A 288,358-nucleotide genomic window follows, 5' to 3' on the forward strand; every position below is an offset into this window, starting at 1 on the left:
ATGCAATCCTATGTTACTAGAACTAGATTTCCAGAAGAGTGTTTTTACAGGGCATTTGCTGTTTATACACATTTGCTATATAGCTGGTGACATCATTTTGACATGAATTTTTGTCTTCTTGTGTTTCAGATATTCAAATTTAAGAAATGTGGTAAAATGGAGAAGTATTTCCTTACTCTGCTTGTGACATTGGAGCAGGAGACGGCTATCAGAGATTTGTTTTCAAACCATAAATGGGAGTTAATCTTCTCAGGTATGATTTGGTTGGGCACCATATATTTTTATATGTATATTTTGACTTTTTATTTGAAATGATGATCGTATTTAAAATCAATACAAACACATCAAGTTGAAGCTTTATCACTCAAAGTTTGTTTGTTTATGGAGTGCCCATCAATGTAACAGTTGGACATTGACATTGGACCTACTGACCCAAAATCAATAAGGGTCATAATGCTGAATGTGACCAATGTGTATACCAAGTTTGATGACTCTACAACAATTGTTTTAAAGATGCACACTTATTTAAAATCAATACATACACAATTACACATGTATAACATACAAATTTTTAGCGATAAACCTATAACTGCTTATTAAATTAACGAATTAATGTATTTATGAAAAATATTAATTACTGATAACAAGATTGTAACAGCCGTGTTTTTAATAGCTGAAAATGGACAAATATTAAATGACTGGTTGGTCCTAAAAGATTTATAGTGATCAACTATCATCTCATAAGGTAGAAATACCTTATTTTCTGTACTTTTATTTTAAATTCAACACGGTATCCTTCACATAAGTTGGATTGTTTTTTGTATTTATCTTCCTTTCGGTAAATTAAAACAATTGTATTAATTGTGATGCATCTTATTTGGGAGTAAGAGTGCATCTTTAAATGATAAAATGAGGTTTTATTGAAGATTAAAATTGTTATGATAGACTTCTAACCATAAGTGGGTGTTTATTTTTTCAGGAATCGTATTTAGTGTGTGTGTGTGTGTGGGGGGGGGGGGGGTATGCTCCATACATGTACATGTGTTGATCTTATACATCTAAGAACAAAATTACTACATTAGACTTTTTTTACATTTTGATCTAAAGGTTTAAAATTATTATAATTTTCTATTTCTGCCACTGTAGATGCGGAAAAATGTTGGCAAAGACTTCAGGGTTGGGAAGAGAACTCTCAATCATACCCAGCAGCTCCTGTTGGTGTTACCTCCCCTGGAGAACTAGCCAGTGTTGCAGGTTAGTCTTGTTGCAAAAAAATATTTGAAAAAAATATTGTCAAAGTCTTGATATTGTCATTTGGAAATTGCATTAAAAGAAAACTTAATTTTCGTTGATTATGAAAGAACTGTTAAAGTGACACTCTTATTCAAAATCATTACAAGTCATTTACATGTAATGTATAACAAACACAAAATTTGTGCGATAAACCTTAACCTACTTACTAAATAATGCATATATGAAAAATATTATTAATTGATAACAAGATTGTAACCATGTATTTAACAGCTGAAAATGCAAAAATATTAAATGATTGGTGAGTGCTAAAACATTTACTGTGGCCTACTACAGTCTCTCAAGGTAGAAAAACTGTGTTTTCTGCACCTTTTTTTTCACCCCCCCCCCCCCCCCCCCCCCCAGTATCCTTCATAAAAACCATTGTTTCGACCTTGATTCACCCTTTTTGGTATATTAAAACATTTGTGGAAATTCTGATTTGGGAGTAAGAGTGCATCTTTAAAGGTATTAATTTAAAATTTACAACTTTGAGCAGTTAAAGACAATGAGTTCACAAATGTGAGTTGTTTTCCAGCTTTCTTATGGAAGAGGAAACTACTCAAGATTAATAAAGAAAAATACAGCTTTTCTCGCTGATTTTGGAATTGCCATGCCAATTTACTTTGAAACAGGGGAAACTCGAGTACCCGGGAAAACCCACTCGTCTGGCTTGGTGACAGCTAACCAAACTCACATGCTTCCAGACTGGGAATTGAACCTGGGTCGCCTTGGTAAGAAGCAAGTGGGCTTATGATTGCACTTACCGGACAACCTAAACTCATTTGCATTTGGTATATCAGGTATTACCAGTATGACATAAATTATATAAACTCTTTTCAGTGCATTTGATGTTGATGTAATATAGAATACAATTGTGATTATCATGAATGTGATTTAACAGTGGATTCTAGCCGGTCTTATGGCTCCGGGGACCAAAAAAATAAAAATAATAATAATTTAAAAAAATGTAAACAGGTTGCTTTTTGGTTGTTACTTTATTTGTTTTTAGTATGCACACTTAAGTTTGCTTCAAATGTGAGGTCAGGAAAGCTCTCAAATGGGCTTCTAAAAGCTGGTTTTTCTTTTGCGGCATGGTCACAGCTTCATCTCCCATCGAGGCACTAAAGTGCCAAAGCCCATCGCCAAAATGTTTCAGCCCTTTTGCAGCTAGGTCAATTACATCCCTGATTATTAATACTGTGACTGTCAAACTGCATTGGCTTAAACTCCCAGGGACGTGCGAAAATACCTCTTGCCTCGATGAGTTCGAGCCAAGCGGGAATGCTTACAGTATATAGAAATAGGTCCTTGACATCCAGTTCGAGCCAATGGGGAAATCGAGCAAAGTGATTTCAAGCCAACAGGGTCGACTGAACAACAATTCAAGTCACTGCATTATTATTTTGCTTACATGAGTATTTTACATTGAAACATAACGTATTATGATATATTTCAGAAAATGAAGAAAAGGTCTACCATACACTTGAACAAGCATACTTGGGATCTGGAACATCGCCGGAACAAACAAATGTAGCAGAGGATGACTGTAACAGTGGTGAGATTTCTGCCGTCAAAACCATGACACCCTTACAGATAGACACATGCTTGTCGACATTGGAACACAATACTGAGAACTATGATAAGAAGACTCCTAACTACAATATGGACACTGACACAGACGTCAATGATGACATGTCAGACCAAAGTTTCAAGAGGGCAGCTTCAAAAATAAGGTTAAAGACCTTTAAGTTTTCAAAGAATGGCAAAAAGGCTGGGGTAAAATTGAAAAAGATTAAGAATAGTAGGAAACTTAAAAGAGAAAATGGAATGAAATATTCCTGTCTTGATTGTAGTAGAAATTTTACATCCAAGGGCCATCTTGCAACACATAAAGCAATAAACAATGGACTTTGTTACTTTCGGTGTCAGTATTGTGAAAAAATCTTCTACCGAAAGTATAACTACCAGTGTCATGTTCGCACCCATACACATGAACGTCCGTACATTTGTGAACATTGCGGTAGAGGTTATGTCACTGCTCACAAGTTGAACTTACACAAGAGAGTGCATACCGGCTACAAGCCGTGTGTATGTGAACAGTGTGGAAGGGCGTTCCATAACCTCAGCGCCCTCGCCAAGCACAGAGAGTACCACCACACCTGGAAGGAACAAAATCTCAAGTTTACCTGCGATATATGCAACACAAACTTCAGCAGCGATGCTTATTTAAAATATCATAAGAAAGTCACGCATTGCCTCACACGAGAATTCCAGTGTAGCGAATGCGAAAAATTCTTTAAAGCCGAGGAACATTTAAAATACCACATTAAGTTTACCCATGCTGTGAAAGCTGTGTTTCGGTGTAACTTCTGTGACAAAACCTTTAAATCACCGTCATCGCTAAGAAAACATGTCGAGCGACACAACACAACCAGGGAGAAAAAGTTTCAATGCACGCACTGTGATAAATGCTTCTACGAGAAGTACAAGCTGGAACAGCACGAGAACATTCACCTAGGCAGAAAACCCTTCCAGTGTGACATGTGTGAATATAGCTGTGCATTTTCTGGTAATCTCTCCAAACATAAGAAAATACACCTTAAAAGTAATCCATAGGGTTTTTATATATACATGAAATTGGGCTTTTTATTATATACAAATGCAGAAATAAGGTCAGCCATCCATCAAAAAGATATGTTAGTGGATTTTAGATATTAACATCAAGATCAATTATGTGTATCAATATGGAATACAATTTTGAATATCACCATAATGATGCCACTATTTTGATAAGATATATTAAAGGGAGGTAATAACAGCAACCTTAGACCATTTTTTTTAAAGCTAAATATTCCTTATACATGAATTCCATTGGGAGCAGATAATTGAGACCTTTACAAGACATTTTTTAACTATCGATATGAATAAACAAGTTATGGCATTTTAAAGTTGACAATATCTGGCGGCTTTTATGAATTTTTGCCCTGATGAAATCTTTCAGAATGATTCGCTTACTCCGAACTCATTTTTCACCATTTTTTCATAACTTTTGTTGAAGCAAAGTTATATTGATGAAACATGGCAGTCTTGTGTATTTTTTTCTTGTCTTTCCATTTATTCTACTTTACAAACTCATTTGTTTTTTAAGAAAAGGCTTTGTATTGAAACTAAAAAAAAACGTCTGCTAAAACAATAAAAAAGAATATTATATTTTATTAGTGCAATCAAATAGGTAGTAAAACTGGCACACACATAATTATTATAAATCGACTGGAATATTGAAAAAAATATTTTTCATTGATAACATTACTTCAATAACATTAAAACAAATAATTGTAATACTTATACTAATATATCATTATCAATGATATTCACATTATATTTAAATAAAATAGCACTAAATCACAGAAATCAATTTGTCGTCACCATCTCTGGCAATAAGATACAAGTTACAATAAAAAAAGCACATACTAGTGTCACATGACATTCGACTTAAAACCCCCAACTATATTCTTGATATTTAAGATCAACTGCACAGAAGTTAGGAAAAAACCACTGTCTTCCAGAGTTTTTAGCCTCTGGTACAAGTCAACAACACAAGATAAATTCTTTGTTTACTTTTTGTGTGTCTTTTTAAGATGGCCACATGAACATACTAGCAGTACGACATGGTGCCATAATGTTTACTACAGCTGTAGTTCCAGTAACCTCTTTGACACATGCTGGGTACCAGGCATCTTGATATGCGATGGCAACATAGTCATTCTTATGAAAAGACTGAACTGTAGTGTCAAGATTGCCTCAGATTCTGCTTTGTCAGGTTTCTAGTCAGTTGTCTTACTGAACTTCTTCCTCTTGTTCTTCGGTTCAACTTGCATAGTGTTAAAGGTTCACGTTTTAACAGCCTCTCCCTAGCCATGTGTGCCTACCGCAAGTCACTACCTTTTATAAATATGTCCTTTTCATTCTCAGGTTTTTCAACTAACTAACTACTATTTCAATCATCAACAGAGGTTTTCAATTAGAAAGTATAAATAAATGTTGATGACAGCAGTTCCGTCTAAAAATATGAGACAAAATGATTTAATGATGCTTGAATTAAATATGCTGCATATTAATGTATCCCTTTCTGTTATTGACTGTATCTATTTGATTCATAGTATGTTGCTTATAGGTGAACTTATGTAGATAAGTTTTATATCTCTGAAAAGCTTAATTCTTACTCTTTAACTTTCACGCAATGTATTATAAGATAAATAAACAATTAGCTACTGCACATTTATCGCTATCCCTGATAAAATCTGGTTTACACACACAAGCTATTAGAAGTTCTACAGCAGTGAGGGGGCTTATCAGTGATTAGTTCTATGGCAGGTTGGGTAAAGAAGTGTTACATATGAAAGTCATGAGCACTGTTTTCTTTTAGTTGAGAGAATGTCAAGTCCTGTTCAGGTAAAGCTACCCATCGCAGACACAGGAACTGCACTCTTCATGTGTGTCATAATTGCAGCACCGTCATTTGTGGGTATGTCGGAAAATAGTTTCTTTAGATTGTCCTGAAAGATTCTTATTTCATTGAAGTTGTTATTTCCTCGTGCGATGTAAAGTAGGGCAGAGGACTAATGAGCTTCTGTAGAGGGCTTGTTGTGGCAGGTTGGGCAAGTCCCATCGTCCAGGATCTTCTTGTTTCTTCAAACTGGTATAAGAGAATATGATTAGGAAATTATGAAACATAAGTTTCAGGCAAAAAGAAGGTAAATTTGGCATCATTTTTTATTATTTTTAAAAATGTGGTGTGATTTTTTTTAAATGTGACAACAGTCTGTGTTAAAACTGTTTTTGGATTTATATCTATTAAGTATTCAATATTTTTGATGGAGCATTTTTTGGCTTCAAAATAAAAGATTTTGTCGTGCGTGCAACAAATATATTAAAGTTTGTGCACCTTATTGATTTTTTTTCTTGTGCAAAGAAATTTTATTTTATTTTATTTGCTATGGCGATCCAGTGTCTGGAAGAATTTGATTTCAGGGAAATCAATCAAAGATAGTAAATATTGAAACGGTTTCAATTCTGTAAAAGGAACTTACTTAGCTTGTCACATGCCTGGTACGAGTACGCACTCTGGGCTGCAATGACAGTGATTTCCTCAACGGTTGTTTCATCTGCGTTAAAGTCAGCATCATCAGTAGATGGTATTGTTGTCACGTCAATGGGGATATGTTCCTGGGGGAGGAACTGTAAAAGAATAGAGTTTCATTATGTAACATGATAAGTCTTAAAAATAATAATAGTTTCCTGTGCCATGATCATTTATTATTTTTTAAGGTATCTGACACCCAACAGAGCTAACTTTCTGGAAATGCCATAGATCGTAATTTTAAAATTTGTTGAGAGGTGATGTTATATATATATAATTTTGATTTGTGTTGAAGGTACAGCTTGCTGATTACAAATATGTAGCGTAATCAAGTTTTTGTTCCAAGTTATAACAGTTTGTATTTTTGCTCTTTATTTAGCTAAAATATAGGATGTCAAAAATAAATATTTTTAATACTTTGATTATCATTTATCATATATATTCTTTCAAGTCAGCAATATAATTTACCGCACTGAAGTAGGAAGTTTCGAATGGGCTAGTACAATCCATTTTCAGTCTGACAAGCATTTTCCATGAAGACTGTCTCCTGGAAATGTCAATAGGGAACCACTTGTATATTCTTGTTCTGGCTCAGATTTTGCTTTGTCAGATTTCTGGTCAGTTTGTCAGATTTCTGGTCAGTTGTCTTACTGAACTTCTTCCGCTTGTTCTTTGGTTCAACTTGCATAGTGTTAAAAAGTTCATGTTTTAACTGCCTCTCCCTGGCCATGTATGCCTTTCACAAGTCACTACCACCACTTTGCACAGCTTTTATAAATGTGTCCTTTTCATTCTCAGGTTTTTCAACTGGCTAATTGAAAAGCTGTCGCCTATTCTTCTTTATGAGTTGAAAACTAAGTGGGTATGGAATCATGCATTCTGCCTTCTTCATTGGTAGCTGTGTAGTTTCCTGAATTGGTGCTCACACCCAAAGTTGGCCATGTGGGAGGAGTGGGTCCTTTGTTAGTCCGATTTCGATGGTGTCCTTGCATAGTTCCCACCTTCAAGAAAGTCCGCAGTACCGTGGTTTTGGTGTCTTCATTTGAGCATGACTCAATTTCATTGTCTCTCCATTCACTTAGTAGTTTGTCTGCACATTTCTTTAGTAGCAGGCTGGTCACTCATGCTAAAGTCTAATTTCTGCAGAGACTGCCACATTGTTTCAATCTCCAATAACTCTTGAATGTTATTCTGAATCAACTTTGGCACGTTCTACAAAGTGTGATTTTGTAACGTTATTTTGCAGCAGTCTCAGAAACTACTCTTTTAAAACCTAAGCTGACAATTTCACCATTGTCCAAAAATAATAATAATAATAATAATAATAATAATAATAATAGTAATTATAATACTACTACTACTACTACTACTAATAGTAATAATAATAATAATAGTGATAAATGATAATAATAGTAATTATAATAATAATAAATAATAATAATAATAATGGTAATTATAATAATAATAATAATAATAATAATAATAATAATAATAATGATAATAATAACTTTTTTTATGAAGATAACACATTAAGGCACATCAGTATCTTGTTTACATTTTTTATATGGTCTACAACTTTGACCAACTAAAGTATTCCCTATTATTAATACAGACCAAACCTAGCTTACCATTTAGTCTTAGGAATGAACATGTGAGGTCGTTTAAGTAGCAGTTCACAAGAACGTCTTTCTTCTTCAACAGCTGGTCTCGAACTCCCCAAGATCTGTGTGCGCTCCAGTGACGTCAGCACTTCATGAGTAAACAGATCAAAGAGTGCACTCGCACTACACTCAGCCCCTGTTTCTTTTGTTAGGACAGCACCGGGGTTGGTTGAAGACTGATCAAGATCACTGCTAGGGCTTGTCCAACCAGGGAGTTGAACGATCCACTGACGACTACATCAGTAAATATTTACTTCCAGCACTTCTGGTTGAGGCTACTTGGAGTAACCAACTGCAACTAGGTGTTGTGGGCTCAATTTTTGTAAACCTATCTTCTTCACCTCCCCCTCCCACCTAGTAGAAGAGGAAGGTAGCAAATCCTGTTTTTCAGGATACTGCATACAGCCTCCTACCATTGGTATACTCCCCAGATGTCCAGGTGTGGCGTGGCTTGCCTTCACATTTCCGAAGTATGGAAAGTCGGTCTCCAGGAGGAAACGTGATTCATCCTTGTTCTGCAAAGCTTGTATGGCGTTTTCCCCGGCGTTCAAGAATGAAGTAGTATACACAAAGTGGATATTGGGAAAGTGACTACTCCACTGGTCCACCGCATACTGGCTTCCAGAAAAGCAATGAAGGTGGATCCGCTGCTCAGTGGGGATGCAGCCTTTTAGTTGAAACAAAAGCTGCAACATGTCATCCCAGCATTGCGATTGTCCCACCTGTTATGGGGTACCAGGACATGATCTAGGCGAAGATACCTGAGGGCCCGATGGAGAACAGCATGTTGGATCCTCCATGTGGATGGCTGTGCAGTGTAGTCACTGCCTACTTCTCCCAAGGCGGAAACACCCGATAATGCCAATGCTGCTTCGAAAGTGAACCAATCTTTCTCCGTTAATTTTGCAGCATGTTTGGGGTGGATACCAACAGCTATCACAACACCTTGCTAAGGTAGTCAATCCACCTCTAGCTGAGTAGGGTAACTGTTCATATCACAGAAAACCGCTACTCCGCCAGTTACATTGACCTTGAGTGAAGGGGTACAGGGTGCCGAGTTGACAAGGGCCTGTAAATCATCTACCCCCATCTGAGCCCGTTCCGCTGTACGGTCAGCATGGAAATGGCTGTCCCATGCCATGGGGTTTTCCAAGCACTCCACAGTTGGAAAGGCCTTCCTCAAGTCCCCTACTTTGGACTGGTTTAGTAGACTGCAGATGACAATCTGAGCTCTCCAGTGGAACAATAAACCAGGGGTTGAAATAAGGGACAAAGAAAGCACCTCCGGATAAGGCACTTTAAGGGCATTACAGAGAGCCTCTACCGAGGCCTTACTCCTGTTGTTGAATTGGACCTTGTCTGCCCTAATTTGGCCCGCAAGGTCAATGAAATTAACCAGACTCAACTGCATGGCCTGTATATTCAGGACAGTAAGGTGCTGCATGGTCACCTTTTCGGTGACGATCTGCTCCTCGTTGAAGATCCCTAGAACATGAGCCTCAAAAGCATGGGCCCTGAAAGAGATTGCTCCGCATCCTGCCACACAGCACATGTTTCCTACGCGCTGCTTCTAACTGACTGGCTGCCGAGCTGGATTCACACGCCCTAGACTCCTAGTACCGGAATCAATAGGCTGTGATCTGGGCTGGTAGGACCTTTGAAGACCAGTCTGCCTCCAGCCTTCTGGGGATCTCCGATGCTTTTCGGGCTTTTGCTGCCTCTTTGCAGGTTGCTGCCTGGAATGGGAATAGTCCCAAGAGGAACGGTAAGAACTTGAACCCGAGCTACGACGCGAAGAGTCCCTAGAGGAACGATGCCTTGTCTCAGGCTCTTTCAGGACTTTGTGCGGAAATTTCTCCTTTAGAGCAACCTTAGGGGCAACCTTCAGTTGACTTGTAGCCGGGACATTTCTTACAGGCTTCCTGCGTGGACTTTGGCGTGGGGATGGCGGCAACGGCTCCTGAGCTTCCTCAGACATCTCAGCCAACAAAGCTTCCTCCTCTTCCTCGGCCATCTCTTCTGCTGCACTTTCTGGCTCTGCAAGGTTCACGAGGACCTGCTCAAGGAAGGATCTTCTGGAGACGAATGTCCCTCGAGGGGCCAGCCGGCATCTCGCTGACAGGCTCCTGTTTGTGGGGGACCTTGCAAATATTTTCATCTACCCATTGGTCTGACTGAAACTGCAGATCACAAGCTTCTGCATACACGGTCCTCAACCACTGTCTTTGATTCTGGCTCTTGGCAATGGCAATGTTGCTGCAACAGGGCCATTTGACGTTCTGTTGATAGCCCGGAGAGACCAAGTTCCCTTATTAGGTTCCGACTAGCTACCAAGGTCTTTTCTTTTCCCCTGCTTGCTCCAAACTTTCTCCAAAGTCAGTCCCTTGAAAGCAGAGAAAATACCGATTGCCCTTTGACCCTGATTAAAGAATAAAAGGGAGCTATTGCTTAGCTCTACAGGTCTTGCACCAGTACTGATCTATGTCTAGTGCCTCTGTTGCTGTAATGTTGACACAGGCACCATGTAACCACTCAAACCCGCCACACTGGATCATGAATCTGTCTTGCCATGGTTGGCGACAGAAGCAATATGGCATATGCTCCAAGTACTCTTCAAACTAGGAGATAGGTTCAACATCAAATTGTCTCCCTTACATTGACAACAAGACTGGAGGAGTAATTCCCCTTATTTATGAAAACCCTATTCATTAAACTATATACGGACTGATCTGTGCATTATTAACATATGGTGAGGTATCTTCTGCTCTGTCATCTGCTTCCACCTGAGGACTGGACTGCCATTAACGGAACCAATCCTACGGCTGCCACCATTAAAGTATTCCCTATTATTAATACAGACCAAACCTAGCTTACCATTTAGTCTTAGGAATGAACACATGAGGTGTTTTATTTTGCAGTTCACAAAAATGTCTTTCTTCTTCAACAGCTGGTCTCGAACTCCCTGAGATCTGCGCACGCACCAGTGACGTCAGCACTTCATGAGTAAACAGGTCAAAGAGTGCAATCGCACTACAGATCATACAAATACAGTGTTTAACAATTATATCATACCTGGTAATAATCATTACACCTACACGCAAATTACTAGTATGCAAACAATAATCAGCAATTCTTATAATGCAACAGACATTTAATATAGAACTATGAGTATTCATTATTCAATTATTGATTTTTAATAAGGTTTGTTTTATGTTGTATTTAATTTAGAGGCTAATGGAATAAGAGCTGGAATAGTGTTCCATACGTCTTTGGATAAGTAAGAAAAAGATTTCTTACCATCATTGGTTTTGTATAAAAGTAAATGGACAATTTTTGTGGGTAGTGGACCTTAATGAGTATTTTGTATTGTAGTGAGAGCAGTGCCCAAAATCTTTCACCTTCTGCATTGATGTACCATCCCTGCTTAATCTAAAGCTTTCGGATTTCTTGTATCTGACAGCCATGTAGCTTTTTAAGAAGAAGTGCCCCTCGTCGACAATGTCTTGAACACAAGTTTTACAAGTTAATTAAAAAATATGCCCATATGGGCATCAGTATTACAAACAAAATACACAATGTATAAACATATATTTCCATATTTAAGTAATATAAAACATACAAGTAACAGCAAAACTTGAACACATGTTTGCACAAACACATTGTTTTTGTTAATTAACGTCCCTATTGTCGTCCGGATTGGCCACAACGACATGCTTCCCTTTCTTGGTACAATGAATATTGCCATTCGAGAGTATAAATTCGAGACCCAATCCTGTTTCTTGAGGTACTCTCTGAGTTTGGTACGCAATGGTGTTAAGCCCTCAAAAAGACCGGTCTGGAACATTGCCCTTGGCCACCTTTATATTTATTATTCAGGTTCTTCTTGTTCTGAAATACAGCAGCAACCGACTGACGTGATATGAATCTGACAATGATTGATCTTGTCAGTGATTTTTTTTGGTGCAATTTACTGCCTTCTAAAGGCTGTTTACCCTTGCTAAAAAATGTAAATTTTTCCCCAAAATTAATAATTTTTTCCCAATTTGATAAATGCTGATTTTGTTTGTGAATAAAAAAAAATAATTTCTTGAAAAATAAACAAAATCTTGACAAGACAAATTCTTTCACAGCACAAAGTATGCATTAAAAGGTGAAAACATGTATGGTTGCCATTATATTTGCTATTTTGATCTGATTTTGTATTTTTCCCAATTTGGACATTTTTTCCCAAATTGCAAGGCACAGGCGGTAAAAATATTTCCAAAAATAATCACTGCTTGTATCAACTGAAACTGCGGCAGGAGGAGCCAATACGATGGCAGACACTAATGTCCTTTTCTTGGAATGTATATGATCCTTCTGCTAAGACTTTCAATAGAATTATGATGTCAGCTGTCAATGATATTCCATCAGTAGGTTTAAAGTTAAAAATCCTAATTTTCTTTCTGCGTGTCTATAATGTTCCAGTTTATTGTTACCATATTTGTTTAGCCTTATGCTTTTGATCGGACAATTTCATCTTTGGTAACAGACTTTTCCTCAATGACTTTACAGAGGGCAGATGTTATTGCTGGGAGTAACACTGAGCAAGTTCTTTGGCAAGAGATTTAAATTTGCTAGGTTGTTTTCCATCATCGATAGAGTCAGTCCATAATCTCATCAAATAAATCTTCCTGGATCGCTTTTCGAAGCACCCTGGTTACATCCTCTGCTTGTATTAATTGACGGTCATTTTTTGCTTTACCTCTCCCTGATATTGTTCCTCGACTGACTCAAAGGGTTCAATAACAGTTTATACAATGCATCAGCGCAAACACACACTAATGGAGCTTATAAATGCACCATAAAACAAAGATTGTTCCTGGTGTTTAAGTTCAGCAACATGCGTAGCAGACGGTTGTTAGTTTTGATCGGCAGATCTCAGTTTTCAATATCACTATGAAAAAGGTGTTTTGCAACTATCTGTATGGTTGGTTTGTCTTTTACAACAGCTATCTCAGGTCCAAAAAGATCAATAATACAATATTTGAAATTATTCCTCTATCATCTTCCAAGTTTGACTTTGTAACATTTGCATTCCCTTTTATATTTCATTTTCTAGTAGAATTTCAACATTTTCATCTTCAATCTGAACATCTTTCATTAGGTTTTTATTTGGCAGCTGACTTCCACATATCTTCCTTATCGTATTTCTGTAATAGCTACTAAGCTTCTGTGCATTTACTTCCTTTTTCTGATCATCTTGAAGTTTTTTGTTTTTCAAGAAAAGACATGCCATTTTTAGCTCGACTATTCGAAGAATAAGGAGAGCTATACTACTCAGCCAAGCGTCGGCGTTGGCGTCACCCCTTGGTTAAGGTTTTGCGTGCAAGCACACATAGGTAAATATCTCAGCAACTACTTGAGGTATTGCATTGGGACTTTATACAATGGTACTCAACCATCAAACCTACTTATTTCACCAAGTTAGGTAACTCTGGTTTGCATTTAATGCAAATAATAGGCCTTTATTATTCGACTTTGAAATTCTGGTTAAGGTTTTGCGTGCAAGCACACATAGGTTAATATCTCAGCAACTGCTCGAGGTATTGCATTGAGACTTGATACAATGGTACTCAACCATCCAACCTACTTAATTAACCAAATTAGATAACTATAGTTTGCATTTAATGCAAATAATAGGCCATTATTATTTGACTTAGAAATTCTGGTTAAGGTTTTGCGTGCAAGCCCACATAGGTAAATATCTCAGCAACTACTTGAGCTATTGCACTGGGACTTTATACAATGGTAGTCAACCATCCAACCTACTTAATTCACCAAGTTAGATAACTCTAGTTTGCATTTAATGCAAATAATAGCCCTTTATTAATCAACTTAGAAATTTTGGTTAAGGTTTTGCGTGCAAGCACACATTGGTTAATATCTCAGCAACTACTTGAGGTATTACATTGAGTCTCGATACAATGGTACTTAACCATCCAACCTACTTAATTAACCAAGTTAGATAACTCTAGTTTGCATTTAATGCAAATAATTGCCCTTTATTATTCGACTTAGAAATTCTGGTTAAGGTTTTGCGTGCAAGCACACATAGGTTAACATCTCAGCAACTACTTGAGGTATTGCATTGAGACTTGATACAATGGTACTCAACCATCCAATCTACTTAATTAACCAAGTTAGATAACTCTAGGTTGCATTTAATGCAAAAAAATGCCCTTTATTATTTGACTTAGAAATTTTGGTTAAGGTTTTGCGTGCAAACACACATTTGTTAATATCTCAGCAACTACTTGAGGTATTGCATTGAGTCTCGATACAATGGTACTTAACCATCCAACCTACTTAATTAACCAAGTTAGATAACTCTAGTTTGCATTTAATGCAAATAATTGCCCTTTATTATTTGACTTAGAAATTCTGGTTAAGGTTTTGCGTGCAAGCACACATAGGTTAGTATCTCAGCAACTACATGAGGTATTGCATTGAGACTTTTTACAACGGTACTCAACCATCCAACCTACTAAATTAATCAAGTTAGATAACTCTAGTTTGCATTTAATGCAAAATAAATGCCCTTTGTTATTCGACTTAGAAATTCTGGTTAAGGTTTTGCATGTAACCACTTTTAAGTCAATACCTCAGCGAATACATCATGTATTGCATTGAAACTTTACACACAGACTCCCAACCATTTAACCTTCTTATTTAATCAAGTAAGATAACTCTATCTTTCATATTATATAATTTTTGCCCCTTTATTATGTGACTTAGAAATTCAGGTTAAGGTCTTGCATGTTTGCACACACAGGATAAAATCTCAGCAACTACTTGATGTATTGCATTGAGACTTTATACAATGGTATTCAACCATCCAACCTAATTGAATAACCAAGTTAGATAACTGTATTTGGCAACTAATGGCCGTTTTTTATTACACTTAAAAATTCTTGTTAAAATTTTGCAAGTAACCACATTTATGTTAATATCTCAGCACATCATGTATTGCATTGAAATCTAATCTAACAGTGATCCATGCATGTTTCGCCAAAACTTTTCAGTCCTTACACTGAAAAGCGGCGGAATAGTCGAGCGCGCTGTCTCTGTGACAGCTCTTGTTTCATAGAAAATTCATCATCTTTTGTAACATTATAAGCAGAAAACTGACCTACGATATTCTAGAGGCTTTTGGTACATCTTCCTTTGGAATGCAGTAATTGTATCAAGTTGCTCAAGTTTTTGTTGATGTAAGGATATCTGATTTTGGATGTCATTTTGTTGGGGGGTTTTCGCCATTAGTTCTGCTTTTTCCCATTAAGGTTTTGGCATGACTTTTAACTTCCGTCTTTCTACGTTAACATTTTCCGCCGCCATTTGAAATTTTTCAGGACTCTTCTTAACTCCATTCGCAGCTGTGACAGCCAAACTATCACTATGAAATTCAGTCACGGATTTGTACTTTTCTCTTCTTGTCCATTTTTTCCTGAGTTTCAATTATTATGTTGATACACATTGTAAATGTATCTACATTTTGAAGTTTGAGATGAGGTCGTAATGAACATATCCACTCAAATTGTCTGTTTGATTTTCATTGCATACTTGTTTTAACAAGGTGTTGTGGTTGAAGTAACTTCAACCACAACACCAGGTGTTTAAGTATCCCATCTGGTATTGCATTAAGACGGTTTAGAATACAACCTACATTTACTGCCAATGAAATTGCAGATAAGCAATCATAGAGTACTATTATTAGCTTAATATCATTTAGAATTTCATCTTTCACGGGTGTTTGAAGGTCCACCTACTGCCACTCATCAGATACACAATCCCTGCGCTACGCTCACTCCGCCATTCTTAATCATCAAGATTTTAATTCAGGTCATCTAACTATTACTTAGTTAAAAGTATTTGGCTGCGAGATTGATGTCCTTACAGAACATTCCAGGATGATCCATTGATGGTCACCAATGCTGTTTGGAAGGGTCCATTGTGACTGTTTGCTGCCTGAAATTTCCTAAAGAATATAAACTATATGTTATATGTCATGTATACTGCTATTTATGGTCTATAAATGTTAACAATAGAACAAAAATGCAAATACAAATAATGTATAAAATTGCCTACCATTAAAACAATATTTTTACTATCATGATAGAGCAAATTTATTATTTTATTTCTTACATATGTTCATAACATATTGCCTATATCAAAAAATCTTAATGTGAAAACTTAAATATTCAAACTTAACATTTTGTAGCTTTAAAATGAAATAGCATTTTGTATTAATGATAGATGGACTACCTTATGTATTAAGTTAATATGTATGCATATAGTTATATAAATTTGTAACTGGTGTTTCATTCATGAAATCAGTCACCCTCACAGTATTTACTATAACAGATACATGTCTACAAAAGAATAATATCTTACTGATTGTATACGTTTAAAAAATATACATTTAAATATATATATATATATATATATATATATATATATATATATATATATATATATATATATATATATATATATATATATATATATATATATATATATATATTAATATATATATTAACCTGTTTGAATGACTATATCAATATGGTAATATATACAGGATCTTTTTTTCTAGAGAAATGTTTGGTATGAAAGTTTACTCTTTTATAAACTTTTATCATGTGTTATAAAATTGTATTCATTCATTGATCATTGCAAATGGAATGTTGATAAGATTGCTTGCAAACTGTACCAGGTAGAGATAACATGTTTGATTTAAGGCTGCACTGCACTCTCACAGATGGACTGAATTGACAACTTTTTCTATTTTTTGCATTCGGATGAGCCAATTTCAGGGTAAATGTCTGAGAAGCAGTGATATTAGACTGCTTTATACAAAGAATCAGATTGCAGTGTTTCATATTTGTTCGGAAATTGATGTTTAATGCCATAAAAAAGCTTTTAGCCACAAAACTTCAATATTGGAACATAAATATTAAAAACTTGGATCTGATATTTTGTCACCTGGCCCCAATTTCTCGAAACTTCTTATGTCCATTATAGTTTAATTAGCTTAAGAAGTTTCGAGAAAATGGGACCAGTTTTATATCACTGATTTCCAGATATTTACACAAAGACTGGTTTATTCCAAGACAAAAAAATAAAAAAGCTGTCAAAACAGTCAATCTGTAAGAGTGCAGCTTTAAGGTTGTCCCTCCAATATTAATACCAAAAATTGCTACTGGTAAAGTTTCATTGCAAAGTTACAAAATGTTGTGTTTGAATATTTTTAAAGTTTTAACCACCAGTTTTTTATATAGACATTCTGGGTTTTTTTAAAAATAGAATTAATATAATTGCTTTATAATCTCAGTAAAATCTTGTTTTGTAAACTCCCTTTGATATATCCTATCATAATAGTAGTGGCATTATGGTGTTATTCAAAAAATTGTTATTTATACAAAAATAACTGTTTATTAATATAAATTAAACATAGCAATGATCTCGTTGCTAATTTTAAAACGCACTAAAACATCTATGCATCCTAATAAAGGATGGCTTACCTTTAAGGGCAATAGCCTGCAAGGTCACTGTGTCATAAGCATTTGAAGCAGGGCCTCAATTCATTAAAGTATCATGGTTTCAATAAAGGAGTCAAGGCGTTTCTTGCTTTCTACTCTAAAATCTTAAGAGACATCACCATGGCAACATGTTGTGAGTGCTTAAGTTCTTCCAGTTTCTTCTCTAGGATTGGGCATATTAAAATCGCACCGTCCGTCCGTCCGTCCGTGTGTCCGGCTCAATAACTCGTGTCCGGGCTGTAACATTTCCCTTGTATGGACAGATTTTAAAATAACTTGCCACATGTGTTCCACATACCAAGACGACGTGTCGCGTGCAAGACCCGTGTCCCTACCTCTAAGGTCAAGGTCACACTTAGTATTTATTCAAAATGGAGTGCTGCATATAGGACATAGAGTATAGGTTGTCGTGTCCGGGCTGTAACTTTCCCTTGTATGGACAGATTTTAAAATAACTTGCCACATGTGTTCCACATACCAAGACGATGTGTCGCGTGCAAGACCCGTGTACTTACATCTAAGGTCAAGGTCACACTTAGTGTTTATTCACAGTGGAGTGTTGCATATAAGGACATAGAGTATAGGTTGTCATGTCCGTGCTGTAACTTTCCCTTGTAAGGACATAATTTAAAAATAACCTCCACATGTGTTCCACATACCAAGACGACGTGTCGCGTGCAAGAACCGTGTCCCTACCTCTAAGGTCAAGGTCACACTTAGTGTTTATTCACAATGGAGTACTGCATATAAGGACATAGAGTGTAGGTTGTCGTGTTCGGGCTGTTACTTTCCCTTGTATGGACAGATTTTGAAATAACTTGCCACATGTGTTCCACATACCAAGACGACGTGTCGCGTGCAAGACCCGTGTCCCTACCGCTAAGGTCAAGGTCACACTTAGGTGTTAATTCACAACGGAAGCTGCATATAAGGACATAGAGTATAAATTGTCGTGTCCGGGCTGTAACTTTCCCTTGTATGGACAGATTTTAAAATAACTTGCCACATGTGTTCCACATACCAAGACGACGTGTCGCATGCAAGACCCGTGTCCCTACATCTAGGGTCAAGGTCACACTTAGTGTTTATATACAATGGAGTGTTGCATATAAGGACATAACAGTGTAGGTTGTCAAGTATGGGTGGTATTTTTTTGTGCTTATAGGCAATTTAAAATAACTTGCCATATGTATTTGACATGTAAAGGCAAAATCAACTTTTCATGTACTGACCTTGTTCATAGGTCAATGTCACATTCGGGGGCATTCGTCACATACTGTGACAGCTCTTGTTTTATATTTTATGTTAGATCTGAATTAATTGAATTGTTAAAAAAAATATTGGTTTGAAAAACTCTCCGAAAATAAAGCAGAGATAAAAGTACCATGTGACTGTGTTATATCATGCTCGAACAGTTTGTTTACCCATTATTTTAAAAACTACTTCAATACTTTATTTAATATCTGTACGTATGTACATGTATTATTTTATAGATTATTACATTGATTTTTTTTCACATATCAAATATGTGTTGTTTATTATTGAAGGAACCAAATACATCAGCCTTGTTTATATTTATTTCTACAGGATTTTGTACATTTATTTCTTTAGCCGTGTAAACATTGATTTCGTAATATACATAATGTACGTTGTTTTTTGTTTACATTAATGCACTTAAGAATTAAATTTGAATGAACAAAAGTCCCTAGTAACTTATATTTGAGCGATAAAACAAAGGAGGATTATGGTATCAACATGAACGTCCTGAACATCCGAAATCGTCGGTTTGTTTTCCACAAGTAACACATGGTGTTGTTATTTGTTCTTGTCCCTGGCTTGAGCCAGATGTCGCAGTAACAGGCGTCGAGGTTTGTGTTCTATCTTAAAGACGGCTTAAGAAAGTGGTCGTTTGTTCATTGATTTACCAGGAAAAAAACTATATTGTCCCATAACATGTACTCTCTTTTCTACACAGCTTTTAGTTTTGGGAAGTGTGTAGCAAAATAGGATTGTATTGGTATTAATAAAGGCGGCAAAGTAAAAGTCACGTGGCTTCCTGTTTTCTCATTATAATGGATGCTGATTTAAAATCATACACAATATACATGTGTTATAGTGAAAAGACAATGCTTTGCGGCGTGATAAAAACAGCAGTATAAGCATTCCAGCAAAGCCGATGATTTTAACGTGACATAAAAGGGCTACTTGCTGTCTAGTGTTACCGTGATAACCATGACCAGAGATCGTTTTGAGCTCCTGCCCGACAGTAAATCTCCGGTAGAGGACCAGTGCTGTAGACATCTACGTACAGTGTTCAGCACCCATCCGTGTCTGTACTGCTTCGTGTTTATAGCCATATTGGTCCTTGACCTCGCGGAATGCACCAACGATTGGCTGTTCTTGAAAGATATTCTATTTTTAGAACAAGGTCTCGTGTATGGACCACCAAGGCGACTGGTTGTCATGGTGCTAGTTTTGACCACAGCCATTGGTTCATTAGCAATTGTTTTCGAGATTTTCAACATCTCGCGAGAGTTTATCACCGGCACACCCTGGGTTGACCTTGACCTTTGCTCGGCTATTGTCGTCTGGTTAGATGAGGTACCAACACTAACAGTGAATTTCATTATTAGCTTATGCCATAACGAACCCATAAGTTACTTTCAGCTAATCAAGGCGCTAATTGTAATCGTTTCTGTTGTTTTAAGAGTGGTTATCCCTCTAATTCGGACGTACTTGGAGAAAAAGTCGACCGTGCATTCGACGCCAAAGTTTCGAAAAACAATTTACAAGGGCGTGAATACGATTGGTTTGTGCGTTGCGTTGTCCGGGGCGTCGGCAGTGTTTATCTTTACGCATGTTATGGCCGCCGACGAAGGCAAGCTTCAGTTCCGGATGCCGGATGAGATATGGGGCGGCCAGTTTGCTTACGACCAATACTTCAAGAATGTCGGCGTATTTTATCAACATGAAGGTTTGGTTGGAGAAAACGATGAAAACTACTGGCTTAAACTTGCAAACATTGAGGAATTCTTAGACATGGATACTGTCCATGTAAAACTGTCTTACACCAAACAAGCTGGACGCATTGATAAGTTAGTGTTGCATAGCTACAATAGTTCTGCTGAACGCTACCGTGAATGTTACATTTGGATAAATGAGGACTATGCCTATACGAAATGCACATTCGATCTAATACCAGAGAATTCCAACCAAGAAAAAGTGACATTCAGATTCAATTTTCTCAGACCGCAGCTACACCTCATTCTTGGGGATATATCTTTTAATGCTAAATACCAAAGGAGCAATATTTGCTATAGTTTATTCGGAAATGACACTAAACTCCTTTTAAACGAAACTGGAAACGATGAACCTACTCAGATGGGTCGTCTGCTTTATTTGAAGTTGGATACTAATCTACTCTCCTCTCACCGGCTCGTGCTGTGGTCACAGAGCGCGAACCAAACGACAAATTACCGTTTGTTCAACACGAGTCACGTGCTTTTGGGAGCTGAAGAGATTTGGCATACGGGCCTGTACGGGTGTGAGTGTACGGGAAAACGGGGCCCAACCTTTGATGGAACTTTGACTGTATCCTGCTGACATGTTTTACTTACTTGCAAATTTGTAAATTAAACTATTAAATAACACTAAAGTTCCATTAACATGATAATTGTGATCACTAGTGGATTTGAAATTGTACAATTCTAGACTAAAAATACCCCCCCCCCCCCCCCCCCACCTTCCCCATACACAGATTCGAACCATATATACATTGTATTTCGGTTTAGCGGCATGGGGCATATGTACAAAAGTCGCGCCCTTTTTAACGCCAAATCCTGGACCCATCCCTGGTCGGAGTGATGTTCTTAATTATAAAATCTTGGTCAATCTCTAGTAAGGACCATGAGGTGGAACTAGGTCAGTTGGTCGTTCGAGATGTATTTACTATATGAGTGTCGTACAACTTGGTCAGAATGGACTATATATGATCTAGGTCAGTTTTGAACGACTTGTCTGAATCAAGTGTCATTGGTCGTTTCTGATGCAACAATACGCTTGTAGGTCAAATATTACTGTACAAAAAAAGGGAAAATCTAGCGGAACCACATTTTTAACCAGTCCGTATGAGACTTTTTTTATTATCTTTGTGAACTAAAATAGGTCACACTGTAAAACATTCGAACACCATTGTAAACATTGTATTGGCCATATTTTCTTCATGAAACTAAGAGTTAAGTCCTTCGAAGTTAAAGGTCATGTTAAATATTTGATATTTTTAGGTCACAAGGTCAAACGTTCGAAATTCTCGTTACATTATAGAAGCCACATTCGATTAGGGGTCATTTGATATAGGGTTTTAAAGTAAGCCACTATGACAAACATAAAAACACTGTTAACACTCTAGCTGTCACATTTTCTACTCAAGAAAGTACCTTAGAATGGTCATTTTTTGACATCTATACCAAGTTTGATAACGTCATGATTTTTCATGAGCCAGCTCAAAGACATGCTAAGTACACTTTGCATACGACAGGGGACGTAACTGTGATTATATATATTGAAGTTTAGAGTGTCACTCTTATTCAAAATCAATACATACACATGTATAACAAACAAAAATTTTGAGTGATAAACCTTTAGCTACTTACTATATAATGCATTTATAGAATTTTTTTACTGATAACAATATTGTTACCATGTATTTAATAGTTGAACACGCGAAAATGTTAAAATGATTATTGAGTGCTTAAAGATTTACTGTGCTCTACTATCGTCTCATAAGGTAGAAATACCGTGTTTTATGCACCTTTCTTTCAAATTAAACTCGGCATCCTTCTTAAGAATCGTTGTTTTCGACATTTATTCATCTTTTTTGGTATATTAAAACAATCGTATTAATTGTGTTAAATCTTATTTGGGAGTAAGAGTGCATCTTTACGCATTCAGATAACAGTTCAATAGTTGATCTAAGATGTTAATAGGCTGTAAAGCATGCGATTCGAAGATGTATAAAATAACTGCAGTTTAAATTTGTTGTATGTCTATCTAGTATTTCAAAATATAAAAGACGATAAGACAGATCTGAGTTGTAACGACTATAGATATTCGTTTTAAGTCCCCCAAAGTTTTTTTTTTATGTGTAAACACCGTATTCGTTGCACGTTACATTTAACCACTCGTCATTATGACTGAATATTTACATATATATGTAAATTGACATTCGGAGCTTCTCGGTCATTTTTATCGAGTTTTCGAGAAAAATGGCCGAGGAGTTCCGAATGGTAAATTGAAAGTGATATTACAGCTGTACTCACAGATTTACCGTTCTGACAACCTTTTTAATCCCCCGCCACGGAGTGGGAGGGGATTTTAGGAATGCACTGTCCGTCTGTCAGTCTGTCTGTCTGTCTGTTTGTCCGTAACATTTCGTGTCCGGGCTATAACTACTTATGCATTGATGGATTACCAAATGTTGTCCTCATTGAGACAATGTGCAGTGACGTTGAGCCGGGTCCATACCTCAAAGGTCAAGGTCACATGAGACATTAAAAGGTCAGAGTAAACATGCTCGTGTCCGCGCTATAACCTACTAATGCATTGATGGATTGGCATATTACTTGATACACATGTTGTCCTTATTGAGACAATGTTCAGTGACCTTGACCCGGGTCCATACCTCAAAGGTCAAGGTCACATAAGACATTTAAAGGTCAGAGTACACACGCTCGTGTCCGCGCTATAACCTACTAATGCATTGATGGAATGGCATATTACTTGGTACACATGTTGTCCTTATTGAGACGATGTGCAGTGACCTTGACCTGGGTCCATACCTCAAAGGTCAAGATCACACGAGACATTTAAAGGTCAGAGTACACACGCTCGTGTCCGCGCTATAACTTACTTATGCATTGATGGATTACCATATTACTTCATCGAAAATACTTAAGGCTTGCTATTTCATCGATGTTATAAATCAAGTACTCATATTCCTTCTTTTTTTAACCCAACTAACCTTGTCATTGATCTTACCTACACTACACACAATATGAATAACTTTAACAAATATCCTTTTATAATATGTTCATATATCCAAGAATATTTAGGTTACCGATCAAACAACTTGTATTTCCTATATTCCCACTCTTGACCAGTGGTAGTGTACAATTTTGGTCAGATTCAACGCACCAGTCAGGTTGCGAGAAAACAAAATATACTAAAACAACGGCGGGGGATATAGCTGTCCTTTGGACTGCCTTGTATTTTTTGTCTTGGAATGAGCCAATGTTTGCATAAATATAAGACTGCTTAAAAGAACAGATCGCAGTTTCTCATATTTGCGTTAAACAATTGTCGCTTTATGTCTATAATGATACTAACGCTTTAAGAAACATCCATAAAACATCAGTATTTGAACATAAATATGAAAACCTGCGATCTGATTTTTTTGTCAGCAGTCTTATATCACTGGTTTCCATGGATTTTCGCAAAAAATGGCTCATTTCTAGACAAAAAATATAATAAAACAGTTGTTGAATCTGTGAGAGTGCCACATGAAAACATCTTACTTTCGCGCCTATTTATTCAACAAGTGTATGGAAACACATGTTTTAGTTTTGGCCTATCGATGTACTTTTGTTTTATATATTACCTTGGCTTGCCTCATACTGTGGGAGGTTTGTATCCGCTTCGTCGAGTCAACCGTTGAGTGGCGTATTGATATTCAGACGGCCTTTCTCAGCTGAGTAAAACTCGTTCATTTATGGAATATTTATAAACGGTATGCTTTTTCTCGATATTTTCTTTATTAATAATATATATATTTAACCCTTATTGCGATAGGATTGATTTTAGATTATAGAAAAAAAAAATATATATACTTAAAACTTATGTAATTGTAACACATTTTAAGCATCTGTATTGTATTGTTTCTGTTTATGGTATATTAATTGTGACATAAGCTCAAGCGAATGTTCAAGTTCAGTGTATACGCAATCATTATTGCAATCTGATGAATACTTCTAAAACGAGCATTTTGTAACAGGCTCTTGTCGCTGAAAACATATAACGGAAAAAGCGTTACCATGGCACCACCCACGGAACAACCAACGGTATGTGATATCTTAGCTTATATTCAGATTTAAGCCACATTAGATGCGCTTTTGATGTATTAAAATATTTAATAAAATTTGAAATGAAATTATTACATTTTTTTATTCATTTAAAGGTTCGATTTATACTTGATCAATATTCAACTGATATGCTTCAATAACAGAGAATCTATTTTCATGATAATACATGTGCACTCTCATATTCAGTTTGTCGTCTGCATAATAAACGTGTGGAATTGAATTTCATTGAAATTGCACGATACTTAGTTATCTCCTTGTTTTAAACGTAATGTTAACACTAACTCTATAAAGGATTGGAATACACTATAACTAGATAAAAGGGTAACCGGTGACAGCGGGATTCGAACCTGCGTCCCCTATAGTTTGGACACGATGATTTAACCGCTAGGCCAATGAGGCATCTGGGTAACTTAGTGAAATGCTTCGAAGTTTTAACAAAGATTATCTTAAATACCCTCTAGTTCAATAATAGTTATGTATATGCCTTTATAATTTTGATTTTTTTCTTGCTTTAAGTCGAGCACTTGCAATGACCGATACATACGTACGGAATTGGTCCGGGCTGTATCTTGACCATGTATTATATAATTTCAAAAAAATAACACACTTGCAAGGATGAGATGGCGTTTCGTGCACAAGATCCATATCTGCTAGTCAAAGTCACATGTTGAAATGATCCTTGTCCTGGCTGTATCTTGACCATGCATTATAGGAATTAAAAACAACATTGCCATGAAGGTAAACTATGAGGTGGTGGCTTGATGCACACTAGACCCAGGTCTGTACCTCAAAGATCAAGGTCAATGTTAGAGGTCAAATGTTGAAATGATCCTCGTCAGGGCATTATATTCAACATGCATTAAATGTTTTCAAACAGAATGCTTGGAAGGTTCACCGTGACGAGGTGATCAGCACCTTAAAGGTCAAGGCCACATCTAGAGGTCAAAATTTGACCTCAAAGGTCAAGGTTAGAGGTCAACGGTTGAAATGATCCTTGCTCGTATTGTTCAACTATTGCCCTTAAATAGAAGAGCATGATATAATATATGTGTCAAATGTTGTTATTGAAATGGACTCGACATGTTACCAGTTGGCGTCTAGTTTCATGTTACCAGTTGGCGTCTAGTTTCATGTTACCAGTTGGCGTCTAGTTTCATGTTACCAGTTGGCGTCTAGTTTCATGTTACCAGTTGGCGTCTAGTTTCATGTTACCAGTTGGCGTCTAGTTTCATGTTACCAGTTGGCGTCTAGTTTCATGTTTTTGAGTATAAAAACATCCCGAAATTTAACTCATGAAAAACTAATGGTTTCACTAAGTTGAAAAAATGAAAAGATTCTTAATGAGTACGGCCAGATGACGTATTGTGAATTAAATATATAATAATAATAATTCAAATCCCTAGTGTAATGTACCATCAATGATACAGTTCATTTTTATATCTTTATAATATGTAAAACGATCCTTACGTGAATTAAACACGTATAATCATGTACCGTGTAAAACTGGTGTAAAGTTGGGACATTTATATGAATCATACGACATTCTCTACATGTAGGCAACACCATTCTCATTTACGATATATAAAATTCTTGATAGCGACTGTGGCTCTAAAACTTAATAAAATATGAGGGTTTGCTGCTTTTAAGTCATAGTTAAAGGTAGTTAGTATGTAACAAAATGGTTCCATCATGTCTTTTGTGTAAGTACATACTTACAACCTTTAATGTCTTCAGTGGTCTACAGTTTATTTTGTAAACTCCCCACTAAGTGGGCCAGCCACTGTTGATATCTACCAATTCAACTGATTTCAATAAAAAAAAGGTTGACTGCTGATTTACTGAAAGAAATGTTTTGCAAAATTGAAGTATACTGCCTCCGTAGACAAAATAATATGTTGACCACTAACATTTCTTCATGTTATTTATGCCTGCGTCAGGAAATTACTTCTGTCTTTATTAAAGGGAAATTTGTTGCATGATATATTGTCAGTATTTTTAAAAAGACATGCTTGCCCATTTAGAGTACGATTTGTATTGTTATTTACTAATTTATGGTCAGTTGAATAACTTCCCCCCCGCAAAACGATGCTTTAGGGTAATCCATTCATAAAAATCCTACTGGTCAAGTTTCATTTTACAGTGACGAAGTGTTAATTTCTTAAAGTTTTCACTGAAAGCGTTTTTGTTTATATACATTATGTTCTTTCATTCGGAACTCCTCGGCCATTTTATCGAAAACAACCTCGGATGTATGCCGGTACATCTGTTGAAGTAGTTCGTAAAATTTTGAATTATATCATTAGTTAAATGTAGTGTTTTAGAGTTGTATTTATTGATCTAAGTTTGAATTTATTGTCATTGAATTGTATTATAGCAAACATGATGAAGAATCCCAAGAGTTAAGTCACAAAGTTTAACTGCTAAATAAAATTACTACGCGATCTACTTGCAGCGGACTTAAACGTACCACTTTTTGAGTGTGTAAACCATCCAAATACATCCGAGGTTGTTTTCGATAAAATGGCCGAGGAGCTCCGAATGTATGTTCTTTAAGAAACAAATAAGTACACTTGCTAGAATACAATCCTAGAAAAATGTACGTTATTACCTCCCTTTAATATATCATTTTATAACAGAAGCATCATCATGGCGTTCGTTATTCAAAAAAATGAGTCCATGCAAAAGTAATATTATTGGTAATCAGCCCCTTTTAAATATAGAAATAATATTTATGTTAATATTTAAAATGCATCTTCGCATTCAAATGATAGATGGTCTACTTAAAAGGGATTATGAATAAAAAAAATGGACTCGCTTATGTGTTTTCTTGGTAAGGCATCTGAAACACTTATTCTATCACCATTTTACTCTATGATATCGAAATTGCAGGAAAAAATAAATACAATTACAGTATATAAAGGTAGTTTGGTTTTAGTGGGGTACAAACTCAAGCCAGTAAAGTCAAGAAACAATAATAGAAAGACGTCGCCTTCACCATTAGGCCACCATGAATTATACAAAAAAAGAAGATATTTTGACCTTTTAAAAGTCACGTGATAATGTCAATTAACCAATCACGCAGCTGGGAATCGCTCATTGTCGTTATGTACGCGTATGAAAATTATCGTCTTTTAAAGACGATATTTTAGCAAATATCAACATGTTCAAGGATTCAAGCTTTCGGTATATTAGTTTTAAGTTAGCACTTCTTATGGTTGGCCACACTTTATTTCGTCAAACCAAAAGTGCATTTCCAAAACATGAATGAGTCCCTTCAAGATAACCGGATATTTCAATAAATTGGCATTTGTCCAAGTTCCTTATCGGGAATGAAAAAAAACATTTCCAATAGTTTGCAGTCCTTTCATAACATCGAACTTTCCGCGATATCTTTTCTGCACGTACGTGCGCATAATTCATTGAAACAATGTGATAAGACACATAACTGTACATAAATGCATACACTGCACCTAATTCCTGTTTAAACATCGTCCAGGATGTAAGCTGAATGCCCTGTAGCTGTTTGATTATGTTCTGTCACGTCAACCTACGTGTGCACATTTTTAACATTGTTTAGCTGACGTTATGAGTCTGCCTTTTTTGTCTAGAAATATAATTATACATACATGTAATATTAAACCTGTATTAAGAACACCTGAATACCTGAGAAATATCATCATTTTAAGACTCTGTCGATCGATTTGACAATACAGTCGAAACTCGCCATGTCGATCTCTGTTATCTCAATTTTCTGGTTATGTCGGGGTTTTTTCGAATATGTTGGGCGTATTTAAAGACATGTTTTGTATGTCTTAAAAAATGTTAGTGAATAAGTATAGTTTATAAATGATAATTGATTGTTTTAATGTAAGGCGGCCGTATTTTTTACCGAGTAACTTGTATTTCATGAGTTTCTTTGCCACGAGTCTTGATGCAATAATAACTTGGTGTTCACGAGGTGAACTATATGGCCATCTTATAATGAAACATCCCATTTTTCTGTTCATCATATGCCTAAAAAGGTGCAAAATGAGAGATTTTTTTTTAAGAGTAAAGCGCCCCAAATTATATGCGAACGTACTGTCAGTTGAAATTGTGTCCCGGCTGTGTGCGCGCTAACGTTTGTTTAGAAATAAAACCGAGCTCAAATTTCAAAACAGTGAAAAATATCATATTGTTATTTTCCTGGTTGAAGTTAAAGATATACCGAAATATGAACCCAAAAAGAGAAAATGAATAACGATACTATCTTTTTTGTTTAATGGCCAAAAAATAAATAAATAGGGTCGAGTATAAAAAAATAGGGTAGGTATTATATTATGATATATTTTTGCTACGATTCCAGGTCGTGTCGGGAACGAAGGAGCACGCGTTGTATCTATGGATCGTTCTCCATGGCAACGCGAATGCCAAAGAGGTTGCCAAGGTGAGGCCAGTAGATACAGAGACATCTTGGTTTAAACAGTATTTATTTATATGTTGTTGATATATCAGCATATAACAAGTATACAAGAAAAAGAAAAGGGAAAAAGATTGAAGAGATAGCTTAGAAATAATATTAAGACTTCTCTCATTCAGAGACATCTTGCTGAAATGTTCTCGTATTGTACACAATGTACAAGACCTAGGCCGTTTCCTCAACTTTCAAAGGAACGGGATTTTGTTGAAAGCCTCTCCTATGAACGAAATTGCTCCTCTCCTAGGAACTAGGAACGAAATTGCTCCTCTCCTAGGAACGAAATTGCTCCTCTCCTAGGAACGAAATTGCTCCTCTCCTAGGAACGAAATTGCTCCTCTCCTAGGAACTAGGAACGAAATTGCTCCTCTCCTAGGAACGAAATTGCTCCTCTCCTAGGAACTAGGAACGAAATTGCTCCTCTTCTAGGAACTAGGAACGAAATTGCTCCTCTTCTAGGAACTAGGAACGAAATTGCTCCTCTTCTAGGAACTAGGAACGAAATTGCTCCTCTCCTAGGAACGAAATTGCTCCTCTCCTAGGAACTAGGAACGAAATTGCTCCTCTCCTAGGAACGAAATTGCTCCTCTCCTAGGAACTAGGAACGAAATTGCTCCTCTCCTAGGAACGAAATTGCTCCTCTCCTAGGAACGAAATTGCTCCTCTTCTAGGAACTAGGAACGAAATTGCTCCTCTTCTAGGAACTAGGAACGAAATTGCTCCTCTCCTAGGAACGAAATTGCTCCTCTCCTAGGAACTAGGAACGAAATTGCTCCTCTCCTAGGAACGAAATTGCTCCTCTCCTAGGAACGAAATTGCTCCTCTTCTAGGAACTAGGAACGAAATTGCTCCTCTCCTAGGAACTAGGAACGAAATTGCTCCTCTTCTAGGAACTAGGAACGAAATTGCTCCTACTATGAGTCTTTATGAAGCGGCGCCTTACTCTTGATTAGTTAAAACTTTTTACAACGGTTGTGAAACAAGTAATTACAACATTGCACGCATAATACTCACTCTCGCTGGTACGGTGTTGCGCAAGAATGTGGTCTGGTCTTGTTGGAAAAACCGGAGTAACTGAAGGAAATCCGCTTCTCCGGTAGTGTGACCTAAAACCAAACCCAATTGCGCCAAGGCTGGGAATCGAACCCAGGGCGCCTTGGTGAGCCAACAACACAACTTATTATTGTAACTGCATTACTAGAACATTTATAATTATAACGATTGTGTTTTTCAAAAAGATGCTAATCAACATTTGCTCAATCTTGAACTTCCAATCATTGACGTATACAGTCGAACCCCATTGGCTCGATATCGCTTGGCTCGATTTCCTCGTTGGCTCGAACTGGATGTTAAGAACCGATTTCATTTTACTCTGTGTAATCATTCCAGATTGGCTCGATATTTGCGAGACTCGAATCATTTTGGGCGGCCCCGGGGATATCGAGCCAATGGGTTTCGACTTAGAAAAATACAATATTTGAATACATTTATATGATTTAATATGTCCATTTCGTCTTTCAGGCTTGTCAGAGCCTGCAGGCTTGTGTTAAGGAGGCGAAGGGCAAGGACAGCGTCGATCTTGTTGCAGGGGTAGCCCTGGGACCAGACTTCTACAAGAAGGTTTGTAATTGGTGATTGGTAATAGTAAATCGATTTTCACAATGACTAACGATTAAAGATGCTAAAGAGTCCCTAAGTGTCCATGTCAATAAAATGTTTCAGTACGTTTAAATATAGATAGTTATGTAGAAGTTTTATTCTGAAGTCAAAATGGAAAATTATCTCTTTTTTTTTGCTATTATCACGGCGACTAGCGCTTTAAGATTCACATAAAGCGTGCTTTATACAGCTAAAATATTTGTGCATGAGACAGTATCGTTAAAAAATGCTTTAGTGTCTCTCATTGATCAAAGAACAAAGACAAAATGCTTGTTTAATCTTTAAATATGTTATCTGATTCAAGTTTATGTCCACTAGCGGATCAAGAGCGGGTGGGGCGCACCCAGCGCCCCAATTAATCGTCCAAGTTCAGTTCTTTTTATTTTAATGAAGGAAAAATAAGGTAATAAAATACGCTCAAAATGCTGCATTTCGAATATGCAATTGTAGAACTTTCTTCTCCGAGTGCCCCAACTCCCTGTCAACACTTACAACCAATTATATTTTGGTTCTGAGGAAGGGGCGCTATAAAAAGGTTACGCCCTAAATAACGCCCCCCCCCCCCCCTCTAACGTCAAACTCTGGAACCGTCCCTGATGTCTAACTAAAAGCACGCGGTATAAACATATAGATTAGAAGACAAACACTAGATGGGCGAGATGCGGAAGTGTTACAGTGTTAATTGCTTTGTTCCGACATATTTCTGTGTTTGCTACATTTCAGCTCGGTAAATCTGCAAAAAAAGATTTCTGCTATAAGGAGAGGTGTGGTGAAAAGGGGAAGCTACCCAAATCAGGTAAACATTAAACATGGTTCTTAAAGGCGCACAATATAGGCCGATGCAAAAAAATAATATTTTATTTTAATGCATTACCATAATTCATTTTACTTTAATTTAATATCAAACAAAGAAAGCCTATGATTTGTGTACAAATAAAAGGGTATTACTAGCCTTTATAAAAAAGATTTTTAATCATTAGCTTCGTGGCCAAATAAATCCCCAGTTAAAAGGCGCCAAAAGGTCGCTAATATTTTTTTTATCTTTTAACTTGCTTGGTTTTGGTAAAATGAGTTAAACATGAAAATGCATAAAAATGGAATCAGTTCCCTCATTTAAACATATTGGCATCTTCCCCATATGCATTCTAAACGTAAATTATGCCGTCATAGCCAACGAAACTTATTGATGACAATATAAACCATCAGTGTTTACGCACATGCCTCCGCAAATTAGGTCGACGGACGGATTTCGATATAATTATTTAGGAAGCTCTGACGAAAACTACCGCAAAATTTAGTTTCCATTTATTATAAGTCCCTTAATTGTGTTTTTGTGAGGTGCGTACGGGTTTGGCTGTGCACACCGACTAGTAAACAGGAATTCGTGCCAATACTAAATAAGTTGTTTATTTTTTCTTTCCTAAAACAATTATTTCGGCAGCCTAATATATTTTCAAAAATAAGATTATAAGTATCTTCCATGGCAGAGAGTGTTAGATAGGATCATTCCGACCCGAGCGTAGGGTGTTTTGCGGAAACACGGTAAACCTCGTTTCCTGTGCGAGGGTCGGGATAAACCTATCTTACACGAGCGGCTATGGTAGATGCTTTTTCTCCAATCTCAGATAAACAAAATTAAATAAAAATGTATTTCTTTTCTATAACTCTGTTGTGCTTAGTGAAAATAATTGCGTACGGATATGCGATAATTCGTGGTTGTCATGGATATTCGCGCAGTGATTCAGAGTATATAAATGGTCTGATCGGTCTTTAAATAGTTCTAAGAAGATTGAAGCATTATTTCTTGAAAAGTGCGTGAAAACTGTTTTCTGGTGACATTTGAAGCGAGAAATAATTAACTAGCGTTCTAAATATTGCCATAAGACAAGGTTGGGAGAAAAAGCATCTACCATAGCCGCTCGTGTAATATGGGTTTATCCCGACCCTCTCACATGAAACGAGGTTTACCGAGTTTCCGCAAAACACCCTACGCTCGGGTCGGACTGAACTTTTCTTACACTTTCGGCCATGGAAGATACTTATAATCGTTTTTGAAGAGGTGAGCTGTTATTTGTTTGTCCCTGTCTGTAGCTGGAGACGTCTTCGTGCATGGCAAATGTGACAGTCAGGGGAAGCTGTTCAAGCTGTGCCGCACGTTCCTGGCGCGAATGCCCGCCGGAAGTATCAAGGAGTACGAGGACGTATATGGCTTCGTGTACGAGAGCGGACGGGACCTGTCGGGGTTCATTGATGGTACGTTTTAAAATAAAATAAAGCATTTGCCCCCAACATCTCAAAACATCTTAAACACCACCGGTTTAAGTGTTGTATTTCATTTAGCAATTTTCTAGTGTATACTTAATAATTTTACATAACAAAAATAGTTAATCAGTGTTGCATTTGCAATAATTTCTTTCCTTATTCTCAAAACTCTTTCAAATGAGAAATTTACACAAATTATATTAACAAAAAAGTGAGCTAAGCTTGATCCTGTTATAAGGAACTTCAGCCTTTTTTATAAATTCGGGGCTAATAGTTCCGGCTAATCCGAAAGTTAGCATTTAAGCTCGTCCTTTTTATTTAACCAAATATCAAGTTATTGCCGTAGTGTTGATGCCGTCGTGTGTATTCGCCAAAAAATAACTAGACAACTGTTCAAGATATACGGCAGAAACATTGTTCATAACAATATGACAATTTGTTCAAATGAAGAAAAACTTTAGACTTCTCAGCCGCTTCGAGCGCTTACCAACCTTCGGACATGACAAAAATCATCGATAAAAGATGCCTTATAGTATGATTTCTTCAATGTGTTTCAATTTCTTCCAAACTTCTTTCGTTCTCACAGATTTACCGTTTGGACAACTTTTTATATTTTTTTCGTCTTGGGACGAGCCAATTGTTGCGTAAACACATGCAAACCAGTAATAAAAGACTGCTGACAAAAGATCAGATCGCAGATTTTTATATTTCCGTTCGAAAATGAATGTTTTATGGCTAAATGCGTTACTGACGGTTTAAGAAAAATGCATAAAACAACAATTTTTTAACTTAAATGTGAAAATTTGCGATCTGATAAATAAAGATGTAAAAACGTTAAATCGGTGAGAGTGCAGCCTAAAAAGGTTTGTCACGGCTGCTGTTTTACCAAAATCAATGTACGACAGATTTGGGGAAAAAATGCCACTGCATTGAACAAAATATAATTTTGAACACTAAGTCAAGTATAGATGATTACTTAATACATTGTAACAACACGACGTGATATGAAGGCATCCTCTCCTATTTAACAACCCTTTAACATGAACTCCTCATTTAATTATTAAACTAAATACGAGGTAGCTTTTCAATCGATAGAAACCTGATACATTATTATCATGACTGTCTGAGCAAGTTTTCGAGATGGAAAAAAACTCCTTTTTCAAATCAAAGGTTTTCTTAATGGATTTTAATTACTCAATTATTTTGATACACCTTTGTCAGCAAACTTTAAATGTTTTACCTGCCAACAGACTTGTACTGAAGAGAACAACAAGCGGATTGACACGCTTGTCCGTTTTTCTACGTTGATGATTCATATATATGCTTAATTCAATGATTAAACATCTGTTAGAAAGAGCTCTTTTGTGTATGTCTATTTAATAATGTGACAGAAAATTCTCTTTTCTGCCGATAGTAAGAGCAACGTTATTAAAAATGGAATAACAGTCGAAACCCGTTCGCTCGATATCGCTTGGCTCGATATCCTCAATTGCTTGTTCTTGTTGTTAAGGGCCGGTTTTAGCTCACTTTATGTAAGCATTCCCGCTTGGCTCGATATTTGGTATGTCCTTTTGTATGTATATTGGCCGGTCCTCGGGATATTGAGCCAACGGCTACCGACTGTATTTTAGGCTTGGATTTACACAATTCTGTTGAAATGAGTTTATGTGTCTTGTTGTTTGGTCTTTATTGATAACAGTTAGTAAACTACCTTAGTTTAAATAAAGTTTTCAAAAAAAGGATAACATATTGTGTGTTTCTTTAACTTAACCCTGAAAGACAATACGAACAAGTACATTTTCTGACCGTGTTCCAGGGACGGCCAATGCCAAAGAAGACGGACACAGACGGGAAGTTGCCATAGAGAAAGAGACAGGCGGCAGCTACCTGGTACGTACAGAATCATAACGTCGGACGTATGCCGGTATAAATGAAGAAGTAGTTCGTAAACTTTTGAAAAAATGATCAAGAGTCAAAAGACTAAAGTCATTAAGTTTAACTGCTAAATTGAAATAACTACGCGATCTACTTGCAGAGTAGTTAAATTTAAAGATTTCTGACATTGTAACCGTCCATATACATCCAAGGTTGGTACTTAAAATACACATATATAAACCATGCTCATGGCGGATCCGTGGTCTTGTGGTAAGAAACTTGACGGTCAATCCAGGGATCGTAGGATCGATCCCCGCCTCAGCACTAACACAAATAACCTTATTCCGTTAATGACGTTAAACGGCTTTCAAATGAGCCAGTGTTATTCGCTGGTGCACATTTAAAACAGAGTAGCTCTAGTCAGGGTAACATCCTTGCACGATGGCCCACAACATAACAAGACTAATACTTTGGGTCCCACGCCGATGGATGAATTTCCCGGTGACATCGTTAAATAAGCGTACAAGCCCACGCTCTAAAATTCATATAATGGTCGCGCTTGTGCACAGATGAAAAGAGACGAGAAATACAAGTAGCTTCTTGGTACAAATGAACGGCTTGGATTCTATATATTTCCATTGAATGTTAAACATTCAAAGTGGAATCTTCTAAGAATACCTTCTTATGTGGCTATTTAAGACAAGCTTAAATGTAATTGTTATCCATTTTTGCTAGAAATTTGCAGTTTTCATAACCAATGATCGATAGGTTTGCTGTAGTTTTTTTTATTTAATTGTAATCCCTTTTTCGTTTGCAGATAACACAGATATGGAAACACGACTTCGACAAGATAACCAAAACAAACAGTATGTTTTCCTTTTATGGCCTTCCACAATACGAAGAGGGCGGGGAAAGCTTAAATGTAAACATGTCAAATTTTAGTTTTTGATTAGTTGGAGATACTCTATTTTTCAAGGGTAGATCATATCTCCCTTGCAACATGTTCTGAATAAATATCATGTTAACCAGGATTTTATCGAAATCCGTGCTATTGCAATGAGGATGTCTTTAAAAATGGTGGGCAGGCACACGTGCCGCCCGGGCGTCGAACTTTCCACTAAACAACCTAAGCTAGGAGTGACGTAGTGGTGATATATAGCAAGCTTATGTGAAGACGTGCCTGGGATTTTTGGGGTTTGCGGGGTCAAGGTCACTATAACTAAAATAGAAAAAAGGTTTCCGCTGTAAGACTTGAGTGTTAGGAGTGACGTATTGTGATGAAACTTAGTATGTGTGGACTGTCCTATGGATTGCACTTTGGTTATGTGCGTTTAAGGTCAAGGTCATTGTTACTATTATTAGAAAAATGGTTTTAATTCAATAACTTTATTTCGGAGTGACATATTGTGATGAAACTTGGAATGTAGGAAGTTTACGCGGATACATACTATGGAATTGCACTTGGAGTATGTGAGGTCATGGTCAAGGTCACTATAAGTCAAAATAGAAAAAAAAACGGTTTCCGGCCAAAAACAATAGTAAGGAGAAATGTGATGAAACTTGCCATATGGCAAGTTAATATGGAGAATAACCTTGACTCGCAATTGGGTTAGGTGGGGTCAATGTCAAGGTCACTTTAACTAAACATAGAAAAACGGTTTTCGCTAAATAATTTAAGTTAGGAGTGACGTATGATGATGAGTCTAGGCATGTGTAGTAAGCGCATGTGCCCAAGTAACATGAGATTGCATTTTGGGATTGTTGGGGTCAAGATCAATGGCAGGTTTCTGCGCATAAAGGTTAGTTAGAAATGACAGTTGAAGAAGTAATTCGGTGTGTAGTAGACGTCATGAGGACATTTGCTGTCAACAATCTCTTATTACTTTTTCATGATATCTTTGCAAATAAGAAAGATATTGAAAAACGAGTGACTTAAATTCAATTCCTGGTAACACATTGTATATGCAACGTACAAGCAATCAGCACAAAGCCACAGCAGTTTGTCGTTTGGATGATGCTAAACATTTTGAAAAAAGCAACAACAAAAAACAACAACATTTGTTTGTAGAACTTCTACAATGTTTTGAGTGCCTTTTGAGCAAAAAAAAATATGTTAAATTTATTTTTTCGTATGATTTGTCAACAACTACGATATGCATGAAAATGTGTGTTTATAATGCTTGCTTATATATACTGAACGAAACTTAAAATTGTATTTTGGTCTTTTAAACCGTCTTATACATTGTGGCGATTTAATCTATGAACAACTGTCTTCTATAATTTGTATGTACACTATGGTTACTCTAATTAAAACGGTCTGTTGACAGGAACAATCAGTATAATATAAGATGCGAAAACAGTTGTATAGACTTCCTTAATGTGTATTCTTCATACTTGTACTTTGATCAAAACTGTAAAAATCATACAATTAATACGAAACCATTATCTTCAAGGGCAAGAATTATCCTAACATATATGTAGGAAGTAAGTTGATCTGTTGAAAGACTAAATCGTGACTATATAACTCTATAGGCACTTTCCCTACAGCGGATTTCTCCAAAGTTGGCAATGTGGGATAAGACTTAAGCCCTGCCAATGGGCACCGGTTGATCCTTTTACTATCGTACTGGGAGTGGTTATCCATCAAACGGCTGAGAAGATTGGCTTGGATAGGATCCCGATTAATGTCACTTAAATGTTAGGGTTTGCCCTACATTTTCAGCCAATCAGGGGCGTTTTAAATGTTGAGTTTCTTATTTGTGAATAATCTTTACTAGTTGCTAAAGACGACTCTTCATGATTAGGTAAATTGCTATAAATGCGCATGCGCATATAACCACGCCTACCAAGGCGCAATTGCAGTGTCGACGTTGATTTAAATGAACAAAGAATATCGGGGGTGGGGGTGAGTGAGGAGTAAAGTGCTTGACAAGTCTTATGACAGGCGCACGGCTTAACGCTAATTTAAATGAAAGTCCATTCACTGGGCTCCGGTCCCTTAGGTAATTTATTCACGTAAAACTTACTTAAAAAACTCTCTAAAATATACCTAAAATGGTTTCAAGGTCTGGAGTTGTGTTTTAATTCTTATATTTTTTATTCAAGAAGATTAAAACTGTCATACTCGGGTAAAACTCATGTCAGTTCTTTCCCCCGGCAGCCCTGTCATACTCGGGCAAAGTAATGGCAGTTCTTTTCCCCGGCAGCCCTGTCATACTCGGGCAAAGTAATGTCAGTTCTTTCCCCCGGCAGCCCTGTCATACTCGGGCAAAGTAATGGCAGTTCTTTTCCCCGGCAGCCCTGTCATACTCGGGCAGGGAAATGTCAGTTCTTTTCCCCGCCAGCCCTGTCATACTCGGGCAAAGAAATGTCAGTTCTTTCCCCCGCCAGCCCTGTCATACTCGGGCAGAGAAATGTCAGTTCTTTCCCCCGCCAGCCCTGTCATACTCGGGCAGGGAAATGTCAGTTCTTTCCCCCGGCAGCCCTGTCATACTCGGGCAGGGAAATGTCAGTTCTTTTCCCCGCCAGCCCTGTCATACTCGGGCAAAGTAATGTCAGTTCTTTTCCCCGCCAGCCCTGTCATACTCGGGCAAAGTAATGTCAGTTCTTTCCCCCGGCAGCCCTGTCATACTCGGGCAGAGAAATGTCAGTTTTTTTCCCCGGCAGCCCTGTCATACTCGGGCAAAGTAATGTCAGTTCTTTTCCCCGCCAGCCCTGTCATACTCGGGCAAAGAAATGTCAGTTCTTTACCCCGCCAGTCCTGTCATACTCGGGCAGGGAAATGTCAGTTCTTTCCCCCGGCAGCCCTGTCATACTCGGGCAAAGTAATGTCAGTTCATTCCCCCCGGCAGCCTTACTATATGAGTATGGAGCGGGATTCTCAACCCTCGACCTACAATTACTGTCTGTGTGTCTGTTTATTATAGCGGAGCAACTAGAGGCGTTTGTGGGCCGGAAGATGGCGGACAGCGCAGAGATCAAGGACAAGGCCATCACCTCCCACGTTGCCCGGATGAAGGGACGTAAGTATATCGTTCATTCATATGATAAATGGATAGTAACGGAATGGATCGGCCGTGGTAATCCGAGAATGTACATATTTGTGTTTTTATACTAGTCGTCAATTACGGATATCCGATCTTATAGCGCGTAGCTTGTGCCAAATTGGGATTACGCAGATCGATGACGGACAACATATTAACCCCTTCACCCCTACCCCTCTTTAGTTTTTATTTCAAATTCGGTTTTCTTTGATATGACAAAAAATCAACATGTCAAAGTATCATTACGCAACTGCGTATTTGCGTACAGTCAGCTACGCGCCCCTTTAATTGGGATTTCCAATCTACTTTTTTAACACGTACGTCATCTATGAACACATTTTAGTTATTTTGTGTGGCAAATTATCTCGGTCTACTAACAAGGTCGCAAATGTCAATGCTTTGAAATTCATCAATAAGTATGCATTTTTAATATTTTTTCTACAGACAAAGAGTTCAACAAGCCGGGAAAGTTTCAGATCGTCCGTCAGTCTCAGCCGTTCGGCAACGTGAGCGGGGTAGGGGGACTATTTTTTATCGCGTATGCAGCGTCGCCTGAGAACTTAAACTTTATGCTGGATGGAATGTTCCGCTTGTCGGACGGAGGGGGGAACACCCACGACGCCATTATGGAGATCAGCACCAACACCAAGGGCACGTACTGGTATGTCCCCTCCCAGGCGGAACTAAAAGCCGTCTAGCGGACGAACATTCGGATAACACTCGGTTAATTATAAACCAACACGGAAAGTGCAGAAAAGACAAACGAAAAAAAAAACAACAACAAGATTCTTCCGCTTGTTCTTTGGAAAGACCTTATAAGTATTGTTTATACTCGTAAAATAAGTATCGGTATTTAAGAGGTCACCAAAACGTTATGTGAATCATCCTTTCATCGGTGGGAATAAATTATTTTTTCATACATTTTGATCAATATATTTATTTAATGTTTGTTTTCATCTTAATATGGAAAATATAATTATATAATATACATATTTTTACGCTCTTTTCTTGCCAGAATGTATCAGTATGCTTGTGTCTAGCTTGTATTCTTTACATTAAAACCAGATTATTTTTCATACTTGTATTTAATAATAAATTGAAGGGAAACTTAAGTAAGAAGTAATTGAATATTAACCATTTATTATTTTGTTAAGAAAGAGATACAATGCATGACAATATTTAAATTTGATGAATATTAAAGCTTTCTAACTTACGGTGTTACAATAAATATGTTATTCTTCAATCAAATTGGAATTGTGTATTTCAAAGCATGAAATCCACAATAGAATCTCAATCATAAAAGTAACAATCATGTTTTCTTTACAAACAATACATGACACTTATAAAAAATACAGTATGCTAACACGAATTTAGTCTTTGTTATTTTATTAGCCGCCCTAGTCCTAATGTTGCAAAAACTGCAATAGAATTCCCACACACTGAATGTTTTTAATGTATTCCCAAAATCGATGTTTGGTTTTGAATGTGGTGCGCTAATATATTCCAAAAATGCATTGTGGTGCCTTAGTATATTCCAAAAGTCAATGTTTGATATTCGATGTTGTGCGCTAGTATATTCCAAAATGCATTGTGGTGCCTAAGTATATTCCAAAAGTCAATGTTTGGTCTTTGATGTGGTGCGCTAGTATATTCAAAAATGCAATGTGGTGCCTAAGTATATTCCAAAAGTCAATGGTTGGCCTTCATTGTGGTGCCTTAGTATATTCCAAAAGTCAACGGTTGGCCTTCATTGAGGTACCTTAGTATTTTCCAAAAGTCAATGGTTGGCCTTTATTATGACTGGCTGGTATATTCCAAAAGTCAATGGGTGGCCTTCGTTGTGGTGCCTAAATATATTCCAAAAGACAATGGTTGGTCTTTATTGTGGTAGGCTGGTGTATTCCAAAAGTCAATGGTTGGCTTTTATTGTGGTGGGCTGGTGTATTCCAAAAGTCAATGGTTGGCTTTTATTGTGGTGGGCTGGTGTATTCCAAAAGGCAATGCTTGGTCTTTATTGTGGTGGGCTGGTGTATTCCAAAAGTCAAAGGTTGATCTTTATTGTGGTGGGCTGGTATATTCCAAAAGTCAATGCTTGGTCTTTATTGTGGTGGGCTGGTATGTTCCAAAAGTCAATGCTTGGTCTTTATTGTGGTGGGCTGGTATATTCCAAAAGTCAATGCTTGGTCTTTATTGTGGAGGGCTGGTATATTCCAAAAGTCAATGATTGGTCTTTATTGTGGTGGGCTGGTATATTCCAATAGTAAATGCATGGTTGGTATTCATTGTGGTGCGCTAGTATATTCCAAAATTCATTGTGGTGCGCTAGTATATTCCAAAATTCATTGTGATGCGCTAATATATTCCAAAATTCATTGTGACGCGCTAATATATTCCAAAATTCATTGTGGGGCGCTTGTATATTCCAAAATCCATTGTGGTGCGCTAGTATTTCCAAAAATCTATGGTTGGTCTTCATTGTGGACTGGTGCGCTAGTATTTCTCAAAATCTTCATCGTTGGGCGATATCTCGCTCAAATCTTCTTTTTGTGAAATAGTGCAAAGGTATTTCTGATCAAACGCTCTACTTGACCCCCTCCCGGATCAAATACCATCGGCTCTGAAAAAAAATCACCGTCAAATTATGTATACAGTAAAACGCCATTTTATTGACTAAAAAGTCAATTCAAATATACTCTTTTAGCGATGAATATATATGTGGATGGTCATGTATGCGTAATTTCAATAAATGCTATAGAGCTTGGAAAAATCACTTTAATGTTTTCAAGTTGTTTACATTCACATTATTGGAATGCATATAATTATTTTAACCATTTAAGTACCATGTGGAAACGTAATAAAACAATAAAAAGTAGTGGGTGTGGCGAGAATTAAATATAACTTATTCGAATAAAAGACATGTGCACATATACAAATGATTATAGTCTGTACACTCGAATAATACATACCGTAAGAACAACTGAATAGTTTTATTAAATTTCCATGTAGTGTTATTAAATTGTAAGCATCCATTCCGTTCGCCAATAGACCACGAGACTAGTCCGTCAACGAAGGTCAAACTGTTAGTAACCCAATCGTCAGTACTCGGCTATCTCCGACAAACTCGGAAGATAAGCCGAGAGTGTTCCGATTACGTTCGACGCTCAAAGGAATAGGTGTGTGCAACGTATTCGTGGAATAGGGAGTACAAAAATAATTGTTTGTTTTTGTGACCTCGAACAGCATAATGTGCGCAGGGAAGTGGGGGGGGGGGGGGGTTAAATTGAGAGCGTCACCTTTGACTTGAGCCCCCCCCCCATAACCGAAGGTTTAAATTTTGGTTTAAATGTTAGCAGGGGGATTTTGAGGGTATTCCAAAAATATAATCCGAAAAGGTGCATTTAGGGCGTACACATGTACTTTATTACTATTTTTCTCCTATATTGAATTGTAAATTAAACTTTTAACGACCCCCCCCCCCAACGCACACAAACCTGGAGCCGCTAGTGCCCACTGTCGTTGCTTATCAATCTTTAAAACAACCATTAACCCGTAATTTTTTTTTTCAGGGCCTTACATAGTCTAAAATAATAGACGTGTTTTACGAGATTCTTCCAATCCCTAACGTGAAGGATTTGCCATATCAAAAATCGTACAAAAATTCCGCCAACGTACAATTATTTGGACCAGGCCTTACCTAACCAAAGTTGTAAATGCCCTCATTGGCTAATGCTAAGCCGGAAGAATTTACTTTAACTAAGGGATTCCAAAAAGGTGACGGCATGGCTAGATAATTACATTTTCTGATTAAAGTTACCTTTGTCAATACACGTATTGATAACTATCTCATTCCGAGAAGTCGATATTTGAACCGGTTCTGTTTGGAATACAATTCATGAATTTTCGTTTCGATTTCGACCGCATGATAATCGCTGATAATGATATAGTGAATTAAAAAAAATGCGCAGCGTCCGGCATGAGATAAAAGGACTTCGATGAATTAACAAAAACACACACACTTATTTTATAGGAACATGTACATGCATTGTGCCGGCATGTTATGTCACAATACAAGGTCACTGCGTCTTAAAATAGTGTATACATGTATGTTTGCAATAGTGCATGTTGTTACAGACACAACATATACTATTGGCACCTTTGGTCGCCATTAGTATTAATTTAAAGACATCGCTGGCTTGCTCAGAGCATGCACAACATGATAAAAATATTCGTATGATCAAATTGCATATCGTTATATTATGCTTGCAGATATGATTGACCCAAATTCCTGGACTGTATGTTCTAATTAAAGTTAGAAATAATTAAAACAGAATAATACTTATATTTTGTTTCATTTTTCATTTTACGAAATACAGTATTCAAATCAACCGCAAATCGAGCGGCTCACCTTGCTGTAAAGGGTTTTTCCAACATGGGTAATCCCCTATTTGTAGCGGATGTAGTAAGGCAGACATATTTCATATAAATTTACTACATCCAATAAAAATCATTGTTATATAATGCATCATGTGACAAATTTGTTTGAGGCTCGGCAAAGATTTGTTTTTTTTTAATAAAATTTCCACGTATCGGTTTTAATGTGGTCAGTGGGGTTTTGGGGTTTCCCTGAAAAAATGTTTGGCTAAATTGATATGAAATTTTGGAATTTGTTCTATGAAAAGGATATGATAAAGTTTACGTGGACAATTTGGATTGATATAAATCTATTTTTAGTTTATTTATTTTTATTTATTTATTTATTTATTTATTTATTTATTTATTTATTTATTTATTTATTTATTTATTTATTTATTTATTTATTTATTTATTTATTATTATTATTATTATTTTTTACAATTTATTTATTTATTTAAACTTATTTTTTCAAACTAATTAATTAATTTATTAATTAATTAATTAATTTATTTATTTATGGGGATTACATCCTCAAACCGTGGTGGCGGCGGTGTGTGTGTGTGTGTGCGTGCGTGCGTGTGTGTGTGTGTGTGTGTGTGTGTGTGTGCACGCGTGGGGATTACATCCTCAAACCGTACACACGGATGTACACACGGTTATTAATTAATTAATTAATTAATTAATTAATTAATTAATTAATTAATTAATTAATTAATTAATTAATTTATTTATTTATTTATTTATTTATTTATTTATCTATTTATTTATTTATTTATTTATTTATTCTCATTTAGTTATTTTTTTCATTTAAACTCATTCATTCATTCATTCAATCATTCATTCATTCATTCATTCATTCATTCATTCATTCATTCATTCATTCATTCATTCATTCATTCTCAGTTATTCATTTATTTATTAATATATTTGCTTATTTTTAATTTTATTTTTCGGGGGGAGGGGATAGGGGTGCGTCTTCCTAACCCCGCTACTGTAACTGGAGATGAAGTACCCTCCGCCCCCCCCCCCCCCAAACACACGCACACGCACGCACGCACGCACGCGTGCACACACACACACACACACACACTCACACACACACACACACACACACACACACACCGCCGCCACCACGGTTTGAGGATGTAATCCCCACACGTACGTTAGAACCTCGGCAAGCATAATTGCGGTGCCAGTCACATGCACATGTTTGTTTAATTAAACCCCTAAATATTATATACTAGTATATATATACTAAGCCAATGGGTGTTGACTCTCTCTTTTCACCGTTGTTTATACTAAGATTGTGCAAAACCTGGTATAGCTGTAAGCACGAACATCGATGTTCTCTGAAGCCACACTTTCTCGAATCATATCAAACTCACTGTTTTTGCTTTGGTATAGTTCGTGTAATATCTAATTGTACATTCTTTAAAATACCTTATTAGGGAAATGATTTTATGATTAGCACGATTTACAAAAAATATTTAGTAAAATCAAGAATGATTAAGGAACTTGGCTTGTTAAAAAATAAGTTGCTTCTAAATAAAAACTTGTTACGTTTTTATAAGAACTTCCAAGAAATTGAGCCCTTAAGTTTAATAATAAAAGTTACACAATACACAGAAATTATACAGAAGATAACAGCATAATCATAAATTCTAAGTTTGTGTACGATATAAAACCGCAAACTCTTCATAACTAGTACATTGAAATTGATCTTATAATTAAATCCGTATTTTTTGTTTTTTTAAGCGATTTTCAGAACTCATTTTCTCGTGCTCCCAATTCGCGCCTCATGTCTATTAATAGACCGTCACGTGACTTGATAGGTTAATATCAGTGGCCCTGACCTTACCAGGCAAACATACCGGTTAACAAGAATGGCTGCACGAAATTCGACTCGCTTGTTTCAAACTCTGAGAAAGGGCTTTTCTGGTGAGTGTCTTTTGTTGACAACTGGTTAAAATTGTACTTGGATGTGTATTTACTGTAGAGCATGAACTATTTTAAGCTGAACTTGACGTTTTAATCAATAACATTGAAATCAGAAGTTGTTTCCAAATCTAGGACACTCATAAATACAGTAAACAGGTAAATGCATATATACCTAGATCATATGATAGGAGAACGTGAGTGCATATATTTGAGAAATTCTTCAAAAAAAGTTGATACGACTGATATTATGTGCTGTCTGTTTGTGGCATAATGTTTAATATTGCTTGTCTCAACATGAACAAGTCTTTCAAAACTTAATATTTATACAAAATTTAAGAAATATTGTACAGCTGTTCTGTATTATTTTTTTTCTGAGCTGTACTGGACAGTTGCCTATGTCCCTATCAATTTTTAAGCTTTCTTAAAGCTGCACTCCCACAAATTTACTATTTTCACAACTTTTTTTTTATTTTTTGACCTTGAATGGGCAAATTTTTGCGTAAATATCACTGGCACCGGATTTTCAAACTCAATCATTTTTTTAAAAAATCAAAAAAAATCTTATAATTCCTTACTAAAAATTATAATACTGAATATGTAAAAAAATATTGAAAAATATTTTTTTTTAAATATACACTTTGTACTGAATAATAATTATACTAACATGGTATTGAACGTTTCTCTACCCGGGTCGCGTAATCATCTTATTACTCACTTCTAAAGAACTACTGCAGATTGACAGTCATCACAATCTAAGGACATGATATCCATCTTCAAAATACTCAACCTTAACCCGGGAGGAAATTCGCCGGTCATACGATTTTTTTGACTTTTTTCCCATTTTTCTGTTTTCCTGGATTTTCTACCACTGTTGACTTCCGGTTTGTTGTTGTTTTTCGCTCAGTTATAATGCACCCGAGTCAATTGTAACCACTGCAGTCTTTTCCATATTCTTTTGTTTGGCAAAGGATTACAGTATGGAGGGCTGCCAAATAAAATTTACATGTATAAATTGTTTCATGTCAATTTCAACTACTGGAAATTAAATTTCATAAATCTAATAAATACTCTGTCTCACAGCCCAGTCAAGACAGATAGCCACTCGCCCTTCGGCTGCCCGAAGGTATGGCGCCTCTCTCGCTGTCGGTACGCTGGCAGCTGGTGTTGGTGGATATGGTCTGTACACGTATCTGAAGCAGGCTGATATATCCGAGGCCCTTCAAAGAGTCATGCCGACAGTGTCAGCAGCTGGAAAACCCACAGCACAACCCAGTGTAAGAACAAATGTTGGAAGTAAATAAATACTTAAATTAATACCATTTTTTTACGTTTGATACTTATAATAGTCAAGGAATCTTTTTGCCCAAATATGTGTTACTTATAATAGTCAAGGAATCTTTTTGCCCAAATATGTGTTACCCAGTCTACATGAAACCATTTTCCCTTTTTCGGAAATTTTATCTATTTTTTTAGCTTGTCTGTCTGCGAAGGAAAAGACCATTTTCAAAGCCTTGTTGTTGTTTTTACTGAAGTCAGCGTTCAAAAGCTCTAACCATGGAAAATGGTTCCAAGATATTCAAATGAAACTTGGTACACTTGTCGGCAGAGACAATGTGCACTTCTACAGCAAGGCCAAGTACTCTTGCTTTAATATTTATCAAGTTATATGCCCTTTTTGGCCTGAAAAAAACCCAGTCGAGTATTGGATTTCACTCCGCAGTCCGCAGTTTTTGTGTTTAAAATTAATCATGCTTTAATCACTATCTGCGCAGCTAACATTTTTGTTAAAACTACTTTTTAAATAAATTTCATGTTCTGAGATTAAATCTTTTTCCCTAGTTATTTCTTAACACTCTTTAAATATTATGGAACTCAGGCATAAAAAAACAACAATTGGTTGTTTCCGGTTTTTAGCTCTACTGGCCAAAGGCCAGAAGAGCTTATGCGATGGTAATGTGTACGTAGTATGTGCATCCGTGCGGTGGGGCGTCCGTGCGGTCGTGCGTCCGTGCGTTCGTGCGTCTGTAAACAATTGGTTGTGAACACGATACAGTCTTCAGTTTTGATTGTATCTCGATGAAACTTGTACAGTATCTAGATATACATTAGAGCTCGGTTCTTTTTGAAAACCAGCCAGATCCGCCCATAAATGCCTAGATTATGGGCCATGAAAGTTTTAAAGAAATGCTTTCTATTTTAAGCCAGGTCTGCATGAGCGAATTCTATTTTTAGCCAAGTTTACATGTAGATGTAAATTCAGGTCTAGAGTTAAGGGAGACAATTTGTAAGTCCAGGATTTTGAAAGACAATTTGCTTTTTGCTTCTGCAGTTGATTTTGTGAATTACTCTGCCTTGTTCTCGTTGAAAGCCCAAAGGCCATTTTTTAGCTTTAAGTTCTGTAGTTTGCACATTCATCTTAACAAAATTGGTTGTGAATGTTTAAGTTATGCACCTGGTGTCATTACTGGCCACACCCAGGGTTCACAGGTTTGGTAAACATAAATCTGGAAAGGTTTGAAAATCTTTTTGTGTGTTCGTGCATCCATCTCAGCACAATTGATTGTGAATGTTTGTTCAAATTGATCAATGTTGTCCTAGGATGCCCTTGACTTTGACCTTTTGACCAACTTTTTTTAACTTTTAAAACTACAGAAATTTTTACTATGAGTACAGTTTTGAAAGCATTTTTTTTTGTCAGATGACTTTTACTTGGCACATATTAAAAAAGTTCATGCAACTAATCTGCTTACAATACTTCCTGGGCTCAGATGTTGAACGTGCTACGTTTTCAGGTAACCCAAACACAAAACATAAACTATATGTCGGTTGCCTTTTACCCATACATACATGCTGTAGATTGATATGACCACAAAAGCCATGCCAGTAGAGCATAGGCCCTTTTGGGCCTCTTGTTTAACCAACCCACATTTTGCCTTCAACCCTTATTTTTTTATTGCCAATAGGCAAAACAATATCTGACCATTCAAATTTTTCACATTTTGGGAGAATTTTATGGTGTTTTTTTTTTTGCATTTGAAACACACATAATTGTACCCTTAGTAATAAACTTCCCCATCCTATCATGCCTATATTTTTGGCACTATAGTCGGAAACAAACATTGCTGTTTTGGCCTTTTTATTTACAGCAAATTTGTACTGTGTGAACATGAGAGTTAAAGTTGTAGATTAATGTATTTTTTGTGTGAAGAATACAAAAATACAAAAAAAAATAAAAATGCTTGTGGTTTTTCAACCAAACGTGTGTCATTTAAACCTAATAGATTTATCATATAAAATTTAACATGACTTGTTAAGAAATAGTTTTGGATTAAAAAATGAAATTAGAGTAATTACAAGATTAGAAATTTGTAGAAAACCTGTTGTAACTTGACTTATGGTTGATTTAGTGAGACGGTATAGTATCTGTAAGTTCATATTTACACAGAACATGTAATAAATTTTATTTGGTATTGTTTATAGTATTATAGTAGGAGCCCTCTGCTTATGAACGAGCTTTCAACAAAATATTGTATTGTCAATAAATTAATAAAAATGCGTGAACCATACTATTGAAGCTATGATGTTTTAATAAATGAAGACTTCTTGTTCTAAATTAATTTTATATAATTCTTATAGAATTTTCCTGACTATGTTGAAATTGATATCTAAAAAAAAAAATAACATATGATATCAATGTATTTAAAAAGAAAGAAAATTTGATTATATATAAGTTGATATGCTCAATAATGAGATGAGACCATGATAAGTAATTAAATGCACATACAATGTTAAGCCCTGTAGGGATACTGGGCACAAAAGGGACTGGACAACTGGGATACTAAGACTTGGGGCGGTCAAGATGGCTCTGTTTATCATCAAGTAGGATGATAGTCTTAGTAGAGGCTCTAAACATCCTTTGGGAGGGGGAGGTGGGGGGGGGGGGGGTAATTAATGGAACCAATTTAAACCAAGGTGACATACAACTGAACCCTCTTTCTCGTCTGCTCTGGAGAATGTTTCATTTTAGATATCATTCATCTTTGTAACACAAACTCTTCTTTGGGCTACATTATTCTCCTTGTCTTGAGGGTAAAATTCCCCCTTTAAAATTATAAATTCCGTATTAAACTTCACGAGGGATGCGGTGTTGTGAAGTCATAATGCAGGTGTGGGCACACCATAAAAACTCCCAACATCACTGATTTTGGCTGGTTTAACATTACCCTTGATTTGGATACTTGGCACACTGGTTGATCACTCAAGGGATTTTGACAAATGTTCCTGCTCCAGGGGCAGGATAATTAGCAGCTTCTAATCCCCAGTGTGACATCCACCAACCCCTACGCCAAAATTAAAGGGCAAAACATTAATATGTGCATTATAAGCCTTAGATATATGTAAGACTTGTATTATCAGTTGTATATCAACCAGAAAAAAATATGTTCATTCCTGCTGTACAAATGCTCACTATATCATTATATTATATATTCTAGAAATCACCCTTACATTCAGTTCAGATTTTTCATTTTCTCTGTTAAGATGCTTATTAGATTGGTTAAGCTCAGTGCTGTCTTTCTCATGATTTTGGGACTGAAATAGGGCCCCATTCACCACCTTAAAATATATATATTCCCCTCTCCCCAACTTTGTGTCAAAATTCACCAATGTACATGCATGTTTTTGTCTGCAATATGCTGTCACAAGAATTCAGTTATTTATTATTATACTAAGTGTTAATATACAACACAACAATACACTTGCACTTAATGTTATACTGATATCATTAAATGCCATCTTGTATATATGTTTTTGGCAATGTTCAATTTGAATAATGCTAATAAAATTTTGACTTGACTTGAATTCATTTAAGAATTTAAAGAAGAATTTGTGTTGAATTTAAACTCCCTATTTTGGACAAAATTCACCTTTAGAAAAGGCCCCAGCCACATTCCTGTAGAGCTGAGAAAGATAGCCTGCAACTGCACAATATAAATTTATCACATTCATGGCAGACTATATATTGATTTCTTGGATTTTACACAGTCATTATTAAAATGGATGCATTCATAAACTATCTTCTATCAGAAATAGTGATTACAATTTTTTTATTAGACATTCTCATACCTAGATTAAAGTCATACCTAGGTAAAAGCATTCTGAACATTAGACTTGGCTAGAGTTTAAGGCTGATACTTTTTGTTCGTTTTAATCTTACACTTAAATAATGTTGTTTGAGATGTAGTCTTTACATATGTTAACATGGTTCTTAACCAGAGATATGTCATGATGTTTCATGGCTGAGTAGAGCTACATCCTGTTAAGATAAACTTATTTGAAGGTTATTTAAAGTTTAAAGTCAGATAACCATATCAGGAAATACCTGTCTTTATGCGTGGTCAGGATTACTTATTCATCCTAGTTTAAAGACTAGTAAATTGACTGGGCACAAGTAGATAGTGTCTTATGTAATTTTACATTTAAATATTTCAGTTATGACTTCTTTTATAATAATATTATATATTACACATGTAGTGTAATGTAGTGTAATGTATTTGACCGGTGCATGTTTCCCTTACTATAACTGCATGCATACATTATATAACATTATTTATATACCAGTATCTTCCAAAATATAAACATATCTATGGGCTGATAGTTCAGAACTTTGTTAAAGTTAACAATTTCGTGAACATCATAGTTGTTAACTTTCAAATCTGTATTGTTCTGGAAATTTCCCGCATACACTAACGATTGTTTCAGATTTTTTGTTTGACTTTAATATATGTGCTTATCGTTAATGTCATGTTTACTCAACAGTGAACAATGAGGTCGTTAACCATGTTGTTAACTTTCACGAAGTTCTAAACAATTGGCCCTATGTACTTAATATAGAACCTTATGCATGACCCAAAAATACTGCAAGTACAGGGCAATGTATTTTAAGTTCTTACACTTTTGTATGTTGCTTTTTAGGTGTTTTCCCAGGGTAAGAACCACGCCCTGTATCTCTGGATTGAACTACAGCCTAATGCCAATGCCAAGGAAGTGGTCAAGGTGAGTTGTGATTATCCGTATTAAAAAAGCATCGCTTCAAACAGCAAATAAGAGGGAATTATTTTGAGTAATGTATTTTTTCAAACAGCAAATCAAAGCGAATGATTATTTGTACAGTATTTATACAAACAGCAATTCAAAGCAAAGTATTTTGCATACTGTATTTATTTCAAACAGCAAATCAAAGCGAAAGATTATTTGTACAGTATTTATACAAACAGCAATTCAAAGCAAAGTATTTTGCATACTGTATTTATTTCAAACAGCAAATTAAAGCGAAGTAGTTTGTGTACTGTATTTTTTCAAACAGCAAATCAAAGGGAAATATTTTGTGCACTGTATTTTTTCAAATGTATTTTGTGTACAGTATTTTTTTTATAAGGCTTCTTGACTAAATTGATAAATTGTATTAAGCCGTATGTATGAAAGAAAAAAACATGTCCTGATAAGTCAGGTTTTTTAAGTTGTCTTCTTTGCTTTCTGTCAATAATGTTTTACTTTTCCTCCATAGTTTATATAATACAACTAAATCATAAATCATGTTGCCAATATGAAATAATATCATTATGTTTTTATTAGATAATTTGAGTGCATTGACTTCATAATCAAAAGCATTGAAAAGATGCACACTATATAGTGACATACATGTTTTATGTTTTAAGCCCTGTAAATAATCAAATTAATATTTATGATTTGAATAGAATATAACATCGCATTCATGGTCATTCAATACAAAATTTATTAAACTTGTTACTAAAAACTAAAAACAGCTAGCCAAGGCTGGTTTTTATCAATTTTAGAAAAAAACTTAAAGGGACTAGACACCAGATGATACAATTGAAAAAAAGAAACTTAACAAAAACTAAATTTGATATCATTGTGAACAACGCATTGAATCCTACTTACTGATGTATCACATGGCTTACGACACATGTATCATTCCCACTGATGTATCACATGGCTTACGACGCATGTATCATTCCCACTGATGTATCACATGGCTTACGACGCATGTATCATTCCCACTGATGTATCACATGGCTTACGACGCATGTATCATTCCCACTGATGTATCACATGGCTTACGACGCATGTATCATTCCCACTGATGTATCACATGGCTTACGACGCATGTATCATTCCCACTGATGTATCACATGGCTTACGACGCATGTATCATTCCCAAAAACATCTGGTGTCTAGCCCCTTTAATAACTTTAACTTCATACTATCCTCTATATGCTATACCCCTTTAATAACTTTAACTTCATACTATCCTCTATATGTTATATCTCTGGTGTCTAGCCCCTTTAATAACTTTAACTTCATACTATCCTCTATATGCTACATCTCTGGTGTCTAGCCCCTTTAATAACTTTAACTTCATACTATCCTCTATATGCTATATCTCTGGTGTCTAGCCCCTTTAATATCTTTAACTTCATACTATCCTCTATATGCTATATCTCTGGTGTCTAGCCCCTTTAATAACTTTAACTTCATACTATCCTCTATATGCTATATCTCTGGTGTCTAGCCCCTTTAATAACTTTAACTTCATACTATCCTCTATATGCTACATCTCTGGTGTCTAGCCCCTTTAATAACTTTAACTTCATACTATCCTCTATATGCTATAATCTCTCCTATCTCCTGCAGGCATGTAAAGATCTCCAAAAGATGGTGGATCAGGTCACAGACCCATCCATGAAGGACGAGGAGGATGAAATCTGGGCTGGTGTAGGATTCGGGACAACATTCTTCAAACAGGTGAGAGGCAGGCTTACAAGTGGGTCAACTTTTCCTACTGTTCCTACCTTTTTGTTAGGCTCCTACTTTGTCTTGGAAAAGCCCTACTACATGTAATACAGTATACCTCTTTTTTGGTGAAAATAGATCTCGAGATATAATAGCATATTCTAAAATCAGGGTGAGGAATCTAGTGACTTCAAAGGGGTTCTCATTTGGGCCACAACAGATGTAACATTCAGTAAAACAATTCAGTTACATTAATTTCTAAATAAGCCTTTGACAGGAATGATATGAAGAGATTTTTTAGCCTTAAAGTTTAAACTAAATTCAGACAATTTCTGTGATATGTTTAAATATAGCTTTTACCTCAAGTAAATGTTATATGTACAGCATCTATATAATTGTTTAATGGCTCGTGTGAATCAAAATTGTTGAAAACCAATCACGAATAAGCGGAGCTCCAGTAACAGCTGTTTTGAAGCAATCGAAAATTGAAAATAAGAGATGAATAATGAAAATAACAAATCAAAAACATGTGTTTTACAGGCAGGAGGCAAAGTGAGACAGAACTACACATATGACCATCGTCGAGGAACAAATGGAGAAATGCCCAGCTCACGTAATACTTAATTTTTAAATTGTTTTAAAAAATGTTCTTAAAAAAGAGGTGAACAGTAAAATGGAGGTTTTTGTCAGAAAACTGAAAATAATTTGCTTGGTAAATTTATAAAAAAATAGTTTTCACGTAATTCAGTTATGATTATATCATATGATCAAAATATCATCAGCTGTGTTCCTTGTATAGATGGATTGATATCTCTGACTCTTCAGTTGGTTTGAGTAAAAGCTCTGCATGAAATCAATAACATTATAAATAAGGTACAGTCGAACCCCTTTCGCTCGAACTCCCAGGGACCAGCGAAAATACCTCAAACCTCGGAAAGATCGAGAAATTCGAGCCAACGAGGAATTCGAGCCAAGCGAATTCGAGCAACGGGTTTCAACTTTAATTTAATTATAACATTACTCCTGTACGTGGCAATGTGTTTATCCACGCCAAGTGTAGCCGCCCAGCAAACTGTTTCAACTTAGTGTTTATATATGACTGTATATATATATATATATATATATATATATATTCTCTCTCTAGCTGGTGATGTGTTTATCCATGCCAAGTGTAACACGCCAAGCAAACTGTTTGAGCTGGCCCAGGTTTTTATGGCATCCCTGCCAAAGGACAGCGTGAAGAACTTTGAGGACATCTATAGCTTTGTCTACAAGAACGGTCGTGACCTCTCGGGCTTCATCGATGGTACGTTCAATTTAATAGTGAAATGTCAAGTATATTTCATCTTGTGTTTTAGAATTTATATTATTGTTTATCATAAGTGCAAATGAAATGGTTAAAAAAGTCATAATATAGTTTTATGATTTTTGTGATCCGTAATTTGTGTGGAATTATGATTGGTATATAATTAAATGGTATTGTTCATAGTATCGTTCATAGTGTGTTTTTAGTATCTTGCCTTCCTGATAAATGTTCTGTTCTCTTGTTCTATCGTGTGTATATGTTTCAGGTACAGAGAATGCCGCTGATGATGAGAACAGAGAGAAAATTGCTGTGGAGAAAGAGTCGGGCGGAAGTTATGTGGTAAGAAGCGCTGGGCACTTGCCACAGTATAGTTTGAATTCATATGGCATCTGCAGCCACTTGTATAAAACATAGATAGTTTGTACACAGGTTGTCTTTTGGCTAGGTGACTCATAAAACTGATTTGATTGGTTATTACTAAATATCAATGGATAAATTTTGACCAACCAATCATCATTTTGGATAACTATGACCAAATATAAGCACGTCAGAGTAAGCGTAAGTAATTTAACGAGAGTTTTGAACAACAGGGCCAGTATGTATTGTCATAGCATTTGCAATGTACATGTACATTTATATTTTAAATCCTAGACTTTGGCTAAGATAATGGGCTGATTGTTTAAAGTTAAAGTTGATTTGTTCAAGCTTGTTAATTATATACAGATTTCTTAGTTTGCTTGCTTCCCGTTGACATACTTCAGATTACCCAGAAATGGATCCATGACCTCAAGCTGATTGGCTCTGAAAAAAGTAAGCTTCATCAATTTCTTATTTAAACCATTTTCTGTAGAAAAAAGATTCACAGTTAGTTAGTAGTTAGCCATCTGTTAGTACAAATCATTACCATCTTGTAGGGTTTTAGTTAAAGAGTTATCGAAGGGTGCTGCACACTGTACTTTTTTGGTAGCACCCTCCTGCCGTTATGAAGACTGGCCTGTCGGTGTACCCTTCTGTCTTCTTAGAAATATACATGTTAAAGCTTATCAGTTTTATTTTGTTAACGATGAAAACTTAGAACATGATCATAAGTTCATACAAACTTGACATATTTGGCAGTTGAAACCTTTAATACATGACTTCATTAAAGCACAATTTCTGTGATATTCAAAATGTTAAAATGATTCATGGCGCTATACAATGTGCCCTTTTCTCACTTAGCACGCTGTCCCTCTTCTGCAGCACCCTGTCCCTCTTCTGCAGCACCCTGTCCCTCTTCTGCAGCACCCTGTCCCTCTTCTGCAGCACCCTGTCCCTCTTCTGCAGCACCCTGTCCCTCTTCTGCAGCACCCTGTCCCTCTTCTGCAGCACCCTGTCCCTCTTCTGCAGCACCCTGTCCCTCTTCTGCAGCACCCTGTCCCTCTTCTGCAGCACCCTGTCCCTCTTCTGCAGCACCCTGTCCCTCTTCTGCAGCACACTGTCCCTCTTCTGCAGCACCCTGTCCCTCTTCTGCAGCACACTGCCCCTCTTCTGCAGCACACTGTCCCATTTCTGCAGCACACTGTCCCATTTCTGCAGCACCCTGTCCCTCTTCTGCAGCACCCTGTCCCTCTTCTGCAGCACCATGTCCCCCTTCTGCAGCACCCTGTCCCCCTTCTGCAGCACACTGTCCCTCTTCTGCAGCACCCTGTCCCTCTTCTGCAGCACACTGTCCCTCTTCTGCAGCACCCTGTCCCTCTTCTGCAGCACACTGTCCCTCTTCTGCAGCACCCTGTCCCTCTTCTGCAGCACCCTGTCCCTCTTCTGCAGTACCCTGTCCCTCTTCTGCAGCACACTGTCCCTTTTCTGCAGCACACTGTCCCTCTTCTGCAGCACACTGTCCCTCTTCTGCAGCACACTGTCCCTCTTCTGCAGCACACTGTCCCTCTTCTGCAGCACACTGTCCCTCTTCTGCAGCACCCTGTCCCTCTTCTGCAGCACCCTGTCCCTCTTCTGCAGCACCCTGTCCCTCTTCTGCAGCACTCTGTTCTTTTTATAACCTAGCTTAAACCCTACATCTTGTAAATCTTTGAATTTATTTTTTTTTTATTTTTTTTTGATAACCCAAATCATTTTTGCCAAAACAAATTCTGCAAGGATAAGACAATGTATGACAAAACATGTTTTATGAATAATTATTTTGTGTAATATTAATTATTTTAGTTCAAAACAAGTCTTAGTTCCTGACACAAAGGTGCATTTCTCAGCATTGTTTACATGCGTTTTCCAGCCCGGACAATGGAGGGTTGGGTGGGACGTGCCCATAGTGATTCCACCGAGATCTCCCGCAAGTCTATCACTTCTCACGTGGCCAGGATGACTGGAGGTAAGACTTATTTATATTTTATTATAACCCAGGATAGATATATATTGGAGCTATATTGGAATTGTGTTTGTCACTTCATGTCACATCACAACATCTGATGTTGCAAAAAACTCCAAAAGAATTGCACTTACAATCCTGAAACTTCATATGAATATTGATCAGCATGAGAAATTGAGCACCTGTCAATTTCACTTGTTGATTCAAAAAGTTGACAATTATCCTTCCTGTGTCGAGGCGGGGTCGGGTTTACATTTGTATACCTCATAACTAATGACTTGATGTAAACGTAAGAATAATAATATCAAGCAAGGCCATCACCCCACATGTGGCAACAATCAATGGAGGTGAAGAGTATTTTAGTAAATGTTTTAAAAATGCCGGTTGCTTGTAATCCCCCCATCCATCTAGAAACTAAACTCTCGACCGAACTCTGGTAAAATACTGAAGGTTGGGACAGTAAGCAGTGTAGACTGCGCAATGTTCATTTAAGATGGTAAAAAAATAGAAAAGTTATCTTTGTTAAAAATCTTCATTCGAAGCCAAATTTTGCCTTCCGACGTAGCATCTATGACGCGATTTATCATGTGATATACACACACTGTATATGCAAAATTATTGTTATGGAATTGGATAATAAACATGGTCTACCCAGAGGTGTCTTTTGGGAAGTGTTATAATACACAAGCTATTGACTCTTATGTTTCAATTTACCATGTATAAAAATATCGCTTTTATGGCATTAATAAATGCCCTATTTTCATTCAAAGCTTGTGTTACATTTTCCCTTCATCCATACAATATGTTCGATCTGGCCTGTGACTTACTACCTTGACCTTGGACAGAAATGGCTCTCTCAAACGTTTGCTGTTAAATGAGGCTCATGCTTTTTGCACTATTTAAGTAATTTGTACACTACAATCCGATCACAATTATTTCTTAATGGTTTTGTTTGTGTTTCAGGTAATGGTTTCAATCAGCCCAAACCATTTGAGATTGTGCGCCAGTCTATGCCTTTCGGTACTCTTAAAGACGGTGCCGGCCTCTTCTTCATTGGCTACTCCGCGTCCCCTGACAACCTTAACTTCATGCTTGACAACATGGTCGGGGCGGGACGGGATGGACCCCATTGTGATGACATCATGCGACTGACAAAGAACACCAAGGGAACATACTGGTACTTCCCAGGTGCGGAAGAACTTGCCAAGCTTGGATAAAACAGTCAAATCTTGGGATGTGTGTAAACCAGTCTGAGGAATACTTTGAAATCTTTTCATTTTGTAAGGTCTAATTTTTGGAGTGGACTTTTTACATTTTAATAGATTGATTTCCATTGCCAAAAGGAATGTAACTTTTGAATTCTAAATAAATCTTGGAAATTAAGATCATGCAAAATGTCTACTTCAGTTTTCAATAAGAACTGCTATCACTGAAGGAAACAAGCGATGGCTGTACTGGTTATGGTTCTTTGTTAAAGGCTAAAAGATTTAATTATGGATGTGTGTATTTTGTAGTTATTACTTATGTGTATATAACCAAAAACATTATCCTGTTACACAAAGGGATAAGTGTGCATGTCTTATAGGTTGTTTTTGATTATCAGAGTTTATTTTTTTCTATTTTTGTACAAATTTTACAAACTTCAATGCAAGGATCATGTTAATTTAATTACAGTTCTTGTGTTTAAGTTATGTGACCACTCTACCGCAAATACATTTATGCAGTATCTTTTTTTAAAATAAACTTTTATTATGTCATTATCAATATCAGAATAAGTAAAGTGCCAGTATTTAATTGATAGAAACCTGTTTAGTTTTATTTAAATTCAGCATTAGTGTAATTTAGTATGGAACTGTACATGTATGTATATTTTGTGTAATTCTTGACAAAGTCAAGTCTTAGTTGTCTTCTCTTGCTTTGAATTAAAAATAATACCGCTTAAAACTTGTTCAGACTTTTGTAACAAAACTAAATGTGTAAAAATCGTTTAATCCAGAATTTATAAGCTTCAAGATTGTGTGAGTTACAAGTGTGCTAAATTACATGTATATGTAGTATAAAATGATAATAAAAGTTGAAAACACCCAACCTACATGTTGTAGTTGATCGGGATTTTTATTAGCTTGTCATCTGTCGATGACGTATTGACGCAAAATGTTTTTCTCCCACCTCAGATAAGTAGATCCATTAATTTAACCATGCTAAAAATTCTTATCTTGCCCACGGGCGAAGATAAAATGCCCGTATGGAACTTCTTTTTAATGGTCGCCACATTATAATTACCTCCCTTGTTGAAGACTGTCGTCTGTAGCATCATGGAAACCTTGTCTTGTGGCAATATTTAGAACGCTAGTTAATTATTTCTCGCTTCAAATGTCACCAGAAAACAGTTTTCACGCACCTTTCAAGAAATAATGCTTCACTCTTCTTAGAACTATTTAAAGACCGATCAGACCATTTACATACTCTGAATCACTGCGCGAATATCCATGACAACCACGAATTATCGCATATCCATATGCAATTATTTTCACTAATCACAAAAGAGTTCCAGCAAAAAAATACATTTTTACTTAATTTTTTTGACTGAGGTGGGAGAAAAAGCATCTTCCATAGCCGCTCGTGTTCGATAGGTTCATTCCGACCCTCGCGCAGGGTGTTTTGCGGAAACTCGGTAAACCTCGGTACGCTCGGGTAGGAATGAACCTATCTTACACTCTCGGCCATGGAAGATACTTATAATCTTCAGCCTTAACACCAAACAGGTGCAAACTGTTAACCAAACACATTATGACTTGTGGGTTTTATTCAGTATTCATCTAGTACATATTGCACAAAACCTCAAATAAAACAAAACAATAAATACAACTGTGGAACACCATGCAGATAAATGCCTGATAAGTACATGTATGTCCATATTTGTCTGCTAGGGTGGGGCTAAATACAACTATGAAACACCATGCAGATAATTGCCTGATAAGTACGTGTATGTCCATATATTATGTCCTGCTAGGGTGGGGCTTTCCGTAGGCTAAACAAAAATCATGTTGAAAGAAAGTGACACAACATTTGAAGACTGTATCACCTTGTACAAAATATAATGCCACATGATTTGCATTTCCCAAAATAATAAATTATGTTATTAATTCTTTACACAAAAAAATGTTTGCCTTTGTTACTTTTCGCCTTTTAACCAAGTTTATGTAAAACAAAAGGCATTAAATGCAAGACAAACATAATGTGGGATTAGTTGTCATTCCTGCTGCCAAATGTTAATAGCATGCATTTTCTCATTAAGTTCAAAAATGAATAGCTATGCCTATGATACATTTATTGTTAAACAGGTTTTATATTTTATTGCGAACTAGAGATTGCTTTTTTGAAAAAGCGCATGTCTCCCCCATTGTGTGGTCGTAGGTGAGAAATAATCAATGATGGATCCCAAAATCAATAGGGGCCATCAACTAGTCATGACTAACTGGCATACCAAGTATGAAGTTCCTGGGTGTAAACGTTCTTGAGTTATTGAGCAGAAACCAGTTCTTCACCTCAAGGTCAGTGACCTTGACCTTTGACCAACTGATTGCAAAATCAACTAGACATCATGACCAACCTCACTTCAAAGTTTGGTGAACCTAGATCAAAGCATTCTCCTGATATTGCACGGAAATATTTTTTTACATTAAAGGTCACAGCGACGTTGACCTTTGACCTTGTGACCCCCCAAAATATAGGAGTTTTCTAAACCTCATGATCAACCTCCCTACCAAGTTTGGTGAACCTAGGTCAAACCATTCTCAAGATATTGAGCGGAAATGTTTTTTACATTGGGGGTCGCCGCGACCTTGACCTTTGACCTAGTGACCCCAAAAACAATAGGGATCTTCTACACCTCATGACCAACCTCCCTACCAAGTTTGGTGAACCTAGGTCAAACCGTTCTCAAGATTTTGAGCAGAAATGTTTTTTATATTGGGGGTCGCCGCGACCTTGACCTTTGACCTAGTGACCCCAAAAACAATAGGGATCCTCTACACCTCACGACCAATCTCCCTACCAAGTTTGGTGAACCTAGGTCAAACCATTCTCAAGATATTGAGCGGAAATGTTTTTTACATTGGGGGTCGCCGCGACCTTGACCTTTGACCTAGTGACCCCAAAAACAATAGGGATCCTCTACACCTCACGACCAACCTCCCTACCAAGTTTGGTGAACCTAGGTCAAACCATTCTCAAGATATTGAGCGGAAATGTTTTTTACATTGGGGGTCGCCGCGACCTTGACCTTTGACCTAGTGACCCCAAAAACAATAGGGATCTTCTACACCTCATGACCAACCTCCCAACCAAGTTTGGTGAACCTAGGTCAAACCATTGTCAAGATATTGAGCGGAAATGTTTTTTACATTGGGGGTCGCCGCGACTTGACCTTTGACCTAGTGACCCCAAAAACAATAGGGATCTTCTACACCTCATGACCAACCTCCCTACCAAGTTTGGTGATCCTAGGTCATGCGGTTTTCCAGTTATCGATCGGAAACGAAGTGTGACGTACGGACGGACTGACGGACTACCGGACTGACGGACAGGGCAAAAACAATATGTCTCCCCCAGAGAGGGGGAGACATAATAATAGTGTGATCGAAAAAGGAAAGTACATGTATATCATACATGAACAAGTAAAAATAACAAAGCTGCACTGGTCAGATTATTATACTTTGTTTTTATGATGTAATTGGGGCTTGGAGGCAGTTATTTACAATAACATTAGTTGAGTTGGTCAGTGCCATAAGTAACCAAGCAACATTAGTTTGTTAAGTGGTTTCGAAAAGACATTTGTCATCTATGCAAATCTGGCATAGACCCAGCGCTAAAGTGTTGACCTAAACAATGCTACATGTATGTTGCTAGCTTTAATTGTAATTGAATCAAGTTTTAAAACTTCTTTTCAAAATAGCTATCATTCCAAATGCTGGTAAATTAACATTAAAAGCAAAGTGATATAGGACAGTAAGGTGCAGTTTTTAGGTTACGTTCTACTAAATTCCTTCATTCGGTATATCAGACTAAAACTGCACGGTCTCCACTATGACTGAAAATAAATTCAATTCAATTCATTTCAACAGAAAAAATGTCTTTATAATGAAAATAATGAGCATCTAAATACGCACCAATTTATCGCACAAAATTGTATGAGAATTCCATGTTAACTCAAGAATTTCAAAGAAAATGTTTTGAAATTTTAGATTACATTTTACATATATATATATAACAAATTAGGCAAAACTAGTTTAGTGTTTGTTTCTAATTTCACTGCCCTTGTAGGTTTTTTTTTTAAAGTATTATTTGAATATCATTATCACACTTGCTAGGGACTAGACACCAGATGATCCTAAAATCAACAAATACAGTATTTCCTTAAAACAAGCCTACAAATGACATTACGAACTAGAATGAGGCGGATAATACATAATTTTACTTGATAAAAAGAATATTTCGTACAAACCCAGTAAATTTTGAAAATGGAACAATATGCAAAATCTGCAGAAGATATATGTGTCATCATTGATGTGATACATTAGAAAGAAAGATTTCATGCATTGTACACAACGATATCATTTTGTTTTGAAGTTTTTGACAATTTTTCTTTTTTTCTTGCAATGGTATCATCTGGTGTCTTGTCCCTGTAAAACCAGTGCCTTTGGTCTGGATAAACATAACACACCTGATATAAAACAATACTTTACAAGTCTTTCCAAACAATATGTCTGAAGCCAATTAAAAAATTACATCTTGCTAGGTGAGGAAACTGGACACAAACTTTTCTGTTCTGCCTGAATAACCTTCATTTTGCATTAACTGCTTAAAATTAACTGCACCTAAATGAATGATTCTCCCTTTACAAAATGCTAACTAAAGTTAAAAGATTGGTTAAAGTTTTATGACAAAACAGAGACATTTTATACAAGTTTGTAAAATAGTGACATAAATATACATATTATAATATATCTACAGAACAAACACAAGTACAATGGTCTATAATTATACTTCTGTTTGAAATGAAATAGGCATTTCAATAATCAAAAGACCCCCAGTAAGTGAGGGCTATTCCAGTAAAACATATAATCCCCCGGGGGAAGGCAATGATTTTAATAGTATATGGGTGGGTGTCGTTTTTTGCTTATTTGGACCCCAAAAGGGTAAATTTGTTTCTGTAGGGGGTGCCATAATTTAAAAGTGCCTTCCCCCCGGGGGATATATGTTTGAATGAAATAGGCCTAGGTACCATGTGACAAAACTGGTAAATTTGAACCGCTTGACTGAGCTCTTACGGCATTTGGGATTGTCACTCATATAATTGACATCACACAATAGACAGAAATGCTAATGCCAAAGCAACATGCTTACTTCAATCACAAATTTAAACACCTGTTTGTAATGTTGAATGTGAGAATTCTTCTGGGGGGTGGAGGGGAGGGTGGAGAGGAGGGTATTTCATGACCTAGTCATCAGTGCTAAATTGCAATTTGAACCAGCTTTGTTTAACTGATTGAAAGTTCCGTTAGCAAACAGCAGTTAGTAGAAAAATCATTATGCTAATAACCTACATGTATGACAGCTTTTTTGGCCTTTTGACTCCGTAAGTGGCTTTAGAAAAAGTGTGAAACAAATATAAATTTTCAAAACTTATGAGTAATTCTGGATGCCTTTAAAAAATAAATATTCAACCCAATAAATAAACAGAATCCTGTTGTATATACATTGTATTCTATAAAATCTAACATTTACACCACATTTGATTGAAATACTGCAGCAATACTAAGAAGACATGCCACCCGGAATCTCCATATCTTCAGGAAGAGTTATCTTCCTTTGGCCTTTATGCTTCGGGGTGTGTCCACTCCTTCAGGGAGTTGGCGGCATTGTGGAGACTTCCTGTAGAATCATGTGCTGGTCAATATTGATATCTGCCACAGATTTCCGCACTGTCAGGAGTATCGAACGAACCTGTAACAATCAAGAATTATATTTATACATGAATGCACAACTTATATTGGTAGAAATTATTTTAAGATACTCACTAACAGATTTTAAGTATGCAACTTGCAGTATGTTTTTGATTTTTTGAACGTGAGAAATTTTATGCAACATATGCAATGTTGCTACCAATAATGATCACTGCACAAAGTCGTCTATGACAATACATTATTGTTTTTCTTCGAAAAACAGACATCCTTAAAATGTCAAGATCTAGGTCATTCTGTTAAAGAAAGACAGACAACCAACAAAAAAATGTGAAGCTTTTGTTGAGCTAATAATTTTAGGGGGGAATTTAAGCTACTGACATACTGGTGAATATATGAGGCTACTGACATACTGGTGAATATCTGAGGCTACTGACATACTGGTGAATATCTGAGGCTACTAACATACTGGTGAATATATGAGGCTACTGACATACTGGTGAATATCTGAGGCTACTGACATACTGGTGAATATCTGAGGCTACTGACATACTGGTGAATATCTGAGGCTACTGACATACTGGTGAATATCTGAGGCTACTAACATACTGGTGAATATCTGAGGCTACTAACATACTGGTGAATATATGAGGCTACTGACATACTGGTGAATATTTGAGGCTACTGACATACCAGCTGAGTGAAGAAGGGTGCCTCCCGTGGTTTCTCGGCGTACCTCTCGTACTGGTCAAGGCTATCTTGGAGTTTCAAGGTCAGGGTGTCGTAACTAGCCTTCACCACCTCCAGAACCTAGGAACAAGAGTCAACGGTTAACATGATCATGTATGTTACTCTTGTATTTATATAATTAAAACTGCTACTTAAGAAAAACTCACCTTTTTTGCACTAAATAAATCATAGTTGTCTTACCAAAAAATTTTTGTCTAATAAAATTCCCTCATGGTTTAATTCCAATGTATCGGAACTCCAATCCTTGTATTGTTAAACAACCAAATACAGTCGAACCCTTTTGGCTTGAACTCCCAGCAAAAATACCTCGAGTCTCAGAAAATTTCAGCCGAGCAGGAATGCTTACTTTCAGTACAAAGAAATCGGTCCTTTACAATCAGTTTGAGCCAACAAGGAATTTGAGCCAAGCGATTCAGATTCAACAGGGTTCGACTGTATATTAATGAATCATTTCATAAATATTTATCATATTTACTGACCTGCTCCTCAGTGAGCGAGGATAGGTGGTTGTTGGCCGCCCAGCTGTCCACCTTGGGAGTGAAGTGGTTCACTATTGCTCTGAAATATACCATTACATGTTCATATGATGTGTATATATAAATACAAACTAGTTTAATAGTCAATCACACAGTCTTATAAATTTCTATCATTGAATTTTATTAAAAGTAATATGAAACAAAAAAACTTTTTTTAAACAAAGACGGTGGTATAAAAAACAAGATTCATTTGAAGAAAAGAATAATGGTACTTCGCATATACTGTGGGCTTAGTGACCAATTGACATGACACCAAATCACCCTGATATAAATATTATTAATTGTTTAACAAATGGAGATATTTCCTAGTCATGTGATAACCTGGGCGAAAAAGGCACACAGACAATATATCTTTTTGTTTAACACAGTACTGTAATTTTTTAATGGTGCTGAATAAATGGCTGTCATCTGAACAAATTGCATTTCTTTTTGGAGTTTAGAATCAAAGGAACCCTTTTCATGTTGCATAGTTGGAAATAAGACTCACAAAAAGACCTTTGGTGCGTCTATTAGGGCATGCACCTTTAATTTATCAGTATGTATTGAGGTGAGTCTTAATCCGATTTAGCATAATCAAGGTCATATCAATTCTTCAGAGCAATTGCAACTATGGTTGATTCACAAATAAACCATGTAATGTAAATTACGTTTTATTACTGTTCTGCACAATGCCTTTGTTACCTGATATTGACTAGGTGGTTTATAAGTCTGGCTGCCGACTCCTTGTGTTCTCCCTCACTTGTCGTGTAGCGCAGAGCTGTAATATAGGAAATCTTTATATCTGTGCGCTGGACTTCCCATAGCATTGCTAATCTGATGTGAGATTTTCATGAATCAGAATTATCTATGTTCTTATTCAAACTACAACTAAATTACTTTGAAATCATTACAAACAAACAGAAATCAGAATGGTTTTAACCCTATAGAAGTATAATGACTAGAATTTGAAATTCATTACAAATCTTCTTAAAAGAGAAAATTACTCAAGCAACTGTAATAATGAAAGCATCATGTTTAACTTGTACTAATTTATTTTAGCTTGATTGTGAAGGCAGCTTAAAGATCTCAAGTCCATTTTCTGGGTAGAAACCAGTATTGATGTCCTTTTTGAACCCTCAGCCTTCTGGGTTAGGGGTGGACACCCACACCATTCAAGCCCCCAAGCATCATGTTTCCAGATTCAACACCTTACCCATGGAGTAGAGGTTATCAAAGACTTGGTGCATGCGGATCAGCTCGTAGTACAGTTCGTCGTAGCTGTTGGGGTTGGGCAGGAATGTGTCGCCGTACGTGATAAACAGGTTGAATATGTTCACTATCTGAAATGGTAACAAATATATGAAAGCAATTAGGGAACCTACAGGACTGTTTTGTGAACTGGTTGTTCACGAAACAAGAGCTGTCACATGAACGTGAATAATGCTCCCGGTTTATTCTTGTTTGAGAGTTGCGCATAATCATATTAGTGTGACCATGACCTTTAATTAGAGCATTATTGTTATGCAGGACACACTTTTCCAAGCTGTTGTACTTTTCTGTGAAGTTTGATTGAAATTCAAATAAATTTGATTAAGTTACAGCTAAGAAACAATAGTAACTGACAGACACATGAACAAACAAACTGATGGAACGACATTACTTCTATATTTCTCCTATTGGGGGCATAACATTTTTACATTTAAGCTTGTAGGAAGTTTGTATGATAAGATCATTATATCAGGACATAAAGGTCATTCTGTCCAATCACGCATTGGCCAACACATGTCAATGGTTTAATTCACAAAATTTGTAATTGTACAGGCACTTATCTTGTCTAATGAAATGTATGCATTAATATAAACCATTTATTTCATAACATCTGTAATAAGTCAATGAACACTACAGGGACAAGCCCATTAGCCCAAACAAATACCCTGTTTCGACGCACAAGGTTAATGCCTAACAAACATTCAATGAAAGACACAAAACAACAGACACAGACAGACTACACATGAATAAAACAATCTTTATAAATAAATGTTGGGGTTACCGCCTTGTACCGGTCTGAGAAACAGGAGTTCACTGTGGATTTTAACCTCAAACTTGTCCCATTTTTTAAAAATTATCATCAAAAAAACAAACTCAAATTTGTAAGGTGATAACTCTATTGACAACCTACCTTAGAACAGAGATGGAAGATGTTGGATTTCTTGACGAGGTGGTTTTCATGTGACAGGATGAACTTCAGAAGATTAATAAGAGCTGAAATTGTAATTGATAAACTCAGGTTAAAATGGCAAGACATAGTGTTATTATACAATATACAGTATACCATATTCCATCAACAAAACCATTAAAACTTTCACAAACTACATTTTTTATTTGTATAAACAAGTTAAAACATTTTGTCTGAACAAATTCAATTAAAATATCAATATTTCAATACAAATTACGGTAAACTAATAAGTCATTAGGTTATCCAGATAGTGCTGTGGCTAGTGCACTTGCTTCTCATTAAGACGCCCTTGGGTTAAATTCTGAGTATGGGCTTGTGCAATTTGGGGTCTATCCATCAAGCCAGACATATGGGTTTCCTCTTGGTACTCTGGTTTTCCCAACAACACAAGTCCACACTCTCGCATGCCAAAAAGAGTGATTAATACAATCAGGGCTTCTAAATGTTTGAACCCTCATTGGTCGGGGTGCGTTAAACCAGCACCACAATTAATCTGATGGTGATCTTGTCATTTTCATTGGGGTTTTTTGGGATGTGTTAAAGACACACCAGGAGTGTGTATTACAAAGAATACTAACTTCACAGATTTGGACCGAAAATATAAAAATGATCAAATTTCAGACCAATTCTTTTACTATTTCTGTTACTGAAATCGGTCAGGCATGGTCAAAATAGGTCCAGACCGGCAAATTGTCAGTTTTTAGAAGCCCTGAATATAAGGTTATAAAAACTTGTTCCATAAATCTTGAGCAATAATTGAGATAGAAACTAAAATGAATGACATGACGATGGGTTACCTGTCCAGAGGTTTTTCCATGGATACTGTAGTCTCACGCGGCATCGCTTCTGGTAACACAATATCCTATGGCATATACCTAAACACTTTCTGTAATGAGAGCAAAAGTAGCATACATGTACTTGGATTTTATAAAATGTTGTGAATGAATATGATTCTTTCAGGACATATTTCTTAATATATCAATATACAATTTAATTTACTTCAAAGTTACTTCATATGAGAAATAAGTTTGTCAAGTTTTTATTTTTTACAATTTAACGTTAATCTGAGACCTTGATGACAATGTAAGGATGAATAGATATCTACAATCTGAATCTACAATTTTTTTTCTGATCTAAACCAGTACAGTGGAAACTCACTAAACTGGATAAGGTCCGGACTGGGCAAAATTTCCGGTTTAGTGAGGATTCCGGTTTAGTGAGGATATAATGTACGGAGTGAGTTTACTCAAAATATAAATGAGTTATCCTTTTAAGGGAAGTTGATTTAATGCTTGTTAAGTATGTTTGATAGTTTAATTAACGCACCGCTCTAATTTGATTCAATCTTAGAAGTCTTTAGATAAAACAACCCTCCAAAATGATCACTTAATAAGCCTTTTTAGTTCTTTATTTTTAGCAACAAACAAATTAATGTTGCAATCAATTTTCTTTTCACAAGTTTGATTATCGTTTGATTATCGCGCGGCAGTCAATCCATAGCACAATCATCATAATCGATTGTCGAGTTAACACAACATCACAGGTGCAATATTTAACGACCCACCGGCTGTCAAAACGAAGTGACACGCGATTCGCTAATTGCTAATACACAAAAACAATTTGACATGTTTGGACAAATATACATCCGGTTTGTGAAGTAAAATTACGTTGATAACGAACAAATTGTCTCTATTTTTTGTCCGGTATCCGGAATTCCGAGGTTCCGGTTTTGTAGAGATTATTTTACATTGAAAATATAAGGGGGAAATCGGGAAAAAAGTCCGATATCCCGAGGATTCCGGTTTTGTGGAGATCCGGTTTAGTGAGTTTCCACTGTATATCTGACTTACGTATATAATTCTAGAGGCATTGATTTCATCATGTGACTCATAATAAATTCTACCATCAGATCTGAAAATATAATTACTTATTGTTGAAAGGCCAAACTGTGGATAATATTATCATTATCATCATCCGTCCATCCAGAGCCTGCATGTTGAGTCTCCAAAACACAATCAAAATGTAAGCATTTCCAACAAAGTCAAATGCCACTTTAACGGTTATTAACTTCTAATACTCTTCAATTTCATCAAATAAGCTTAAAAATCTTTATGATTATTTATACAATTGCCAAAAAAGGGCAAAAGGTAGCTGAATATCTCACCTAGAACAGCACCAGCCAGGGGCCGTGACGGAGGGGAGGCTTCAAACTTCACCTTCCTGTGTCGCATAGGCTGAAATATACCACACACAAGTTATACATTTTATCTTAGCACATAGACAGGAGAAGACAAGAAAAACTTCAGTTTTAAATTTATACATTTTCAATTCATTAAAAAAAACAGAAATAGGAAGGCGTACTTGAAATTTAAAATCTTTTGGACTTAAACACAAAGTTAATGAATCTACACTTTACTTGAGAACAGGGGACCATTTCAATAAAGAATGTCAGTCTTAACATCAATAATCAAAACTGTATAAACATCACAAACGGCAGTACAGCAATTTTTATAGTTCCTCAACTTCATGTTCCTTTTCAATGTTGACTAAAGTTCAATTCACGAAAAATATGCAGCCAACTTGTCCTTTTATATACTTATAAAACTATTGCTCTAAGAAAAATTCTATTTACGACTAACATTGACTAAGATTTATATTGAAACAGCTGCCAAACTCTCTTATTTTCAATCTTTATGTGGAGTTAGGAATCCCTCTTACCAGTCTTTGTAAGGGTACACGGAAGTTCATGTTGATGTCGTGCATGAGTGAGTTGGCGTATTGATCCTCTGCGATACATGTCATGATGATCAGACACAGCCTCGCATTGTTGTAACGTGCCTCTTCTGTATGAAATAAACATCATATACAACAGTGAAATGGCATGGATAAAAAAGAAAGCAATAGACATGAACTTGTGCGTACATTTTCAAGGTGAGTTGATTTCAAATTGTTAGTAGTGAAAAAGATGGCCACTGACAGAACGCCAACACTTGTCTGCTATTTTACAGTAAAAAAGGGACATTACTGTTATAAAAGACAAAATAATGTTCCTTGCTACACATGTATATAATTATTGTCTCTGGAAACATAAATTATGTACCAAGTTTCATTTCAATATCTTCATTCTAGATTTTGAGAGTGACGCCCAAGGCTAAAGTTTTAATGCACAACGGCGCTGACGACATCATGGCTATTACAGAAACCACAACTACTGCTAGAAGTCAAAGCTACATTCAGTATAACACATAGAATGTCACTGTGCCATTTTTAAAATAAGTGGTCGAAGCTCTGAGTCTTAAAATCAGATTCTAGACATCAGTGAATATGAGCCCGGGCTTGATTCAGGCTTCTTTTAATCTCTCAAATTGTCTTGATTACACCCACCTTTGGTATCTTGAATCACTATGGAGGTGTACTCCAGGAAGGTAACTAGAAGGTTGGTTGTCTGGTGGACCGGCTCTGTGCTGGGCGGTGGGGCAGCCTCCTGGGTGTTAACTACAAAAACATGGGCATATAGGTCTTAAATGTATTATCATATTGGCTGCATATTTCAGAGGAAAATTTACTTTTTAGAGTGTACATGGAAAAATGGTTAATCAATTTTTATTTTAATACATTTTTTGTGTGTGAAAAACAATGAAATTAACAATACTTGTTCATAAAACCATATCTAATATGACATATATAGCAGATATGATTTCCACTTGAGGCTTATCCTGGGAAGAAACCAGCTGGGGCAGTATTCAATAAGCAACTTAAATTGACCTTCAAACTAAGTGTTTTGATTGGCCTGTATATTTAGCAGACCAATAGGCTGAATGAAATCAATGAGGCATGACTAAGGATAAGGTCAATATTGAATAATGGCCCAGTACTAGTGTCCTTTTTGAGAAGGAAAGAAAAAATGCCTCTTATTGGGCTTGAAGCCACAACATCTTTGGTGAGAGGTGGACAACTATAGCACTGCACCACTGACACTTGGAGGTATTTGAGAAGTTTGAAAGATTAAATTTAAGTTCCATCTCAGAGTCAGCTAATAATGGTTGCATTGAATTTTGTCAACAAGCTGTTCTATATAATAATCCCGAATCGAGCAAAAACATTTTACCAGTACAGGGGCCATGATTGCAAACAGTCTCAAGTCTGAGCCTTGAGTCTCTGGACTCAGACACAGAAAAGCATTTCTTAAAGGAACAAATTTTTCAAAATATATCTGAATAATAGTAAAGCAATCAAATAGTAATATAATTCAGCAAAGTTCACCATCAATGCTTCTCTAAAGGCAAAGTTATAAAAAAAGGAGATTTGCAATTTTGAATATTGAGTCTAAACTCAGACTTGAGACTGCTCCTAATCATTCATGGCCCTTGGGCTCTTGGGCTTGTGCTAATTTTGTCTTCTGCTACTACATGTAGAAAGCAACATAATTTTTGACCATGAAAATATCATACCCGGGTGGTCTCCAGCTGGTGAAGAGTTTGGGGTCGGGGAGCTTGGCGGGGTCGATGGAATGGAAGGAGTGTGTGCCTAAAAATATACAGTATACATTGTAGGTGTTACTTTCATGTTTTTCTTTGAAATCAACTTCATATATAGTGTTGTTAATATTAAAGTGCATAGAAAATGTATTAAAGTGCATAGAATATTTTACTTCTATAAATATTAAATAAAGTCCCATAGAAAAGCAAGAGTGCTGCAGAGCTAACGGCATTGTTTTCTGTTCTTGGTTTTTCAGTCAAACTAAGGAAATTATTTTATTAGTTATCAGAGTCAATGTTATGGGCCTTGCTATATATCTGGATATTGTCTCTGGCAACATGTACACCAAGTTTCATTTAAATGTTTATATATAAAATTATAATATATAATATAATAACTGTATTTGATTTATTACCAAGATAAAGCTTTTGCACAATGCAGACGCCACCACACAAACCAAGGCTATCACAAAAGCACCACATTTTTTCTTTGAAAAACAGATGATATTATATTAACGATGACAAACTGCTCAATGGCTATTTGATAACACCAGAAGACAAACTGCAACAAAATGTCAAACACTTACATGAGTGAGAGCTGTTATGAAGTTTCTGTTGAGATGTAGGGCCTCATACAGCGCCAGAAGCAACGAGTCATTAGCCCTATAAATAAAGTTATTTTATACTAAAAACTTATTCCAAAGTAAATCATCTTTGAAATTGTTTACCAGAATAACTACACAATCAATTGGGTTGTTTTAGTCAGATACAAAGCCATTTTTATATCAACTAGTAGATTGGAAAACTAAAATAATCTTAAGTAAGTAGATTGGAAAACTAAAATAATCTTAAGACTTACTATCAGAATATAAAACTCATAAGCCAATGATTGCTTAACAAAAAAAGTGACAAGATTTTCAAATCCAAATTTAGAATAAGCTCCAGTGTCAGGATTGTAGACCAGGCCACATTTTCTCGAAACTTCTCAAGCTTAACAGACTTAAGTTGCTTATTTCATTCAACCAAAATACATACTGAAATTGGATTTTGACAAATAAAAATGGTTTATTGTGATTACCATAAAGATAGTTCCGATGTAGAGTACAAAAACTCTTGAAGAAATAAGACACAGTTATTTCAAATTATTGAAAACAAAAACAGAGAGCTTAGCTTAATCCTGTTATAAGGGACTTAGTTTCGAGAAATAGGGGCTAGAGCTAAGTTTGACCACTGCTTAAAGGGACTTGTTCAAGTTTTAAAGGGCCATACATCCAAACAAAAACAAAGGGAGACAAAATGTTTGTTTTTCAATAACAAAATTTGAGCTCTCTTGTTAAATGTGAAAAAAGCTTTCACTTGCCAAAAAGTGTTAGTTACGCTATTGAAAATTGAGATACATTAGGTTTAAATGTTTAAATTTACAATATTCTGTTCAACTGCGTATCTACCACTTCTGGCACTTGCAGTTTTGTTAAAAAAAAATAGGTTTAAAAATCAAAATGTCAACAAAGTTTAAAAACATTGTCGACTACATAAAACTGTGAATGACATCCTTTAAAGCTTGACAACACTTACTTGACAGCCTCCATTTCTTTTTCTTCACCAACAAACATGTTACCAACCTGAAAAGCATATATATACAAAATATCACATATGAATATTCTTATACTTTGTTTTGTAAAATTTAAACCCAGGTCAAGGGAGACAACTATCATAAAATACTTATTGTAAGTATCATAGTTACTTTTCTTGATCACAAAACAAGGGAAAGCAGCGCAAATATAAATCCCAGATTTCTTCAATTACATCCCCTTTAAATATTTGTAATTAAAAACATATGATGCATCACCATAAGACAAAAAAAATCATTTGAAATAAATGATAATATTATATCATTGACAATTAATAAAAATTTAAAGATATAATAAAATCTTCATAATGCTAAATTTTCAAAAAAATTGCAGATCCATTGGTTCAAAGTATGATGAATGGTATTTCTGGCGCCTGCTAGAGACGTGCCTGCCTCCCTGTTACGATCAGGGCACGACACCTTCTGACTTCCACTGGATCTATAAAAAGTTCTCACAATAACATAAAAAATAGTGGAAAAAGGCTCTATACAATATACATAACCATTTGAAACCTAGTGACCATCACATTAACCGATATGTTTTCCTTTGCCTCATATATCCCATATTGGGTCACCTCGTCCGATATGGTTTCCTTTGCCCGATATATCCCATATTGGGTCACGTCAACTGATATGGTTTCCTGCGCCCTTTATATCCCATATTGGTCACCTACTTTCCCCGTTACTTATAATATGCAAAGATATACATTCGCCTAGGCGTGTTTATGCTGTATGAATGCAGCAGTTCAAACTTCAAGCAAGCAAATTACCAAGAAGCGCTAACATAAATAGTAGTGTCATATTTGAAGAGTTCCACACCAATTCCAATGCGAGAGCAATGCTCTGAAAAGGCACATAAGCTGAAATAATTGTAAAACCTTGGAAGGAACTTTCTTATAGTTAGATAAATAATCAGAACACTATGGGGACTGTTTTAATAAACAACTAATTCTATATCACCCTAAAATAGACTGGTTACTCACCATGTTTGCCAGCGTGGAGAACCAGCCAGACTGTTGATCGGGGCCTTTTGTTTTGTAGTCTCTGCAAGGACACATTTTAGGGAGATCAGGCTATGCACATTTCAGAGAATAACATCTTTGTACACTTATAACTTTGGTTTAATGTGAGGAAATTTAAAAAAAGGAGTTTCAGATGGGTCCATGTTTTTCTTCTTCATGAAATAAAAAACAAGAGCTGTCACAGTATGTGACGAATGCCCCCGAATGTGACATTGACCTATGAACAAGGTCAGTACATGAAAAGTTAAAGATCAAACAAATACATATGGCAAGTTACTTTAAATTGCCTCTGAACATAAAAAAATACCACCCATACTTGACAACCTACATTCTTATGTCCTTATATTCAGCATTCCATTGTAAATAAACACTAAGTGTATCTTTCACCTTAGAGGTAGGGACATGGGTCTTGCACGTGACACGTCGTCTTGGTATGTCGAACACATGTGGCAAGTTATTTTATTATCTGTCCATACAAGGGAAAATTACAGCCCTGACACGACAACCTATACCCTATGTCGTTATTTGCAGGGAAAGTTACAGCCCGGACACGACAACCTATACTGTATGTCCTTATATGCAGCACTCAATTGGGAATAAACACCTAAGTGTGACCTTGACCTTAGAGGTAGGGACACGATTAATGCACGTGACATGTCGTCTTGGTATGTCAAACACATGTGGCAAGTTATTTTAAAATCTGTCCATACAAGGGAAAGTTACAGCCCGGACACGACAACCTATACTCTATGTCCTTATATGCAGCACTCCATTGTGAATAAACACTTAAGTGTGACCTTGACCTTAGAAGTAGGGACACGGGTCTTGCACGCGACACATCGTCTTGGTATGCCGAACACATGTGGCAAGTTATTTTAAAATCTGTCCATACAAGGGAAAGTTACAGTCCGGACACGACAACCTATACTGTATGTCCTTATATGCAGCATTCCATTGTGAATAAACACTAAGTGTGACCTTGACCTAAGAGGTAGTAGCACGGGTCCTGCACGCGACACGTCATCTTGGTATCCCGAACATATGTGGCAAGTTATTTTAAAATCTGTCCATACAAGGGAAAGTTACAGCCCAGACACGACAACCTATACTCTACGTCCTTATATACAGCATTGCATTGTGAATAAACACCTAAGTGTGACCTTGACTTAAGGGGTAGGGACACGGTTCTTGCACGCAACACGTCGTCTTGGTATGCCGAACACATGTGGCAAGTTATTTTAAAATCTGTCTATACAAGGGAAAGTTATAGCCCGGACACGAGTTATTGAGCCGGACACACAGACAGACAGAAGGACGGACGGTGCAATTTTAATTTGCCAACCTTCGGGGGGCATAAAAATCAATATATCACTCTGAATGCTCTTTTCTATAAACATAATGATGTTATTGATCAAATGAATACCAACAACCAAAGATATTTTACGGTAATATATGATTTTCCTAAATAATTAAAATTGATTGCTGAGGGATTCTTCTCTATTAATACATACATGTATGGTATAAATATGAGAAGAACGAACCTGTTGAAGTCTGACAGAGCTATTGATACAACTTCAGCATAACCCTGAAATGAAGCAACCATTACAAAATTGATCAAAAAATCTTACAACAATCTTAGGTGTTCTTGTTTACTTCAAATACACATTCTAAGTGATTCAAGAATCTTAAAACTGTCTAAATTGTCTTGTCTATTTCAAATACACATTCTAAGTGATTCAAGAATCTTAAAAATATCTTATTAAAAAAGTGTTCTTGTAAGCTTCAGATACACATTCTAAGTGATTCCATAATCCTAAAACTGTCTTAATTGTCTTGTTCACTTCAAATACACATTCTAAGTGATTCAAGAATCTTAAAAATATCTTATTAAAAAAGTGTTCTTGTAAGCTTCAAATACTCATTCTAAGTGATTCCATAATCCTAAAACTGTCTTAATTGTCTTGTTCACTTCAAATACACATTCTAAGTGATTCAAGAATCTTAAAACTGTCTAAATTGTCTTGTTCACTTCAAATACACATTCTAAGTGATTCAAGAATCTTAAAACTGTCTAAATTGTCTTGTTCACTTCAAATACACATTCTAAGTGATTCAAGAATCTTAAAACTGTCTAAATTGTCTTGTCTATTTCAAATACACATTCTAAGTGATTCAAGAATCTTAAAACTGTCTAAATTGTCTTGTTCACTTCAAATACACATTCTAAGTGATTCAAGAATCTTAAAACTGTCTAAATTGTCTTGTCTATTTCAAATACACATTCTAAGTGATTCCAGAATCTTAAAAATATCTTATTAAAAAAAGTCTTCTTGTAAGCTTCAAATACTCATTCTAAGTGATTCCATAATCCTAAAACTGTCTTAATTGTCTTGTTGACTTCAAATACACATTCTAAGTGATTCAAGAATCTTAAAACTGTCTAAATTGTCTTGTCTATTTCAAATACACATTCTAAGTGATTCAAGAATCTTAAAACTGTCTTAATCATCTTGTTCACTTCAAATACACATTCTAAGTGATTCAAGAATCTTAAAACTGTCTTAATTGTCTTGTTCACTTCAAATACACATTCTAAGTGATTCAAGAATCTTAAAACTGTCTTGTTCACTTCAAATACATATTCAAAGTGATTTCAGAATGTTCACTTTAAATAGTATTCACTTTCTAAGAAGAACGTGACATGAAGAGAAAAATCAATATTGTTTTTACAAAATTCCATTATTTGATCATCAATACAGTACACAAAATTAGGGTTATTAGAAGAAACTTACAGTAAGAGCCAGCTCATCGTCCAAAATTGACAGCTTCACTATGTAGGGATTGGCAGACTGAAACAAAAACATTTGAATAAAATATATATTATACTGTCAGGATAAAATTGAATGTCTGCAAAATTTACACCACAGCAAAATTTGTCAATGGTGTTTAATTACTCACTGTTCACAGCTGTATATAACAGGGATTGAAAAAAAGTTTAAATCAATCATCAGAAATAAACGGACAAGCCGTTTTGACTGATCAAAATTAAATCAATTCATAATAAAATGCTGACACATTTACTGCTTCCCTTTAAAAGAAAACATGGCTAAAATAGATTTCAAGATTATGGACTCATTTATTTGCTACCCCTGTTGTAAACAATCAATTACTGACAATACTCGTTCAGTGTTTTATCCCTAGTACTTATGCAAGCACTTCAGTCAGAAAGCATCCAATTTACAATTTAAATTTAAACGCATTAATCTATGAAAAAGACAACACAATTTTTCTTATTATATATCATACGTATGTTTATACTTTTGTAATCCAACGAGCATATCAGGTTAAGATTACAAAAAGTAAAAATAACAAAACTATAACACCATTTTTATCTAAACCAATGCCATAATTATGAAAATACTCATACCTCATATTTCCTGTACTGTACAAGCAATGTGAGTACAAGAATGGCGTCAACCCCGAGGGGCTGCCTCAGTAGGGGACTGCCAAGTATCTGGATAAGAGACTCGTACACACTGTTGATAAGGATGTACTCCAGTAGAGTATTCTGACTGATGTTGTCGGTCACCTACAATGTAACAAGTATTCATTGAGTCCCAGCTATCTGACCAAATTTAGTGATGTTTGAAAAAAGTCTTCTTAGGTAATTTATGGAACAAGACCGCTTTTAGGTAATTTTTTTAATTAAAGTGTGATTGCTCTCGAGTGACTCCAGCAATATGACTGATTCACTATCTTGTCCAAGATATTATTCAAATCCACATTTTGACCAAATTTGGTGATAATTTGACAAAGGCTTCTAAAGTTACTGTTTATCAAACTTGTGTAAGATATCATACAAGACCAATTTTAGGTAGTTTCTATAATTAATGGGGGAAAACTCTCGAATGACTGCAGCGATATGGCTGGTTATCGAACTTGACAAGATATTATGGCATACACATTTTATACCAAATTTGGTGGTGTTTTGACAAAGGCTTCAAAGTTATTAAGCATAAAAGAGCACTTTTAGGTAATTTCTATAATTAACAGGCTATAACTCTCAAGTGAATAAACGATATAGCTTGTTATCGAACTTGTCCAAGATATCATGCCAATACAGCAATACACATTCTGACCTAATTTGATGATGATTGGACAATGGCTTCCAAAGTAATTGAGCAGACAACATACTGGATGGCGAGCACCCAATCACCACAGTTTAAGTTTTAATACATCCCGTTTTTTTAAATGGGGGTGTATAAACAATTTTCATTTTTTGTTTTGGAGAAGAAAAAGAACTTCTGAGCAATGCTGTTTTGCAATACCAACTAAACAAGTAACATAATCGGTACCTTCTGAACGTGTAACAAAGTAGAAAAATACATTAGTGAAAAAATCCCTAATTTAAAATTTACAATGGCTACCTAATTTAATACATCAATCAATATAACTGACAGATTCATTGTTTGTTATCAGCTTTTAGGAGTGCTTTAATATTTCAAGAAACACTTATTTATATTACAAATCACACCAGGGCTGCTAAAGTTTAACATTTGCCAGTGTGGACAAATTTTGACCACATCAGACCTTTTTCATTCCTCTGATATTTTCATTCTAAAATGGCTAAATCAGTAGAAAATGTATTCCTTAAACCTCATTTGTCCTTCACACATTCCCAAATACCCCAAAATAAAGTGTCAAGATAACCAATAGACTACAAGTTACTCACAGAAGCAAGGACCAGTAGGAACTTGAGAAGAAGCTGCTTCAAGGCCGTTGGGTAGTCCCCACACAACATGTGATTGATACTCTCAACCAGCGACTGAAACAATTAGTTATATTTATGTACCAACATACATGTAATACATGGCATGATTCAATATTGAAAATGACTATGCTGTATGATGAATCTCTTGCACATCCCCTATGACTGGCATATATAATTAAATATTGTAGTATTTTTTACTACAATGGGGCTTAGTGATCCCAAAGTATACTTTTTGCACTCCTTTTAACAAGTACAAATGTGTTTTAATCTGAGCCTCTCAAAATGCTTCAAACACAGGAGTTTAAATATTGAAACAACATAAACCTGTCACATACATGTGACAGTTTCTTTGTTTGAAATATATACATGGTATATTTGCAACTTTATGCATTGTGTCGCTATTTTCACAATGTCCATGGGCTCCGGACCCATTCAACAAACATTGTTGAAAAAGAACACTGGAATATGATGTCTATCTAGGGAATAACACTGGATTATGATGTCTATCTAGGGAATAACACTGAAATCTACCATGTATCATTACCACATGTTATGGAACAAGAGATAATTATCAAACATTATGCCCCCTTGAGTGCCATGTTGTCATAAATATTTGGACATTTGATAAAATATAAAATTGGTGGTATGGAAGTTCATACTTCCAGTTCAAATTCTTAATGGAAGCTCTGACAAACATTCAGTACCCCTATTACAGCCTCAGCATTGTCGAATCCAATGAGAATGTTGATTACGTCAAAACCATGGTCCTTCAAGCTTTTCTTGTATATGCCTCGCACAAGCGCGCTCAATGTCTGAAAATAACGAGCACATTGCAGGGCTTTTTCAATTAGGAAGAGGCCAGTGGCCGTATACATAAATCTTCTTATTTTAATTTTTCAACTTTGAGTTAGTGAAATCTTTAGATATTTTAACAATGAGTATTTTTAAAATGCTCTATTTTTCATCAACCTTATTCATATGCCTTAAACATTTGGGTCTTTTTCTTGCTTGTTTTTGTACATTTAATGAAAAAACATTGACAGTTTTCTTTTTTTTCAACTCAGCGAAAACATTTTTCTATTACTTGTATTTTTTTTAATCAGAATATTTTTTTTCATTCTTTTTAACAGTGCATTCTCTCAAGGGGTATGTTGATTATAAACTTTATTGAAGTCTCTAAAAAACTATATTCTAAATCCAAAAATGGACATGTTTAATGACTTACATGTACAGCATTCACTGTTCGTATTGGGTTATCCTGTTTAAGAACCTCTACTGACTTTTCAAACATCAAGTTGAAGTTGTCCTTGAATAAAATGTTAAAACACTTTGTAAAAACATGTTTTTTAGATATTAAATGCAGTAAAAAATCAAAAGTAAAATCTGTAAAATCAAGTAAAAACTAAACCAGTGGACAATTTTATGCCAAGGTATACATAAGAGATCCTAAAGTATTAGAATGCTTGTCGTATAAACTTTAAAAATAACTGGCATAATAATTATGAATTAGCTAGTGTTAATATTTATTAATGAACACGAATTTTTCAAATAAGATTTGTTGCCTGTTGGGAGCACATATCATTTTTTTAAGTAAAGGTCATTATGACCTTTGACTTACTGAACTCATAATAAATATGGACATGTACTGTCTGGCTCTGAGTGACCAATTAGCATACCAAGTTTGAAGACTGTACAACAGGTGGTTTGAATGTTATTGACTGGAAACAAATGTGTGAGGTGGATGACGAAGGCAACTACAAACAAAGTAAATCCCTGGGCGACACAAAAATCACTTTTGACCAATCAAATTGTTACAATATGCAAGATTGCCATGGGATGCTTTATCCAGTTTAATCAAAATTGGCTCGAGATGTCTTCATAATATTACAAATGCAGAACTGCAGAATTTCCATTAAATATGCATCCATATGTACACTTTTAGACATTTCCATACTTATCTTGTAATTCCCTACTTAATGATTCTTCGGAAGATACTTACCTTGAGAGCCAGCAACCCTTCTCCTGTCAACTTTTCACATTCCACCTCAATATATGATGTATTTACCTGAAAAATAATAATAAAATTAATAGAAAAGTTCTGTGTGGCTAAAACTAACAATCATCTGAGTTTTTTTTTTAATCAGCTGATCATGGGACATATCTCTGATGATTAAAACCAGAGTGTCCCATCAACTGCCATCCAAACAAACACTTACGAGAGTTTAACCTATTTTAACATGCATTAAAATGTGTTGTATGGGTCAGCTGCAGAACAAACAGTACTGTGTACGATGTCAGAGCATCAAAGTGTAGAGATTAAAAGCCCATAGCAAATAATCAAAGGATCTTTAAGTTATGGTAAATATGTTTGAATTCACTACAAATATGAATGAACCTTTAGGTGTCTGGAAATAAGGTCTATGCGCACCTAAAAAAATTGAGATTTGTAACTTTTAGAAGCCCTAGTCCCATGCTATATATGTCCTGTACATACATACACTCGTTACAACAATGATGCCAACAACAGCAACACCTAGGCTATGAAAATAATTGTTTTCTTCAAAAACAAGACAAGGCAATAAACTGTATGTCAGAATTTAAATGCACAACAGCAAATGCTGTTTCATTTTGAACTTATATATATGCTGTTTCATTTTGAACTTATATATATAAATATATGTGTCTAGGTGCCCATTCAATATGACTTGGTAAAGATGAGTGCTACGCAATTGTAATAGAGGTGATAAATTAAGCAGACCACTTCAATAAAATGATAAACAAAGGTATTGCTAATTCATTTCACAGAGACTCAGAAAAATTGAATTTCAGTAAAAGTTTTACAGTTAACCATACACAACATTTACTTGAATAAAAATAACACCACCTAACACAACACAATACAATTTCTCAGTGATTTATATAAGCACAATGCCAAAAGCCCTGCATTTTTAAAATGATTTCCAAGCTTGCTAAAACTTCAGGCCAAGAAGGCGTGTCAAAATTCAGACTTGTTAATTCAAAACTCAAATTCCAATGTCTCTTATTTCTTAGTTTCTCCTTACTTTCAGCAAAAATAGCTCATCCCAGAAGTTGACATTCCCAGCTGAAGGGTCTTCTCCCTGAAACATGACAGATTTGAAACAGTAGATTATTTTATAACGTGTACGGAACTTATAAATAATAATGAAAAATGCTTTAATGTAACTGAGTAGATTTTTTTTATATTAAACAACATGATAATCAAGCATTCAGATGATGGACTATTTATAATAGGTGGTCACTGAAAAAAGTAAAAAAGAAAAGAGTAAAGAAAAACCCATAGCTAAAGAGGTATAAGAGAGCTGCATCCTGCCCTTGTTTGGTAGCAGCCCACTGCCCTTATTGAGACAAACATTCTTAGAATTGAATGTTTAAGTTAATCAAATACTTTCTATGATTTGTTTAAAGCTTATTATATAACTAAAACTACTTACAAACTTGATAATTTTGACAGTTGAAAGTTAAATTAAACACATTTCTAGAATTTTTGGTCAAATTTACACAGCCCATACAACATGCTACCGTATTTTGTTCTGCAGCACCCTCTCCCCTTTTTTGCAGCACCATGTCCTTTTTAAGCCCTTCCTAACACCTTACCATCATGTATAATAAATCAATTAATATTACTGTCAGAGTGCCTCTAATCAATAAATAGCCTACCTGGAAAAATGCTTCATAAATTTGAACAATTTTTTCTTTCAAAGCCATCTTGTTTGATGACCCCTTCCTCAGTAGCAATGCATGTGTCTTCTTGTCTAGCGGAGTAGTCTGATTGTCCAGGCTCATGTTTGCATTAGTCATCAAATAGACCTGGAAACCCCCCAGAAGTAATTCAAATTTTAACCAAGTTAAGTGAAGGAATATAAAATATGCAATCCATATTAGCACACCCGCTAAGATGCACACCTCCAGCAACATCCATGCTAGGGTTAAATTGAAATGTAAATCTTCCGGTGAACTAGCACGTTTGTGCATTGGGGAAAACTTAAAATTTTACATTTACACATGTTACAGGAAAAATGTACACTTCTTGGCTTTGGGAATAAAGCCGCTTAGCCAAACAACAGCTACAAAAACAGGCGAAAAAGCTGTGTGAAAATTTATTATTCATGACTCATTCTTATAGTCATACTACAGTGTATGTGAATGAGTCATTGCTGGTGTGTGTTTTTTTTAAATATCATGTGTCAATATAAACTTAACAACTACAGTTCAGAAAATAATGTTTAGTTTGAACATTTGGTTCTAAAATTGGGACTTGCTTTGTTTGTGCTACACTCTGGTATATTCATTTAGGAAATTTGTCTTTATTTCCACATTTCTTTTACATCTACTTTGTTACTGCCTAAGACATAAATGCAAAGCAGCCAAGTGATGCCATTAAACTGTAAAAGCCATACAAAGTGGCATATTAACAATCAAAAAAAAATCTGTGCTGCATAGACTGTGTTTGTCTGCAGAGCAATGCTGAACTCATCTACAGACGTGATCTGCAGCTGGTTTAGATGAAGGGAGTTCCACTCTTGTGTAGTCAGCGGCAGGAACATTTTCTTGTATCGTTCATAGTTTGCCCAGTGTTCAATATAGGCTGGAGTACTTTGTCAAAGATGGTAAATTGTCAGAAGTCAGTGGTCAAAATAAGCACAAGCCCGCAAGCCCTGCTCTGGAAAAATGTCTTTCGGGCTTGCTCAAATACTGAATATTATACAGCAGGGCTTGTTAAAAAATTTGATGCCAAGCTGATGTATTTGATATTAGAATTCGGGCTAGCTACAATAATGAGCGATCAGGGATACTTTTTTATTATTTTGACATTTCATGTGTATCCCTGTCTGCCATAGTCTAAAAATCGTCAAAAGACTGGTTGACGGCCATTTAGCCTACTAGAATTCGGGCTTGTTCATCCAAGTCTAATTTCAATGACTGAGAAGTTAGATATAATGTCATATGTATGATGTTTAAACAATATCTAGATATGTTCGATAGATTTGGGAGAATTATGGTGAGGTGTATTGGGGTAGTTGATGAGGATTGGTGGTCAAAACCAACGCACCGGACACCTGTCATCACAATATGTCAAAAAATAATTAAAAGCGGCGTAGTTTACTTCAAACTTGTTACTATTTAGGTTATTTTGTAATGTATAAAGAAAAATTGCAAACTTACAATCTTTTATCAAAACTTAACATGTAGATTCATAGAAAATCAAAGTAATTCTTCAAAATTTATGTTTTTCATTTCGTTGACATTTTTGGATAAAAACTAATGTTATCCGAATGAAACGGAATTATTTGAACCCAAAGTAAATAACTGATTGAAAGAAAAAAATAATAAAAAATAAATTTGGTTATGGGATACTATTTTTGTACCGAGTATTGGGCACAAGGGAGGTTAGACAATTTATGAGCATATCACAGAATATAAAAAGCTGCTAGTACAACTGTGCCAAAAACATATCGTTGTAAAATCGCGCAATATAAAACGTTTGGTTATTCATGCTACTAATGCGTTACACAGTACACGCATTTATTATTATTATTATTATTATTATTATTATTATTATTATTATTATTATTATTATTATTATTATTATTATTATTATTATTATTATTATTATTATTATTATTATTATTATTATTATTATTAATTTTATCATTATTATTATTATTATTAGTATAGTATTATTAGTATTATTAGTATTATTATTTAAAGCACCATTATTAGTATACTTATTAATTTCATTGTCGTTGTTTACATTCTTGAAAAAATATACAATTCTTCAAAATTCATTCTTAATTATATTCGATTTATAATAAGATTAAATAAAAAAACAAAAAAACATCCAACGTGCCCATGCCACGTTTTGAGCATATTAGTTTACTTATTAATAATGAAAGGGGAAATCATGTCGCGTTACTGTTATTAAAATTTCATTACAATTATTAAACCATAATCATGAATGTATGCTTTTTTGTTGCACAGGTCACTCATAAAACGGTGGTGGTGCTTTGTACTTTTACAGCCGTCTATACACTGCCTGCATTATGGCTTGACCCCCACCGCATCATTCTTGCAGTAGAATATCTGCAAGCCTTCAGAGGCGATCTGTTGTAGCAAAAGAGAAAAGAGGGGGGATTCGGAATTTAGTTTTAAAATGACCAGGGGTGGCTCCAGGATTCGATGTTAGAGGGGGCGTATCGTAGGGGTGGATGCTTTTGACCTGCGCCCCTCCCCCAGAACCTAAATGAATTTGGTTAGAAGTGTTGACAAGTGGGTTCCTAAATGGTGCATTTTGTGCGTGTTTCTTTACTCAATTTCTCCTTTATTGAAATAAAAAGTAAATTTGGCGCTGGGTGTCCCCCCCCCCCACACACACAGCTCTGGATCCGTAAATAATGACCCTTACCTCGTTCAGAACTGGATTTAAACGTGATGAAAGTCAAGACGTACCGTTCTTTTCATTTGCGTGATTTTCCTAATTGCATCGTTTCATAAGTTCAACATGTTGACGTAAACATTTACAGGTATACCGGCGTTTCTTTGAACAACAATATATATTTTTGTTCTACCGCGGTACGGTTCATTGACCCGCTTGGACGTTTCGTAAATTACCACTCCACGCTAGTCACAAAATGACAGATAATTGTCGTTTATATTATGTTTATGTCAAAATTGCAATATTACACGTGTTGTTTTTCTATGTCTGTGACCTGGCACGAACAGTGGCCGTAATAAAACAATGTATAATTTGTAGAAAATGACCCCACTACTGTAAACTGGGTATATTTTGTTACTGCCATCTTAGTGTAAATAATTTCTAAAAAATACGATGTTGGTATTATTTATACGTTAAAGCTGCACTCTCACAGATTGAACGTTTTGACAACTTTTTTTTAATTCTTTTTTTGTCTTGGAACGAGCAAATTTTTCTGCGAAAATCCATGGAAACCAGTTATATCAGATTGATTACAAAACATTAGATCTGCTGCGATTCGCAGAATTTTATATTTAAGTTCAAAAATTGGTGTTTTATGCATTTGTTTAAACCGTTTGTTTAAGCCATAAAACTTTAATTTGAAACTGAAATATGAAAAATGCGATCCGATCTTTTATCGTTTGTTTGTAGATATTTACGCAAAAATTTGCTCTTTCCAAGACAAAAAGTTAAAAAAAGTTGTTAACAAACCCGAACAATTAAGCTACTGTAAATAATTTGTAGTACCTTTCAGTCAGGAATGTCCAAAAAGAGGTAAGAATTAAGCCAAAATATGTTTTGTGTGTTTTTCTTGTCTGAACTGTACTGAACTAATTCACTGATGTTTAAAGTGACACTCTTATTCAAAATCAATACATACACATGTAAAACAAACATCAATTTTGACTGTTAAACCTTTAACTTCTTACTAAATAATGCATTTATGGAAAACGTTAATTACTAATAACAAGATTGTAACCATGTATTTAATAGCAGAACGCCCAAAAATATTAAATTATTGGTGAATGCTAAAAGATGTACTGTGATCTACTATAGTCTCATAAGGTAGAAATACCGTGCTTCATTCTCATTTCTTTCAAATCGAACTCGGTATCCTTCACAAAAAACATTGTTTTTGACATTTATTCCTCCTTTTTGGAATATTTAAACAATAATATTAATTGTGGTAAATCTTATTAGGAAGTAAGAGTGCATCTTACAAAAAAATACGACTAAAGTCAAAATACGTCAAAAACATGGCTTGTGTCAAACACATGTAGTTGATGTAGAACACTTAATCTGGAAGTAAAATCTTAGTCAATAATTGGCATTGTCTGGTACCCAGCGTACTCTGCACAACAATGAAATGGTAAGGGAAGGTAACCCAGGCTACAATTGGCAATGATAAATACTCGCGCAATGAAAACTGTGCGCAAAAAACAACTGCCTTACGTTATTTATTACATACAGTCTGAATATTCGATCAGTCATTATTAGTCGAAAAGAACATCACTATTCTTAATAAATACCATTGACCGATTGCTGGTCAACATTATTCACTGGACATTTTGAAAAGTAATACACATTTTCGAATTTTAATATTATTTTTTTATTCTTTGAGTGTTATATTTTGTAAGAGGCTTAAAATTGTTATAACGATTTGGTTTGTATTTTTATAAGCTTTATAATAATTAAATATTTAATGTTGAATGCATTAAAGTATATAGGATGTATCACAAGGCGTCGTATATTGTATGATATAATACATAACTTCCCTTAACGTGTTCATGAAATTTGTTAGTAAACAAGCTTTTGGCCAGCTTACTAAATTTCTGTATTTTATGCTAACAAGGGCAAAAGGCTTTTTCTCCGGTAAAGTATTGTTTGAAGATAAAAAACTACTTGTTCTTCTGAACTTCATTTAATATTACAAATTTTCGTTTTCAGAATAAACTATTGTCAAACATTTTTAGGGACTGAGTATTTTTTCTGACCAAAATAATTTGAGCAATGCTATTTTACACATGTGAAATACAGAAAAATACGCAAAACATATTATAGCATGTGAAAAAAACTGATTTTTTTCTCGTGCATAATTCCAGAATCCAGCCACAATGAAGTCGTCTGCGTGTCTTATCCTTTTACTTATCGGCCTGTCCGCCATGACCGCGGATGCACAGTTCTTCGCTGGAGGCTTTGGCGGTAAGATAAAAGAAATCGCTACAATGCTTTTAATTTACGTATTCATGCCATGATGGGTATACTAGTGTGTGTATAGACTGCGCTATGTTTCATTTCAAATGTCGAAGAAATAGTGAAGTTATCTTTGTTTACAGGTTTCTTTCGAAGCAAAATGATGCCTAACGTAGCATGTATGACGCAATTTATCACGTGGTATACACTGGCTGTATATTTGATTGAATGAATAGCTTTATATATATATATATATATATATATATATATATATATATATATATATATATATATATATATATATATATTACCTTAAACACTGCCAATACTTTAAGAAAATCATTATTTTATTTATCCACACAGGTCCGCGTTTTGGACCGCCAGTGTTTGGTGGTGGGTGGGGAGGCGGCGGCTGGGGTCCAGGATTCGGACAGGGGCGCGGCCTCGCATTCCTTGGCTCCGCCGCCCTTCTGTCCGGGGGAAATCGCTTCGGACAGGCCATTGGAGGCCTCGGATTACTTAGTTTGCTATAAGTGGTGATCACAGTGTTTAACATTATGTGAGTACCTGGTATCTTTCCTTCATTTGCAGTCGTTCCTTGGCGCCATTGCTAGCTTGCGAGTCTGAAAGAGAGTCATGCCATAATGCGGAACGGGCACCTTTATCTAAGCTTTTTTTCTACAGAACGGAGGGTTTCGCGCTTTTGCACGCGTCCAATAGCGATCACCAAAATTTTCGTTTTACGAGAAACCTTTCCATCTACCACCGAATACCAGTACTCATGGTTAGACGTATACAATGGAGTTGCTTGGCATTCTTATTGCAGATGGGCCGGAACTAAATGCAACATCATTTACAACAAAAACAACAACAACACCAAGTAGACTCTAGCTATTTTGTTTGCAGGACGTGGCTTTGGGTGGGGGCGTCCAGGCTTTGGATGGGGGCGTCCAGGCTTTGGAGGCGGATGGGGGCGTCCAGGCTTTGGAGGCGGGTGGGGGCGTCCCGGCTTTGGTGGGGGCCGCGGCCTGGCACTGCTAGGATCTGCCGCGTTGCTCAGGTCCGGAAATCCGCTTGGGCGAGCGGTGGGAGCCATCGGCCTAGGCAGCACGCTGTTTGGTTGAATAGCTTAGGCGCCGCGCGGTTAGTACGCTTGCAAATTATTCTTGGATATGAGAAGTTTTCCCACACACACGTGAAGCTGCATTCAAAAGTTCGCGATTGAGTTTATTCAGATTATTTCTATGTTTTGTTTTTAAATATTCAGATAATTTACATAGTATTTGACCCTATGTGTTAAAGCTGCACTCTCACAGATTTATCTTTTGACATGTTTTGTCTTTAAATGAGCCAATCTTGCGTAAATGTCTGGAAACCAGTGATATAGGACTGCACTGGAAAAATATCTCATGTTTATCATATTTACGTTCGAAAATTGATATTTTATTGCTAAAAACGTTACTAACGCTTTAAGAAAAATGAATCTTTTTGCAGTTAACAAAACAATTGAGATCTGTTCTGTTCCTTATACGAGTATCTTTTTTAGTTTCCTGCGCCCTCTGGCATTGCATTACTATGAGTTTAATTGGATACAAATTCAATACCTGTCGTAATGAAATTTTGTTAAGTTTGCAGTCTTGTTTAAAGCTGGACCCTCACAGATAAACAGATTTACAACTTTTTTTATTTTATGTCTTGGAATGAGCCAATTTTTGTGTAAATATCTGCAAACCAATGATATAAGATTGCTGACAAAAAATCAGATCGTAGATGTTCATATTTCCGTTTGAAAAATTAATGTTTTATGGCTTAAACCGTTACTAACGGCTTAAGAAAATCGCATAAAATATCAATTTTTCAGCTTATATATAAAAATCTGCGATCTGAGTTTTTGTCAGCAGTCTTATATAACTGGTTTCCAAGGAAATTCGCAAAAATTGGCTACTTACAAGACAAAAAATAAATAAGTTGTCAAAACGTTCAATCAATGAGAGTGCAGCTTTAACGAACGGTAGTTTTAGATATTGAGCATCAAACAGGTATAAATTGCGATAGATTTGTTACCGAGTGTTGTAAATGTCATATGTACGATTATTTTTTTTTACCTTCAGGATTGGGGGTGATATAGCAAGGGCGACGCCTCTCCATGTTCGCGTCAATTGTTCGATGATATTAATCATTTTTTTCCTAATAAAACAGTAGTAAATATGTATTTTTGTTGTTTTTATGTGCATAACTGTCAACTGTGAGTGTGTAAGGAAAAGGGAGACATATGTATGAAATATGACAATCATTGACTCATTGAATGTCTAAGTATAAAAAAAATGAGAAATAATAAAAATATATCAAACTGTTCGAAACAACGTTCAGAAATCTACTTGTGCATAACTGTTAACTGCGAGGATGAAAGAAAAATGGAAATATATGCACACAAAAAACAGCTAGTGATTGATTGAAAGTCTAAGAATATAAAAAAATGAGAATTAATGAATGTATAGAACTGTTTGAAACAACGTTCAGAAAATCTAATAATTCCAAAATTACACATTCTCAATAACGAGATTTGATAAAGATAAATGGTGCACATAGCATCATCTCTCTGGTGTACGAGAATGAAATAACAGGGCTCAAAACTATGTTTGTTGAATTACAAAATATAATACTGTCTAGAAATGGCAGTATAAAAAGTTTTTTTTTTATGTATTACTAGAATGTTGTGAAATTTGAATTTAAAAGTAAGTGTCAACTTTGAGTGAATGTACTGTCTGGGATGCTGCTGCTGCTGATGATGATGATGGTGGTGGTGGTGGTGGTGGTGGTGGTGCTGCTGCTGCTGCTGCTGCTGATGATGATGATTAAGGTTCGCCTACTGCCACTTATCCGATACACACACCCTGTGTCAGCTTTTACTACACTTACTCTGCCCATTCTTAATCATTAAGATTTTACTGCAGGTCATCAAACAGACTTAGAATACAACCTTATTGGCTAACACATTGATGGCCATTCGCTTAATTTTCACTTGGTGTCATTTGAAAGGTCATTGTAATCGGAACACCTCGGCCAGCATCGAACAAAATTGAACTTTACAGGAGATGGCCGAGTTGTTACGATTGAGGTCATTTCTTGCTGATTACTGAAACGTCATTCGGAACTCGTCGATTAAAACCTCGGTACATCAGTAGAAGTAGTTCGTAAAATTTTAAATAATAGTATCAATGAAAAGTTATTTATTAACGTGTTTTGTGTAATTTTGTATTACTAAGTTTGATTGTTCTACGTGTGAGGTGTAAAATTGCAAAAATAATAAGGATTCCCAAGAGTAAAGTTTAACTGCTAAATTGAAATAACCACGCGATCTTCTTTTTTTACTGAAGTCAAATTAAGTTTTCAGAACGTTGGATCGTTGTTTACCCCTAAAAAATTATTTGTTTATCATGTACTGATATAGATTCAAGTTAAACAACAGTGTGTGTATACCACGTGCATCGAGCTTCATATCATTTAAAGTGTCACCAGAGTCGCCCCTCCCACTCTAAATCCGCTAGTGGTCACAGCACGTGTACGGGCAAAATGACGCGTGAACTGATGATTATACCCACGACAAACGAAGTCAGCCTGTGGTAGGTTTGTCGGTTTGTCGATTTGTCGGTCGGTCCGTTGCAATTTACCTTGTCCGGAGCATAACTTAAAAACTACTGGATGAAATTGGATTAAACCTCATACAATGGCAGAGCATAATTAGAGAAAGTGCAGTGTACAATAACCATAACTCTATTCTTGCTTATTACTGAGTTATTGCCCTTTGTTACTTTTTTGTCCGGAGTATAACTTGAAAAGTACTGGATGGAATTCATTGGAACTTCATACAATGGTAAAGAACAATGAGAGGAAGTGCAGTGTTCAAGAACCATAACTCTACTTTAGCTAATTACTGAGTAATTGCCCTTTATTTTTTTTGCTGTCAATTTGTTTTCCAGACATTAACTTGCAAACTACTAAATGTAATTTTTTGAAACTTCATACAATGGTAAAGCACAATGAGAGAAAGTGCAGTGCACAAGAACCATAACTATATTTTAGCTAATTACAGAGTTATGGCCTTTAATATTTTTTTCTTGTCCGGAGTCTAACTTGAAAACTTTTGGATGGTATTTAATCAAGCTTCAAATAGTGATAGATCATAATGAGAGGAAGTGCAGTATACAGGAACCGCAGTTCTATTTCAGCTAATTACAGAGTTACTGCCCTTTGTTATTTTTTCTTGTCCGGAGCATTACTTGAAAACTATTGGATGGAATTTAATAAAACTTCATACAGTGATAGATCATAATGAGATGAAGTGCAGTGTACATGAACTGCAATTATATTTCAGCCAATTACAGAGTTATTGCCCTTTGTTACTTTTTTCTTGTCCGGAGCATAACTTGAAAACTACCAGATGGAATGTAATAAAACTTTATACAATGGTACAGCACAATGAGAAGGAGTTCAGTTTACATGAATCATTACACTATTTTAGCAAATTACAATGACGCTAGTCCATAAAATAAAGTTGTCATTTATAGGTTGGCTTTCCAAATAGTTGACTGCAATTTCATATCAGGGCGGCGTTCGGGGGTATTAATCACCTTCAGTGATAGCTCTAGTTTTTTTTAGCTAACTTTTTCAGTTGCCAATTATGTAATACTTGACAGCTCATTCGGAAGCACTCTGAATTACTAAGTAATAGATAGTCTTTTAAGTAATCATTAAGATTTTGCTTAAGGCCATCTTACTGACGTAGAAAACAACTATGTGTATCGGATGAGTGGCAGTAGGCGGACGTGTCAACTACGGAGTTCCGTTAGGAGCATCGCCTGTGAATATGTTGATCTGAACGCGATATTTGATAGTACGCTGATGAAAACGCAAAATAACGAAACTACGATAACGATAACGCGGTTGTACGATAACGAAAACGCGATGGTACGAAAGTACGATATAATTAATGCGAAATACAATCGTGTTTTCACCATCGTTCAGTCGCGTTTTCACCATCTTTATATCCTGATATCACGTTTTCGTTTTCACAGTGTCGTACTGTCACGTTATCATCATCGTACTGTCGCATTATCATCACTGTACTGTCGCATTATCATCATCGTACTGTCGCATTATCATCACCGTACTGTCGCGTTATCATCATCGTACTGTCGCGTTATCATCACCGTACTGTCGCGTTATCATCATCGTTCTGTCGCATTATCATCACCGTACTGTTGCGTTATCATCACCGTACTGTTACGTTATCATCACCGTACTGTCGTGTTATCATTATCGTACTGTCGCGTTATCATCACCGTACAGTCGCGTTATCATCGTACTTTCGCGTTATCATCACAGTACAGTCGCGTTGTCATCATCGAAATGTCGCGTTATCATCACCGTACTGTCGCGTTGTCATCATCGAACTGTTGCGTTTTCATCACCGTACTGTCGTGCTATCATTATAACGATATTTCGATGGTGAAGCACGACAGGACGATGCTAAAACTCCATAGAATAACGCATCATCTTCATCTAACTGTCGTATCATCGCGTTTTCGTTATCGTACTGTCGCGTTTTCGTTGTCGCAGTTTCGTGAGTTCGCCTTTTCATCATCTTACTATCGAATATCGGGTTTCAGATCAACACATTGACAGACGATGACCTTAACATAATTCCGTACAATTCTACAGTAGACAACCGCGAAACTTGAAACTCGTAGTGATTTAGCGTATTACTTAATGCTTGTATATCCGTAATTTTATTGGCTGATAATGTAGATTGTATTATTTTTACAAGAAGGTATGACTTCCATAATCCACGCTTGAAATTTTATCAGTTACATTCACTTAAATAATCATAAAATACATCTCTCCTTCTACAACGTTCTATCAGGAAAATAAGCATGGGGAAGTTTGAATACTTGTAACACTAATTCTCATTGGTTCACAAACAAGCGCAAACAATCAATCATGTTCCTGATTGCCATTGGCTTTAAATGTGACAATTTTGGACACTTTATAGAAATCATCACAGCGTTCCGTTTAAAATATAAAGCTTGTGTTATTAACAAAAAAGCGTCTGTCTGTTTCCTCGAGATAATGATTAAATATATATATATTATATATATATAATTGTGAATAAGAAGGAAAAAATCGTTGATCACTTTAAGGTCATAGTTTATTAGTCAGATATGTTCATAAGAGTTGACATTGATCGCTGTCCAGTCATCCTGTGGCCAGTTGCTGACCCTCAGTAGCTAATAACCGTCCGTCACTCCGGCCAAGGACCGATTGATTACAGACATGAATGACAGGTTTATTGCGCCATGATTAAATTAATACCTAGTTTTATAGCAGAAATCACGATATGCATAAACGTAAATACACTGTTTATTTCATGTTTGTCCGTTTAATTGAACTCAATTTGTACGTACAAATAAAACGTTTCTCAACGTAAAGTTTACTCACTAACAACCAGCGCAAGCACAACCAGGTAAGGATATTATTTTTTAATTTTATTTTATATATATATATATATATATATATATATATATATATATATATATATATATATTAGGGTTTAAATCAGGTTTTTTAAAGGACAGGGTGCTGCAGAAAAGGGTCAGCGTGCTCAGGGTGAAAAGAGCACGTTTTATCGGGCTCGAAATAATTTAAATATTATGACTGAATTTGATAGCAAATGCTAGGGATTGTGTTTCATCTGCCAAATTGCATATATTATTAATCGTATTATAAGTTTTAATCTACACGTTTGAGAGACTTAAGTATTTAATTCTAAGAAGGTAGAAGGGTGCCCGTAAACGTCTTTATATGGAGGGCAGAAGGGTGCCCGTAAACGTCTTTATATGGAGGGCAGAAGGGTGCCCGTAAACGTCTTTATATGGAGGGCAGAAGGGTGCCCGTGAAAGTCTTTATATGGAAGAAAGAAGGGTGCCCGTGAAAGTCTTTATGTCGAGGGCAGAATGGTGCCCATGAAAGTCTTTATGTCGAGGGCAGAAGAGTGACACCCAAAAAAGGACAGGGTGCAGTACCCTTCCAATAACTATTTAGCTATGTATTTATTTTATATAAAGTAACGGTCCACGGTCTTACAGTTTAACGTTAAATTTCAAATGTATGATATTGATATATAAAGTAAAATAAAACATTTAATTATAACACGTTGGATGTTATTTTAAAGGCGCTTGTAAACGTTTTACAGGTTCATGCATCGAAAAAAAATCAAGAAAAATGTGGAAAATGCTTTTTCCAGTAGTAAACCAAATTTAAGCTCTTTTGTAAATAATATTCTGGAAAATCTTACATAAATTGCTTTCGCATCAAACCATTAATGTTTGTAAGTACATACTAACAATCTTTAACCATTTAATACTAAATTTGCCAAATGCTACTTCAACGAATTTTTGCCAGTGACCTGTTGATGTTTTTCATAAAAGTAATATTGTAAAAAAATAAAAACAGTCGAAACTCGACATGTCGAACTCTGTTATCTCGGTCGTCTTGTTAAGTCGAACTTTTATTACTTTTTTCGGTAAAGTAATTCTGTAAACAAAAGAAAAAACGAATGGTAAAAAAAATGTATAGGTTCACGATTTAATCGTTTTTATATTTCGATGGCGGCTTATCAATCATGGGCCATTTGTTTAGCACTTCGTTAAAGTTAACTTAAGGTGATCTGTTTTATGATGTGTCCATATATTGAAATATAACAATAAACTTGTCTTACAATGGAGCGATTGTTCATAACTTTGTTTAAGTTAACAACGTAAATAACGACATCGTAGTAACAGTTTGAAGTGATTTTTTTATGATGTGTCAATACATTTAAATAAAACAATGAACTTGCCTCATTATTTGTAAAACTTCCTGAGTAGTGAGAACTTTGAATATAATCATCAATGGCCCGTTATAATTTTACTTAATTTGATGGCAAAACAGCAACTGGCAGAAACCAAACTTAAGAGAATTTTTCATCGGACACTAAAATCGTTCAAATTTTCAGTAAATTCGGCGAAATACAGCTTATTTGTCAACAATATCGCATGGAGCTGTATTTTGTACTTTGATGATCTTTTATCATTGAATCAAGCATTTTATTTGCATTTTACACGTTATTATTATGTTTCGATGTGAACGAGTCCCTGTAAGCATCTTTAACGATCACTCCGTCCTTTCTAAATGATTATAGATGCACTCATACTACCGAATAAGATTTACCATTATTAATAACATTGTTTTAATATTCCAAAAAGGTTGAATAAATGTTAAAAACAATGGTTCTTATAATTTAAAAGGATATCGAGCTTAATTTGAAAGAAATGAGCATAAAACACCGTATTTCTACCTTATGAGACTATAGTAGACCACAGTAAATATTTTAGCATTCACCAATCATTTAATATTTTTGCCCTTTCTGCTATTATATTCACGGTTACAATCTTGTTATCAGTACTTAATATTTTCCAAAAATGCATTATTTAGTAAGTAGTTGAAGGTTTAGCAGTCAAAATGAATGTATGTTATACATGTGAATGTATTCATTTTGAATAAGAGTGTCACTTTAAGAATTCAATTAATGTCATCTAACTTTAACATTGTACCAATTGCTCTCAGTTGTTGACGATATTGGTGTCCATCTAAAGATGATTTGTTGGCGATATTGTTGACAATCTATCTACTTTCATATTGTGCGACGCCATGAACAACGCACACATATTCATATACATTCAATAACCTTTTCCTACATACGCTTAAAACAGCAGAAAGTAAAGATTGCATCCGGTTATCGCATACCTCAAGAAAACAAAAACAAAATGGAAACTCAAAAATTTAAAACTTTCAAGCATAGTCATAGTAGCATTGCTAACAATCAGTGAAGGCTAGTATTTCTCTAGTTGTAATGCTAAGTTGCATTTGTTGAAATGGTATGTTACGTGTCAGACAAGTGAGAGCTACAGTGTTGTATTTGTTGAATTGGTATGTTACGTGTCAGACACGTGAGAGCTACAGTGTTATATTGTATTTGTTGAATTGGTATGTTACGTGTCAGACACGTGACAGCTACAGTGTTATATTGTATTTGTTGAATTGGTATGTTACGTGTCATACACGTGACAGCTACAGTATTATATTGTATTTGTTGAATTGGTATGTTACGTGTCATACACGTGACAGCTACAGTATTATATTGTATTTGTTGAATTGGTATGTTACGTGTCAAAGTTCTAGTGTTATGTTGTATTTCTTGAAATATTATGTTGCGAGGTCAGAGTAATAGCGTTATGTTTCATTTGTTGTAATGTTATGTTGCGTGTCAGAGTTATAGTGTTATGTTGTATTTCTTGAAATATTATGTTGCGTGTCAGAGAAATAGTGTTATGTTGCATTTGTTGTAATGTTATGTTGCGTGTCAGAGTAAAAGTGTTTCGTTGGAATGCAATGTTGCGTGTCAGGGTAATAGTGTTATGTTGCATTTGTTGTTATGTTATGTTGCGTGTCAGAGTAGTAGTGATATGTCGATTTGTTGCAATGTAATGTTGCATGTCAGCGTTATAGTGTTATGTTGCATTTGTTGTAATGTTGTGTTGCATGTCAGCGCTTTAGTGTTATGTTGAATTTCTTGAAATGTTATGTTGCGCGTCAGACATATTGTGTTATGTTGTATTTCTTGTAAGAAATATAGTGTTATGTTGGAGTTGTTGTTATGGTATGTTGCGTGTCAGAAATGTAGTGATATGATGCATTTGTTGTGATGGGTTGTTGAGAATCATAGTGTTTCATTTGTTGTGACATATTTGTTGTGTTGTGTTTTATAATGTGACTGTATGTACCGCTGTTTGGCAATGATACATTGCATTTGCTGTAATGTTATTTTGCGTGTTTTAGTTTATGCACTCTAAGGTTGATTGTGTATGTGCTATTTTATGTTATGTTTTGCTATTTTATGTTGTTATGTTATGTTATGCTATGTTATGCGTGTCGTAATGTTATGTTGTATGTTTTGCGTTTCGTAATGTTATGTTGTATGTCTGACATGCTATGTTGCATTATTTCAGTAAATCATGTCGCTCAAGGTCCTGATCTTGGCCGTGGTGGCCACCGTTGCTACCGCCAATATGTATGGTACGTCAACCATTTCCGGATTCTCAAGACTTTTCATCCCGTAGGACGACATCCGAATTCCTAGATCCTAATTTGTTATTGCCAACAGAATACGTATTTCGACCGTTTCTTTTATTTTTCTCATTTTCGGATATATTTTTTTTACACTTACATGTACCCATACCAAATCGTGACGGTTTTCAGAGAGATAATAAAATATAATATGAAGACATATTTTGCAGTCAAATCTGAACCAATAGTTATATATTTGTATGCCTTAAATAAACATATGTTCGTGATGATTTCAAAACGAATAGAATATATGGCAGAAAAATCGTTACATTATATGAAGTTTCCAAACTGTTTCAATTTGCCTAATATGATGATTAAAGTCCGGCTGCAACAGCGTTTAATTAATACAAATTTGCATTTTCAGGCAGTTACGGAGGAGGCGGTTATGGAGGTGGCCTTGGAGGCTGGGGCGGGGGCCTTAGCGGTGGCTGGGGCGGGGGCTGGGGTGGGGGCCTTAGCGGGGGCTTTGGCGGCCATGGCGGAGGCTGGGGTGGAATTGGTGGCGGATACGGCGGCTATGGTGGATATGGCGGCGGTCTTAGCGGATTCGGAGGCGGTCTTGGTGGACTAAGCGGCGGTTTCGGTGTAATAGGCAGCGGTTTTGGTAGAATCGGCGGCGGCCATGGTGGATACGGCAGAAGCTACTAGAGGTAGACAACTCAAATCAATTGCATAACACTTTGACAAGTTGTCCGTAGGTTATCTTTCATTCGGAACTCCTCGGCCGTTTTTATCGAAAACAACCTCGGATGTATGCTTGCACATCAGTAGAAGTAGTTCGTAATTTTTAAATTATCTTAATCAAATGTAGTGTTTAGCTAATATTTATTGATCTTATTTTAAATTGATTGCCAGTGAAGTGTATTATTGCAAACAAAATTAAGATTCCCAAGGGTAATGTCATTTAATTAAACTGTTAAATAAAATGACTACGCGATTTACTTGCAGCAGGCTTAAACGTTCCGCTTTTTGAGAATGTACATCCGAGTTTGTTTTCGATAACAATGGCCGAGGCGTTCCGAATGGCATATTTAATCACTTTGATTCGTTCATAGTACATGTAAAAGTGGATTACTATTGACATTTTGGCTATTTTTAACTTAACCAAATATATTTTACCAGTTCTAATACACTTTTTCTGTAATGTAGTAGTTCTGACCGAAACAGTTGCGGTAAACACACACTAAACGGAACCATGTTTTCCAGTGCATTATGGGCTACTTTGGCGGTTTGCGTTTTTGCGTTTATACAAGCAGATACACGTTTTGGATAAAATTGACGTTCGTGATGTTCTTACATTTTTAAACTGCAGTATTTCATAGCTATTTTTGGAATGACCTGTGATAAATCTGAAGAAAAAAATAATATTTTAGGTTAAGTGTCACCTGTGGGGTATTATTGGTCCCAGGTGTCACTATGTTTTAAAGGTCACATGCCACCGTTGAAACAGAGAGTTAGTCCCCATTAAATTACTGTGTAATCACAGTCCTGAGTTTTACAAGACCACGTATCCGCCATTCGTTACGTTAGCGTTGTGTTTACCTTATATGATATCGTATACATGGTATATGTACATGTTTGTGTAATATATTTTTTTTTCCATTTCAGTAACACAATTTCAATACACATAGATGACCGACATTCGTTATTTTATATTGTTTTTGAAATAAATGTATTTGAAACTTCATGCTTATGTTTCTTTATTTAATGGTGGACTTATGGTATGAAAACCTACTTATGCAATCAGGAACGTATAAGGTTCGACCCTAAGTTGTGAACATTTGAGTCTAAGCAGTTTCTTTATAAGAGCTGGGAGGATAAGTTATCTACTATAAGTACTTAGTATGGACACGAATACCATAGGTCCCTGCAAGATCGAGTGGGGTTAATTTTGTGTATGTTTTTTTTAAATGCGAGTGTTGTGCATTTGCACGCAAGTAAGTGAACACTTACATAACTTAAATAATGTAAGAAAATACTTATGCCAGGATTCAAGTCCTTAATGAAAACATAGCATGAAAATAATGGTATACACCCCCCCCCCCCCACACACACACTTTAATGTTTAAGAAAATAAAGAAACAACATAAATAGCTGTATGTGAATTGCTTTATCATAAATAGCCATGCCATGTTACCGTATTAAAGTCTTAGTATCCGCATCAGTATGGTTCATCCACTGGAAGTGTTCAAACTGCCTACCAAGTTTGAGGTTCCGAAGTGTTTATCGGTGGTTGACTTTAACCTTTGATTCACTGATCTTAAAATAGATAAGGGTCATGTGAGTGTCATGAACAATCTAATTTCCAGGTTGGAGGTCCCTGGATCCCACAGTTTGTCAATTATTGATTAGAAATGTTTTTCAGCTCAAGGTCGCAGCGAATGTGACCTTTGACCCACCGACCTCAAAACCAATAGAGTTCATCGCCTACTATGATTGGAGTCCCTGGGCACAAGCGTTCTTAAGGTATTATTCCTAAACGAATTTAAGCTCAATTACACCACGACCTTGACATTTAATCCACATACTTTAAAACGCTTAGGGTTCATCCGCTGGGCATGACCAACCTGTGTACAAAGTCTGACGTCCCTATGCCACATCGTTCTTCAGTTATTGATCGGAAATGGATTTTAAGATGGTTGTAACCACGACCTTGACCTTCGACACACTGACCTAGAAAATCAAAGGGTCCATCCGTTGGTCAATACTAAGCTGCCTATAAATATCTGGGCCTAGGTCTAGATTTAGAAACGAGTAGGCAGCTCTTAAACACGAGTTCCAGACTCACACCAACTTCTTGAACCTGAGTTACAGACGCACACTGACTTCTTAAACATGCGTTACAAACTCAACCTTACCTCTTACACCTGAGTTACAAACTCATACGAACCTCTTAAATCTTGAGTATCAGACTCATACGAACTTCTTAATTTTGAGTTACAGACTCAAATCAACCTCTTAAACCTGAGTTTCAGACTCACTCGAACCACTTAATTTTGAGTTACAGACTCGCACCAACCTCTTAAACCTAAGTTACAGACTCACACCAACCTCTTTAACCCGAGTTTCAGACCCACACCAACCTCTTAAACCTAAGTTACAGACTCACACCAACCTCTTTAACCCGAGTTTCAGACTCACACCAATCTCTTAAACCTGAGTTACAGACTCACACCAACCTCTTAAACCTGAGTTACAGACTCACACCAACCTCTTAAACCTAAGTTACAGACTCACACCAACCTCTTTAACCCGAGTTTCAGACTCACACCAATCTCTTAAACCTGAGTTACAGACTCGTACGAACCTCTTAAACCTGAGTTCCAAACTCAATTCAATTTCTTGTTCCAGACTCGCACAACTTTCTTGAGTCTGAGCGTCCGACTCACACCAACATTTTAAGCCTGTTTTGAAGACAAAACATCTGAAGAGTAAGTTTCAGACTCGCACCAATGTGTTGAGCCTAATTTATTAAGCCATTTTGAGCCTGTATTCAAGGCTCGCACCGACAGTTTAGTCGAAAGTTTCAGACTCACACCAACTCTTGAGCCCAAATTACAGACTCACAATAACGTCTTAAGCCGGGATTTCATTCTCACACAACGTTTTGACCCCGTGTTGTACTTTCAAACCAACGTCTTGAGCCCGCATTCCGGTCTCACTTCAACGACTTGAGCCCGCATTCCGGTCTCACTTCAACGTCTTGAGCCCGCATTCCGGTCTCACTTCAACGACTTGAGCCCGCATTCCGGTCTCACTTCAACGACTTGAGCCCGCATTCCGGTCTCACTTCAACGTTTGACCCCGTGTTGTACTTTCAAACCAACGTCTTGAGCCCGCATTCCGGTCTCACTTCAACGTCTTGAGCACGCATTCCGGTCTCACTTCAACGACTTGAGCCCGCATTCCGGTCTCACTTCAACGTCTTGAGCCCGCATTCCGGTCTCACTTCAACGACTTGAGCCCGGATTTAATACTTAAACCAACATTTTGTTCAAGTGTTGTATATTCAAACCAACATATTGAGCATGTGTTCCAGAGTCAGAGCGACATCTTGGGCCTAAGTTTCAGATTAACACCAAAGTTTTCAGCCAATGTTCCAAACTAACACCAATCTCATGAGTCCGTGTTCCAGACTCGCACAAACTTCTTGGGCCTAATTTTCAGACTCACACCAATGTCTTCAGTCTGAGTTTCAGAGTCTGACTCTGAAATTCACATTTCTATTAAACTTTAGACCATTGTGAATAACAGCCCAGTTTGAAAACCAGACTGAGAAATGCAAACGTACATTTTGTTGTAAAAATGCTATTCCAAGATTTTTTTTATCAAAATTGATGTATTTGTTACAATTTGTTCTACAGGCAGGCATCATCTTTTGTTAAAATCAGTTATATTATACATGTTCTAAAAATTTTAAGAATTCAGATTTCAGAGTCTGAGTCTCAAATGGGTCAGAATGAAATGCATATAACATAGAGATAGACTAATGCATATAACATAGAGATAGACTAATGCATATAACATAGAGATAGACTAATGCATATAACATAGAGATAGACTAATGCATATAACATAGAGATAGACTAATGCATATAACATAGAGATAGACTAATGCATATAACATAGAGATAGACTAATACATATAACATAGAGATAGACTAATACATATAACATAGAGATAGACTAATACATATAACATTGAGATAGACTAATACATATAACATAGAGATAGACTAATACATATAACATAGAGATAGACTAATGCATATAACATAGAGATAGACTAGTGCATATAACATAGAGATAGACTAATGCATATAACATAGAGATAGACTAATACATATAACATAGAGATAGACTAATACATATAACATAGAGATAGACTAGTGCATATAACATAGAGATAGACTAATGCATATAACATAGAGATAGACTAATGCATATAACATAGAGATAGACTAATACATATAACATAGAGATAGACTAATGCATATAACATAGAGATAGACTAATGCATATAACATAGAGATAGACTAATGCATATAACATAGAGATAGACTAATGCATATAACATAGAGATAGACTAATGCATATAACATAGATATAGACTAATGCATATAACATAGAGATAGACTAATGCATATAACATAGAGATAGACTAATGCATATAACATAGATATAGACTAATGCATATAACATAGATATAGACTAATGCATATAACATAGAGATAGACTAATGCATATAACATAGATATAGACTAATGCATATAACATAGAGATAGACTAATGCATATAACATAGAGATAGACTAATGCATATAACATAGAGATAGACTAATGCATATAACATAGAGATAGACTAATGCATACAGCAAAGGTGACTCACACTAAGTGTATATTGGCCAATAACTGGTTCCTACCCAGAGAACTGAATCTTGAAAATGATATAACTTTCAGCTTACTTCATAATTTAGCTAAAAGGAATAAGTATAAACAAGACCAACTAGCAATTGCTTTTAATAACTTATTAACAATGCATAAAAATACATTCAACGATATATTACCCTATGTGTAAGGTTATTTCCATCTTTGGTTTCTTCCCTTAATACGCCCTCGTTCACCTTATATACTGTACAGATCATAAACCACAAAACACGCTGTTTTAATATTTGTAACAATTGTAAACATGATTCATATTGCAAAATAATCATTCTGAATTCAGATGTGTCACCTGTCCAGAGCCCTCATATTTTTCAAATATAGGTCACAAAGTCCTTGACCTATTACCCATATAATAAACATGGATCATCAACTGACCATACTCAATGTTCATACCAAATTTGAGGACTCTACACCAAACCGTTGCTTTGGATACAAAAATGTAATGCTGCCAATGTGAATGCGGACAGTGACGTCAAGCTGGACAAAGTAATCCCTACATGTCCGCTATGCTTAGCAGGAGACACAAAAAACAATGCTGCAATATCACAATAAAATGAAATATATCACATAATTATTGATAACATGAAATCTAAGTAGAAACAGAGTCATAAGGGTTCAGTGCCATAAAGGCCCAAGTAAAAAAGACCCAGGGTCAGAAAGACCCAGTGCCAGAAAGGACCAAGAGAAAAAGACCCTGGGTCAGAAAACTCCAGTGCCAGAAAGGACCAAGACAAAAAGACCCAGGGTCAGAAAACTCCAGTGCCCGAGAGAACCAAGTGAATAAGACCCATGGTCAGAAAACTCCAGTGCCAGAGAGGACCAAGAGAAAAAACTCCAGTGCCAGAAAGGACCAAGACAAAAAGACCCAGGGTCAGAACGATCCAGTACCAGAAAGGACCAAGCCAAAATGGCAGTATAAAAATGCATATTTTTTATGTTTTGCTAAAAAAATAGTTATAAATTAGTAAGTAAATGTAAGTAAATCAACATAAAGACCCAACATAACATTTCTTTAGGTTTAACACCTGGATGATAACTTGCTGTTGAAGTCTTTCTACGGAACGTAACAAAAGTCATATGTTTTAACACATCCTAATCCTTATTGGACCTGTTCACATTCAGACATACTTTCAGACATCGAAACAATTCATTATCTTTGAAATATGAACATTTTTTGGCAACAAAAATATGACATCAATATTTATATTCTAGCTTTAATGTTCACAACTATTTCAAAATGTGACAGAAAATGCTCTATTTTGCCAAAAAGCTTAGAAACCCTTTTGAAAATAGAATCATTTAAGGCTTGTATTTACAAAATTCTGTTAAAATATTTTTCAGCCACTTACCGGTACTTTTCATATTTGTTCATAAAAGATAGAAAAATAATTAAATTTCAACAAGTTTTAAAAAATAATTTCCAATATAAAATCTGTAAGTTTGTTTAATACTGATATCACAAACTCTCATGTTGGCAAGCATTGTGCGGTGAACTAAAAGTCTTACGAAGTCTTACCATAATTATCAAGTTTATCAACAATTGTACAATAAGTCATGTAAGTCATTTTTGAAGGTAACAACTTCAATAATACGTGTACATGTTAGTATCTTTGAATGTATCAACTTGATCAACAATTGTACATGTTAGTCATTTTTGAAGGTAACAACTTCAATAATACATGTACATGTTAGTAATCTTTGAATGTATCAACTTGATCAACAATTGTACATGTAAGTCATCCTTGAATGTATCAAATTTATCTACAATTTAACATGCTTTCTTTGAATTTATAGCCAACCGGATAGACATTTCCAGTGAATTCAGCTATGCTGGAAAAAAATTAAAAGATGTTATATTGAAGGAAATTCTTGATGTATGCAGTGAATAAAAACTACTGCGCTTCATGACATCAGTAAACATCATTGCACGTCATTTCGTGAAATGTACAAACAAAATTCTATGTCTTTTTTTACAAAAAAATATATTTAAGGAATTCTAGAACAAAATAGAAATGTGTGTCCAGTCCGAATTGAATAAGCGACCCCGCGTGCTAATGCATAGCCAGTTACTCGGCAAGCCTCATAACCTGGCAACGCAGCTGCCCTCAGGTAAGATTTTTTACCCGGACCGGAAACACATAACAGATATTTTAAGTATCAACTTCATCAACAATTCATCATTTCAGTCATCTTTGAATGTATAAAGTTTTTCATTCAAGTTCATCAACAATAAAAGATACAACTGAGCAGAAATTGAAGCCAAAGTAAAATTTACTCCATACATATTATAAAAATCTTCATTTATATAGTAGCAGGAAAAAGAAACTATGCATACAAACTTCATTCTCGTACACAAGAGCGATGATGCTTTGCGCACAACAGTTAGATTTATCATTATCAAACCTCTGATGTATGAGAATGAAAAACCTGTGCATGAACTTTGTATAAATTGAAATCAATTCCATGGGTGATTGCATATTGATCACTTCAATTAAGGAATGAATTGCATAATTGATTTTATTATCGGATTATGAGTGTAGAACATTGAAACACTACTGACAAGAAAACATTTAACAAAAAATAAATTAACACTGATATATGTATCTGTGCTAATCACGTAACTTTGAAAATGGCAATATTCGCACTATAAAATGGTAAACCATTATGCGCAATTTTTAAACAGGTTAACTCAGCTGGACACCACACAAAATATTCTTTAAATCATGTAAAACTATGTATTATCAGTGTCATACTACATGTAGCTTGTATTGATAATTCTAGGCTTGTCTCGTGGAAATAATGTTTTTGCCGATTTTTGGACAATCTGGAGTCTAACCCCTTTAATTGTCATAATAATAATATTGTACTGCATGCCCAGTTTCTTAATTCAGTTAGTTATTATTTCAACATTTCATAAAATAATTCCCTAAAAAATAAGGCCCTGACATTGTCATCTGTCTGGGTAAGTATAATTATCTAGAAGTCTGACGCCTGATTCCACCTGGTCCATGTCTGTCATGAAGTACGACATCGACGGTACCTGCTTTAAGTCTGACCGCCCGGCTTTCTGAGAACACAAACGCAGTCTACGCATGTACACTATGATCGCCATAACAACGATAAGGAAACACACGAGTAACAGATACTCGTTATACAAGATATGAGAAGAATTCATCCACGATGGTTTGAATTTCGCCTGCTGACGATCTTGAATTTCCCTGAAATAAAAAATGCAACGCTGTAACATTTCATCATTTTTTTTCATTAAAGGACTGCTGAAACAAATCGGTGTACATGTTCTCTATACACCAAGTTCTTAAGTCAATGTCCAAAAACTAAAGTTATCTTTTTTCTTTAAAGGGACTAGACACAAGATGATACATATACACACTATAAACTTGGAAAGCATTGTGCGTTATCTTTATAGGGGTAAACTCAGCCATAAAATATTCTTTAAATCATGTAAAATAATGTATTATCGGCCTCATAGTAGCCAAATTGACAATTCTAAGCTTGTTTTGAGGAAATACTGTATTTGCTGATTTTGGGTCCATCTGGTGTCTAGTCTCTTTAAAGAGCCGCTGAAACAAATCAGTGTACATGTACACTGTACACCAAGTTGTTCAAAAGTAAATGATCAGAAACTATAATGCCCATAAAACATCTAGTTAAGGTCAACAAGACCTTGCCCTTTGAACTATCGACCCCAACATCTATAGGGTTCACTAACTGACCATGACCAGAATTCAGACTTGAATGTGTTGGGCATAGTGCTATGTTTTTTTGTATTTCAGTTGTGTTGAATGTTCGTCATCTCAAAGTTTTTCTCCAAGTTTCGCCATAGAGGGTTTTGACTGTGTTTTTTATTATTTCAAAAAAGAGAGGAAAATATAATATCCAAAAGGCAATATATGGTGTAAACCTGAGAGGTAGATATCTGGTCCTGTGAATGAGGGCCCCGAGGGTCCACTGTACATCCCGGTTGTGTATAAACTGTGCAGAGTGTAGGCCCTTGTAGTTCTCCGGGAAATTGAGGCCCTTATGGAGCACCGTAGTCATCCACGCTGACTTGAAACACTCCATCCTGGGGGAAAAGGGAGACATCATTTTAAATTACAGCCAAGAAAGAAATATAATGTAGTACACTTTATGATGATATAGGACTATCTGCCTTATGATACGGAGCAGAATGATATTGATAAATTGATATATTATGATTTGGAGCAGAACAATATTGGTAAATCAATTTATATTATGATACAGAGCAGAATGATATTGATAAATCGATAAATTATGATACGGAGCAGAATAATGTTGGTAAATCGATACATTATGATACAGAGCAGAATGATATTGGTAAATCGATATATTATGTTGTATATGGAGCAGAATGATAATGGTAACTCAATATATTATGATACAGAGCAGAATGATACTGGTAAATCGATATATTATGATACGGAGCAGAATGATTTTGGTAAATTGATATATTATGATACAGAGCAGAATGATATTGGTAAATCGATAAAATATTATACGGAGCAGAGTAATGTTGATAAATTGATACATTATGATAGGGAGCAGAAGCGATACGCTAGAAAAATGTCGAAAAAGCAGTGCACAGTGGAAACATCTGTATAAGATCTTTCAACAAAGGGATGACATGTTAAAAAATAACAATTAGACTCTAAAACTGTGTTCACTCAGTCTACCGGGTATGCAACTCAAATCATCTTAATTGGTTATACACGTACCTGAATCTCTCGGCATCCGCCTTTGGATACAAGTCTTTCTTGTGCTGACTTTGTAGAAAAGACCACTTCTTGGAGCAAAAATCCTATAAAACAATGGAACGCTTCATGTATAAGGAAAAAGAAAACTCATGTACACTGTATGGGATATAAACATTCCTTGGGACCTATTCATAAAGCTTCTGTTATGTTTTAAACCTAGTTGAAATAAAACTAAGCATAGCTGAAGCAATTCCATCAAACCATGTTAGAATTAATATCACGTGTGTCAGTCAATGGAACTTCCAGAGCAGTTAAGTTTTAAAAGTTAAAAAAAATGATGTTAACAGCTTTGTCAACTTTATCAAAGTTCTGAACAGATCACCCATTGTGTCTTTAACATTATAACAAAGTTTAAAAAGCTTTTTGGCCTTGGAAGATTGAAAAATTATTTTATGTCAAATTTCAGTTAAAATGAAGAGCAAATAATACACAAACTGTGAACTCTTTATGAACAATACATTTTTTGTCATTTATTTTACATACCGGTAGAAGTATTTTCATGTAGCAAGCAAATATTTTGAAATCAATAAGATCGTTAAATAAGGTCAACTGACATCAAAATTTAACATAATTGTGAATGGAGGCATCAGGGAACTAGCTTATTCGTGGGTCGGAATATCTCGATTATTACCTTATGAAAACTACTTTTATAATATTCATGTAGCAAAACCATCAAAAAGCTTATTGACTATCATCAAGTACTTATGTAATGTTATCAATAAGAACCGGCTGCCGGCCAAAATCAATCGGCAATTTGGAAAAATAAGTGTATTTTGAGAAGAATAAGTAGTAGCTGGTCGGTTACTTTACTATTTGAGACAGTTCAACCAAACTTATTGAGAACCCTGCTTATGTCAGAAACTGATCTTACCTTTGCATGAGTCTCGAATATTTCTGATTCATAGAGCCCGCCAATTCTGAACACATCCTCCATGGTGTACCAAAACTCAGAGAACCCATAGAACTGGGTATTATGGTAAGATATAGTAGGCTGGTGTACACCATTCATAGAACATGGAGACACACTACATGCTTTACTTTGATTCAACAATGGTTCAAGAAGTCTTTTACACTCTTCATAGTTGCCTGTGCCCGCAAAGGTCACATTTTTTACCTTGGGGTCAAGGTGAAGATCCTCAAGGTCACGGGCTGGCAAGGTAAGTCCGACCTGCAGACATGGGTCAGCTATGTTTTTGAAGGGGTCAAAAACTAGGACCCCATGGGATGGAGGGATATCAGGCTTGTCACTTTGATCTCTTGGATCTTTAGGAATGTCACGTTGTGTTTGTTGCCTTTTGATTTCTTTATTGTCTTCCTTCTGGGGAATATTTGGTAACATATGTTCATTATTTACCACAGGTGCTTGAACAATATCTAGTCCCTTATTAACCACAGGTGCTTGTAAAACATCTTGTCCCTTATTCACCACAGGCACTTGTAAAATATCATGTCCCTTATTTACCACAGGCACTTGTACACTGCTGCGTATTACATTACCTCCCTCTATGTTACCTCGCACTAAATTTCCTACTGCTGTGTCCCCCTCAACAATCTTTTCTTCTTTTTCTTTTGTTATTTTAATGTCATTTCCCCTCTGACTATAATCTGATGGTAACTTATTTCTTTGTAAACTTTTATCAGGTGATTGTAAGTTTCTTGTTAAATCGATATTCTGTGGACTTTTATCACTATCTTGCCAACCATTACCCCTGTTCTGCATAGCTGTGTCTGAAGCAGGCACGTAACCTGCCTGTGGAATCCCGGCATGTCCGACTGCTGGTGCTAACATTTCTTTGGGTGGGGCAATTTGGTGCGGATTTTTTACTGATTTCTTGAATAGTCTGAAAACACAACATAGCATTAAAAACTTATTTTCAAATCCTAAAAAAATGGTTTGAATTGTTACAATGAGAAACCATTTAGTAAATACCACATCATATACCACATTGCACAGTCACAATAAGGTTGCAGAAAATATGCATACGATTATAATAAGACTTGCTAGTCAATCATAATGCCCTCTAGTTGTTACTCTGTCAGAAAATTAGCATTGTTTATCAATAGTTGTATAAAGTCTTTAATGAAAGTGAAGATAAACATACTAAATTTTGCACTGTGGCCATTGTAAGATGGAAATACTGACCTTGACCTTTGTTTGACACCCCTTACCAAATAAGGCATACCTGCCGAGGGCAAACTATCACTCAGTTTCATGGCCTTATGTAAAGCTATTGTCAAGTCATCAAGTTATCAATTTCTAAAGTTATTTTGCAGACAAAGTTTTCAGTGGAGTGTTTAAAGTGTCCTTTACCTTAGACTTACTAAACAATGGGGGTCATCAGCTGGTCAAGTGCAACCTACCACTGGTGTTTCATGGTCCAAGGTAAAACAGTTATTTGTGTTATTGTACAGACAAAGTTTACATGAGCAAAGAGTAATCTTTTGGTCAAGGGCACCCTTTTATTCAAGTTTTATGGCCCTGGATCAAACTGTTTTCAAGTTATTGTGTTGACAAGGTTTTAATAAGACTGATTACTGTTACTGTGACCTTTGACCTACTGATCTCATGATAAACATTAGGGGTCAGCAAGTGGTCAAGTGCAACCTGTCTACCATCCAAACCTGTCTTTGCCCCTTTTTTCTAGAAGGGGTCATAAATATTTGCATGTGTTTTATGACTAATATAAATGAAAATTCACCTGCTTGAGACAAAATGACAGAAGAAAAAACTTGACAAATTTCATTTACTTTTACTATGACAAACCATTTCAAAGCACTTACTGTTTTGCCACTCTTTCTGGTCCATTCATCCTAGATTGATCCCTAATGGCCGATCTTTTCTGCACTGAATGTTTCCCATCCATAGCAGTGCCCGCCACCATAACCTTGTTAATATCTTTGGTTTTTTGACTGTCCTTGATTTTAGATACAAGAAGCTGTTCATATCTCGTCCTAGCCTCGTTTGCCCCATACCCTGTGAGTAGATAGCATAAAGTTTAGGTTGCAACAATAGATATAGGGCTTAAGCCAGGTTTTTAAAAGGTGCTGCAAAAGAGACAGGGTGTTAAGGGAGAAAAAAAAGCATATAGTTTCAGGCTGTATAGAACTTGAATATTATAAAACATACAGAATATGTAGAATGTTTGATTGAAGTAATATATGGTTTCAACTGCCAGATATGTTAGATATGTTAAGTTTGTAAGTATTTATAATCATACATGTATTATAAGTTTTAATCATTACAAAATATATATATTTTAGTCTTCAGCATTTCATTCTATGAAGGCAAAAGAACAGGGTGAAGCACCCTTACATAACTCTTAAGCTAAAGACCAAAAATAGATTGTGTGGTGCTTCCATACCCACATGTTAATCTTTTTATTTTCATCCTAACCCATGAATTTCTTAATGAATAACTCAAAATATATTATAATTAACAAGAGAGCTGGTGAGAAAAGACGAACACTCCACAGTTACACCAAGGCTGTAAAAAAACTAGACTTTGTTTTAATTTATTCAAATAGCAAATCAATATTTGTCCATAATCAACCAAGAATTTGGATGCTTGCAGAGCTGGGTCAGTATTTATAAAACATCATACTGGTAAGTCATTTGTTAATTTAAGTCAATTGCCTAAAATTTTCAAAATCAAATAAAACAAAGTTGTTAGTGTTTATAACATTAAAGTATGTACTTTCAATAACAGCAATAAAAAAGAAGAAATTCTGAAATAATCATGTTATAACATCATATGATTAGAGATACATAACTTAAGTAAGAAAATAACTTAAGTAAGGTAATGACTTAAGGCGCATTATGAATATCGTTTTACTACCTAGAAATGTAGTGACATACACCCTGTATGTATGTTCCCTATCGTAGGCCAAACACCCCAGGCTGAACTCCGCAATCAGATGTTTCGGAATTGCGTCCACCTGCATTATGAAAGAAGACATAAAATATGAAATTAAAAAAAAATCTTTGACACAGAAGCATCACGTCAGATTTGATCAGATATAACACCCATGGGTGAAAAGTTTGAAACCTCAAAAATACTAAAAATAGGGAGTTCATTAATAAAATGCCATTCGTTCAGTACATTATACTGATGTTATATTAACACCAGAAGGTAACAAGCAACATATAGGTTTTGATACCCCACGCAGTATCATGTCTAATTTTACTGAGACCTAAGGCTTCAAATCAACTGGCTATTCAATGTAAAACCCAAAATTTACTGGTTTCCAAAATTGACTGATTTCTCTATTAAAATTATTTCTTCTAGACAAAGTCTTGAATTGAATACTAAAATAATGTATTATTAAAAGAAAAACTACTAAATTAAGATTTCTGTAAATGGCACTACCATTAAATATCCTCTAATTTAACCAGGCCCCAATTTCTTGTGAATTTAATGTTAATGAAACTCATCTATTGAAATCTCATAACTGTGGTTACATAAAGTGTATAATAAAAAAAATTGGAAGTATTTCGTCTCAGCGCATGACTCATCTGGCATGAGGGTGCCAGATGGAGTTTTTCAGCACGGCTGAATTAACCGAAAATGCATATACAGTGTGCTAGAATATTATTTCTTTCATACAAATTGTCTACTTAACCACCCTTTTAAGGGTTTTTGACTTTTAAAGGACCTTAATTTAATGATAATCATTTTTGGTTTATAAAATCAAGTTAAAGGAAGATAAATTTGTTTGCTAATACATGTACTTCAACCCGTTACACCTAAGATAGTTGGAGAAATTGGGGTCCCGGGGTATTAACATACATTAGCAGTGATCTCATATGCGATCTGCATTGATCCCCCGCCCATGTCCATCATTCCGACCGTCCTTCGGCGTACATGCTGCGTCACATCCCCGTTCTCTCCTAGGACATCCACTGCAACCAATGGGTGGTCATCTGCAAACATAAGGGATTTTACTATTTATAGCCAGTGATAAAATTTTGCAAAAGCTCACAAGCCCTGCACGCCCACAAGCCTTGAACTTGTAAAATGCCTTCTGGGTTTGCTCAAATTCTGTTCATTATATACATGTTACGGGGCTTGTAAAAATAATATGGCTTTCACTGAAGAGTCTGTGTTATATCTTACATCTATCCTCATCCCCGTGTTTGAACTTCTGGAGGGCATAGTTGGCCGCTATCCATGCATAGACACCCTCCTGCTTCCCGCTTATCACCTCAAAGTTGTTCTCCGACACCACAAAATCATATTTCTTTGGTATGTCTCGCTGTAAGTCCTGTAGTATGGCATTCTGAGACCTATAATAGAGTTGAATGTAAAACAAAAGAAAGAATTTCTCCATTTAGGCCGAAACAATACCGGTAATATTCAGATTCTCAAGCACCGCTGCATTCATTTTCAGTAGCACACACCACAGAATGCTTTTTCATGCATTATTTAAAACTATGAGTGTATCATTTGGTTCAAAACATTTATGTTTCCTTTTTACTTTTTAATTTCAATATTTATGATAAATGGCTTCAGTTTTTATATAAAAATAATGTTGAAATAAAAATATCCACATTCTCTCCCCACTTATAAAAACAATGTGCATAACAAACTTTTAATTTTTTAGTTTTTCTTGCCCTAACTTACAACATTAACATATATTTAAGAGATGAAGAAAAACCACCTGTTTGTATGAATCTATTAATGTGTATATTAAGCAAGTAGAAATAATCTTAATTTACTAATTTTATATTCTTTGACTCTATTCACTTAATTTTAAGATTAAAATTCAAGTGTTAGATTAGACTGTAAAACAAACTAGGAAATGGACTGAATGGAATTTCTGAGGTGTGTCAAGAGTTAAAATTTGGTCTTTTTCATCCAGTCATTTTGATGACTCATCTGATGTCAAATATATCTTAAATAACATAAAATTAAAAAGAACATTTTTACTGTTACTCAACAAGTTCTGCTTTTCATATAATTACGATTAAACTACTAATAATGAAACTACTTACAATACTAATAGTTTGTTATCATTACTTTAGTGTCCAAATTGTTAATATTTAGTTCTGAAAAATGACTTTCATAACAATATGTCCACTAAATATCAAATATATAGTTAATAAATGTAAAAGAAACCAGGTTGTACGCAAAGTCATCAAAGGCAACTCTGTCAAACAAAAGGGGGGAGTGGGGCGGAAAAGGGGGGAGTGGGGCGGAAAAGGGGGGAGTGGGGCGGAAAAGGGGGGAGTGGGGCGGAAAAGGGCAGACTCTTGAGTAGGTAGACGAATTTCTATTAGGAAACTTATGGCACTAGTTTGACAATGTATATTTCTTTGAGTTTCCATTTTAAATTTATTTCATAAATTCTTAATTGTATTCTTTAATGCTATGACACTATTGTATGCAAGCATTAGACTGAAATCAACATATTGATGTTTATGTCACATCTTTTGCAATATTTTCATATTTTTTTTATATTTATATACTAGTCCATAACAATGTATTTTGTCAATAGAAAACAATTTGCTAATATCTTGTGCTTCATGTACAACAAAATGCTATATTTTTGCATGACAATGTGCTCATTAAATGCAATTTAAGGCTCTTTAAATGCTTAAACCCTATGAGCTTCAGGGGTCTTGGCCCCCACAAGGGCACTGCCCTGGACCCATAAGGGGGCCTTTCGCGGCCCCCTTAGCCCCCCGCGAAAAAGTGGCGACAACTTTTTAGAACCCAGGGGGAACCCTGAGAGTGGATCTTTGCCTTGCTATTTGGGTCTAGAGCACTGTATACTATGTGTACATGTACTCACTCCTCAGGTAGCAATCTCATGCCAGCTGTAGCCAGTATGTATAGCAGGGTCTCCTTGTGTTGGTCGCGGGGAATGAATGAGCCCGCATAGTTCAACAGGGGCTCAAGGTATTCACTTGCCTCCTCGGGATTGTCCTCAAATGTGTCCAAACCTATTAAAGAAATTACACTTTTACTTAAATTGAAAAACAAGTCTCAGTGCTTAGCATGGAGGTGAAGTATATATATTTTTTAATTATGTCACTTTTGAAGTGATCATTATTGACAGTAATATGAAAATAGTTTAATGTTAGTTTAAAAGTACTTAATATAAACAACCCATAACGTGTAAAATAAAATAAAATAAATCTTATAACAAAGAAAAAATGATCTTTAAAGGCATGATTTGATCCATACATATACTTAAAAGAAGAGAACAGCAGAGCGACTGTTCCTCTGTTCTCTGGAATAAGAGGCAAAACTTGACAACCATTAAAGGAAGAAAAATGTGCCTTGCTATACTTAAGTCAGGGCTTCCATTAAGAATTTGAAACTGAAAGTATGAACTTCCTGTCTATCAATATGGGAAGTTTTTCTGTGAAATTTGGAAGTTTAAGTCTCCCGAATACACTTATTTTTCCCCACTGTTTAACAACTAGTATTTAAAAATCAAATAAAAAATTCAGATTTATATTATAATAATTCATTTTACTTCAAGACTAATTGAAATTGTGACCATAAAAGTAATATTGACACCAGGTTTTGATATTTTGAACTTCCAATTTTTCAAATTAGGAAGTTTTCTTCAAAACTGTGGAAGTTTTTGTACTTCCAAGGAATCAATTTTGGAAGTTTTAACCAATTTCTAGGGAATAATATACTTCCAAACTTCCTTTAACGGAAGCCCTGCTTGAGCATATTGTCTCTGGCAACATGTGTACCAAGTTTAATTTAAATATCTTTCACCATTTTTGAGTTATGGCAAAGGTAAATGTTTTTTGTTTTTTTTGCACTATGCCACCAACGTCTATGGCGACTACATCAAAACTAGTCTAAATCTATCAAGATACGCATTTTTTTCTCCGTAAAACTGACAAACCCTATTGGTGTCGTACCTGGGGTAACCTTTTTCACCACAGGTTGATTGTTTTGATCTTTGAGCTGTTGAATACTCAGCAAGTCTGATGGGTTTCCTGAATGTGGAGGCCAAATGTAGACATAAACTCTTGTGCCACTGCTACCACAGTCTAGAACTATCCCATAGTGAACGTTCGGCCCGTAGTTGAAGAACTGAAGATCTGGATCCTTTTTGCCATAGTTTACAGTTGGAAGAAAGTGACGATTGTGAGATGTGGTTTCAGGATCATCCAGGAAAAATGAAGAAATTAAGAGGATTATGAGAATGATGATGAGAATGAGGGCTGCGGAGAGGATTGCCATCTGTCTTGTTGTGAGAAGGTTCCATTGTGGCAGACGCAGGTATATCCTGAAAGATGATAAAAAATTAAACTTATTCACTTGCAATTTGGATTAATGTTGGATTATCACTACAGGCGCCACCAATGAACATAAAAAGGAGCTTTTTTATTTAATCCTTAGTAGGAGAAAATAGGATTTAAACAAAAATATATATATAAGAAGAAAAATAAGTTTTTTTTACATCAGCATTATAAAGCATGTTTCATTAATTTTGAAAATAATTTTTTCAATGTCCTAGACCTATTTTTTAAGATTACACTAAGCGCAGTTAAAAGTTGTTCTGTATTGTTCTATACACCCCTTTGGTTTCATGAGGTAATTGTTTAACACATTAAAATAATCAAAGATAAAACTGATCCATAAATCATTATTTTTTACTTAACTAAACAGTGGAAATAATAAATGCTACACGAAAAGAAGAACAGTTCGGGAAAGCCTGTACACCAAATAAAAAGCTACTACATGTATAAGAGGTAAACTATAAAAAACATAAAACATTTAAGATGGTGCTGTCAACGTAAATGCTGCCTGTGATCCGAAACCTACAAATCCGAAATTACAACAAGATTAGGGCACGAACATATTCATTAGTATTTTGAAATGACACAGTCGAAATAAAATAAGAAACATCGATCTTTACCTAGCCATAGGAAACATGAATCAGATTCTTAGTGAATGATAACAACATTCATGAGAAAACTACATCTAATCCATTGTTTTTACTAGGTTGACGTGTGACAATCCGGAATTGTCCTAGTCTGGTTGCGTGCCCTTGAATGAATGTAGGACGAAGTGAACCACTTCCCAAGTGAACCAGGACTAAGTGAACCACTTGGTGAGACAAAGTGAACCATCTATATGTTATATAGGGAATATTCTCTTAATGAAATATTATGTTTCAGAGTTAATTTTCCTGAGTATAAATGATTTAATAAATAATATGAATAAATTGTTAATCATATCAAAGTGTTGATTTATTAGAATTATGTATTTAAATATACCAATATTTTGAAAAAAGGAAAAGAAAAATGAAAAAAAAAAACACCTTTTTATTTAATCCTTATAAAGAATATATTATCAATTCATCCTACTTTGTTGAATTTTATTCCATATATATGTTCAAAAATTCTCTATTTTTTGTTATTTACACCTCAATCATGTACCGAAAACAAATAAGGGTGGGTGTAATTAATGGATAATTGTACTTTAATTTTAATTGGCCTTATTAATTGGTAAATACTAATTTAACAGCTCACTTACAGAAGCTGTGAACAGACATAGTGACATATGACTCAAACATTTTTTAGTATGAAAGCCTGTATATAAGTTGGCACCGGGTGCAGCCTACCGTTCTACGTTCTGGTTCCACTCCTGCGGACCGAAGCGGAGGACGTCAGACTGGTGTCAGACAACCTTGTAACCAGAAATCAGAGGCAAAAGTACAAGAATATACATGTGGGATAAATATGAAGATGACAACCTCACAACATCTCAACTGCTCAGGGAAGCCAGTCACCTGATTGGTATGGGTCCAATCCCAGCATCAATCGAAAACCGCAGCGAAGATGATGAGTAGTATGACAATAAATTGACTAATTGTGTATTGTGCAGTATGTTGACAATATGTATTCAAGTATTTGTGATCTTCATGTTGATGATATGTATTGTATATCATGTATGTTTCCATATTTACACATGTTGTGTATTGCATTATGAATTATGTATTACCATGTTTTATGCCCATATCATTGAATTTAATTTATTTATATAGTGCTTTTGTTATAACCATGTGCTTTATACATTATTATTATTAACATCAATTATTTGTGCTGTAACATGTGTTGTTCATTTATTGATTTGTAACAAATAATATTAATGCATCTCTTGTATTTATGTTACTATCATAAAAATAGCTACTATATTAATTGTCATGAACCTTAAAAGTCAATTTCTAACAGCTAAATACACAGTGTAGCAAATGTGTGAAGTCTTGCATTCAAATGGCGATAATTACTAGTTATTATCACCTTTCAGGCAGTGTCCCATCACACAATAGCCACTATATAATACATATGTGGTTCACTTGGTCCTGAAATGGTACACTTAGGAACTGGTTCACTTGTGAAATGGTTCACTTCGTCCTGCACCCCCCTTGAATACTCTTCAAGAACAGAATAACTCTGCAAGATTTCTATTAACAATACCTACTTTTTGTGTATTTTAGCGAAAAAGTTATCATATTCTAACGGAGCCACTACGTTAATTCATTGACGTTCAGAAAGCAAGCTCTGGTTAAGGAATCTACTGCTGAATCAGAGATATTAAAAAGGTTAAACAGAACTAACATTATTTAGGCTACAGTCCACCATTAATTTTGTTCTTACTGAATGACTGGGTGGACATTCTTTATGAAAAATCTACATGTATGCGGTGAAACATATGTTGTTAAAGAAACGCTTTGCTAAAATCTGAATTGAAAGAGCCCATATAATTTCATTAAAACTCAACCAGAACATTCAATAAATAGAGTTCAATATTTAAGTGGTAAGCATAGTGTACTGTAACAGTCCGCTGTAGGCGGATGTTGGTTCATAACATTCCGTTATAGACGGAAGTATTTCATAGTATGTATGTTTACTTGGTTGGTAATATGCAAATTCGTAAAGCCCATGCTCTGTGTTGATTGAGAATTTACTATATATAAAGACCAGCGGACCCCTTCAGGGTCGAGCATGCTTTTCTCTGAAGGGATCTGTTGGTGTTTGTTCGACGTCACACGTTAGAAATAGTGGCAGAGGTGGGATGTTGACAACTGCTAAATCGGAGTTGCCTTACCCACGAGTATTTCAGGCCAAGACTTGGAACTAGTCTTCTTGGTGGGGAAAGTAATGTAACGGTCCGCTGTAGGCGGATGTGCTTTCATAACATTCCGTTATAGACGGAAATATTTCATAGTACGTATGTTTACTTGGTTGGTAATATGCAAATTAGCAAAGCCCGGGCTCTGTTTGGATTGAGAATTTACTGTATATAAAGACAAGCGGACCCCTTCATGGCCAAGCATGCTTTTCTCTGAAGGGATCTGTTGGCATTTGTTTGACGTCGCACGTTACAATAGTAATTTAATAGAACAGTAGTTATAGAATAGTTACATCCACTCTACTTGTTACCATTCCTATATGTGTGTTAATGTGAAGATGAAAACAAAGAAAAAACTCCAAAATGGTAAAATAATACTTCAGAATTAAGGCTACATGTATATGTTGTATTGGCTAGTGTGAGTTCATAAAGGCCCAATATCAAGTAAGCATGATCCTAGTAGCCCAAGTCTGAAGTGTTCATTTTACACAGACCCAATAGCAAAAGTTCTCATTATAAGACCATAATGAACTCCGCATATTTTTTATCTATTGTGCTGAGTAAAATTTAGTAGTGAAATACCTTGTATATTATGCATCAGTCAATTGTAACCACGTCCCCCCCAGGTCCGGGGGTATAACGGGGATATACAGGGAAATGGGCCGTGTTTTTACCTTCCAGGTGGCCCCGCAGTGCCTAGTGAATGCAGTGGTTTTGTCTTCCCGCCAAAAATAGCGTGGATTTGGCCTTACCTAGGGTCCCTGGGGTGCTGGGGGCATTGAGCTGGGATTTAACCAGCAGTTCGTTACCGCAGGGCGGGGATTTTACCCGGGCTTGGCTGGACTGAATGTCCCCACTACACCCCGGAACTGGGGGGCTGTGGTTACAATTGACTGGTGCATTATAATATGTTATAAGCTACCAGTATTGTGGACTCTCTCTTTACATCAGTTCAATTGCTTTTATTGATATTGTGTTTTTGAAAAAAAACATTATTAAGTAAGACTTAATAATAAATCTTAATAGCGTTTGTGGATTTAAGCTTTTCTGAACATAATTGAATCCATGTATGCCTAGAAATCTATTTTACTGCTGCTGTGCAAATTGAATTAAGTTCCATCACTGACTTTCCTTTGGTTTAAATTCGGTGCTGTATTTATGTACTTTATCTGTCACAGTACCGCTACCTAAACAGGTGTTGGTATGGTGTGTAAGCAGCCAGGTAGCTTAGTCAGTAGAGCACTAGCTCTGTAATCAAGGGGTCTTGGGGTTTGAGCCCAGCCTGACTGCATATTTTTGCCCATCCTCTGACATAAGGAGTGTCTGTGACTGTAAAACAATATTGTTACTGTGTTCCAGACCATGTTCACCTTGTTCTCTATCCTGGAGACTCAGGGACAAATTACGACTTGGCAGGGGTATATAACACACACTGTAAGCTATACAGGTATTGAGAAGGTGTGTAAGCGGCCCGGTAGCTAAGTCAGTAGAACACTCGCCCTGTTAGCGAGGGTTCCCTGGTTAGAGTCCCGATCTGACTGGACATTTTTCTCATTCTGTGACATGTACCTTGGAGTATTTTAAAATCATGACGTACATTTTCAGGTATAAATTTTACACAATGAATGCAGAGAGCCTAAGTCTGTGTGAGAAGCTAGTTCCCGCTTCTTATGTTCAACAGGGGGCCCAGGCAAGACGGATGCTTGAAAATAAGATCAGAATATTTATACAACATGTAAGCAGACAGAATTTTAGTGTTATCTGTGTTTATGTATTGAGTTCTGAATTTCATGTTATCATGAATTTACATAACAAGGTATGTTGTCAGCATAAGGGAAAATTTCAAATATCAGATAAGGGAATATTATGCTGCAATGTATTTGAATACCTTTCCTGTTTTGTAGCTTATTATTATTATTATTATTATTATTATTATTATTATTATTATTATTATTATTATTATTATTATTATTATATTATTATTATTATTATCATTATTATTATTATTATTATTATCATTATTATTATTATTATTATTATTGTTGTCATTGTCATGGTTGTTGTTATTATCATAATTTATTGATTGCAATGAAGAATTAATTAATATTTTTAATCTTACCCTTCTGCAAAAACCTTAATGTACGGTACTCATTGTCAGACTCTGTGTTTAAAGTCCGTTATACCTTTCTAGAGAAAGCTGCCCGACACTGGCTGGGCTGACCACGAGATAGAGATCTTACTACAGGAGTTATCCACCATGGACAGCAACAATTTCCCAGGGAACTGTGGGGTGGGGGAGAGAGAGGGGCGACTATACTCCAGTCTTGTTGCAAGGAGACATTTCAGGTTCAAGTCTATTTAAGTTTTAGGAGAGTGTACTAAAGGAAATATCGATGTTGTAAAAAGGAACTAAGACAGTCTCATGGGTTTGCTGTACATCACCCACCACTGATACAACTATATGAGGCCCTCATTGTGTATTATTAGAGATATATTTTTATAAACAAATTGATTAAGCTTGTGTCCAGTGACTTTCAAACAAGTAAATCCACAAATAGATAAATGAGGGCCTCAGCTAGTTTGCCGCAATTGTGATCATAGAGAGTGTGGATCTATCAGTGAAAAATATATATTATATTCTTTCTGGTGGTTTATAGAGATAAATTAGTGAAATAAAAATGATATTTCAGAGTTTCAAACAATTTGATGCGCTTTTCTAAAAAACTACGATAAAATGTTTTATACCCTTTCTACATAATTATAATAAATAATAAAAATTGTTTGTTTGAGTCGATCCTGAAATGTTTCACCTATATGAACACTATAAGTAATATTTCACGAGTGGCTATATACTGTTTACATATATAAAGATAAAAAACAACGTCTGAGATTTTTGCCTTACAGTTGATTCATACAATGCTCTGATAAAGTGTTTGATTTAAGCAGTTTTTTTGCTGTTTGTCCAATCGAAGCCACTAGTTATATACTGTAGCTGTCATCAAGTCTTCAGTCAACATTTGTTAGAATTCTCAGGGTTGGAGACAAATCATTTTGGTGTTTTGTGTACTGCTAACAACTGCATTTATTATATAAAAAAAAAAGAATCTGGTAAACCATTCATGAATAGTGTCCAACTCTTTACATTTTTGGGCTGGTAGCCCTGAATGTCAGGAACATACCTATACTGCTTTAAATAGTTTTCAAAACTTTAATATACTGGATAATGCTGCAATTTTCAGAGTTTCAAAAAATAAAATAAACCGTTTTTTTGTTTGAAAAATCTCACACAAAACAAGAATGAAATTCCTTGTATCTTCTTCCTTTCTAGAAACTGCTTGGTGTTAAGAAGATTTCCATTTAGAAAAAAATGATCCATTCTGTTTCAACCAACTGTTGAACCATTTTGACTCCATGAACATATTTTCCACACAATTTTACCTTTCCCGTGCAGACTTGCTCATGGCATTGGCAGATCAGGGGATATAACCGCTGTCCAGCCCAAGGCCGCGGGCTCCAGTCTGGTCATGAAGCTCACCAACAGCCTTGCCCTCGATGTTATCAAGATCTCAGGTACACTGTCAGTGTCCAGAACTTTGCTAATGTTAACAATGTTATAAACATCATTGTTGGGTTGATTGCTCAGAACTTTGTTAAAGTTAACAACATATTAACGAAATTGTTGGGTCAATTGTTCAGAAATTTGCGAAAGTTACCGATATAATTAACGACATCGTTGGGTTGATTGTTCAGAACTTTGTTAAAATCAACAACCTGATTAACGGCATCGTTGGGTTGATTGTTCAGAACTTTGTTAAAATCAACAACCTGATTAACGACATCGTTGGGTTGATTGTTCAGAACTTTGTTAAAATCAACAACCTGATTAACGACATCGTTGGGTTGATTGTTCAGAACTTTGTTAAAATCAACAACCTGATTAATGACATCGTTGGGTTGATTGTTCAGAACTTTGTTAAAATCAACAACCTGATTAATGACATCGTTGGGTTGATTGTTCAGAACTTTGTTAAAATCAACAACCTGATTAACGACATCGTTGGGTTGATTGTTCAGAACTTTGTTAAAATCAACAACCTCATTAACGACATCGTTGGGTTGATTGTTCAGAACTTTGTTAAAATCAACAACCTCATTAACGACATCGTTGGGTTGATTGTTCAGAACTTTGTTAAAATCAACAACCTCATTAACGACATCGTTGGGTTGATTGTTCAGAACTTTGTTAAAATCAACAACCTGATTAACGACATCGTTGGGTTGATTGTTCAGAACTTTGTTAAAATCAACAACCTGATTAACGACATCGTTGGGTTGATTGTTCAGAACTTTGTTAAAATCAACAACCTGATTAACGACATCGTTGGGTTGATTGTTCAGAACTTTGTTAAAATCAACAACCTGATTAACGACATCGTTGGGTTGATTGTTCAGAACTTTGTTAAAATCAACAACCTGATTAACGACATCGTTGGGTTGATTGTTCAGAACTTTGTTAAAATCAACAACCTGATTAACGACATCGTTGGGTTGATTGTTCAGAACTTTGTTAAAATCAACAACCTGATTAACGACATCGTTGGGTTGATTGTTCAGAACTTTGTTAAAATGAACAACCTGATTAACGACATCGTTGGGTTGATTGTTCAGAACTTTGTTAAAATCAACAACCTGATTAACGACATCGTTGGGTTGATTGTTCAGAACTTTAATTGTAGTCAATATATTTTAAATACAAATAAATAACTTTTTTAGATTGAACATTATCACATTATGATATGCAATTCTACATTTTGCACAAAGAGTGACAAAGATGGAAAAGAAGAATTGGAAATAAACTCTTAAATCTCTGAACGTATTTGCTTATGATCGCTATTATCTTGCTTCAAATCACAAATTATCTTGCTTCACACCGTAAAAATTGTGATGATGTGGAATGCATGATTTAGAATTAAATGCTTGTATTGTCGAAAATTTATATGTACATACATTCATTATAAGGTGTGCAGTCAGTGGCCAGCTGTTTTGTTGTTCCTATGGCAACTGGGATGAGCTTGATGTTGTGCATGCTGGCGTTCCGAGCAAAGAGACCAAACGCCAAGTATGTGATATGGCCCCGCATTGACCAGAAATCCTGTATAAAGAGTATGATAACAGCTGGTAAGATTGTATTGGAATTTAAGTCTTGTAAGCTGGTCTGTTATATTTGGAAGAAAAAAAATCGAGGGATTTACTACCTGGGATTTGTTGATGTTACTGGCAGCTTTCAAATGTTTTAACCCTTGGCAATGGCTATAAAACCATTTAAATTATTCAGAATGAGCTTGTTTCACATATTGTCAGAGACAATACACACATGTACAGCATGACCCATAACTCTGGCTTTCATAATTGTTGTGTTATGCCCCTTTTTTATTATAATAAAACAGACAGGCATTGCATGGCGTGCGCTTCACAGATTTTTGTTTTAATATTTTGTTAGTATTTGAGAATTGTGTCCATTCGGTAGATAATAGAACTCTGTTCAAATTCCCCTTTCGTTTTAGTGTTTGTGCCTTACAGTTATCTGTCAGTTTAAACTTATATATTTATATATTAAGCACTCTCGTTGGCACGGTTTTACGCGAGAGTGTGGTGGAATGCTGAGTACCCGGAGTAAACACACTTCTCCTGCTTGGAAGGCCTCAAACCAAACTCACATGAACCCTGGCTGGGAATCAAACCCAGGTCACCTAGGTTAGAGCAAGTGCGCTAACCGGCCAACTATCTGTTGGGGCAACAGGTATCTGAAGCTCACATTCTTGTACATACAATGCGTTAGCATTTAAGGTCTTTTTCCCTCTATACCAGGTCTGGAGCCTGTTGTCATTGAAAACAAACTTGAAGGTGATGAGCTGAGGACAGACGAGGTTGCCATGGAAACCAAGATACAGGAGCTAGGACCAGAGAACATTGTATGCGTCATGACAACCACCAGCTGCTTTGCTCCCAGGGCTCCAGATAGGTAGATAGACTTCAGTCTAATGTTGAGTCTGCCTTATGTTTTCAGCTGACTAAGATGAAACTGGAGTGTTGAGGAAGTCCTGAAAAGTATATCAAGAAGTCAGCTCTGATTATTACAGGATTTAGGATAAAACGGATAAGTCGAGGCTTTGAGCATACCTTGGGGGTGATTATTTGCAACCTCACCAAGGTGACAGGCTGGTCGGCCCCCATCTTACTGAGGCAGACCCCTTTTTCTTCTCTCATCTCGGTTGTATCACGGTTTAGATTTCATTCATTCTTTGGAGCTACATTATTCTCTTTGACACTATACCTCATTGAGAGAGGGTAAATTGCAATTTGAGGCCTATAATTTCCTCTTGAATACTGCACAGGTGGTACGAATGGTCAAGCCATAATGCAGCCATAATGCAGCCAATGAGTGCCGGAGCCTTTAAAACTAAACAACATTTATTAAACAAAAGTCCTGATAAATGTTTATTTCTCCTGGTGTTAAAAGGGTTGAAATTGGCTTGTTATTAGCACAAATACTTATAGAAATTGTGATTCAGAATTGAACACTATTGAATATGTCTGTTAGAAAAAAATAAGTTTTGATCAGAAATGATGATCAGAATGATGCTTGATTTCATGTTCTGCAGAAACTGATAGAATACATGTGGATTACCTTCATTAATTTTTGTTTCTGTCAGTGCACATTTAAAGTTGTGTGTTATAAAATAATTAAACATACATGAAATGGCTTATTTTAAGGCAGCCAGCGTCATTTTAAAATGTAAAAAACATGATTGAATTTTTACAAGAAAATAAAAATTTGAAATCGGCCAAATTCCACCCATACAACCAGTCTAAAATAAATGATATATTTTTTCTGTTTCTGGCTATAAATGTCAAAATGATCTATTTTAAGATGTATTTGGATCTAGTGCATACAGTTTATGTAGTATTTCCATTCTAAAAATAGCACTGGGCATTCAGTATAAAGTTTAAGGTTGAAGAATGTGTTTCATTTTTAACCAGGTTTTCAACGAAAATGGGGTTATTAGAATGAGGTTGTCGTTGGGCGGGCGGGCGTCAAACATTGGTTTCTGTTCGATAACTTTAGTTAGCATTGATAGATATTGATGAAACTTGGTGTGTAGGTAGCTTATGGGAAGTGCTAGCTTGGGATTGCTTTTGAGGGGGGTGGGGGTAAGGTCAAGGTCACTGTTACTAAAAATAGAAAAATGGTTTCTGCCCAATAACTTTAGTTAGCATTGATAAATATTGACGAAACTTGGTGTGTAAGTTGCTTATGTGAAGAGCTAGCTTGGGATTGCTTTTGAGTGGGGAGGGGCTAAGGTCAAGGTCACTATTACTTAAAATAGAAAAATGGTCAAGTCACTATTACTTAAAATAGAAAAATGGTTTCTGCCCAATAACTTTAGTTAGGATTGATAGATATTGACGAAAGTTGGTGTGTATGTAGCTTATGTGAAGAGCTAGCTTGGGATTGCTTTTGAGGGGATGGGGCTACGGTCAAGGTCACTGTTACTAATAATTTAAAAATGGGGTCTGCCCAATAACTTTAGTTAGCATTGATAGATATTGATAAAACTTGGTGTGTAGGTAGCTTATGTACAGAGCTAGCTTGGGATTGCTTTTGAGGGGGGTGGAGCTAAGGTCAAGGTCACTGTTACTAAAATAGAAATTTTTTCTGCCCAATAACTTTAGTTAGGATTGATAGATATTGTCGAAATTTTGTGTGTAGGTACTAGTAGCTTATGTGAAGAGCAAGCTTGGAATTTCTTTTGAGGGGGGTGGGGTCAAGGTCACTGTTACTAAAAATAGAAAAATGGTTTCTGCCCAATAACTTTAGTTAGCATTGATAGATATTGATGAAACTGATAGTGATGAATCTTAGTGTGAATATAGCTTATATGAAGCTGCAGATTGAACTTGCTTTTGAGGGTGGGGAAGAAGGTCAAGGTACTTGATTTGTTGAGTGTAAGTTAAAAACTTACGGGTTTTTTCAAAAAGCAGACAACTGATTTTTTGAGAATATTTTACGAGGTAAGTTAATTTTTCTGTTGATTTATAGAAAAACAAAACTTTCTTACTTTATTGGGTAACAAGTCATACAACAAATTAATTGGCTATAATTTCTGATTGCCCATAACAAAAACCTGGTTTCGTCGCATTGCGGTGCTTTTAGTCTTTACTTTATTTTGCATTTTTTCATCTTTAGCAGTGACAATGCTATGTTAAAGAATGTTAAAGAAGTGTATTATTGCTAATTTGCTTTTTTATAAGGTTTATAGATGCATTTACGCTCGGCTGCCTATGATGCAAGGAATTATATTCATCCATTTTACCCCCCAGGTTGGAGGAGGTCGCTGTTCTGTGTAAGAAGTTCACCATTCCACATCTAATCAACAACGCATATGGTCTCCAGTCCTCCAAGTGTACCCATCTCATACAACAGGTCAAGTAATAGTTAATGTACTGCACTCAATACAGTCGAAACACTTTGGCTCGATATCACTTGGCTCGATATACTTGTTGGCTTGAACTGAATTTTTTTACTATATGTTTAATAAAATTTAATCCGATGGCTTGGTTTTTGTGTCGCCTGAAAAGACGACATATAGTGGTTACTTTTGTCGGCGTTGGCGTCGGTGGCGTTGCGGTGGCGGCGTCGGCGGCGTCCGCGTCCCATTTTCGCTTGTCTGGGGTATATTTCCTAAACTATTAGTGGTATCAACTTGAAATTCCATATGTAGATAGATCTAATTGAGGGCAAGTGCAGTGCACAAGAACCGTTACTCTTGCTGCCATATTTTAGAGTTATTGCCCTTTGTTAATTTTCATGCTTAAAGTTTTGTCCGTGGCATATCTTGTAAACTATAGGAGATATCAACTTGAAACTTATTCCGTAGGTATATCTGATTGAGGGAAAGTGCAGTGCACAAAACCGTAACTCTTGCATCTATATGTTTAGAGTTATTGCCCTTTGTTAATTTTCAAGCTTAAATTTTGTCTGTTGGTGAATTTGAGTCTTACTTCAGCCATCATAAACCGGTCTGGATAGCAGTTTAGACAGAAGCAAGACAGAGATGCTCATTTCGCCCCTGAAAACGTATTAATCCATTATCTTCAAATTATTTCTCAATGTCATTGACTTCAGTATTTATTGTGCTCATTTTTGCTTATATAACCAATTGCTTGCTCCTGGCTTAACGTTGTTACCTTCAGTTCAAATGCCACCTACACTTGAAAGTTAAATGGCAACATCATTGTCTATTAATGAATAAAATGCCAATCTAACAGCTATAATGTCAACAGTAAATTATTTGTCAGGCGACACATATGACACGATGAGTTCTAGTTTGAGGGTTGAGTTTTCTCTATGCTTGATGTCATTTTCATACTGCACTCAATACATTTGTACCTATATCATTGAAATTATAGTGTGAATCATGCATGTGGGCTATCTTGAAAACAATCGTATAAACAATCGTATCATATGATCGATTTTTGGTATCCTTAATTCTTGGTACATTAAAAAGCAAAACATTTTACTAGAAATAAATCTCTATGCTTGTTTTGATTAATGAAAACACTGTAACTCGCTAAGTATTCAATAGAAAATTGTGATATTACATTATATTGTCTTATGTTGATGATAAGATGAGCTTATTATGTATAATTATGTATAAATTAAATCATGATGGTAAGTGGGACGCTAAAGTAGCAGTAAAAGGGGAGGTGGACAAGGAGGCAGGGGCGTTTGGTCGTACTAGTCAATAGGGAAATTTATCAGCTCTACTGTTACAGGGCACTAATGGTTATTGTTTTAATTTGAAGGACATAAACAAAAACAATGATCACTCTGTCCAATATGGTACAAATTGATACAGAAGGATTTATTCTTCTTAACAGATTTAAACTACCGGGTAAAGGCTTTTAGAAACTTGTAAGTAGCATTGGAGTAGAAAAACAACAACTCAACTGTCTAAGAATCAAGTGTTTGGAAAAGTCCCGAAAATTTCATTTTCTATTATAGGCTAGTAACGCTTCAAGCTAAGAAACATCAATTTTTCGAACTTATGAAAAACAGCGATGTAATCTTTGTCAGCAGTCTTGTGCCCCTGGTTTTCAGACATTTACGCAAAAATTGCTCATTCCAAGACAAAAAAAAAAGTTATCAAAACAGTCAATCTGTGAGAGTGCAGCTTTTAATAAAACTTGATGTGCAGAAAGATAATATTGATTAAAAGTGTTGTAATCTGGGGCCGCGGTATTCGTAAAACAGCTTTATAATAGGTTATTTTTAACATAAGTCAATTTCCTAATATTTTCATAGTGATTTATAGAAAAGTATAAGATTTATCAAAATATATGTTTATTCGATAAAATCAATAAAAATGAAGTATTTCAGATATTATTAAGTAATTTATATCATATGATATGGGAGATACTTAACTTAGGAAAATGACTAAAGATAGGAAATGACTTCATATGTTTTATGAATACCATCCCTGGCTTAAAGCTGCACTCTCACAGATTGAATGTTTTGACAACTTTTTTATTTTTTTTCTTGGAACGAGCCAATTTTTGCGAAAATCCATGGAAACCAGTTATATAAAACTGCTGACAAAAATTAGATCGCAGATATTTGTATTTACGTTAAAAAAATGATGTTTCATGCATTTTTCTTAAACTGTTAGTAACGGTTTAGGCCATAAAACATTAATTTTCGAACGGAAATATGAAAATCTACGATCTAAATTTTGACAGCAATCTTATATCATCGGTTTGAAGATATTTACGCAAAAATTTGCTCTTTCCAAGACAAAAAATAAAAAAGTTGTAAAAATTGTAAATCTGTGAGAGTGCAGCTTTAAATAATAATTGAGTTATTTCCTTAATATCAAAAACCTTATAAATTCAAGTTATTTTTGTTATTTCTTTGAAGTTATTTAAATTTGTATGGATCTTGCTCTGATTAATCATGTTTGCATTTGTAAATTAAAATTCTAGCTTCACAGGCATTTCCCTCAGGCAGAACGTCCAAGTTGACACTTGTATTTAAAATCAAAACTTACACATGTATATCAAACAAAAGTTTGAGGCTATTGACCATTAACTAAATTTGTACTTTCTAAACCCTTACTACATTTATACTTACTAAATAGTTATAATAATCATTTATGGAAAATATTAATAACTAATGACAAGATTGTAACCATGTATTTAATAGCTGCAAATTCACAAATGTAAAATTAAAAATTACTGTTGGGTTCTAAAAAATTTACAGTGATCAACGATTGTCTTATAAGATATAAATACCAAGTTTTTTTCACTTTCTTGCAAATTAAACCGAGTATCCTTCATAAGAACCATTGTTTTCGATATTTATTCATCCTTTTCAGTAAATTAAAACAATTGTATTAATTGTGGTACATCTTATTTAAGTAAGAGTACATCTTTAATGTCCTTACTCAATCATATTTATTTTTGGCTAGGAACCCTCCATTTGGGGAATTTTTACCTTCTGTGCATCCCTGGAAGTCATATTTTACAACATTTCGGGAATGGGGCACCCTGGGATTTCTGATTTGGAAATATGCCTCATTCGCACTAAAAGTGGGAACTCAAATTTAGCATAAAAATTGAAAAGAATTCTTAAAAATTGATTGAAAGATCAAATAATCTTTAAGCTGCACTCTCATGGATTGAACGTTTAAACAACTTTTTTATTCTTTGTCTTGGAACGAGCCAATTTTTGTGAAAATGCATGGAAACGAGTGATATAAGACTGCTGAAAAATATTTGATCGCAGATTTTTAGCTCTACTGGCCAAAGGCCAGAAGAGCTTATGCGATGGTAATGTGTACGTAGTATGTGCATCCGTGCGTCCGTGTGTCCGTGCAGTCGTGCGTTCGTGCGTCTGTAAACAATTGCTTGTGAACACGATACAGTCTTCAGTTTTGATTGTATCTCGATGAAACTTGTACAGTATTTAGATATCCATTAGAGCTGGGTTCCTTTCGAAAACCAGCCAGATCCGCCCATGCATGCCTAGATTATGGCCCTTGATAGTATAAAAAAATGCTATTGTGTAAACAATTGGTTGTAAACAATTGGTTGTGAACACGATACAGTCTTCAGTTTTTATTGTATCTCAATGAAACTTGTACAGTATCTGGATATCCATTAGAGCTCGGTTCCTTTCGAAAACCAGCCAGATCCGCCCATGAATGCCTAGCTTATGGGCCATGAAAGTTTTAAAGAAATGCTCTCTATTTTTAGCCAGGTCTGCATGAGCGAATTCTATATTTAGCCAAGTTTACATGTACATGTAAATTCAAGTCTAGAGTTAAGGGAGACAATTTGCAAGTCTAGGATTTTGAGAGACAATTTGCTTTTTGCTTCTGCAGCTGATTTTGTGAATTACTCTGCCTTGTTCTTGTTGAAAGCCCAAAGGCCATTTTTTAGCTTTAAGTTCTGTAGTTTGCGCCTTCATCTTAACAAAATTGGTTGTGAATGTTTAAGTTATGCACCTGGTGTCATTACTGGCCACACCCAGGGTTCACAGGTTTGGTAAACATAAATCTGGAAAGGTTTGAAAATCTTTTTGTGTGTTCGTGCATCCATCTCAGCACAATTGATTGTGAATGTTTGTTCAAATTGATCAATGTTGTCCTAGGATGCCCTTGACTTTGACCTTTTGATTAACTTTTTTTAACTTTTAAAACTACAGAAATTTTTACTATGAGTACAGTTTTGAAAGCATTTTTTTTTTTTGTCAGATGACTTTTACTTGGCACATATTAAAATAATTCATGGAACTAATCTGCTTACAATACTTTCTGGGCTCAGATGTTGAACATGCTACATTTTCAGGTAAGCCAAACACAAAACATAAACCATATGTCTGTTGCCTTTTACCCATACATACATGCTCTGGATTGATATGACCACAAAAGCCATGCCAGTAGAGCATAGGCCCTTTTGGGCCTCTTGTTATATTTATGTTCAAAAATTGATGTTTATCGCAGATTTTTATTAGCTCGACTATGTCACGTAATGCCACCGCTCACTTAACTTTCGTGATAATTAAATTAAATTAAATTAATTAAGTTCACAACCAACAACAGTTCCCGTGTTTAAAGTCTTTATTCATATTCTGTTCTTACTTAAATATAATATCGTCTATAAGTCTATTCCATGCCCAAAACCTCCTCTCTCCTTACATTACAACATGCGTTCATATATACTACTTTTTTTGTCTAGCTCGTGACAGGTATGCATATTTAATTTCTTGTTATATACAAAAAGAACGTATTCTACAGTCATGAACTGTCAAGCTAATTGGACTAATAGCCAGCGGCTATCACGAACTGTCAACAGCTAAGTAAATCTACATTTGATCATCATGATGAAATATTTGCTTTTTGTTACAAATAAACTTTGAATTCAACTCTTGATTTTTGTTATTACTTTAAAGTGTTTCATACGTAACTTTTATGTTATGTGACACTTTAAAGTGTTTATACGTAACTACGTTACGTGACAACTATTCGAAGAATAAGGAGAGCTATACTACTCACCCAAGCGTCGGCGTCCGTGTCACCCCTTGGTTAAGGTTTTGCGTGCAAGCACACATAGGTTAATATCTCAGCAACTACTTGAGGTATTGCATTGACACTTTATACAATAATACTCAACCATCCAACCTACTTACCGGGTAATTAACCAAGTTAGATAACTCTAGTTTGCATTTAATGCCAATAAAAGGCCTTTATAATTTGACTTAGAAATTCTGGTTAAGGTTTTGCGCGCAAGCACACATAGGATAATATCTCAGCAACTACTTGAGGTATTGCATTGAGACTTTATACAATGGTATTCAACCACCCAACCTAATTGAATAACCAAGTTAGATAACTGTATTTTGCGAATAATGGCCCTTTATTATTACACTTAAAAATTGTTGTTAAATTTTTGCATGTAACCACATTTATGTTAATATCTCAGCACATCATGTATTGCATTTTAATCTAATCTAAGAGTGATCCATGCATGTTTCGCCAAAACTTTTTAATCCTTACACTGAAAAGCGGCGGAATAGTCGAGCGCGCTGTCTCTGTGACAGCTCTTGTTTATATTTACGTTCAAAAATTGATGTTTTATTTCATAAAGTGTTAGTTACGCTTTTAGCCATAAAACATTAATTTTTAAACAAAAATATGAAAATCTGCGATCAAATATTTTTCGGCAGTCTTATATCACTGGTGAAAAAAAAACACTGCCTGATTCTCTGAAAAAAAAAATTACGAGTGATCTCCAATTTAAGAACCATGACGGTCTGAGACATATATCAGTGGACGAAATTAGCACAAGCTGGAAGCCCTGCACTGGTAAAATGTCTTCTGGGCTTGCTCAAATTCTGAATTTTATATTGCAGGGCTTGTTCAAATTTGATGCCAAGCAATAGTATAAGAATTCGTGTTTGTACATCCAAAAGTACAATTTCGATGACTGTTACCCCGAGCTGAACATTCCTAGTGAAAACTCTGCCACAGATGTAATTGCTCTCTGACATGTGACATACAGTTTTACAAACATAGCTTTGTTGCAACGAAAAATCAATGGTTTATCTGGTTCTTTGTACAGGCTGCTAGAACAGGTCGTGTTGATGTGTTTGTTCAGTCCCTGGATAAGAACTTCCTTGTGCCAGTGGGAGGCTGCATTGTGGCTGGCTTTGATCCAAACCTTATACAGGACATCAGCAAGTCATACCCGGGTTGGTTTTTTGTTGTAAAAATGCTATTATAGGAGCAAAGATGGTAAACAAAATATGTATGTGTTGCAAATAATCTGTTTTACAATAAGGCTTTTGTCAAAATAAGTTGCATTATGGATATTTTGAAACATTTAAGAATTTAGTTTTCTGACCCTGAGTCTGAAACTGAGATTCAATACGTTAATGAATATAGATGAAAGTATGTGTATTTTATACAAGTTTTAAATGAAATGTTGATTTATGCATGTATCAGCGGGCTTACAAGTATGAATTTTAACGTAATTTCGCAAATGACTGAACTACAACTTTTACATGTACGTATAGTTACATGTACATATAGTTACATGTACAAGTCAGGCTTGCAACCTCTCTTTTGTCGTGTAAACGGCCACAATTAGCAATTGACCATTACTCAAATACAATAGGTTTTGTTAACCAGGTTTTCACAAAGTGATAGGCGGGCAGGCGTGTGGGCGGGCGGGCGGGCGGCATCAAACTCACCTATGAAACTGAATAACTTTAGTAAGGGTTTAGTAAGGGTTGACATATCTTGACCAAACTTGGTCTATAGAAAGAGTTTATGGGAACCTTTCATGGTATCGCGTTTGGGGTCCCTAGGGTCAAGGTCAAGGTCACTGTTACTAAAAATAGAAAAATGGTTGAAACTGAATAACTCTAGTTAGGGATGACATATCTTGACCAAACCAAGGATAAAGGAAGAGTTTATGGATACCTTTCATGGGATTGCGTTTGGGGTCCCTACATTCAAGGTCAAGGTCTCTGTTAATAAAAATAAAAAAAATGGTTGAAACTGAATAACTTAAGTTAGAGTTGGCATATCTTGACCCAACATGGTATAAAGGAAGAGTTTATGGATACCTTTCAATAGATTGCATTTGGGGTCAAGGTCACTGTTACTAAAAATAGAAAAACAGACACAGGCTAAAGTTCTTCTGTCAATCATGTCAAACGTGGTTTCGTCGCATTGCGGTGTTTCTTGTTTTACATGAAAGGCACATAACTCAGGGGCTGTATTCAATATAATTCTTATTCCTTATCCTTAATTTTACTCATGCCTGAGTGATTCCATGCAGTCTAATGGTCAAATTTGTTTAAAGGCCAATCAAAATACTCAGATTCTACTATTGAATTTAAGTAAAATCTTGTCATTTAAGAATATTTAAGCCCACTAAAATGTTTGTGTAGTTATGCCCCTTGACCAGCAAAGAAATCTGAAAAGGAGTTTCATGCCCTTACTATGCTCAATTCTTTGTAACTATTCATCATATATCTCAGGTAGAGCTTCAGCTGGGCCCAGCCTCGACCTGTTTATCACACTGTTGTCTATGGGCAGTGCAGGGTACCGCCAACTCCTGCAGGAACGGAAACAGATGTACACCTACCTGGGGGAACAGCTGAGGCTCTGTGCTGACAGGAATGACCTTAGGGTGCTAGATATTAAACACAATCCAATCTCTTATGGTAAGTGTATAACAGCATAAGCACAATTCCTAATAATTAGTATACTTAAATCTCAGTAGTAAGTGGATTTATATTAAATTATCAGGGTATTTTTTTTGGCCATTTTTATAGCAGATATTCCTTTTTGGTTTAATTTTTTCAATTGAAGAAGTTCTGTTTGAACAACTAAAGTTTATTGTTGTTGATGTTATAAAAGCCCAAACATAAATGGTATTTTTTTTGACGTATTCAATTTACATAATTATTTGTCAAATACTCTCAATTTTGAGAGAAAAAAGAAGAAAATTCTGAATTCCAAGGGTATCATAGGTCATTTTACCTTTAAAAAAAACGCTGAATCTATGTATGAAGTGTTTTGAGAATAATAAGAAGTGATTTGTAATGAACAAACTGTTAGATATTACCAATGTATTAATTACCAATTGGAAAAATCTGTCCCAAAAAATATTTTGGAAAGTGGCAATACTTATTAATCCAAATATCATGAGATGGAACACTATATGTATTTTTCTTGTTCAAACTATATTTATAATACATTACATGTATTTGTTTTGTTTAAACTGTATGTATTTCAATAAAATAGTCATAAACAATTTCCACATATACAAGTTTGAACATAATCAAAGGATTTACAGCAGCAATAATTAATACCTGAAAATTAAACAAGTGATATATGAAGAAGGAACCTTTGAATCTTATACTATATCTCGCTATATGTATTTATTTGTTACGTTACATTCTATACCCAAAGTGAAGAACATGGAGATGACTATTTTGTCCAGCCCCCTGTTTTTACATTGCAATACCGGTACATTGCAGCAATTGGCCTACCAGAAGCCACAGATGGGAAAGTGACAGAGCTGGGAGGCATGCTGTTTACAAGATTCGTCTCCGGGGCCAGGTATAAGACTTTCTTTTTATCTTCTTTTAACTAGGAACAACCATATAAAAGCCGCCCCTCTATGAGTTATTACAATGACCAAAACTAGAAACCAGAAATGGATACTTGCCTTAACTCTTAAACCTCTTAGTGAGATATTACAATTTCTAAGAGTTGAAGAAAGCAGTTACAGCACTTCCCTTTTCTCAGTAAGTGTGTGGGTGTGATATTATTGATGAGCGTTTTTTTATGTGACATTACTTTTTTAAAGAATTGAAGAAACGTTGTTACTTACCTTAACTGTACTCTAGGGATGGATGATATTATTGATAAACCTCTTAAAATGACACTCTTATTCAAAATCAATACATATACATTTATACATGTATAACAAACATAAATTTTGAATGATAAACTACTTACTTAGTAATGCATTTAAGGAAAATATTAATAACTGATAACAACATTGTAATCATGTATTTAATAGCTGAAAACACAAAAATATTAAATGATTGGTGAGTGTTAAAAGATTACTGTGAACTACTCTTGTCTCAGGTAGAAATACCGTGTTTTCTGCACCTTTCTTCCAAATTAAACTTGGTATCCTTCACAAGAATCATTGTTTTCGGCATTTATTCATCCTTTCAGTATATTAAAACAATTGTATAAAATGTGGTAAATCTTATTTGGGAGTATATATAATGAGATAATCTTATTTGGGAGTATATATAATGAGATAATCTTATTTGGGAGCATATTTAATGAGATAATCTTATTTGGGAGCATATTTAATGAGATAATCTTATTTGGGAGCATATTTAATGAGATAATCTTATTTGGGAGCATATTTAATGAGATATTACCATTTCCAAGAGTTGGAGATATACCGATTCTTCCCTTGACTGTACTGTAGGGATGTTATTGATAGGACTTAGTTGTTATATTGTGATACAGAGCAGAAGTGATACATATCGATAAGCAATAATGGGATATCAATTTTTCAACAGTTTCATGTATGTGTTTGTGTGCTTGCGTGCCTGTGTCGGTGTACAGGTTAAAACTGAACATTTATCCGGCTGTATCATAACCACGCATTGAAGGATTTTCTAAAAATTCTTGCCATGAAGGTTCACCATGATGAAGTGGCGTGTAGCCCTCAATCTGTACCTCAAAGGTCAAGGTCACACTTAGATGCTAAATGTAACAAGAGATTGCTTTTTTGAAAAAGCACTTGTCTCCCCTATTGTGTGGTCATAGCTGAGAAAAAATAAATGATTGACATGAAATTTGTTATTTTGGACTGGTGACAAACCAACAGTGAAGTTTGGTTTATTCACCCGTATTAAATAGTGAAGAGAAAAAAGTGTTGTTGATTAATCATGGAAAATGTAAACTAGGTTTGCATTGTATGAAGTTCCTAGGCACAAGCGTTATTCAGTTATTGATCGGAAACAATTTTTAGCTCAAGGTCATTGTGACCTTGACCTTTGACCTACTGGTCACAAAATCAATAGGGATTATCTACATGACCAACTTGCATACCAAGTATTAAGTTCTAGGGGGCAAGTGTTCTTTAGTTACTGAGCGGTAACCATTTCTTCACCTCAAGGTCTTGGCAACATTGACCTTTGACCTACTGATCTCAAAGCCAATAGGGGTCATCTACTAGTCATGACCGACTAGCATACCAAGTATGAAGTTCCTGGGTGCAAGCTTCTTTATTTATTGAGCGGAAACAAAGTGTGACATACAGACTGACGGACTCACTGACTAACGGACTGATAAAAAATCAATAGGGGTCATCAACTAGTCATGACCAACTTGCATACCAAGTATTAAGTTCCTGTGTACAAGCGTTCTTTAGTTATTAAGCAGAAACCATTTTTACGCTTAATGTCACCGCCAACATATCGTTTTTTACCCTGAAAGAACATTGACCTTTGACTTTTTAATATCAAAATCTATAGGGGTCATCTACTAGTCATCTACTAGTCATGACCACCTAGCATACCAAGTACGAAGTTCCTAGGTGCAAGGGTTCTTTAGTTATTCTTGGTGTTGTTGTCAGCAGCCTTGATGTTGTTGTCAGCAGTCTTGGTGTTGTTGTCAGCAGCATCCACATGGTAGAGCAAAAACATTATCAATATCAAGATCTTTATAACTGTTGGAAGATATTCAAACTTAACAAGATACTGTACACACAAGGCCCATAACTCTGGCTTTAATAAACTAAGTGGGCCCTTTTAACCAGGTTTTCACATAGTGATTTCACATAGGATTGACATATCTTGACCCAACTTGGTTAAAAGGAAGAGTTTATGGATACCTTTCATGAGATTGCATTTGGGGTCCCTAGAATCAAGGTGAAGGTCACTGTTACTAAAAATACAGGCTGAAGTTCTTCTGTTAGTCATTGAAATTCTGGTTTCATTGCATTGCGGCGATTCTTGTTAACTGAAAAGAAGAGGCCAGCGTTGGTACTCTTGCTTTTCCAAAAATTTAGCTCAGTAAAAATGACTGCTATTCCAGTATGTTCTTACTTGTTTTCAGGGTCATAGAGAAGTCTGATAAAGTGACAACAGTGAGTGGTCAGTCGTTTACCAATTTCGGGGCTCACCACGACAACTTTCCTTGTTCCAACATGACGGTGGCAGCTGCTGTGGGCATTACAATGACTGATATAGACACTTTCTTTACACGCTTTGATCAGTGCCTAAAACATTTCCGGAAAACTCATAAAACAAGTGTTATTGTTTCGCAAGAAAACAATGGCGCTAATGAAACAAGATTGAATGAACAGTTCCAGGAAAAGAGTGCTTTAGATTCCAAAACGGGTAAAGGGGAAAGTACTTGATTTGTATGTGCCATGTAACGGCTTTTATAGATGTAAAGATGTTAAATTATTACTGTAATAAAGTAATATATCCATCATTAGGGTGCAATGATGTGTTAGTCCATTTCAGAGATTAACATCGAGACCATTTCTTTGTTTACTTTATATTGATTGACTGATTATTATTCTTTTGGCATGGATTACATTAATAACACCATTATGACACTGCTATTTTGATACATATGTCAAAAGAAGGTAATAAAACAAAAAATTAGGGTGATTTAATAGAAACTTTATTAATTTGTTTCTTAAATAAAATAATGTTTATATAAAAATTGCTGTTGGTGAAAACTTGTAAAACATTCAAACTTAATATTTTTAAACAGGTTTTCACATAGTGGTTATTAGAATGACGAATGTCGTTGTTCAGGCGTGTGGCCTGCCGAGCGGGCGGCCGGGCAGCTTCAAACTCGCCTATGAAACTGAATAATTTCCAGGTTTTCACATAGTGATTTCACATAGGGTTGACTTTAGTCAGGGTTCACATTTCTTGACCAAACTTCATATAAAGGAAGAATTTATGGAGACCTTTCATGGGAATGCATTTGGGATACCTATGGTCAAGGTCACTGTTACTAAAAATAGAAGAATGGTTGAAACTAAAAAAAAATCAGTCAGGGTTCACAGATCTTGACCAAACTTGGTATATAGGAAGAGTTTATGGAGACCTTTCATGGGATTGCGTATAGGGCTTCTAGGGTCAAGGTCAAGGTCACTGTTACTAAAAATAAAAGAATGGTTGGAACTGAATAACTTTAATCAGGTTCACCTTGACCAAGCTTGGTCTACAGGAAGAGTTTATGGATACCTTTCATGGGATTGTGATTGGGGTCGCTAGGGTCAAGGTCACTGTTACTAAAAATAGATAAATGGTTGAAACTGAATAACTTTAGTTAGGGTTGACATATCTTGACCCAACTTGGTCTAAAGGAATAGTTTATGGATACCTTTCATGGGATTGCATTTGGGGTCCCTAGGGTCAAGGTCTTTGTTACTAAAAATAGATAACTGTTTGGTACTGAACAACTTTAGTTAGAGTTGACATATTGTGACCAATTTAGTATGTAGGAAGAGTTTATGGAGACATTTGATAGGATTGCGTTTGAGGCCCCAAGGGTCAAAGTCACTGTTACTAAAATAGATAACAGTTTGGTTTTGAACAACTTTAGTTAGGGTTGACATATTGTGACCAACTTGGTATGTAGGAAGAGTTTATGGAGGACTATCATTGGATTGCTTTTGGAGCCTGTTGCTGGGTCAAGGTCAAGGTCACTGTGACTAAATATAGAAGAAAAACAGTTGAAACTGAATCACACAATGAAGGATGAAGTTCATCTGTCCGTCATTGAAAACCTGGTTTCGTCGCATTGCGGCATTTCTTGTTTAACATTACAATAGAAATTTACCAGTCGAGTATCATTCTTTTGACTGCCCTGATAGCTCAATGCTAGAATGTGTTCACTTTGCGTGTGGAAGGGCATGAGTTCAAAACCCCAGCTGTGTCAAACAAAAGCAAATGTTAAAATATGGTACCTGTAGCTCCCTTGTCTAGCGCTCAGCATTAAAAGGGTAGTATTGGGAAAATGGTGTACTCAGGACTGGTTCAACCGAGAAAAATGTAACCTGTGTATTGGTGCTTTACACTGAGTACGTTGAAGAACCAAGAGGTCTCTTTGCAAAGAGTTAGCTATTGCACCCAGATCTCTTGTATCTCACTCAGTTTTTTCAACCCTTCCAATGTCTTCATTTGACTGCAAATTGCAGTTACTCTCACATGTCACTTAAGGCATATAAAACACAATTTAAGTTGTCAAGGCGGGGTTAAGCCATAATGCGGCCAATAGGTGATGGCAGACCTTGATAAACTCAAATAAACAAACATATTTTTTTTTGTAATTATGTTGGATGAATTTCCTTAAGGCAAAAGCAACATTGGAGTAAAGCAAAGGTTTCAATAGCATGATTTAAGTTTATTTTGTGTTTGAGAAAATTTACACAATGAATGGAATATTCCCTATTTGTATACCAGAATTGTTAAATCACTTAGCATTATTACATTCAGGATAAAATATCACCTGTTTCTAGATAAATCATTGAATTCAAAGTACATGTACTTATTTGCGTTTCAGTATTATACAGTCAATTAAGCTTGCAATACACAGACCTATGTTTAAGAATGGTTATGCATTTTGAATGTACATGTTACAATGAAATGATTTATAAAACGTTTGAAAAACCCTTCAAACTTTCCAACCTTAATTTTTTGTCACCTTTTCTACAGTTCCCTTTTTTGCCCGTTATTTTCTGTTTTATTATATGAAGGAAAAAAACATCGGAGTATTTGTCATTTTGGAAAGCGGACAGCTTCAGTAGATTCTCAACAGACACAAGACCTTGTACCGTGGCCTTGACTTTAGTTCTATTGTAGTGCAACACATGTTATGCGCTAGAACTCACTGTTTCCATCTCCGGCTCAAACCGAGGTCATATATGTTTGAAATATGTTCGAAATAACCAGTGGTATCTATAAAAACAGAATTCATTCTGTATGCTGTATTCACAGGTCGATAGATTTTTATGCATTAAAACTAGGATTGGAAGTTGTAGGTTCCAGTTCATTTTTTGCATTAGGTGTACAGAGCCTAGGCATTTAGATTGCAGAAAATTCTGGATCATATCAGAGACACCTATATATGTACATACATTTAAATAAATATTAATGACTTTACCATATATTACTGTCTTGTGTGCATACTTTTAGTTTGTCATGTTTAAGCACTCTTTTTAAGAAATTATTTGATATGAAATACTTTCCACAAAAGTTGTCTGAAGGATTTTTAGTTCCGTTGCATAAAAAGGGTGATGTAGAAAATGTAAGTAATTATAGAGGAATTACTTTGTTAAGTACACTTGAAATTGTTTACAAAAATTATAATTGATAGATTAAGTTCTTAACATATATATATACAGGCACAATCTGGCTTTAGAAAGCAGATGTGAACTGCAGACAATGTATTTGTGTTATATGGTATCATTGAGCATTTTTTAAACAATAAGAATCTTTTTTGCAGCTTTTATTGACTTTACCAAGGTGTTTAATTGTATAGTTAGGGATAACATGTGGTTTCGACTCATAAAGCTTGGTGTTAGAGGAAAAATATTACATATAGTTAAGTCAATGTATGAAAATGTTAGATCAAGGGTCAGATATTAAAAAGAATGAAGTGATGACTTTCCCTGTGTGCTCGGTGTTAGGCAGGGTGAATCATTATCTCCCTTTTTATTTTGTATGTATCTAAATGATATAAAAGAACACTTTATGCTTCATGGTTTTGAAGGGGTTGATTTAGATATGTTAAAAATGTTCCTATTTTTGAATAAATCCAAATTACTGTTATATCTATATAGCAGCCACTGTCTATTCACTGTGATAATATTATAGTATTATATATTTTATAGTTTGTATTATATAATAATATAGTGTTATTTATTGTAAACTTATGTAATTATGAAATTGTATTTGACCACTGATCTATGAATTGTCATGATATGTGTATATATGCATAATTCTTGTATGCTCATGAGCTTATGGCCTTTATGCATTTGAAATAAACTATGAAAACTAAACTATAATAATCCATAAACAATTAGAAAGAGGTCCATGTTACTGGAAGTTCAACAATGCATAACAATGCAAGTTATGAAAATTCCTTGAAACTAATTTTATCATTTAATGATGATATGAATAAACAAACAAAGTGGGAACTTATGAAATTGAAACAAAGGAAAGTCTATTGAATTTGCATGAAAATAATTCAAAAGTTGTCCGAGACAAAATGACAACATAGGAAAAACAACTAAATTATCTAGTAGTAAATTGTATAAATAATGAGGAAAAGAATAAAATACAAATGAATTTAGAGCGGATTTGTGGTCTAGTGGTAATAAACTTGACTGTCAATCCAGTGGTCGCAGGTTTGATTCCCCGCCGCTCCACTAAACAAATACTTATCGTCTTCCGCGAGGGACGTGAAATGGGGTCCCGTGTGACAGAGCTATACACTTGTGCACGTTAAAGTACCAGGGTTGCTCTAACCAGTGTTGCATTGTGTCGGTGCACTATGCTCCAAAAAACATAAAATGACTATAACAATCTTATCGGAGCACTCCCATTTCGGAGCACTCGCCAAATGGGCAAGGCTCGAATGCGAGTATAAATAAGCTTACACACGTTGATTTAGAGGAATAATATACAAACAAAGCTAGGGGCGCTCAAATAAGATTTAGCATTCAATTTCTAAAAGAAGGTGAGACAAACACAAAGTATTTTTGTCCCTAGAAAAATCAAGACAACCGTTCACAACATAATCTAACATAATTAAACGTGGATGACGATTTACTCGTATTTTCAGAAAAAAAGAAAATTATGTAAATCGGATAAATTATAAACAATTGGAAGGTTTGTGGATATGAAGAGCAAAGGATTATTCCATTTAAATAACTTGGTAATATCAACTTGTCAAATAAACGAATAAAAGCACCTGAGGGCTCGTTTTGATCACAAACCAAAATAGTGCGCATCTTTAAATTGGGATAATATGGTCGAAAAAATGCAGAGATATTACACAATTGTTCGAAAATAAAATAAACTTTTTTTGGAAAAAAACATTATAAAAACGCTACTTTTTCCAAAATTCACGTATGCCTTTCATGCATTGTTCCAAATTATGTGATATTTTTTTTGAACAAAATCATATTTAGCTTTTTGTGGGAGAACAGAAATGAAAAAAAAACAACACGAGGGACCCTTATTGCTTCAAAATTAAAAGATGGGTTAAATATGGTAGATGTAGAATCTTACATTCACTTAATAAAAATAAAATGGGTGAAATCTTTAATTTCGGAAGAAGATGCCCACTGAAAAGGTTAACAAAATATATGATGCAAATGTTTGGGAGGGAATTTCTAGTTTTTTCATGAATTTAGATAGTCACAAATGCATAGCAACAAACCATTTATCTGCCTTCTATCGACATTTAATCACTCTTTGGATAAGACTAAAAAGGTTAAACCTGAATCTCCAAAGATTATTTTGCCACAAGAAACACAAGTTCTTTGGGGCAATAAGTTCAGTTAGTTTCACAACAAATCACGATGGATTAATTTGCCATTCCTCATGTCAACGATATCTTATATGAAGACGGTAAAATTTGTAAGGAAAACAATATTTAGCCAATTACGCTGTAGGCAAAATTGGATATTAGAAATAAATATTTTTAAAGACGTTTTCTTCGAAAATGAATAACCCCTAGCAATATACCAAAAATAAATAATATTTACTGTTGACAAACAAGGATATATTTATTCGTATTCGATTGATGACAGGGTTATTAAACCTCATTTTTTCTTGTAATGTTATAAAGCATAAGTGGGTATTGGTCAACTCCCCAAACTTTGATATTTGCAACACGTGTGAGATATATGAACATGTTTTCATAGATTGTTCATAAGTCAACGCCGTTTGGCAGATCGTTTCAAATGCTTTTTTCAAAATACGGGGTAAACAAGAATATAAAAAAGATAGAAAATATAGTACTTGGATATAATAATAATATTATTAATCCTGAATATTTTTATTTAAACCTAATGTTTGCAACTCTTGGGTATTGCATGTATAAAGGATATTTCATCAGCGATATTAGACGAGAACAGGCCGATATTATGCATATATTTAAACATGATGTTTCCATTCTATTTACATACTTTAAAAAGCATATATTAAGTCTCAAAAAGATGTTTGAATTTTTTGCCCTATATCCCAGGCCCCTACATATAATTTCAAATGTCATTCATATTTTTTTTATTATAATACTGGGAAAGGGCCGACACTGATATTGGTGAAACCTTTAAATCCCTTTTGATATGAACTTTTAAATTGTTACATTGATTACACTGTTTCTCTGTTGTTTTTATCTGATATTGTGAAAATGTATATTCATGTAATATAACATGATTATAAACAATTGATACATAGCCCATTGATAGCTTTTTTTTTATTCATGTTGTAATCTAATATTTATCACTGTATTACAATGAAACGTTCATTCTCCATTTACCATGCCTACACCCGCAAAGTAAGTTTAATAAGTGTTTACTATATGATCTGTTTATCATATAATATTCAACACAAACATCGATATAGGTGTTTTGGTTTAAAATATGCGTGTCAAAATGATTGGCTAGATATATGTTTCCTGAAGGGTTTTGTTCACTTCCGATATATAAACGTCCTGACACTCACGCGTTTATCACAAGGTGCGCAAATCTCTCACTTTCCACTACTATGGAGCTTTCAATGAAACGGGTGAGTCCGTAAAATCAGGACGATGTTTTATCGCATGTTGAATGTTCTATTCTCGCTAACGTATGGAGTTTAATTTGTGAAGCGATCATTTTAATGGTACAAAGTATGTTCAGTCTAATTATTTTGGAAAATATATTATGTTCATAATTATTAAATGAGTAAAGCAAGTATGCTCTTCTAATGAAAAGTTGAAAATCAATGTCTTCCGTTTCAAACTCAGACTTATTACCTTAATGAACATTGAGAATAATAATAATAATAATAATAATAATAATAATAATAATAAATTATTATTAGATTTAAGTAATAACACTTAATACTACTAATAATACCCATTATGCTAACAACAACAATAATAATAATAATAATAGTAATGTTAATTATACTTATAATAATTTATTTAAACAAGTTACACACTAGACTATAATTTCAAATTGGACTATTAAACATATAATTTATACTTTAATGGGAGCTGATTTCTGTCATTTCGTGTATTCACATTTTCGGTGAGAAAATGCAAACACCTTTTAAGTACGAAGCAAATCGGCGTTAGTTTGTGTAGCCCGACGCTGTTCGGCTGCGGACTAAATTCAGAAGAATAGAAACGAAGTGTTGAAATGACGTTAATATGGCAGTGCAATTAGTGGCGGAATAATGATCTGGTGCTGAAACACCCAGTGATCGTTGGTTCGATTCCTCGCCTCATCACTAAAATACTGTTTTTTTCGGTAGGAACGTTTAACATGGGTTCTTGTGTGCCAGTGCTTCAAATAGACATGAAAACTTTAAAGATCAAGGGTAGCTCAAACCAGCGTGACATTCTTTCTGTGCACTATGCCCCGCAGCCTAACAAGACCAACTCTCTCACTTGGGTCGATGCAAATGGACAATAGGTGGGTGTCGTAAATTAAACGTATCAACTGTTTGGCCTTAACCAAACGCCTCATTAAGATATATTACACACCACTGAGGGTAATATGACATTATACGGACCGACCAGTCAGCCACCGAAAGTGTCGGTCCATTCACCTTCGGGGGCTGACTTACACACCACCTCGGGCCATATGACATTATAAGGACCGGCCATTCAATATTTTTAAGCGCTTTAGATGTGTTTTATTGAACAAAGCTAATAATGTTTACGTGCAACAATTATTCGCCGGTGTAAAAATGTAATGTTCCTAGAATCATGTAGTCCGGAGCCCGGAAAATAATCATTTCTGTTTTACTGAAATTTAAAAAGTATTTGATTTTTACGATCATAAATTGATACGAAAGAAGTTATATTCTTAATGTTTTTTTCTACTTTTTCTAAAGATTAATTGAGCAAAAGACAAAGGAATGGTTAATTCGTGTTTTGACGCCGATGTGAGCACATCACGTAAATATATATATATATATACAGAAGCTTTGATGTATATTTTTGTACTGTTTATGGCGGGTTCTGAACTATTGGAGACTAGGTGAATTAAAGTGAAGCATTACGCTACAGCTCCTTTCTGGTTTGGACATCTGTGGGGTTTCTTTTTGGCCTCTTAGTAAGCCTGGATCATTGCGATACAGGCAGATCAGGGTCAATGGTTTGTGTGCCCGTACAAGCTGTACAGTTAGGACTGTCAGTTTCACCAATATATTGTGAGATTGGCTAATGAATATTTTGTATCCTGGTGTTGTTGAAGATAAAGTATATAGGTGTTGCAGTTATTTCTGTTGGTACGTTCGGTGGTTTTGGATGATTGAACGTTGATTCTTGAACCATAATTATTTCCAATCATTTGGTTTTGTAAGCAATCATTACTAATCGCGTGTATATATAACTGGTTTCATACCTTATTTTTGGGACAATGCAGTCCGAGAATAGGTTTGTAGTTTATTTAAAGGTAGCGTGGCCGATCAAGCTGGCGAAGAAAAGTTACAAAAATGGCAAGCCGCACTTGCCAGTTTTATGATGTCAGCGGCCAATATTACATATTTGGAGAGGTCCGGACCGGCCAAAATATTAAATGGATCGCTGAAGTCATAAAACTGGATTTTCATCAAAATACAGTGATGTACGGACCGATCGACTTATAATATATAAACAAAGAAGGGAATCTTTATGTAAGTTAAAATATTTACCCATTTATCATCAAATTAATACAGAATTCGACAAGCGATCCTATTAATATAGACATTATGCACCAGTCAATTGTAACCACGGCCCACCCAGGTGCGTGGAATAGCGGGGACTTTGACTTGCGGTCCAACCAACCCCGGGTTGGGGACGAACTGATGGTTAAATCCCCGACAAATGTCCCCCGCACCCCAGGGACCCTTGGTAAGGCCCATTCCCCGCTATATTTTGTGCGAAGACAAAACCACCACATTCACCCGGCACTGCGGGCCACCTGAAAGGTAAAAACACGGCCCATTTACCCGGCTATTCCCGATATACCCCGGACCTTTGGGACCGCGGTTACAATTGACTGGTGCATTAGCCCAAACACTTATTTTATTTAGTGTTTGTGCTGATATATGGAATTTAAGACTTATTATTTAGAAGCTAGTTTATTCGCTAGTGCAAATGGGGGTGGATTAATGGTCTGCATGGGGCTTGGGACTTGATCCCCCGCCTCGATTCAGCGATGTTAAATGAAATAAAATAAAGAAACGTTAGCACGCGATTTTAGAGGTATAATTAGACGTTAGGTCAAGTCAAAGTTGTATTAGCATATCCAATAAGAACATTTCCAAGTCACAAAGAACGTACAAGATGGCATTTTAGAGCGTTATAAACTGAGTGGAAAATAAGTATGAATTTAAAAAAAAATACATGATTTTACCTTTAAGTTCTGGCTTCCATAACTTTAATGTAGATATTTTTTTGATGTTTACTACACGTTCTAAAAGGTAATATATAACGTGCTCGCTGAAGTTCTTCAGCTAGATTTTACCGTAAAGGAGAAAAGTATGAACCACGAAGTTACTTGGCATGTAATTAAACATGTAAATTACATGAAGTTTAGCATTTCTTTTATCTGTTTAAATGATTATTTATCAACAATATCTTCTTCATTATCAAAGCACAACAACTTGAGATCAAAAACTATTTCAGTAGAAGGTTTATCTTTATGTTTTGAATGTACATTACGTAAATTCAGACACACATGTGCAGCTCCGGTTGCAAATGTCTTCTGTCGTTTTTTTCCAGGCTTATGTTATTCTGTTAGTGACGATGGTGTCGGTTAGTGCACGTCACATGGACAGGATATTGAGCAGAGTCGAATCTAACGGTATCTTATGCACCAGTCAATTGTAACAACGCCCCACCAGGTCCGAGGATAACGGGGGAAATGGGCCGTGTTTTTACCTTCCAAGTGGCCCCGCAGTGACGTGTGACTGCGGTGGTTTTGTTTTCGCGCCGAAAATAGCGGGGAATGGGCCTAACCCCAGGATGCCCTTGGGGTGCGGGGGCTTTGACAGGGATTTTGCCAGCGAGGGTTTTACCGGGCTTGGTTGAACCGAAAGTCAAAGTCCCCGCTATACCCCGGACCTGGGGCGGGGGAGGGGGGAGAGGCGTGGTTACAGTTGACTGATGCATTGCTTGTTCGATTTCCTAGCCTTGAATATTCTGCTTAAAGCATCATTACAAGACATGCATTCTAATAAGAGTTTTAAGACAGTTAAATAAAGTAATAATCTATCCAAACTCAGTGAAATATTTTTAGGAGTAATTTGATTTTTTATAGATCACTAAGATCTATAGCCTTTGACAAATGTTACGTACTGTATACCATGTTTGGCCATGGGAATTTGAAATTTTTGGAAGGAACTACTTCATAGTTTATGAATCATTACGCTACTTTTAATAACACCATGATACGAAGGAGTGTCTGCCAAAATTTCGTCATACAAGGCCTACAGGTCTTTGAGTTAATTGCTATTTAAGTATATGTACGATTTCCAATTTGGCTACCTGCAGAAAAAATAAGCGGGCTACCTTCTGTAGATCGTCAAAATTGGACTTGAACTTATTTTGTGTTTTTAATGAATTCGTCAGCATTTATCTACGTAAAATGAATAAAATTATTCATTGTGATTGGCCCACACAAAAATATAATCATCAAGTTTATTATAATAAAAAAAGCTAATGAAACTGTTGAACTCCGATTGCTGCACATCTTAGCCTCCATGAGGGCAAAAGGATACAATCACGTATTTGCTATATGCTTCTATTTACTACCGAAAATAGTTAAAAAAGTAAGCCTTGGTGGACAAAAGACTGATTGAAATATACTCAATGACACTATAGTTGGTTGCATTCGTCAGAATCGATCAATGTAAAATTAATGATATCAGACTTGGAAGATCCTCAATTACAATTCTTGCACGAGGTTAACATCATTGATGAGATACTGGTAATGCCTGGCTATATCCTGACCTTTTCGTCAGAGTAACGTGCCCTTGAGCATGATGTTTTGATACATTTGGCTGTATTGGTATCTATTTGGGCAGATCAGGTCAGATATGGCGTATAATCGAACAAACTTCTCTATTCTTACAGATCCCGGGATTTGCTAATTTGCATATTACCAAGTTAACGTACGTACTACGAACGTACTTCCGTTTTATACGGAATATTATGAACGCACATACGCCAACAGCGGACCGTTACATTACTTTCCCCTCCGAGAAGACTCGTCCCGAGTCTGGGTCTGAGAATTTTATGGGTAAGGCAACTTCGTTCCGGCAGTTGTCAACATCCTACCGCTGCCACCATTTGTAACGTGCGAGACCATCAAACACAAACAGATCCCTTCAGAGAAAAGCATGCTCGACCCTGAAGGGATCTGTTGGTGTTTCATTAGCGTCGCACGTTACAAATGGTGGCAGCGGTGGGATAATGACAACTGCCAGAACGGAGTTGCCTTACCCATAGGATTCCCAGTCTAAGACTCGGGACGAGTCTTCTCGGAGGGGAAAGTAATGTAACGGTCCGCTGTAGGCGGCGGATGTGCGTTCATAGTGTAACGGTCCGCTGTAGGCGGCGGATGTGCGTTCATAATAATATTCCGTATAAAACGGAAGAACGTTCCTAAAACGTATGTAAACTTGGTTGGTAGTATGCAAATTAGCAAATCCCGGGCTATGTGAGAATAGAGAAGTTAGTCTAAATAAAGACCAGTGGACCCCTTCAGGGTCGAGCATGCTTTTCCCTGAATGGATCTGTTGGTGTTTCATTAGCGTCGCACGTTACATATGCACATTGTGTCCAAGTTTTTATAATATTGGTTTATAAATATGGATGCTTAAGTATTAAAGAATTAATTGTGGATCACGAACGGACGGACGAACGAATAAATGCATTCAGAAAAGCTCTTCGTGGTGAGATGAACTAAAAAATAATTCTTTATTTGAATACAACATGGTACCCCTGTTTAAACGTCTATTTCAGGACTACTCAAGTGTGACTTTCAGAATGGAGTCACTTCGTCTAAATGTATCTGGCCATCGCAAGTTTGTGATGGTATACCTCACTGTACCGACGGTGCGGACGAGCGGCACTGTTCGCCAGGTGGAATTATAATATTTTACGACAACCATAATCGTTTATTTGAGTGTATTTAAATTTGTTTATATATATTTTATTGAATATACACCAAAAATTGCACAGCCACCAAACTCACATGTACACTGGCCGGGAATTGAGCCCGAGAACATATGGCTAAAACGACTGTGTTCACCACTACACTTACCAGACACGATTAACATTAACGAACTGTGGCCTAAAGATAATTACTAATCCAGAACTACGGATTTGTTTAAACTTCGTTATTTAGGTCAAGCTAGTATTTTGTAGAGGTATCATCCGCCTTGGTTTTTAATAGCAATAATACCTAGTATTGTTTCGCTCACTGTTTCAGAACCGACCTGTCCACCACCAACAACTTGTCCGCAACAAGCAACATGCCCGCCACCAACAACCTGCCCGCCGCCAATAACGTGCCCGCCACCTACAACTTGCCCGACGACTAACACGGCGATGGCAACAACAATGCAATTGTCGACGCCGACACAACACAAGCCGCCGTCATAAAATAAACGATGTGTGACGAAACTTATTGATGTCACACTTATATCGCGGCTCAATCAAATTGAAATTTGCTATTAATATTTTTCTTATATGTTATTATAGTATATATGATACATAGATGTTTTGTTATACGTAGTAAAGGTGCAGCGCCGAGCAATTAACCCCCTTCAATGCAGGCATCAAGCTTATATTTGTCTATCCTGCCGAAAAAACGAGAGTTTGTTTTAGTATAAAGGATTCACGGTTAAGGCGTTTAGGCCCCTTTTGAAATTGTTTCCTTCAGCAAAATAATCTTTACAACTCTACAACAATACACCAGTCAAAATTCAATATATCGCAATCCTGATTTTTTGATAATTCCTGATCTATAACACTTCTCAGTGCACAAAAGTGAAGAGCAAACCAAGGGTGGCTGGGGTCGTCTGGGTCGGGGTAGACACAAACTGAAACCATGGTGATCAAACAGATACAATAGTGACACAAACATGTAAATACATGGATTCATTGCATGCGGAAAGCGGCTTTTTAAAAATAAATTGCTATATTCGGTTTGTTATGTAAGGTCCACTTCGTGCATTAGCTCATTAAAAATAGATCTAAACACAAATACAAAAGCAAATTCAAACCTGATTCAATTTCCTGTGATATATTTTATTTTGACCACGTTGAAAATTTACCCTGACCACAGTTCAAGATTTAAATTTGATCAAACAGTCTTTGAAAACTGATCAGTGTTTAATTTTTGTAATGAATAGAGTCATTTTGTAGCAGTTAATGATATTTATAGTGAACGTCAGAGATCAAATTCCCGTTGAAGAAAAACACTTCCGCAATTTAACTGGCTGGCTGTACACGCAATGCAAATTCCTAGCTGGGACCTTTAACTTTCTTAAGCAGTCTTAATGCTTAAAATCCATCAACCCATGACTTACTAAATTCATCCCTGTTTCATGGACACCACTGTTTCTGTCGTACTTATATAAATAATACCGTAATGACATCGGTATGCGACCATTTATTTTTACCCCAAAAATGGAACAAAAAATGGAACATGCGTTACCAATCGACCGGATTTTAAGAATGTCTCGCTACACATTTAAAAATGAAATACTAACTTTTCACGTCGTATGTATTCGATTTTTTTTATCTCAATCTATATACAAAACCCCTTTTATACACTGACGAACGTTTTGACGTTCATTCGTTCTACACAACCGAATGTGAGTGTGTAATTTGGATCTTTTTGTAGATTGTAATTAAGCCACCGATACAACTCTCAAAGCATTGAACATGCACTGAATACACCATTTTCAAATTTTAGGGAATATCCCAGACAACATAAATTAAACCCCCTTACCTCTATCTGCACAGAGAGGGTAATATAGAGTACTTTAGACATCAGGGGCTGAAGGGCGGGAACCACCGGAACACTCAACGCTTTTTCGATGGTTCCCGTCCTTCGGCCGCTTTCTCTAATCGATTAAGGCGAACCGGATACTACGTCATTTTGACAGAACAATGTCTGGCTAGCGCTTGTAATAATTCGCATTTTGAAGCATTTTCGTCGTATTGTTTCTCTCGACAAGAATACCGGTTTTAACGTGTATATAAAGGGCCACTGCATCTATGAGCCAGGTATTTTGTTTGTAGCTTACGAAGAAGTTATAATTTTTTACGAGAATTGGTCTTTGTTTACATTTTCGCCGGGCGAACATTCTTCACTTGTTTCATGTTACAGTATAGGGTATTTTTGAATTTTGTCAACTCTCGTTTTATGTTTATGGCAATGTATTATTTTTGTGATATACATCTTCAAGAATGTATAAAATATAATGTTGGCTAGTTGAAATTATTTATTGTGACTTTAATGAGCCTTTGTCATCAAGCCACTGTGGAGCTATCCGAATCGAGCGGTTTGGTCTCTAGCTTGATCTCTTTGTCTGATAATTACAGGGATAACCCACGGACGAAAACAATTGTCCATTTGCCAGAGGGGACAAAATACCACACGCAATTAAAACAGGGTGGAGAAAACACCCACTGAATTTTGACAGGTGGACTAAATAAACAACAGACGATAAAAACATGCCATTCTGACAGGGTAGACAAAGAACCACGTGCCTTTTTGATAGGAGTGGACAAAATATCCAATGCCATTTTGACAGGGTGGAAAATACTTAAAAAATACCCCACGTGTCAGTTTTACAGTCAAATTCAGAAATTAGACGATTAATGAAAATGAGATTCAAGCAGGTCCAGATGCAATACTCAAGCTCTTTGGGAATATGCCTCTTAGTTCCTTGATGTGCTATTGTTTTTGTAACGATACAACTTGCCTGGGTTAAAACAAGCACTGAGCACATCATTTTCCCAGTACCAAACTTTTGAATATTCTGTGGAGTAGTTAGAATAGTATAGCGTGAGATCCGATGCCGGGAGAAAGCCAGTAGGATAGCTCGTACGCTATTCTGGTTCAGTGACACAATAAACAGCCGGGCCATAAAGACAAAACAAATAAACATTGGAAATTACACGCTAATAGCGAAAAAATGCAGCTTGAATTACAAGAGGGATGTTTTGTAATGCGCTCTCCAACTAGAACATAGCGAGTACAGGATTAAGAAAGGGCTGGTGTTAATTATTGTTATTAATATGATTTAAATGGTATTTATTTAATATAACGATCAATGTTAAAGACTCAAAAAGTTGGGCAAAACAGTCCCAACTAGAGTCAAATCAATGGAGGGTGCAGTGCGGATACAAGCAATTCAATAATCATATAAGAGATACAGTCGAATATTCATTTTTTGTCAATGTCATGCCTTTCGGCATACGGTTATAACTGGAAAATAATTTCTTTATTGACAACGTCTTTTAATCAAATTAACAAACTAATAAAAGTTATGGTGTTCATGAAAACACATATAAGATGAACTCAGATTGAATTTGTTTTCATAGCTTATGTAACAACGTGATCAGATTGCTTATAATGTGACGTTTTGGGAAAGGGCCGGCACTGATATTGAATAAATACTTAACAAGTCCTTTGATATGAACGTTTACAATGTAACATTGAATATACTGTTTTTCTATTGTTGTTTTTATCTGCTATTGTGAAAATGTAGATTCAGGTAATAAAACATGATTAAAAATAATTGATACATCATTTGGATAGGCCTAAAAATACATTTGGTTCGGGTTACCCAACCCTACCTACGAAATAGGCGCTGATCCTACCGTTTTTATAGTCAGTTGGTTTAAAACCTTTAAAGCTTTATTCAGAAGATTACTTTAACACCATTCTAAAAAGATGAAAATTACGTTCTTATATAAAGCCTAAAAATAAGAAATAAACAGCCTACCTACACTACATGTTTTTGAAAAGGATGCAACTCCTTTTTTGGCTTTTTTTTATTCATGTTTTTAATCTAATATTTATCACCGTAATTACCATGAAATGCTCATTCTCTATTCACCATACGAACACCTGCAAAGTAAGTTATATTCCATTAAGTGTTTATCATATAATCATTTAACCTTCGAAAATATTCAACACATTTTTCGATACAGAATTATGTGGTTTAAAATATGCGTTTCAAAATAATTGGCTTCAGGTTTTTTTCCTGAAGGATTTCGTTCACTTCCGATATATAAGTCTTGACGCTTTTGCATTTATCATAAGGTGCGCAAATCTTTCACTTTCCACAACTATGGAGCTGTTAATGAAACAGGTGAGTCCGTTAAACAATTATTTCTTATTTGAGGTGCAAAACACATCGTTTAGTATTTTTCAACAATATTTTTGTAAGTATCAGCACGATATTTTATCGCAGTTTGAAGGGTATATTTTCGCTAACGAATTGAGTTTAGTTTTTGAAGCGATCATTTTAATGTTACAAAATATGTTCAATTTAAATATTTCGTAGAGTATATTTGTACATAATTATAAAGTATGGTGTAAAACAATTATGTCCTCTAAATGGCAAGTACAATAAAATCATAGTCTGGAGTCTCTAACTCATACTCAATGCGGAAATTTGAAAACAAATTAATGTTGTTGTTTTGCCAAAGTATACCTTTCAAAGCTGTCACAATTCAAACATCAGATCCTCCTTTGTTCCACAATGAAATCCGTAAATCGATCTGCAGAAGGAAGAGTGTTTACAAACCGGCAAACATACACACATCTCTTTAGACATGTTCACTTACAAACCTACGATACAAAAACACACAGTTGTACGCTCAGCAAAAAAGATCATGTTAACAAACTGTGTGATTCATTTAACTAATCCTCAGATTTTTTAGAAAAATATCAACAGTACACAAGACATAACATGCAGCATACCGTTACTCAGACACAACAACCAGCTACGTGGAGAAACCTTGGACAAAACATTCTTAACGCTTTCATTCATTTACAAAGCAGTCTAGATAGTACAAATCATTACGATCCTTTCAGCACAATATACCCGAACTCTCCTACCCTATCTTCTATTACACTGACTTTAATTGAAGATGAAGATTACCTTCTTAAAAGGGGTAAAGCTTCTGGTCCTGACCTAATAAATGATGTTGTTTTAAAGGAAGTGTCAAAAGAACTGTTGACCCCGCTTGTAAATCTATTGAATTACTCGTTTTGAACAGGGAAAGTTCCTCGCCAATGAAAACTCGCTCATGTCAGTGCAATTTTTAAAAGAACGATCCAAACAATGTTATAACGACTCACCAATCTGGGTTTGTCCAGGAAGATTCGACTGTCAATTAACTAGTGTGCGTGTATCATTTTTTCTGTTAAGACTTCGATGAAGGACAAGAAGTTAGGGCAGTATTCGGTGATATATCCAAAGCTTTTGGTAGAGTCTGGCATCTTGGTCTTTTATTTAAGTGAAAAAAGTGGTATAACAGGGCGTCTTCTCTTATGGTTGAGAACTATTTATCAGAGCGAAAACAATATTTTTTTCCTCTCAGGAACATTTATTGATACAGTTTCAATCTTGGCAGTAGTTCCCAAAGGTTCCATTTAAGGTCAATTGCTATAGCTCATACATATATAAAGGATATCGAAATACATTCAAATATACGACCAAACCTCTATATATATTTGCTGACGATACGACACTATACTGTAGTTGATATTCCTATTGAGGCTCCTAATACATAGATATTTTATCTTGAAAAAAAAAAATCAGCCTATGAGCTAACTAGTGGCTAGTTACCTTTAACCCTTTATAGACAGAATCTCTGCTTAGCTCACGTAAACACACCAAACCCATTCATCCACAAATTCTTATATATAACGCAATTATACAAGAAGTAGAAAACCGCAAACATTTTGGTGTCACTCTGTCATCGTAACAACTTGGCATGAACACATTTCCATTATTAAAGAGAAGGCATGGAAATATGCATCATTCTCATTAAAATTGGGAACTCAATGTTTGCATAGAAATTAGCAAGAATGCTTTAAAAATAAACATAAATATCAAATAGAAGTTTCTTTAAGCTGCACTGTCACAGATTGAATGTTTTGACAACATTTTTATTTATTTTTATCTTAGAACGAGCCAATTTTTGCGAAAATGCATGGAAACCAGTGATAAAAGACTGCTGACAAAATATTTGATCGCACATTTATTTTATATTTATGTGCAAAATATGATGTTTTATGCATTTTCATTCAAGCGTCAGTAACTCATTAAGCCATTAATTTTCGAAAAGAATTATGAAAAATCTGCTATCAAATATTTTCTCTATGTAGAAGGAACCTTTTAATCTTATGCTTTGTCTCGCTATTTGTATTCATTTGTTATGTAACATTCTTTACCCCAAGTGTAGAACATGGTGATAACTATTTTGTCCAGGCCCCTGTTTTTACATAGCAATACATTGCAACAACTGGCCTACCAGAAGCCACATATGGGAAAGTGACAGAGCTTGGAGCCATGTTGTTTACAAGAATCGTCTCCAGGGCTAGGTATTAGACTTGTTCCCTTTTTATAAGGGACAATGATGCAAAAACCATCTCCCCACGAGTAATTATAATTACCAAGAGATGAAGAAAGCAGATAATTTCCTTTACTCAGTAGGGATGCAGGCTATTATTGATAAGCCTCTTTGAGATATAACAATTTTCAAGAGTTGAAGAAAATCGATAATTCCCTCACTGTACAGAAGGTTTTGGTGTTCTTGTCAGCAGCCGTGGTGTTGTTGTCAGCAGTCTTGATGTTGTTGTCAGCAGCCTTGGTGTTGTTGTCAGCAGTGTTGAATATGTTGTTAGTAGCCTTGGTGTTGTTGTCAGCAGTGTTGATGTTGTCAGCAGCCATGGTGTTGGTGTCAGCAGCCTAGGTATTGGTGTCAGCAGTCATGATGTTGTTGTCAGAAGTCTTAATGTTGTTGTCAGCAGCCTTGGTGTTGTTATCAGCATCATCGGTGTTGTTGTCAGCTGCCTTAATGTTGTTGTCAGCAGCCCTGGTGTTGTTGTCAGCAGTCTTGTTTTTTTGGTCAGCAGCCTTGGTGTTGTTGTCAGTAGCCTTGGTGTTGTCATCATCATCATCATCATCATCATCATCATCGGTGTTGTTGTCAGCAGCCTTTATGTTGTTGTCAGCAGCCCTGGTGTTGTTGTCGGCAGCCTTGGTGTTGTGGCCAGCAGCCATGGTGTTGTTGTCAGCAGCCTTGAGATTGTTGTCAGCAGCCTTTTTTGTTGGAGTATTGGCGCTTTTGTCAGCAGTCTTGGTGTTGTTGTCAGCAGTCTTTGTGTTGTTGTCAGCAGTCTTGTTTTTTTTGGTCAGCAGCCTTGGTGTTGTTGTCAGCAGCCGTGGTTAATTTGTCAGCAGCCATTGTATTGTCATCTGCCTTGGTAAAGTTGTCAGCAGTTTTGATGCTGTTGTCAGCAGTCTTGGTGTTTTTGTCAGCAGCCTTGATGTTGTTTTCAGCAGCCATGGTGTTGTTGTCAGCAGCCGTGGTAAATTTGTCAGCAGCCATTGTATTGTCATCTGCCTTGGTAATGTTGTCAGCAGTTTTGATGCTGTTGTCAGCAGTCTTGGTGTTTTTGTCAGCAGCCTTGATGTTGTTTTCAGCAGCCATGGTGTTGTTGTCAGCAGCCGTGGTAAATTTGTCAGCAGCCATTGTATTGTCATCTGCCTTGGTAATGTTGTCAGCAGTTTTGATGCTGTTGTCAGCAGTCTTGGTGTTTTTGTCAGCAGCCTTGATGTTGTTTTCAGCAGCCATGGTGTTGTTGTCATTAGTCTTGGTTTTGTTGTTTGCAGCCTTGATGTTGTTGTCAACAGTATTACTGTTGTTGTCGGCAGCCTTGGTGTTGTTGTCAGCAGTCTTGATATTGTTGTCAACAGCCTTGGTGTTGGTGTCAGCAGCCTAGGTTTTGGTGTCAGCAGTCATGGTGTTGTTGTTAGCAGCCTTGGTGTTGTTATCAGCATCATCGGTGTTGTTGCCAGCAGCCCTGGTGTTGTCAGCAGCCTTGGTGTTGTTGCCAGAAGCCTTGGTGTTGTTGTCAGCAGCCTTGGTATTGTTGTCAGCAGCCTTTTTTTGTTTTGAGTATTGGCGCTTTTGTCAGCAGTCTTGGTGTTTTTGTCAGCAGCCTTGATGTTGTTTTCAGCAGCCATGGTGTTGTTGTCATTAGTCTTGGTTTTGTTGTTTGCAGCCTTGATGTTGTTGTCAACAGTATTACTGTTGTTGTCGGCAGCCTTGGTGTTGTTGTCAGCAGTCTTGATATTGTTGTCAGCAGCTTTGGTGTTGGTGTCAGCAGGCTAGGTTTTGGTGTCATCAGTCATGGTGTTGTTGTTAGCAGCCTTGGTGTTGTTATCAGCATCATCGGTGTTGTTGTCAGCAGCCCTGGTGTTGTCAGCAGCCTTGGTGTTGTTGCCAGCAGCCTTGGTGTTGTTGTCAGCAGACTTGAGGTTGTTGTCAGCAGCCTTTTTTTGTTTGGAGTATTGGCGCTTTTGTCAGCAGCCTTGGTGTTGTTGCCAGCAATTTGTCAGCAGTCATTGTATGGTCATCTATCTTGGTATTGTTGTCAGTTGTGATGCTGTTGTCAGCAGTCTTGGTGTTTTTGTCAGTAGCATTGATGTTGTTTTTCAGTAGCCATGGTGTTGTTTACGGCAGTCTTGGTTCTGTTGTTTGCAGCCTTGATGTTGTTGTCAGCAGTCTTGATGTTGTTGTCTGTAGCCTTGGTTTTATTGTCAACAACTTTACTGTTATTGTCAGCAGCCTTGTTGTTGCTGTTAGCAGTATTGATGTTGTTGTCAACATCCTTGTTTTTAATGTCAGCAGCCTTTGTATTGTTGGCAGCAGTCTTGATGTTGTTGTCAGTAGTCTTGGTGCTCTTGTCAGCAGTCTTGGTGTTGTCAGCAGTCACTGTGTTGTTATCAACAATCTTGGTGTCGTTGTCAGCAGCATTGGTGTTGTTGTTAGCGGCCTTGGTTTTGTTGTCAGCAGCCTTGTTATTGTTGTCAGCAATCTTGGTGTTTCTGTCAGCATTCTTTGTGATGTTATCAACATCCTTGGTGTTGTTGTGATCAGCCTTTGTGTTGTTGTCAGCAGCCTTGGTATTGTTGTCAGCAGTCTTGGTATTGTAGTCTGCAACCTTGGTGTCGATGTCAGTAGAATTGATGTTGTTGTCAGCAGCCTTGATGTTGTTTTCAGTAGCCTGGGTATTGTAGTCTGCAGCCTTGGTATTGTTGTCAGCAGCCCTTGATGTTCTTGTCCGCAGCCTTGGTATTGTTGTCAGCAGCGTTGGTGTTGTTGTCAGCAGCCTTGGTGTTGTTGTCAGCAGCCTTGGTATTGTTGTCAGCAGCCTTGGTGTTGTTGTCAGCAGCCTTGGTGTTGTTGTCAGCAGCCTTGGTATTGTTGTCAGCAGCCTTGGTATTGTTGTCAGCAGCCTTGGTATTGTTGTCAGCAGCCTTGGTTTTGTTGTCAGCAGTCTTGTTTTTATTGTCAGCAGCCTTTGTGTTGTTGTCAGCAGCCGTGGTAAATTTGTCAGCAGTCATTGTATTGTCATCTGCCTTGGTATTGTTGTCAGCAATTTGTCAGCAGTCATTGTATGGTCATCTATCTTGGTATTGTTGTCAGTTGTGATGCTGTTGTCAGCAGTCTTTGTGTTTTTGTCAGTAGCATTGATGTTGTTTTTCAGCAGCCATGGTGTTGTTTACAGCCGTCTTGGTTTTGTTGTTTGCAGCCTTGATGTTGTTGTCAGCAGTCTTGATGTTGTTGTCTGTAGCCTTGGTTTTGTTGTAAACAGCTTCAATGTTGTTGTCAGCAGCCTTGGTGTTGCTGTCAGCAGCATTGTTGTTGTTGTCAACATCCTTGTTTTTAATGTCAGCAGCCTTGGTGTTGTTGTCAGCAGTCTTGGTTTTGTTGTCAGCAGCCTTTGTATTGTTGTCAGCAGTCTTGATGTTGTTGTCAGCAGCCTTGGTGTTGTTGTCAGCAGCCTTGATATTGTTGTCAGCAGTCTTGGCGCTCTTGTCAGCAGTCTTGGTGTTGTTGTCAGCAGTCACTGTGTTGTTATCAACAATCTTGAAGTCGTTGTCAGCAGGATTGGTGTTGTTGTTAGCCGCCTTGGTGTTGTTTTCAGCAGCCTTGTTATTCTTATCAGCAGTCTTGGTGTTTCTGTCAGCATTATTTGTGATGTTATCAACAATCTTTGTGTTGTTGTGATCAGCTTTTGTGTTGTTGTCAGCAGCCTTGGTATTGTTGTCAGCAGTCTTGGTATTGTAGTCTGCTACCTTGGTTTTGTTGTCAGCAGCCTTGGTGTTGTTGTCAGCAGCCTTGGTGTTGTTGTCAGCAGCATTGGTGTTGTTGTCAGCAGCCCTGGTGTTGTTGTCAGCAGCTTTGGTGTTGTTGTCAGCAGTGTTAAATATGTTGTTAGTAGCCTTGGTGTTGTTTTCAGCAGTCTTGATATTGTTGTCAACAGCCTTGGTGTTGGTGTCAGCAGCCTAGGTTTTGGTGTCAGCAGTCATGGTGTTGTTGTTAGCAGCCTTGGTGTTGTTATCAGCATCATCGGTGTTGTTGTCAGCAGCCCTGGTGTTGTCAGCAGCCTTGGTGTTGTTGCCAGAAGCTTTGGTGTTGTTGTCAGCAGACTTGAGGTTGTTGTCAGCAGCCTTTTTTTGTTTTGAGTATTGGCGCTTTTTCAGCAGTCTTGGTGTTTTTGTCAGCAGCCTTGATGTTGTTTTCAGCAGCCATGGTGTTGTTGTCATTAGTCTTGGATTTGTTGTTTGCAGCCTTGATGTTGTTGTCAACAGTATTACTGTTGTTGTCGGCAGCCTTGGTGTTGTTGTCAGCAGTCTTGATATTGTTGTCAGCAGCTTTGGTGTTGGTGTCAGCAGGCTAGGTTTTGGTGTCATCAGTCATGGTGTTGTTGTTAGCAGCCTTGGTGTTGTTATCAGCATCATCGGTGTTGTTGTCAGCAGCCCTGGTGATGTCAGCAGCCTTGGTGTTGTTGCCAGCAGCCTTGGTGTTGTTGTCAGCAGACTTGAGGTTGTTGTCAGCAGCCTTTTTTTGTTTGGAGTATTGACGCTTTTGTCAGCAGTCTTAGTGTTGTTATCAGCAGTCTTAGTGTTGTTGTCAGCAGTATTGATTTTTTTGTCAGCAGCCTTGGTGTTGTTGCCAGCAATTTGTCAGCAGTCATTGTATGGTCATCTATCTTGGTATTGTTGTCAGTTGTGATGCTGTTCTCAGCAGTCTTGGTGTTTTTGTCAGTAGCATTGATGTTGTTTTTCAGCAGCCATGGTGTTGTTTACGGCAGTCTTGGTTCTGTTGTTTGCAGCCTTGATGTTGTTGTCAGCAGTCTTGATGTTGTTGTCTGTAGCCTTGGTTTTGTTGTCAACAACTTTACTGTTATTGTCAGCAGCCTTGTTGTTGCTGTTAGCAGTATTGATGTTGTTGTCAACATCCTTGTTTTTAATGTCAGCAGCCTTTGTATTGTTGGCAGCAGTCTTGATGTTGTTGTCAGCAGCCTTGATATTTTTGACAGTAGTCTTGGTGCTCTTGTCAGCAGTCTCGGTGTTGTTGTCAGCAGTCACTGTGTTGTTATCAACAATCTTGGTGTCGTTGTCAGCAGCATTGGTGTTGTTGTTAGCGGCCTTGGTTTTGTTGTCAGCAGCCTTGTTATTGTTGTCAGCAATCTTGGTGTTTCTGTCAGCATTCTTTGTGATGTTATCAACATCCTTGGTGTTGTTGTGATCAGCCTTTGTGTTGTTGTCAGCAGCCTTGGTATTGTTGTCAGCAGTCTTGGTATTGTAGTCTGCAACCTTGGTGTCGATGTCAGTAGAATTGATGTTGTTGTCAGCAGCCTTGATGTTGTTGTCAGTAGCCTGGGTATTGTAGTCTGCAGCCTTGGTATTGTTGTCAGCAGCCCTTGATGTTCTTGTCCGCAGCCTTGGTATTGTTTTCAGCAGCGTTGGTGTTGTTGTCAGCAGCGTTGGTGTTGTTGTCAGTAGCCTTGGTATTGTTGTCAGCAGCCTTGGTGTTGTTGTCAGCTGCCTTGGTATTGTTGTCAGCAGCCTTGGTGTTGTTGTCAGCAGCCTTGGTGTTGTTGTCAGCAGCCTTGGTATTGTTGTCAGCAGCGTTGGTTTTGTTGTCAGCAGTCTTGTTTTTATTGTCAGCAGCCTTTGTGTTGTTGTCAGCAGCCGTGGTAAATTTGTCAGCATTCATTGTATTGTCATCTGCCTTGGTATTGTTGTCAGCAATTTGTCAGCAGTCATTGTATGGTCATCTATCTTGGTATTGTTGTCAGTTGTGATGCTGTTGTCAGCAGTCTTTGTGTTTTTGTCAGTAGCATTGATGTTGTTTTTCAGCAGCCATGGTGTTGTTTACAGCCGTCTTGGTTTTGTTGTTTGCAGCCTTGATGTTGTTGTCAGCAGTCTTGATGTTGTTGTCTGTAGCCTTGGTTTTGTTGTAAACAGCTTCAATGTTGTTGTCAGCAGCCTTGGTGTTGCTGTCAGCAGCATTGATGTTGTTGTCAACATCCTTGTTTTTAATGTCAGCAGCCTTGGTGTTGTTGTCAGCAGTCTTGGTTTTGTTGTCAGCAGCCTTTGTATTGTTGTCAGCAGTCTTGATGTTGTTGTCAGCAGCCTTGGTGTTGTTGTCAGCAGCCTTGATATTGTTGTCAGCAGTCTTGGCGCTCTTGTCAGCAGTCTTGGTGTTGTTGTCAGCAGTCACTGTGTTGTTATCAACAATCTTGTCAGCAGGATTGGTGTTGTTGTTAGCCGCCTTGGTGTTGTTTTCAGCAGCCTTGTTATTCTTATCAGCAGTCTTGGTGTTTCTGTCAGCATTATTTGTGATGTTATCAACAATCTTTGTGTTGTTGTGATCAGCTTTTGTGTTGTTGTCAGCAGCCTTGGTATTGTTGTCAGCAGTCTTGGTATTGTAGTCTGCTACCTTGGTTTTGTTGTCAGCAGCCTTGGTGTTGTTGTCAGCAGCATTGGTGTTGTTGTCAGCAGCCTTGGTGTTGTTGTCAGCAGCCCTGGTGTTGTTGTCAGCAGCTTTGGTGTTGTTGTCAGCAGTGTTAAATATGTTGTTAGTAGCCTTGGTGTTGTTGTCAGGACTGTTGATGTTGTCAGCAGCCATGGTGTTGGTGTCAGCAGCCTAGGTATTGGTGTCAGCAGTCATGATGTTGTTGTCAGAAGTCTTGATGTTGTTGTCAGCAGCCTTGGTGTTGTTATCAGCATCATCGGTGTTGTTGTTAGCAGCCTTTATGTTGTTGTCAGCAGCGCTGGTGTTGTTGTCAGCAGCCATGGTGTTGTTGCCAGAAGCCATGCTGTTGTTGTCAGCAGCCTTGATTGTTGTCAGCAGCCTTTTTTTGTTGGAGTATTGGCGCTTTTGTCAGCAGTCTTGGTGTTGTTGTCAGCAGTCTTTGTGTTGTTATCAACAATCATGGTGTTGTTATCAGAAGTTTTTGTATTGTTGTCAGCAGTCTTGTTTTTTTGGTCAGCAGCCTTGGTGTTGTTGTCAGCAGCCTTGGTGTTGTTGTCAGCATACTTGGTATTGTTGTCAGCAGCATTGGTGTTGTTGTCAGCAGTGTTGAATACGTTGTTAGTAGCCTTGGTACTCCTGTGAAGTCAGAGGAGGAGAAAAGCCTTACTCCTGCGAGGTCAGAGGAGGAGAAAAGCCTCACCCCTGCAAAGTCAGAGGAGGAGAAAAGCCTTACCCCTGCGAAGTCAAAGGAGGAGAAAAGCCTTACCCCTGCGAAGTCAGAGGAGGAAAAAAGCCTTACTCCTGCGAGGTCAAAAGAGGGGAAAAGCCTTACTCTAGCGAAGTCAGAGGAGAAGAAAAGCCTACTCCTGCGAAGTCAGAGGAGAAGAAAAGCCTTACTCCTGCGAGGAAGGGGGAGAGGCCAGATTTACCTCTGCAAGGTTAGAGGGGTACACCAGCTTAACCCGTGTAAGGTAGAAGGAGGGGAACAGGCATACCCCAGCAAGGTAAGAAGAGGAGACCAGCCAAACCCGTGCAAGGTAAGAGGAGGAGGCCAGCCTTACCCCTGCAAGGTAAGAGAAGGACCTGCCTAACCCCATGCCAGGTGATAGGAGGAGACCTGCATAGCCCCATGCAAGGTGATAGGAGGGGACCTGCATAACACCATGACAGGTGATAGGAGGAGAACTGCATAGCCCCATGCAAGGTGATAGGAGGAGACCTGCATAACCCCATGCAAGGTGATAGGAGGAGACCTGCATAACCCATGCCAGGTGATAGGAGGAGACCAGCATAACCCCATGCAAGGTAATAGGAGGAGACAAGCCACAGCCGTGCAAGGTAAGAGGAGGAGGCCAGCCTTACCCCTGCAAGGTAAGAGAAGGACCTGCCTAACACCATGCAAGGTGATAGGAGTAGATCTGCATAACCCCATGCAAGGTGATAGGAGGAGACCTGCATAACCCCATGCAAGGTGATAGGAGGAGACCAGCCTAACCCGTGCAAGGTGATAGGAGGAGACCTGCATAACCCCATGCAAGGTGATAGGAGGAGACCTGCATAACCCCATGCAAGGTGATAGGAGGAGACCAGCCTAACCCGTGCAAGGTAAGAGGAGGAGACCAGCCTTACCCCTGCAAGGTAAGAGAAGGAGACCTGCCTAACCTCATGCAAGGTGATAGGAGGAGACCTGCATACTCAATGCAAGGTGATAGGAGGGGACCAGCCTAGCCTCTGTAACGTAAGAGGAAATATCCAGCCTTACCCCCGCAGACAAGAGGAAGGGACCTGCCTAACCCCATGTAAGATGAGAGGAAGAGACCAGCTTTACCTCTGCAAGGAAAGAGGAGAAGACAAGTCTTAACTTTACAAGTTTGGTAGAGGATACCAGCCTAATATGTACAAAGTAAGAAGAAAAGATCTTATTTTAATAGCTGTATAAGGGCGGTAACCCTTTTCATTTTAGTAAAAGTTGTTTTGATAAAAAAATTCAATCATTAAAATATTTTGTTTTTAAATGCCGTTTAACAGCCAAGCCCTATGCTTGGATTTCAAAGTTATGAATTTAAATATATTGCGACTGACTGTCGCTGTGCTTCATATACATTCACAATAATTCACCATAACTGACGTAGATGACATGTATAAACATATGCTTTGAATGAATCGGAATCCAAATTCTTTAACAAAAATGTTACATGTGTTGTTGTTTTTCTTGTTCTTTCGTGGCAACTTGCACCGGAATGATTAAACTAACATAGAAAATGTATGGTTTTCGAGTACAAAGCCCATCCTTGACTCGAATGGTGAACTTAGTTCCACTTAAATGTAACAATTAGACAATCGGCTCAGCATTCTCTGTTTCACTTACAACCGAGCCGAACAAGCTAACGTAGCTTGCTTTATAAAGCCATTCTTTGTTTTATTTAATATCAATTTTACTCAATGAAAGTACAAATCACGTGATAACAATTAAATACTTGTCCTTTATACATACCAAAAACTCTAGGATGTAAACTTTAGATAAAAGTATATACCAAATCAAACATATAGAGCTTAGCTTTTTCTGTTACGAGGTACTTAAAGCTGCACTCTCACAGATAAGCTGGTTTTACAACTTTTTAATTTATTGTCTTGGAAAGAGAAAATTTTTGTGTAAATATCTGCAAACCAATGATAAAAGATGGCTGACAAAAGATCAGATCGCAGATTTTTTATATTTCTGTTCGATAATTAATGTTCTATGGCTTACACCTGTACTAACGGTTTAAGAAAAATGCACAAAACTTCATTTTTTGCTATCAGTTTTTTTTTCAACAATCTTATATAACTGGGTTCCATGCATTTTCGCAAAAATTGGCTCGTTCCAAGACAAAATATAAAAAAAGTTGTCAGAACGTTCATTCTGTGAGATTGCAGCTATAAGGTGTTTCGAGATGTGGCCAATTCACGCAATTGAAATACGGTTGCAGCGTGAAGCAGGCAGAATAAGATACCGGCGTTGCACACAAAAAAGACACGGCGACATGAACCACCGGTTATCATGGGCGGATCCAGTAATTAATGTTACAGAGGGCGTACTTCTGGTGCGTAACCTCTCGACATGTATATAAATATATACTTGGTTTTAATAGTGGTTGGGGGGTTTGGGGTACTCCCCGAAGAAAACATTAAAAATTTCTAATTTGAAATCGCGCCTATTGGGCGTCTTTTTATACTCTTCGTCTCTTATATTGTAATAAAAAGTAAACTCAGGCGATTTTAGATGGGGAGGGGGATCGCCGGGTGTGCTCTCACCTCGAACCGCTAATGGTTATAGCAACCCAATTAAAACGATTTGAAACCCATCAATATCAATTTAGTACTAACATTCTCATTGTTGGCTACTTGCTTTAGTAGAGGGAAAGGGGGGGGGGCAGTGGCGTTCAAGGGGACACCTTCATTTTGGGTTTGACAATGATAAATGTTTAACGCATAACCATAATTGCTCTGGTGTACAAGGATGTGTGTGTATGTGTGTATGGGCGTGCTTGCTAACATGCGTGGGTTCGTGCGTGCATGGAGAGGGGGGGGGGAGTACATTTATTTGACAACACCACTGTATGATCCATTGGCGTCGGCCCCAGTGAAAGTGTTGGTCTGGCTAGGTTGTGGGACATAGTGTACTAAGATTGTAATCCTGGTTAAACCTAACCTGGACCGTTAACGTTCGCCAGTGAATTCAAAGCACTGACACACGATACCCTTGTTTAACGTTCCTACCGGAAGCTGGTTAGAATTTTAGTGGTGTGGGGGTTATCGAACATGCAATCAATGGATAACTAGGCCATTGATTCACTACCATCAGACTAAGCGCATACACCACCTACCGAATAATCGAATCTTCAATCCCATCAGCTGGTATGTACATGCAAACACTGAATATGATTAGTGAGGCTTAAGGTGGAGCCCAAACCCATGCATGGTTAGAGGAGGAAACAAGCCCAATCCCTGCTCACTGCAAGGTAAGAGGAGGAGACAGGCCTAACCCTTGCAAGGTAAGTGGATGAGACAGGCCTAACCCATGCAAGTTAAGTGGAGGAGACCAAACTAACCCTTGCAAGGTTAGTGGGGGAGACCAGCCTTACCCTTGTAAGGTTAGTGGAGGAGACCAGCCCAATCACTGCAAGGTACGAGTGGGAGACGATCATATCATTTGCAAGGTAATAGGGTAAACCAGCCCAACCTCTGCAAGGTTAGAGGAGAAAGCAAGCATAAGCCCTGCAAGTAAGGAAGAAGAAACCAGCTCTGCAAAGGAGAGGAGGAGGAGTCTAGCCTAACTTGTATAAGGAGAGGATCAGCCTAACCAATGCATAAAAAAGAGGAGGAGACCAGTCTGACATCTGCAAGGCAAGAGGGGGAGATCAGCCTACGCCCTGCAAGGTAGCAGGTGGAGACCGACCTTACCACTACATGGTTAGAGGAGGAGAGAAGCCTAAGCCTTGCAAGGTAACAGGAGGAGACCGACCTAACCACTGAATGGTAAGAGGAGGAGAGAAGCTTAACACATGAAAGGTAGAAGAAGGAGACCGACCTAACATCTACATAGTAAGAGGAGGAAAGAAGCTTTAGCCCTGCAAGGTAACAGGAGGAGACCGACCTAACCATTGAATGGTAAGAGGAGGAGAGAAGCTTTACCCTTGAAAGGTAGCAGGAGGAGACCAGCCTAATCACTACATGGTAAGAGACGGGTGAAACCTAAGCCCTGCAAGGTAGCAGGAGGAGACCGACCTAACATCTACATGGTAAGAGGCGGAGAAAGGCCTAAGCCCTGTAAGGTAGCAGGAGACCGACCTAACCTCTACATGGAAAGAGGCGAAGAGAAGCCTTACCCTGCAAGGTAGCAGGAGGAGACCGACCTTACATCTACATGGTAAGAGGAGGAGAGAAGCCTTACCCTGCAAGGTAACAGGAGGAGACCGACCTAACCTCTACATGGAAAGAGGCGGAGAGAAGCCTTACCCTGCAAGGTAACAGGAGGAGACCGACCTAACCTCTACATGGAAAGAGGCGGAGAGAAGCCTTACCCTGCAAGGTAACAGGAGGAGACCGACCTTACATCTACATGGTAAGAGGAGGAGAGAAGCCTAAGCCCTGCAAGGTAACAGGAGGAGACCGACCTAACCTCTACATGGAAAGAGGCGGAGAGAAGCCTTACCCTGCAAGGTAAGAGGAGGAGACCGACCTTACATCTACATGGTAAGAGGAGGAGAGAAGCCTAAGCCCTGCAAGGTAACAGGAGGAGACCGACCTAACCTCTACATGGAAAGAGGCGGAGAGAAGCCTTACCCTGCAAGGTAGCAGGAGGAGACCGACCTTACATCTACATGGTAAGAGGAGGAGAGAAGCCTAAGCCCTGCAAGGTAACAGGAGGAGACCGACCTAACCTCTACATGGAAAGAGGAGGAGAGAAGCCTACGCCCAGCAAGGTAACAGGAGGAGACCGACCTAACCTCTACATTGAAAAAGGAGGAGAGAAGCCTACGCCCAGCAAGGTAACAGGAGGAGACCGACCTAACCTCTGAATGGTAAGAATAGGAGAGAAGCTAATCCCCTGCACGTGAAGTAGAGGAAACCGCCCCCCTCACCCCAATGTAAGAAGAGGAGACCAGCCTAATCTCTGAAATATAAGTGGAGGAGACAAGCACAACCTCTGAAGCGTTAAAATAGGAGACGAGACCAACACGTGCAGGGTCAGAGAAGGAGACAAGCCTTACACCTGCAAGGTTAGTGGAGGAAACCATCCTAATATTTGGAAGATTAGAGGAGAAAACATCTGCAAGGTAAGAGAAGGCGACTAGCCTAACCCATGCAAGGTAAGAGAAGGACACCTCCACAACCCCGGCAAGGTAAGAGGAGGAAACCAGCCTTACCCCTGCAGGGTAAGAGGAGGAGTCCAGCCTACGCCCAGCAAGGTAACAGGAGGAGACCTCCCTAACCCCTGCAAGGCAAGAGGAGGCGACTAGACTAACCCATGCAAGGTAATAGGGGGATACCGGACTAACCAATGCAACGTGTATAAGACTAGCCTAACTAACGCAAGGTAAGAGGGTAAAACCGGAAAGATCGGCCTAACCCATGGACGGTAAGAGTTCAACCATACCCCTGCAAGGAAAGAATAGGAGACCAGCCTTTCGCCCCTTTGAGTGAGGAAGCAAGTTTGAAGGAGGATACCGGCCTAACCGCTGCAATTTTAAGAGGATTAGAACAGTTTTACCATTGCAAGTGAGAATTTAGAAACCGGCCATAACCATTCACCTTCGAAAAGGAGAAAAGCCCTACCCCTGCAAGTTTGGAGGAGGGGATCGTTCAAACGCCTGCAAGTTTTGAGGAGGGGAGTGGCCTTTCCCCAGCAAGTTTGGAAAATGAGACAAACCTAATCCCTTGGAGGCGGAGACCAGCCCAAGCCATGAAAGTCTGGAAGATTAGACTGGCCTTATCCCTGCAAGTTTGGAGGAGGAAACCAGCAGGAAAGGTTAGAAGAGTAGACCAGCCTAACCTCATAAAGGTTAGAGGGGGAGATCATCCTAACCCCTGGAAGGTAAAAGGGGAAGACCAGCCTAACCCATGCAAGGTAAGAGGAGAAACCCAGCTTATCCCCTGCCAGGTAAGAGGAGAAGACCAGCATAACCCATGCAATGCAAGAGGAGATCATCCTTACCCCTGCAAGGTAGGAAGAGGAGATCAGCCTAACCTCTACAAGGTAAGAGGATGAGACAAGCTTAACCTTTGCAAGGTAAGAGGAGGAGAAAGGCCCAACCAATGCAAGTTGAAGGAAGAGACCAGCCTAACGCTTATAAGTTTAAGGAGGAGACAGGTTTAACCCATGCAAGGTAAGAGGTAGAGGCAAGCTTAACTTCTGCAAGTAAAAGGAGGAGACAAGCCTTACCCGTGCTATGTTAAAGGAGGAGACCAGACTAACCCCTGCAATGTGAGAGCAGGAGACCAGTATAACCACTCAGCCTAAAATCCGCAAGTTAAAGGAGGAGAAAAGTCCGACCACCTCAAGGTTAGAGGAGGAGACCAGCCTAACTCCAGTAAGGTCAGAGGAGGAGACAAGCATAACCCCTGCAAGGTAAGCGGAAGAGACCAGTCTAACCCATGCAAGTAAAAGGAGGAGACAAGCCTTACCCGTTCAATGTTAAAGGAGGAGAACAAACTGACCCCTGCAATGTGAGATGAGGAGACCAGCATAACCCATGTAAGGTAAGAGGAGGAAACCAGCATAACCCCTGCAAGGTAAGATGAGGAAACCAGCCTAACATCTGCAAGTTAAAAAGGAGACAAGTCTGACTACTACAAGGTAAGAGGAGGAGACCAACCTTACCCATGCAAGGTAATATGAGGAGACAAGCATAACCCCTGCAAGGCAAGAGGAGGAGACCAACCAAACCCATGCAAGGTAAGAGTAGGTGACAAGCCTAACCTCTGCAAATTAAAGGACGAGACAAATCTAACCATTGCAAGGTAAGAGGAGGAACCCATCCTTAACCCTGCAATGTAAGACTAGACGACAAGACTAACTCATGCAAGGTAAGGGGAGGATACAAACCTAACCTCTGCAAGATTTGAAAAGGAGACTATTCTAACCCATGTAAGTCTGAAGGAGGAGACCAGCCAAATCCCTGCAAATTTGGAAGTGGACACCTGCAAATTTGTTGAAGGATACTAGCCTATACACTGCAGGTTTGGAAATGGAGACCAGCCTACCCCAGCAAGTTTTGAGAAGGAGACAAGCCTACTCCTGCAGGTTCAGAGAAGGAGACAGCCTAACCCGTTTAATGTTTGGAGAAGGAGACCAGCCTAACCTCTGCAAGTCTTTTTGAGATCAGCCAAACCCAAGTAAGGTTTGAGAAGGAGACCAACTTACGCTGTAAGATTGGGAAAAGAAACCAGCCTAACCCTTTCATGTTAAGAAAAGGAGACCAGCCTAACCCATGTAATGTTGGAGAAGGAGATCAACCTAATACCTGCAAGTTTGTAGAGGAGATCATCCTAACCCTTTCTAGTTAACAGAAGGAGACTAGCTCAACCCCTGAATGTTGCAGTACTTCAATGGCTTACTGATCGTTTCAATGATTTAATAATGACTACCCTATATAAGTTTTGTAAATGATGTTCCTGTAGAAAAATGCAATTGCTAAAAGACATTACGTTTAAATACCGTTTCAGAGCCAAGTCCTGGATTTCAAGGTTATGATTCACATAGTCAATTCTAATAACTTTTATTTGACAGTTCTAACATTATTTATTTATTTTTGAACCATGTTTATTATCAACTATTATTTGCTTGCATGTAATATTTGTGTAAAGCTGTATCTTAGAAGTTTGAATATTAACATTGTCATAACCCTTTTCCACTCATTGTGTACATATATGTATCTGTATAATATGTTGTCTTGGGCCGGAGGCCTTTATCAATTAAATAAATTGAATAAATTGAATTGAATTGAATTGAAACTAAATATATTGCGACTTGCTGTCGCTGTGCTTCATATACATTTACACTAATATACCTGAAATGACGTAGATGACACAAATTTACTGTAATGTTTCCGGGCGATTTAAACTAAAATTGATAAAAACATTTCCTTTTCAAACTACATGTATATAATGTTTGATTTATGTTTTGATACTTAATACTTTATAAAATTTTAATTTTCTTTTCAAATTTTATACAGCGCAGGCGTGAGTATGGCATAAGCGTATGCATAGAATGAATCCAATGTTTGAACCAAAATGTTGAATATATGTTTTTTTTTATTTTTTATTTTCTTTCGTGGCAATTGTGTTACATTAGCAAGGCAATGAGTCATTAAATACGTGACTCGAAATGCACTGGAATGATAAGACTTATCTAGAAAATGTATGTTTTTTAGTAGAAAGGCCAAACTTGACTCGAAGCGTTATATTCCTCTTAAATCTAGCAATTAAATCGGCTCAGCATTCTCTATTTAACTTACTACCGAACCGAACAAGCTAAAGTAGCTTGTTTTATGAAGCCATTTTTTGTTTTTATTTAATCTCGATGTTACTCAATGAAAGATAAATTAACGTGATAACCACTAATATCATTTTCCTTTACATAGCAAAAACTCTAAGGGATGTTAACTTTTGATAAAAATATACCAAATCAAACAAAGAGAGCTTAGGTTTTTCCTCCTACAAGACACTTAAGACATTGGGGCTAATTCAGGCAATGGAAAAACGGAAGGATGTAAACATTAGATTAACTTATACCACATCAACTAGAGAGCTTAGCTTTTTTTCGAGGCACATAAGGATGTTTCGTGAAAATGTGGCCAATTCACGCAATGGAAGTACGGTTGCATCGTGAAACAGCCGGGATAAGATATCGGCATCGTGAAACAGCCGGGATAAGATATCGGCATCGTGAAACAGCCGGGATAAGATATCGGCATCGTGAAACAGCCGGGATAAGATATCGGCATCGTGAAACAGCCGGGATAAGATATCGGCATCGTGAAACAGCCGGGATAAGATATCGGCATCGTGAAACAGCCGGGATAAGATATCGGCGTTGCACAGAAGAAAGACACGGCGACATGAGCCACCGGTTATCAGGGGATGATCCAGGATTAGATGTTACAGGGGGCGTAATTCAGGGGCCTAACCTTTAAGTTTGGTTGAACGTGTTAATAGGGGGTTTGGGGGGTGCTCCCAGAAGAGAATTTGAACAATTTCTAGTCTGAAATGGCGTATTTTGGGCCTACTAGTATTTCTTTACTCTTTTTTCTCTTTTCTCTTATATTGACATAAAAAGTAAACTTGGGTGATAATAGGGGGGGGGGGGGGTGCGCGAATGCGCCCCGACCTGGATCTGCAAGTTGTTAAAGCAACCCAATTAAAATGATATGAATGATATGAAATCCATCAATTTAATACTAACGTTCTAACGTTCTTATTGGTTGGCTACTAGCCTAAGTAGCGAAGGGGGGGGGGGGGTGTTCTCATTTATTAGAGGTTTGACAATGATGAATGTTGTACGCATGGTCACCTTGCTCTGGTGTCCGATGAGGATTTTTAAGCGGTTTTCCAATGCACACAAGGTCGTAAACACGTTGGCAGCCGGACAATGCTCAGCTTTAAAGACTAATGAACTAATACCCGAAGTGCACCTTGCATAAAAAAAACAAACGGAGTATAGTAATTTATTTAAAAAAAAGCAGTTTGTGCATACAATGAACCAATGTATATACATGTTTGTGTCACCATGGTAACTGTTTGATCGCCATGGTTACAGTTTGTGTCTACCCCGACCCCAGAGATCACCAGCCATCCTTGGTCTGCTCTTCACATTTGTGCACTCAGAAAAGTTATAGTTGAGTAATTCAGGGTTCTAGAGTTTAGGATTTATCCAGAAATCAGGATTGAGAATTCAGGCCTCAATTTCTCGAAACTTCTTAAGCTTAACAGGCTTAAGTCGCTTATTTCAAACAGCCAAAATACATACTAATAATGGATTTTGATCAATGAAAAATGATTTCTTCTAAGTAGCATACAGATTTTTCTTATATAATTTATAAAAAAATTAAAAAAAGTAAATATAACGCATATTATAGAACAACAAAAATAGTGAGTTTAGCTTAATCCTGTTATAAGTGACTTAAGAGGTTTCGAGAAATTTGGGCCAGATGATCCAAGCCCATTATTTTTTCTTTTGGAATGAATCTCTTAGACTAAAACAGGCCCTCGGCTTTTTTGCAAGATTGACAAATATCAAATTGATGGCTGCGTTGCCGGGCGTAAATTGCTCGGTATTGCACTATTACTTATAAATAATATATCAATGTTATCTTCATATTTTTCTACTTGTGTATTTTTATATGTATATGTTCATTACAAAAACTGTATTATATAAACTATAATAACACACATATTTTTTTAATTTATTGCAAATTGCATTTTGACTGAAACGCGACATAAGCGTGACATCAATAGGCTACGTGTGGTTAACCAGTTTATGTCTCCCCATCAGTCGTTGTCATATCCATTGAAGTCGTTGACATCTCCATGATAGTCGTCGGGCAAGCGGTAGGTGGCGGACACGATGTTGGCGGCGGGCATGTTGTTTGTTGCGGACAAGTTGGTAGTAGTGGACAGGTCGGTGCTAAAAACGCGAGCGAAACAATGTTAGGTAATATTACGTTTTAAAACCAGGGCGGATGATAACACTACAAATCCTAGGTTCTTGGGCTCATTTCCCGGCTAGGGCGCATGCGAGTTTGGTTGCTATGCAATATTTGGTGTCTCTTCAATGAACTATAAACAAATGAAATACACTAAAGGTTGCCGGAAATGTTTCTAATTTCACCTGGCGAACAGTTCAGCTCATCCGCACCGTCGGTACAGTGGGGTATACCATCACAAACTTGCGATGCCGAGATACATTTAGACGAACTGACTCCTTTCTGAAAGTCGCACTTGAGTAGTCCTGAAATAGATATTTTTAACAGAGGTATCGTATTGTGTACAAATAAAGAATCCTTTTTTAGCTCATCTGACCACGAAGAGCTTAGTCCGTCGTTCGTCCGTCCGTTCGTGATCCACATTTAGTTCTTTAACACTGTAACATCCATATTTCTAAACCAATATGATCCAAACTTGGACACAATGTATATACAATATTTCGATTAAGTTCGATTATACGCCATATCTGACCTGATCTGCCCAATAGATACCAAAACAGCCAAATGTATCAAAACATCATGCTCACGGGCACGTTACTCTGACGAAAAGGTCAGGATATAGCCAGGCATTACCAGTATCTTATCTATTATGTTAACCCCGTGTAAGAATTATACTTATGGTGTTAAAATGAGCGAAACGTCGAACTCGAATTTTACTTCAAGAGTAAACAAAAGTGCTGGGCCTTGTTATAAGTATTGTCACAAACAATGTACAAAACAATCATTATGTATGTTTTGAAGTGATTCCGACTTGCGACAGAGGTCTAAGTCTTCGCATGACTACCTCGATGGAAAAGACGCCATGGCCACGTATCCCATTACGTCGAATGTTGTTGTTTAAATGAAAAATACGCTTAAAATCATATAAGTGTTTGCATTTTTGTGCACAATCGAGGATCTTTCAAATTTCCTATTTTGAAATCATGAATTTTACGTATATCGATTTGAGTATATTTCAGTCAACCTTTTTCTCCATCAAGGCTTATTTGTTAAACTAATTTAAGAAGTAACAGAAAGCATATAGCATATACGTCGTTTCATCCTTTTGCTTTCATGGAGGCTAGGATTTGCACAACTCTGAGTTCTGTACTCTCATAAGCTTATGCACCAGTCATTTGTAACCACGCCCCCCCCCCCCCCCAGGTCCGGGGACTTTGACTTTCGGTCCAGCCAACCCCGGTCAAAGTCTCCGCCCTGCGAGGACGATCTGCTGGTAAAACGCCCGCCAAATGCCCCCGCACCCAAGGAACCCTATAGAAGGCCAATTTTTCGCTATATTTGGCGTGAAGACAAAACCACTGCAGTCACACGGCACTGCGGGGCCACCTGGAAGGTAAAAACACGGTCCATTTTCCCGGCTATCCCCGGTATACCCCCGGACGGATTATTATATAATAATACACATGATGATTTTTTTGTTTGGACCAATTAAAATCAAGCATTTTTAAATTTTCAGTTTATTCATTTTACGTTGATCAATCCTGACGATATACAGAAGGTAGTCCGCTTTATTTTTTGTATATTGCCAAGATGGATCTGTAACACATTCTAAAAGGACACTTAGCTCAAAGACAGAAGGCCTTTTATGACGAATATTTGGCAAGCACTGCTTCATATCATGGTGTTATTAAAAGTGGTAGAGTAATGCCTAATAAACTGTGAATATTGCTCCTTCCAAAAACGTTTGCTTCACACTTTACCATGTCCAAACATGGTATGCAGTACTTTATATTGCCAAAGCCTATTTCAAATGAAAGATCTAAGTGATCGACAAAAAATCAAATTACTTCTGAAAATAGTTCATTCATGACTGAGTTTTGATAGATTATTACTTTCCTAAACTGTCATTAAACTCTTATTAGAATCCATATTCTTGTAATGATACTTTTAGCAAAATATTCAAGGCTAAGAAATCGAACAAGTAAGATACCGTTATATCTGACTCTGTTCCATATCCTCGGCTTGTGACGTGCACTAACCGACACCATCGCAACTAACAGAATAACCAAGGCCTGGAAAAAACAACGACAGAAGACATTTGCAACTGGAACTGTACATGTGTGTATGAATTAACATAATGTACATTCAAAACACAAAGATAAACCTTCTACTGAAATTGTTTTTGATCTCAAATCGTTGTCCTTTGATAATGAAAAAGAAAGAAAAATATTGCTGATTATTATGATTTAAACAGATAAAAGAAATGCTAAACTTCACGTAATTAACATGTTTAAATATATGCCAAGCAAGGTTGTGGTTCATACTTTACTCCGTTACGATAAATTCATGTATTTTTTAAGTCATATTTAACTCAATTTATAACGAGCTATGAAATGCTATCTAGTGTATTTTTTATGTATTGGAAATGTTCTAATTGAAAATGCAAATACAACTTTGAATTGACCTGAAAAATAGCTTTAGTATGTTTAGGTTGAAAGTATGTGAATAGTAGTAATACTAGTCGTTGTACTAAAATCACGTGCTTTCGGTCCAGGTAGAACAAGCCGACCCGAAGGTACTCCTGTGAGTCGGTGCATATTTACCGGGCAAGCAAAGTGCCCGAGGCTTGGATTTTTGCATACCCTTTTTTGCCTTTTTTTGCCACAATTTGCTTTAGCACATAAACTAGCTACTAAATAATAAGTCTTCAATCCCTTTATTTGAGTCCAAACAATGAATATGACTGGTGTTTGCGCTCATGTCTCGATTAATAGGATCGCTTGACCAATTCTATTTTTATTTGTTGATAAATTAGGTATTATGCTATTTGATACGGCCTAACAGCTGTATAGAGACGTGCACGCCAACACTTCGTTTCAACTCTTCTGAATTAAGTCGGCGGCCGGACAGCGCCGAGCTACATTTAAGCATTTTAGGGCATTTTCGAGCCGAAACGAATCTTTAGAAATAACCCCCTACTTAAACATGATGTTTAATAGTCAAATTGGAAATTATAGTAAATTGTGTAAGCTGTTTTAATAACTAATTATTATTATTATTATTATTATTATTATTATTACTAATTATTATTATCATTATTACTAATTATTATTATTATTATTATTATTATTATTATTATTATTATTATCGTATTAATTACTGTTTTAATTATTATTAAATTTCTCCAGTCATTAACGTATTGAGTCTAAGTTTGAGTCTGAAGACTTTGATTTAAGTGTAAACTTTTCATTTGAAGAGCATACTTGCTTTACTCATTTTATTAATAATCGCTTCACAAACTAAATTAAATACGTTAGCGAGAATATATCCTTCAACTACAATAAAATATTGTGCTGATACTTACAAAAATACTGTTGAAAAAATATAAAACGATTTGTTTTAAACCTCAAATAAGAAATAATTGTTTTATGGACTCACCAGTTTCATTGACAATTCCATAGTTGTGGAAAGAGAAAGATTTGCGCACCTTATGATCTATGCAATAGCGGAAAGACTTTTATAGATCAGAAGTACAACACAATCCTTGAGGGAAAATAATTGTAGCCAATCATTTTGAAACACATATTTTTAACCACAAAATCATATATCGATGAATGTGTAGAAATTTAAATGATTTTATAATAAACATTTAAAGGAAAACTTTCTTTCCAGGTATTGGTATGATACATAGAGTTTAACTTTAAATGGCAATAATTTGATAAATATTAGATTAAAATCACGTATCAAAAAGCTAACCATGTAATGTATCAATTATTTCAATCATGTTTTATAACATGAATATACATGTTCGTAATATCAGAAAAAAATAACAACATAGAAACAGTATAATCAATGTTACATTGAAAAAGTTCATATCAAAAGGGACTTAAGGATTTGTCCAATATCAGTGCCGGCCCTTTCCCTGTATCATTATAAAACAAATGTGAATGACATTTGAAATTATATGTAGGGTCCAGGGATATAGGGCAGTATAATTCATGGAAATAGGGGCCCTGAGGAATAGTCATATTTAAGTGAAATTTAGAGCAAATGATGAAGGGGAGCATTATTTAGTTGAAATGAGGGGCCACAGACGTAAGGAAGATTAATTCAAGTAAAAACTAAATGTCACAGAAGAATTAGGAGCCACAGAGAGCAGAATAATTTAGTGGGAAGCAGGGGCCACAGAGGCAGGGCAATATAATTTAGGTAAAACTAGGGGTGACAGAGGAATAAGGAGCCACACAGGTGGGGCAGAATAATTTAGTGGAAGCCATAGGCCATAGAGAAAAGGGCAATATAATTAATGTAAAACTAGGGGTCACAGAGGAATAAGGAGCTACAGAGGTAGGGCAGAATTATTCAGTCGGAACCAGGGGCCACATAGGTAGGGAAATTTTACTATAGTAAAAATAGCGGACACAGAGAAATAAAGAGCCAAAAAATAATTAAGGTAAAACTAGGGGTCGCAGTGGAATACGGAGCCTAAGACGTTTGGCAGAATAATTTAGTGGGAACCACGGGCCATATAGGTAGGGCAGAATAATTTACGTAAAACTAGGGGTCGCAGAGGAATAAGGAGCCTAAGACGTTGGGCAGAATAATTTAGTTGGAACCACGGGTTATATAGGAAGGGCAATACAATTAAGGGAAAACCAGGGGTCGCAGAGGAATAAGGAGCCTAACACGTTGGACAGAATAATTTAGTGGGAACCAGGGGCCACATAGGTAGGGCAGAATAATTTTGGTAAAACTAGGGGTCGCAGAGGACTTAGGAGCCACAGAGTTAGGGCAGAATAATTTACGTAAAACTAGGGGCCACATAGGTAGGGCAGAATAATTTACGTAAAACTAGGGGTCGCAGAGGACTTAGGAGCCACAGAGTTAGGGCAGAATAATTTACGTAAAACTAGGGGCCACAGAGGACTTAGGAGCCACAGAGTTAGGGCAGAATAATTTACGTAAAACTAGGGGCCACAGAGGACTTAGGAGCCACAGAGTTAGGGCAGAATAATTTACGTAAAACTAGGGGCCACAGAGGACTTAGGAGCCACAGAGTTAGGGCAGAATAATTTACGTAAAACTAGGGGCCACAGAGGACTTAGGAGCCACAGAGTTAGGGCAGAATAATTTACGTAAAACTAGGGGTCACAGAGGACTTAGGAGCCACAGAGTTAGGGCAGAATAATTTACGTAAAACTAGGGGTCGCAGAGGACTTAGGAGCCACAGAGTTAGGGCAGAATAATTTACGTAAAACTAGGGGTCGCAGAGGACTTAGGAGCCACAGAGTTAGGGCAGAATAATTTACGTAAAACTAGGGGCCACAGAGGACTTAGGAGCCACAGAGTTAGGGCAGAATAATTTACGTAAAACTAGGGGCCACAGAGGACATAGGAGCCACAGAGTTAGGGCAGAATAATTTACGTAAAACTAGGGGCCACAGAGGACATAGGAACCACAGAGTTAGGGCAGAATAATTTACGTAAAACTAGGGGCCACAGAGGACATAGGAGCCACAGAGTTAGGGCAGAATAATTTACGTAAAACTAGGGGCCACAGAGGACATAGGAGCCACAGAGTTAGGGCAGAATAATTTACGTAAAACTAGGGGCCACAGAGGACATAGGAACCACAGAGTTAGGGCAGAATAATTTACGTAAAACTAGGGGCCACAGAGGACATAGGAGCCACAGAGTTAGGGCAGAATAATTTACGTAAAACTAGGGGTCACAGAGGACATAGGAGCCACAGAGTTAGGGCAGAATAATTTACGTAAAACTAGGGGCCACAGAGGACATAGGAACCACAGAGTTAGGGCAGAATAATTTACGTAAAACTAGGGGCCACAGAGGACATAGGAACCACAGAGTTAGGGCAGAATAATTTACGTAAAACTAGGGGCCACAGAGGACATAGGAGCCACAGAGTTAGGGCAGAATAATTTACGTAAAACTAGGGGCCACAGAGGACATAGGAAACACAGAGTTAGGGCAGAATAATTTACGTAAAACTAGGGGCCACAGAGGACATAGGAGCCACAGAGTTAGGGCAGAATAATTTACGTAAAACTAGGGGCCACAGAGGACATAGGAACCACAGAGTTAGGGCAGAATAATTTACGTAAAACTAGGGGCCACAGAGGACATAGGAGCCACAGAGTTAGGGCAGAATAATTTACGTAAAACTAGGGGCCACAGAGGACATAGGAACCACAGAAGTAGGGCAGAATAATTTACGTAAAACTAGGGGCCACAGAGGACATAGGAACCACGGATGTAGGGAAGTATAATCTATTTGGAACATGGGGCCATATAGGTAGGTCAGTATAATTAAGGTAAAAATAGGGGTCACAGTGGAATAAGGAGCCACAGAGGTAGGCCAGAATACTTTATTGGGAACCAGGGGCCATATAAGTAGGGCAGTATAATTAAGGTAAAACTAGGGGTCACAGACAAATTTGGGGGCACAAAGGTAGGGCAGTAAAATTTAGTGGGAACCAGGGACCACGTAGGTAGGGCAGACTAATTTAAATAAAACTCATGACCACTGAGTAGGGCGGTATTATTTGGGTTGAACTAAAGAGCTACAGAGGTAGAGCAGTATTATTTAGGTGCAAGTAAGGCCCACAGTGGTAGGGCAGTATTATTCAGGTGGAACTAGGGGCCACAGAGGTAGAGCAGTATTATTTATGTGGAACTAGGTGCAACAGAGGAAGAGCAGTATTATTTAGGTGGAACTTAGGACCACAGAGGAAGAGCAGTATTATTTATGTGCAACTTAGGACCACAGAGGAAGAGCAGTATTATTTAGGTGGAACTAAGGACCACAGTGGTAGGGCAGAATTATTCAGGTGGAACTAGGGGCCACAGAGTTAGAGTAGTATCATTTATGTGGAACTAGGGGCAACAGACGCAGAGCAGTATTATAAATGTGGATTTAAGGACCACAGTGGTAGGGCAGTATTATTCAGGTGGAACTAGGTGCAACAGAGGTAGTGCAGTATTACTTAGGTGGAACTTAAGACCAGTATCTAGGTGGAACTAGGGGCCACAAAGTTAGAGCAGTATCATTTATGTGGAACTAGGGGCACAGAGGTAGAGCAGTATTATTCACGTGGAACTAAGGACTACAGTGGTAAGTCAATATCATTCAGGTGAAACTAGGAGCCACAGAGGTAGAGCAGTATTATTATAGGGCAATGTTATTTAGGTCGAACAAGGATGAAAGGCAGTATTATTGAGGTAAAATGAAGGATCACAGTGACACGGCCTGTAAACGCCAGCTCCACCACTTTACGGTGGTGCAAAGAAAAAGAGCTGTCGACACTTCCGTGGTGGAGCTGTGCCCTATGTTTACATGAACAAACAGGAGTATGACTTATATTTTATTTGATAATTTCATTTAACGGACACATTTCGAAAATTGGAGAATGTGGTACCGTGTAAGAACACTTCTACTGTAGGCTGGTTACTATGTCGTTTCAATATTGTGCAAACTGTGGTGCCAGGAGCTTTTCTCCCGAATCAGACTTGTGCATATTTTGAGATCTGATTGCATAGCAAGTACATTTCGGTGCTTACACACCCCGTAAGAACATTCTCACGCATGCAAACATAACTGTTATGTATAGTACCCATGCCGGAACACAACAAAACTAATAAGCACTTCTTAAAAAGGAAGAATGCACATATTTATAAAAGTGGTAGCGCTGTTGCCCTAGTGGTGGCGCTGTCGAGTAGTGGTGGCGCTGTCGAGTATGTTTTGCTCTTGAAGTATTATAAAAAGTTAACGCTTTTGGAATGAATACAAAAGTTGCTATGTTTATCATTCATTGAACATTATGCTGGTATGCATACTACTTGCGGAAACAAAACTCTTCGCGAGCTACCTTAACCTTACTTAAAACTATTTCGAAACAAACGGCTAGGTGCTGTTAATTTTTACCATAGAACTATCATCAGTATCTATCATGTGTGTCCGGTTATGAGGGAGGTATTCTTGCATACCGGACGTGTGTTTCCGGTCATTTGTCCAGTGCTGGAAAAACGCATCTTACACCCCATGTAAGATGAGTTACGCGCAACAACGCGCTTCTTCTTATTTCTTTTATTGTATGGTTTATGAAAAGTACATTATTTCATTTCAATTAAGCGCAATCAAATAAATAAGTATGCAATAAATTAAAACAGATAATGAATAATCGTAAAAACGCGATTTAAATAGTTACTATTTGACATCAATAGTGATTTAAAATTACTGCGCTTTATGACGTCAGTAAACAAGGTTTCACGCACTTTTTGGTAAAATGTACAAAAGTGCGTTTTCTACGTCAATTCTTACACAAACTGATAATTTTAGAATTGCAAGAAAAAATATCAATCATGTTTTTCCGGTCCGGACCGAAAAATCCGTCCTTCGGTCACGCTGCGTAGCCTGTAACTCGGCAAGCCTCGTTACCGGCTTACGAGCGTGCACTCGGGTCGGATTTTTCCATTCGTACCGGACACACATGGTAGATACTTATAGTTCTATGGTAAAATTAACAGCACATAGCCGTTTGTTTTCGAAATAGTTTTAAGTAAGGTTAAGATAATTCGCGAAGAGTTTCGTTTCCGCAAGTAGTATGCATAACCAGCATAATGTTCAATGAATATTAAACATAGCAACTTAAGTAATTATTCCAAAAGCGTTAACTTTTTATATTACTTCATACGCAAAACATACTCGATAGCGCCACCACTACTCGACAGCGCCACCACTAGGGCAACAGCGCCACCACTTTTATAAATATGTGCATTTTTCCTTTTTAAGAAGTGCTTATTAGTTTTGTTGTGTTCCGGCTTAGGTACAATACATAACAGTTATGTTTGCATGCGTGAGATTGTCTTACGGGGTGTGTAAGCACCGAAATGTACTTGCTATGCAATCAGATCTCAAAATATGCACAAGTCTGATTCGGGAGAAAAGCTCCTGGCACCACAGTTTGCACAATATTGAAACGACATAGTAACCAGCCTACAGTAGAAGTGTTCTTACACGGTACCACATTCTCCGATTTCCGAAATATGTCCGTTAAATGATAATTATCCAATAAAATATAAATCATACTCCTGTTTGTTCATGTAAACATAGGGCACAGCTCCACCACGGAAGTGTCGACAGCTCTTTTTCTTTGCACCACCGTAAAGTGGTGGAGCTGGCGTTTACAGGCCGTGAGTGATAGAGCAGTATAATTTAGGTGGAATAAGGAGGCCTAGAGGGCATAAGTTTGACGTGGAACTAGGGGCCACAGACGTTGGGTATTGTCTTTTACGTGGAATTAGGGGCTACAAAGGAAAAGAAGTAAAATTTAGGTGAAACTAGAGGCCACAGAGTCAGGACAGTATATATTAAGTGGAAGTTAGGGCCACCGAAGAAGAGCAGTTCAATTTAGGTGAAACTAATGACCACAGTGGTAAGACGGTATAATTTAGGTGGAACAAAGGACAACAGAGTCATGGCAGTATTATTTAGGTGGAAACTAGGGGCCTTATATGTAAAGGAGCAGTATAACTTAGGTGTAACTAGAGGTCACACAGGTAGGGCTGAATGATTCAGTAGGAACTAGGGGTCACAGTGGTATGGCATTTCACATTATGTGGATCTTGTATGTGCGTGAAGTTAGCACCGCAGCACCGCATCACCGCGGTGCTTTCACCACAGCCACGGGGGGCAAGCACCGAATCACCAGAAATGTTCCATATTTATAAGTGATATTACAGTGTAGCCTAGGCATTGCCCTAGGTCATGGTATTAATCACTGGTCTGCGAGTATAGCAAGTCTGTTGGATATTGATTTATTTAAGTGGATACTTCGGCCGTTCCTACAGTATTTCAACACTTTTTAGCGGTGATACCTTAAAAACGAAAAAGGGGACCGCTGCCACCTACAGCACAGCTAAGCCTAAGTCCTAGCCTAGGTCGTGACATATGTAACTAGACTGCAATTTTAAGTAGGCTGTATGTTTATGATACGAATATGCGTTGACCCTATTCATTTTCCACCAAAATTTCACCAGTTTATAGCGGTGTTACCTTACATATGAGTGCGGGGACCACTGCCACCATTACCACAGTTTAGCATAGGCAATGCCCTAGGTCATGGCATAAGTCACTGAACTGCGATTTTGGGCGGTCTTTGGAATTTCGGTTGAATAATGTGGATTTAAGCCCCGTGTTATTCACCTTTTAATAGCAGTAACACCTTAAAAATGAGAAAGGGGATCACTGTCACATTTACCAGTGTAGTATAGGCCTAAACCTAGGTCATGGCATAGGTCACTAGACTGCGATATTAGGCAGGCTCTGAGTTTTTGGTACCAATATACCAAAGGAATTTTCCATCAAAATGTCAAAACTTTATAGCGGTGATACCTTTAATATTTGAAGGCCATGGAAATTGTATCGGTGGCTTAATTACAATTTTCAAAACGTTCAAAATCATACACCCCCACTCTGTTGTGTAGAACGAATGAACGCCAAATATTTCGTGCAAAACTAGGACCCTCGATCGTAGGACAGTATAATATAGGTAAAACTAGGGCCCACAATCGTAGGGTAGTATAATTTAGGTAAAACTAGGGGCCACAGAGGTAGGGCAGTATAATTTAGTGGGAACTAGGGCCCACGAACGTAGGGCAGTATAATTTAGGTAAAACTTGGGCCCACGATCGTAGGACAGTATAATTTAGGTAAAACTAGGGCCCACGATCGTAGGACAGTATAATTTAAGTAAAACTAGGACCCACGATCGTAGAGCATTATAATTTAGGTTAAACTAGGGGCCACAGAGGTAGGATAGTATAATTTAGTGGAAACTAGGGCCAATGATCGTAGGGCAGTATAATTTAGGTAAAACTAGGGGCCACAGAGATAGGGCTTTATAATTTCTTGGAAACTAGGGCCCACGAACGAAGGGCAGTATAATTTAGGTAAAACTAGTGGCCACAGAGGTAGGATAGTATAATTTAGTGGAAACTAGGGCCAATGATCGTAGGGCAGTATTATTTAGGTAAAACTAGGGGCCACAGAGATAGGGCTTTATAATTTCTTGGAAACTAGGGCCCACGAACGAAGGGCAGTATAATTTAGGTAAAACTAGTGGCCACAGAGATAGGGCTGTATAATTTAGTGGAAACTAGGGCCCATGGTCGTAGAGCAGTATAATGAAGTGGAAACTAGGGCCCACGATCGTAGGGCAGTATAACTTGGGTAAAACTAGGGGCCACAGAGGTAGGGCAGCATACTTTTGGTGGAATAAGGGGCCACAGAGGTAGTGCAGCATAATATATGTGGAACCTGGGGACACAGAGATGTAATATTTAGGTGAAACTAGGGGCCATAGAGTAGGGGCAACATAACATAGGTGGAACTAGGGGCTACAGAGGTGGGGCAGCATAATATAGGTGGAACTACGGGCCACAGAGGATATTTTATCATGTGGGTATTTCATCCTCCTTGTCAAAATGGCATTATGAATTTTATCTGTAGGTTATTATGTCCTCCCTGCCAAAATAATGGGCGATTATATTCGTGGGGTAATTCGTCCTTCCTGCCGAAATGGTAAGGGGGTTATTGTCGGTGTGTTATTTTGTTCACCCTGTCTAAATGCCATGGGTTTTGTGTCTGTGGACTATTTTGTTTATCCAGTTGAAATGTCATTAGTTTTTGTCTGTGGATTATTTTTGTCTACGCTGTCAAAACGACATAGGTTATTTTGTCCGTGGTTTTTACCATCATGTAATTCATTAAGTTCCTTTTGCAAATGTATGTATATTGATCTCAAACGAAATGCAATACAATTGTGAACAAAAAATGTATAACAGTCAGTGTGGACTTGAACTGTTGGTTAAACAGATTGTATATGTTTTTAGTAGAAATTCTTCATTTCATCAATTTTTCAGTAGTTTTCAGATTATATCGCATTAATATTGACTAATATAAAACGTGGTTAATTAATAGGGAAAACAACGTTTACTGTTAAAATTTACGTAAGTATTGGGTAAACAAGTTGATGAATTACCTGAAATGTGTTAAAAATCCGCCGGAAGGTGGTTCAACTGGTGGATCGTTATTGAGCTAGGAGTGTTCTAGCCATCTTATAAATCTAGGCCATAATATACATCAATTGATATCCTAACATACATGAGCCATAACGTACTTCACACATTCAGGTAAAAAGGTACTTCACGTTATTTTATAACACACCTGTATCTCAAAATACCTGTATTAAGGTCCTTTATACACATGGCTATTGTTCGTTTTTGGCTATAACAGAGTACCAGGTTAACTTTTACACCAAGCTTCTGTATTTATTTTGATACAATACTTATGTATTTTGATTGACTTGCAATGTCTTTAATTTGCAAAAACAGCCAAGCAAACGTTTTCTTCTGTATGCGTATTACCACTGATAACTTTCCACGTCAGATAGTATCAGGCATTGATATTGAAAGGCCTTGGTTATGAAGTGTCTGACATGTTAATTCAAAACAATGCATACCCTGTTTATAACCCTGGTGTCACAGCAGGATGCCAAATAGTTCTGTTGGCTCTCTAAAAAAACAACAGACGAATCACTCTCACATACGTCACCTCCTACCTAAATCACCAACAGCCTGGTCATGCAGCACCTTGACACCTAAAACTTTCTGAATACCAACATGGATTCATGAAGAAACGCTCACGCAACAGCCAACTCATCCTCAATCTGCAAGCGCGACGAATAAGTGCAAAATGATGCAATTATATTGGACTTCTTCAAAGCCTTCGACAAGGTGCAACCCCTGCAGAATGCCTGTACAGCTATTTTCCCCGTAGCTTCTTCTCGAACCGCTGTCAAGAGGTCGATGTTGAATACAACTCCTATGTTGAATATCACTCCAATGTTGAATACCACTCCAATGTTGAATACCACTCCTTTGTTGAATGCCACTTCTATGTTGAATACCACTCCCACGTTGAATACCACTCCCACGTTGAATACCACTCCCACGCCGAATACCACTCCAATGTTGAATACCACTCCAATGTTGAATACCACTCCTTTGTTGAATGCCACTTCTATGTTGAATACCACTCCAATGTTGAATACCACTCCAATGTTGAATACCACTCCTTTGTTGAATACCACTTCTTTGTTGAATACCACTCCCATGTTAGATACCATTTAAATGTAGAATACCACTCCTTTGTTGAATACCACTTCTATGCTGAATACCACTCCTATGTTAAGTACCAGTCCTTTGTTGAATACCACTCCTATGTTAAATACCACTCCTATGTTGAATACCAGTCCAATGTTGAATATCACTCCTATGTATAATACCACTCCTTTGTTGAATACCACTTCTTTGTTGAATACCACTCCCATGTTAAATACCATTCAAATGTAGAATACCACTCCTTTGTTGAATACCACTTCTTTGTTGAATACCACTCCCATGTTAAATACCATTCAAATGTAGAATACCACTCCTTTGTTGAATACCACTTCTATGCTGAATACCACTCCTATGTTAAGTACCAATCCTTTGTTGAATATCACTCCTATGTTAAATACCACTTCTATGTTGAATTCCACTCCTATGTTAAATACCACTCCTATGTTGAATACCAGTCCATTGTTGAATATCACTCCTATGTATAATACCACTCCTTTGTAGAATACCACTCATATGTTGAATACCACTCCAATGTTGAATACCACTCCAATGTTGAATATCACTTATATGTTGAATACTACTCCTATGTTGAATATCACTCTTATGTTGAATACCACTTCTATGTTAGATACCACTCCTATGTTGAATGCCACTTCTATGTTGAATACCACTACTATGTTGAATACCACTCCTATGTTAAATACCACTCCAATGTTGAATACCACTCCTATGTTAAATACCACTCCTATGTTGAATACCACTCCAATGTTAAATACCACTCTTATGTTAAATACCACTCCTATGTATAATACCACTCCTATGTAGAATACCACTCATATGTTGAATACCACTCCAATGTTGAATACCACTCCAATGTTGAATACCACTCCTTTGTTGAATGCCACTTCTATGTTGAATACCACTCCCACGCCGAATACCACTCCTTTGTTGAATACCACTTCTTTGTTGAATACCACTTCTATGCTGAATACCACTCCTATGTAAAGTACCAGTCCTTTGTTGAATACCACTCCTATGTTAAATACCACTCCTATGTTGAATACCAGTCCAATGTTGAATATCACTCCTATGTATAATACCACTCCTTTGTTGAATACCACTTCTTTGTTGAATACCACTCCTATGTTAAATACCATTCAAATGTAGAATACCACTCCTTTGTTGAATACCACTTCTATGCTGAATACCACTCCTATGTTAAGTACCAATCCTTTGTTGAATATCACTCCTATGTTAAATACCACTCCTATGTTGAATACCACTTCTATGTTGAATACCACTCCTATGTTAAATACCACTCCTATGTTGAATACCACTCCTATGTTAAATACCACTCCTATGTTGAATACCACTTCTATGTTGAATTCCACTCCTATGTTAAATACCACTCCTATGTTGAATACCAGTCCAATGTTGAATATCACTCCTATGTATAATACCACTCCTTTGTAGAATACCACTCATATGTTGAATACCACTCCAATGTTGAATACCACTCCAATGTTGAATATCACTTATATGTTGAATACTACTCCTATGTTGAATATCACTCTTATGTTGAATACCACTTCTATGTTAGATACCACTCCTATGTTGAATGCCACTTCTATGTTGAATACCACTACTATGTTGAATACCACTCCTATGTTAAATACCACTCCAATGTTGAATACCACTCCTATGTTAAATACCACTCCTATGTTGAATACCACTCCAATGTTAAATACCACTCTTATGTTAAATACCACTCCTATGTATAATACCACTCCTATGTAGAATACCACTCATATGTTGAATACCACTCCAATGTTGAATACCACTCCAATGTTGAATACCACTCCTTTGTTGAATGCCACTTCTATGTTGAATACCACTCCCACGCCGAATACCACTCCTTTGTTGAATACCACTTCTTTGTTGAATACCACTCCCATGTTAGATACCATTTAAATGTAGAATACCACTCCTTTGTTGAATACCACTTCTATGCTGAATACCACTCCTATGTTAAGTACCAGTCCTTTGTTGAATACCACTCCTATGTTAAATACCACTCCTATGTTGAATACCAGTCCAATGTTGAATATCACTCCTATGTATAATACCACTCCTTTGTTGAATACCAGTCCAATGTTGAATATCACTCCTATGTATAATACCACTCCTTTGTTGAATACCACTTCTTTGTTGAATACCACTCCCATGTTAAATACCATTCAAATGTAGAATACCACTCCTTTGTTGAATACCACTTCTATGCTGAATACCACTCCTATGTTAAGTACCAATCCTTTGTTGAATATCACTCCTATGTTAAATACCACTCCTATGTTGAATACCACTTCTATGTTGAATTCCACTCCTATGTTAAATACCACTCCTATGTTGAATACCAGTCCATTGTTGAATATCACTCCTATGTATAATACCACTCCTTTGTAGAATACCACTCATATGTTGAATACCACTCCAATGTTGAATACCACTCCAATGTTGAATATCACTTATATGTTGAATACTACTCCTATGTTGAATATCACTCTTATGTTGAATACCACTTCTATGTTAGATACCACTCCTATGTTGAATGCCACTTCTATGTTGAATACCACTACTATGTTGAATACCACTCCTATGTTAAATACCACTCCAATGTTGAATACCACTCCAATGTTAAATACCACTCTTATGTTAAATACCACTCCTATGTATAATACCACTCCTATGTAGAATACCACTCATATGTTGAATACCACTCCAATGTTGAATACCACTCCAATGTTGAATACCACTCCTTTGTTGAATGCCACTTCTATGTTGAATACCACTCCCACGCCGAATACCACTCCTTTGTTGAATACCACTTCTTTGTTGAATACCACTTCTATGCTGAATACCACTCCTATGTAAAGTACCAGTCCTTTGTTGAATACCACTCCTATGTTAAATACCACTCCTATGTTGAATACCAGTCCAATGTTGAATATCACTCCTATGTATAATACCACTCCTTTGTTGAATACCACTTCTTTGTTGAATACCACTCCTATGTTAAATACCATTCAAATGTAGAATACCACTCTTTGTTGAATACCACTTCTATGCTGAATACCACTCCTATGTTAAGTACCAATCCTTTGTTGAATATCACTCCTATGTTAAATACCACTCCTATGTTGAATACCACTTCTATGTTGAATTCCACTCCTATGTTAAATACCACTCCTATGTTGAATACCAGTCCAATGTTGAATATCACTCCTATGTATAATACCACTCCTTTGTAGAATACCACTCATATGTTGAATACCACTCCAATGTTGAATACCACTCCAATGTTGAATATCACTCCTATGTATAATACCACTCCTTTGTTGAATACCACTTCTTTGTTGAATACCACTCCCATGTTAAATACCATTCAAATGTAGAATACCACTCCTTTGTTGAATACCACTTCTATGCTGAATACCACTCCTATGTTAAGTACCAATCCTTTGTTGAATATCACTCCTATGTTAAATACCACTCCTATGTTGAATACCACTTCTATGTTGAATTCCACTCCTATGTTAAATACCACTCCTATGTTGAATACCAGTCCAATGTTGAATATCACTCCTATGTATAATACCACTCCTTTGTAGAATACCACTCATATGTTGAATACCACTCCAATGTTGAATACCACTCCAATGTTGAATATCACTTATATGTTGAATACTACTCCTATGTTGAATATCACTCTTATGTTGAATACCACTTCTATGTTAGATACCACTCCTATGTTGAATGCCACTTCTATGTTGAATACCACTACTATGTTGAATATCACTTATATGTTAAATACCACTCCAATGTTGAATACCACTCCTATGTTAAATACCACTCCTATGTTGAATACCACTCCAATGTTAAATACCACTCCTATGTTGAATATCACTCTTATGTTGAATACCACTTCTATGTTAGATACCACTCCTATGTTGAATGCCACTTCTATGTTGAATACCACTACTATGTTGAATACCACTCCTGTGTTGAATACCACTCCAATGTTAAATACCACTCTTATGTTAAATACCACTCCTATGTATAATACCACTCCTATGTAGAATACCGCGCATATGTTGAATACCACTCCAATGTTGAATACCACTCATATGTTGAATACTACTCCTATGTTGAATATCACTCTTATGTTGAATATCACTCCTATGTTGAAAACCACTCATATGTTGAATATCACTCCAATGTTGAATACCATTCCTATTGTTACCTGTACTCTGTTTATATTAGCCTCTTTACGATTTTAGAATATATAATAAAAATTGTGGATAACCAATGGTAGAATATTCACAATGAACACAAAGTTATCTCCCCCTCATGCAACACATTATGTAGTTATGAGTTCATTTTATCTTTATTGCGCTGTTTTAGTTATCGTTTACCTATTTCTCCACATAGTTCATAATTATATAATCCAATATACAGATCACGTTCTGAAAATAGAGAATATAAACAAAACTGAGTGCAAGATATATTACTAAGGCCTAAAACAAATTTGTGTGGTTCGGGTAACATGGTCTCCAAGACTGGGTAGGGTAGGTCGGGATTTTTTTTTAAGTTTGGTACGGGTTAGTTTGCTTTCTTTTTGTCCTTTTTCAACATAATTTCAGTTATATAAGGACATTGCTGAGCATCGCTGCAGTTAGGTGGTGTGTCATTGCTAGTTTTGTCGCCATTCGTCACACACCAGATTGAAATAATTACTTTTGATGGGTTATTTAGTGTATTTTTTTTCAGAGAAATCCATAAATTGTATGGATATTTTACGGGAGAAAAAGCCAGCAAACTAGAGTATGCAATTTTATGGAAAAAAACACACACACGATAAATGCACTTTAAATAAATAAAAAAATGAACATATTTATTTTGAGTGTGTGTAAGAAAGCTAAAATGTGATTTTATTACTATTATTTTTTAACTTCAGATTTTAATAATAAGTTGTATGTAACCGTCGGCATCGTCGATATACTGACGTCGTGAAATCTAGTTATGTTTTGGCCACGTCACAATCAATGATCATCCAGTTTATTTATTGTCTAGATGATAAGTTTCATTGAAGGCTTTAAACTTGCATTAAATTGCTCCCCTCCTTCTCCACCAAACATCATAATAACTATCTAGAATTATCTTATTCTCTAGGTAAAAAATGGAATGTTGCGATTTCCTGATCCTGATTTTTCCCATATTGAATCATGAGGAAATTCCAGATGGAAAAATTGGTCGACGGGATTTTTTTTTACAAAAAATGATAAATTGTGCTATAAACGCACTTTTTTCCAAGTTAACATTTTAAACATTGATGATCATGATTGTGATTAATCACTTATGTTTTTTTGTGTGAGAGAATTTTCAAATAAAAAATGTTGGGCTAATTTTCCAATTGGAAAAACACTTTCAAATGGGAAGGCCATTTTCAATGGGAATCCCATTGGAAAACATGACTTTAAATGCAAAAAAATATATTTCTTAATCAAATGTCAAGAAACAAAAAACTATTTCTTATTAGTATTACCGAACCCATTGCAATAATACAAAAAGCAACAACAAAAAACATTGGGTGGAAAACAAAGAAAATAAGTTTGCAAAAAATCCGGAATTGCAAACTTTATCCGATTGCTGTTGAATACCAGTAAAATGCATTGTATTTAGTTCATGATTTAAACATAATTTGTCATTCAGATATGATTTTACACTTTTACATTGATATGGCAATTTTACAACATTGCAGATAAGTACAACAAAGGCTGTTACTTGTATATTTGTAGTGAACTCTTTTTACACAAGTGAGGGAGTGTGCCAGGAAGCGTTTTGAACTTATTCACATTTGTTTAAATCAAATCTAGGTCTACATTGGTTGCCATTGACTGCTAGTTCTTCGTTCTCATAAAGGATTTATATAAAATAATTATGTCATTTATTCAAAATCTGCCATCATGAATTTAAATGTATAACAGATATCCTGACATACATTTGTTATATGAAATATTCAAATGATAAACTAAGCTGTCCTTGAATTACAGTGTTCGTTTGAGACACAAATGAACTGTTTTCTACTTGCGTTCATTGTTGAATGGTGTGGCTACCCCTTGGTCGATCAGCCAGTCTGTCAATGACTTTTCTTGATCAATATCATCGGCATCCTCTAGCTTAAATAACAAGAAGGCGTGATGTCCCTGAAATGCTAACCTTAATAGCATAGCATTTTTCAAATAAAATAAGTAAAATGTAAGGGTTGTCCCAAAACAACTTATGGAATGTGTTTGATTTTCTGTTCAAATGGTCAGAATTTCATACCTTAAAAACAAGATCAATAGGTCAAGAACAAGCCAAATTTCATCAAAATCCATAATATCCAGAATTGTTTGAAAATAGTTTTGCAAAACTATAAATATGGTCGATGTCATCCAAGGGCAATAATGATATCCGTTTGAGACACTCAAAGTCAATACTAGAGAAGTTTTGGAAGAAATGTTTGACAATGCATGACCGACAGGTGATGACCGACAGTGAACCATCACAATTGCTCACCCTTATTCGCTGCATGTACAACTATGCTTAAAAGTTCAAAGAATTTCTTCCAATGTGTATTATTTTTATAAATTTCACAAAAAATAACTAGAAGGGCCGCAATTAGACGAAACCAGGTTTTTAATTAGGGTAATAAAAAATTATAGCCAATTATTTTCTTAGTATGAGTTGGACAAAAGGAGCAGCATTTATCTTTACTTTTATCAAAAAGAGACGTTACTGTAATTTACTAGTAAAGTATGTTATATATTATTACCAGCACAAAGTTGCTTGGCGGAAATAATTTTTCTATTTTTACTACAAGTGACCTTGACCTTGACTCCACCCTTCAAGCAATTCAAAACTAACCCTTCTCATACGCTATATATACACCATCTTTCATTACAATCCATCAATTTTATATAAAGCTATTTGGCAGAAACCATTTTCTATTTTAAGTAACAGTGAATTAGACTTGACCCCGACCTCCACCAAAGCAACACCAAGCTTGCTCTTTACATAACAGGGGCGTGCCTGGGCCTTAATCAAGAATACGCACCTTTCTAGGGAGGTCCGGGGGCATGCCCCCCCCCCGGGTTTTTGTTTGTTTTTAGAATGGCTGAGGTGCAATCTGGAGGGTATTTAGACAAAAAGATAGAAAACATTTGACTCATTTTAACTTGATTTCAACACATGTAACATAAATTCATGTTTGCTTTCATATGTCAGTACAGGAAGAAAACGTGGATAAACTACAATGACAGAACGAGCGATTATTTTAGTTATCCATGTTATATGTTCATAATCTCTAAACTTGAAAAATAGATCTAGTCGTCTGTCTTTCTTGCGTGCAAAGGTGTCAATCACATAGTCGACACTGATATCTCGATCTCTATGAATATGCATGAGACCCAGCCCAGACATCCTATCAGTCAACATAGTAGATCTCAAATATGTTTTGAGGCGCCGCATGCTGCTAAATGATCGTTCAGCGGTCGCAGTAGAGACTGGCATTGCTAGAAGAACGTGAAGACATGTGGTCACGTTAGGATACAGTTCTTCATTGATGCCTGCCAACGTTTCTGCAATGGATGTCGGCGGATTGTCTTCTGAACGACCACTTATATTCCAACGACGTATTTCACCTTTAAATTCTTCTGCGTCAAGTGCTGGAAGATCTGACTGAAATGTATGGTATAAGGCCTCTACTTTGTCATCAGTTAGGTGTTCAAGATTGCTTGGAATTAGGAACTGGGCGATCTTCAGCATTCAGAAGCCTGTCAGAGATTCAGTTGTAAGGTGGTCGAAAAACGGAAGAAACATGTTGCGTCTCCAGTAGTCTGAGAACGATTCAGCAGGTGCATTTTGGCGATGCTGTTGTCGCGCCGCAGTTCTTGGCTTCGTAGGTTGAACATCTACCGCTGCAACCATTATCACCGCATTTCCATATAACTCGTTAAATACAGCTTCGTCGTTTCGTTGCTGGGATACCAGCTGACATACGATTTTCGCTTCCTTTGCTGCCTCCACCAAGTCACATTTTTTGTTTTGAAGCATCTGTGAGAGTGGAACTAACTGTGCCAGGATATATTCAACACAAACAAGACTTACAATAAACCCAAACTGGGTTATTGCAAGTTTGAATGGTCCGGCCATTGTATCACCATAATTCAAACTGAGATCTTCGAGTGTATTGACGACAGTTGTGAAGTAGCACCTGAATGTGTGTAGTGCATCAGATCTTGCCGCCCACCTCGTTTCGCACAAATGTCAATGACTGAAGTTTTGTTCTACGTTCCATTGCCTCGCGATTTTCGGCGTCGTTTTCAAGAGCATTCTTGTATCGAAGAAGCCGCTTTGCAGAGTAATTGAGGCAAAATGCTACTTCTTGAACCGTCTGCATCATATTGCGAACGATTGGTTCTTCTGACGCATGACATATGGCTAAGTTCAAACAAAGAGCTCTACAGTGTGTATATAATGCTTTGGGATGATTATATCTAATTCGGGCCTGCACACCCCGGAATTCCCTGGACATATTGGATGCACCATCGTAGCCTTGGCCTCGAAGCTTGTCCATGTTTACACCGGAGTTTCTCAAATGGAACAGGAAGGCCTCAGACAATGATTCCCCTGTAGTCGACCAGCATTCGGCAAAACCAATGAAATTCTCGGTCACAGATCTTGAGCTTGTCTCATAATATCGCAGACAAAGGGCCATCTGCTCCATCGTTGATGCGTCCGTTGCCTCGTCAATGAAGCCAAAAAATGGAACACTGTTACAACTTTCGACTATTTTAGATTTTATCTGGTCACCACATATGTCGATTATCTCATTTTGAATCTTATTGGAGGTATACTTCGTCCTTGGGTCGCCGTTTTCGAGATGGTCCTTAAGAATAGCATTATGCTTCGCTTGATATTCCAGCAGTGCCTTGAAATTTCCGCGATCTTCATCACGATGTCCCCTCAATGACAGATTTTGTCTTCCACATAATATTATTGTTTCTACAATTGCGTGTAATATTTGCCGGTTCCTTTCCACTAGGACATTGTACGACGATGACATTGACGCTACAATGTCTTTTTGTTCACCAGACATTATGCTCCTGAAGTTCTCCGCAGCCTCCAAAGAGTTGACATGTAGTTCAGATTTCGCATGACTGGACAGTGTTTTCCCAAGGTTGCTAGGGTCGATGGCCACAGATGACACCAACAATCTCGTAACACTTCCTGCAAACAGGTAGCATGGGGCACAGTAGACGCCGCAGGCCGATTGCGAATAACGAAGCCAGAAGTAGTCATTAAACCAATGTGTTTGGATTCTCCGGAACTTACCACTGACATATCTGAAAGCAGAATGAGAGAGCAGTTGGACCAAATATTTTTAAGAAGTGTTAGATAAAAAAGAGATGACAGAAATATATAAGCGAATGGCTAAACCAACAAAGGCTGTATTATTAGTTTAGTTGTCATGAACATACATTTATTTTCACATGAAATAATGTTCAGTGGCTTTGTATATGCTATCTACTGTATTAATTGCCTTGTACCTATCTGGCATAAAGAGAATAGTATAATAACATTGCCAAGATAGACAGCACCAATAGTAGTTTGGTTTGGTGCGTTAGGTCATGGGCTCGAATCCTAGCCGCGTCACCGAATATTACAAACATACATGTTGTTTGCGAGGCTTGGTGATCGCATATTATTTTGGTATAAATTGAAACAAATTATTCTAAAAAAAACATTATGTATTAGTCGCTTTGGATTGAAAGATCGTAAACCAGTTATAATTTATCAAAGGAACAACCTTCAATTTTCTGGTTTGTGGCAACTGAACAATTAATTTTCTGCTGATATTTAAAGGGCTTTTTTAATCCAAGAAATACTGATAAAACGTTATTAAACATTCAAAATTAAGCTCTCTTGTTACATATATATGACAAAAAATAGAATGCAAAAAATATGCATTTTACTACTCTTTTTTTCTGCGAAAAGCGTTACAGTACTGTAGTGTTTAATTAATGCCTTTATATGTTCAAAGCTTTTATGTTTGGATTTACAATTTGTTCATAAACATAAGCAAATGCATAAATTTGAAAACAAGTGTGCCATATCATACAGTATCGAAATGGCAGTTACTAAACAAGGGATACAATCTCGAGCATTTGCTGAAACTGACAAGGGAACAAACTTCTACTCTGTATACGGTAGCCGTTTCAATGCTAACTCTGTATATCGATTAGATTATCGTGATTCGAAATATTGAAGTTTTACATTTACAGAAATGAACGATGGGATATATTAATTAATAACTAGGAGACCTTACCCGGGTAAGGCATCAGTTTTTAAAACGTTTTGGTTTTTTTTAATTTTTCGATTTTTCAAACCAAGTGTACGCACGTGCGTACGTGCGTAAGCGTAGGCACGCGCCTGGCAGTGTTATATCATGAGCATTATGTGAACAAAACTGAATACATAAGGCTATAATTAATTGAAAGCCAACATAGAGCTTACTATCACACGGAGGTATCTGAAGATAAGCTAATGCCAAGTGACACTTTTCAACCCAAAGCTTAATAGCAAGATTACTGAACGGTGCAGAATCGGTGAGACTGGCCTGCTAAGAAAACCTTTACTTTAAATATGATGTTACACCCTGCCCCGCACAAAATAATTTTCATTTGAGCTTAGTACATTTTGAGTTCTTACTTTATTGGCATTGATGTTGGAAAACAAGTCTTCCGCTCGATGAGAATTCAGAATTGTCAGGAAAGAGCTACCGTCTTAAAGCAGAAAAATAAAATATTATCTTAGGACACACAAAATTTATGTTACACAATTTAACAAATATATCACTTATGAAGATAAGGAGAAACTACTTGCATGGAACCTAATTTCCTTAAATACTAGTAGACCATTTTAAAGGTGTTTTATGTCACTTCATGTGCCCCGAACACTTCATTTATAGAAGCCATGAACTGCGGCTACAATATATTTAAAGGCATAGTTTAAGGAGTTTGTGTCATGTTTATTTACAGTTAAAAGTTGCTGCAAATTGAGTGTATGAGATTCGATTGAAAAAAAGGAGGGAAAACAACACCCGCATCCACCTTATACGCGGGCCCAATGGTCAGTGTCTTCCGACGCGCATGCACTTTAGTTCGAATTGAATCTTTCTTTTTAATGTATTCCATCGCTAATGGTACATGCATTTTAGCAGTTGTTGCGTATTTTTTATCAATTGGAAATTTACTGAGTTTGTCTACCACGTGAATACTAATACATTCAGAAAAAGCGTCGGAATAATGATAAATCTGTACAAATCACGTGACTTTCACATGCGAATTATTCACACTTCAAGGCTTCCCGAAAGGGCACATGTGCAAGAAACTGGAATATTTTGCTTAAAATGAATACTTAAAACAGAGATAACGCGTTAACTTATTTTACTGTACAATTTCAAATGAAACAAAGGGCAGTCTATGCCACTTAAAGAGCCATGCCTTCGTTTTTTACCAGAGTTTGATTAGGCGAAACCTGTTTCCAAACTTATGTTTTGACAGTGCTCGGTCAGACGGCCGTATTGTGGAAATGTTTGTCGAAGTGTTTTAGGAAACTAAACACTCAATCAAACTCTGGTAAAAGACCGAAGGCGGGGCTTCGTAAGCGGCATAGACTGCGCTTTGTTTCATTTAAAATCGTTAGTGAATTATCTTTGTTTAAAGTTTTCATTCGAAGCAAAATGTTGCCTTCCGACGTAGCATTTATGACGCAATTCGTCACGTGGTTTACCCACACACTGTTGGACTCACTAAGGTTTCTCCAGATTTTTACCCCATAAATAATCTGTAGACAAGTAATACAACACCGATTGCGCAATTCTGACATGGGTTCGCAAAGCGGAAATTTCGTATGTAAAAGTACTTCTATCAACCAAAAGACATATATAAAACGATGTAACTCATTACAATAAGTAACATAAAATATTTGAATTGCATGCGCAAGAGCACAACACATCGATGTCACCCCTTGTTTTGTCATGTTATGATGTAGGTAATTTAAGGAGCAACCATGCTGTCACAAAATTCATTGTAATGGAAGCCGTAACTATCTGTTTTATTTAATTGAATTTGAAGTGCAAGGGTAGTAAACTATTCAGAGTGAATTGTCCGAAATACAAGTTATCCGAAATACTTCCATCTTACGAATTCTATTGTGAGTACGGATAGCTTCATACATAAACCACTTATGCGAGTTTAAGATACTGAAATACATCGTTTTAGTCTCAATTTAAGTAAAATAACACAAACTGAATTGCAAGATGTTACTTTAAAGAGTCGGTTTTTGATTGAATATTCAAAACATACGAACACCGCCATCCAATTTTGCACCCATGTGTCTGGCTCAATGGTTGTGTCTTAAATGTTGATAATTTTGGGTACATACAAGGAGTTAAACAACATATCTGATCATAATGACTGATGATAATGAATGCCTTTGATATACAAGAAGGAAACTATGTATGTAACTCAAACGTTACAAGATGCTTGTGTCTAATATGTATTATGTTACATGTTAAATTCACCCTATATAAATGTTTTTTATATTCTATGAATATTTATCTTGTGGGCAAATGTCAAATAATATATATATATATATATATATATATATATATATATATATATATATATATATATATATATATATTTCATAGAATATAAAAAACATTTATATAGGGTGAATTTATATATATATATGTTAATGCAACGTGGAGGTATTTAACCCATATCGAAATAACATACACCAGTAAGTGGTGTGATATTAGTTCGTTCTACGCGTATGTTTTTTTGGTGCTAAACAGTCATTCAGCTTCGAAGCGTTAGACTAAACAGGTCGAGTTTTATAAAAATGTTTTATAAATTATGTAATTGCCGTATTTTGGATATGATAAAATGTTTGGATCATCATTTAGTGATATCTAGGATTATCGTTTTTGTGAACGTGTGTAAACTAGTATTAGCATTATTACAGAATGATTTACATAGAGAACATTATGTTTAATAACTCAAATAGATATTTGATATGATGTTTTAATGCTATATATGATAAACAGTTTTGCATATCCACATGTATTTATTAGTCAACGTCCGAGTACTAGGTATTCAAATCAATGAACGAATGTTTGAATTGTAAGTGTTTTTGTCAATTTAAAGACATGGAGTCCTTAAAAGAATGCATATTGCGCTTTAATGTTGCAATTATTGACATTGCATATTGCTTAACCCTTTAGGGTAGGTCGCCATGGAAGACGCCAAACTGCTGGAGGTGACCAAATGACATTTAATCGGGTCAATACTTTTCGGACCAATTTTTACATTTTCATTTTGCACGGCTTTAGGCCAATATTCTACATCACTTTGTGATGAGGCTATTGTGCCGTCATATCAATAATATGAAATAAGGCACTGCCTTAGACGGGCACTAGGTATGTTATCAACTGCAGAAACTGCTAATGCAGTGCATTTTTTCTTAGGTAAACAATTGTCAAAGGCAAAATTCATTTTATATGACATACTATGACTTTGACTACACCAATTAGATTATTAAGGTGCATAACAAGTAAGGTTAAGGCAATGCAAAGCAAATTTAATATTTTAATGTTTGAAAAAACTCATAATAACAAACACAAGTATATTAATTTACCTAATACTGAATATCATACAAGCATTTACAGTACACATAAATGATTCCTACTTTAAACATAAGAAGGTAAACGAAACAGATTGAGTTTACTTAAAACTAATTATTACAGTTATCTGACAATTAACCTGTACTAAACTATTTTAATATGTAAAACAGCATTGTGTATATTTTAGATTTTTAAGGTTCTGCAAATAACCTGGAAAAATGGTTTGACCACCTCAGCAGTTTGAAATTAATATAAATTCCCTGTAGTTGATGTTGTTAGCACCATTCCATTATTGAATATAACGATGTATGCAGAAAGTATGAAAATATTTAATTATTTAAAGTATGAGTCTTTAAACTGAATTATACATCTATAACAGTTAAAAAAACAAGAGGGCCCTGAAGGCCCTGTATCGCTCATCTAATCCAATACAGATCATCAAGAATAACAATCTGATCAAGTTCCATGAACATATGGTCATAAATGTGGCCTCTAGAGTGTTAACATGCTTTTCATATTACTTGACCTGGTGACCTAGTTTTTGACTGCACATGACCCAGATTCGAACTTGGCCTAAAGATAATCAATATAAACATTCTGAAAAAGAATAATTAACATACAGTCATAAATGTGACTTCTAGAGTGGTAACAAGCTTTTCTTATGATTTGACCTAATGACCTAGTTTTTGACCGCACATGACCAAGATCGAACTTGGCCTAGAGCTAATCAATATAAACATTCTGACCAACTTTCAGGAAGATACAGTCGTAAATGAGACCTCAGGCCTCAATTTCTCGAAACTTCTTAAGTCCCTTATAACCGGATTAAGCTAAACTCACTATTTTTGGTTTTCAATAATTTGGATAATATTTACTTCTTTTGAGTTTTTATACTTTAGATAGGAATTATCTATATGTTAGTTAAACTAAACCATTTTTCATTTATCAAAACTCCATATAAGTATGTATTTTGAGTAATTGAAATATTAAAAGCTACTTAAGCCTGTTAAGCTTAAGAAGTTTCGAGAAATTGGGGCCTAGAGTAATAACAAGATTCCCTTCAATTTGACCAGGTTACCTAGTTTTTGACTACACTTGACCCAGATTGGAACTTGACCTAGAGATTATCATATAGAGATAGTCATAAAGTCATAAATGTGACTTCTATAGTGTTAACAAGCTTTTCCTTTAATTTGACCGGGTGACCTAGTTTTTAACCCCAGCTTACCCAATATCGAACTCGTCCAAGATTTTATTGAGAGTAACATTCTGACCAAGTTTCATTAAGATAATGCTAGAGTGTTAACAGTCAAATTGTTGACGACGGGCGACTACGACGGATGACGGACACAGGGCGATCACAATAGCTCACCTTGAGCACTTTGATATATGGTAAAGAAACACCAAAAACTGAAAGATTCATGACAACTGCTAGTGTTATCATGTATGAGATGGCTACATGATGTAGAAAATGCAGTGATAGCATAATTATGCTAAGTTTAAAAAAAAATGCTTAAAGTATCTGTTTTGAAGGCTAGATTTGCCTTAAAATTAAAATTACAGCAGTTAACCAGTGTCTATAAGTTGCTTATTTACACCCGATTAGTTTAAATCTCACTCTTTGGAATCATTTACACATAAACAAGTACTACAAAGTCAACTTACATCTTCATTCTGAAATATTAGATTCAGAGCTGCAACTCCTGGATCTAGATTGCAGGACCACTGCCATGGGCGAAAAGCCGCAGCAAACTGGAGCTTATTGGCACATCATATTCTGCAAGCAAGACACAAAATCAATGTTTGACACAGAATAATACTATCTTCTTCTATTGTAAACGTATGAAAGATGCCTGTAAACACTCATTTGAAGCATACATAACCTTTTATGTAGGAATTATGCTCCAGTCAATTGTAAACACCACTCAAGCCCGGGGAATAGCGGGGACTTTGACTTTCAGTCCAGCCAACTCAGGGTAAAATCCCCGCCCTGCAGGGAAGAAATGATGTTAAAATACCCACCAAATGCCCCCGCACTGCTATATTTTGCACCAAGACAAAACCACCGCATTCACCCGGCACTGCAGTAACACATGAATGGTAAAAACACAGCCCTTTTCCCCGGCTATCCCCAGTTTACCACTGGACCTGGAGGGTCCAAGGTTACAATTGACTGGTGCATTAATGCGATAAATGTGCAGAAAAGTTCATCAATTCCAAAAAAAATATAACAAAAAATATTAAATTTATAGTCTTTTGGACGATTTGCAATAACTTTTTTAACAACTCAAAGGTTAATCTTTACTAATCGAGTACCCAGATGCATTTTGAAAGCCTTTAAACCAGACTTTCTTAGAAATCTTTCTTACTTGCAGACAATATTCCTTTCTAAAAAAATCCTTGCCAAGGACGGGTATGGAATTCCATCACTAGACCATGTTTTGATCAGCATTGGTTCTTGTCCTTGAAAATACTTATGTGGCTTCAGCAACCAGGATGGCTATATTAAATAAACAATAAGTGTTTTAATTTATTAAAGCTGCACTCTCACAGATTGAACGTTTTGATCAAATTTTATGAAACAATTGTACCAAGATTCGCTGCAGAAAATAATCTTTTTGGTGCCAATCTGGTGTACCCTTTAAGGCATTTTGAGTGTATTTAAATTTTAGGTTTTTTTCTTTAATGCATTAAGGGAAAAGGTTCTTATCTCAATCCCCCTGCTCACTTGTTATTGCTTTTGCCATCAGAGTTGAGATGTAAATTTTTTCAATGTATTAACTTCAAGTAAATGAATATATTCATGAATGACAGTATGAATGAATGAAAAGTAGCAATATTTCTTTAGATAGGGATCTCATTGTGTTGCTGTGATTGTTTAAGTAGATGTTTTTCATGTTCATAAGGTTAAAATCATATGCACACTAAATGAAACATAATTCTGCATCATGTGTAGTAAGTTGTGATACTTGTTTGCAATTAACGCAATGTTTGCTTAAAAGAGCAAAACAAAATGTGCGAATAGATGCACAATACAGTCCAAAGACCAATGAAGGTCAGCAGTTTTATTAGAAAATGATATTATCTCAAAGCCGCAACAAAAACGGCATGAAAGAAATTCAATTCGGAAAGAAACAGTTCATCAATGAGCTATTGAAATAAACACTGATCATGATGTCATAACAAGCGAATGTTAATATCAAAGAGCAAGAAAATACTGGCAATTTATTTCAGGGAAACCTTGACAAAAGTCTGGTTTATTTCCAAACTTATTGCCTCCAGTGTAATACCTGCATTGCTGAAAATCTGTCCACAGCAGTAATGTCAAAAACCAGGTGGCATGGATGCATTCTGAAATACAAAAAAAGTCTGTAATTTGTGCTAATCTTACATATCCCATTTACAAGTGATTTACACTGAAATCTAAACTATAGTAACACAACTTCTTTATGACCAAACATATTGCTATTGAGGGGGGGTTGGGGGTACAATTGATTTCATTAACCCATGCAGATTTGAGTGAATCGCAGAGAGTGTTTACAGTATTTACTGTCAACAACACAAACTTCTTTAGGCATCTCATTTAGACTTTTTTACTTATCAACAAACAGAAATGTTGACACAATGGCAATTTTATAACAAACTTGACCATAAAATTGAGTGTGAGCAAGCCAGTACAGTATGACTTACCATTTGGGTGAAAAATTACTTAACGGCGATGTAAATTGAAAAAATGGAGTTGCACCTAATTTTTTAAGGTTCAGGTCTAAGAAAAGGCATGACGGTCTAAATATAGAGGTGCAGTTGTATATTAAAGATGTGCACCTCCATCTTAAATATAGAGGTGCAGTTGTATTTATGTAAGAGGTGCACCTCCATTTTAAAGTTTTAAAATATATATAGAACAGAATGTATGAATAAAGAATTGCACAGCTTGATATATACAGGTGCACCTGTAAAGTAAGTGTATTTTAGTAAAATTGATGATTCTCTCACAAAGCCATGTCGTTTCATTGTAAGGGTATGGCAACCTTCACTCAGTCATGGAGGTTGTTTGGCAGGATGGTTCGCCTTCTCCACACCCTGGACTGACTATTTAGTTACAATATTTCACACGATCTGTGGCCCACAGCAAAACCATCAACCCGCATTTGCCGATTTGCCTTTCAAGCACAATCTTCCACTCTTATGGTGTCAGCCTTCCTCTCAACATATTCAGTCACAATCTCTCATCTCCCAGAGTGTTGCTTGGCACGAGGGGTCACTCGGCACTATTTATTTGCAATCTTTCACACAATCTCTCGATCAAAGCAAAACCATTCATCTTTACAGTCACAATAGCTCACAAAGCCATGGTGTTGGACCGCAACCGTCCATTTATCTTTTTAGTCATAATCTTGCGCTCCGCCATGGTTTTTTTGGCAGGAGGGGAAACCCCTCCATCTGTCACAAAAAATGTTGCATTTCAGTTACCTGGTATTTGGACTGCAGCTGTGGCCAGTCGAGCTATCTGATTGGGGCGATTCTGTCCCTTGGGTGATCTCTTGGTCTGAGAATTATAAAAAATGTGCTTGTCACTGTGTACTCTATGATACATTTAATAAACAAATAATCCACTTTTGGTCGTATATTTTTACATATTAAATAATTTAATATTACATACAATCTTTATCATTCACATGGTGTCGGACCGCAACCGTCCATTGATCTTTTCAGTCATAATCATGCGCTCCGCCATGGTTTCACTTGGCAGGAGGGGATACCCCTCCTGCACCCTCCCTGCCCAACTTCTTAATTTACACAAAAGTGATGTTGCATGGCACAAGAGTTCACCTGTCACACAATTCCTGTATATCTTTTTAGTTTCAATCTCTCAACCAGCGTGTTGGTAATTGAAAGGTGTTCCAATCCTTTGATCTCAGTCAAAACATCTCACTCATCCATTGTTGAGGTTCACAGACGGTACACCCCATCAATCTTTTCAGTGACAATATCTTGCTCAGCCATAGCGATTTCTGAACTGGTCAACCGCATGTCATAAGTTTATGAAATTGATATCTTCATTGTATGATTTACTGAAAAGTGGTTTTACATTTTTACAAAATAATCATACTGTACCTGGCTGACGTGACAAGCTCTGCTATGTGTACCGGTATAATTCATGGTCGTAATTAAATCGGTAATCCAACAGGAATTAATTCTTCGCTATTTCTGTCCGATCAACAACTGTCAAACATCTAAATAGTATTGATATTGTAAAGCCTAAAATTACAACTACCAACTGTCAAGTGTGACCTTCGTATAGAAGGGTCACGGACATTACGGACCATGGACATTACGGACCAGACATTACGGACCAGATTTAGGGACACTACGGACCAGATTTTGGGACATTACGGACCATCTGCAGAAACTTACGGACCATGATTTATAATGTTTTTAAACATTTTTTTTTAATTTATTCACTCCTTGGTCTTTGATTTGTTAATAAATACTTGTGCTCAGTATGATGACACCTGACATTTATCTTTAATGTAACTGAAAAATCATATGTATAGAATGGTAAACAATGCGTATGAATATCTTTAATAAACAAGTGAAAACAAAGTATATATCTCAGACAATCTATAGAAATATGTTTTATTTTTATTTTTGAGTTTACCAAAAGTATTCATAGTAATTGCTTATAAGCATATTTTGAATTATTCTAATAACTAGTGGGGATCTATATTATGGAAGGGATTATCCGCCAGTTAATACATACTGCTTTATGACATTTCTCGTTTTAAATTGCAAGTGCATTCGTCTAAATGGCAGGTGCCTTCGTGCAATTGCTTCGTGCCTATTTCTTATTGACAAACGCATTTGTCTATGTTTACAACTTTAAGTTGCCTTCACTTTATTGCTTAGTGTTTACGTCTAAACGACAATGACATGTATCAAGTTCTTACATCTAAATAACTTAATAACTAAATTGTGTTCAAAACTACAACTTAACTATAAATACTAAATAACTTATAGTATTTATATACTGTAAAAAGACAATTGAAAGCTAAATTAATATTCATCAATAGCAGTATGCATTTGTCAATACGCATATAGACGATAGACAAATGCATCTAGACGAACGCAACTAAACGAATGGAATAAGAAGGGAACCGGTAAATATTGGTATCCTGCGACAGCAATATTAAATGGGAATGGAAACCAAAGGCTGGTACCCTTCTTATCCACGGGAGAGCACTCTCGCGACTTTTGCTACGGTGGCAGTCAACAGTTTTTGTGCAGGAGCTGTCAAAATTATATCTAGAAGAGGTAATGTCTGACATTATCTGACCCTAAAACTATTAGACTGAGAAATAATCAGATAGCAGATTTTCAATTTTATGTTAGAAAATTATGTATAAAAGTGTTACTAACCCTAGCAACTAAAGACCAATATATTACAGAGTAACAATATCATGGTAAGATTATGAGTTTCAAATTGAATAACCAAGTCACCTCTTTAGTATAAAACTCGATTATATTCTGACATGGAGCTTGCATTTATTGCCAGTCTTAATTATGCTTTGGTTTATTCACACGGGGGTTTAGTAACAATTAGTAATTAGTAACAATTAGAAAACAGCAAAATCAAATTACGTTGATGACCGTAATAGTAAGTAAATACAGTCAAGTAAAAGTTGCTCCCTCACATATTGACAGTTATGCCATTTTTAATACTTTTGTGCATTCAGCTGATTTGGGCGTCAATGCCTTCAATTCAGTCATAATAGATAACTTGCAATAGAACCATCACAATTGTTTAGAATATGCCAAAAAAAACAACAACATCTTTTTCTTAAAGTGTTATAAATGGTTGTTTGACAGGGAGGGCAGTCAAAGTTATGGTGAATATCTTTAGGCGTTGGGAGCTGCAATCCAACTGCAATTAAGAAAGTCACACTTTAAATTTTCACCCGCCTTATGTGTCAGACAATATCCTCGGGGGCGGATCCAGGATCTGACTTTAGAGGAGGCATAACATATGGGCGCAACTTTTGTGACATGCGCCCCTCCCTCGAACCATTTTTGTTTTGGTTTAAGGTGTTGGCAGAGGTGTTTGGGGGTACTCCCCAAGATAATTTTAACAATTTCTAGTCCGAAATGGTGCTTTTTTGGCGCATTTTATTACTTTTTATCTCCGATGTTGAAATAAAAAGTTAACTTGGACGATTTATAGGGGGTGGGGGGGGGGGAGAGAAACCTCCCAAACCCACCCACACCCCACACCCCACCCCAGATTCACTAGTGATGCTGATAACAAATTTCTAGTATACATGCTTTGGCTTTCCTGATGCCAGTGAAGGCAAAGTAATTGAAAATTTGAGTGAATGAAACACATGCATGGATTTCTATACATGACAACCAGGCGTACATATTTTCTTGCGAATGATAGCACTATGCCCATACTTGGATTTTGTTTTATGGCCTCAGAAATTTCGAAACATGCATGTTTTCCATCGAAAGTAGTTCAAAATCTCACCGCCTAGCAGACAACACATTTCCAATTCAAGCCGAAACGCAGAATAAAATTTGGATATGTGTCTAACTCAGTACCGAATAAAAACAGTATTACATTTTTAGGGTCAGATAATGTCATACATAACATCTTCTAGATATTAAAATTTTGACAGCTCCTGCACGAAAACTGTTGACTGCTACCGTAGCAAAAGTCGCGAGAGTGCTCTCCCGTGGATTAAAAGGGTACCAGCATTTGGTTTCCGTTCCCATTTAATATTGCTGTCGCAGGATACCAATATACCATTTTGATTCCATTCGTTTAGTTGCGTTCGTCTACATGCATTCGTCTATATGCTTATTGGCAAATGCATACTGCTAAATTTGATTGATGTATAATTAAGTTAGCTTTTAATGGTCTTATTACATTATAAAAATATTATTAGTGATAATATTAGAAGTTTAATTGTACTCTTGTATTTTAATTAACTTGTACACAATAGTCAATTAAAAGTAAAAACCTGACATCTGTCATTTATTGTTTAGACGTAGACACTAAGCAATACCATGAAGGAAACTTAAAGTTGTACACACAGACACATGCGGTAGTCCATTACAAACACGAACGAAGCAATTGCATGAAGGCACTTACGATTTAAACGAATGCACTAGCAATTTAAAGAGAAATGTCATAAAGCAGCATGCATTAACTGGCGGATAATCCCTTCCATACTATTTCGCCGCATCTCATAGTTTAAATTTCATGGGCCTGTTCTCTCCCGTATCGTCACGCTCTGATGACGTTGGTGTCCGGCATGCACGCGCTCAATATAGTTTATGAACAGAAAAAATACTGGTTCCATCACCTTTATGTCTTTTTTTTCAGGCTGATAGTATGTGCAACTTTTGAACGAAAGTAGTGCTATGTGTGACCGTAATAGGGCTCTGCCGAGCTTCGCTCGGTTTAAAGCCCGTATTAGTGCAAACATTTGATACAAATTTATTACTCTGGCCAAATGAATGGACTTAAAATAAAAAATATGGTGCCTCGACAAATATTCCAAACCGTTTAAACGATATATGTCAAAAATAAAATGTTTAAAGGAAATATGAAGACGGGTTGTTTTAGTTGATGAAAACCTCTGGTATAACATTTGTAATGGAATGAGGGCGTAAGAAAGAGTTACGATAATGATTAAAGAACGAGTCATACAATTAGAGTTTAGCAACCAGTGAATAAGTAAGAGTCATAGTATCTTGGGGGGCAAGTAATTCTGCCGATAATTGCTGATAACAAGATTGCGCATAAATGCCATTTAAACACGGCCCACGATAACTGCAAGCCCGGCTATGATGATTTTGACTTATTTTCAAATATATCTTGATGAAAGACTGGCCGTACCTTATTTAGATTATTTAGTATTACCTTCTACCGAGGCACATATTGTAAAGTTGTTATCCGAAATACCAGAAGCTGCTTGCATCAAGGAGGAATCAGAAATCCGTAAGTACCTTAAGGCGTTGTCTACCCTGTCAAAAGGGCTTTTTGGTCCGCGCCACAGCGCGGGCCATATTCATAAGGGTTTATTGGGAAGGCAATGGTGTCGGAAATGAGATTTGTATCCTTTCGAATTGAGTATGTTCAGTTTAAGTTTAAAAGGCCGTAATGATGTTGAGATATTGGTTTATTTTAGGTAAATTTCACGTTCATTTGTACTTTGCGCATTAAATGAAGAAAACATAATGTTTTCGGATATCAGTATACGTGCCTTTTGGACTACTAATTTATTACGCGCGTTGTTTTCTCACGTGATCTGAATTACCGAATCTGATTGGACGCCGCATGGTAGATGACCTAGATGAGGTTTCCGGTTGTTTTGTTTTGATTTCAACAGACGCAAATAGAACCAGCATTGTGAGGTAAATATTGTTTATTGATTTGTAACTGTTATCATGGTGAATCAAGGTGTCGTGAAAGGCCATATCCACCAAGGTATACTTGGGATGCATGGACTTAGTACATCTTTTGGTACGCAATGTACGATAATAGCGTTTATTGCGATAGTGTTTGCAGGCTTCCATTCAGATCCGCAGCAATGGCTCCCACACGATTTAGATACAATTGTATTTGAAGGCGATTCTCTTTATCAACATATTGTTCAGGAAGAATTTGGTGGTAATGCACAAATGCATTTGAACCACGAGGATGTGCCTGGGAGAATTACAGCCTTTTCCAGGCATTACAGACAAAATCGTGGTTCTTCTTTATTTGGTGCAGTGAATCACGAGCCGCCTGTAAGTGAAGCTGGTGCTTTTTCGTTGAGTGCCGCATTGGATGTAGGATTTGCACAGTCTGATTGGTTGTTGGCAACATTTGGTGGAACAACAGTATCATTGTTTCATAGACATGGGCGTTATTATGTTTTCGATTCTCATGCGAGAAATACAATTGGCCATGTTGATCCAAATGGTTCTTGTGTTTTATTGATGTATGAAAACCTATCTGACATTATTGTCTATTTCCACGGAATGTATGCAAATCAAGTGTTCAACTTAACTCCATTTCAAGTGGTTTTAGAAAGTGAAAGTAATGGAACGAACGATTTAATGCATAGTGATCAGTTAGAAAAAGCATCTGATCGTTCTGATTCTTGTTTTAATGTTGAAGATAAAATTAATTTCACTGTACAAAATAATCCTGCATTCAGGGATTGTGTGGAAGATAGTTTAAATGTGCAGTCTGAAGCGCAAGATACTGTTTATTTTCCAAAGGTATGTATATCCCCTTTTCGTGAACACTCATATTCTGGGGGAAAAGGCCAGAGTTGGAAGAAGCGGAAAGGCAGCCGTGCTCCAGAGCAGAATTTGAAGTTAAATATTGATATTAGTGATAAGAATTTAGAGAGTTCTATATGCCCAGATTCATTCTCTTCTTCTGTGTTTCCTTTTGGTGTTGGGTCGTTTTGCACTGTTGTAACAGAAAGCAATTCAAGCAGTAATTCTGGTTCCTTTAGGGCACATATGTTGGGTACAGTGTTTGAATACGAGCAATTTATTCAATGTAGGCCTAATAAATGGTGTCTCTGTTGTGATCGTTTTTTATTTGATAGTCAGGTACACCATATCAGTGGTAACACGAACAATCCTCTGACTACACAGCTGAGTTTTGATAGCAGCACAAATCTTTGCAAAACATGCTGTGAATCTTTGCGTCAATCAAAAATGCCATCACTCTGTTCAAAGTTGAATTTCCTCGAAGTTGACTGCGTACCAAATGTTCTATCGTGTTTGAGCCGCTTGGAGAAAAAGCTGTTGGGTTTAATCCAGATTTGCATGACAATGGTAATCTTGCCAGGTGGCCAATATGCAGAAAAAGGTTTGGTAGTTGATTTGCCTCAAAATGTTTCTACTGTCTTAGGTCAGTTACATGGTTTAGAAAATGTTTGTACGGTTCGTTTTGAATATGGAACCCCAATTGGCTCTAATTCTGGTTATTTGATAGACCCAATAAAGATAAAATCTGCTGCTGCTTGGTTAAAAAATATAATCCATTGTACTCTGTTACTAATTTTTCAGTACCAAACATTGACACTTGTACTCCACATTTAGGACATGATTTTGATGAACGTGCATCAATGCAAACTAGTGTTGAATCATTAGAAGAAGTAGCGTTTGCTCCTGTCAATTATACAGTTCCAAATGTCAATGAAGAAGCTATTTCAGGCATGAGACAAGCTGAGACAGTTGTCATTCCTTTAAACCCTAATACTCCTGTGTGTGTATATGAAATTCCGTATGGTGAAGAAAAAGCATTTCCTTGGTTGTTTCCATACGGCCAGTTTGGTTATACTTTTTCACGACCAAAGAAAGTGAAACCAAGCATGTACTTTCGATATAGGCTGTACAATCACAATGCATATTGGCGTAAAGACATCACATATTTACTTCATGCTGCTGTATCTTATGATAAACTTTGTTTGAAACAGCAAATTGGGATTTGTATGAAAATTTTGAAACCATCTGGGCATGATTGTGCTTTCCGTCAAACAACAGCTGAGGATGTACGTGCACGGTCTAGAAATGATGAAAATACCTTGAATTCATATACGTTTATGAAAAATATACGAGGGACGGTTGCTTACTTTCGTAAAGCTCTGTATGATTTATTTGCAATGTTTCGTTGTTTGGGCCCACCTACTTTATTTATGACATTGTCTGCTGATGACCTTCACTGGCCTGAGTTGGGTATGTCGTTGGAAGATTTCTTACGATGAAGCTATTAATTGCCATACGTTTAATACTAGCATGTGATCAGATCCACTATTAACTGCTGTGCATTTTGATCGCATGTTTACAGCATTAATGCGGTTTGTTATTCATGGTGAACAGAAACCTTTGGGTAATGTGAATGACTATTTCGCTAGAGTAGAGATTCAGAACAGAGGATCACCACATTATCACATGTTTTTTGGGTGGAAAATGTTCCAAATGGAGTTTCAAATGATACACGGGCATATTTACTGCGCTACATTGATAAGACAGTCCACACTCGCATTCCTGGTGATGATGACCCACATTTAAAACGTTTAGTTTTAAAGTTACAAACACATTCACATACCAGTTATTGCATGCCTTCTTCACGGCCTCCATGCAGATTTGGCTTCCCTAAAAAACAGTGTTCCAAAACCTGTATATTAACACACTTTCATGCTACCAAGAACAAGGGACAGTTTTATCAGACTTATAGACCAGCAGATTCTTGCAATATTAATGCATACAATCCCTCAATTTTACTTCACTGGAGAGCTAACATGGACATACTGATCATAAATGATGCAAATGGTGCTGCATATTATGTTTGTCATTATTTGTGCAAATCTGAACCAGATGAACTTAAATTGGCACTGGCTAACTTGATAAATACTGTTTTCAAACAGAATCCAAACTTGACCAGTTTCCAACGCCTTTGGAACATAGGTATATGTGTATTGAAAAATAGGCGAGTATCTGCACAAGAAGCAGCTTTTAGATTAAGTGCTTTGAAATTGCTGCAAAGCTCAAGGACAGTTGTTTATCTGAATACCAGGCCTGTTGAGAATAGATATCGTATGTTACGACCTATTTCAGAAATAAATGAACTGGATAATGATGATACAAATGTTTTTGTCTACAACCTTATAGATTACTACTGTTCACGACCCGACAACATGGAAATGATGTCATTGATGTACTTTGCTTCATGGTACACGAAATGCCCTGCTTCCATATCCACTCGGCAAAAATCGGAAAGAGTTTATATACAAAGATATGATGTTTGGGTAAAGTCACACTGGCATTGGGTAATTTATCCACACTGTTTAAATGGCATTTGGTATTATGTCCACCCTGGTAAAAAGACGAGTGTTTTCGTACGTGGGTTATTTTTTCCACGTGTTAAAATGGTATTGGGTATTTTTCCATCCTATCAAAGTGGCATGTGGAATTTTTCTGTTGGGTATCTTGCCCTCCCTGCCCAAATGGCATATGCTTTTTGTCTGTGAATATTTTTCCCACCATGTCAAAATCGCATGGGAAGCACATATGTGTTATTTTGTCCACCCTGTTTAAATGTCATGGGGTATTTGACTGTGGTTTACTTTGTCCAACATCCGTCAAGTTCCCTGTAATTCACAGGCAAAGGGATCAACCTAGATTCGCTCGATTAGGATTGCTCGGCAGGCCAAAAGATCAGTCCAACTACCAGTAATCGGTGCCACTGATGTTACTAAAGTACTCTCTATGGCCCCCTCTTTCAAACAGAGGTAAATGCGTTTGATATATGTGTATCTGGGATATTCTCTTAAATTTGAAAATGGTGTATCGGGTGCAAGTTAAAGGCCATGAGACTTGTATAGGTGGCTTAATTACAATTTACAAAACGATCCAAATTACACACTCGCATTCAGTTGTGTTGAACGAATGAACACCAAAGCGTTCGTCAATGTATGATATGGGTAAAAATTGAGGCACTTGTATTTGTTTTGAAGGCATACACCATGAAAAATTTGTATTCAATTTTTAAAGGTGTAGCGAAACATTTTACAATCCGCGGTCGATTCGAAACGCCGGTTGCAATTTTGGTAAAGATAAATGGTCTCAAACCGAGGTCATTTCGGTATTTAATGTACGAAAGTACTAAGGTTATGTATGAAACCGGAATGAATTTTCAAGTCAGGTGGGAGGATTGTAAGCACCAGACAATTGTAACCTCGCCCCCCCCCCCCCCCAGTTCCGGGGTATACCGGGGAAATGGGCCGTGTTTTTACCTTCCAAGTGGCCCTGCAGTGCCGGGTGAATGCGATGGTTTTGTCTTTGCGCCAAAACTAGCGGGGAATGGTCCTTTCCTATGGTCCCTGTGGTGCGGGGGGCACATGGCGGGGATATAACCCGCAGTTCGTCCCCGAACGGCGGGGATATTACCCGGGCTTGGCTGGTACAAAAGTCAATGTCCCCGCTATTCCCCGGACCTGGGGAGCCTTGGTTACAATTGACTGGTGCATTAAGACTGCTATAGAAAGTTTAAGTTTCTAGATTGGAATATGCATAACATGTACAGATACCAGCCAGTAGATTGTAGAAGTCGTTGGTTCTTGCCAGAGACAATCCACTTGTGTGTTTTTTCAACGCAATTAACACCTTCACCGTTTACATTGAATTTTATTAACTGTTACAAAATGATTGTATTGCCTACCAAAATTTAACACTGATCAGTTTTAAAAAGACTGTTTCGATCAAAATTAACAGTTGAAATGTTGTCAAGGTCAATTTGCAACGTGGTCAAAATGAAAATCACACCGAAAATTAATTCAGGATATAATTTGCTTTGCTGTTTGTGTGTATATATATCTTTAGCTTATATTTGAATTGCAACTTGCATAAACAAACTGAGAATAGCAATGCATTCAAAATAAGCAGCCAGTGCATTAAATGTACCCATGTATGTGATGTTGGTATCACTGTGGTATCTGTTTAATAACTATAGTAACAGTTTGTGTTTGCCCAATTTCCTGAGACTCCAAAATTGGTCTGCTTTTCACATTTTTGCACTGAGGAAAGTTATAGCTGAGTAATTTAGGGGTCCTAAAGGTCAGGAACTACCCATAAATCAAGATTAAGATTTTTTTAATTGAGACTGTTGTATAGTTGCAGAGTTGTTTTTTTGCTGAAAGAAACAATTTATAAGGGGTCTAAACTCCTATATCCTGGATCCCTTTTACTAAGGAAACAATTTCAAGAGGGGTCAAAGCTCCTTTAACCATGCTTATGGCATGAATCCAGTAAATTGAAAAGACTCTAGGCTTTATTGCAGGATTGACAAATAGCATTATGTTGGGTGCGTCGACGAGCGTTTATTGGTAGGCATTATATACTATATAAATCTGATGTATCTATTTTATCTTTTTCTACAATTGAATTTTAATTTGTGTATGTCAATAAAAAATAACAATTTATTATAAAATATAATAACACACATACTATATTTTTTAAATTTTATTGCAAATTGCATTTCGACTGAGCCGCGACACAAGCGTGACAATTATAAGTCTACTGCGGCTGGCGTTGTAGTCGATGGCATCGCACTGGCAATCGTCGGGCAAGTTGTTGGCGGCGGGCACGTTGTTGGCGGCGGGCACGTTGTTGGCGGTGGGCACGTTGTTGGCGGCGGGCTCGCTGCTGAAACAGTGAGCAAAACAATGCTAAGTACTCTTGCGTATAAAAACCAGGGCGGATGATGGCACTAAAAATCTAGCTTGACATTAATAATTATCTGTATGCCACTGTTCGTTAATGTCTTGTTTCTTGGACGGCAAGTGCAATGGTAAACACAAGCGTTTTTCGCCATATGTTCTCGGGCTCAATTCTCGGCCAGGGCGAATCTGAGTTTTGTGGCTGGGCAATGTTTGGTGTGTATTCAACGAAATAAAAATTACGCTTAAAAAATTAATTATGGTTTCCGGAAAATATTCTTATCTCACCTGGCGAACAGTTCAGCTCATCCGCACCGTCGGTGCAGTCGGGGGTTCCATTACAAATTTGCGATACCTGAATACATTTAGACGAAGTGAAACCTCGCTGAAAGTCGCACTTGAGTAGCCCTGAAATAGACGTTTTTTAACAGGTGTTTCGTGTTGTGTACAAATAACTAATTCTTTTAAGCTAATCTGAACACGGAAAGCTTTTGTGATTGCCTTCAGTCCGGCGTCCGTCCCAATGTGACCCACCACTAGTTCTTTAACACTGTATCATCCATATTCCTTAACCAATATTTTTCAAACTTGATAAATATATCTAGTTTTATTTTATAAAGTATGTATGCACTGTGCTGTTTGTGGAGTTTTGTGCTGTTCTTCCATGTTTCTTGTTTGGGATTTTTTGTTTTTGTGTTTAACGTCTTTAGCGTTTACCCAGTGCCATTTAACCGGGTTTATGTTTAAACTTTTTGCTACTGAGCTTGTTTCCGTAGTTTTTCACTTAAGTATTGAACACAATGTATATCCAAGATTTCGAGTAAGTTCGATTATACGCCATACCTGACCTGATCTACCCAAAGATACATATTTAGTCAACTATATCGAATCATCAAGCCCAGCTCAAGGGCACGTAATTCATTGGCGAAAAGGTCAGGATATAGCCAGGCATAACCAATACGTCATTAATGATCCTAACCCCACGAAATAATAGTATGGTATTAAAGTGAGCGTAACTTTAAAAGGGTTAAATAGGTTTTTTCCCCACAAATTCGAATGTTACTTAAGTAATGAATAAGTGTGTTAGGCATTGTAATACGTATCCTCACTGGTTGCATGTACACTAGCTATAATAATGTAAGTCTGAAGTAATAAAGGTCTAAGTGTTTGCAAGACGACATTGATGAGGCAGACGCCATGGCTAATGAAATTCTTCAAATGGAAAACACGCTTAAAATCATATTAGTGTTTGCATTTCTGTGTGGACCAATGACAATCGAGGATATTTTTCTTTTATTCTGATAACATTAATTTAAAGTAGATCGATTCTTACGAATGCACCAAACTATAGATTCATGGAGTATTTTTCAGTCAGTCTATTTTTTTATTCTAATAAAGACTTACTTAATAAACTAACTATTATTAGTAGCAAAAGGAAGCATATAGCATATACGTGGATGCATTTTTTTTTGCTCATATGGCGGCTAGGGTATGCACCATTTTGATTTCCGTAGTTTCATTTGCTTATTATACTTTAACCAAATTGATAGTTGCATTTTTGTGTGGTTCAATAGCAATCTATATATGTTTTTTTCATTTTATTTTTTTTTCATTTTACGTAGGTCAATGCTGACGAATGCATTGAAAACTCAAAATAAGTCCAAGTTTAGCGATGTACAGAAGGTGACCCGCTCTTATATATGTAGTTGCCAAAGTGGAACTCTTATATATTTAAAGGGCACTTAACTCACATACCAAACGGCCTTGTATGATAAAATTTTGGCAGGCACTACTTCTTAAATGGTATTATTAGAACAAAAAAAGACTAATGATTCATAAAATGTGGAAATTATTATAACCAAAAACCTTTGCTTCAAATTTACCTTGTCAAAGCACGGTAAACAGAAAGTTATAGTATCCAATGTTATTTGAAACGAAAGTAACAACACATTCTACCTAATATATTTCAGTAATGGCTGAATTTTGATAAATAATTACTTTATTAAACTGTACTGAAACTCTTATTAGAATTCATATTCTTGTCATGATACTCTAAGGAGAAAATTCAAGACCAATCGAAGAAGCAATGATTGAAGATGAATATAACATAAAATATTATAATCATTTTTAGTAGTGGTAAACGTATATGTATTTTAACTTTTGTTCTTCATTGTTTATATGTTTAGGCTCAATGTCTGGTGAGCAAGATTTATATAATCTATGTTTTACCCCATGCTATTTTTGAATGCATAAATAAAGAAGAGGACTCGAGAGCGATCGAATAAGCTATCAGCTTTCGTCACAATCGAGCTGAAATAAATTAGTATAAACCAATACGTTAGATACTGTTATTTCTGGCTCTGCTCCAATTCCTGTTGCTGGGGTGTCGACCCTCCGTCCTTACCATCACCATCGTCACCAACAGAATAACGAAGGCCTGGAAAGGTAACGACGGAATACATTTGAAACTGGAGCTGTACATGTGTGTATGAATTTACATGAGGTTCATTTAAAAAAATAGAAATAAACCTTCTATTAAAATTGCTTTTTAACTCAAGTCGTAAAATGTAAAAGAATGCTGTCCTGTTATAATGAAAAAGAAAGAAGAATAGATAAAGGAAATGCTTAACTTCACTCAATTAACATGTTTTACGATGCACTCTTACTCCCGAATAAGATTTATTGTAATTTAAACAAATGGTTTACTATACCAAAAAGGATGAATAAATGTCGAAAACAATGGTTGTTTTGAAGGAAACCGAATTTTATCTAAACTGGTTCAGAAAACACGGAATTTCATCCTAATGAGACGAAAGTAGATCGAAGTATATCTTTAAGCACTCACCAATCAGTTAATATTATGACGTTTTCAGCTTGTTCATACACAGTTACAATCTTGTTATCAGAAATTAATATTTTCCATAAATGCATTATTGAGTAAGTAGTTTATGGTGTATCACTCAAAATTGATGTTTGTCATACATACGTATGTATCTATACGTATGTATCATACATCGATCTTGAATAAGAGTCTCACTATAAATATATGCAAAGTAATGTTGTGGTTCATAATTTTAACCTTTATGATACAATCCTCAATATTTTTAATTCACTATTTTTTAATATTTCACTCAATCTATAATAACTCTATAAAATTCAATCTTACATTTTCGTTGTGTATTGGTGTTGTTCTTATTGGATATACTAATACAATTGTTTCTTGAACTGACTCGTGAAAAAAAACTTAAGTGTGTTTTTGTTATAAGAATACTGGTATTGTATTAAAATCACGTGTTTCCGGTCCAGATAGAACAAGCCGACCCGACAGTACTCGTGCGAGCTTGAGTAAACCTCTAAAATCGAGTGATGACGTGTCTTTATTGTCATTTTTTACATTAAACAGCTCTCGATTATAAGCTTTCTGGTGATTTAAAGACATTTGTCAGTGAAATGAAAATGATTTTTCAAGAAGTGAAATAACAATTTGATATTTTTCACTGTAAAGTTTTGAAATTTTAGACCACTTTCAATTCCAAATTAAACGTCAGTGCACAAGTCATACAATGATAACTTAACATTGCCATTGTATTGTTTTGTATTTTCAATAACATTAAAAAAGGAAAACAATTGAACATGTATCGAATCATCTTTGTTTGATTCAGCTTGATTAAAAAATCAGACATATACTTATATGACTTTCGAAACTGTGCCTAGGCAGAAAGCAGTACTAAATATCGTTTTGAAATGATAAAATTTTAATAATAATAATACAAATAATAATAATAATAAAAATAATAATAATAATAATAATAATAATAATAATTATTACTATTATTATTATTTTTGTTATATCTATTATTTTTATTATTATCACTTTTATTCTATTAATTATTATTCTTATTATTTTCGAATTTCCTCATGTTCATTAACGTATAACTGTTGAGTCTAGGTTTGGAACTCTAGTCTTTGATTTTGGTGTAAACTCTTAATTTTAAGTGAAAAATTGCTTTGCTCGTTTAATAAGTATGCTCATATACATTTTCCAAAATAATGTGATTGAACAAATTTTGTTACAATACATTGATCGCTTCACATACTAAACTCAATCCGTTAGCGAAAATAGATCCTTCAAACTGCAATGAAATATCATGCTGATATACACAAAAAAAAACACTGTTGAAAAATATGAAACGACGTCCTCCAAACTTCAAATACAAATATTGTTTTACGGACTCACCCGTTTTATGAACAGCTCCATATTTGTTGAAACTGAAAGATATTCGAAACTTGTGATTAATCCGGGAGTGTCTAAAAGTGTATATCCATCGGAAGTGAATGCAACCCTTGAGGGAAAACACAGTAGCCAATCATTTTGAAACACATAATATGTTTAACCACAGAATCGAAAAGTGGGCGGAAAAATTGCTTAGGATAAATGATTATATGATAAACATTTAAAGGAAATAATGTACTTTGCAGGTATTATCATAGAAGGTATCCTACTGGTCTTCTCCCGGCATCGTCGGAACTGACGCTATAGTATTTAAACTGCTCCAAAGTATATTTAAAAAAGCTTGAAACTGGGAAAATGGTGAACTCAGGAAAGTTGTATCGTCACAAAGACAGGAGCATATCAGGAACCAAGAAGTATATCCGCCAAGTGCTAGGGTATCACATCTAGACCTGCTTGAATCTTATTTTTCTTAATCGTCTAATATCTGAATTTTACTCTGAACCTTAGATGTGGAATTTTTGTCCAACCTTTCAAAGTGACGTAGGGTACTTCGTTCACCCTGTCAGAACGCAATGTGGTATTTTGTCAAACTAGTCGAAATGGCATTGGGTAGTATGTCCGTTGTTTAATTTGTCCGCATGTCAGAATGGCATTCAAGAGTTTGTCCACTCTGTCCAAATTGCACAAGTTTTTTTTTGTAAAATAGTTTTAAAACTGTCAAAACAGTATGTGGTATTTGTCTATGGGGTATCTTGTCCACCCAGTTACAATAAGCATGCGGTATTTTATTCTCCCTGTCAAAATGACATGATGAATTTAAGCTGTGGGTTATTGTGTTCTCCCTACCGAAATGAAATAGGATATTTCATCTGTTGGGTATTTGACCCATATGTCAAATTGGTTTGGGGTATTTTATCCGTGGGGTAATTTGTTCTTCTTGTTAAAATGGTATATGGTGTTGTATATGTGTTTTTGTTCATCGTGTCTAAATGCCACGGGTTTTGTGACCATGGACTATTTTGTCGACTCTGTCGAAATATCATGGGGTCGTGGCTGTGGATTGTTATGTCATCCCTGTCAAAAAGACATGGTGATATTTGTCCGTGTTTTAACATCAAGTAATTACTGTACTGTTATTGTTGCAAATGTATGTATATTTATCTTAAACAAAAAGCAATACAAATGTGAACAATAAATGCATAACAGTAAGTATGTACTTGATCTTTTGGTAAAACAGATTTTATATTTTCTGATAAGAAAGTCTTTATTTCATCAAGAAGTCAAAATGGTATAAAATATATCGCGTTAATGTTGAATAATATATAATGTGGTTAATTGATTCGGAAGTAAACGTGTACTGTTAAAAGTTGCATAAGTATTGCATAAATTGATCGATGATAAATTAGCTGAAATGGTTTTCAAACCCGCCAGAAACTGGTGGATAAACACGAACATGTGTACGATATTGAGCTGGGAGTGTTCTAGCTCTCTTATAAAAACAAAACGTCTGGACCACAATGCACTTTTGATGTCGTAACAAACGTGAGACACAACGTAATTCATGTCTTCACAACTACTTCACGTTATTTCATAACACACCTGTGTCACTAAACACCTGTTAAGGTCCTTTATATACTTTATGATTGTATATAACAGTGAATATATGTTGTGTTTTGTAGTATTGTTGTGCTCCTAATGTGTTTCATAATCATCAACATTTGGTGGAAATAAAGATTGAATTGAATTGAATTGCAAAGCCTCTGTATTTATTTTTATACAATACATATGTATTGATGTATTTCAATGCCGATATTTGCATATAAATTCACATATGGATAATAAATACCATTCAACGTATTCTTATTAATTTGTATTTCTGCTCTGATATCCTGGGCTGCTATTTATAAAACATCTATATTGGTTTTCTAACTTAATACTTATGTGAAAAACTACAGAAAAAAACTCAGTAGCCAAAAGTTTAAACATAAACCCCGTATAATGGCACTAGTTAAACGCCAAAGACATAGAACTCAAAAACAAAAAATCACAAACAAGAAACATGGAACACCAGCACAAAGCTCCACAAACTGCTCAGTGCATATGTACTATATAAAAAAACTGGTATGTTTATCAAGGATTGTTATGTACCGCCCCAGAGCGGTCAGTAAAATGTACATTTACTGGTGGTTTAAACCAGTTTGTGTGCACAACCCCACTCTTATCCCAACAATCCCGAATAAAGTAAAAAAGTAAATTGTAAATCATATCAACGTATGCATGAACTTGAAAAACATTAACTCCGTTTACTAGCACAGGGTAAACGCCAAAGGCAATTAAACCTTGAGTTTATATTCTTTTAGTATTTCAGCGCCAAGGATATTTTTGCCTCAAAGGGTGGCATAAAGTTATCTGATAGTAGTTTGTCCGTTTATCCATCCGTTCTCACGGTATCCGATCAATATTTGAAGAACGCCTAGACCTAGGACTTTTAAACTTTGGAGACAGGTTGGTCATGACCAGCAGTTAAACCTTTTGATTTTGAGATCAGTTCGTCAAATGTCAATGCCGTGGTAACCTTAAGATTACCTTCAGCTTAAAATCTGTTTCCGATCAATCTATGAAGATAACTAAGGCTCAGGGATCTAAACTTTCTTGGTAGGTAGGTCATGACCATCACACAAACGGTGATCAGTGGGTCAAAGGTCAAGTTTGCGTTGATCTTCAGTTGAAAATCGGTTTACATTCAATATCTGAAGAACGCTATGGCTCTATTAAATAATTGATAAACGAATGGGCCTCGACCTTAAACTTGGTAGATTTCCTTCAAACATGACCAAGACCCTTACTATTTAGACGTAAGTTACCTTGAGCTTAAATCCGATTTCGTCCATTAACTGTAGAATGCTTGTATCCAGATAACTAAAACATGGTATGCTGGTTCACTGCAGATGCTTTCGTTAAGTCATTTGTCTTGTTTGCATTGTCTAAATGGATGTTTTATTTCGCATGCACTGTCTGTGACTCGATATTTTTTATGATTTTAATTTGTTTTGTGTGTCCATCAAGTATTTGTCATTTAAAATTAGTTTGTTATAAGTCTTAGGAAATGAGACCCACAAATAAGCTACTTCACTGCTGGCTTCATTAACCGTTATGTCTAATAACTATTGTATACGGAGACCTGAGACAGTTATTTTTACTATATGTTTCATAAAGACACTAACCTGGCTTTTCACTTTAAAACAGTCCCAATTTAAAAAAAAACAAGTAACTGGCTGCTGTAGAACAATCCAAGATACAACATTTTATCACAAGAAAATATAAGTTTAAACAATGTGTTGTCTCACTAAATGCAGTAGTAATACATGACCCTGAGGTCAAGACGGAATAAGGCTACAAACAACCAATTTACATAGTTCCACCGGAAATGATTTTTCCAAATTTACACTGAAAACTATCATATTTTGCGTGTCAACAGTGTCAAATTATGTTAAGCTCTTTGCAAAAAGTCCACCCATTTCTTCTCTTTCATTCAACTTAAATAAAATATTGATACTTGGGTTAACACAAGGATTTATTTTTCTGTATTAACATCCGGATCTTGGTCACCGGGGGGTCACCGGGGGGGGGGGGGATATATAAATGTGGTCATGAGCCACATAGGTATTATCTCACTGATTACATATGTGTAAAATGAGTTGTCGAAAGAACATATTACAGAAAGGGTATTACAGTTTGTACAGTTATTCTTTATTTCCACTAAAATCGATTACAAATAAGACACTTTACAATCTTCGAAGGCCAAGAAATATTGTGTATAATATTATATTCGCTAAAAAATATCCTTATTTTTTTCTGCACTCAAAACCCTTTCAAATAAATATGGGCTCTTAAATTCACAAAGTTATTGGTCGGGTACCTTAACATTGTTGTGTTGTAAGGCCAAGTAAGTTCCAAAATTAATGTTTTATGTCTAAAACCGTTACTAACGGTATAAAACATCAATTTTGAAACTTACATATACAAATCTGCGATCTAATGTTTTGTCAGCAGTCTTATATGACTGGTTGCATGTATTTTCGCATAAATTGGCTCGCTCCAAGACAAAACAAAAATTAAAAAAAAGTTGCTAAAACGTTCAATATGTGAGAGTGCAGCTTTAAATATTGTGTCGGTAAACAGCCACTTATAACTGATGTTTACAGGGGCATTTTTGGAGATATAAACCTGAAGACAGAAAGTTTAGATATACTCGTTTATGTCATGCCAGATGCACAACATTCAGATAAAACCAGCATATGAGAAACAACACATATTGGCCTTCCAACTAACAAAGCACAAACACATTAAGCGAGTAAAGGGGGTAAGGAGCGTACCCCCCCCCCCCCCCTCAAAGTGTGTCTAAATAACTTTCAATTATGTCAATATCGGGGAAAACATGGCCAGAATATACCAGAATGTATCATTTCCTACTTAAACAGACCACATTCGCCCAGACGAACATTGCCAAACTTTCTTACGACATTCAAAATATACATTTGTTTGATCTGGGGGTTGGCGCACGTCCTGATTTGCGCCCCCATGTTGCGCCTACTTTAACGCCAAATCCTACAGATGCTCAAGCATTATTTGGAAACAGATTAAAGAATATGGATGAAAGTAATACACACAGTTTGTCAAACTATTCGAAGAATATAAAGGCGATACTTATCGCCCCGGCGTCGATGTCTGCGTCGGCGTTGGCGTCCGGTTCAAGTTTAAGGGCAAGTTTGCTTTTTCACTTATAACTCTAATACCCTTCATTAAATTCGCTTAAAACTTCACAACGATGTTCAGATCCATCATACAATGAGTTTACATAACTCCATATTATCCTAAATACATATTATGTCCCCTGAATTATTTAGGAATTTTGGTTAAAGTTTTAGGGCCAATTGTGACAGGTTCATGTTATAGCGCAAGTTGGGATGATTACTTATAAATCTTTACACTTCATTCAAATGACTTAATACTTCACACACTTATTAACGACCACTTTACAATTAGGAAGCATTCAATCGTGAAACAAATTATGGCCTATGATTAATTAAAAAATCTTAGGTTAAAGTTGTAGGTCACATTGTTTCAGGTTAAAGTGTTAGGGCAAGCTGGGATTTCCACTAAGTACTTCTATACCCTTCATTCAATTGACTTATTACTGCATACACTTGTTAACGGCCATCACACAATAAGGGTACACAATTCCATATCATCCAAAATTCAGATTATGCCCCTTGATCGACTAACAAAAGTTTGATTTAAGCTTTTGGGAAACTTGAAGTTCTAACTCAGATCTCAAATACGTTTCATTCAATAGTCTTCATACCTTACACATTAACCATCACACTCCATATTAACCCGAAATACAAATTACGGCCCTTGAATGACATTTTGTGTTTGTTTCATTTTTCCATTGCTTTTGACTGGCATATTTTTTATATCTTAAACCAAGTTTTCACAAAGTAAAACATGGTTATTAGAATGGCGTACGTCGTCGTTCTGGCGGGCCAGCGGGAGGGCCGCGTCAAACTGTCAAAACTGTTTGGTTTTGAATAACTTTAGTTAGGGTTGGCATACTGTGAGCAAACTTTGTATGAAAGAAGAGCTTATGTTGATATTCCTTGAGATTGCATTTGGAGCCCCTAGGGCCAAGGTCAAGGTCACTGTTACTTAAAATTGAACAGTTGAAACTGAATCGCACAACGAAGGCTAAAGTTCTTATGTCAATTATTGAAAACTTGGTTTCGTCGCATTCCGGCCTTTTTTCTTTACTTTTTATATTGACTTTTTGTTGCCGTTGACAGGCAAAAATTACATCATTATTATACTTTCTAAGACAAAGCGGCGTATTGTTGAGCGCACTGTCCTACGACAACTCTTGTTTATTATACAATCAAATCAATTGCTCTTCAAAGACTTTCAGATGCAATTTCTTGCAAATGAAGTCAAGGCCAGCTTGAACTTCTTAGGTATTTAATTCAGTGTTCTGATGCTCCAAATACATAGAAGCTAAACCAACCAAGCATTAACAATTACTGTTTTCTATACCGCCATGACTTTCGAACACTACACTCAGCCACTTTGCAAACGCTGCGATCTCATGATAACTGTTTATGGCATCCAATATATCAATCTCTTCTCCATCGATGACGAGTTCACGCTTGACATCGGCTATCAGATTCTTTGACGCTGATTTAATGTCAAATGCTTTTATACGACTCTTTACATTATCAGTTCCTATACTTGTTAGTTTTGGAATCATATCTTCCCAGAATCGAACGTTCTCTTTGTTATCTCCTAACAGCAGTAACGTTGCACGCATAATTTGAACAACTTTCGGACTAGGATTTTTCAGACTCCGTAGCTGGGCTACGACGTTGTTGTCTATTTGAGGTATCTTGTCTTTATAAAGCTCAAGTTTGTGTGCACGTAATGCTTTTAAATATAAGGGATTCACATCCGGATTGTTCTGGAGACACGTGTTTTTCGTAAACGTGATTGCATGTTGTAGGTCAATCAGACTTGCCTCAGACGCGAGGGCATTCGTTAGCGCTTCTATAACAGCGTCTATTTTTTCTCGAAGCATATCCTTGACATCAACAACATTAACATGGTAAATTGCTATCCAGTCAAATTTCTGCGTTTCAGTTTTTCCAACGATTTCAAGTTTGTATTTTCCACGCTGAGAAAATATTGCTTCAACTGTAAGCAGTTTTGAAGTGTTTGGATTCGCCTTGTTACCTGGCTGATTTTGATCTTTCACTAAACACAATATATATGCTATATCTCTGTCCCTAATTGGATCTATAAATTTCCACTTATGCTCAACGACTACATATCTGTGAACTACGCACTCGAATGATTGTCCATCAATGCCGGGATTAAGTCCGAAGTCTATTTCAATACTTCCCGTTTCAGTTTTAATTTGTCCATTCTCTTCAGATACAGACATTATTTGCAGTTCGAAGAACCTCCTCTTCAAATATGCCTGTTTTTCGAAGTCGGCTTTTGAAACTGGTTTCTCAAGGAGTTGCCATTCCTCAACATCTGGAAAGTGGGAGAATATTAAATCTTGCGGACGCGGAAACAGATACCACCAGTCTACGGACTGACTTTGCCCACCATGTTCAGTTGCGACTCCCCAGAAAGGGTCAACAAAGCTCCATCCATTGTCAACCAGGACCGCGTTCCATTCTCGAAGATGCTTACTAGATAACTGGTCACATGGCTCATATTTTCCTCCTTTAACATGACCTCGCACGATCACACAGGGGATTTTTGCGAAAGAGCAGAGGAGCGCAAATACCACCGCGTATGTGTTACGCTTTAGTTTAAGTTGTCGAAGTTGGAAGGCTACAGATAATGTGTCAATTGAAGGCGGGAGCTCCAATTTCTTGATATCTTTGGAAACAAGCCAGTAAAATAGTATTGTTACCTTGTCTGCTTTGTTTAGCGTTGTTCCTTGTTGTGTATTAATACAAGCGCTCATCAAATGGTCAACTAAGTTGGGCAGACGTATTGACATGTCAGTTGTAATATTGTCGACTCTTTCCTTGACCCATTTTTTCTGTTTGCTAGTGACATCTACAGGTTGGGGCGGACACGGGTGCTCAAGTTCTTCGAGTTCGCTCTCATTTGTTGTATACACATGAAAGTCTGGATTGTAGTAGAGCTTGTTGGTATATTTTGTTGGACAATATGTTATCATCATCCAGGGGGTCTGTTGTTTCTGTTCCAGTGTGGTGCTGGCAATCGACTGATTCGTACCCATGCTAGTATAGTATTCTGAATACGGCGATCTGAAAGGTGGCCAGGCTCAACGCACAAGGGAAACGCTGGCATTGGATTCCGCTTAACTTGAAGTATTTTGTTCGATTACTATCTATCCCTCCAGCAAAAAGTAGTGCATATATCTGCAAAAATAAAAGACCATCGTTTAGTCCTAGTCCATTAAAGCTGCACTCTCACAGATTGGCCGTTTTGAGAACTTTTTTATTATTTGTCTTAAAATGAGCCGATTTGTGCGAAAATATCTGCAAAAAAGTGTTAAAGACTGCTGACAAAAGATCAGATCGCATATATTCCTATTTCCATTCGAAAATTTATGTTTTATGGCTTAAACTGTTACTAACGGTTTAAGAAAAATGCATAAATCATCAATTTTTGAACTTTAATTAAAAAATATGCGACCTAATTTTTTGTCAGCAGTATTATATAACTGGTTTTCATGCATTTTCGCAAATATTTTCTCTTTCCAAGACAAAAAATTAAAAAGTTGTCAAGACGTTCAATCTGTGAGAGTGCAGCTTTAAGTGTTAGAGTTTATGCCTCTGCCAATGGGATCGCCTGAAGGATTTGATTAATTAAAAGAACTTTAACAACCAAAGAAAATCCAACGTTGTTCTACCATTTACAATTAAAGTTAAACTGTTGCATTCTAAAAAGTATATGGTATATCAGTATATTATCTTGACACGCCATGATAACTATTATGGGATGTACAGGGTTAATACAATATGCACTCTTACTCCCAAATAAGATTTACCACAATTAATAAAATAGTTTTAATATACCAAAAAAGGATGTATAAATGTCGAAAACAATGGTTCTTATGAAGGTTTCCAAGTTAAGTTTGAAAGAAAGGTGCAGACAACATGGTATTTCTACCTTATGGGACTAAAGTAGATCACAGTAAATCTCTTAGCACTCACCAATCAGTTAATATTTGTTTGCGTGTTCAGCTATTGCATACACGGTTACAAACTTGTTATCAGTAATTAATATTTTCCATAAATGAATTATTTAATAAGTAGTTAAAGGTTTATCACTCAAAATGTATGTTTGTTATACATGTGTATGTATTGATTTTAAATAAGAGTGTCATAAATACATCATCCCTTAAACTATTTCTTCAAACTATTTAACATATATATATATATATATATATATATATATATATATATATATATATATTTTTTTTTTTTATTCTGAAATAACATTAAATTCTTAATGTAACTTACTCGATATCACAAGTACTCCGTGTTATGAACTGTATTTAATATATAGCAAAATACAGTCAGGATTTAATCAATTCTACTGCAAATCGAACTCACGCACCATTCAATAAACAGTTTATTTGTTTAGGAAGTTTCTATACATAAACTATTGATTTAAAATTGTAAAGATCTTATTTAGAAACTAGGAGACAAAGAAGATATTCGATATGTATCGTTCATTGAGGAAGTTAACTGAACATTCATTTTGAATGGGTTATCTATTTATTATCATCGATTATAGACTCGTAAAGATAAAGGTAATAAGGAAAAGCAAAGGGGAGCTACTCCAAAAGAAAAATACATATATTTTGACAAACTCCTACGCAGTGATCTCCCCTGGCACCCAGAATAGATCTCTGCAACCATGAGCGGAGGGCCCAATGTAAAAAAATGCGGAATGTTTTGTCAGACACATGTCCAGTGTGTGTATACCACGTGATAAATTGCGCCATAAATGCTACGTCGGAAGCCAATATTTTGCTTCGAATGAAGACTTTAAACAAAGGTAACTTCACTATTTCTTCACCGTTTTAAATGAAACGTAGTCTTCGCCGCTTTCAGAGCCCCGCCTTCGGTCTTTTACCTGAGGTTGATTGAGAGTTTAGTGTCTTAAAAACATCGACAAACCTTTTCACAATACGGCCGTCTGACGGAGCACTGTCAAAACCTTATTTTGGAAACATGTTTGTCGAAGTGTTTGATGAAACTTATCGCCTTATCAAACTCCGGTTATAAAACAAAGGTGGGGCTTTTTAAGACACATAGACTGTCCGTTGTTTCATTTAAAGCTGCACTCTCACAGATATACCATTTTTACAACTTTTTTATTTTTTGACTTGGAAAGAGGAAATTTTTGCATTAAATTCTGCAAACCAATGATAAAAGATTGCTGACAAAAAATCAGATCGTAGTTTTTCATATTTCCTTTCGAAAATTAATGTTTTATGGCGTTTAGGAAAAATGCATAAAACATCAATTTTTGAACTTAAATATAAAAATTTGCGATCTATTTTTTTTGTCAGCAGACTTGTATAAATGGTTTCCATGGAATTTCGCAAATATTGGCTCGTTCGAAGACAAAAAATAAAAAAGTTGTCAAAACGGTAAATCTGTGAGAGTGCAGCTTTAAAATGGTGTAGTTAAAGAAAAGTTATCTTTGTTTTAAGTCCTCATTTTAGGCAAAATGTTGCCCTCCGACGTAGCATATATGACGTATCTATCACGTGATATACACACACTGTGTCTAGTGCGGAACTAAAAGGCTGATTCTATGGGTTTTGTTGTATTTTCGAAGGATATTTTGACCGGATAAGTTGGTTTATAGTGTTACTGTCAGGCGCGCAGCTGCCTATACGCGAGTACGCGGCTGAATCCGCATGAATCTGACAAAAAATGAAGAAAAAAATCAGCCAAAGTTGCAGTATGCGTACTTGACTATATGAACCAAAAACTGTCAATTTCCAGTTCTAAATAAAGCCCATCAGAACGCCCAGAATGCACAATATTGCACCATGGTTTTCAAAATTTTCCCAGGGAGCATGGCCACGGACCCCCCTAGTACAATTGTGAATCCACATGAATAGAGGGCTAGCTACGCCTTTGACTGTTATCGGAATATAAATACGCCTACGCGGAGACCAGACGTGTAATGCTCCTTTCGTTTCTAAGCCTTTGTTTCTGTAGGCATTAACAAAAAAAGTTTAAATGTACAAGCTCAAAGATTTATTGTTATCAAATTGATAACAGAAAACTGCGTGACTTGAAACTATCATATTAGTAAAAAAATATCGTTCTTGGACCTATTCTAGCTAAATTATTATCGAGTGCATCGTTTTCTTTACGACGGCTTGTGCACTTAACATGGATACTATATTGCCACTCCGAAAGGTGGACATTAGTGCGGCCTCCTCCTTCGTCGATCAATTCACAGACCTTTCCTTGATGTTGCTCATTTGTCAATATAAAACATATGTTGTATTACGGACACAACTCAAACACAACGATAGACAATGACTTAAATTGCATTATTTCCCTTTAATAGTTAACAATATTGCATGCATTGTGTATTATATATGATGCTGTACACTTTAATAGCACTTGTTTATCGGACTGCACGTAGTAATCATTTAATTAAATGTATGTGTATTTGTACATCTCACACCAAACCCAAGGAGAACAAAAACATATGAAGATTTAATATCACCGATGTTACGTTTAAGACTCTATTGTCTTAATGTTACGCATTGTAGTTCTGGTTTATTGAATCAGGCTGCAACGAACTATTATATAAAATTTTATGAGTTTGAAGGGAAATGTGAGCAACAAATAACATCAACTTGGGCCCTGTGTCTAGTTGTGAGCAGGTTCATTCTTATATTGATTTGGTGGCTCAATGCTTTAGTTGTAAGGGGTTCCATTGTTAAGTTGATGGTTAATTGCGATATAAATATCTTGGTTCAATGTGATAGTTAGATATGGTTTATAGTAGTTCTATGGAGGTTCATAGCTATAGTTGTGAGGTGGTTCATTGCTGTATTGATATGGTGGTTCATTGTTATAGTTGTGAGGTGGTTCATTGCTGTATTGATATGGTGGTTCATTGTTATAGTTGTGAGGTGGTTCATTGCTGTATTGATATGGTGGTTCATTGCTGTATTGATATGGTGGTTCATTGTTATAGTTGTGAGGTGGTTCATTGCTGTATTGATATGGTGGTTCATTGTTATAGTTGTGAGGTGGTTCATTGCTGTATTGATATGGTGGTTCATTGTTATAGTTGTGAGGTGGTTCATTGCTGTATTGATATGGTGGTTCATTGTTATAGTTGTAAGGTGGTTCATTGTTATATTGATATGGTGGTTCATTGTTATAGTTGTGAGGTGGTTCATTGCTGTATTGATATGGTGGTTCATTGTTATAGTTGTGAGGTGGTTCATTGCTGTATTGATATGGTGGTTCATTGTTACAGTTGTGAGGTGGTTCATTGCTGTATTGATATGGTGGTTCATTGTAACAGTTGTGAGGTGGTTCATTGCTGTATTGATATGGTGGTTCATTGTTACAGTTGTGAGGTGGTTCATTGCTGTATTGATATGGTGGTTCATTGTTATAGTTGTGAGGTGGTTCATTGCTGTATTGATATGGTGGTTCATTGTTATAGTTGTGAGGTGGTTCATTGCTGTATTGATATGGTGGTTCATTGTTATAGTTGTGAGGTGGTTCATTGCTGTATTGATATGGTGGTTCATTGTTATAGTTGTGAGGTGGTTCATTGCTGTATTGATATGGTGGTTCATTGTTATAGTTGTGAGGTGGTTCATTGCTGTATTGATATGGTGGTTCATTGTTATAGTTGTGAGGTGGTTCATTGCTGTATTGATATGGTGGTTCATTGTTACAGTTGTGAGGTGGTTCATTGCTGTATTGATATGGTGGTTCATTGTTACAGTTGTGAGGTGGTTCATTGCTGTATTGATATGGTGGTTCATTGTTACAGTTGTGAGGTGGTTCATTGCTGTATTGATATGGTGGTCCATTGTTACAGTTGTGAGGTGGATCATTGTTATATTGATATGGTGGTTCATTGTTATAGTTGTGAGGTGGATAATTTATATATTGATAAGGTGGTTCATTGTTATAGTTGTAATGTGGATAATTGTTATATTGATATGGTGGTTCATTGTTATAGTTGTAATGTGGATAATTGTTATATTGATATGGTGGTTCATTGTTATAGTTGTGAGGTGGATAATTGTTATATTGATATGGTCGTTCATTGTTATAGTTGTGAGGTGGATAATTGTTATATTGATATGGTGGTTCATTGTTATATTGATATGGTGGTTCATTGTTATATTGATATGGTGGTTCATTGTTATATTGATATGGAGGTTCATTGTTATAGTTGTGAGGTGGATAATTGTTATATTGATATGGTCGTTCATTGTTATATTGATATGGTGGTTCATTGTTATATTGATATGGTGGTTCATTGTTATATTGATATGGTGGTTCATTGTTATAGTTGTAAGGTGGATAATTGTTATATTGATATGGTGGTTCATTGTTATAGTTGTGAGGTGGATAATTGTTATATTGATATGGTGGTTCATTGTTATATTGATATGGTGGTTCATTGTTATAGTTGTAAGGTGGATAATTGTTATATTGATATGGTCGTTCATTGTTATATTGATATGGTGGTTCATTGTTATAGTTGTGAGGTGGATAATTGTTATATTGATATGGTGGTTCATTGTTATAGTTGTAAGGTGGATAATTGTTATATTGATATGGTGGATAATTGTTATATTGATATGGTGGTTCATTGTTATAGTTGTAATGTGGATAATTGTTATATTGATATGGTGGTTCATTGTTACAGTTGTAATGTGGATAATTGCTATATTGATATGGTTGTTCATTGTTATAGTTGTAAGGTGGATAATTGTTATATTGATATGGTGGTTCATTGTTATATTGATATGGTGGTTCATTGTTATAGATGTGAGGTGGATAATTGTTATATTGATATGGTGGTTCATTGTTATATTGATATGGTGGTTCATTGTTATAGTTGTAAGGTGGATAGTTGTTATATTGATATGGTGGTTCATTGTTATAGTTGTAAGGTGGATAATTGTAATATTGATATGGTGGTTCATTGTTATAGTTGTGAGGTGGATAATTGTTATATTGATATGGTGGTTCATTGTTATATTGATATGGTGGTTCATTGTTATAGTTGTAAGGTGGATAATTGTTATATTGATATGGTTGTTCATTGTTATAGTTGTAATGTGGATAATTGTTATATTGATATGGTTGTTCATTGTTATAGTTGTAAGGTGGATAATTGTTATATTGATATGGTGGTTCATTGTTATAGTTGTGAGGTGGATAATTGTTATATTGATATGGTGGTTCATTGTTATAGTTGTAAGGTGGATAATTGTTATATTGATATGGTGGTTCATTGTTACAGTTGTAAGGTCGATAATTGTTATATTGATATGGTGGTTCATTGTTATATTGATATGGTGGTTCATTGTTATAGTTGTGAGGTGGATAATTGTTATATTGATATGGTGGTTCATTGTTATAGTTGTAATGTGGATAATTGTTATATTGATATGGTGGTTCATTGTTATAGTTGTAAGGTGGATAATTGTTATATTGATATGGTGGTTCATTGTTATAGTTGTAATGTGGATAATTGTTATATTGATATGGTGGTTCATTGTTATAGTTGTAAGGTGGATAATTGTTATATTGATATGTTGGTTCATTGTTATAGTTGTAATGTGGATAATTGTTATATTGATATGGTGGTTCATTGTTATATTGATATGGTGGTTTATTGTTACAGTTGTAAGGTGGATAATTGTTATATTGATATGGTCGTTCATTGTTATAGTTGTGAGGTGGATAATTGTTATATTGATATGGTGGTTCATTGTTATATTGATATGGTGGTTCATTGTTATAGTTCTGAGGTGGATAATTGTTATGATGATATGGTGGTTCATTGTTATAGTTGTGAGGTGGATAATTGTTATATTGATATGGTGGTTCATTGTTATATTGATATGGTGGTTCATTGTTATAGTTGTAAGGTGGATAATTGTTATATTGATATGGTGGTTCATTGTTATAGTTGTGAGGTGGATAATTGTTATATTGATATGGTGGTTCATTGTTATAGTTGTAATGTGGATAATTGTTATATTGATATGGTGGTTCATTGTTACAGTTGTAAGGTGGATAATTGTTCTATTGATATGGTTGTTCCTTGTTATAGTTGTAAGGTGGATAATTGTTATATTGATATGGTTGTTCCTTGTTATAGTTGTAAGGTGGATAATTGTTATATTGATATGGTGGTTCATTGTTATATTGATATGGTGGTTCATTGTTATAGTTGTAAGGTGGATAATTGTTATATTGATATGGTGGTTCATTGTTATAGTTGTAATGTGGATAATTGTTATATTGATATGGTGGTTCATTGTTGTATTGATATGGTGGTTCATTGTTACAGTTGTGAGGTGGTTCATTGCTGTATTGATATGGTGGTTCATTGTTACAGTTGTGAGGTGGTTCATTGCTGTATTGATATGGTGGTTCATTGTTACAGTTGTGAGGTGGTTCATTGCTGTATTGATATGGTGGTCCATTGTTACAGTTGTGAGGTGGATAATTGTTATATTGATATGGTGGTTCATTGTTATAGTTGTGAGGTGGATAATTTATATATTGATAAGGTGGTTCATTGTTATAGTTGTAATGTGGATAATTGTTATATTGATATGGTGGTTCATTGTTATAGTTGTGAGGTGGATAATTGTTATATTGATATGGTGGTTCATTGTTATAGTTGTAATGTGGTTCACTGGTTTAGTGAGATGGTTGTTCATAGCTATAGTTGGGAGGTGGTTCATTGTAATATTGATATGTTTGTTTTATGCTATAGTTTTGAGTTGGTTCATCGTTATATTGATATGGTGGTTCATTGTTTTATTGATGTAGTGATTCGTTGCTATAGTTGTGAGGTGGTTCATTGTTATATTGATGTAGTGATTCGTTGCTATAGTTGTGATGTGGTTCTTTGTTTTATTGATGTAGTGATTCGTTGCTATAGTTGTGAGGCGGTTCATTGTTATATTGATGTAGTGATTCGTTGCTATAGTTGTGAGGTGGTTTTTTGTTATATTGATGTAGTGATTCATTGTCATAGTTGAACTGTAGTTCATTGTCATAGTTGTTGGGTTGTTCATTGTTATAGTTGTTGGGTTGTTCATTAGTATTAGTTCTGAGATGGTGTATTGTTATAGTGGTGCGGTTTTGCATAGTTATAGCTCTTGGATAGTTCATTGTTATAGTTGTTGGGTTGTTCATTGTTATAGTTGTTGGGTTGTTTATTGTTAAAGTTGTTGGGTTGTTCATTGTTATAGTTGTTGGGTTGTTCATTGTTAAAGTTGTTGGGTTGTTCATTGTTAAAGTTGTTTGGTTGTTCATTGTTATAGTTGTGTGGTTGTTCATTGTTATAACAATTTACCGCTAAACATCTTCGACAATGAACCACCATGGATCATTACCCATGAAAAACCATAAAATTATAACAACAAACAACCATAAAATTGCATTAATTTACCACCATATTACTATAGCAATGAACCACTCTAGCTATAGTTTTATGGTGGTTCATTGTTATAGTTCTATGGTGGTTGATTGCTATAGTTTTATGGTGGTTGATTATTTTAGTTATATGGGGGTTCATTGCTATAGTTCTATGGTGGTTCATTGCTATAGTGCTTTGGTGGTTCATTTCTATAGTTCTATGGTGGTTCATTGGGCTGTTCATTGCTATGTTGTTTGGTTATTCATATCTATAGTTCTTGGGTTGTTTCGTTGTTCCTTGTTATAGTTCTATGGTGGTAAATTATTGCAGTTCTATGGTTGTTTATTGTTATAATTCTATGGTGGTTCATTGTCGTAGATGTTTTGCGGTTGATTGTCGTAGATGTTTGGCGGTTCATTGTTACAGTTCTTTGGCTGTTCATTGCTATAGTTCTATATCGATTCATTGCTTTCGATATATGAAGGTTTATTGCTATATATTTATGGCGGTTCATTACTTTAGTTATATGGTGGTTCATTGCTATAGTTCTATGGTGGTTCATAGCTATAGTTCTATGGTCGTTCATAGGTATAGTTCTATGGTGGTTCATTACTATAGTTATATGGTGGTTCATTGCTATAGTTCTATGGTGGTTCATAGCTATAGTTCTATGGTGGTTCACCGTTATAATTCTATGGTGGTTCATTGCTATAGTTCTATGATGCTTCATTGCTACAGTTATATGGTGGTTCACCGTTATAGTTCTATGGTGCTTCATTGCAATAGTTATATGGTGGTTCACCGTTATAGTTCTATGTTGTTCATTGCTAAAGTTCTATGGTGGTTCACCGTTAAAGTTTTATGGTGGTTTATTGCTATAGTTCTATGGTGGTTCATTGCTGTAGTTCTATGGTGGTTCATTGCTATAGTTCTATGGTGGTTCATAGCTATAGTTATATGGTGGTTCATTGCTACAGTTCTATGGTGGTTCGTTGCTATAATTCTATGGTGGTTCATTGCTACAGTTCTATGGTGGTTCGTTGCTACAGTTCTATGGTGGTTCATTGTTATAGTTCTATGGTGTCTCACCGTTATAGTTCTATTGTGGTTCATTGCTATAGTAATATTGTGGTTCACCGTTATAGTTCTATTTTGGTTCATTGCTTTAATCCTATGGTGGTTCATTGCTATATTTCTATGGTGGTTCATTGTTGTAGTTCTATGGTGGTTCATTGCTATAGTGCTATGGTGGTTCATTGCTATAGTTCTATGGTGGTTCATTGCTATAGTGCTATGGTGGTTCATTGCTATAGTGCTATGGTCGTTCATTGCTATAGTGCTATGGTGGTTCATTGCTATAGTGCTATGGTCGTTCATAGCTATAGTTCTATGGTGGTTCATTGCTATAGTGCTATGGTGGTTCATTGCTATAGTGCTATGGTGGTTCATTGCTATAGTGCTATGGTGGTTCATTGCTATAGTGCTATGGTGGTTCATTGCTATAGTGCTATGGTGGTTCATTGCTATAGTGTTATGGTGGTTCATTGCTATAGTGCTATGGTGGTTCATTGCTATAGTGCTATGGTGGTTCATTGCTATAGTGCTATGGTCGTTCATAGCTATAGTTCTATGGTGGTTCATTGCTATAGTGCTATGGTGGTTCATTGCTATAGTTCTATGGTGGTTCATTGCTATAGTTCTATGGTGGTTCATTGCTATAGTGCTATGGTGGTTCATAGCTATAGTGCTATGGTCGTTCATAGCTATAGTTCTATGGTGATTCATTGCTATAGTTCTATGGTGGTTCATTGCTATAGTGCTATGGTGGTTCATTGCTATAGTGCTATGGTGGTTCATTGCTATAGTTCTATGGTGGTTCATTGCTATAGTTCTATGGTCGTTTATAGGTATAGTTCTATGGTGGTTCATTGCTATAGTGCTATGGTCGTTCATAGCTATAGTTCTATGGTGGTTCATTGCTATAGTGCTATGGTGGTTCATTGCTATAGTTCTATGGTGGTTCATTGCTATAGTGCTGTGGTGGTTCATTGCTATAGTTCTATGGTGGTTCATTGCTATAGTGCTATGGTGGTTCATTGCTATAGTTCTATGGTGGTTCATTGCTATAGTTCTATGGTCGTTCATAGCTATAGTTCTATGGTCGTTCATAGGTATAGTTCTATGGTGGTTCATTGCTATAGTGCTATGGTCGTTCATAGCTATAGTTTTATGGTGGTTCATTGCTATAGTGCTATGGTGGTTCATTGCTATAGTGCTATGGTGGTTCATTGCTATAGTGCTATGGTGGTTCATTGCTATAGTTCTATGGTGGTTCATTGCTATAGTGCTATGGTGGTTCATTGCTATAGTTCTATGGTGGTTCATAGCTATAGTTCTATGGTCGTTCATAGCTATAGTTCTATGGTGGTTCATTGATATAGTGCTATGGTCGTTCATAGCTATAGTTCTATGGTGGTTCATTGCTATAGTGCTATGGTGGTTCATTGCTATAGTGCTATGGTGGTTCATTGCTATAGTGCTATGGTGGTTCATTGCTATAGTGCTATGGTGGTTCATTGCTATAGTTCTATGGTGGTTCATAGCTATAGTGCTATGGTCGTTCATAGCTTTAGTTCTACTGTGGTTCATTGTAGTTCTTCTATGGTGGTTCATTGCTATAGGTGTATTGTGGTTCATAGCTTAAGTTCTATGGTTCATTGCTATAGTTCTATGATTGTTAATGCTATAGTTCTATGGTGGTTCATTGCTAAAGTTTAATGGTGGTTCACCGTTATAGTTCTATGGTGGTTCATTGCTATAGTTCTATGGTGGTTAATTGCTATATTTCTATGGTGGTTCATTGCTATAGTTCTATGGTGGTTCATTGCTATAATTCTATTGTGGTTCATTGCTAAAGTTCTATGGTGGTTAATGCTATAGTTCTATAATGGTTCCTTGTAATAGTTATATGGTGGTTCATTGTTAGGTGGTTCTTTGTTAGGTGGTTTATTGTTAAAGTTCCATTGTGCTTCATTGTTTAAGTAGTATGGTGGATCTTTATTTTAACTGTTCTGTTGTTCATTTCTCTAACTGTTTTGTGTTCCATTGCTTTATTTGTACAGTTGTTTATAATTTATGGTGTATGGTGTAACATGGAAACAACTGTGAAGAAAAACAACAACAAAGTATAGCCAATCACGTTAGATAATCATTTATTATAAAAAGTAATAAATTACTAAATATTAATATTATAATTGATGGAATTTTTTTTTTCAAAGCTCATTCATTTAATTCACGCACGAAATGCACACATATTACAGTTATCTGATGGATGTGATTGTACAAGCAAATGAAAAATCAAACATCAAAAAGACAGAAAAAAAGAATAAAAATCGAAAAAATAAATGAAAACCGTTTTTTTAAATTGCAGGAAAAGCAGCAGTTCCACCGATAATTTTAATCAATACGTCTCTGAATTGATTCTTAAGAAAGATCAAGAAAAATGTCCAACAAATATCCCCCTCAGTACGTTGATCATTCAAGTTTTCATTATAAAATATCGTTAAAAACGAACGTTTTGCTTTCATTTTGTGTCATCAAAATTATCTGAGTGACCTGTGGTATCAGCAGATATAAAAATACATGTCGAAACCCGTTGGCTCGATATCGCTTGGCTCGCTATCCTCGTTTGCTCGAAAAGGATGTAAAGAACAGACTTTTTTAATTTAAGTGAACATTCCCGCTTGGCTCGATATTTTCGAGGCTCGAAGTATTGTGGCCGCTCCCTGGGATATCGAGCCAACAGATTTCGAATGTAATAAGACCTCAGTATAATTTGTATTGATAATCGGATTGTTGGAGGTGCCACTTTTGAGGACTGGCCATAATGAAACAATCAACAAGCTAACTCATCTCAGATATATAACACTATCAACAAGCAAAACATGATGAACATCTTGTACTCATCGTCGGCAACCACGGAACTTTCTTCCGTTACACTTCATTCATACCGTGGGACAATTGAATGACAGAATCTCGTTATAATGAATATGCATGAGGTATACAGTATTTTCTATAAAGAAGCCAAGAATTTTCAATTCTTGTCTTAAGGAAATACTGTATTTACCGATTTGGGGACCATCTGGTGTCTAGTCCCTTTAATTAATATTGTTCGAGGTTATGATTATTAATCCGAAATCAATTTAATCAAACCAAAATCACCCATCTCCCTCTTTTTATGATTGTTTTTGCTATGATTATCAATCCGCTTTACATCTACTTTAACCCCCCCTCTCTCTATGCATATAAAATACAGGAGCTGCACTAGCTTTCCAAACAGGTCTAAAATCACTTTTTACTTAGCATTGTTAAAGGCACATTAACTGAAATGCTGATTGGTTAATGAAAAATATATCTTAAAACAAATATCAATATGATATTTTGTAACATAAACTTAATTTTATAAACATATTTACAAAAAAGAAATTTAAAAAATAAGATTCATTTCCATTCATATTGTGCCGGCACAAGGGATCGAACCTGGGTCTTTAGGCAGGTTAATCCCGCTAAACCACAGTGACAGAACCTTGCTTAAAGGAATTCGCTCATATTTTCGGATCAAAAATGAGTTTTCCGGGTAATGCATCTAAACACACCTTTTTATGTATTTAGTTTACTCCATGATATCGAAATTGCAAAAAAATAAATCAGAGTTTAAAAAACATTTTTTTTAGTGGGGTGCGGTAAAGTGAAGAAAAAGAAAGAAAACAGCATTGCATTGTTAATACTTAATGTAAATTGTTATCTTTAAAGACAATGATAAAGCAAATATAATCATTTGCTGAAGGGTTCCAGCTTTCGTTATCTTAGTTATAACACTACTTACGATTTGCCACACTTTATTTCGTCATAAAAAGAAAAAAAAGTGAATTTTACAAAGACATGAGCGAGTCCCTTTAAAGCTTTATAAAAAAACAAATTGGGAGAATTTGTAAAAAGGTTATTTAAACATACTGTTGAACCATTCGACGTGCTTTGCTATAAACAAGAAGTTAATTAGAAGTGTTCAAGAGATCTGGATAGTGCAACACGTAATTGTTTTTATGATTTATAACTAAAACCGAATACACATAAGCAGATTATGTTGTCCCCTTAGTGCAATAACTCAATAACTGCATATAAAAATAGAAGCAGTTATTGAGTTCTTGCACTAAGGGGACAATGTGTGCCTTTAACGTGACTCAGTGGGTCTTGGCATGTTGTGGGTGGTTGGAACCTGGCAGATATTTACCGCTGGCTGCCTAATTGCGCTCTGTCTAGCGCAAATTGGCTTATAATGATGATGTAACACTTCCCAAATCGAACTGGAATTTTCGCTTAAATTTGGAAACAAGTAATCTATAAACGCCTGAGGAATTCAGAATATTCACAGAGAAAACGTGACAATATCCATTTTAACCAACAAAACATTTCATTCTCCGTGTTCCCCCATTGGCCGAATAGCTATAACCTTGGCCCCGTGGTGCTGTTCAATAAAATATCACCGTCGTTGCACAAATATCACATCTTTGTTTCAGATTTATCACTAGGGTTGGGAGGTGATCGGATACTATAACAGTGAGTCCATCGAACAGTTATAAACCCTCGCTTGTATAGAGTTGAAATACAGGTTACATCTTGCCACGTTGTTTTCATATGAAATCTCCGGAACATTCATGTTGGGGTTGAGCTCAATCTGCAAATATTAATAACGAAATGTTCAACTGATTAATAAAAATATATATCGTGTGTTTCCGGTCCGGATCGGAAACTCCGAACCGACCCGAAGGCACATTCGGAAACCGGTTACGATGCATGCCGAGTGAGCGACACCGCAGCAGTTCTGAGGGTTGGATTGTGTTTCCGATTCAGATGGGAAACACATGCTTGATTCTTTTTTCTTGCATGCCATATTTTATAAAGCCGTGTAATATTTGACACAGAAAACGGACTTTTGTACATTTAACAATATAGCGCGAGCGACGTTGTTTGACGTCATGTTATATGTTTTGCAATTCTTTTTAACTGTGGAAATGTGACATGTTACCCTATATTTTGTTGATAATCTCATATATAAACTAAATTATAGCTTATTGTGTCCACAATTGCCATAGCCGTTATTGCGATGCGTGATAGAACACAATTATTATGTAAACCCTAAATGGTTAAAAAGGCTGCTCTGCAAATGGAGCCCCTCATAGTCCTATTTCAACTATATTATGACGCCATGTCTCTTAAATTTTAAAAGCTTTAACTTAACGAATAATGGTTACTAACTGAAGGTCGATCAAATATCCAATAGGCTGGAAATGTAAGTTATTATCTTAAACGTATCTGGGAAATGTAGGTTATTATCTAAAATACGTTAAAGATTACAACCTATTTTTCCAACGTATCTGAAAATGTAGTTTATAATCTAAAACGCATCTTGGAAATGTAGGTTATAATCGAAACGTATGTGGGAAATGTAGGTTATAACCTTAAACGTATCTGGGAAATGTAGGTTAAAATCTAAAACGTATTTGGGAAATGTAGGTTATAATCTTAAACGTATCTGGGAAATGTAGGTTATTATGTAAAACGTATCTGGGAAATGTAGGTTTATATCTAAAACGTATCTGGGAAATGTAGGTTATTATGTAAAACGTATCTGGGAAATGTAGGTTATTATGTAAAACGTATCTGGGAAATGTAGGTTTATATCTAAAACGTATCTGGGAAATGTAGGTTATAATCTTAAACGTATCTTGCAAATATAGGTTATAATCTAAAACGTATCTGCATTTATGCATCCATACCTTGAGCGTGTACATGCCGGGTTTGACATCGGTGACGTCTATCCACTGACAGTCTATATCGGCAAGGTAACTGTCCTGGCAACCAACCGAAATGCCTGAAAACAGACGGTCGATAATGTCTACCACTTACCGAAATGCTTATTCAATTATTTTAACCTACTATGTTACGAATATTCAAATAAGTTTTACCAGTTACATTCCGGTTGTTTAAACACGTTAACCTTTTGAATTAAAGAATTCGATGTTATGAAATAGTTTGATGATATGAATTAAATTCTTAATGATTAAGAAAAGGCGTATTGAGCGAAGTGAACGAGCCCATCTGAATCAGTAAGATTTTAATTCAGGTAATCTAACTGACAAAATTACAAAACTGTAGAATACTCATTGCCTGACACATTGACAACGCAAACTCTGACGCAGGGATTGTGTATCGGATGAATGGCAGTAGGAATACCTTTAAACACCCGCGAAAGTTGAAAGTCTAATTGATTAAGCTCAGTACTTAATGATTAATCTGTATTTTTATTGGCTTGAATGTAGTTTTTATTCTAATCTAAAACCATTTAACCGTTGTCCGAGGTGCACAATTTCAATCACGAGTGTAATGTATGTAGTTATAGTTACACTGATAGCCATTTAACCGTTGTCCGAGGTGCACAATTTCAATCACGAGTGTAATGTATGTAGTTATAGTTACACTGATAACCATTTAACCATTGTCCGAGGTGCACAATTTCAATCACGAGTGTAATGTATGTAGTTATAGTTACACTGATATAAGCAGGAGATGTATATCCAATACATTCTCAGATTATGACATTGTAAAGGTTATTTCCCCCATCTCAGATAAGTAGGTCTAATAATTTAACCATGCTAGAAATTTTCATCTTGCCCACGGGCGAAGATAAAATGCCCGCATAGAACTCCTTTTTAATGGTCGCCACATTGTAATTACCTCCCTTGTTGAAGACTGTCGTCTGTAGCGTCATGGAAACCTTGTCTTGTGGCAATATTTAGAATGCTAATTAATTATTAAAAACAGTTTTCACGCACCTTTCAAGAAACAATACTTCACTCTCCTTAAAACTATTTAAAGACCGATTTGACTATTAACATAATCTGAATCGCTGCGCGCATATCCATGACAACCACGAATTATCGCATATCCATACGCAATTAGTTTCAAAAGAGTTCCAGCAAAAATACATTTTTACTTAATTTTGTTTAACTGTGGTGGGAGAAAAGGCATCATGAGTTTCTTACCTTGGTGTCCGAACCCATTGCAGTTGTACTTCGGATTGACGCCCCTCTCGCAGGCGGAATCCTCGAGACAGAAACTCGCCTTGTGGCCCTCCGCAATCTGGTTCCCATGCGAGTCTATGATGTCGTAATGGGAGAAAGCCTCCATACTATGGTAGTGCCTGTAATTAACCGTTTTAAACTTGTTACTATGTCATAATCTCATGCATATTATATGCCAAAGATGTAAATAAAAACTTGAAAACTTGAAACTTGATTGTGTAATCAATTGTAAAGGGGTAGGATTTTTTTAACGTCGCATTTGTGAAGAAAATAAACTCTAAAGGTCTTTAAAAGCGACGAACACCTTGTTCGGATTATACGATTCTATATGCGTGTGTATAAGAACCGTTCGCTATTCTCACTATGTAATGTCAATCTGGAATAGGCCTTTTTTGTTTAGCCGATTCCTGAATCTTGTTATCCTGCTTAATATGATATTAAAAATTTATGTGACTTTCATAATAATGAAGAATCATGTAAATATACTATACGACTTACTGGTGGCATGCGTGCCACTCCCACTGTGATCGGTCCACGTCTGGCCGGAAGTCAGCCTTCCCGATGTTCTTAGCGATCGTGGAGAAGTGAAGCAGACGACGCTTCGCGTATTGCCAACCTGGAAAACGTGTCATGATGGTTTTGTCTTAATTCTACACTTCGGTTTTAAACATTAAACACATGAAAATGTTAAACAAACTCTTGCCAGAATCATCTTCTAAAGGGACCCACTCACATAAATATTCTGTGTTGGAAACGATTTTTTAAAACTCTTATGAAATAATAGTTTTTTTACTTACATTTATAATCAAGACTAAACAGAGACCGGCAGATTCCCCTTTTAGCAAATTATTGTAAAGCCAACTGAAGCCTTATCTTATTTCTTTTTCGATATGTCACATTTATAAAACAAAACAACAAAAAAAACAAAACAATTGAATTATAACAATATTTTTATCATTTTAGCACAATGTTTTGTTCACATTACTATTTTCTCAATGTCTAACTCTATAAAAACGTGAACGAGTCTCTTAAAAGAGGCACCCTATATGTTTCAATTGAATAGATGTTTTATGTTTAACTGATTTGACTTTAATAATCAAAAGTACAGATATAAAAATGTTTGCGATATTTTGGCACTTTTTTAATAGTGGAATTTATGGCCACGTGGCCATATAAAAAGTCAGATACTTTTTAAACTTTTTCCATCAATCAAATGTTAACAAATATTGTCATTCGGAACACCTCGGCCATTTCTCATCGAAAACAACCTCGGATGTATGCCGGTACATCAGTAGAAGTAGTTCTTAAACATTTGAAATAATAGTATTAATTAATTGTAGTGTTTTAACGTGTATTTTGTATTACTAAGTCTGGATTGATTGCCAGTGAAGTGCATTATTGCATAAATAATTATGATTCCCAAGAGTAAAGTCATTAAGTTTAGCGGCTAAATTGAAATTACTACGCGATCTACTTGTAGCGTAGTTAAATTTTAAGTTTTTAACGTTGTTAACCGTCCATATGTATACATCCGAGATTATTTTCGATGAGAAAAGGCCGAGGAGTTCCGAATGAAATTCTTAATCGAGTCGGAAGGGCCGTATACTCACTGTTAGTTCCGTACATGTCATTGGCGGTGGAGGAGAGGCATCCTTCCTCGTATGCGCACTGGAGGTAGTAGAGATAGCGGTCTGAGAGGAAGGCGGACTCCTGGACAGCCTTCAGGTCCGGCTGCAGGTCCGGCAGCCCTGCACGTGTAGAGAGAAACAAGTGTCAATTACTCCCAAGATACACGCATGACAGACCCATTGCCCAAATGAGACGCAAGTGGGTATCCGACGACACTCTTTCGCATGCATGTGTCATACATTAACATATGAATTTTGCGTTACCCTCAGGACGTTCACGAATCAAGCCTAACTTTAAGGAAACTCAACTGTTTATGGCTACAATTCAATCAGTTTGATCGAACGTTTGTAAGCATACTTTATTATACAGTCGAACCCCGTTGGCTCGAACTCCCAGGAATCGACGAAAATACAGTCGAAACCCGTTGGCTCGAACTCCCAGGAATCGACGAAAATACAGTCGAAACCCGTTGGCTCGAACTCCCAGTAATCGACGAAAATACAGTCGAAACCCGTTGGCTCGAACTTCCAGGAATCGACAAAAATACAGTCGAAACCCGTTGGCTCGATATCCCAGGGCCCGGCCAAAATACTTTGAGCCTCGCGAAAATCGAGCCAAGCGGGAATGCTTATAATGAGTAAAACTAAATCGGTCCTTTACATCCAATTCGAGCCAACGGGAAATTCAAGCCAACGGGTCTCGACTGTACCTCGAGCCTCGGAAATTTCGAGCCAAGCGGTAATGCTTTCCTTCAGGATAAATTAAAATCGGTCCATAAAATCAGTTCGAGCCAACAAGGAATTCGAGCCAAGCGAGTTCGAGCCAACGGGGTTCGACTGTATTCATTAAAACTATTCCCGATGAAGTAAATAAAAAAAAAGTTTATGATCAGCTTAAGGACCTGTCACACGCTACCAATGTAGCTCGCCGGAACTAAACCGTAGCACACAAATAACGTCGACGGGAAATAGGCGTAGTTCCGTCAAAAAATCACTTGAACAATCACAACTGGCCTTAGCAATATCGATGTAGGCTCAGCGTAAGAGCCGATGTGCTACCCAAATAAAATTATTCTGTCTACGATGGTATACAGAGGCGCGCCGTTGTTCTACCGATTTGCCATCGCTGACCGGAGCAATAGTGGAGCGATACCGTTGCGCTGCCGTTGTACTATAGAACAGTATCTATTTGTTAAGAACATAAGTACATCGTAAGTTTATCGGCAGTATACGATATCACATCTGTAGCAGTACGGTACAAATTGAGGCCACCAGGGAGCCGCCGATCCATGACGGGCGCTACCGGTTCCCTACCGACACTAACGAAGCCATACCGGAGAACTGCCGTTGTATTACCGTTTTAGACCCGTTGCTTGCTCTGGCAGCGCAACGGGAGAACTTTTTGAGCATGTTTAATTTTTTATACCGTCTTCGGCCGATGCTATTTTTTCGCCAATGCTCTGACGATGTTCTACCGTTCTTAATAATGTGATACCGTTGCACTGCCGTACTAGAACCGGTTCCCGAGAATCGCCAAATTTGTGGTCCGGCATAGCTCAAGCGAGAAAAATCGGATAGGTGTGACACGCCAAATCAACAAAATAAAATGAACTATTTTAATTTTACGCAAAACGGGAGATATCTGTGTTGCATTGTAACGCTGACATGGATATAAAATTGAACATTAAAAGTTTCTTATAATATTTGCTCCACTGTGCCGAGGGAAAATATACCATCTCAAACTGCCCTTACTTGTGTCACAAATAACGCCGGCGACGGACTGCGCGTTGGAGCAAGCCGCTTTGCCAGGCGTCATCTCGGTTGTCAGAAACCTACAGTCTTCCAGGCGCTCCTCTCTTCCGGTGCAGACGATTTCCGCCAGTACTTTGTCCATGTTCGAGCCGCCATAGTGGTTTGTCTAAAAAATCGGACATTTCGAAATCATTCTTATGAACTAACTAGAGACAACAGTATTTTGATTTATATATACTCCTCGCCTGAGAACAAACATAAACAAATAATTACACGAGTCTTTGTTATAAGATGATTTATCTTTTTGAGAATTTTTGACAGCAAATTAAAAACTTAAAATCCGTTCCACAATGAAATGACTATTTTTCGCTTAAGCGCTGTTGCGTTATCTTATGTGGAATTTTCAGTACCCTTTTTCAACTCCGTACCGTTTTCTTCAAATAATTTTTGTCATTTTTTATCTTTTAATATCTCATTGAATTTCTAGTACCTTATGTGCAGTCCTTGCATAGCCGTCCCCAAAGTGTCTGCACGTAACAATGGCAGACCGGAAGTTCCATGCGTCCCCGCAGACGACACCCCAAACGTCACTTCCGGCTAATCTGACCTCCAGCCGCCCTTCCTTGTAGCCCCTGTAGTCCCGCCCGCCAGCCAACCGGAACTCTGAGTACTGTGTCAATTCAAGATGAATGAAAACACATTCTTTATCTGTAGCGTTTTTTTCTCACAATCAAATACATACTGAACTTAAAGTATTCAAATTTGCCATTTAAAATGGAATATTTCTATCTTGAACTGTTTAAAATGTATTTTAAACTTCACATACACCATAATTCAGAAAACAAGTGGTCATATTTAGAATTCTTATCAGTTGTAAAAAAGGCTAAAACGTAACCTGCCTGTGGTTTATTTAAAGCGTTGTGAGTTAAATGTCTTACAATAGTCACATAAAGGAACATACGCTTGGCGCGGTGACTTGCGGAGCGGCGGGAGCGAGCGTAGTTATTGGCTCGATGACGTTGTCAATGTCGTCATCACTAAACTCCAAAGGCGCGTCCTGGACGTATCCCTCCTTTATACTGTTGTGGTAAATGCTATTTGAAATACCATTTTAGAGACAGTTAAGGCATGCAGCTTAAGGATTTTAAGATATCCGACGGACAAAGTCGTTAATATTTAATTATTTATATGTTATGGAACACAATACATTTGAGCCTTATTTACCTTACAGACAGTAAATTTGTGAGCTTTAAATAAGTGTGGCAACACTAAACCTAAATGATAAACACCGCTTTTTACTGCGTCAAAACATGAACAAAATGTTACTTTTTGGCCTACTACCTCTGTCCGCTGGAAGGGTGTCTCCTAATGTCTTGCAGTAGTTCGTTTTCGTTTTCCCCACCCACTGTGTTAAACAAGGGATTGTTATCTATGGAGTTATACGCGTCGTCATGGCGATTATTGTCATATATACTGTTGTCAAGGGGAAGGGGTGGCGGGCGGCGAGTTGTGGTTGTGGTGGTTGTTGTAGAGGAGGTTGTGGTATTCCGTTGATTATAATACCTGGGTAGCAGTAGACGCAAATAGTGTTATAATAATATAATAATAATAACAGCAATGGTAATACTACTACTACTACTACTACTACTACTACTACTACTACTACTACTACTACTACTACTACTACTACTACTACTACTACTACTACTACTACTAATAATAATAATAATAATAACAATAATAATAATAACAATAATGATGATAATAACAACAACAACAACAATAATAAAATAATAATATTAATAATAATAATAATTATAATTAAAAAATATAATATTAGTAATAACGCTAATTTCAACTGTATCATTTAAATGTTATTATTATTTATTTACTAAAACTATCATCGGATGGTGTACTGTACCAAACCCGCCGTTCAAACAATAGCATGAGACATCGGTAGATAATAATAATAATAATAATAATAATAATAATAATAATAATAATAATAATAATAAAATAACAATAATAATGTGTTTCCGGTACGGATAGAAAGCTCCGACCGGAAAGCACGCGCATAAGCTGGTCACGAGGCTTGCCAAATTACTGACTACGCAACGTGCCTAAGGGTGGGGTTTCTCGGTTAGGTCCGGAAACACGTCATTTTCCCTACATGGCCTAAATAAACAGTTTTGTGAAAAAGGTGACGTATTTGAATTAGCCGATGTTTAGTAGATCTAACCAAAACGCGCGCACGAAGTTTTTTTTACTGATGTCAAAGGCGCACTAATTATCGATCAATGTTGACGTCAATTCTTACATCTAACATCACGAATTTGACGATTATTTATGTATTATTTTTCATAAAAGTAATATTTGATTGTTCTTTTAAAGCTGCACTCTCACAGATTGAACGTTTGACAACTTTTATTATTTTTTGTCTTGGAACGAGCAAATGTTTGCGAAAATCCTTGGAAACCAGTTATATAAGAATGCTGACAAAAAATAGATCGCAGATTTTTATATTTAAGTTCAAAAAATTAAGTTTTATGCATTTTTCCTAAACCGTTAGTAACGGTTTAAGCCATAAAACATTAATTTTCAAACGGAAAATCTACGATCTGATCTTTTGTCAGCAGTCTTTTATCATTGGTTTGCAGATATTTACTCAAAACTTTGCTCTTTCCAAGACAAAAAATAAAAAAAAAGTTGTAAAAAAGGTATATCTGTGAGAGTGCAGCTTTTACGGCGCTTTATTGAATTATCAAAAAACAAAGAGAAACAAAAAATGAAAAAGTGGCGTCTAATATGGGGGGGGGGGGGTGCAAGATGGAGTTTAACAAGACGGCTAAATTTACCGATAATGCCTATTTGGTGTTCAAACATGACAGAATATCGTTTCAGGCTGCATAATTTCTTATTCATGTAAGATTACTGGCACCGGATTTTCAAACTCAATCATTTTTATATATTTTTCACATTTTTGGTATTTTAATTTTTAGTTTGGAATTATAAGATTTTTTTAATTTTTTAATTATTTTTTATTGAGTTTGCAAATCCGGTGCCAATGTGTAAGATCCGCGTTTTTCGAATGAAAGAAACGGATAGGTAAACTGTTAATGAAAATTCTTATGTGTGGGCTATTTGTTTTCGAAATACGAAATATATGATTGCCTTTCTACACATGTATAGTCTTATTCTTTATACATTTAGTTGATAATGTCCAAGTCAGACATGTCATACCTTGCGTCGGGTCTGGATGTGATGACTGAACCGTCACGGCGGTAGAAATACCAGCGCCACATCTCCTGGTTGTAGACCCATTGGTTGTAAACCCGCGGCGTCGTCGTCGGCGGGGAGTCTGTCTTGGGTTTTGCGGTAGTTGTAGTTCTTTTTGTAGTCACTTTCTTAGTCGTTGATGTGGTGGGTTTTGTTGTTGTTGATGGTGTTGTTGTTGTTGTCGGTTTACTCGTTGTGGTAGTGACTGTCGTTGTTTGTGTTGTCGGTGGCGTTGTGGGGCGCGAGGTTGTAGTTTTTCTAGTAGTCGTTGTTGGTTTTGTTGTCGTTGTTGTTGTTTTTTTCGTCGTCGCTGGTGGTTTTCTCGTTGTTGTTCTTGGCCGTTTTGTTGACATCTGTGTCTCGTCTGTCAGCCCAGGCCGCTCTTCCCGTTCTGGCACTGAAGGAGATGCCTGGTCGTTACTCAGGTTCGATTCTTCCCGATGGTGATTGTGTCTTGTCCGTTGATTGCAGACGACACCAGCCGACGATTTATAGTCGGTACAACGACGGATTGATGTGCCCCAGCCCCGAGAATAACACATAGTCAGGTGTTGTTCGTTACCACGACAACGAAGTCCCGACAACCAAACCCGACCTGGGAAATAAAAGAAGTATTAAGTTTTTTGTATCTAACGTGTGTATGTTAGCCAAAATGCCAACAGTCATCGTTGGATATCCCCGACACACACTATACCGTAGGCAATTTTGCTAAAAAAATCTTGTAATCATGAATATTTAATGAGGCAGTTCCATTGGTTCCGCAAAGAACCAGATGCTTTACGGTTGAAAAGATGAACCAGGTCCGCCTTCTCAGTACAAACAAATATTAGACAGTAGTCAAGACTGCACGGCCACGGAGGCTACTGAAACTGTAAAGTTATTGAACAATACTTGAGTGTAACATGCGAATTCATTGGAAGAAGTGTTGTCTCTCCTGCCTCATGCATATTTATTAGAACGAAATTTTCAGTCAAGTGTCCCACGGTATTTATGAAGTGTAACAAATTTCCGTGGTTACCGACGATGGTCAGCGCTGTGAAATGTTCTAAAATTTAGAATATTTGTGTTTTGAAAGGTCCGGTACAATTCGGTAACCAGTAGCTAATACTCTTAAGGTTCGCGTCAATGGTGGTGAAATAGCATTGGGTGTTACATTGCTAATTGAATTATTAAACTTCCTTCCTTTTATTCCCTAAGTACTATACAGTCGAAGCTCGCTATGTTGAACTCTGTTATCTCGACTCTCTGGTTAAGTCGAACTTCCTTCGAATGTGTTGGGTTTATTTAGCAATGATTTGTCTTTCGGTTATTTCGAATATTAATCTTTCCCGAGGTCCAAAGGACTTCGATATAACTTGTTTTGACTGTATAGTTAACTTCGGCATGCAACAATCTTCACTGTAATCCCCGCACTCATGGTGAGGAATCACGTGACCTAAAGGGCTTCTCACATGGGTCACCAAGGGTCACAAACGATGTAAACAAACAAGTAACTGACGTTAACTCTAAATAACTTTGTTGACAGAAAATATATGAAAATGTTTCATAGCCTATAAAAGACTATGCTATGATGTAGTTCTTAGATTTTAGACGTGCTTGTATTTTAAATATGCAATCCTTGGCCTCAATTTTCAGCGTTGCATCGTTCTAAAAAAATGAAAGTTTTGGTAGCGCAATGGTATCTGACGTCATAGTACGATGCGAGACGGGAATTACCTTCTACCGTTTCGTCTGTGTCCTTCATGCGCTTTGGTTATATTTTGGTATCAGACGAGAATTTTTGGATATGTAACTTTAGTAAAATACTAAACCAATATTTAAAGAAAAAATTAAAGTAAGTTTTGTTCTGTATAATGAAATGAATAATGGCCACCTTAAAGGGAGGTAATAGTTATATAATATCTGATCTCGAGTGGCTGGACAAGTCAAAAGTGATCTATCATCAATCTAACTATCATCAAACTTACATATACTCTCGCTCTGTCTACTTTTTTTCATCCATCCATCTTTTTTTTGTTACCCAAATCATCATTTTTATACACTATTTCAAACGCTTTCTTTCGTTCTCTTAAGATAATATTCTGCATGTTTTCATTAACAACATATATACATGTAATTAAAATTGTCTAACCTTCTCATTACTCTGCATAACGTGTAACTTAATTCTCACGGAGAGAAACTTTATAAGCTATGCTTTCGTTTCAATCCGATTCAATATATTAATGCAAATACTTAAATTATATTTAACGTGTATTATATGTATATAGAGATATGTTGAATAAAATATGTTTAAACCAAGTCAAAAGTTCACTTGACTAAGCAAGCTCTTTTACACAAGAGATACTGGTATAGCGTGACTGTCCAGTACAGCGCATTCGGAACTCCACGGCCATTTTTATCGAAATCAACCTCGGATATATTAGGACGGTTTACATGCTCAAACAGTGGCACCGATAAGCCCGCTGCAAGTAGATCGCGTAGTAATTTTATTTAGCAGTTAAACTTTATTACTTTACTCTTGGGATTCATAATCATGTTTACAATAAAACACTTCATTGGCAATCAATTTAAACTAAAATCAATAAATACAACTCTTAAACACTAAATTTAATTAATGATATAATTGAATAAAATACGAACTACTTCAACTGATGTACCGGCATACATCCGAGGTAGTTTTTGATAAAAATGGCCGAGGAGTTCCGAATGCAGTACAGCGTACAGCTGTATGCAAGTCATGCGAGGACGATGCCAATCATTCGTTTAATAATCATGGATGGAACATCGAGATAAGGCGAGAATTTGTATTCCTTTTACGGCATAGGGAACAAACACAATATTATGCAAAATGAGGTTAAAAGGGGAGTCTGATACGATCGCCATAGGACATAAAAACAGTGCCATGTTCCAAACATGGAATTTCAGAGCAGGTGATAATGTAAATTAGTGTTGTCTATGTGCGCCTAATTGGCCCTATTAGGCCAAACCCAGCCTAGCAGGGTCAAGCAGACCGAGGCCCGCACAAAACAGTCATCAAACTTATCAGATTGTTTGACTGCTGCATTATTTGCATAACAAAGGCATCTTCCGTATGGGTCAGGAAAGCTTTGGAACCATGTTAGAATCGCTCCATATCTCCTCGCAGATCTAGTCCACGGTGTTCCCAATTTCAAGATCTGCTGTCTAACTTGTAGAACCAAAGAACACATGTTAAAAATCAACCAGACGAGAAATTGTTTGTCTGTGAAACTTAAGATATATCTATATTAACTGATATACGTGAAGTTGAGACTAAAGATATCTATATTAATTAATTTACACGAAGTTGAGTCTTGTACGCTTTTGACTTTAAATGCCTTGGTCTCGCGACCAGGTCATAAGTTATCACTTTATAATGTACCTGAAACGCACCCATTCAATTAAATACGGCACCATGCACAGGGTTGGACATTTTTTAAGTTATCATAAATAATTATGATAAGGCTTGCAGTGGTAGTATTTGTGTATTCCAGTGCCCGGGGGTACTTCATTAACCCAGGTGGTACCCGCACACAACCCAACATGGGTCAACGCCCATGACACCCGACCCGGCAGTTGTGGGCTCCAAAGCGAGCCCGAAATTCCACTGGAAACCCAATACCTGGGGTGGTAACAGCGAGCCCCCACCCGAGACTAATTGGTTGTCTTTCTTTTGTTCTCACGTGAAATTTGAGTTTCTGTTGCACTGTTCTTATGAGTACGGACTGTATTTTCACATGTAGCGTATTTTCGTCTGAATTGGTTTATCATAGTGGCTTTAGTGTACGTTTTTCATTCGGAACTCCTGGGCCATTTTCCATCATAAACAACCTCGGATGTATATGGACGATTTACAATGTCAGAAATCTATATATTTAACTACGCTGCAAGTAGATCGCGTAGTTATTTCAATTTAGCAGTTAAACCTTATGACTTTCCTCTTGGGAATCAAAATTGCTTCTGCAATACTACACTTCAATGACGATCAATAAGGCTTAATAATTAACAATACACGTTAAAACTACAATTAATTAAAACTATTATTTATATTTTGCGAACTACTTCTACTGATGTACCGGCATACATCCGAGTTTTTTCGATGGTAAATGGCCGAGGAGTTTCGAATGTACGTTCTTCTGACAAAATCACTGTGCGTTTCTACATTTTTAAACATATCGAGCCGGTGTCTGTGAAAACCCATATAGATGAGTAAAACAACAATACAATCAAGAATTTATAAGAACATGCACATACACACACGAAGACAAAGCTTTGAAACCCGTTGAGGTACTTCAATGTACACAATCTCCAACGCAGTGATCTCCCTTGCAAAGCAACAGCTATTTGTTTAAAAACTATTTTTCCACGTTCATATGCAATACTTTATTTAAGTTTATGTTATGAAACAAGCATGAATGTGAGATACTTAATATAGAATCCTACCAAAACATAATTAGTTCTCTGATTCATTAACATAATGTTAAATGTTAAAGCCTGGTATTCCGCAACATGATGGTTTCGGGCATAAGGTAATAGCTTGCTGACTACTTATCTGTAAAATAAATGAACAAAAATCATAAAACATACATTTATAATAGTTTGGATATTTGCTGTTTATTTCAACTGATATATGATAGGAAATGACCTATTTTTCAATATTGCAAGCCATAAATTTGATGTGTGTATTGTACAGTCGATCCTCGTTGGCTCGAACTCGCTTGGCTCGAATTCCTCGTTGGCTCGAACTGGACGTAAAGGACCGATTTCTTTTAACTGAAAATAAGCATTCCCGCTTGGCTCGAATTTTCCGAGGCTCGATATATTTTCGCTGGTCCCTGGGATTTCGAGCCAACGGGGTTCGACTGTATTATACTAGACTGGATATTCTACCATTTTTGAGGGTACCAGGCATCCTTATTTCTCAAATTTGTGAGTCGGGTACCATTAAAGCTGCACACTCACAGGTTCACCGTTTTGACAACTTTTATTATTTTTTGTCTTGGAATGAGACAATTATTGCGTAAATATCTGCAAACCAGTGTCAAAAGATGAGATTGCAGATTTACATATTGCCGTCCAATATATAATGTTTATGGCTAAAAGCGTTACTAACGGTTTAAGAAAAATGCATAAAACATTAACTTCTGAACTTAAATATAAAAGTCTGCGATCTAATTTTTGTCAACAGTTTTATATGACTGATTTCCATGCCAGTTTGCATAAATTTGATCGTTTCATGACAAAAATAAAATAAAATAAAAGTTGTCAAAAAGTTCAATCTGTGAGCTTGCAGCTTTAAACCAGAACCTTCAAATAACCTTCGAAAGCAATCACTCCTTAAATCACATTCACATGAATTTAAAGCACTTGTGGAAACACAAAAAAATGAGGAGAAAATTCTTCATTTGACACCCTCGGAGCAATATGACAAAATTCCAGATCAAAGAACATTCGATAATACCATTTAGATAAGAAGATACTTAAATTAAAGAAACGAGGAAAAGGTGAAAATACTTAAAAGGAAAATAATTGTAAGAGTTAGTATTTTATTTCCCAATTACACAACCAGGTCAAAAGTGAGCTGATATAATCTCGAAATGACAAAATTCTAAATACTTGCTTCAGTAAAAAAACATTTATGAGAGCCCCCTCATGTCGCTTACCATGGCCAGCGATTTTTTAAAATCATTAAAATCGTTCATGATTTTCAATTGACTGACATTCAAGTCATTGAAACACATGACATTGTATAAGGGTTCATCAGTACGTGGGTATTTCTATTTTTGCCGTCTTTTTTTGAGAAATTTAGTGAATAATATCGTATTTCATGGGTTCATCGGTACGTGGGTATTTCTATTTTTGCCGTCTTTTTTTGAGAAATTTAGTGAATAATATCGTATTTCATGGGTTCATCGGTACGTGGATATTTCTATTTTTGCCGTCTTTTTTTGAGAAATTTAGTTAATAATCTCGTATTTCATATTACCACATTTCCCGAATATTTCAGTTCACAGAGAGTCGATATTTAACCTTGTTCGGTGGCATAAGTCTTTATGAACTTCCTGTTCTGAGCTAGTATTCATAAAACATAACTAATTTTGAGAAAATTTAATAATTATCAAGGGAGGGAACTCTTTCTTAGCGCCGAATGTTTAATTGTCCGCCCTTCTTTATTTTGGCGCCTTTCTCACTTGTTCTCTAGTTTTAATCCGGTTCGGACGTGTGTTTTCTAGTGTTCTGAGCTAGTATTCATAAAACATCTCAGGTTATTTCTCAGCTTAAGTCGATTGCCTGAAAGTTTCATTGTCAATTTAAAAGAAAAATACAATTGTTTAAAAATAAACGTATGTCTATTACATATAATATATGAAAATAAAAAAAAATCTAGGCATTATCAAGTCATAAAGTCATATGACAAGTGAGTTACTGAACTAAGGAAATTGTCTTAAGTTAGAAAATTATTTCAATACATTAAGTAAATTCTTATCTTATTAATAAGTCGATTTCCTAGGATTTCCGTAGTCAGATTGTAAAAAAATGTACCAGTGACTTTAACATGGAAGTGAGTTTATCACATTAAATTTATACAAATAAAGATATTATAAATTAATATATCATATATGACAAGTGACATACTTTACTAAGAAAATGACTTAAGTTAGAAAATGACTTAAGGTGTTATATGCCTACCGGCGTTATTCTTTTCTATTAATGTACTCAGTTGCAACTGAACTCATTTTAATTGAACATATTTTGAATTGATTTAAGAAAATCGAGCTTCTCAACATTTTATCAGTGTTCTGAACATAAAATCGTGGACAGACATCTACATAAATGTCTTTTATAACATGATTTGTTTGGAAAAAAAAGCATGACCGTCTGACACAGTGATCTTAGAAAGAAAATTAAATAATAGATCTGACAATCACATAAATGAACCTGTCAAAACAGATCTGTCCTTTTAACATTGTTGGACATACTATCCCCCAAAATTTGAGTTTTACTGTCCACTTTGAGCGTGGAATAGCCGTAAATTTAAGCAAATGGGTATCAAATGAATAACAGTGAAATAGCCCATGTTTAAGTATTTTAATTCTAGCTGACGGTCCGAGTATTAATGCAATTAGCAAACATAAGATAAGAAAACGATCAATACCGTACTCGAAATGTGAGTGACAATGACTTTCTGATATAGTTCAAAGTGTCAAAGAGTCGCCGGGTAGTGTTACAAACAGTTATGGTGTTCGGTCTTTCATTTGTCATCCGTTGTCTATCGCTCTTCTCTTCTTTCCTCATTTCGTCCATAATCTCAACGGCTTTTATCTTCAATCACGATTCAATGAATGGTCTTTACTGAAATTTCATTCACAAAATTCTTCTCAAAAATGTTAATTATCTTCAACTGAATTATTTATTTAAGTTCTTCATCAGTTTTATAAATCTGATGTACATTGTGTATTACGTTTTTCCTTATCACATCGCTATTCAAAACACGCTGATTTCTTTCGTAATCAATGAAAATAATATTTTTCTAATGCATCAGAGCTGCACTCTCACAGATTGACTGTTTTGACTCTTTTTTAGTCTCATATCAGATAACTCACTAAAGAACCATCCTCGGCACCCCAGCGTTTTATAGGTTATGATACGCTGGGGTGCCGAGGACGTCAAGATCATATCTCAAATGTTTGGAACTTTTTTTCTTAAAGCGTTAAAGATGCACTCTTACTCCCAAATAAGATTTACTGAAATTAGTAATATTGTTTTAATATTCCAAAAAGGATGAATAAATATCATAAATAATGGGTCTTATGAAGGATACCGAGTTTAATTTGAAAGAAATGAGCATAAAACACGGTATTGCTACCTTATAAGACTATAATAGACCACAGTAAATCTTTTAGCATTCACCAATCATTTAATATTTTTGTAATTTCTGCTATCGAATACACGGTTACAATCTTGTAATCAGTAATTAATACTTTCCATAAATGCATTATTTAGTAAGTAGTTAAAGGTTAGTCAGTCAAATTGAATGTTTGTTATACATGTGTATGTAATGATTTTAAATAAGAGTGTCACTTTAAGCAACGCTTTTAGCCATAAAACATCAAGTTTCGAACGTTTATATGAAAAACTGTGATCTGATCTTTTGTCAGCAGTCTTATGTCAGTTGTTTACCTACATTTACGCAAAAATTGACTCATTCCCAGACAAAAATATAAAAAAGGTATCTATACGGTTAATCTGTGAGAGTGCAGCTTTAAGATATGTCGCAGTGCATACCAGAAACAAAGTCGGAATATATTATTCTGTCATTAACGTATTTTTGATAGTTTTAAATGAAGACTTTTCAAAGATTTGTTTGATACCACACCACCGTCAAACGTCTGAAAAAAACATGACGTCTTGAAGTGACGTACAAAGGGACATTTTTGTAAACACTTTAAATATTAAAAAAGATCAATGCATGGATCGCACTTTAATCCCTAGTTACATAATAATGATGGCTCAAAAATTGTATGAGGAATGCTTGACTGTAGGCGAAAAGACGTAAACAAAATGTTTGTTTTACGTTTCCCGACGTATCCTATTTTTTGCCCCGACCCTAAACCCTTTTATTGCATTGAAACATATTGTTTATCATTTGTTTGATTTTTTTTTCTTTTAAAAGTTAAAAATGAAATGTTTTTAAGAAATGGCTTAACAATGGTGTGGTTGAGGCTACATCCTTTTCAAAAACATGTAGGGAAGGTAGGCTTATTATTATTATTTTTATAAGACTTTATATAAGAACGCAATTATCAACATTGGTGAAAGGTGTTAACGTAATCTTCTGTATAAAGCTTAAAATGTTTTAAACTACATATTAATTCACACACTTATTTATTTTAGCAACTGACAATAAAAACTGTAGGGTCGGCGCCAATTTCGTAGCCGGTACGGCGGGTTACCCGAACCAATTGTATTTTTTATGCCATACCAGTGATGCTGATACTGTTCGTATAGATGTTCTTAAGCATAGAATGTATTGTTTTGTGTGTTTTTTTGTAACAGAAACATCTCAAGAAACAATTTGCCAACCTAAATAATCCACACAAAAAATCCGACCTACCTGGCATAATACCCCAAACAGACATATTTTTTACGCCTAAAAGGAATACGTCAGACATGATTATCATAATGTCGACCACTATAAAGATAACATGTTTTGAGCCCCCTTCAAAGTCGGAACGGTTATCATTCATAGTATTAATAACATATCCTCATTTAGCTTGTATATCTTCATTTACGGCACATTAGGTAAGACCATTATGAAATGTTAGTCTATTATCGTACTGCCTTCGTCGTATACAATGAAATGTTTCAGCCAGATTTAACCCAAAGAGAATGTTGAAGACAGTAAATTAATTAGACATGAACTCAGTGAATACAATTATCAGTAGATAATTAAGACATGATATCTGACAGTGTCTTTAAAGGCGTACACTATAGGTTTATGTAAAAAAATATTTTAATGCATTATCTTGTTTAACTTATTTGTCTTTAATGATCAATGATCAATGATCAAAAGGAATATAATCAAGATACGGATAAAAAAATTATTAGCGATATTATGTGTGTTTTTTTAATTTGTGATTTTGTGGCCACGTAGCTATTAATTCATTACTTTTTTCATATGCTTATATTGTTTTTATCTGTACCTCAATCAATCAATCAATCAATCAATCAATCAATCAATCAATCAATCAATCAATCAATCAATCAATCAATCATTCAATCAATCAATCAACCAATCAATGAATCAATGAATCAATCAATCAATCGATCGATCAATCAATCATACAATGAAGCAAACAATCAATCAATCAATCGATCACCAATCAATCAATCAATCAATCAATCAATCAATCAATCGTATGCTGTTTTTTGTTTTTTATTATTTAAGTCAAATGAGTTAAACATGATAATATGTTGTGCGCCTTTAATAATAGTAAGTCGGCACGGCTGAGAGTTTAGCTGAGCTTTGTATGGATTACATGGAAGACAAAATGTACAAAACTGCCTGAAAGCCAGTTTGATTACATCAAGCCACATTTTGAAAAGGATCCTCAAATAATCACTCAACTTATCGCATAAAGTTAAATTGTGTGACAGTGTAAAAGGAGATTTATACAATTCTGATTATTTTATATGTTCTTTTTCTCATGTCTTTTAACTATTCTAGAATCTTCCCATTGCGGAATTATCTTCAACATGCACACCTAACCCCAAATAAGATATACCACAATTACTACAATTGTTTCAATTTACTGGAAAGAATGAATGCATATCGAACACATTGGTTCTTACGAAGGATAGATACCGTGTTTAATTTGAAAAAGGTGCAGAAAACATGGTATTTCACATTACGAGTTGATAGTTGATCACTCTTAATCTTTTAGCACTCACCAGTCATTTGATATTTCTGCGTTTCCAACTATTAAATACACGGTTACAATCTTGTTATCAGTATATTTTCTATAAATGCGCTATTTAGTAAGTAGTTCAAGGTTTATCACTTAAATTTCTTATTTGTTTGACATGTGTATGTATTGATTTTAAAAACAAGTGTCACTTTAACTAACCAAGATTGTTGAATAACAAACAAAACTCGAGTTTGACCAAAGAGTTTAGTGTTGTTTTGTTTTAAGCATTTAATGCATGTTGCTTTTATTTGGTTGATTAATTCTCACATAGATAATATGTTCTATAAAACACGAAGATCATTTTTCGTTTAATTCAATAATGGATATTTCAACTGTAAAGTATACGCACAAAAAGCTTGAGGAAAACAGGAAATATTTTGCAAATGTCATATTCGTTCAAAACACGATTGATCTAAGCATGTTCTCAACATTTCCCTTTCTAATTCCTCTGGTTCTATTTTAATTCCATTAATTGGCTACTTAACAATCGTTGTAACGAAATAACGTCAAAAATGTCGGGTTACGTAACCGAATTAGTTTCGAATTGCCTATTAATTTAAGGGAGTTATATCGTATGTTTGTAGTATAGTTAACAGCCTTAAAATCAAAGGCGGGCTCAAAGTTATCATGATCTAAATGATTTTCTGTTTCATTTGACTCATTTAGATGTTCACGCCGGAGTCCAGAGTTTGCGTCTGTGAATCTGATCGCCTCGTTTCTCTTTAATTGCGTTTTCCGCTATACTTTCATTCAGGCTTTCTAAACAGCAATAATTACGTAACAAAATTGGCACAGACATACAACTGGTTGATAATACTTGATAATAATAATAATTATAATAATATCTCTTCTTTACATTATTTTTTGGAACTAGATATTTATAATATACGATTATAAGAACTCATGCATGCACTTAAATAAAGTGTTTTATATAAACAATTATTATACTCTGTAAAGTTGCAAACACGTCTGCTGCAAGCCTGTTTTCTTTCCCAAACATGTTATAAATGGGTCATTAAATCCGTATCCAAGCATACATTGCAAATCTACAGAACCACATCAAAGAAAATACTTACAATTTGGAACTACGAACAATAAATAAGAAGTCTTTGCACTTTCGATAAAATGCAGCATTTGCACTTTCGAAATAAACAAAGATTGCCTCCAAGGCCTAATCTAGAACTATCTTAGCAATCATCGTAAAATGAACATGCTAAAACTATTATTCTACGAGTATATACAATATAAACGCAATGCCGAATTTTATCTTAACCGGGTTATTTCAGCTCTTGATAATTATTTGTCGATGCACTTTCATCTAGTTCTTATCATAATGTGTGCGGTTTTGCAAAATAGCATTTCCGCTCTGTGAACGAGACGTACCGTTTAACAAAACAGTAGGTGTACGTGACGTTCCTTTTTGCAAAACAACTTCCCCATTATGTGTACGCGACGTCCATTTTTGCACATTAGCATTCCCATTATGTGTACGTGACGTTCCGTTTTGCACAATAGCGTTCCATTATGTGTACGTGACGTTCCGTTTTGCACAAAAGCGTTCCATTATGTGTACGTGACGTTCCGTTTTGCACAATAGCGTTCCATTATGTGTACGTGACGTTCCGTTTTGCACAATAGCGTTCCCATTATGTGTACGCGACGTTCCGTTTTGCACAATAGCGTTCCATTATGTGTACGTGACGTTCCGTTTTGCACAATAGCGTTCCATTATGTGTACGTGATTCCGTTTTGTACAATAGCGTTCCATGATGTGTACGTGACGTTCCGTTTTCCAAAATAGCATTCCTATTATGTGTATAAGACGTTTCATTTTGCAAAACAAGTTCCCTATTATGTGTACGTGACATTCCGTTTTGGTGAATAACATTCCCATTATGTGTACGTAACGTTCCGTTTTGCAAAACACCATTATCATTGTGTGTACGTGACGCTCCGTTTTGCAAAACACCATTCCCATTGTGTGTACGTGATGTTCCGTTTTGTAAAATAGCATTCCCATTGTGTGTACGTGACGCTCCGTTTTGTAAAATAGCATTCCCCTTATGTGAACGTGACGTCTCATTTTGTAAAATAGCATTCCCATTATGTGAACGTGACTTTCCGTTTTGCAAAACATCATTCCCATAATGTATACGTGACGTCCCGTTTTTTAATACAAGCATTCCCATTATGTGTACGTGACGTCATGTTTTGACGTCCCGTTTTGCAAAATAGTATTTCCTTTATGTGTACGTGACGTCCCGTTTTGATGTCCCGTTTTGCAAAACAGTATTCCCATTATGTGTACGTGATGTCCCGTTTTGCAAAACAGTATTCCCATTATGTGTACGTGACGTTCCGTTTTGCAAAACAGAATTCCCATTATATGTACGTGACGTTCCGTTCTTTCATTATGTGTACACGATTTCCTGCTTTGCAAAATACTATTCCTATCATGAATACGTTTATTTCAGTTTTGCCGTTCTTTGAACGTGATGTCCCGTTTTGCAAAATGCTATTCCTATTATGAAAACGTTGTTTCCCGTTTTGCAAAATAGTATTCCCATTATGTGTACGTTACGTTCCGTTTTGCAAAAACACATTCACGTATGTGTACGTGACTTACCGTTTTGCAAAATAACATTCGCATTTAATATATGTACTTGATGTTCTTTTTTTGCAAATTCATGAAATTGGCAATTTACGTTGTGAACGTGAGGTCCCGTTAAGCAACCTTGCACTTTCATGCTGTATACGTGCTGTCTTCAGGATGTTTTCTCTTATATTATCTACGAGTCATGGTGCTTTATTCCCATTTCCACCCACTCGCTTACCGCAGAAGCATCTAAGTTTTCATTTAAGTGATGTGTTACTGGCAGGAGGGTTGTTTTTATTTTACTCCAAGTTCAAGGTATTTCATCTGTCTACGGGGTTTCATTTAAATTCCATTAGTCATAATGTTTAATCTTGATAGTTGTCGGCAACATGAAATTATATAAGTGTCTAGTTTTAACACTGTATTTAAAATAGGCGCCTAAAGTAAGGGCTCGACCCGAACGCGTTTTTTTTTTAACTGTAAATATTAAGAATATGCACTATCATGTTTAGTGGATGTTATAATTTGTGGACCGATAATAATTGAGTGTTATTTAAACATCTATGTTACGGTACGTTTCTAAACGTAAGAAAGACATTCAAAGTAACTTTGTCAAAAGCGAAATATGTTAAAGCTGCACTCTCATAGATTGACCGTTTTGACATTTTTTTATTTGTTGTCTTAGCATGAGCCAAATTTGCGCAATGTCTGGAAACTAGTGATACAAGACTGCTGACGAAAGATTAGATCGCAGTTATTCATATTTACGTTTGAAAATTGCTATTTTATGGCTAAAAGAGATACTAACGATTTTAGAAAAATGAGTTTTTCGACAGTTTTCTAGACAATTGAGATTTGTTCTAATGTGAGTTATCTTACTGAATTGAAGGCATTGATACCGAAATCAGCTGATTCTGAGACAAAAAACTGAAAACATGTCAAAACTGTCAATCTGTGAGAGTGCAGATTTAACTTATTCTCGGGGTCGGGAGGACTATCGGACGCACGGAACTTTCGTCGTAGGCCCGAATCTCACCATATGAACAATCTTATTCCAATAACATTTACTTATTAAATCAAATAAAAAATTCTTTGTCACTCAATTTCTTCCCAAAAATATTTACAGCGACCACGTGTGTTCTATCCAAAACCGACAGGCGAAAATTTGAATAATGCACAATTTTCATTGGTCAAAAATTAAGTGGATAAACAAAATAATTTGGTATTTATTTAGCATTTAAAACAGTTAGAGGACATAAATTATAACCTTCAAAATATGAATAAAAATACTGTAGATAAAGACTTCGAAGCATATTTTTTGTTATATACTTTTATATAAAATCGAACACAATTAGTATTTTCCCCCTTTTTTAATGTCAAACACACACATTCTAGAAAGATATCATATTGGAGAACCGGATAAAATACTCCCCTGAACATATACCCCATACCCCCCCCCCCCCCCCCCTGAAAAAATACCAACAATAAAAAAATACTCCCATGACAAAACAAAAACATGACATTTTTAACTCACATACTTAACCATACTTGTATGCACTAACGTCTTTATAATGGTACAGGTATGCCACGAGGTTACCAGGAACATTTTTTTCTTTCAAAATTATGGATGAAACACCTTAAAATTATGATACCACCGATAAGTTTTATTGTTCCAGATCAGGGAATTGCTGAAAATTAATGACCGTAAGAAAACTATAAAAATATTAATAACTGGAATTTGCAGCGCCTGGTAAACTCTGTGTACTGCGGGCCAATGACCATGAAAATATATTTGCAATTTCAGCGTTTTCATTATTGCTGAAAACGCCAACATAACCGTTACTAAACCGAGATGTAATTGTTCGTGTTTGTTTTGTTTTATTGATACTGTAAATCCATGATACATCAAGTTAATGCTGACGAAAAAATTGACGAATACTTAAGTTATGTATGTAAACAAATCATTCATTGCATGACTTTACCAATACAACATAGGAAGCCACCACTGTTAAACACTCATGGGAAACAAATGCCGTTTGTATCCAACCTGACAGGAAACTGACAGAGCGCAGTCTGTATATAACTCCCGACGTAATTTGACAAGACCCCCACATTGCATCTTCAAGTGGAGTTAATTAGCAATTTCAGTAGCGGTTCAAAGTGGGCGAACCTGGCGCCCCCGCCCTCTAAAATCGTCCCTGTTTTCTTTTTATGTCAATATCGGAAAAAAGTTGCTCTCACAAATACTTCATTAGACTAGAAATTATTAAGAGAAAATGGGGCAGTAATCCCCCCCCCCCCTGTTTCGAGTTTAAACCATTAAAATTTCGATTCTGAGGGAGGGGCGAATGTCAAAAGGTTGTGCCCGTAAGTTACGCCCCCTAAACGTCAGTTTCTGGACCCGGCACTGAATTCGACTGTTGTTTGATATGATTTACCTCTGTAGCTTCAGTAAAAGTCCAAATCATTCATAAGAAGAGGACAAAATGCACATATATTAAATCATGACTAAAGAAATCCGGAGAAAATACTCATGCATATTAAATAATGACTAATGAAATCCAGAAAAAATCCATGAACGAAACTACAGACTGATATTTTTTTCCGGAGTATTTAAACATTCTTTGGATGTTACGTATTCAATGTACACGTGAGAACACAAGCAACATACCAATAAACAAATTTGAGAAAGAAATGCTTAGTATGTTGGTATAAATTTCATGACTCACGTTGCGAATGGATTTCAGTGGGTGTGTGCAGAAGGGGAAAATATGTGATAATGACTTTTTGATATCGCCATTTTGATATGTTTTTCAAACATTCAGGGACCGGCGAAAATACTTCGAGCCTCGGAAAAATCGAGCCAAGCGGTTATGTTTACCTTTAGTATAAAGAAATCGATCCTTAACATCCAGTTCGAGCCAACGATGAAATCGAGCCAAGCAGGTTCGAGCCAATGGGGTTCGACATAATGTTTTTATATGTCGTTCAAACAAACCTTGTCATCAAGAATTTCAATCATGTGCTGTTTATTTATACCAATTCAATTTACCTCGATTTTGTAGAAAGCTATCAGCTTATTTTTAAACAACAAGTAAGGGGTCAGAAGATTGTTCCCCGACCGGAGATCGACCCTCGGAGCCTTTTGGTCATGAGGCGGACACTCTAACCGAGCCATCCCGACCCATTTAAAAACTATTTTCATGACTTCTGGTATGAACGAATGATAAAGCATTTATTTCTTAATTGATTACAAAAGCTATGCGATACGTTTCTCAACAATACTTAATTTTATTAAGCAAATACCGCTGAAGTGGGTCTCAAGTATCACTCCATGGAATCATGACATTGGGTCACCACGATCCTCTATCACTTTGCGGTCTGACACCCAATGTTTATTGTTATTCTAACCACCTTTTCTTTTTATTTAAGTTTGCTACGGAAGCACTTCCGTATAAAAAAATAATTGTAAGTTGTTGTACGCCATTTTTCTTCCTTGTATAGATATGCGGGGTTTGATGTAGGTAAGCGAATTCGAAAAGTGTGCATCAGCAAAAAAGGTGCACAATGAATGAAAGCTACTTGCATTCTGCGGTTGCCATGAACACATGGCAGGTTTATGTTTTAATCCTTTACTTCTGATGGCCACGATGGACAAACATCACCTAACATCATCCATTAAAACGTTGTGTCCTGATGTAAAAAACGCCAAAACAGAGCCAGCTGATTAGAGAGAAAGTGACAATTGGACATACACGAGAATTAAGGCCGTCTATACCCCAATGCAGCCGTCCATCTGTCTTTACCTTTGTTTTGGACAAGCGTACCTTTAGCAGGGGCGGCTGCAGGCTTAAGCATCAGAGGGGGCGCGCTTTGGGAGCGCAGCTAAGAAAGAACGCCTCATTCACAAACAATACGAACAATACATTTTGTTTTATAATTTGATTGGGGCTTTAGGTCGTTCCTAATGAACTATTTTGCCATTTTAATCTGACAAAGTGAAAACAATTTGTTGTTTTTATCATATCACTCCTCGGATATTGACATTAAATGTTAAACTTGAACACATTTTAAAGATGGCTAGCGCCGGGTGCGCCCCCGTCTCACACCGCTTGTGAATTTGCTGAACTCATTTTCAACGAGTTGATTGAAGCTCAAGGTCGTTCCCCAGGAAATATTAAGTGATTTTAGTCTGAAATAGGTCATCCGTCTGTATTTTTTTCATATATATTCTCTGATACTGACATTTAAAAGTAAACTTTAACCGTTTCAAGGGGGCACGCGCCGGTTGCGCTCCCGACTAATTAAACCCGCTTGTAATTTGTAAATTTATTTTTATAAACGACAGCTACAAATGCAGACCAATTTCATTTCGACATAACAACCTTCGGTAAAATAATTATTTTTATTTAATTTAGTAACAATTGGAAGTTAGAAGTATGTTTTTACCAAAATAAATTGAGTTAGAGTGATGCGGACAATCCGAAAATGTATTTGATAATTGCGTACTTCTCCTTTAACCAGCGTTTTTTAAAGATTATATTTTGTCTACTGATAAATGGATATAGAGTTTTGCGGACAATCCGACCATTCATTTGGTAAATTCATACTTATAATTCTTTAACAAGCGCTTATTTTTTTAAATTTATATTTTGTTTACCGACCCAGCCTCTGTTTTGATCTACCGATCACCTGATTCAAACCAAAAACGGCTGACAGCTGATTAACGAAAGTAATTGTACGACAGAACCATTAAACAAAACATAATTTCGAACACAAAATTCGCAAACAGTCTTTTGACAGCTTGAAGTACTGCACAATGTCTAAAACACACATGTTATTTTTTAAGTGCGCTGAAAATGCTAAAAACTGAATCCATGCGTAGGTATAGTTTAAACAATATTGCAAATAAACACGCTAACCTTGCAAAACATGCGAGTTCACGGAATACAAATCGCTCACTTGCACCTCAATGAAATACTTCACGTTCATTCAAGAATTTGAACATCCGGTATCATAACTACAGGTTTTTCATTCAACAGTAATTGCATTTTTTTCTGTCGAGAAACAAGTGAATGAAGGGAATAACATTATTAACTTTGTTATATAAAAACCTTTAATTCTGATAAGCCCATGACTTACGTCTGCCTTTTCCGAATCTTGATCGTCTCGGTGCTTCTTTTGCGCCCGCGAAACCCAGCTCGTTGCAGACGACATTGGCGTCACGGATATCCCAGTAGTCGTCACAGATGGCTCCCCAGCGGGACCAGTGGAAAATAAGGACCGTCCCCTCATACTCTGTCCGCCCTCCGACCAGCCTTAAATCGCCATCTGACCACTGCGTTGACCTTTGGCCTTTAACATAATAGGTCAGGTCCGAGATGACCACGATAAGTCCGCACAAGAGTCCTACCAAGTTCGCATAAAATCCACCATTTCCAAATAAGAAATGCATAGTTCCAGTTTAAATTTATTTCCAAACTTCGTTAACGTGATAATATAAATAAACAGCTAAGTGTTATCCTTTCTATTCAGTGATCACTTCCAAAGTAATGGTTATATTTCACAAAGCAGCCGGGAGTCCGAGAGATTTATAATGTTAAGGTAAAGAAACTATGTATCCTTCATTAATCAGATGAGCTGCAACTGCTGTGCTGCAACTTATTCATGAACCACAGAAGGCGTCAGCGCTCAAGAATTTCGTGCACGTATGAACCGTGGCTTCTCTTCTCACGCGTGATTAAGACAGAACCGTTTCTTAATCAACAAAATTATCGCTCGAAACCATTTTTTGTGTAAATGGCATTTCCTTTCAAAATCAGCAAGAAATAAGCTTGCTAGATCAATATTTTAATCTCTTTGATTTATTCAAACAATAATGTTATTTTTTTTATTTTCTACGACCACAACACTTTTACCACAGTGAAACCACAATGACCACAAAATCGACGTTTCTCCTACCCAAGTCTGGTCCAAACTAACTTCTGAATGAACAAGCTAGTTCTTAAATCAATTATAAAAGTATCGTTCTGTGACCCAAAGTTCTAATTACTTTAAAATCCATTAGCTAATCAAACTCTGGTTGTAATCACTGTCTAAAGACTTCAATACTAAGATCTGATTCCTTTTGTTTAAAAAAGCTTGCCGAATTCTATACCCCTATTTGGCTCAGTCAGTAGTACTAAACCGGGTTTGATAGATTCACGTCAATCAAACAGACTCGGGACAATCAAGTGTAACTGATACCGTCGCGTGATTGGACAAAAACAATGTTGAAGGTTTTACTCGATTTAACTTTCACAGTATAGTTGCTCTAATGGATCGTCTGTTAGACTTTAGTTAATCAACCTTACATTATATTCTTGTCTTGGTTAAAGGCCTAGTTTAAGGAATGTCGCCTTCCTTATCCTCAACTATGCATCCCCTGTTTATTGCCCTGGTGCCCGGCAGAGGCCTCGGACACTATATGAATTTTGCTATCATAATTGTAATATATCAGCTTTCATAATCGTATACATAACATGTGTTAAATAGAAAAAGCCTTCAACAAGTATTCAAATATTTGAAATTCTTAAAAAAAACAAACACTTTTGAATTGTAATTCAGTTATGTTTTAAATTTTGAGTTATGAATTAATTTCTATAATGACGAACTGTATTCAAAGGGCTGCAACACAGGTGGTTGCGACGTTGACATGACCCACACTTTTTGCCTAGCCCCCCCATATAATAAATAAAAATAAACGAATAAATAAATAAATAAATAAATAAATAAATAAATAAATAATGAATGAATGAATGAATGAATGAATGAATGAATGAATGAATGAATGAATGAATGAATGAATGAATGAATGAATGAATGGAATGAATGAATGAATGAATGAATGAATGAATGAATGAATGAATGAATGAATGAATGAATGAATGAATGAATGAATGAATGAATGAATGAATGAATGAATGAATGAATGAATGAATGAATGAATTGAATGAATGAATGAATGAATGAATGAATGAATGAATGAATGAATGAATGAATGAATGAATGAATGAATGAATGAATGAATGAATGAATGAATGAATGAATGAATGAATGAATGAATGAATGAATGAATGAATGAATGAATGAATGAATGAATGAATGAATGAATGAATGAATGAATGAATGAATAAATAAATAAATAAATAAATAAATAAATAAATAAACAAATAAATTATCAAAAATGAAATAAATATATAATCCAATAATGAATATTTGATCTTGAAATTTATTTTGTTCATTATTTTGTTTTTTATGGGGAGGCGTGGCAAATAGGGTGGGTCCTGTCAACATTACTGCCGCCTGTGGGCTGCAACAGTTATGCTTTGGCATCTGTTCAATGATAACAGACACCAGAGGATAATGTAGATTATACCATAACACAACCCTGTGCAACAATCCGGATTTAGAAGAAAAATGTTTTGGATCAAGTCACTCAAAGAATGCTTAAACTAGGCCTTAAAATCACATGTAGTTCAGCTATTTGCTATAAAACTCCATCAGAGAATTGTCAGAGAATTTAGAAAAAGTCGAACTCGAGTCATGCGGTATAAATGTGTATACAAAAAACACACGAGAGAACAAGTAAGATCCAGCCAAAGAAACTCGAATGCATGCGTCTATTAACTGCTTTTAAATTATAGCATGCCCTATTAAATACTTTTAGATCTATTATTTCTGAAATATATGATTATTGGATAAGATTTGTGTAATTCCATCAAGAAAATTAAGAACACGCAATCGAAAAAACACCAAAAAAACCCATAAAATAATTTCCAACCTCATGAGCTTGTTTCATCTTAAGAGAACATTTGTCCTTATCTCTGTGCAAATACTAACGTCTTTATCTTGGCAATACCCCGCAAGCCTGTCACACAGTATGTCTGATATGCATGGAGAACAATGATCTAATGTTACCTCGTGCAACTCTATAACATAATTAGTTCCTCTAATTGATTGTTTATAGCATGTAGTCTACATTCTATAATATGCACCTGTTCATTGACGCCATAGCAGATAGTAATGAGAATGTTCATGAGTTTTATACGTGGAATATCTGCAATGTTTAAATGATTTATAACACAGTCTGAACGATGATATAATTGAGATAATATATAATGATATTAATGTTATATGTTCATACATTTTCTTTAATCTAGTTAGTTGTCTTATGATTCGTAAAAACTGTTAACACCCAATATCGTATCTCGTAGACATACTGCAATGTTTTGTTTTTAAATGACCTATATCGGCGGTTACCCCAAAATGTGTTAATAAACTTTCTTTTAAAGTTAAGTGTTAATTGTGTTTGCTGCCTTGTGTCTGATTTCGATGGTCTTGCCATTGATCATTGTGTCATCAAACAATACAACCGTGTAAATCATCGTGTCAATAAACTAGATACCCGTGTAAATCTTCGTGTCATTAAACAAGATACCCATGTAAATCCTCGTGTCATTTAACAAAAACCCCGTGATATCATCGTGTCATTACACACAAGTCCCTTATTAATTCCCGTGCCATTAAACAAGATCCCCATGTCAATAAACAAGATAACCGTGTATATGCTCGTGTCATTTAACAAGATCCCTCTGTCTTTAAACAAGATACCCGTGTCATTAAACTAGATACTCATGTAAATCTTCGTGTCATTAAACAAGATACCCATGTTGTTGAAAAAGATCTTCATCCATTAAACAAGATAACCGTGTAAAACCTCGTGTCGTGTGATATCCGTGTCATGAAACAAGATACCCGTGTAAATTTGCATGTCATTAAACAAGATATCAGTGTTAATCCAATTGTCATCAAACAAGATACCCGTGTTAATCCAATTGTTATTAAACAAGATACTCGTGTTAATCCAATTGTCATTAAACAAGATACCCGTGTTAATCCAATTGTCATTAAACAAGATTCCCGTGTTAATCCAAATGCCATTAAACAAGATATCCGTATTAATCCTCGTGTCAATAAACAAGTTACCCGTGTTAATCCAAATGTCATTAAAGAAGATTCATAAAAAAAAATATCCTTTTCATTTAGTGTGTCATTACGCAAAATACCCGAGTCATTAAACAGCATCCTCGTGTTATTAAACACGATCCATACGTCATTAAACAAAATCATCGTACTTTCAAATAAGATCCGCGTGTCATTAAACAAAATACCCATGTAAAACTTTGAGTCATTTAACAAGATACTCATGTCATTAAACAAGAAACCCATGCCATTTAACGACATACCCGTGTAGTTATCGTGCCAATAAACAAGATCCAAATGTCATTAAACAAGTACCCATATAAATCCTTGTGTCATCAAACAAGATACCCATGCCATTAAACGACATCCTCGTGAATATCCTCGTGTCATTAAACAAGATCAAAATGTTATCAAACATTATACAGGTGTAAAAATCACCATGCCATTAATCAAGATACCCATGGCAGTATCAAAGATATCCGTGTGAATCCCCATGCTTTTAAAAAGATACCCGTGTAAATCCTCGTATTTTAAACAAGATCCCCGTTTCATTGAATAAGGTCCACGTGGAATACAGCAAGACACCAGTGTCATAAAACAAGACCCCCAAGACATAAAACAAGACCCCCGTGTCATTGAACAAGATCTACGTGACATAAAACAAGATCCCTATGACATTTAATAAGACCCGTGTGCCATTGAACAAGATCCACGTGGCATTAAACAAGTCACCAGGGTCAATACCATTTGGATTTACTTCGTACGTATCGTAATGCATGGTGTCTTAAAGTAAACACTGATTAAAATCAAAATTATGGTATTCCGTAAGCGCGGGCGTTTTTTGCCGCATGAAAGCTGCACCTATGATGGCCAAAACATCGCAGTGGTTTGTGATGTTAACTACTTAGGAACTGGTTTTAACAGTACTGGTAATTAAGCATTAAACTAAGAATATTTAGTGGGCAAAGCTCTTAAGGCTTTAAATGTAGGATTGTATATATTTAAAGAATACGATTTAAAATCTCATACATTGTGATAGTTGTTTGATGCTTTTGTAGAATCTATATTAAACTATTCATGTGAAATATGGGGTTATACAAAATCGAAAGAAATAGAACGAATTCATTTAAAGTTCTGTAAAAGAATATTACATGTTAAAACTAACAATTTTACTGCTAGTGTATATGGAGAACTGGGTAGAGATACCCTTTAGAATTATATTACAAGATTTTTCGTATAATTAAGTACTGATTTAAGTTAGCTTATATCAATAGCATATTGTTAAGACATGTACTAATATATTTACAAGCATTAGCTGATTGTAATAAAGGGTATTCGAATTGGATTACCAATGTTAGAAAACTCCTAAATGACAATGGTTTTACTTTTATTATTTTTGATGATATACAATATGTAAACGTGAATGCATTTTTCACGAATTTATATGTAGTTATAGATACATTTAAGCAGGAGTGACATGGGTCATTATTAGAAATACACTCCCGTATAAAGAATATCACACTATGTTACGAAGGAAATACCGATTTTATCTTTGAAGATTGCGAATGTCTGAACGTCAATTAGGAATTCAACAGGACGATATGCTAGAATTAATAGTTTATTATTAAAACTACACTCCAGTATCAAGAATATCTCAATATGTTACCAATAAAATACCGATTTTATCTGTGTAGATTGCGAATATCTGTACATCGATTAGGAATTCCAAAAGGACGATGTGCTACAAATAGTGTTCCGCGCAATGAACGCTACTGTATGTGTTGTAACAATATTGATATTGAAGACGAATATCATTTTGTGTGTATAAACACACATATGTGTATACCTTATTTAAGTAAATTATACCTCTATATATGTTTTGATGCAATAAACATATTTCTTAAACTATGTACTTACCTTGTACACACGCATGAAATATTTAATGTGAATTAGTATGTGTTTGACGATGTACGATTGTATAAGACTTAGTGAAATGTCTGTGTTTCTGTTTGTGTTTCTGTCTGTCTGTTAAATAAGATACCCATCTTAATTTTCGTGTCCTTAAACGGTCCCCAAGTCACAAAATAAGATACCCATGTTAATCATAGAGTCTTTAAACAACATCCCAAAACCATAAAAGTAAATGCCTTAGAAAATTATCGTGTCATTAAACACGACCCCAATGTCATTTATTAGGAAACCCATGTTACATAATCGTGTCATTAAACAAGATCGTTACGTCATTAAACACGATACTCGTTTAAATCCTCGAGTCATTAAATATTATAACAATGTAAAAAAAACACAAGGTACCTGTGAAAATTTTTGTGCCATTAAACAAGATTCCCATGTCACTTAACAAGATTCCTGTGTCATTTTACGAGATCCCTACGTCATTTTACAAGATCACCAAGTCATTAAATAAGATCTTTGTTATTAAAATTATCGTGTTATTTCACAAGATCCTCGTGTCATTCAACAAGATAACGGTGTTATTGAAATTATCTTGCCATTTAACAAATCCAATCTCATTAAACAGTATACTCACGCAAATTTTCGGGTAATTAAACGAGAGCGCAATGTCATTAAACAAGATACACATATTAATATTCGTGTCATCTAACGAGAGTCACATTTCATTAAACAAGGTCCAAATTGCATAAAACAAGAACTCAATGTCATTAAACAAGGCCCCAATGACTTTATAAAAGATACCCGTGCCTGTAAACAAGTTCCCCGTGTCATAAAACGAGATACCGGTGTCATTAAACAAGATACCAATGTAAACTGTCGAGTCATTTGTCATGGAACAATACACTTATGTAAATTCTCTTGTCATTAGACAAGATACAATTTTAAATCCTGGTGTCATTTAACAGCATCCACATGTCATTAAACAAGAAATTTGAATCAATAAACTTGTAATCAAACACGACCTCTGTGTCAATTTACAAGATACCCATGTAAAGTATCGTGTCATTTAACAAGATCCACGTGTCATTAAACAATAAACCCGTGTCATTAAAAAAGATCACGGAGTTATCAAAGTTATCGTGTCATTTAACAGGATACCCATGTTATAATTGTTATTTAATAAGAACCCTCTGTAAATTCTCGTGTTATTAATGAAGAGAAGATCGCCATGTCAATGAGCAAGATACCAATGTCATTAAAAGATACCCGTGTAAAACCTTGTATCATTAAGCGAAATCCCCATGCCATTTAACATGATTCCCGTCTAAAAATTCGTGTCATAAAGCAAAATGCCTAAGTCATGAAATTGATACCCGTGTAAATGTTCGTGTCATTTAACAAGATTCGCATGTCATGAAACAAGATACACATGTCCTTAAACCGGATACCCATGTAAATACCCATGTCATTAAACAAGATACTTTTATACATTATCGTGTCATTAAACAAGATTTACGTCATTAATTAAACAAAACTAACCCGCGTTATTAAATAAGATACTCGCGTAAATTTTCATATGATTAAACAAGAAAACCATGTGAATCCCCCAGTCATAAAACATACCAATGTCATTACACAAGATACCCGTGTAAATCTTCATGTTATTAACAAGATAGCTGTGAATATCCACATGTGATTAAACGAGAAAACTATGCAAATGTGTGTCATTAAACGAGATCCCCATGTCATTAAACTAGATAGACATGAACATTCTCGTTTCATATAGAAGAAACCAATTTCATAAAAAAATAACCGTGTTAATAATCATGTTTTTAAGCAAGATACCCGTGTAAATCGCCATGTGATTAAACTAGAAACCCGTGTAAATTCTCGTGATATAAAAATACACCGATGCCATTAAACAAGATAGCAGAGTAAATCTTCGTATTATTAAACAGATCCAAAAGACATTAAACAAGAATTGCTTGTAAATTCTCGAATCATTAAACAAGATACCAATGTCATTAAACAACATCCCCGTGTCATTAATCAAGATCCGCTAATCATACAAGAAGATCCTCGTTTCATTAAACAAGATCACGATCTTACTATACAAGATCCGTGTGTCATCAACCAAGTCATTATCATTAAACAAGTTTCCCATGTCATTAACAATATACGCGTGTCATTAAACAATTTCTTTGTGGCATTAAACAAGATCCATGTGGCATTTAACAAGTCTAACAAGGGCCCAGTAGTCATTAAAAAGGGAACAGATTAATATTTGCTGCTGTGTTTGTCAATGTACTTTGTATTCTCCATTGCATGCACAAAATTTTCCTCACATGAAAATCACGAAGGTATTCCACTGAAACAGATTTAAAACGTTAAAGAAAGAGCTTATACGTACATTTTAAAATGACGTTTTAAGTTAAATTAATTGCTTCGTTAAGAAACACATATTCTGATTCATATTTTTGCTTAGTGTTGTTGAAATGATTTTGTAGAAAACTGTTTTAATAGATTTGTATAAACCCATCCCCCAATATATCAGTGGCATTTTGTGTTGTTCTCCTTCATTCTACGTCAGGATCATAAGTCCTGGAATAAGGACCAATAATTCGTCCTTCGTACGAGCTGTCAACATTTAACCGTTCACCTGTTTATAAACGTATATAGATTTGAAAAAATACAGCCGAAACCCATTGGCTCGAACTCGCTTGGCTCGAATTCCTCGTTGGCTCGAACTGGATGTAAAGGACCGATTTCTTTATACTGAAACTAACATTCCCGCTTGGCTCGAATTCCTCGTTGGCTCGAACTGGATGTAAAGGACCGATTTCTTTATACTGAAACTAACATTCCCGCTTGGCTCGAATTCCTCGTTGGCTCGAACTGGATGTAAAGGACCGATTTCTTTATACTGAAACTAACATTCCCGCTTGGCTCGAATTCCTCGTTGGCTCGAACTGGATGTAAAGGACCGATTTCTTTATACTGAAACTAACATTCCCGCTTGGCTCGAATTCCTCGTTGGCTCGAACTGGATGTAAAGGACCGATTTCTTTATACTGAAACTAACATTCCCGCTTGGCTCGAATTCCTCGTTGGCTCGAACTGGATGTAAAGGACCGATTTCTTTATACTGAAACTAACATTCCCGCTTGGCTCGAATTTTCCGGTCCCTGTGAGTCCTAGCCAACGAGGTTCGACTGTATGTTGATAGTTTCACCACCCTTGAAGGTTTTGTATCTGCAGTGTTAAGTATTTGAAACTAAAATAGCCGGTTTGAACATTTCTGAAACTACGTCACTTATGTGAAATCAAACGTTATAATTATTTATCACTCGATTCTCCAATAAGCGTCATTTACATTGGCATTTTTTCTAAAATTTTATATTTTTTTAATGTTGATGTTACATCAAAAATGTTATTGAAAGTTGATGTGTAACATCAGAAATGTTGTTGAATGTTTATGTGTAACATCAAAAATGCTGTTTAATGTTTATGTGTCACATCAAAAATGTTGTTGAATGTTTATGTGTAACATCAAAAATGTTGTTGAATGATTATGTGTAACATCAAAAATGTTGTTGAATGATTATGTGTAACATCAAAAATGTTGTTGAATGATTATGTGTAACATCAAAAATGTTGTTGAATGATTATGTGTAACATCAAAAATGTTGTTGAATGATTATGTGTAACATCAGAAATGTTGTTGAAGGTTTATGTGTAACATCAGAAATGTTGTTGAATGTTTATGTGTAACATCAAAAATGTTGTTGAATGATTATGTGTAACATCAGAAATGTTGTTGAATGTTTATGTGTAACATCAAAAATGTTGTTGAATGTTGATGGAACATCAGAAATGTTGTTGAATGTTGATGTGTAACATCAGAAATGTTGTTGAATGTTGATGTGTAACATCAGAAATGTTGTTGAATGTTCGTGTGTAGCATCCAAATGTATTTTGCACGTGATGACAGAATATTTTTTTAACTGCAGTCTTTGCTTACTGACTGACATCGAAAGTAAGCAAATATCCTTTATGTATTTTTGTTCACGTACTTTATTTTTTATGGATGTTTAAATGTATTTTTTATAAATCCATTTCCCAAGACATCAGTGACATATTCCGTTGTCATCCTATATTCTACGCCCCGATCATACAGTCCTACAATAAGGACCAAAGATTCTTCCTTCGTACGAGCTGTCAATATTTAACCGTACACCTGTTTTAAAACGTATAGAGTTGCAAAGAAATGATTTCGCAATCGCTAAACAATCGCACAACGCCGCAGAGCAAATATCTCAAATGTCGATGGCCAATGAAGTCAAACTTCAAAGCTTGTATGGATTTCAAAAATACAGATTCTGTAATTGATAAATGTTAAATGATCGCTCGCTGCTGTATTTCACTAACAAGCGGTTGTCATCAAAAATACACAGTCATTACAATTATTGTTTGTAATAATATGTTGCATGTTATGGGCATATTAAACCGTTGCACTACCTTACAGGTAAGTAAGGCTGAACATAAACTGTATCTAATAACACCAGACTGAACATTTTTGCAGCTTTGGTTATTTACTGTCGGTTATGTGTCAAATTTAGGAGTGATTGATGTAAATATACCATTATAAGATACCCTAGGAGTCATAATTGAAGTATTATACAGTCAAGATGTTATCGCATATAAATGTGAATGAATTTGCACAATATAGCAAATTTGATTAGACAAACAATAAATTCAAATCTGAATAACGATGCCAAACTTACAACCTAGTGTAAGACTTTTTGCAACTGCCCTTGTTTCTGGGTTTAAACGCCATGAGTTCATCAAAGTAAACAAGTGCACAATGAAGAGATGTCAGTAACACTGCTTCAACGAGTACATAAACATATTACCTTACACAGCGAATCATAAAAAAATGCACCAGAAAGAGAGATTAGTACAACTCTGGCGTGTCAACAAATATCTTACCTTATTCCCCAAACAGCTCACATTCTGTTCTATTTTGTGGGGGACTACGAAACATGTTAAATACATTAATAATAAAGATATATCAGTACAACTGCCACTAGCAGATCCGATGGGGAGCACTCGTGCTCTACTCCCAACCTCCTCCTCATTAAAACCATCCAAGTTTACTTTTTATTTCTGTATAGGATAAAAAGAGAAAAACGCCCAAATTTCACCATTTCCTACTAGAAATTGTTGAACTTCTCCATGGAGGGGGGGGGGACTCCGAACCCATGCTACCAATATTTAGGATAAAACGATTCTAAGGGAGGGGCGTAGGTCAAAAGGTTACGCCCCTAAGTTACACAAACTCTAATGTCAACTCCTAGATCCTTCCTTGACTACTTTGGTGAGTTAACCAGTATATTAGCTCTGCAAATAAAACATATTCTACTCTTTTTAAGCGGGGAATACGGAACATGCAGTTTTAAATCAGAAGGGCTATATGATATGATATTTAGAATACAGAATACATTTTCAGCCAATGAAATATATCATTGGCCTGTATAAAGTACAACGCTTAATCGTGAGAAATTTCAACTTTAAGCAGGCTTTCAAAGCTCCGCCTACTCAGAATCTGAGGAAGTAATACCATGTTTTAAAATAGAAGCTTATTTTTCCGTATAGTTTCTGCTCTTTTAAAACGCGTTGTGCATTGTTTTTGTTTACGTACATTTGGAATACATAAGTAACGTGTTCATTCAAGCCATTGAACTCAAAGTAATACATAAGCGAGATCAACGGTGTTTTGCATTGTTTAAATAATACTCTTGTTTTTTACATATACGCGAACTTCTTGGTGGTATTTGTTTTAAAATCTTCAGTATAACAGCAACCTGGAAAAATAATATAAACTAATAATCATTGATGATTAATTTTAGATACATGATAATCGATTGGCAAACATTTTAAACCCAATAAGAAAAAGATCAAACGTTTCGTATACTGCTTTCAAGTCGATCACTGCATGATTTTTTTTTTAATCGAAATCATTGCAAAACTAAAAACCAATGGAAGGACGCTGAGTGAACAGATTAGGTTTACTACATATGCAATGTAACGCAATGAAACAAGAGCAAATATTCAAACAACAAATGCTTGGGTCATTCCTTTCTGGTCATTTCTGTAATTCCTTTCTGGTCACTCGTGTCATTCCTTTTTGGTCATTCCTGTCATTCCTTTCTGGTCACTCGTGTCATTCCTTTCTGGTCACTCGTGTCATTCCTTTCTGGTCTCTACTGTCATTCCTTTCTGGTCACTACTGTCATTCCTTTTTGGTCACTACTGTCATTCCTTTCTGGTCACTACTGTCATTCCTTTCTGGTCACTACTGTCATTCCTTTCTGGTCACTCGTGTCATTCCTTTCTGGTCACTACTGTCATTCCTTTCTGGTCACTACTGACATTCCTTTCTGGTCACTACTGTCATTCCTTTCTGGTCACTACTGTCATTCCTTTCTGGTCACTACTGTCATTCCTTTCTGGTCACTACTGTCATTCCTTTCTGGTCACTACTGACATTCCTTTATGGTCACTACTGTCATTCCTTTCTGGTCACTACTGTCATTCCTTTCTGGTCACTACTGACATTCCTTTCTGGTCACTACTGTCATTCCTTTCTGGTCACTACTGTCATTCCATTCTGGTCACTACTGACATTCCTTTCTGGTCACTACTGTCATTCCTTTCTGGTCACTACTGTCATTCCTTTCTGGTCACTACTGACATTCCTTTCTGGTCACTACTGACATTCCTTTCTGGTCACTACTGTCATTCCTTTCTGGTCACTACTGACATTCCTTTCTGGTCACTCGTGTCATTCCTTTCTGGTCACTACTGACATTCCTTTCTGGTCACTACTGTCATTCCTTTCTGGTCACTACTGTCATTCCTTTCTGGTCACTACTGTCATTCCTTTCTGGTCACTACTGACATTCCTTTCTGGTCACTACTGTCATTCTTTTCTGGACACTACTGACATTCCGCTCTGGTCACTACTGTCATTCCTTTCTGGTCATTCCTGACATTCCTTTTTGGTCACTCGTGTCATTCCTTTCTGGTCACTACTGACATTCCTTTCTGGTCAATACTGCCATTCCTTTTTGGTCACTCGTGTCATTCCTTTCTGGTCATTCCTGCCATTCCCTTTTTGGTCACTCGTGTCATTCCTTTCTGGTCACTACTGTCATTCCTTTCTGGTCATTCCTGACATTCCTTTTTGGTCACTCGTGGCATTCCTTTCTGGTCACTACTGACATTCCTTTCCCCTCATTCCTGCCATTCCCTTTTGGTAATTATTGTCCTTTCTTTTTGGTCATTCCTGTCATTCCTTTTTTGGTCATTCCTGTCATTCCTTTCTAGTAATTCCTGTCATTCATGTCATTCCTGTCATTCCTTTCTGGTCATTCCTGTCATTCCTTTCTGGTCATTCCTTTCATTCCATTCTGGTCATTCCTGGCTTTCTTTTCTAGCCATTCCTGTCACTCCTTTCCGGTAGTTCTTGTCATTCCTTTCGGGCAATTCTTGTCCTTCCTTTCTGGTCATTCCTGTCATTCCTTTCTGGTCATTCCTTTCATTCCATTCTGGTCATTCCTGGCTTTCATTTCTTGCTATTCCTGTCACTCCTTTCCGGTAGTTCTTGTCATTCCTTTACTACAATTCATGTCCTTCCTTTCTGGTCATTCCTGTCAATCCTTTCTGGTCATTCCTGTCATTCCTTTCTAGTTTATCCTGCCATTCTTTTCCTGTCTTCCCAGTCATTCATGTCATTCCTTTCTAGTCATTCCTGCCATTCCTTTCTGGGTATCCTTCTATTCTTTTCTGGTCATTCCTGCCATTTTTTTGTCATTCCTGTCATTCCTTTCTGATCATTCCTTTCTGGTCAATCCTGTCATGTCTTTCTTGTCATTCCTTTCATGCCTTTCCTGTCATTCCTGCCATTCCTTTCAAACCTTGATTTGCATCACATAAGAAGTCGCATTGTTTTTGTCGTTCGCGGAATTATGGGAGCAGCAATTGAAAAGCGCAACAATGTGATGTCAGATTAAAACAAATCAGGACAGAATGTTTTCTCGCCAATGTAGAGGTTCATATAAGAATAGTCTTATTAATGGCATACATAGGGTCATGCGGTTTACAAACTTATATTCTGACGTTGAACGGTAGCACTGTAGTGCAGGCGCTTCTCTGCTTCCTCGAGCGAAATTATATCGGATGAAATATTGCAAATAATGTCTGCAAAAGATTTCAGAATAAAAACAAAAACACAACAAAAAACAAGGGTATTTTTTGCAAAGCAATTGCTTGTTAGCAAGAAGGCGGAATTATACGCGATAATTTGTTCAAGACGGTTGAAATCAGGCGCGTAGCTGCTAACGCGAGTACGCGGCGGAACCCACATGACTCTGACAAAAAAATCAGCCAAAACTGCAGTATGCGTACTTGACTACATGATCCTAAAACTGCCCATCATCCAGTACTAGATAAAGCACCTCAGAACCCCCAGAATGCACCAGATTGCACCATGGTTTTCCAAATGTTCCGTTGGGCACGTCCCCGGACCTCTTAACACAATTATGAATCCACAAGAATGGATAACTACGCCCCATGGAAATGCGGGGAGGATGACAAACACAACAGAAATGTCACACGAGCTTTCACCAAAGCTCCATCCCAGTTCCCCTTTGTATCTCTACCACACTGCTAAAGCAATAAATGTCTCTAAAAAGTTGTTGTTTGTGAGGTATTTGAAGGCTTGCATAAGAAAACCGTACGTATTGTAGAGTATAGATTACAGATTAACCTTTCTTGCCAGTATGGAAATTTGTCATGTCACTGGAAGATGTCGGTTAAATTTAGAATAGTATATATAATCCCTTCTGGAAGTCTAAAAGCAATTTCCAAAACAATTAATCACTCCTCGTCTGCCGTCTCCTTAACAGCATCAACATCCTTTACGATCAAAGGTTTCCATCCATTACGGTGGCCATCACCAATACTTGTTAGACCAGCTTTATATATTTTAATATATCGACAAAGTTTGAAAAATTACATGCTTGAAACTCGATTTTAATCAGCCAGGCCTTCATAGACGTGTTATGATTGATTTGCAATTTAGCTTTATTTCGAATGTAAATGCTTACTTCAATACACAGTCAAAAGGTGGCCAATAATTATCAGATAATTATTCTCATTTAAAGTTAGACAACAAATTCAATATGCTTGAGTAAAATTTGGACATTTTACCGAAAATAGAGCCGTAGAACCTCGGGAAGAGGGACTTACTTGACATTTGATGGTGCGAACTCGTCAGAATCAGTCAATGTAAAATAAATGAACTGGAAATTAAAAATCCTCGGTTGTCAACATGGTAAAGAGTCATAAAACTACTCTTTCACTAATGAATAAACCTATTTTATTTAAGTGTTAAATGTATTTTCCTCCAACCATTTCCTCAATTACAGCTAAATCCGAGCCAAAATGATAACTGAGCCTGTAACCTACCAGTCGGATTTCGTACTTTTTTTAACATTGCAGAAGTGTTTACAAAAACGGTAAAAGTTTCAAGGAAAACACGGGTATGCTAATAACACTAAGTAGATGGGCATATGATAGGCTATGTTTAAGATTTCAAAAATTATATGTATTAACTTGACTTTCGTCTCAAATCCAGCATTCTGGAGGCGCCATTTTGAACCGGAACCAACCATTTGGTCACGTGGATTCCCCGCCGTGGTCAAGGGTACACACAACAATGCAAACACTAAGTATATGCTACCTTTTACAAATGACACTAGCTAAATGAGTGAGCATTGGTGGGGAAATACACTGACTGAAATATACGCAATAAAGTGTTTATATTATTCGTCAGAATCGAAATAGATTTACGTAAATTAAAATAAAGAAAAAATGAAAAATTATCGACTAACACTGGTAGCATTGGCCCACTCAATTCAAGTCAAACACAGGTCAATTGTAATCACGGCCCTAAGGTCCGGGGGTATACAGTGGATAGCGGGGGGAATGGGCCGTGTTTTCATTTTCCAGGTGACCCCGCAGTGCCGAGTACATGTGGTGGTTTTGTTTTTCTAGCCGAAAATAGCAGTCTTAACCTAGGATGTCCCCGGGGTGCGGGGTCATTTGGCGGGGATTTTATCAGCAGTTTGTCGCCGCACGGCGTGGATTTTTACCTGGGATTGGCTGGACCTAAAGTGAAAGTCCCCACTATTTCCCGGACCTTGGGTGTGGGGGGGGGCGTGGTTACAATTGACTGGTGCATAACGCATAACGCAAACACCAAGGGATGATAAAGACATAAATACTGTGACGGTGATTTCATTTGTAAATTATTTGTTTACTTTTAGCGCGGACTCCTTCCTGAAAGAACACCGTTTCCTGTGGTTCCATGTTTTCACGCAGTTGTCTTTTAACAAAGGCAAGCTATGTTTTGCTTACGTGCGAACAAACTCATATTATTCGCAAGTCAAAAAAACGGTCAAGTCACTCAAGTGTGAGGTAATTACTGCTCCACGTAATCCACATTAAACATATTTGCTGTGGAATCGGATACGTCTGTATCAAGACGACCAGCTAAATATTTCCACATCTGTTTGATAAGATGTTACGATATGAAATTCTTGTCTTGTTACGGTGGTGGACCTTTGTTATTTGACGATGCAATGAGTAGTATTAAACGTATCAACATTTGCTGAGACATGACTTCTAACAATGGCGTCCGACACCTTGGCCAGTTCATTTGCGCGATGATTTCAGCTAATACGATTGTAATAACAACACATCAAAAAGACCTGGTATATCAAATAGCCTTTGACCCAAAATGCTTAATTTGATATTAATTAATTACGCTAAATTGATTTTGTTCAAAAGATTTAGTCAAGGGATTTTGCTAATTACGGATAATTATGGTATAAGGTTTCAAGCAGGTACGTCTTATTCAACTATTAGTAAGTTTTTTTTAGCATAACGACCTATCATAATAATGGGTTTGCACTAAGTTCCAACACCTTTATTTCCAAAGAAAGGTCTGTCTGGAAGAGGAACATTAAAATACAAACCAAATTACTTTCTCTATTATGTCTTAAATATCAAGCTCTAGTGTCCTATTCTGTTTTGATTTGTCAGCGTTCAAC

General features: G+C 36.3%; 14 protein-coding genes, 1 long non-coding RNA gene and 1 other non-coding gene across 17 annotated transcripts in view; 8 read left to right on the top strand and 8 right to left on the bottom strand.

The window, feature by feature from the left end:
- LOC128211349 (oocyte zinc finger protein XlCOF7.1-like) overlaps positions 1-4,463 on the top strand; it is an 11,066-nt gene extending 6,603 nt beyond the window's left edge. Inside the window, exons 2-4 of the mRNA XM_052916040.1 lie at positions 130-253; positions 1,147-1,254; positions 2,750-4,463. Of these exons, the coding sequence (XP_052772000.1) occupies positions 157-253; positions 1,147-1,254; positions 2,750-3,909 (1,365 nt within the window). The 5' untranslated portion in view covers positions 130-156 and the 3' untranslated portion in view covers positions 3,910-4,463. The remainder of the gene's footprint in view (positions 1-129; positions 254-1,146; positions 1,255-2,749) is intronic.
- A 14,999-nt stretch (positions 4,464-19,462) lies between these two features.
- On the top strand, positions 19,463-21,386 carry LOC128211171 (uncharacterized). Its single transcript, XM_052915625.1, has one exon. The coding sequence runs from the start codon at positions 19,905-19,907 to the stop codon at positions 21,273-21,275; it is 1,371 nt and encodes a 456-aa protein (XP_052771585.1). The 5' UTR covers positions 19,463-19,904; the 3' UTR covers positions 21,276-21,386.
- A 2,940-nt stretch (positions 21,387-24,326) lies between these two features.
- LOC128212483 (dye-decolorizing peroxidase YfeX-like) lies at positions 24,327-40,472 on the top strand. Its single transcript, XM_052917966.1, has 10 exons — positions 24,327-24,456; positions 24,721-24,787; positions 29,154-29,234; positions 30,786-30,884; positions 31,647-31,719; positions 33,015-33,176; positions 35,002-35,075; positions 35,878-35,926; positions 38,987-39,082; positions 39,548-40,472. The coding sequence occupies exons 2-10, from the start codon at positions 24,761-24,763 to the stop codon at positions 39,799-39,801; spliced, it is 915 nt and encodes a 304-aa protein (XP_052773926.1). The 5' UTR covers positions 24,327-24,456; positions 24,721-24,760; the 3' UTR covers positions 39,802-40,472.
- Positions 40,227-42,548, bottom strand: LOC128212484 (uncharacterized). The gene is made up of 2 exons (XR_008257463.1): positions 42,070-42,548; positions 40,227-41,720 (listed from the first exon to the last, which is right to left on the bottom strand). It is a non-coding gene; the product is annotated as an uncharacterized LOC128212484 (long non-coding RNA).
- A 2,752-nt stretch (positions 42,549-45,300) lies between these two features.
- Positions 45,301-59,019, top strand: LOC128211871 (dye-decolorizing peroxidase YfeX-like). Its single transcript, XM_052916981.1, has 10 exons — positions 45,301-45,454; positions 46,535-46,728; positions 51,428-51,508; positions 53,168-53,278; positions 53,807-53,879; positions 54,411-54,572; positions 54,838-54,911; positions 55,334-55,382; positions 56,839-56,934; positions 57,895-59,019. The coding sequence occupies exons 1-10, from the start codon at positions 45,400-45,402 to the stop codon at positions 58,146-58,148; spliced, it is 1,149 nt and encodes a 382-aa protein (XP_052772941.1). The 5' UTR covers positions 45,301-45,399; the 3' UTR covers positions 58,149-59,019.
- Positions 59,020-59,719: 700 nt separating this feature from the next.
- Positions 59,720-84,620, bottom strand: LOC128211878 (armadillo-like helical domain-containing protein 3). The gene is made up of 25 exons (XM_052916988.1): positions 84,504-84,620; positions 82,998-83,147; positions 82,361-82,417; positions 81,298-81,363; positions 80,524-80,604; positions 80,003-80,110; positions 79,260-79,352; positions 77,955-78,116; positions 77,320-77,376; positions 76,069-76,112; positions 74,489-74,549; positions 73,451-73,497; positions 72,463-72,538; positions 71,849-71,924; positions 70,782-70,892; positions 70,116-70,240; positions 69,562-69,631; positions 69,248-69,308; positions 68,195-68,283; positions 67,341-67,423; positions 66,375-66,501; positions 65,864-65,939; positions 65,126-65,204; positions 64,590-64,706; positions 59,720-63,939 (listed from the first exon to the last, which is right to left on the bottom strand). Exons 2-25 carry the CDS (start codon positions 83,136-83,138, stop codon positions 63,838-63,840), a joined length of 2,109 nt encoding a protein of 702 aa, XP_052772948.1. The 5' UTR covers positions 83,139-83,147; positions 84,504-84,620; the 3' UTR covers positions 59,720-63,837.
- Positions 73,840-73,934, top strand: LOC128212664 (small nucleolar RNA U13). The gene has a single exon (XR_008257570.1). It is a non-coding gene; the product is annotated as a small nucleolar RNA U13 (small nucleolar RNA).
- Positions 83,900-90,158, top strand: LOC128210490 (acanthoscurrin-2-like). Its single transcript, XM_052914837.1, has 5 exons — positions 83,900-83,947; positions 87,915-88,014; positions 88,369-88,527; positions 88,912-89,148; positions 90,117-90,158. Exons 1-4 carry the CDS (start codon positions 83,945-83,947, stop codon positions 89,127-89,129), a joined length of 480 nt encoding a protein of 159 aa, XP_052770797.1. The 5' UTR covers positions 83,900-83,944; the 3' UTR covers positions 89,130-89,148; positions 90,117-90,158.
- Positions 90,159-98,117: 7,959 nt separating this feature from the next.
- On the top strand, positions 98,118-98,877 carry LOC128210491 (acanthoscurrin-1-like). Its single transcript, XM_052914838.1, has 2 exons — positions 98,118-98,178; positions 98,594-98,877. The coding sequence occupies exons 1-2, from the start codon at positions 98,118-98,120 to the stop codon at positions 98,875-98,877; spliced, it is 345 nt and encodes a 114-aa protein (XP_052770798.1).
- Positions 98,878-104,869: 5,992 nt separating this feature from the next.
- LOC128212128 (ectonucleoside triphosphate diphosphohydrolase 7-like) lies at positions 104,870-117,486 on the bottom strand. Its single transcript, XM_052917411.1, has 11 exons — positions 117,355-117,486; positions 116,351-116,721; positions 115,258-115,408; positions 113,580-113,749; positions 113,253-113,386; positions 112,302-112,401; positions 111,248-111,440; positions 109,338-110,307; positions 108,428-108,510; positions 107,596-107,757; positions 104,870-106,891 (listed from the first exon to the last, which is right to left on the bottom strand). Exons 1-11 carry the CDS (start codon positions 117,369-117,371, stop codon positions 106,624-106,626), a joined length of 2,619 nt encoding a protein of 872 aa, XP_052773371.1. The 5' UTR covers positions 117,372-117,486; the 3' UTR covers positions 104,870-106,623.
- A 1,385-nt stretch (positions 117,487-118,871) lies between these two features.
- On the top strand, positions 118,872-143,261 carry LOC128212519 (O-phosphoseryl-tRNA(Sec) selenium transferase-like). Its single transcript, XM_052918005.1, has 11 exons — positions 118,872-119,043; positions 121,179-121,308; positions 121,765-121,919; positions 123,025-123,143; positions 124,593-124,751; positions 125,442-125,595; positions 127,956-128,058; positions 134,256-134,385; positions 135,682-135,867; positions 136,687-136,768; positions 139,298-143,261. The coding sequence occupies exons 2-11, from the start codon at positions 121,195-121,197 to the stop codon at positions 139,599-139,601; spliced, it is 1,506 nt and encodes a 501-aa protein (XP_052773965.1). The 5' UTR covers positions 118,872-119,043; positions 121,179-121,194; the 3' UTR covers positions 139,602-143,261.
- A 15,157-nt stretch (positions 143,262-158,418) lies between these two features.
- LOC128210492 (putative uncharacterized protein DDB_G0282133) lies at positions 158,419-164,659 on the bottom strand. Its single transcript, XM_052914839.1, has 12 exons — positions 164,252-164,659; positions 163,907-164,122; positions 163,469-163,759; positions 162,832-163,404; positions 162,607-162,687; positions 162,218-162,418; positions 161,245-161,838; positions 160,837-161,097; positions 160,194-160,790; positions 159,886-160,008; positions 158,933-159,451; positions 158,419-158,808 (listed from the first exon to the last, which is right to left on the bottom strand). Exons 1-12 carry the CDS (start codon positions 164,657-164,659, stop codon positions 158,419-158,421), a joined length of 4,254 nt encoding a protein of 1,417 aa, XP_052770799.1.
- A 10,781-nt stretch (positions 164,660-175,440) lies between these two features.
- On the bottom strand, positions 175,441-179,170 carry LOC128211185 (LDL receptor repeat-containing protein egg-1-like). The gene is made up of 4 exons (XM_052915647.1): positions 179,131-179,170; positions 177,683-177,764; positions 175,878-175,997; positions 175,441-175,673 (listed from the first exon to the last, which is right to left on the bottom strand). Exons 1-4 carry the CDS (start codon positions 179,149-179,151, stop codon positions 175,525-175,527), a joined length of 372 nt encoding a protein of 123 aa, XP_052771607.1. The 5' UTR covers positions 179,152-179,170; the 3' UTR covers positions 175,441-175,524.
- Positions 179,171-197,227: 18,057 nt separating this feature from the next.
- On the bottom strand, positions 197,228-198,699 carry LOC128210494 (zinc finger MYM-type protein 1-like). Its single transcript, XM_052914841.1, has 2 exons — positions 198,671-198,699; positions 197,228-198,341 (listed from the first exon to the last, which is right to left on the bottom strand). Exons 1-2 carry the CDS (start codon positions 198,697-198,699, stop codon positions 197,228-197,230), a joined length of 1,143 nt encoding a protein of 380 aa, XP_052770801.1.
- A 27,690-nt stretch (positions 198,700-226,389) lies between these two features.
- Positions 226,390-231,296, bottom strand: LOC128211168 (uncharacterized). The gene is made up of 2 exons (XM_052915623.1): positions 231,208-231,296; positions 226,390-230,100 (listed from the first exon to the last, which is right to left on the bottom strand). Exon 2 carries the CDS (start codon positions 229,956-229,958, stop codon positions 228,213-228,215), a length of 1,746 nt encoding a protein of 581 aa, XP_052771583.1. The 5' UTR covers positions 229,959-230,100; positions 231,208-231,296; the 3' UTR covers positions 226,390-228,212.
- Positions 231,297-241,558: 10,262 nt separating this feature from the next.
- LOC128211848 (lysyl oxidase homolog 3-like) lies at positions 241,559-272,409 on the bottom strand. 2 transcript variants are annotated; one of them, XM_052916941.1, is made up of 11 exons: positions 271,386-272,409; positions 253,125-253,755; positions 251,226-251,447; positions 250,846-250,978; positions 250,375-250,554; positions 249,885-250,050; positions 248,115-248,252; positions 247,003-247,120; positions 246,466-246,623; positions 245,200-245,294; positions 241,559-244,097 (listed from the first exon to the last, which is right to left on the bottom strand). In XM_052916941.1, the coding sequence occupies exons 1-11, from the start codon at positions 271,696-271,698 to the stop codon at positions 243,972-243,974; spliced, it is 2,280 nt and encodes a 759-aa protein (XP_052772901.1). In that variant the 5' UTR covers positions 271,699-272,409; the 3' UTR covers positions 241,559-243,971. The 2 variants fall into 2 exon arrangements, with proteins under 2 accessions (XP_052772901.1, XP_052772902.1); XM_052916942.1 differs by having other exon boundaries at positions 250,846-250,963; positions 271,386-272,407.
- Between the last annotated feature and the right edge of the window lie 15,949 nt (positions 272,410-288,358).

This window comes from Mya arenaria, chromosome 12 (genome assembly GCF_026914265.1).
Source record: "Mya arenaria isolate MELC-2E11 chromosome 12, ASM2691426v1".
Lineage (NCBI taxonomy): Eukaryota > Metazoa > Mollusca > Bivalvia > Myida > Myidae > Mya > Mya arenaria.

Bases quoted from the DNA above. Each gene is read 5' to 3' on its own strand.
- LOC128211878 (XM_052916988.1), bottom strand. From the start codon at position 83,138: ATGACTAATGCAAACATGAGCCTGGACAATCAGACTACTCCGCTAGAC. The intron at 70,893-71,848 runs GTATGATATTTT...ATGTTTTTGTAG, and splicing joins ACCAGCTGGAGACCACCCGG to TTAACACCCAGGAGGCTGCC. The intron at 65,205-65,863 runs GTAACAAAGGCA...GGTATATTTCAG, and splicing joins AACCACCTAGTCAATATCAG to AGCAATAGTGAACCACTTCA.
- LOC128212483 (XM_052917966.1), top strand. From the start codon at position 24,761: ATGGCACCACCCACGGAACAACCAACG. The intron at 24,788-29,153 runs GTATGTGATATC...CTACGATTCCAG, and splicing joins CACCCACGGAACAACCAACG to GTCGTGTCGGGAACGAAGGA. The intron at 39,083-39,547 runs GTAAGTATATCG...TTTTTTCTACAG, and splicing joins CGTTGCCCGGATGAAGGGAC to ACAAAGAGTTCAACAAGCCG.
- LOC128210494 (XM_052914841.1), bottom strand. From the start codon at position 198,699: ATGCGATCACCAAGCCTCGCAAACAACAT. The intron at 198,342-198,670 runs GTATGTTTGTAA...TTCTGCTTTCAG, and splicing joins CCAAGCCTCGCAAACAACAT to ATATGTCAGTGGTAAGTTCC.
- LOC128211871 (XM_052916981.1), top strand. From the start codon at position 45,400: ATGGCTGCACGAAATTCGACTCGCTTGTTTCAAACTCTGAGAAAGGGC. The intron at 53,279-53,806 runs GTGAGAGGCAGG...TGTGTTTTACAG, and splicing joins GGACAACATTCTTCAAACAG to GCAGGAGGCAAAGTGAGACA. The intron at 56,935-57,894 runs GTAAGACTTATT...TTTGTGTTTCAG, and splicing joins CGTGGCCAGGATGACTGGAG to GTAATGGTTTCAATCAGCCC.
- LOC128212128 (XM_052917411.1), bottom strand. The intron at 112,402-113,252 runs GTATGTTAATAC...TTCATAATGCAG, and splicing joins CATATGAGATCACTGCTAAT to GTGGACGCAATTCCGAAACA. The intron at 108,511-109,337 runs GTAAGATCAGTT...ATTGTTTTATAG, and splicing joins TATTCGAGACTCATGCAAAG to GATTTTTGCTCCAAGAAGTG.
- LOC128211185 (XM_052915647.1), bottom strand. From the start codon at position 179,151: ATGGAATTGTCAATGAAACTG. The intron at 175,998-177,682 runs GTATCTTACTTG...TATCTATTTCAG, and splicing joins GAACAGAGTCAGATATAACG to GACTACTCAAGTGCGACTTT. The intron at 175,674-175,877 runs GTGAAATTAGAA...TCGCGTTTTTAG, and splicing joins TGAGCTGAACTGTTCGCCAG to CACCGACCTGTCCACTACTA.
- LOC128211168 (XM_052915623.1), bottom strand. From the start codon at position 229,958: ATGGGTACGAATCAGTCGATTGCCAGCACCACACTGGAACAGAAACAA.
- LOC128210490 (XM_052914837.1), top strand. The intron at 88,015-88,368 runs GTAAGATAAAAG...TTATCCACACAG, and splicing joins CTTCGCTGGAGGCTTTGGCG to GTCCGCGTTTTGGACCGCCA. The intron at 88,528-88,911 runs GTTTGCTATAAG...TTTTGTTTGCAG, and splicing joins TGGAGGCCTCGGATTACTTA to GACGTGGCTTTGGGTGGGGG.
- LOC128210491 (XM_052914838.1), top strand. From the start codon at position 98,118: ATGTCGCTCAAGGTCCTGATCTTGGCCGTGGTGGCCACCGTTGCTACC. The intron at 98,179-98,593 runs GTACGTCAACCA...TTGCATTTTCAG, and splicing joins TGCTACCGCCAATATGTATG to GCAGTTACGGAGGAGGCGGT.
- LOC128211171 (XM_052915625.1), top strand. From the start codon at position 19,905: ATGACCAGAGATCGTTTTGAGCTCCTGCCCGACAGTAAATCTCCGGTA.
- LOC128210492 (XM_052914839.1), bottom strand. From the start codon at position 164,659: ATGGCTGCTGACAACATCAACAGTCCTGACAACAACACCAAGGCTACT. The intron at 164,123-164,251 runs GTGACTGCTGAC...AACAATACAAAG, and splicing joins AGATTGTTGATAACAACACA to GCTGCTGACAACAAAACCAA. The intron at 163,405-163,468 runs GCTGCGGACAAG...TACAATACCCAG, and splicing joins CTGCTGAAAACAATACCAAG to GCTACTGACAACAACATCAA.
- LOC128211848 (XM_052916941.1), bottom strand. From the start codon at position 271,698: ATGCATTTCTTATTTGGAAATGGTGGATTTTATGCGAACTTGGTAGGA. The intron at 253,756-271,385 runs GTAAGTCATGGG...TTTATTTCCCAG, and splicing joins AAGATTCGGAAAAGGCAGAC to GTCGGGTTTGGTTGTCGGGA. The intron at 250,979-251,225 runs GTAGTAGGCCAA...TATTTCAAATAG, and splicing joins CACCCTTCCAGCGGACAGAG to CATTTACCACAACAGTATAA.
- LOC128212519 (XM_052918005.1), top strand. From the start codon at position 121,195: ATGAATGCAGAGAGCCTAAGTCTGTGTGAGAAGCTAGTTCCCGCTTCT. The intron at 128,059-134,255 runs GTCAAGTAATAG...TTCTTTGTACAG, and splicing joins GTACCCATCTCATACAACAG to GCTGCTAGAACAGGTCGTGT. The intron at 135,868-136,686 runs GTAAGTGTATAA...GGTACATTGCAG, and splicing joins ACACAATCCAATCTCTTATG to CAATTGGCCTACCAGAAGCC.